Below are 288,358 nucleotides of genomic sequence, written 5' to 3' on the forward strand. Positions count from 1 at the left end.
TCTAAATCATGTACCCTTTTCAATCTTATCTTGCTACATGGAACTAGTTTTGTTTCTGACTTTTTATGTCAGAATATTTAATATTAAAGTCATATATCCATTTAGGATCTATTGTGGCATATGGTATACATGCATTCTATTATAGGATGTGATCTAAGTTTCTGCCAAATTGCTTTCTTGTTCTCTCAGAAATTTTTAATTAAATAAGTTCTTTTTTAAGTAAATTTTTTTTCTGGTTTATTGAACATTAGGCTATTCAAGTTCCACTGAGTCTGATTCTCCTTTGTCCAATCTGTTCAATGATCAACCTCTCTAGCTTTTAACCATTACCAAATGTTTTTGAAGCTTGCTGCTTTATAATATAATTTGAAGTCTGGAAATGCTATTCCTCCTTCATCCCTAATTTTAAAAATAATATTTCTCATGATATTCTAGCTCTTTAGTTTCTTCAGATGAATTTTATTATTATTTCATTGAGTTCTTTAAAATATCCCCCTTTGAGGATTTGAATGGTATGCTATTTATACCAATATAAATTGGCATAATTGATTTTGGAATCATTGTGACTTTAATACACTGGCATGGCAAAGCCATGAGCACTGAATTTTCTTCCATATATTTAAGTTTCTTATTGTTTTAAATGTATAAATATGCCAAGCCATTTCCTGCTTCAAGAAGGTTTCCCTAACTTTCCTTGATGAGTTCTACCTTCTAAATTTACCTATATTGAGTGTTCTTTAAATGTTGTATCACTCTCGGAAGAACATGTGTTCCTTAAGGGCAGAGTCTACTTTAGGTTCTCTCTTTATATTTCCACTGCCTTATATAATGCTTTGGATGAATTAGATATTTAAAAGATTTAGATGGGAAGGAAAGAAGGAAAAAAGGAAGAAAGGAAGGAAGGAGAGAGGGATTGAGCAAGGTGAATTTCAATAATAGCTGTTATATAGAAAGTTAATAATTAAATAGTGTTCTTGTAATGTAGAACTAGCACTTTGTTCTTAATTTGCTGCTTATTTAAATATCTTAAAGGTCTTTAAAAAAAATCCCAGTACCTAAAATCAGAACAATTTTTTCCTACAAACCAAAGGAAGCACTAATAATATAGAAGAAGATTTCTAAGTTCCTAGTGCTTTATCTACCTAATTATGTGTACCAAGGTTGGCTCAAGCCCCACTCTCTCTAGGCCAAGTCTATTACATTTCTCTCCCTGCACCAGTTCATGTAGCTGATCGTTAAATTGTCTTTGTAAGCACTTATATTTTGGATATTGGCAAATGCTAAAAAATCAGGGCTTGATTTATCATTTTGTTGATTCCTTAGACTTAGGAAAGTGATGGAGAATGTTAATTATCATTTAAACTGTGTCATTTGTACTTTTTTTTTTCCTGAAGTAGGCAATTATTAAATATTTACCAGCATCCACCTGCTCCATAGGATTCTGAAGTACTCAAGGGATGGAGACTTTCTTTGCTACATCTACTGTGTTACCCCTGGTTTAAGAGACTAGCAATTAGTACCTAGTTCTATTTAACCACTTGACATCAGATTATATTTTACAAAGTGATATTTACTTTAAAAATATTACAAGAAGGGGACAGCTTGATGGTGCAACAGATAGCGCATAACCCTGAGGTCAGGAGGTCCTGAGTTCAAATTTAATCTCAAACATTTAATACTTGCTAGCTGTATGACCCTAGGCAAACCACTTAACCCCAATTGCCTCACTGTGTGTGTTAAGAAAAAACAAAAACATTCCCAATTTCTTAGAAATATAATAACTGTTTTGCATAATTTCACATGTGATTTCTTAATTATGGGTGAGGATAAGGGGTAGAACCTAGAATTCAAAAATCTTAAAAACAAATGTAAAAAATTGGTTTTGAATGTAACTAAGTACAAAATATTAAATAAGTAAAATTTAAAAAGAGATATATAATACCAGATCTTTTCTCCACTTCCCCCTTCCCCCCAAATTTGTTTTGAAAAAAGAGAATAGGTCCATTGTACAGCTCATTTTCTACACAGAATCCCACTGAGTTCTGGAATCATGCCCAATCCTTGCTCCTCCGGGATGTGCTACTAGTAGTGGCAGCAACATATGGCCTGAATTCTTAAATTAATGAATCCTTGTGGCTCTAGGGTCTAGAAGAATGATTCCCCCTCACACACAACCTAAACTGAAAAAGAATGAGTGAAGAAAAAGCCAAAGATCCAGTGTTTCTCAAGTTTACATGGGGCCTAATAGGTAGGGGAGGGATGAAGAAGGCCCTAGGGCCCTTCTACCTAACAACATGGCATAAAGACATCATTCACCTTCAAATAAGAATGTTGAAAAAAAAAAAAAAAAAGGCTACAATGATGCTCTGTTGGCTTAAATCACCCTCGCAGAAGTAGGTTCTTTTTGCATGTTCCAAATGGTTAAGCCATATTTAAAGATCTAAGCAAGTGCCAAATTCCCATTACCTATGTATGACCCAATTCTGAAATATATGTATATATGTATTATATATATGAATGTATTTGTGTGTGTGTGTGTGACACACATACATTTAAAGCAGGCCTTTGTTGACAATTTTCCCCCTATTATAAATAGGTCTCATTTACATCATCTCCCCCTTCTCTGACATTAGACATTTGGAAACTTTTACTAACAAATTAGCTGTTAGTTCTTCTATCAAGAAAGCCCAAAGTAATGAAATTATTTGTCTAACTGGGATTCTTGACCCGGGACCTAAGACTTTTTTCTTTTTCTTTCTTTTTTCTTTCTTTTTGCTGAGGCAATTGGAGTTAAGTGACTTGCCCTGGGTCACACAGCTAGGACACGTTAAGTATCTGAGGTCAGATTTGAGCTCAGGTCCTCCTGACTTCAGGACTGGTGCTCTATCCACTGTGCCAACTAGCTGTTCCATATCTAATTTTTAAAATGAATTTTGATAATTGTATGTTAATAACTAATTTCCTTTGTAATCCTATGTATTTTATGCATTTAAAACCATGATGTTAAAAAAAGGATCTATGGACTTCACCAGTCTACCAAAGTAGTACATGATTAAAAAAAAAAAAAAAAAAAAAGAACAGTTAAGATGCCTGGGTTCTGATAGCTTGCTAGAGCAATCAATACCAGTTGTACTAATAGTTTCAGAAAGTTGATTGTTAAATTTATGTGTAAGCAATTGTAAATTGACAAATACCACAAATTAAGATTTGATTTATCATTTCCTTGATTGTCTAGATTTAAGAAAGTAATAGAGGAAATGGAAATAATGTAGGTTAAACTCATATATTATTTGTATATTTTCCCCCTAGAGAGCCAGTTGTTAAATAATTTCTGGCATACCATAGAACCCAGGTCTCCTGATTCCAGTATCCTTTTAGCAACAGTTAGTTTTATGTCTATAATCCAAAAGTACCTAAGATTAATGTGAATATCCACTAGACCACCTGTCCCTGTGTATCACTGAGATCACTATTGGTAGATCACATGAGCATAAATCTACACCAAACCTTTAATTTTACAGATGAGCCAACTGAAGCTCATAGTAGTCATGCAATTTTAAAGTTATTCAGGGTTTAAGTGTGCAAAGCACCATCTTTTAACTATTTAAACACTGTACAAAATCTCAGGCATTCTGGTTTTTTGTTTTCCTATTAAGGGAGAGTGTCTTCTCATCTTTCCCTTTCTTCACTTTTTTTTTTTCTTTTTTCTTTTTCTTAGTCTCCAGACTATTCCTTAAGTTAGTAAAGAATATTCACAGACATTTTTAATTATGATTTTTTGATATTCATCAAGGTTAACAATAAGAACAAAGAGTGTGATAGGCAAGGCAACAAGCATTCATGAAATGCTTACTCTGTGCCAGGTAGTGTGCGAAGAACTCAAAATTTGAATACAAGTAAAATGAGACAGGTCCTGCCCTAAAATTAGCTTACATTCTAATAGGGGAAGACAAAACACAAGAGGGAGCTAAAAAGAGAAGGAAAGGGAAGGTATTTCCGTGGGATCATGATATCAATATCTAGAGAATTAGAAGCACAACCAGGAGGATAATAAAGAATTGGCTTCATTGAATCAACACCAAAATGGAGACAGCTACATGAACTCATCAGTGGAAAAAGGCAGCCAGTTTAGCAGAGGCTGAGATGCCCCAAGTACCAAGATAAAATTCAGGATGAGGGAAGTTAATTAATGAGGGGAAAGGTAGAAAGTCAAAAGCAGATCTGGAAGAGGAATGAATGAAGCATGGCCAGCCTAGGTCCCTCTCTACCATCTTCACATATTTAAAAGGTTATCATATGGAAGAAGTATTAGATTTATTTTGTTTGGACCTACACCACACAAATAAGAGCAAGGATAGAAATTGTGCAGAAACAGATTTAAGCTCAACTTAAAGAAAATATTTCCTTACAATGGGAATTGTCCAAAAATGTGATGGTGTGCCCTGTGAAGTAATAACCAACCCATTACCTAAGACAACTAAATGAAGTTAATTTACCACCTAACCATATGTTGTGGGCAGAATTCTTCATTAGGGTAAGATCTCGGCTACATGATCTTTGAGGTGTCTTCCAATTTTCTCTTCTTCTTCTTCTTCTCTTCTTCTTCTTCTCTCTCTCTCTCTCTCTCTCTCTCTCTCTCTCTTCTCTCTCTCTCTCTCTCTCTCTTTCTCTCCCTCCACCTTCTAATTTAAAATTCTATTTTATAATATAAATATAATATAAATTCAATTTTATGATTCTGTTTTCAACATTTAGAGAATAAAGATATTAGTCCATCTTGAAGGGATTCTTTTTACTCTTATAAATGAAAGCAAGAGTTAAATATTAATTTACAACCCCCCCCCCAAAGCTTTAAAAATGGTTATTGTCCCTTGTTCCAAAATATATATTTTTATGGGATGGGGAAGGCTAAATTCTTTTCAAGTCTCTTCTTAAAGTTTAGATTCTAGTGAAGTTCATTAGATTTTTTTCAAAGCCATTAAGGTAACATTTGGCTACTTCTATTAATACAATATGGTTCCTATTACAATATTTGAGAGCAACTCCTAAGCCATGTTTTATATAACTAGGGGTCTTTCATAGGCCTCTGCATACAATAGGGTAATAAATGTTTATTGAACTGCATTTTTATTGCCTTGACCTGATAAAATTAATGTGCCTTCCTAGGCTCCTAACTTACTATCAGAGAGTGACCTGTCTCTTTTTTTAAAGTCTAGAGATAACTCACAGATCTCTCTTTAAGGAACAATTCAACTAGATCATAGATTACAAAGTGAACGATGCCAAATTGCCCTGAACTATGTTCCTTCATAGACGAGTCTACACAGAGTCCTTTCTGTCCTTGTGTGGCATTCAAGTCTGCATCATTCTTAGTCATTTCTGGCAGGACTTGCTTATACATGCCATGCCCCAAGAAGAGGCAGAGTTGCTAACAATTTTTATTGGGAACTGTCACCACAACAAGTCATATCATTTAACCTTTCTCCTGTATGATTAAAAAAAATGTAAATTTAATTCAAGGAATTTGTTTCTTGCTACCAAAAAAAAAAAAAAAATGGAGGCAACAAGTAGCTGACAATAAAAAGAATAGCTAATAGAGAAAATGAATTAGAAGAATAAGGGATATGATTCTGGTGGAGTTCAGAAAAAGATTGGGACAACAATACAATAACACTCCTGCCCAGTTCCTGAAAATTTATGAGATAATTAGTAAAATGGTCAAATTACAATTGAAGCTAATATCACATCTCCAGATACAGCCCCTTTATTTATCACTAATCAGGAATAACAAAGATCAGCCATTTACCAATGGCTTGTCAAAATTTGAAAAAACTTAGTCAGCAGGCACCATCTTCCTATCACAATATATGACATATATTTTCCGGATTCCCACACCAGCAACCACCCATCACATTTTTATTACTATTGAAGCAGGTGGTCCCTTTAAGAAACTGTATTTCCTATTGATCTGTGATTCCTTTCAGATTCTCAGCCCCTCCAGGCTGAGGCATATCCTCCCCAAAAAAGTTGTCTTTTCTGAATGCCAGAGCCTTTGATTCAATTACAAATCCTGGTCAAAAGCATCCCTTTGGCCTGGAGAGACTTACACGAACTGATGCTAAGTGAAATGAGCAGGGCCAGGAGATCATGATATACTGCAACAATAATACTATATGATGATCAATTCTGATGGACTTGGCCATCAGCAATGAGATGAACCAAATCAGTTCCAATAGAGCAGTAACGAATTGAACCAGCTATACTCAGTGAAAGAACTCTGGAAGATGACTAAGAACCATTATATTGAATTCTCAATCCCTATATTTTTGCCTGCCCACATTTTGGATTTCCTTCACAGGCTGATTGTACGATATTTCAGAGTCCGATTCTTTTTGTACAGCAAAATAACAGTTCGGTCATATATACTTATTTTGTATTTAATTTATACTTTAATATATTTAACATCTACTAGTCATCCTGCCATCTGGGGCGGAGGGGAGAGGCGGGAGGGGAAGAAAGGAAAAATTGGAATAAAGGGTTGGCAATTGTCAATGCTGTAAAATTACCCATGCATAAAACTTGTAAATAAAAAGCTATTATTAAAAAAAAAAAAAAGCATCCCTTTGAATTCCAATAGGCGATCCGGGCTTGCCTGAGCCCCCATTCTGACTTGCGTGGGTTGCCCAGCCTCCACTAGTTCTGATCTGCTTGGGCTTCCCAATCCCTACCAAATCAACCAATATAATGAGCTTCCATCAACTGAAGTCTTTGCAGATGGACCTTGGTGATTCACTCAGCTGCCAGGACTTTCTGTCCATTGAGAGCTGCATTCTCAGTGCAAAACTCCATTTTCCAGAGATCTGCCACTGTAGAAGTCAGTCTCTAGTTAAACTGATTTCTATCTAACAATAAACTTTCATTTTACAAATAATATTCGGGAATGAGTGAATTCTTTCACTCCTAGAACCTGTGGCTGATTTAATGGGGATTCTTAATAACTCTATTATAGCCACTAACCTCTAGACCACCAGGAATCTAGACCACTCTACATCTCGTCACTATAGTATGGGAAAGGATACCAGAAAGAAATCTCCTTTCCCCAGACACAGAGATTTATCATCTCCCTTCTCTGGTACAGAATGTGGCTCTGATACCGGATGTGTGACCTAAAATAAGTCATTTTGATATGGTGTAGTTTCTAGGGAAATATAGCAGTGGTTTTTGGATTGCCTGACCTTGGGGCTTCTGTTTGGCGATCAATCTGATTTCAAAGTCCTCTGGCTTTTGTCCCCCCACCCCTCACCCAACTTAGAATTGCTATTTTTCTGACAATCTGTCTGATTCTGGAGACTACTGAATTCAGAAACTGACAGCTGACTGCCAGATAGCTTCTAGCCTCAGGATAGTCCCACAGACCAAACTCCTGAGATAATATGATAATCTGTTGGTCAGTGAGAACCAAATTTCAGTGACTACTCCTTAGCCCTACCCTTGAGCCACAGAATCAGTATATCTATGATTGAAGCTGGATAAATGTATCTCCTTGCTTCTGTTTCTCTACTGAATTCCCTTACAATTCAGTCTGCTTTGTAATGGTGTCATAATTACTTTCAATAAACTTTGCCCCTGAGTAGGAGATGAGTTCAAGCCTGCAAATCCTTTTGCGACACCTCACAACACTAGTCTGGGGTCCCATCCTTCCCAACCTCAACAATTTTACTTCTCAGAGTCTCATCTTCTCATCATAAAAAAGAAGGGGATTAGGCTAGTAAATCTCTAAGGTCACTTATAGTACTAGATTCTATGACTTCTTATGATCCTTTTTATACAGTTCAGCATTCAAAATCAACTGAGCAAATGTGACTTTAAGTGCTTGCCAATTCATGTTCAAAAAATAAATTTTACCCCATGAATTTTCAGATGTTATTTTGTGACTTTTTTTATGTAGTATAAGAAACAAAATATCTTACCAAGAACTCCACTCACTGATGAATGCAGGAAAAATTTATTTTACATTGTTGCAAGAATGAGTGCTTAGGTGAGTAGAAACACTTTTGAAACTCCAAAGGCAGTATTTTATTTCCTATCCTGAAGCACAAGTCCCTCCCCTGATTCTCCATTAATTGGATGTTACAGAAGTTACGCAGGAATCTCCACCCCTTATTACATAACCAGTCCCTGCTCCCAAGGAATTTATATTCTAAAAGGAGAAAGCTCACGGTAGAGGGCTAAGGGCAAAGAACAAAAGATGCTTTTTAAATCTCGGATCACCACCCCTGATTACAAAAGTCAGTCTCTGCCCCCTACTAGTTTACATTCATTTGAGGGGAAATAACCTACACTCTTGATTATTCCTTTATGCCCTTGTTTCAGTTTTCTAACTTATGTTTAATTTGCCCAATTTAATTTTCACAATTATAGTCCTGAGATAGTGTATCAACAGGGATCTAATTTCATACAGATATACATATCTAGTAACAGGCAGATGACTAGGCCAAATATTCATTTACCAATATTTAGGATATAATGACTATGCATTTTCAGATTGAAAACAGCAAGATCTTACAGACTTGTATTGTGCTTATGGCTTCTATTTACCACTTGCTCTAATCATAGAAATTTGCTATAAAAGGAAAAAGCAGGGACTTGATTATAATGGCATAAAGACAGGTCTTTCAGGCTTCAGCCTGAGTGTACATACATGACTTTCAGACAATCATATCCAGATTCAAAACTCAAAAGAATATCAGTTACAGTTTCAAGAGATTTTATCACTAATAGCAAATTTTATTAATCATAGCTTAGGGCTAGAAACAACATTTTTACTCTCATGAAGTTGCAATAAGTAATGCAAGTTTATCAAGACTCATGCATCTAGGAGATTTTGTTTAATATATTTTCTTTTCTTTTCTTCTTTAGTTTAAACGCATCCTGGGCAAGAATCAATCATTAGAAAACATTTCTATATAATAAACAAACTTATAGATTCTTAGCAAATACATTCTTTGTTTGGGAACTGTATATCCCAAACAACCTCTTTTTTCAGGGCTGATAATGTGCCTATACTGATAATTTAAGGAAAATTGGCAAGCTTAGAAATTAAAGGAAGTTGATAGAGAGCCCAGAGAAGGGGGCTGAGCTTGCTGTGGCCCACCCCAACTATCCACTTCCATGGGTTATCTGATATGTCCCCCTCTCTGTGAAGGGGGAAAAAAGGGTGCTGTACACCCTCATACTTGAAAGCTAACTGATAAGGCTTTCAACTTCATTCTTCACAGGACAGGGAGTTATGGGAACCCCCTTCTGATGGCATAGATCCTTCATAAATGAATTTATAAACCCTTAGTGGCAGGTCTTGACAGAAAAGTAAAGATTTAGCAGAGGAGTCCTGGCAGAGAGAGAGAGAGTTTCTAGCAGAGAAATCCTTTAGCAGAGAAAGTAAATAAGGTCTTGTTAGGGAAATAGAGAGAGAGAGAGAGAGAGATAAAGGGGAGTAATGCTGAAAGAGAATGTCTTTCAGCAGGCAGAGAGTCCCTTGCAGCTAGCTATGCCAAGGAAGATCCCTTAGCCTGGCATGATTCCTGCTTTGAGAGCCTCTGCTACCAAGGATTGAGCCCAGTTGCACCCTTTTATAATTGAAACCGTAGCTAGAAGCTGAAGCTGCTCTAGGTCGGGGCTGGGAGCAGTTTGAGTTGGAATCAGACCAAAATCTTTCAATCAGAAATTTCAATTGAAAGAGATTACTGCCCCAGGCCTAGATTTAGGATAGACTGGGACAGTTTACTGCAAGTGGTCCTAAGCTAATTTTCAACTCAATAGAGGTCTATAGAAATAGCGATCTTCAGCTTGGGCTAAGTAGGAGTGATCCTGAACTCAATTAGTCTCATCCAGATAACAGAATGAAACCACTTTATCTTGATTCCCTGAGGCTAGTCTCTCAGGGGAGAGCTTAATATTCCCCCCAAAGTCAGAGAGAGAGAGAAAGAGAAAGTTTTGGGGCTCCCCTCATTCCACACATGGTAATTACCAATTTTAGGTATAGCATGATGACATTAACTCCAAATAACTTTGTTAACAATCTTAGAATTTTCATAAGTAATAGTCAAAAAGTCTTAGCTGTAATTTCCTCTTAATTTTCTAGCAAAGGTGGAAATATCTAATTCCTAACTTACATTTACAAAATATTTATAAAATAGGATTAGGAAGATTGATGAAATAAATAAACTTCTCACTTTCATTTAGTTGTTCAGTTTATTCTGTCCTCACATGTTGCAGCTTTGGAACCTCAGAGAGAATCAATGTGGCTTTCCTTCCTTTTCCCTTAAATAAGTTTCCCTTTTGCTTTAGGGAATAAACAAGACAATTCTTAAGATTCAGAATATAGATAATATCTAAATAACTTCAGACCAAATTTCACAAAATTTATACCATATATCCAGCAGAGCTGACAAAATTTCAAAGCATAGCTAATATAATATTTACAAATTGCTGAATATACAGCCTAGAAAGCAACTTAGTACATTAAATATATTTTATCTAATTAGGAGATACAAATATATGACCTCTTTAAGAAAGTTACCAGAGAACTTTGTTTTAATAACCATTTTTAACTTAAAATAAAATCAAATACAAATAAATTTCTAGTAGCAATACTTAAATATTAATGCACACATATTTCTAAAATCGTATTCCCAAATGTATCAGTTGAAACCAATTCTATCATATACCATTTAAATTTAAATACACAATAATTTAGGTCACATTGTTGGGAGAAAACTCCTTTTCCCCCTCAAAATCTTCATTCTTTTAGACTCCCTGAAATCTTTGAAATAGTAGTAAACTATGAGAGCCTTGGAAGCAAAATGGTATTGGTTTCTATCTCCTCCTTACCAAATGTAAAGTGGATTTCCCTAGATTTCCTCAAGCCACATGGAGAAAGACTATAGCTTTTTGCAGAATCCAGAGTCCCCTGAGAAGAGTTTTGGGACTTTGGGGGGAGGGGTTAGGGGACATAATCATTTAGAGAGAAACTAAGATTGACTTCAGAGCATGGAGTAGAGTTTTTGGTGTGCCTACTATTCTTTGGAAAAGCTAGACTAGATATAAGTACACATGCAGTGGCCCAGGTCATTTCCAGGCCCCTCTAGGGAAAAAAGCTTGAAAGCAAAAGAAAAATTCAGGTTAGTTTGCATCAATATGCTTGATATGCAAACAGACTTAAAATGGAGATACAAAAGAAGTACTTTTAAATCCTAAAATGGCCAGATCTTTTCCTTTGTAATTCAGCACACTAAGAAACATAACAGACAAAGCATAGACTCACACTCACAAACAAACACAAACTGCTTTTAAATTCCTTTTCTTTCTGTCTAGTACAAAGTTGTTCCTTTCTATTTCCTGGAGAAGAACCTCTTCTCTTCTGGAACCTCTTTTCATTACTGCTTCTTTACTAGAATTTCTTATAAATATCTCTTGTGTAGACTCTTCCTGTACTCCAACATGGAAATCTTCACATTCCAGTGATCCCAAATCACTAATATTTACTCAACTCCAGATTTCCTGATATCCCCTCTCTTCCAGGTCTATATGAGAAGTAAGTTTCAGGTTCCCACTTCTTGGCATCATTAAACTCCCTATCTTACCAGATACCTAAGCCCCCATAAAATGGCCCCAAGCCACCAAAAGCAATATTATATAGTCAGCATTCTTACCCTTGGTCTGTCCACAGAATTGCCTAGTCACTGCAGAACCTATTCTAGCTTCCTTCCTGATTTCTGGATTCATCACTGGTCTTACTGACCAACATGGTCCTGGGATCTTGAACCATCTATTAGAGGGGGATACTGGAGTCAAGCTCGGAGGCCATTGAAATCAACTGGAATGGTTTCCTCATGCTTTGATATGGACCACCCTGAACTTATAATGTCTGGTTCCTAGATGAGCCCCCATTTGTAAGAAACAAAATATTTTACCAAATACTTCACTGACTCACTGATGAATGCAGGAAAGATTTATTTTACATTCTTGAAAGAATGGGTGCCTAGATGAATAGACATACATACTTTTGAAACTCCAAAGGCAGTATTTTATTTCCCATCCTGAAACACAAGTCCTTTTCCCCTGGTTTCCCATTTAATGGATGTTACAGAAGTTATATAACATGATATCCACCCCTGATTACAAAAGTCAGTTCCTGCTCCCAAGAAGCTTACATTCTAAAGCGGAGAAGGTAACAGAGGAAGGCTAAGGTCAAAGAACAAAAGATTCTTTTCAAATCTCAGGCCACCAGCTCTGATTATAAAAGTCAGTCCCTGTCTCCAAGGAGCTTACATTCTTTTGGGAGAAGATAACCTCCATTCTTAATTATTCTTTGATGTCCTTGTGGATTTCAGTTTTCTAATTTCAGTTTCATTTCTCCAATTTAATTTTCAAAACTGTAGAAATTAAATGTCCATCCATATCTCACATGTATCATATTACCAAGCATTAAATTATGATACAATCTTGGAGATATTGAAATTTTCAGGTTTTTCCATGTGGTACTAGTTAAAAAATACAAGTCAACTAGTGAAGTAGATTAGACACATGATATAGGGAAGCAAAAAAATATAGTAATTTACTCTTGGATAAATTCAAAGATTTCAGTAAATAGGGGGAAAGACTTATTAAACTAAGGATATGCCCATCATTGGAGGAAGACTGAATAAATTATGACATATAAATAGACTTGACAGAGAGGTGATGAATTCAAAATGCAGAATGATACATTTTAGACTTTTTATTATTCATATTTGTTACAGGGGTTTTGTTTCTTTTTTCTTTTCTTTTTTTTTTTTTCTTTTCATTTGGATGGATGGAAGACAAAATAAACACTTGCTTAAAAAAGGAAAAGAAAGGAAAAAAGAAACATCCCCAGAGTTTTGGTTTGTTTGTGTTTTGAGGTTTTGTTTTGTTTTGTTTTGTTTTTGCTGAGACAATTGGGGTTAAGTGACTTGCTCAGGGTCACACAGCTAGAAAATTGTTGGGTTGTTTTTAAATAAGGAAAATAAACTTAATCAAGTGATACTTTTTCTGAATGTAAATAACAATTATTTTTGTTGACTTCACACAATATTGCCTCACTTAAATCCAATTCACTTGCAAGTAATGTCACCACCTTCCCAATGTCATGATCTTCTTCCAGAACAAAAATGAAGTTCAAACAATAATCCATGAAGATTAGTAGTTGTCCCAGTGGGGACAGTTCCAGTTGGGCAATAAAATGGAAACAAACTCTTTCCTCCCTTCCTTTTTTCTATCTCTCCTTCCCTCCCTTTTTCCCTTCCCTCCTTCCTTTTTTCCCTTCCCTCCCTCCTTCCCTCTCTGCCTGCCTTCCTTCATCTCTCCCTGCCTCCCTCCCTCCCTTCCTTCCTTCCTGCCTCTCCTTCCTTCCTTCCTTCCTTCCTTCCTTTCTTCCTTCTTTCCTTTCTTTCTTAGCTTAAAAAGGCCGAGGACTCCCATTTCATCCAGGGCTATCTCCAGCCATTTTGGAGCTGGCTCTGGAGGAGAAAGTGAAGCAAGTGACCTTTCATAACCTTCTTTCACTTAAATCCAATTCATTTACATATCAGGGCATCACCTTCCTGATGTCATGGTCCTCTTTGAGAACAAAGGAAAAACAACAAGGTGATATGAAGAATATAAAGTTTTTATAAAACATGTACACTGATGTCACTGAGTTTCCTCGTTTAAAGTCTAGTATAAAGAATGAATTTATTACACACATCAAGATTACTAGAATTAAAAATAGAGGCAGCCTAGTATACCAGAGAGACCTTATTTTGGGATCAGAAGACTTGGGTTCAAGTCCTATCTTTTCATCTATTTACTTGCTGACACTGGGCAAATCATTTCACCTATTAATACTCTAGGTAACTCTCTACAGCCATAGAATACAATGTCAGGCCCAATCAGCACTGGAATCACATTTTTCCTCATGTGGGAGTTCTTTATACCAACAAAATCACAGGTCCAATCATTTTCATAAAAATAATATGTGATAAGTTTATTAGAGAGGTTCAAAGTGCTTTGTGAGTTCTGATGAGGGAAATATCAGCATAATATCATGAAAAGGACATAGGATTTGGAGACAATGGGCCTATAGTCTAATGCCAGCAACTTAGTACCTGTATGATATTGGTCCAATTGCTTTTCTCACTGGGCCTCAGTTTCCTCATCTCTAAAACAATTGGGTGGGAGAGGAGGAGAAGATAATGTTTTGGGTTCTTTCCAATTCTAAATCTATGATCTTCTGGAAGTGGAGAGAAGGGGAAAAGAGCAATTTAGGGATTAGGGATCAGATAAGCCATTCCACGTATAAGGAATGCCATGAATAAAATCATGGAAACCATAAAGCAGGGCACACATATGGGAAACCATTTGTAGCACAGTTTGGCTAAAATTTAGATTACACAGGAAGGTAGTTTGCAGCCAGGTATTTGGAAGACCCATAGGCAAGAGGGAACCATTGAAAAGTTTTGAAAAGGGGAATGAGGTTGCCAGATCTATGTCTGAGGAAAATTAATTTGGCAATGGTAAGAAGGAGTCTTAGAGGAACTAGAGTGGAGGCAGGACAACCTACTAGGTTACTATTGTAATAATTTAGATGAATTATGATAACAAGAATAGTGAGAAAGAAACAAATGGGAGAGATTTTATAGCACCGGAATTTAAAGTACCTTGTGATTGATTAAATATAAGAATTTTTATTTGTATAATAATTGTTATATAATAAATATAAATAAATATTTTTATAATAATCATAGTAATTGGGGGTAATAAAATCATAAATTGAAGCTGGAAAAGACTCTTGAAGTTTTCTATTCAATCCTCTCATTTTAAAGATGAGGAATCGAGGCCCAAGACCATTAAATGACTTGATCAAGATCCACTAGAAAATAAATGGCAAAGCTGGAATTTGAAGGAAGAATCAAAGATAATAAAATCACACATTTGGATTACTCTTTAAGGTTTTCAAAGCAATTGACATATATTATACAGTATTGTCTCCTTTCATCTTGATCATTAGATTGTAAACTCTTTGAGGGCAAGCATAGATTTTTGTTTCTTTTTGTAAACCTGGTGCCTGGTATATAGTAGGTTCTTTACAAATGTCTGTTGATTGATTGATAATTAATTTTGAGGTATTTTATAGATGAGGAAAATGAGATTCCACAAAATTAATGGGTTTGCCTAGGGTTACACAATTTCTAACTTGCAGGTTAAGATTTGCTCCAAATCTTCCTGATTCCAAGTACAGTAGTCTACATGCTACGTAATACTGCTTCTATATTGTGGTAGTATTTTAAAAGAAGACCAATGACATCTCAGGATGATATCTTAACTTACTTGTGAATTGGATTGAAGTGAGGCAAAGTTGCACCAAAGCTCATTCTCTTTTCCAGAGCCATTGAACAGCAGAACAAAAGTCAGGCTAACTGGTTAGCCTGTAGTCAGTTAGCCTGACTGGTGATGATTTATGATGCACTGGATGACTTCAACATCTTCCATGTCTGACCAAAATCTAATCACTCTTCAGCATCTTGCTTCAGCCTCCTTTTTGATCCTTGCAACACATCTACCCATTACAACAGAAGTCTTCTTATGCTTGGAATAGACATAGCCCCTAACTTACTGACCCATACTGAGTTGTTGGGTTTTCCTCAGCCTGGTTTAACCTATCTAAGGAGATAGTTTTACTGGGCAGCTGCACATGCTATGGCTTGTTGGAGCCACAGGTGAGAATTGGATCAATCAGGTGGACATTAAAGATGGAAGAGCAGCTCTGAAAAGAGCTTGGCAAATTCTCTCATCAGAGATTATCCTCACAAATGAGCTTAATAGCTAAAACACCCCACTTCTGTATTAATATAATTTCAAACATAGGAGTCTGATTGATGGTAATGCATTTATAAAAAATGCAAAATCAGAAGAAGAAACCGTTTTTGACAAAAATATGAGGTGGCCTTCAGATAAATGTGGGTTTGGAATTGAGAACAGAAGTCAGGGCAAAAGTAAAGCTTTGGAAAGTACTTTGTATAAAGGTACATGCCAATGTTTGAGTTGTTTTGTCCTTCATTCTTGAAGGGGAGCATGACATCAGGGAAGTAATGCCATGACATTTGAGTGGATTAAATTTAAGTAAAGAAGGGTTATAAAGTCACCTGCTTCATTTTCCCCTCCAGAGCCATTTAAGTCCAATGGCCACATAAAGATCAGGACAACTGGAGATGCCCCTGAATGCAGTGGGATACTTGGCCTTTTAAAACTAAGGTCTTCAACAGGTCTGTTTGATTGAGGCAGCATTCATTCATTGATTAAGGTTGGGTAGCAATTGAGGCAAAGAAGCTACTCTTTTATGTAGTTAAAACAAATACTAACTAACCAAATAAATCTGAGAGGGAGAAGAACCTCAAGGTTTCTGAGAAAAAGAGGGTGGAAAGAGAAGAGAGAAAATGAACCAACCTTGAAGTATAGGGACTAAAAGCCTGAAAAAAATACTCCCCCCCCCAAAAAAAAGAGAGAGAGTTGTTAACATCTAGCATTTATATAGTTCTTATGTTCCAGGCACTATGTTAAGTACTTTACAAATTTTATTTTATTTGATCCTCACAAGAACCTTGAAAGCTAGATGTTATTATTATCCCCATTTTACAGTTGAGGAACCTGAAAACCTGAGGCAAAGTTGAAGTGACTTGCCTAGGATCACACAGATAGTGTCTGAGGCTAGACTTGAACGCAGGTTTTCCTTATTCTAGATCCAATGCTACTGCAACTACCTAGCTGCCAAAGTATATACGTGGGAGTACAATTTCAGGAAGCCAAAAAAGAGGGTGTTAAAGAGGGGATTGGTAGAGACCAGATCACATGCAAACAAATGCTCAATAAACACTCCTGTTCATTCATTCATTCATCCTAGTCTAGCCTTCAGTTTTCAGGAAGGGATACAATTAAGGAACGAAAAAAAATTGGGGAAGACTTCAAGGCAATGGACTATAGTTTCACCTTTAAAGTACATTGGGAGATGTTACAAACCCAGTAAAGTTACGCAACAAATATTGAATATCTAGTTAAAAAACAATTCTCAAAGTAAATTTATATCTACATGTGTGATAAGTGACGTATATGTATTTATATATGTGTGTAAATGTGTATATGTAGGTATGTATGTATATGAAATACAGGGAGATCATAATCTAAAGTAATACTTCAGGACTCAATCAGGAGATTCACCCAAAAGTGAAGCTCTGATTTCATCTAGGAATGATCAGATCAGCCCGTCCTCAAAAGCTGCGTCTCAGGAACCAGTGGAGATCAGTTTACCCTACTTTCCTTCAGAAAAGAAAGTTTAGGACTGAGGGAGGTGGGTGGTTGGGGAGGTAGGAGCAGGGGAAAAGAGAGCACAGTGCTACTCCTATCTGTACCTCTACTTTCTTTCCCACCCCCAAAGCCAAGAATTTCTGGGATGGGATAGGCCCACCTCCTCGATCTCCTCCTTTTCCAAGCTGGAGAGAGTTGGGCGGGGAAAAAAAGTTTGTACTCTTCTAGTACCCTAGTCCTGAGTTGGTGGGGCGGAGTGAGAGGCGTGGATCTCCTCCTCCATCAATCGGCCCGAGGGTGTGGGTAAGAGGGTGTCTAGGTTGAAGGAACAGGGAAGGGAAGGGAAGGGAAGGGAATATAAGTGCGAGAGAGAGAGTGGCGAAGAGAGAACAGAAAAAGTCGGAGTAAGTTAGTTGTCTGCCCAGCTATCACTGCTCCGTGGGGGGCTCGCCTCCCCGCTCTTTTGGAGGTGTATTCCATTCGTGGCTCAGCCAGGGTATAGGAAGTGGAGGGAGGAGCCGGTACGATGTGGGGGGAGCGGAATCACCCCTGGTTAGCGTTGCCACCGCTATTGTCCGCGCTGTTGCTGCTGTTGCAGGGGCAAGGTTATAGCTGCCTCGACGATTCCTTAACGCTGACTGAGGAGCGGATCAGCCAGTTGTTAGGTAAGTGCAGCCAAGAATCCCAGGATGGAAATCTGACACCTCGCAATGTCTTGGGGGGAAAGGAGGGTGAGGGAGCGGAGAGGATAAAGGTAAGGGGAGAGAGTGTGGTACGGAAGAGATTTAAGAAAGGCCTTGGCTACTCTGTTTTGGGAGAAAGAAAAAAATTTTTCCTCTTGCTACAGGGTCTCAGATGATTGGATGGAGGGATTGGGTAGCTGTGCGGACTGATGCGCCCCAATCTTGATCTGTCCCGCCCCTTCTTTCCGAGCAGAGGGGATACTCGGCTTGTTCATGGGAACTTTTGCTGCGCAGCTTTTGAAGACTGGGGCTGATCTGATCATTCCTAGATGAAATCAGAGCTTCACTTTTGGGTGTGAGTTTTGTAGGAAGTAATAAACTGAGTCTGGAGAAAGAGGAACCTTATCTTGTTTGGGGAAAAAAGAAAAAATAATGAAGTCGTGACTTTATAGTTGAATCCTCTCAGTTCCACGTGTGCCACTAACTCGCTGTGCATGACCCTAGGCAAGTCACATAGTATCTGTGCTCTATTTTTTTGTTTGTTTTTTTTCGGTCATCTGTAAAATGCGGAGCCTAGATTACATTCTTTCTCAATTCCTTTTCCTGCTTTACAATCTGTGAAACCTATGAAATCAAAGTGATTATAAAGATGTAGCAGTTCTTGACCGCTGGCATATAGATAGGAGATAGGCAATCTTGTGTTGATATTTTTTAGAAATCAGAATTTCTCTTTATCTTTTTTGTTTCTCTCTGGAAGAACTAGTCTTTGAACAAAATCCCTTGGGCTGGGCAGCTGTTTCAGATGTTCATTCTCGTCCTATATTAACTCTGCCCAGTTCTTTCCCCTGCGCCTCATATATTCCAATCATTGCTCTTATTCAAAAAACCTGGCTCTTCTTCCTAAGTGTAGCCATTCCATGCCAGCATAGGTCCATATGTTTCTTGTTCTGCATTTAGGTTATTAAGAGAAGTCCCATAATTGCCTGAATCTGTTCCTTTTAAAAGTCTTTGAAGAAATGGGGCTGGAATGTGGTACACTACATCTGAATAGAGGGCCCCAAAAATGGTGGCTTTGCCTCTTGCTAATTATGTAACTAGACAAATCAATCCGAAATCAACACGCATTTCCTAGTGCTTCTTAAGAACCAAGCACAGTGTTAAGCTCTGGAGAAAAAATTAAAAAAAAAATACATTTGTAATAATAATAACTAGCATTTATATAGTGCTTTAAAATTTACAAAGTACTTTACAATTCATCTCATTTGATACTCTAAAGAATCTGTGAGATTGGTGTTATTGTTATATGCATTTTGTAGATGAGGAAATTGAGAGAGGCTGAAAGAGATGAAGTGATTTATTTGCCCAGGATCATATATCTGAGGTTGTTTTTGAACTCAGCTCTTCCTGATTGCAAATCTGCTAATCTATGCACTGCACCCATACTCCTTCTGAAGGAGACATGTACATAAACAGTCATGTATACATTACATACAGAGTAGTTTGAAATAACCTTTAAAGGTTTGGCAAACCGCATCATTTGTCCTAGATTCAGTGTCTTGTGAAATGAAGGGTTTTTTCTAGCTCTAAATCAATGGTCCTATGAATAAGCATAACCTGTCTAAATTCTATGCTGAGTTCCTGAAAACAAGATGCTAAGCAAAATGATGTTTGGGGAGGCAGGAAATTTCTTAGCAGCAATGTTAAAGAGATCTGTCAAACCAAATTTTTTTTTTTCAAACCAAACTTATGACTTCATCAGCTTATGTCAACTCTGGGTAAAAAGGTAAGGAGATTCTCTTCTACTAATGCGATTGACATTTCTTCAACGTACAGTACCCGATTGTTGACTGGGACACTGATAGACTTGCTAAAGGTCACACAGACACATAAATATGTGTATATATCTGTGTGTATGTTTAAAAAGAGAATTGTAACCAGCCCTTCTGATTCTAAAGTCAGCCCTCTATTTGCTATACTATGCTAAATGAATGAAAGGGCATTTATTTAATGATTACTATGTGCTAAACCCTGATGATACCAATAGAAAAAGTGAGATAGCCCCATGTACCCTGGGAGCTCACACTCTAATTGAGGGAGATAACATATATATATATAAATGAAAGGTTATCTATAGAGAGGATAGAAAACTTTGCAAATCCTAAGGCTTCAGCACCTAAATGGATGGTACAGCCCAAGATTCTTTTCCTTAGGTTATTTTAGTGAGAATGATGATGATCCTGCTAAGGGACTGCAAAGCAAAGAAATAGGACAGATAATAAAACCTGGAGGTAAGCTTAGAGGTAATAGCTGTGTAGATGGTAATCTTGAAGGTCTTATATCTCACCTGAAAGAATGGAGTTAGTGACTTCCATTTCACCTAAGATTTATGAACTTTCAAGCACCTTAGCTGGGCAGTTGGGGGTACTGGGTAAAAGGTAATAGCAATGGGATAGGCCACAAAGGAGTCTTTTTATCCTGAATATTTGCATACATAGGGTATCCCTAGTATCTTAGTAAAGTCTTTCCATTGGACTTCTGGAATGGATTCGCTAATGATCCCAAGAACAGAGCAGTCATGTAGAAGTAGTATTATATAACAAATTGTAATATACTATCCTATATTAAATTGGTTCATTCCATTAATATATGTTAAAGGGCTTTAAATCCATGACACTATGTTGTAATAGTTAACCCAGAATAGATGGTATAGTCCTTTCTCACTGAGTTTAAAATATGCTTGTACTTTCTTGAGTTATTTAGATTTTGTTTTTAAATGTGAAATTTGTTCCAAGTTTTCAGTAACCTAAGCAAGATACACAGAAAGACAGCAGGACATAGGGTGAAAAATTGTCAGTTAGGTTATCAAATAAACTGAAAATCTGTGGTTCTGACTCTTTAAACCTTTATTATTATTATTATTATCAACTAATTAATACTCCCTACTTTTTATTGTACTATCTGCTTTCAGTAAGAAAACTCCTTATACCAATGCAAATTTGCCCCTACTTGACTACTTTCAGGAGAGATTAAGTGGTTTATTCACATAGGGTCATATAGGCAATATGTATCAGAGATAAGACTTAAATCCTAGTCTTTTCTGACTCTTAGGCCTGTTCTGTATCCACCACCACAGAATCGCCAAATTTCAGAACTAAGGGGATCATAACCAAAAGGAATGCTTACTCTGCCATACCCTGATTGTGGTTGTCCAGCTTTTGCTCTAAGGCCTTCCATTTCTGGAGGAAACCCATTCTGCTTTAGGACAATTCTGATATTTTTCCTGATGTAAATCCTAAATTTTTCCCCTTGTAATTTCTGCCTATCATTCCTTTTCCACTTTGGGGCCAAATAAAATGATTCCGATTATTGCTCTACATGACAGTCCTTCAGATATTTGAACATATCTATTTCATTCTTTCTAAGTTTGATCACCTTCAGTGTAAATATGATTACTTTCTTTAATTGATTCTCCTATGATTTGCACTCAAGGTCCTTTGCCAATCTCTGTATACTCTCCAATATATCAATTCCTTCTAAAATTGGTGTCCAGAACTGAACACAGTACTTCAGATGAAGTCTGAGGAGGAAAGAGTACAGTGGGATAATCATCTCCTTGTTCCTGGAAATATCCTATTTCTCTAAATGTAGCTTAAGATTGCACTGGCACTTTTTGGCTACCACATCACATTGCTGACTCATTTTGAGCTTGCAGTCCACTAAAACCCAAAAATCTTTTTTTAGACTAAATGCAAATTATGCCTACCCCATTGCATATTTTTTAATCCAGTTATAAGACTTTACTATTCAACATTTTATTTTTCCATTACTATTGAATTTCATCTTATTAGATTTAATCTACTACCCAAGCCTATTGATATCATTTTAGATCCTGATTGCCATCCACTGGATTAACAATAGTTAATCTTCTGGTTTTGTGTCATTTATAAATTTGAAGAACATACCATTTCTTTCCTTACCCTCATCACAATTAATGTAAAATAGTTCAAGGTTAAATTACAGACCCTTCGTGTATTTCACTGGAGATTGAACACCATGTTGAGATTAAATCATAAACAACTACTCTTTGAATCATCCACAGTTATATTAGAGCCAACTCTAAGAGAGTGAGTAGGGTACGAGTAGAGAAAAAGGGCAGGATAGAGTTAGTTGTTAAATTTCCAGTGTGAATATGTATACATTGGAAAGCAGCAATATCCACAAGTCAGGGCTTAATTTATTGTTTTGCTGATTCTCTAACTTTCCGAAAGTATTGATAATGTATTGTGTGTGTGTGTGTGTGTGTGTGTGTGAGAGAGAGAGAGAGAGAGAGAGAGAGAGAGAGAGAGAGAATTTTTTGATTAGCTCAGGAAGTTTATTATCATCTGGTCTATTTCCTCCTATCTTCTCCACAAGAATAGTATGATATTCTTTAAAAGAAGCTTTGCTAAAATTTATGTTAAGTGTACCTTTATCTTTCACCTAGTTAGTAACCGTGTCTTAAAGAGGAAATAAGATAATTCCATGTTCTTGATGGAGTTATGATCGATGAAGTTATGCTGATTTTGTTATCAGCACGTCACTTTTTGTATTTCTTCACTACCCAACTCTTTAATGAGCTGTTTGAGAATTTTCTGAGGAATTAGAGTCAAGATAAATGTTTACTAGTAGTTTCCATACAATTTGCATCAATTAAAAAAAAAAGTCAGGACATATTTGATCTTCAGGAATCTAGGGATTTACAAGCTATGGTCAAAGATAACATAACAATTGATTTCATAATCATAGTGTTTTCTCTGGTTATAACACAAAGGAGAATTTGAACCTACTTCCTCCTACACACACACAGACACACACACCCAATTTATTCCAATGAACATGCGTATTCTATATTTATAGTCTCTATAGTGAATTATGATCTTGAGATGTCAAGTTTGTTACAACAAGATATGGCTTCCCTTTGGTCTGGGGTCTAATCACTGAGTTTAAAATCCAAAACTTGATTGTCCATTAGTGATCAATCCCTGAAAAACTGATCAACCTTACCAAAACTTGTAAACCATGAATTTAGTTTGTTAATTTACAATTCTACAACTATCTGTTTGACCTTGGACATCTAAGAATCACTCTGGGTACCTCAAACACTATGTATAAAAAGAAAGGGTTGGACTAAATGGCCTCTAAGATTGCTTGCAGATCATATCTATGATACTATGATCCAAATGCTAGAATATCATGGGCATATGTGGGAAAAAGAAGAAAATATAAAGTAGAATTGATCTTTGTCCTACTGGTGTTAAATAAGATACAAACATAAATAACTGCAGTAGGTGATATTATACATTGATTATATTAGGTGCCAAACAAAGTACTCTGTGTGTAGAACCTGAAAAGAAAGATTATTCTCAACAGAGGATCAGTCAGGGCCCCATTGAAAAGAGCTTTTGAGATGAAGTTTGGAGATAAATAGGAATTTATCAGAAAGTAGGATATTTCAATGATAGGGAGTAGTATACAAACGTTATGGAGGCTGGAAAAAATGTCTTTTGGATAGAAAATAGTTCACTTTGGCTGGAGTAGATGGCTTATTAAGGAGAGCAATGAGTGATACAATTGATAAAACGATGCCAGATTGTGACAGATGTTGAATGACCCAACAAAGAAATTTGAAGTTTACTTATTGGGCAATAGGAATGGAAAGATTAGATCTCTGGTCAAGAAAATTTATTTTGACACTGCATGTTTTTATTATGCCAAGTTTTCTTTATATTAGGTTCAACACATAATTTTCAAAGCTATCCTCTTTGCCTTTCTGTTCTTCTTCAGAGAATCAACTTCCTTTCTCCTTAACTTTTTGTAGTCTGTCTTCTGCCTTCATCATTCAACAGGAACTGCTCTCTTCAAAGTTACTAATGAGCTCTTCATTGCTAAATCTAATGACTTTCTCTCAATCTTCATCCTTCTTGACACTATTGCCTATTGCCTTTGACACTATTGGTCACCCCCTTCTCCTTGATACTCTCTTCTCTGTAGATTTCCACTATATTACTTTCTCCTGGTTCTTCTCCTACCTATCTGCTTGTTCTTTTTTAGTCTCTTTGTCTTATCTTGTTCACTAACTATAGACATCCTCAGTCATGTGTCCTGCGCTCTCTTTCTCTGTAGTGTTCCACTAGGTAGTCTCATCATATCTCATAACTTTAATTATCTTCTCTAGATTTTCAGATTTACTCTATCTAGCCGCCTTCTCTTTCCTGATCTCCCTTCTTATATCTCCACTTGCTTTTGGACCTCTCAAACTAGATGATCCACAGATACTTCAAACTTAACATGTCCAAAATTTGCTCCCAACTCAATCTTTCCTCCTAATCCCTTTCTCTCCCCTGCCATCTTTCAAACTTCCCTTTTAAAGGCATCACTATCCTTCCAATTCCTCAGGTTGGCCATCTAGGTAGTACACTCAATTCCTCACTCTCTCACTCTCCATATCTAATCATTGGTTCGGTCTTTCCTTTTATAATTCTGCAGCTTCTCTCACACTCACACCCTTCTCTCATCTGACATTGCGATTACCCTTGTGCAGACTCTCATAACCTCATGCCTAGAATATCACTAAAGCCTTTTAGTTGCTCTTCCTGCCTTAACTATTTCCCTGCTTTGGTCTATCTTCCATTCAGCTGTCAAACTGAAGGTCCTAAAGCACAGGTCTCATCATGACATTCTCCTATTCCTGAATTAGTTATGTCTGAATATCCATATATATCCAAAAATGTATCTCATTTCACATTTTGCGTCTATCACTCTCTGTCAAGACATAGCTTTTGTCACCAGTCATGGAATTGTAGTTACTTATTGTATTGATAAGTCAAATTCTTCAGTGAAGAATGGTTATTTAGGTTTTGTAGGAAGGGTAAATTGAAGGAAGTAGAGACTGGAGATAGAAAGCCATATTAAGAACTTAAAGCAACAGTTCAGGATGGGAATGAAAATATATATCAACACGTGCCAATAGAAATAGAAAGAGTAATATGGATGTGAATGTTTTTTGGTTGTTTCTAAAAACATTTAATTGAATATGAGACTTTAACTTCACTGGTCTTCATTTTCACATCTATAAATGCAGAGATTGTAAAAGATTAGACACTATTTCCTAGCCTATTCTATACTCTTGAACTTATTTGGAATTCCCCATTGTACAACTCAGAAATTCATCATTGGGAAACTTCATCATCCTTCAAGATCCAATTAGATTTGTTCATTTGAACCTTATCCTGTACCCTTTGTTTCTATGTGAGGTAGAGCCATGGCCTCCAAATCCTCTATTTAAGGAAAGGATCCAGGCCAACCATTTCTTCATTTCTCTAATTCTGTACTCTTTTGGATTTCTTTGTATTATTCCTTCATTCCCGGACAACATCCATGGTTTGATACCTCCTTCCTCTTTTCCTTCCACTTTTCAGTTTCCCTTGTGTATTGTTTTCATTCATTAGATTGTAAGTTCCTTTAAGGGCAGATAATGTCTTCCTTTTTCCTATATGTATTTCAAGTGCTTAGCACAATGTTCAACACATAGAAGTTTGTTAATAAATGTCTATTGTCTGACTAACTAGATGACTTCTAAAGGATCTTCCAGCTCTTTGTCTGTCACAATATGAAAACAGATGAGAAAGAAGAAAAGAATCAAAGAACATATGAAGGTTGCAGAAATGGCAGAATGGGTGAACTGCAGTATCTCAGGCAAATATAGTGAAGTCAGGAAGAGCTGTTATTGTCAGTAATCTTAATATTAACTCTATTGAGTTATATGAAACCACAACTTGTGCAAGACAATTGACCAATATTTAGAGATTTTTTGCAACATAAAAATAAACAATGGGCAAGAACATAGCAAAAATGATAAATTAAAGTACCTGCCTTCTCCCCTCCATTAAAGCTGCATCCCAGTTAAGGGCACCTATGTGAGCCATCACCCTTAAAGTCCTATTTTGGATTTTCTTCTCTAACCATTACAGATACAAAAAAATGCAATTTATAATTTTGAAGTTTAAGGTGCCAGATTAAATGTCCTTTAAATAGCTAAACATGCTGGTTTAGAAATTGGAAGGCAGATCAGTCCTAGAAATATAATTTCCAGAGTCATCATATGTAGTACCTGAAGCCATGAGAGTGAATAGAAATTCAGGAAGAAAATGAGAAAAGAGAAAAAAGAGGTCCTGAAGAAGTTAGGGAGATGATGAAAATCCACTGAAGACACACAAAACATAGGAAGACAAACATGAGAGTCTATTGTTTTGGCTCTAAAACCAAGGTCTAAAAAAGCATAGTACTGAGAAACCCAAGAGAATTAGGACCTACCAAAAATCATGGTATTTAGCCCTAGTATAGAGGAAAAAGCATTCACAGAAATAGGATTTGAATAATTAATAACTATTGAGAGAGTAGTTTCATTTGAGAAATAATAATAATATTTATTTAGTATTTATCATGTGCCAGACATTGTTAAAACACTTTGCAAATATCTCATTTGATTCTCAGCAACTTTGGGCAGGAGGCACTATTATTATCCTCATTTTACAGTTGAGGAAACTGAGGCAAACAGAGATTCAGTTAATTGCTCAGGAACACAGCTAAGGAGGATCTGAGGCTGATTTGAAATTAGGTATCCTGACTCCATGCCCTGCCACCTATTCATCGTACCACTTAGCTGTCTTAATCAAGAAGCGTTATTTTTTAAATTAGTTTTTTAATTAATGGAATAAAGCAAGTATTTTTATAACATCAAACAATAAAAAGGTGATTGTACATGAAACTACAAATCTATGCACAATTTGCTATTTGTTTCAAATATACAACAAAATCATCATGTAAAATTTTTTAAAAGCACTATGCTAGTGTTTCTACTGGATCTATATCCTAGAGATCATAAAAAAGGGGAAAAGACCCACATATGCAAAATTGTTTGAAGCAGCCCTTTTTGCAGTGTCTAGGAACTGGAAACTGAGTGGATACCCATCAGTTGGGGAATGATCGAATAATTTATAGTCTGTGTATGTTATGGAATATTACTGTTCTATAAGAAATGACCAGCAGGCTGATTTCAGAAAGGGCTGGAGAGACATGAACTTATACTAAGTGAAATAAATAGATCAAGAGAACACTATACACAGAGGCAATAAGATTATATGATGATCAACTCTGATGGACTTGGCTTTTTTTAGCAATGAGATGATTCAAGACAATAGACTTGTGATGGAGAGAGCCATCTACATCCAAAAAGAAGATTGTGGGGACTGAATATGGATCACTGTTGGAATCCTTAAAAACTGCTAACTAATTAGAGTTGATCTAATCTTACAAGAAGATGTTTTGGGCAGAACCTGAAATGAGGTACTAAGTAGGACTAATTAATACAAGGCTTGTGTTTACACCTTTACTCATTGGAGTTCACAAGTATGCCAGCTTCACAAAGTAAACTTTGTACCTTTATGAGTTCACACCTCCCTTGAAGCTCTTTGGGCCAGAGAGCACTATGGGAGAAAACCCATAATCCCTCTCTCTCGTATCCCACAATTCCTCCCTCTTGGATAAAAGAAACAGACAGAAGCTCTCGGTCAGATTTGACCGGAATGACATGAAGAATGGAGCTGGCTGGAGGCTGAAGAAAGCAGAGGCAAAGGCTGAAGGACCAGACCTTTGGATTTGGCGACATTCGGAGAGAGCTCTTGGAACCAAGCAGAGAGATAGGCCTCTAAGCTAACCGGGCTATATTGGAGATAATAAAAGATCTGAACTTTGATCACCTGGCTGCGCTTTGAGAAGAAAAAGCTCACCACAGATCACAATATCGCATTTTCATCTTTTTTGTTGTTGTTTGCTTGCTTTTTTTCCTTTCTCTTTATTTCCTTTTTGATCTGATTTTTCTTGTGCAGTGTGATAAATATGGAAACATATATAAAAGAATTGCATTAGTTGAATATACATTAGATCACTTGCTGTCTAGGGGAGGGGATTGGAGGAGAGAAGGAGAAAAATTTGGAACTCAAGGTTTTGCAAGGGTGAATGTTGAAAAAACATCTTTGCATGTGTTTTGAAAATTAAGGCTATAATTTTTTTTTTTAAGTACTATGCTAAAATCTGAGAACTCAAAAGATACTATGGAAAAAGCAGTAACTTCTTTTGGTCTCTAATGACCTATGTCCCTATTTCCTCTTAAGCTAGTTGAAATAAATATGTTGGTAATTCAGAAAGAAATCACAGTAATAATAATTGACAATCTTTTTAATGGAAATGATTTATGTGTACTATTGAATACCATATATGCATCTGTGATGTTGTTCTTTATTATTCAGTCATGTCCAACTTTTCATGACCCAGTTTTGGGATTTTCTTGGCAAAGATTCTGCAGTAGTTTGCCATTTCCTTCTCTAGTTCATTTTACAGATGAGTAAGTGAGGCATATAGGATTAAATAATTTCCCCAGGGCCAAACAGCTAGTAAATGAGGCCAGATTTGAACTAACAAAGATGAATCTTCCTGATTCCAAACCCATTGCCATTTAGCTGCCATACTTTTGTGTTACTTAGTCCCAATAAGTATGATTCATGAATCCCATTAAATGATTGTATTATTTAAAGTTATAATTATATGTAATTATATGTAAAGATGTTAGTTGGTTCTGGCCAGGGGAAATATTCAAGGATAATTTTAAATGATCAATTCATGAAATTTATTATTTTCATTAATTGGGTCCTAGCTGAGATTTAGAACATGATGAAAAGTCGTGATCAGATCTATCTTGTTGAATGAACTCCATTTTATTGTGACACAAAAATCCATTTGGATATGCCTTTAAATTCTTTCAACTTCAGTGACCTCCCAACTTCCCTTCTATTTTTTATTTCCCTTTTCCTAGTTTTCACCGCTGGTACTTTGCATCTCTTTTCAATGGGTTTCAACAGCTATTCTAGTCTGTTATTGCTATTTCTCTGTAAACTTCACCTTCTTTATCCTTGGGTGGTTTAGTAACTGTTGTTCAAATAATGGAAGCTCCAAGGTAATGAGTTGGAACACAAAATTGTGTTTTTTTAATATTTTATTTTATTTTATAATAACTTTATATTGACAGAATCCATGCCAGGATAATTTTTTTTTACAACATTATCCCTTGCACTCGCTTCTGTTCTGATTTTTCCCCTCCTTCCCTCCACCCCCTCCCCTAGATGGCAAGCAGTCCTATATATTAGATACGTTGCAGTATATCCTAGATACAATATATGTTTGCAGAACTGAACAGTTCTCTTGTTGCACAGGGAGAATTGGATTCAAAAGGTAAAAATAACCCGGGAAGAAAAACAAAAATGCAAATAGTTCACATTCATTTCCCAGTGTTCTTTCTTTGGATGTAGCTGCTTCTGTCCACCATTTATCAGTTGAAACTGAATTAGCTCTCTTTGTCAAAGAAATCCACTTCCATCAGAATACATCCTCATACAATATCGTTGTCAAAGTGTATAATGTTCTCCTGGTTCTGCTCATTTCACTTAGCATCAGTTCATGTAAGTCTTTCCAAGCCTCTATTCATCCTGCTGGTCATTTCTTACAGAACAATAATATTCCATAACATTCATATACCACAAAATTGTGTTTTTAAAATACATAACCAGGAGTGTTTGCTCTGGACTTCAGCATCCTGACTATTATCAGATTTTCTGAGATTTGTTTTTGTTTGCATGTCAATGTTGATTACATCTTCCTGTAACTCTGCAGAAATAAAATAGTTACTAAGATGTATAAATGAATTATTTTTCAATGAATTCCTTTTGTTTTACATCAATTTTTCCTAGATACAGGCCTTCTACCACCTGAAATGATCTCTATCTTGTAACAAAGACAAATGGTTAAGCAAAAACCCACCTATATGGTGATTGCATTTCACAGTGTATGCAAATTCTGCCCCTGATATCTGCCATTTCTCTACTAAGAATTAGGAAGTAGGATTCATCACCAGTTCTCCTAAATGAAGGTTGTTATTGTTTTTCAAAGTTGAGTTTCTTTTTTTTGGTATTTTTTTAACTTAGAAAATTGTAGGTATCTTACATATTCTTTTTTGTTGTTGTTGTTTATTTTACACTGCATCAATTCTTTCATATCTTCCCAAGTTTCCATGAATGCCTCATATTGATAATTCCTGAAACCATAATAACATCTCTGCATTTTTGTACCACAATTTGTCAGCCATTAATAGGTACCCATTTCATTCCAAGTTCTTTTTTTTTAACTTGATATTTTATTTTCCCCCAATTACATGTAAATATAAATTTTCACATTTTTTTTTTAATTTTTAGTTCCAAATTATTTTCTTCCACACACTGCAAGCAATATGATACTGGTCTTACATGTACAGTCATCCAAGACACAATTCTGTGTTAGTCATTTTGTAAAAAGAAAACACATTTAAAAAAATCCCCTAAGAAAAAGGAAAGATATGCTTCAATCTGTAGTCAGACTCCATTGTTCTTTCTCTTTTTAATCATGTCCTTCAAAATTGTCTTCTATAATTCTATATTTATAATATAATTATTCCTGAGAATCAGCTAAATCATTTACACTGATCATCATACAATATTGCTGTATACAATACCCTCCAAGTTCTGCTCATTTGACTTTGCATCCAGTCATGTATGTCTTTCTAGGTTTTTCTGAGAGCATCCTACTAGTTATTTCTTATAGCACAATAGTATTCTATCATAATCATATAAAACAACTTGTTCAGCCATCCCTCAGTTAATAGCCATTTCCTCAATTTCCAAATCTTTGCTACTACATAAAGAGGTGCTATAAATATTTTTGGATATATAGATTTTTTTCTTTTTTGTTTTTTTATCTCTTTTGGATACAGTTCTAGAAATAGTATTGCTTGGGCAAGGGGTTTTATAGCCCTTTGGGCATAGTTTCAAATTATTTAACAGAATGGTTGAATTAATATACAGTTTCAACAGTGCATTAGTGTCTCAATTTTTCTATAAACTCTTCAATATTTGTCATCTTCCTTTTCTCTCATATTAGCTAATCTGATAGGTTGGGGTGATATCTCAGGGTTGTTTTAATTTCTATTTCTCTAATCAATAGTGATTTAGAGCATTTTTTTCATATGATAATAGATAGCTTTGCTTATTTCATCTGAAAAATGTCTGTTCACAGCCTTTGATCATTTATCAATTGAGGTATAGGTTTTTCTACAAATGTGACTTAGTTCTCTTTATATTTCAGAAGTAAAATCTTTATCAGAGAAACTTGTTATCCATTTTTTTCTTATAGTTATGTTTACTATTTTCTCCATTTATCCTACTTTATCTCTTTTCACCCTCTCCATTCTCAAAAGTATTTTACTTGACTTTCCTTCCCCTAATCTACCCTTCCTTCTATCAGTTTCATCACTTTCTCTTATCCCTTTCCCCTCTTACTTTCCTGGAAAGTAAGATAGATTTCTATACCCAATGGAGTGTGTTTCTTATTCCCTCTCTGAATAAATTCCAATGAAGCTAAGGTACACACATTCCCCTCCTCTCTATCTTCCTCTCCACTCTAAAAGTCTTCTGCATTTCTTTTAGGTCAACTAATTTACCCCATTCTACTTTTCCTTTTCCCTTTCTTCCAGGGTATTCCTCTTTCTTATCTCTTAATTTTATTTTATTTTTTTGATAATCATCTCATCATATTTATCTTATATCCATTCCCTCTGTCAATGTGTATTCCTTCTAACTTCCCTAATAATGGAAAAGTTTTTAGGAGTTACAAATATCATCTTCCTATGTAGGAATGTAAACAGTTTAACCTTATTAAATTCCTTATAATTTCCCTTTGCTCTTTACCTTTTTATATTCCTTTTGAGTCTTGTATTTGAAAGTCAGATTTTCTATTCAGCTATGGTGTTTTCATCAGAAATGCTTCATTGGCTGTCCATATCTCACTCTGTCTCCAAAGAATTATACTGTTTTACTAGACAGATGGTTCTTCTTTGTAATCTTAGTACCTTTGTCTAGAATATCATATTACTCCAATCCGCTTATATAGGAACTGCTAAATCTTGTGTTACCCATTATATGTGATTTTTTTTCTGGCTGCTTGAAGTGCTTTCTCCTTGACATGGAAGCTCTGGAATTTGAGATTCTTGTGAGTTTTGAGGATCTCTTTCAAAAGGTGATAAGGGATTCTTTCAATTTCTATTTTACTCTCTGGTTCTAGAATATGAGAGTACTTTTCCTTAATAAGCTCTTAAAAATGCTGACTAGAATATTTTTGATCATGGCTTCCAGGTAATCCAATAATTTAAAAAATATTTTTCTAATGAGCTATTTCTAATATTTCATATTGTCTTTTTAAAAAATTCTTTTGTTTTGTTTTATTGTTTCTTGATTTCTCAAAAAGTCATTAGCCTCCATTTGCCTGACTGTAATTTTTAAGGAATTATTTTCTTCATTGAGTTTTTGTACCTCCTTTACCATTTGGCCAATTCTGCTTTTCAAGGCACTCTTTTCTTCACTGGATTTTTGTGCCACTTTTAGCATTAGCCTATTTTGTTTTTTAAGGCATTATTTTCGTCAGTATATTTTTGTGCCTCTTTTACCAAGCTGTTGATTCATTTTTCATGATTTTTTTTGCATCGTTGTCATTTCTCTTCCCAATTTTTCCTCTACCTCTCTTATTTGATATTTAAAATACTTTTTAAGCTTTTTCGTGACCTGAGACCAATTCATATTTTTCTTTAAGACTTCAGATATAGCAACTTTGACTTTGTTGTCTTCATCTGACTTTGTTTTATCTTCCCAGTCACCACAATAACTTTATGTAGTCAGGATCTTTTTTTCTGCTGTTTGTTCATTTTTTAGCCCATTTCTTAACTTGTAACTCTATGTTAAAATGAAGCTCTGCTTTCTGAATGGAGAGATCATTCAGATTTTCTATGTAGGTATTTTCAGAGATAATTCTGGGAACCTATAAATTTCTAGTTCTTGATGCTGAGTGAAATTAACTGGACCAGGAAACAAATTTAATCTTTTAATTAGAGTTGCTCAGGATGATTTCAGAAAGGTCTGGAGAGACTTACATGAACTGATGCTGAGTGAAACGAGCAGGGCCAGGAGATCATTATATACGTCAACAATAATACTATATGGTGATCAATTCTAATGGACATGGCTCTCTTTAACAATGAGATGAACCAAATCAGTTCCAATAGTGCAGTAATGAATAGAACCAGCTACACCCAGCGAAAGAACTCTGGGAAATGAGTGTGAATCACTACGAAGAATTCCCAATCCCTCTATTTTTGTCCGCCTGCATTTTTTAATTTCCTTCACAGGTTAATTGTACATTATTTCAAAGTCCAATTCTTCTTGTGCAGCAAAATAACTGTATGGTCATGTGTACATATATTGTATTTAACATATACTTTAACATATTTAACATATATTGGTCAACCTGCCATCTGGGGGAGGGGGTGGGAGGAAGGAGGGGAAAAATTGGAACAAAAGCAATTGTCAGTGCTGAAAAATTACCCATGCATATATCTTATAAATAAAAAGCTATAATCAATAAATAATTTTCTAGTTCTTCCAGGGTTCTAGGGAAAGGTATATTAACTATTCTCCTGCCTGTGCTCTGGCCTGTTAGTAACCATAAGCACTATTTTCACACTGGAATGATGACTTTATGGCTACAGAATCTGGAGTACTAATATTCCTCCTTGCTCTGAAACTGAGACTTAGGACTGTGACCTGGACCTGAGTATAGGCACTGCAACAGAGTCCTACCCCCAGTGCCAGCAGAAGGACCACTGTAATCTCCTGATGGGTGGTTCAACCACTTTACTGTCCATGGCCTGAGAGGTCCCAGAACCTCCACTGATTCCACTGATTAAGTCACCCTCAAGATTTACTGGACCAAGAGCTGGACTATCCTCTACTCTCATTCTGGTTCAACAGATTTTTTCTGCCCCATATTCTAAGTATAAAAAAATTGTTTCACCTTCTCTTTTTGTGGGCTCTGCCACTCTAGAATTTGTTTTTGTTGAAAACAAAATTCTGAACCTGATATAAGGGCACACTAAATGAACAAACTCAGGATGAATGAAGCAGTTTAAACTTTTAATATGTTCCTTCAAGAAGAGGATGTGAAACTCAAAATGAGCAAACATTTTACTGAGGCAAGATCATAGTCTTAGTCTTTCTCCTGGCCATAAAGTCCATCTCCCATCTCCCCAATGGCTGGGATGATGAGGTTAATATTCTTTCTTGATCCTCCTACAACATACTCCCATTTAATAAGTTCTCCCTCCCACTACAAAAATTGTATGACCATTAAAATGGGTTTTAGATCCCTTTGGGGAGGAGAAGTTAATATTTATCAAGCAATTAAGCACGGATACTCTACCGAAACTATGACTTTTGTCCTACTTTCAGCTTTTTAAACTATATAACTAGTTTTGTCCAGTTTTGCCTAGTTCCCAACTTGTTTCAGGAACTCCCCTACTCTCCTCTTCTGGACTACTTCCAGTTTTCCTCCACTAGGGAAACATGACTTGTTTTTCAGTTTTGAGGCATTATTTAAAGTTGTTTGAAGGGATCGAATTCAAGGAAATCCCTGCCTTTTCCTCACCATCTTGCTTCCCCAACTTCTTTACAACCACAAAAAATGCCACTATAAATACTTTGGTATTTGTTAGTTCTTTCTCTAGAAGAAAGACTTTCTTGATTATCTCTCTGTTTCTATTTCCTATACACACCAAAGTATGCCACAATGATTAAAAACATTATCATTTCTAAAATAGGCCACAATGGAAGTCACATTTAAAATAATTTATTAAACTTCCATAAAAACAAAGTTGTATGATTTCTGCTATTATATATTGGGACACAAAAGACAAAAAGAGGAAAAATCAAAATGCTTAAATCACTTAAAAAAAACAGGAACTAGAAATGAACTGTTCATGATCATATAAATTAGAATAGGTAAAGACTTTAAAGATCCTTCATTTTACCTCAAGACAAAAAAGGAACTGCCTAGATCCCCTCCTCTTAATTTTTAAAAAATTCACTTTATTATTCTTTATTTTAACAGCTGCATTAAGAATCTAAGTTAAGTTACTTGCTCAGAATCATACAGCTAATAAATATCTGAAACTAGATTTGAACCCAAGTCCTCCTGACTACAAAATCAGTGCTTCATCCACTGTGCCATGTAGTTTTATTAGATAAGCACACATGAGCACAGATATTCCGTGCTCCGTATAAATACACACATATAACAGTAGCTTCACCACTGTGTTACCAGAAAGGAAAGGAAGTTATACTCTAATTTAGAAATCCATTGAAATCTTTCCCTCCACTTTCAGTTAGGTGGCTAGTCTCTTATACTTACATAGTATCAGAAAAGCTTTCTATTTTTATACTATTTATAATTTATACTATTCTTTTATACTATGTTTCTATTGTTTCTGATACCCTAAAAGGACAGGAATGAGTAGAGAAAATATTTTAAATGATAAAGGTTTACTTGTATTGTCCAAGAAATTATTATTTTCCCCTATTTATATATAATATTTTTGGATTACAAATTCAAATTTTTAATATATTTTTCAGTATAATTTTGTATTAAGATGGAAATAATTCAAAATATTAGCAATTAAAGAGCAATAACAGAATAAGAGGGGGAAATTACTTTTATAAGAAAGTAATAGGAAGAAATTTTGTGATAGTATAACTTAGGACAAGGGAAAGTGAAAGGATTTAATTAGTAAAATAAATCATGATCTTCCATGAAAGCAAAATAAGGAAAAAATTGTGAATATATATCTATATATCTATATCTATCTATCTATCTATATATAAAATGTAGGTATTATCATTTTATTTTCTATTCAAATAGGAATCAAAATTCCTAAGACAAAAACTTAAAAATAGAATCAGCTAAGTGGCATAGTGAATAGAGTGTTAGACTTGAAGTTAGGAAAATCTGAATTCAAATTCCACCTCAGACACTTATCAGTTTTGTGACCCTGACCAATTCACTTAAACTTCAATCTGCCTCAGTTTCCCCAATATTAAAATGGGAACAACTTTTCAGAGTTGTTAAGTGTCAAAAGGCAGGATATTTATATAGCATTTTGTACACCTTAAAGCATTATATTTAAATGTAAACTATTATTATTATTAAATACAGTCTCTTGTTTGATACTTTAGCTCTTTACAATCTACTTCCAGTCTATTTTTCTAGCTTTGCTATGCATTACTCTTCATCATACAGCTTACAGTCCAATCAAACCACTCCTCACAACACAGCATTTTGTCTTCTACCTTCTTGTCTTTGTATGAGCTGTACCATATAGCCCTCCCTCCTCACCTCTTCCTCTTAGGATTCTTAATTTTCTGCAAAGCTTAGCTCAGTGTGAGGTCTTTCCTGGTCTTCCTTTCAACTATTAGAGCCTTCCCATACTCCAAAACTACCTTATGTTTATGTATATGTGTATATGTATATATGTACATACATATGTATGCATGCATATTTTTTTTTCCACCACAGAATATGACCTACTTTGAGAACAGAAACTTCATACTGCCATTATCAGGTACCTTGAATGAATATATTAAATGGTTAATAAATGTTTGTTTGTTTAATTGATTGTAAAAAAGTTAACTCTGCATTAAGCCTTTGTTAGAAGTGACTGAGGGGCAGCTAGGTAGTGTAGTGGATAGAGCATCAGCCCTGTAGTCAGGAGGACCTGAGTTCAAATGTGAGTTTAGATACTTAACACTTTCTAACTGTCTGACCCAGGGCAAGTCACCTAATCCCAATTGCCTCAGCAAGAATAAAAAAAAAAAAAAAAAGGCTGAAAGGGCCTGCCTAATTTTGTTTTGTTTTATTTTCTTTAATTAAGGTCAGATAAACCCAGCAAATTTGCTCCAGATAGCATAATATGCAACATCTTATAGGCATTAGATTTCATTACTTTCAGATTATTAGAGCTCAGGGGGATCTTGGAAATGATGGAGTCAAGCAATTCATTTCCTGATTGAAGGAACTGAAGACCAGAAAGGCAAAGTGATTTCCCAAGATTATACAGCTAAGTTAGTAGCATACCTGGAACTCAAGAATAGATATTTTGATTTCTAATTCATTGTTCTTTTCTGCTCTTCTGCTTGTAAACATTCTTACTCAAAGAAACAATCTTACAGTCATAAACTGTTTCTATCTCTCCCTCCTAACCCCCTATCTCTTTATCTGTCTATCTATCTCTCTCCCTCTCTCCTCCTCTCCCCCTATCTCTTTGTCTCTCTCCTTCTCTCCTCCTCTATCCCCCCCCATGTCTTTCTCTCTTTCTGTCTCTCTGTCTCTGTCATTCTCTGCCTCTTTCTCCCCCTCCCCTTCCCTTCCCCCTCTCTGGCAGATTTTCCTCCCATATTTTTATTTTTTGGAAGAGGAAGAATGGGCAACTACAGTATAGCTGTCATCTAAAATACTTTCTGTTTTGATTTTTAAAAACACCATATGTTTAACTAAATGTAATTAAAAATAAGATTAGTGTATATTCAGAGAAATGAAGATGGACAGTTTTTTCCACTTAGCTTTTAAATTTTTCTTTGAAGAATGATGGAGAAATCATTTCCTGCATTTTTGGATGATCCAACTTTGAAATCATTTCCCCTTGGGCACTAAAGTGTAAGGGCTTTGTGAGGAAATTTTAATAGGGTTCTGTATCTGTCAGCTGTGTCTTATTTTGCATTGTTGTAACTTGCTGCTGCTAATAAGATGCTCCAGAGAATGAGATGTTACATCTCAGTGTAGTCGTGAAGAAGAAAAACAAAGCAAAGTACTATAAACAGCCTCTTCACATAAACAGTGACAGCTAGTATTATAGAGTTCAGTCACTGCCAAGTGATGGAGAAGTGATTAAAGGCTAAGGAAAGAAAAATGTTTTCAATTCAATTATAAGTTAATCAGCGAGGCACAAAAGTACAGAAAGAATCTTCCTTAGAAAAGAGAGATGATCTCATTTTAATTACAATACATATGTGAACCAAAAGTAGGGTAAGAAAATCTTTAAGAATATGGATAATTAGTTAAAATAAGAACTTGCAATACTTCCACAGTAGTCTTATCCAAGATGAGCCCCTTCTCTGCCCTGCCTATTTCTGCTTCATAAAATGGTAATGGACTCTTATAAGCCCAATAATAGAATCTTCTATTTCTCTTCTCCTAGAGGGTCTTGTAAACTGAAAATCCAGATCCTCTTTCCATATTGAATTTAGCTTTTAAAAAATGATTCAGATGTTACCTTCTGCATCCTCCTCTGTCTTAAAATTACTTTGTATAAGGGGGAAAGGGTTTATTTTTCTTTCCCTCACCAACACTCCTTCTCTCCTCCCTCTCCCCCCATGAAAGATGATAACTGAGGTTCTAGAAAGATGTTAACATTCAGTGAATCCTCTACAAGTATAGAATCCTTTATCTAATTTAATAGGAATGAGCTTGGGGAAATTCCATTGGTAGATCTCTTGAACTCAACATATCCAAAACAAAACTTATTATCTTTCTCTCTAACCATGCCTTTATTACAACACCATATACTGTGTCTCTCAGGCTCACAGCCTTGTTAAATATCCTTATTTCCTCACTATGTCTACTCACAATCATTCCCATATTCAATCTGTTGCCAAGGTCTGAGATGTCAACTTCCTTGAATATATCTTCTTTTGCCTTCTGATATTACCACCACACTGGTCCCTTACTGTCTCACATTTTCTTTTTTTCTTCACATTTTCAATAGGCTCCTGGTGGGTTTGTCTGCCTCAAGTCTTTCTCACTTCAATATACTCTCCATTTACTCACAAAAATGATTTTCATAAAGGACATCTGATTACATCACCATTCTATGCAATAAACTCCAGTACCTCCCTTTTATCTCGAGAATTAAATTCAAAATCCTGTTTGATGCTCAAAGCCTTTTATAACCTAGTTTTCCTTTCCCTTTCCATTTTTCTTACACCTTAACCTCCATCTTGTAATCTTTAGTCCATTGACACATTGACCTTCTGAACCTTTTGCCAACTGTGTACTCCATCTCTGAGACTTAAGCAATTTCTCTGGCTATCTACTTACTTTGAATATTTTCCTTCCTCTTCTCCTCCAATGGGCCTTCTTCAGAGTCCAGTAAAAATCCCAGCTTCCACAGGAAGACTTTTTCAACCTCTTCTTATTCCAGTGCAAAATTTTTTAATGATTTCTATTTCTTATCTCCTCTTTTAGATTTTGAGCTCTTTGAGAGCAGGTTCAGTTTTTTTTTTTTTTTTTTGCCTCCTTTTGTATCCCTTTGCTGTGTTTATTAACTTGAATGTTTATTAATAAATGTTTATTGACTTATAATTGGACACACTGGTATTCATTTTATATGGAAAACCAAGCTTTGATTAAGCCCCTTAGGGTTCAAAGGGCAATACTTAACTTTACCTTTAAACCCAAATCATACTGGCTCTTACTGATTGGCCAATAATAGCTCCCAGTCCTAAGCCACACCTAGCTTCTTATTTGGATTTTACTGGCTCTGAAATAAAAGTGTAAATTGAAATTGTTTTTGTTCTGACCAGACACTATAAGTGGCTTCCCCTTCCAGACTGATTCTTTTGTGAAGGCAAACTAGGATATCTCTTGGTTTGACTTACCTAGCCTTTAACTACCAAATGGGTGTTATCTCAGACAACCTGGGACCTGGGAAAGACCTTAGATTAAAAAAGCCAAGGTCTTCCACTGCATCCAGGGTCATCACCTGTCATCCAGCAGTCTTGCTGCTAAACTCTGATGACTCTAAAGGAGAGGGTGAAGCGGATGACTTTGCACAGCTCTACCTCACTTAAAATACTTGCATATCAAGACCTCTTCTTCCTGACGTTGTTGATCCTTTTCAACAAGGATGGACGAACAACAAGGGAGGTTGTACAGAGAGTGTCCAGATGTGCTCTGCATGCTTCCAACTGACCAGATGTGACTTAGTATTTGGGCACATGGGAGATGGTATGAAATATCTGCTCATACTTTGCACAACCCACAAGTATGTATTCTGTATGTACTTATATTGTTGTATATCTCCCACTTTAGAATGTGAGCTCCATAAGTGCAATGATGGTTTATTTTTGTATCTCAAGTGCTTAATGAAGTGCTGGCACATAGTAGATGCTTTATAAATGACATTCAGTTGGTTGATCAGTTGTCATTTCTGTTGCTTGTTTTGGAGCATATTGCCTTAGTTTCTAGAATTAGCAGTTTTGGGAAGCATCACCAAGAGGCAAGGTGACACTGTGCATCTTGCTTTAGAATCAGGAAGGAAGACATGTTTTCAAATTTAAATACAAATTGTAGGATTAAAAAAAGTCATCAAATGTTTTAGTGCCTTTAGGCAAGGTGTTAAGATCATGTGTTGATGATCCATATGGAGAGGAATTTTCTATAGCAGAGTCATAGTGGAGCTAAGATTTTTGTTTGTTTGTTTGTTTGTTTTTTACAACATGGTAAGACCTAACCAAACTCATTTTGCTTTGGAAAACTCTGGAGTTTGACATATATTGACAGAATCCAAAAATATTGTATCAGGAGATATGGAAGCATAGAATATTTGTGGTTCAGTCATTTCAGTTATATCTGACTCTTTATGACTGCATTTGGGGTTTTCTTGGCAAAAATCCTGAAGTGGTTTGTCATTTCTTTCTTCAGTTCAATTTATAGATGAAGAAACTGAGGCAAACAGTATTAAATAACTTGTCCAGAATGAGTAGGAAGTGTTTGAGACACAGGAAGTTGAATCTTTTTGACTCTAAGTCCCATACTCTATTCACTGGACCACTTAGCTGTCCTGGGAGCAAAGACAATTAGCTGCATAATAAGAATTTGGGAGCAACATAAGTTTTGTGTGTTGTTGGTTTTTTTATACTGAAAAACTGATGAAAGCAGCTAGATGGTACAGTGGATAGAGCAATGGGCCTGTAACCAATAGGACTTGAGTTCAAATATGGCCTCAGACACTTAACACTAGCTGTGTGACTCTGGGCAAGTCACTTAACCCCAATTGCCTGTCCAAAAAAAAAAAACTGATTAATATATTAAGTGTGTGTGTATACACACACACACACACATATGTATATATAATTTCATATTTAATACTTAAGGGTGAGAAATATCTCTGGCACTGTAAAATTCTTAGACATAGTTTGGTAAAAGAATGTCATTCCTAAGTGAGTGAAAAAGGAGAAAAACAGCAAGATGAAAGTAAGCTGAAAGTCGAGAGGACAGAGACTGAAAGGATTTATTGGCTTCATGTAGGGTTGGTTAACAAGGCCAGCCTAACAAAACAAAACAAAATGAAACAAAACTAGAGCACCATTGGATTGCTTCAGGTTCCCTTCCTTTGTCACAGGGGGAAGGGGATTTTGTAACTCTTGGACTATGGAGTTTTGATCGAGGGAGATTATAGGGAAAAGGAAATAACTGTCAGAAAAAAACACAAAAGGTTTCAGAAGAGGAATTTTAGAAAGCCTGTAGTGTTGGAGATAATATCATTTCCTGAAGTGTGGGAGGGAAAATAAAACTCAAAGTCAAGGGTGATACAAGGATGAGGAAGGAAAAGTTTTCCAGCAGAAGAAATACAGAAAGGGGGAGGGATGGTATATTATTTAGAGGGGAAAAGCATTTAAGTTACAGTTTAACAAAAGTAAATTGATAGAAAACCATGAACTTTATTTTTTTTTTTTTGTATTAAAGGAATTAGAAGTCATAGTTCAAAAGGTATATACCAAAACAAAGATGTCAAATTTGCAATTCCCATGTTATTAGAAAATAGTTAATAAAATTTTTTAAAAATACATTACAATATAGATGGGGTACTGAAAAAACACCTCAGGGGCACATTGGATACCCACCAGACCTGGTATCAGAGAAGACCCACATTCATATCTGGCCTCAGATACTTACTATGTGACCCTGGGCAAGTTACTTAACTCTATTTGCCTTAGTTTCCTCATCTGTTAAAGGAGCTGAAGAAGGAAATGGCAAAACACTCCAATATTTTTGCCAACAAAACTCTAAATGAGATCATGAAGAGTCAGACATGACTGAAGCTACTGATTTACAACAAAATAACCTAGATAATGTTAATTTTTAGTCTTCAAGTTCCTGTGTCCCACAGGAATCCATTCCTGTTTAAATTTGACACCAGAGTTCTAAACTGTAGATAATCAAATCAAAATGCTAAAACTGAAGTAATAAATTCAGACAGTCTAGGTTAATTTTTCTATCATGCTTGTTTTTTTGTTTTTTTTTTTTTTTTGCTTTTTTTTTTTTTTAAGAGATACAATGGCTAATTCATCTTAGTATTATGTTTAGGGACTGAAGTAGAGAAGTGGAGCTGGAAAACCTGGGTTCAAATCTTCCATCTATCTCCTGCTAGCCATGTGACCTTAAACAAGTTACATAATATCTATTAGTTTGAGTTTCCTCCCCTTTAAAATGAGAACCTTAAGATCATGAAGTTGAATTGTATCAGAATTTATAACTTCCATAGCCTTATTCTTGATCATCCACTCTGACTTCCTCTTTCTAATTCCATTCAACAAAAGACTGTCTTCTCCCTGCTGCCTACAGTATCAGTTCCCTGTAATGTTTAGTGCTTGAAAGTGTTGGGGTTTCAAAAGCTTTCTGTTAAATACTTCTAAGACCATTAAAACTTCAAGCCTTTTCAGTTAACATCTTATCAGAATTGACTTCATTTAGGTAATTCTCTATGGAGAAAGCTTCTTAGAGAAAAGTATCTGGACGTCTACTATCCAGAAGAGAAGAAAAATGACTTTTTAAAAAATGGAGACTCAGATACACATATGGATCTTTAATCTCATTTGGATATTCCCTCCCATTGTATAGAGCACAAACCATCAATCTATTTCATTTCTTTTTCATTTTATCCCATAAGAATGCTACAAGGGACAACTCAATTTGCTGGGAAATTTCTCTTGTTGTTAGAAAGGTACCAACATATAGATGAGCCAACGTTACCTCTTGCATATCTTCATTTTTTGCTCATGCACCTCTTTGATAATAATCTTTACTCCATTTCTTCATAGCACATATTTGTATGTACATATTTATATGCATATGTGCATATACTTAGATATATGTAGATATATACATTGTCAGTCATATGTATATATCTGTATATATACAGAAACATTATATATACATATATTATAATAGATATAGATATGCACATATATTAAAATGTATCTATATCTACATATATGTACTTATTTCTGTTTGAATGTGTATGCATATATTATATATATTTATATATTTATACATACACATATATGAGATAGTTACTGCATAAGGTCTTAGACAATGATTTCAGCCTAGAACAGTAATAGGAAAGAAAAAGCAGGCTGGATTCATTTTGGCAAACTGCAAAATTATTTAAATAACTTCAGATTTTTCCATGAAACAAAGACCCATCTTTTTAATGACTATATTCTACCAATGTTATTGCACGACTGTGGGTCAAGGAACATTACAATCTCTGAAGAATTAAAAATTAGTATCATGCAGAGAACACTGATAAAGCTCATGGTGAATGTGAATAGATAGCAAGTTATTTTAATTTACTTAGTTTTAAATAGTAACTTTTTATTTTCAAAATACATGCCAAGATAGTTTTCAACATTCACCTTTGCAAAAATCCGTGTTCCAAATTTTTCTCCCTCCCTTCCTCTCACTCCCATCCCTAGACAGCAAGCAATCCAATTTATGTTAAATTTGTGCAATTCTTCTATACTTATTTCCACATTTATCACGGAAAGCAGATTATTATAAACAGTAAAACAAATGACAGATTTTGACATTTTTTTCTAAGCTGAATTCTGATCAGGAGGTTGGAGTAGAGAAAAAACTTCAGAAGGTGGATCACATCATAAAGAAGCTAGCCAGTGGGTTGCTCTAGAGGCTGCCTCCTAAAATGCATTAAGGATATTTCACAGGATTCAAACCAATAAAATAAATGCTTGTTTACGGACTGCTTTAGATAGACATTGTGAGAGTGCATGTTTTGCCAATGGAATAATATTTAGAACAATCATTCAGTATGCATTTATTAAGTCTTTTTGTATATCAGTTATTGTGCTAGAATGGATGAAGGGAGACTATAGAGAAAAGGGTGAACAATCCCTTTTTTTGAGGATATAAAAATCTCTTGGGAGGAAGCAAAATGAATACAAGATAATTTAGGGAAGAAGGTATTGGCTGGAAATATGAGGATAGACTAATTGTAGAAAGTGCTGTTGGGATGAAGAGGGTGTGTTTTCCAGGCATAGGATACGGGTTATGTATGCCATGGTAGTAAATAATGGGATGACATGAGGTTACTTAAATAATCTTTTTTTCTTATATTAATTATAAGATAAGCCTAAGAATGGGGCAATTAGATGGGTTAGTGGATAGAATGTCAGGCTTACAATCAGGAAGACATATTTTCTTGAGAGTTGAAATCTAGCCTCACAGGCTAGCTCTGTTACCCTGGAAAGGTCATTTAACTTTGTCTACCTCAATTTATCATTTGTAAAATAAACTACAGAAGGAAATGGTAAACCACTCCAGTATCTTTGCCATGAAACCCCAAAGGGAGTCAAATATGACTGAAAATAGTTTCATAACAACAAATCTTATGAATAAAGTGAAAGGGATAAATCTACCTATTTCTATTTGAGGAGGTTGGAATGGAAAGATTTGTTGACTGAATAGATGTATGACATGAGGCAGAGATTAGTATCAGGGGTGCCATCAAGGTTGTTAACCTGGATAGTGGGAAGGGTGGTGCTGCTCAGGAGAGAAATAAGGATGTCTTGGAAATGGGTGGTTTCATCTTGTTTATAAAATTATAAAATTGTAAACTCGTAAAGATAGAGCTGGAAGGGACCTTAGAGGCTATTAAGTCTAACCTCTTCACTATATGGTAGAAAAGTTGAAGTACAGAAAAGTTACTTACTTGCCTAGTATTCCACAGCAAATGTCTGAGATGCAACTTTAACCCAAGTCTTCCTGATTACAAGTTCATGCTGTATAAATCACACTGTGATTCCTCTAACTCATTTTGACTTTGAGATACCTATGGGCATCCAGTTCTAAATGTCCAAGAGGCAATTCATGATCTGGAACTGAAACTTGCAAGAGACACTCATGCTGCTTCTGTAGATTTGAGTTATCAGCAGAGAAAATATTAGATTGGTAGGAGAACTAAGATCCGGGACTAAGAAAAACTCAGACTTATGTGCACTGATAAGTGAAGTGAATAGAACCAAGAGAACATTGTACACAGCAACAACAAGATTATGTGATGATCAACTCTGACGTACTTGGCTCTTTTCAATAATGAGGTGATTCAGGCTAGCTCCAATAGACTTGTGATGGAAGAGAGCCATCTGCATCCAGAGAGAGGGCTGTGGAGACTGAATATGGATCACAACATAGTATTTTTATCTTTTTGTTGTTATTGTTTGCTTGCTTGCTTTTCTCTCATTTTTTTTCTTTTTGATCTGATTTTTCTTGAGCAGCATGATAAATATGAAAATATGTATAAAAGGATTGCACATATATTGAATAACTTTCTGTCTGGGGGGAGATGGGGAGAAGAGAGGGAGAAAAAATTGGAACAAAAGGTTTTCAAGGGTGAATTTGAAAACTGTCTTTGTATTTATTTTGAAAATAAAAAGCTATTATAAAAGAAAGAAAGAAAGAAAGAAAACTCGGAGAGAAGGCAGAAGGTGGTAAGAAGGAGAAGATAGTTAATACTGTCAAATAACTTAGAGAGGTCAAAAAGGAAAAGTATTGTGAAAAGACTATCAGATTTGGCAATTAAGATAGCATTGAAACCTGTGAAGAAAACAGTATCAGTTGAATAACAAGGTCAGAAGCCAGATGGTAAACATTTGAGAAGAAAGTGAAAGGACAGAAAAGTAAACCATTACAGTTTTTTTTTTTCTTTCTTTCTAGGCATTCAGCTGAGAAAGAGAGGTGAGATGTAGGATAATAACCTGAGGGAATAGCAGAGTTTAGAGAGAACTTTTTAAAAGATGAGAAAGACTTGTATATATTTGTAGGTAAATGGAAAAGAATAGATAAAATGTAATAATTATATAATAAATAAATTAGAAACTGAAGACTGATACCATATAAAGGGTGTTAATAATGAATTCTGGCTCTACATGGAATTACATTGATACCAAATCTTGAGTCACTTTGAATGTATCACCCTTTAGTTATTTTCAACCTCCTAGATAATAGAATTTAAATTAGAAATTTCTGGCAGTACAGTTGATAGAGAACTGGGCCTGGAGTCAGAGAAGATCAGAGTTCAACCTGTCTTCAAACACTTACTGATTATATGAGCCTGGGCAAGTCACCTTGAGGTCTGTTTGTTTCCTCAACTATAAAATGTAGATGATAACACCTACTTCTCTGGCTTGTGAGGATCAAATGAGGTAATATTTATAAAAGCACTTAGCACAATGCCTGGCACATGTAAGTTCTATATAAATAAATACTTATTCCTTTCCCCTTTCCTTTTTCTTCAAGCCAATTTAAATTATTTATGAAATAAAAAGTTCATAGATTATTTCATTGCAAATTTTATCAAGAATATGGACAAAGAACTCAACTTTAATTTTATTTTTATCCTCTTTCTAATGTAAACATTGCATATTTAGAGGAAAGGAGGAGACAATATGGTATAGTAGAAAAAGCAATAGATTCCAATATGAAGACATAACTTTCAGCTCATAGGCATATGGCCACTTGGACAGATGACTTATTCTCTGTGAGTCTCAGCTTTCTTATCTGTTTTATGTTCTTATCTGCAAAATACTCTAGAGAAATTTGTAGCTACATAAAGGCAGAAATCTTAAATGTACCCTTTTCATATCATATTACAATTAAAAATTGCATGTAAATAAAGTCCAGGAAAGACAGGCTAAAAATTAATTGGAAACAAAATAACCCAAATCCAAAGAATGAGTGGGTCAAACAGCAAATCACAAAAACAAAGAGAATGACAATGATGAGACAATTACCAAAACTTATGAGATGCAGCTAAATCAATTCTTAGGAGAAATTTATCTCTCTAAAGGTTTACATAAATAAAATAGAGAAAGAAGAAATTAGTGAATTGGGCATGTAACTTTAAAAAGCTAGAAAAAGAACAAATTTTTAAAAACCAATTAAATACCAAATTGGAAATTATGAAAATCAAAGGAGAGATTAATAAAATTGAAAGGAAGAAAACTATTTAACTAATAAATAAAATAAAGATCTGACTTTGTGGAGAAAAATTCAATAAAATAGATAAATCTTTGGTTAATTTGATTTTAAAAAAGAAAGAAAAAAAATCAAATATCAATATCAAAAATGAAAAAGGTAAATTTACAACTAATAAAGAGGAAATTAAAACAATAATTAGGAGTTATTTGTCCAACTGCCCAGCTATTATGCCAATAAATCTGACAATCTAATTGAAATGGATGAATATTTACAAAAATATAAATTGCCCAGGTTAACAGAAAAAATAAAATATTTAACCCTTTTTGGGAAAAGAAATTGAATAGGCCATCAATGAACACTCCAAGAAACATCTCCAGATGGATTTACAAGTGAATTCTGCCAAAGATTTAAAAAAAAAAGCAATGAATTCCAATACTTTATAATAGTGGCCAAGAATGAGTGGTACCAAATTCCTTTTATGACATAAATATTGGGCTGATACCTAAAACATGAAAAGCTGAAACAGAAAAATTCCAATTTCCCTAATGAATATTGATACAAAAACTTTGAACAAAGTACTAGCAAAGAGATTAAAGCAATTTATCACAAGGATAATAGCCTATGACCAGATGTAATTTATATTAGCAATGCAGAACTGGTTCAATATTGGGAAAACTATCAGCATAATTGACCACATCAATAACAAAATTAATAGAAATCGTATGATTATCTCAATAGATGCAGGAAAAAAAAAACTTTTGAAAAAATACAGCACCTATTCCCATTAAAAACACTAGAGAGCATAGAAATAAATGGATTTTTCTTTTAAATAATAAATAACTACTTGAAACAATAACTTTATTACATTTGCAGGATATAAAATAAAAACACATAAATCTTCAGTTTATATATATATATATATAAAGCCCAGAAGCAAAAGATAAAAAGAGAAATTCCATTTAAAATAACTAGATAACATGAAATATTTAGGCGTCTATCTGCCAAGGCAAACAAATCCAGGAACTATATGAATACAATTAAAATTCTGCCAAAATTAATTTACTTATTTAGTGCCAATCAGCTCCCAAAACTCTGAAAAATTATTTGGTAGAGCTAAAAAATATAATAACAGAATTCATCTAGAAGAACAAAAGATCGACTATCAAGAGAATTAGTGAAAATAAATGCAAAGAAAATGACCTAGCCATACCAAATCTAAAACTATATTATAAAATGACAGTCATCAAAATGATTTGGTACTGGCTAAGACCTAGAGTGGTGGATCAGGGGAATAGATTGGTTACTAATATAGTAACCTACTACCTGATAAATCCAAAGACTCCAATTTCTAGGATAAAAATTCACTATTTGACAAAAACTGCATGGAAAAACTAGAAAATAGAATGGCAAAAATTAGGCGTAGATCAATCACTTCATATCTCACACCAAGATAAAGTTCAAATGGGTACCTGATTTAGATATAAATTATGATACCATAATCAAATTAGGAGAGCAAGGAATAGTTTACCTGTCAAATCTACGGAGAAGGAAAGAATTTATGACCAAACAAGAAATAGAGAACATTATGAAATGCAAAATTGATAACTTTATTTATATGAAATCAAAAAGGTTTTGTACAAACAAAACCAGTGCAACCAAAATTAGAAAGCAGAAAGATAGAAAACAGGTTTTTTCCCCTGAAAAAGGCCTCATTTCTCAAATATATAGAGAACTGAATCAAATTCATAAAACTATAAGTCATTCCTCAGTTGATAAATTGACAAAGGATAAAAATAAACACTGTTTATTTTTGAAGAAATTAAAGCTATCTGTAGTCATATGAAAAATATTCTGAATCACTATTGATTAGAAAAATATAAATTAAAATAACTCTGAGGTACTGCCTCATTTTCAGATTGACTAATATATCAGAAAAGAAACATGATAAATGTTGGAGAAGATGTGGGAAAATTGGAACTCTTATGCATTGTTGGTTAAGTTGTTTCCTGATCTAGTCATTCTGGAAAGCAATTTAGAATATGCCCAAAGGGCAATCAAAAAGTGTAAATCCTTTGATCCAGCAATATTACTACTAAATCTGAATTCTAAAGACCTATTATAAAAAGGTAAAAGAACCCACATGCACAAAAACATTTAAAGCAACTCTTTTTTGTAGTGGAAAAGAATCAGAAATTGTAGGGCATATTGTTGTTATATAAATAATGATGAGCTGGTGGATTTCAGAAAAATCAGGAAAGATTTACATGAACAGATGTTGATTGAAATGAACATAACCAGGAGAACATTATACATAATATCAGCAATAATATGTGATGAAAAACTATGACAGACTTAGCTCTTCTCAGCAATACAATGATCCAAGAAAATTCAAAAAAACTTGTGATGGAAAATACCATTTACATCCAGAAAAAGAACTATGTAATCTAATGCAGATTGAAGCATACTATTTTCACTCTGGGTTTTTGTTATTTATTTTTTCTTTCTTGTGTTTTTTTTTCTCTTCTGTTCTGATTCTTTTTTCACAATGTGACTAATGTGATAATATGTTTAACATGATTGTATTTGTGCAACTTATATCAGATTGTTTGCTACTTTGGCGAAGGAGGGAAAAAAGTGAGAGGAAGAAAAATTTGGAATTCAAAATCTTACAAACATGAATGTTGAAAATTATCTTTACATATAATTAGAAAAAAATACGATTTTAAGTGCAAAAAAAATTTTTATAAGACATTTGCTTTAGACAGGACATCCATTACTACACAGTTCTTAGCTTTTGTTGAGTACATGGAATAAATAACAGCAGCCTACCTATTTCCTTAGTAACCACTTTTTAAAGACAGTGAAGTAGTACAGTTAGGTGGCACAAGAAGTAGAGAGCCAGGTCTGGAATCAGGAGGCTCTGAATTCAAATCACATCTCAGACATTTATTATGTGGGAGTCTGAGGAAATCATTTAACCCTGTTTGCCTCAGTTTCTTTATCTTTAAAATGAGCTAAAGAAGGAAATAACTAACTACTACAGTATCTTTTCTAGTAAAACCCCAGAAGGAGTCACAGCTGAAAAAGGACTGAACAGCAATCTAAGTATATTTGGATTGGGGGACTGCCTAAAGGAGACCTCCGCTGGTCAACTCATGGGAAGTGATAGACAGATTTCACAGCATCTGCAGGCATGAATGAATAATGTAAAGAGCACCTACATTAATGAGATCACAGGTCCACTGTAGTATATGTTAGATTGGATTAATTATCATTTTCCAGGCTAAGTTTCTAGGGCCAGATTTGCAGGAATTGTTCATATGCCACTTGATAGTAGTGTAAAAGAAACTGAATTTAAGTTCTCCTGGCAAAGGAGGATGACTTTATGACTTCTTTCCTCCTCCTTAGGAAAAAAATGGAGATTATTCCTACAGGTCAAGGTCAAATTTCTTCTTGGACAGTCTGATATTTCATTTAGCAATTCTGCATCTATGTATTTGGACAACACTAAGGAAAAATCTAAACTTTGGAGCATTTTTTATGAGTAACAATTTAATGATATAGACTTAGAGTTAGATGTCATTTTAGAGATCATCAAGTTCAATCTCCTCATTTTAAAGACAAGGTAGGTCAGTAAATATGAAATAAGGTGCCCAAGATCACATAGATAGTGGCAGGCCAGGGATTTGAATGTAGCTCCCCTGTCTTTAAATCTGATGCTCTTTCTACTCAATTACTTTGAGTAAATCAATTCTTTTTCTACTCTAGAACTTGTAATTATGAAGGGAAGTATAATAACATTTTCCTGGAAAGAGCCTTAGTAATTCTGGCAGCACTGCATTAATCAGTTAATCAGTGTTCAAGCAGAACTGATGTCCTTGACGTATATAATCAATCTTGATTCCTTCCACATTTGATTTTTATCGCTTTTGAAATTTGACAGCTACAGATATCAAGGAATAGTAGTTTATTTTCACATCTTCTCTTGTTACAGCTAACACAGATGGGCACGTATAATACAATAGGATTGTTGATACATGTATTGGATCTCCTTGCAGTCTTTTTGAAGATAATTATAGTGTCTCCTCAGTGAATTTATGGAGATTAATGGTGTTCAAACCAGAGCCTATTATAACTAGAGGGGGAGGAGGGGAGGGCTGTTATTTTTTTACCTATTATAATGGAATAGAATTCTTTTCTTGAGGTGGCATGTTTATTGGTACCAATAAATGCTGAAACTTCTTGACTAGGATTAATTTTGAGGACTTTTTGAAAGGCAAATGTGAGGCTACACATATGGCAACTTCCTATTGAGCAAAATGGGACTTAACCAAGACATCCCATTCTCTGCCTAGGCTTGATAAATGCTTATAGTATTACACATACAGTTACAATTTTGAAATGCTATGATGATAGCGATGATTTAATGAATCATCCTACTTAAAGACATTTGGAAATTTTTCATACTATGGTAGAAAGAGCACTGGATTTGTCAGCTCTACTTTAGCTAAGTCTCATTGTCTCCGGGCTTCTATTTCATCAACTGTAAAATGAGGTTAGACTAGATTATCTCTTAATATCTTTAATCTTTGAAGCACCTAAGTCTTTAGGTGTTGTAGTTACCACCCACTGAATCATGACCACATCAGCATTTCAAATCTCAAGCAATGGGGAATTGTGTTGAATTACTTCTACTTAAGAATATATCTGAATGACCATAGATCTGACTTTAGAAGTTGTCATTCTGTTACTTTTATTTTCAAAGACAGACTGGAAGCTTTAAAAATGTATTCATCCATTCCTGATTTCAGTAGCCTAGCATTTGTTCATAACCTATCTATTCACTGGGCAGCTAATGTCACAGGAGATAGAGCATTGGGCCTGGAGTAAGGAAGCCATGAATTCAAATATGGACCCTGACAATAACTATGGGACCTGGGCAAGTAACTTAATCCTGTTTATCTCAGTTTTTCATCTATAAAATGAGCTGGAGAAGGAAATTGCAAACCACTCCAGTACTTTTGCCAAGAAAATCCCAAATGAGATCACAGAGACATGATCAAAATGCTTGAACGACAACAATCTCCTCCTCCCTATCCATTTTTCTTTAAAAAAAAAAAAAAAAAAACCTTTCTTTTGAACTGATGCTAGGTGAAGTGAGTAGATCTAAGAGAACATTGTACACAGCAACAAGAAGATTATATGGTGATATACTCTAATGGACTTGGCTCTTTTCAACAATGAGGTGATTCAAGGCAATTCTAATGGACTTGTGCTGGACAGAGTCATTCTCATCCCAAGAGAGAATTATAGAGACTGAATTTAGATCAGAGCATTGTATTTTCACTTTTGTTGTTGTTGTTTCTTTGCTTGTTTTTTTTTTTTTCTTTCTCATGTTCCCCCCCTTTCAATCTGATATTTCTTGTGCAGCATAATAATATGGACATATGTTTAGAAAAATTGCCTATGTTTAACTTATATTGGATTACTTGCTGTGTAGGGAAGGGAAAGGTGGAGAGGAAGGGAGAAAAATTTCAAATACAAGGTTTTGCAAAGATGAATAAGAAAACTATCTTTGCATATATTTAGAAAAATAAAAAGCTATTTTAAAAACCCTTCTAAAAACCATTAGTATGTTTGCATATGTACAAGACTTCTGTTCATACAGCGAATCTCTAATTATATCCCTACAAATCAGTAAATTTATTTTTTCTTTAAAAATTTTCCTTTTAATCATTATGAACATGACAAACTTCAACAAACACAAACATCTCCTAAACAAGCAAGAGCAGAACAAGAAGACTGCCTGTGAATATACCATGTACAGAGCATGGGTTCCTTATATACTTCATATGTATCATGAGAGTATCAATACGGCTCTGCCTATCTGTATTCCCTTCTAAACTTCCTTCTGCTCTCTTCTGTTATTTTTAATGATTTTCTGATATTTTTCTTTTTATATTTAATATCACTATCACTACTTCCATCATCCCTAATTTTTCTCTACATCCCCAAAAAACAAAAACCCTCTTTAATAATAAATGAGTATGGATATGTAAAAGAAGTTAATCACAAATTGATCATTAGAAAAATGTGTCTCATTCTGTATCTCTAGCCTAGTGGTTCTCAAACTTTTTGAATTGACCCCTTTAAATTCTTAAAAATTATTGAGGACTCCAAAGAAACTTTATTTATGTGGGTTGTATCTGTTTATATTCACTCTTTTAGGAAACAAATAAAAATTTTAAAAACAGTATTTATTGATTCATTATAAACAGTGACATGTTAGCATAAAAATGTGATTATGAAAAATAACTATATTTTTCAAAACAAAAATTTTTGTGAGAAGATTGACATTCTTTTACATCTTTTTTTTTGCAAATCTCTTAATGCCCAACTCAGCAGAAGACAGCAGGACTCTCATATCTGCTTAATCATTCAATTCAATGTCAAATGTAATCTTGAAGTATATGAAGACAATCTGACCTCTCATTGTTATGTTTTTGTAAAAGGATGAAGTCTTTTTATAGGCCAATAAAATAGTATTATTAGAAAAATAGTTTGACTTCAAAGACCTTTTGAAAATATTTCAGGATCTCCATGGCTCTGAAGTCTGCACTTTGCCCATTACCCTTCTACCAAGAAATGTCAGAAATCTTTTTCATCATCAGTCTTCTGGAGTCCTGATTGGTCATTTTATTCACTAGGATTCTTAAGTTTTTCAAAGATGTTTTCCTTTATAGTATTATAGACATTATATAAAGTCTTCCTCTGGTTTTCCTCTTGCTGCATCACTTCACTCAACTCCTATCCTTCTCTTAATCTCTCATTCTCGTTATTTCTTGTGACACCATGATATTCCATTACATTCATATGCTATAATTTATTGGGAGATTTATAAAATCAAATTTTTTAACAAAAAAAAGATAAACATTTGAGTTGTTTTGTTTATCTTGCCTTGTTTTTTCCCACTGAAATTGGTGGATTATTACCCTGGTCATTTTTGAAGCCTAAAATCATACTATAAATGGAAATTTAGTAGGATTTATTAAAGGAAGGAACTTTCAAGATAATTTCATTCATGTTTTTCTCTTTAGAGGAGGAAATTACTGATGAGTTAGAAATGTGCAAAACTACAAATGCCAGAGAGTATCCCCATGGAGGGGAAGTGGTGTTTTAAGGATAGTTACATAGCTTCCCTAGACAAATAAGGTCCTTTCTTGAAGGAATTCTCCCAGCTGTACCAACCCTGAATAATGTTGTTTCCTAGGAAAGGGGAATCTTAAAAAAAATGCAAAATTTTTTAAACCATGGAATAGACAGAATAACATTCTCCATGACATGAGAAGAGTCCTTATTCTACACCTACTAGCTATGTGATTTTGGGCAATTTATCTAACATCCGAAGTCTCATTTTCTTCATATCTAAAATAGAGATTAAAAAATTGTAAGTTTGTCATAAGGAAATATTTTGTAAATCTTCAAATATTAAATACATGTGTTTTTATCTTTTAGTGATATCACATCACCCTCCTCGCACTCCCCCCAAAAAAACCCATCCTTATCCTGCTGCATTGAACATAAGAAAAAAAAAGAATTACTTCAAGAGAAGTAACAAATAAATGATATAGAGCAAAGTTCAGAATTATCTGTTGTGAAAAATAAGTATAACTCTAATAGGTCAGTCTGGAGAAGACTAGACAATGATAAATATTAGAAATGAACTTTAACACATCTTAGAAAATAAGAGAGAAGGGAAATTACTTTTGACCATGTAGCACCTGGTAAAGACATTTTTGATTCTGAATGACTATTATCATTTAGCAAATATTTTGGAAATACATGATTTCTTCAGGCACTCTCCCATGTTCAGAATAAAATCTTTATTAAAACTATTCATATTCCTCTCTACTTTTGATTTTATTTCTAATTCCAGCCTGATAACAATAGCTTTCACACAACTAATTTAGGATCTTAAAGTATATTGCCAAAAGAGTAAGTCTGGATGCTTGAAAAGTATGATTATTTAGTAATCAATTATATTTATGTAGTCTTCTATAGTTTTGAAAATTTTTTTTTTTTGTTTTTTTGTCAAGATTCCCTCCCTCCCCCCCCCCCCCTCCTCATTTCCCTTTTCCTTCCAAATCCCCAAACTTTCCCCGGGAGAGAAAAAAAAAAGAAAAACAAGATAAAAATCTTCATCACAAATAAGTATCTAACAAATTCCCATATTGCCCATATCCAAATATGTATCTCAGAATGCATATTAGTTCGTCATCTCTTTATCATTCAAGGAGTTAGTAGGATACTTTATCTGCTCTTTGGAATTATAGCTAATTCATGTTTAACATACATTGAATTTGGGGAAGGGAATGGGAAGGAAGGGAGAGAAAAAAAATTGTGGAATATAAGGTTGAATGTTGAAAATTATCAGTACATGTGTTTTAAAAAATAAAAAACTTTAAGGAATAAAAGAAATTATGTTTGATTATTTTGTTGGCCAAAATTCCGAACTCTTTCACAATTGTTCATTTTTATATTGTTAATATTATAAGTTTTTCTCATGGTTCTGCTCATTTCACTTCTCAATCCATACAAGCCTTCCCAAGGTTATCCAAAATCAACACTTTAATAATATAGCACAATATTATTTCATTTCTTTCATTTCCCATAATTTGTTCAGATATTCTCCAATTATTGGTACTACTTTAGTTCTTTTTTTAAATGGATTTCATTTTTCCAAATACATGCAAAGATAGTTTTCAACACTCATCTTTGAAAAACCTTTTGTTACAAATTTGTCTCTCTTTCATCCTCCCCACTCTGCTAGATCACTTCTAAACATTCTTTTTCTTACAACAATCCTATGAGGCAAATTTTACTATAAATATTATATTTTATAGTGAAGAAGCTCAGAAAGGTTAAGTGACTTGTTCTATACAACATGGAAGAGCAGGCTTTTGAACACAGATCTTATTGGTTGAAATTTCAGCATGTTTTCTATTTCACTATGCATTCTACTCCATCTCTATCCGTTAATGAATGTTCTGTTTTATAAGCTATCTCTTCTAACTTTGATCAGCATGGAACATTTTACTATTGCTTAAACAATATTGGACTACTTGATAAAATAATTTCTCTACCAATAGAGAACACAAATGGAAATTAAGAGGTGTAAGAAAGGCCTAGCCATTAGAGGATAAACTGGCTGAAGGCATTATATTTATTATCACTTATTTGGAAAGTTATGAGCTCTCCATGGGAAGAGCTTATTTCTCCATTTCCAGTCCTCCAATCAGAAGAGGAAAAATAGCTGAGGATACTGAGAAGATGTTGAGTGTCAGGGCTGGTTTAGTCTCCATAGTGATGTGGTTTCAGGTGATGATCATATCCTGGAAATAGCATGATGTCCTTGGAGTTGATACCAAGCAAAGCATCTAATGAAAAAATGAAGAGCTTAGCTAGAAAGTTCTTAACTTTCTATAAAAAGGGAAGCATTGGGACGAATTTATTACTCCACTCTCCAGATGCATACAATCATGCAAAAGGAGAGAGTGGGATGGTGAGTAAGTGACAAGTAATAGATAATGTTAGAGATCTAAGCTTTTAGGGATTCACCATTAGGCAGGTCTGGCAGAAGAGAATTGCCAGCAATCAAAAGAGGTAGGGAACTGCCATCAAAGAGCTTCTGGTTTCAAATGGCAGAGACGTCACTATTAGGAGCTAGAATTCAGAGGCAGAACTCTGGTACTAGAGCATGAGATCCCTAGTTCTGGAGCAAAAGATACCAAGATGGGTATATGGGCATAGGAATCAAGACAAGAATCCAGTTATTAACACAGTGTCTTAGTATGGGTTTATTCAATAGTAATTCATTGGAATAAGGAAATGAGACATATTAGTTACAAGATGCAACATAATAATCCTATTTCTAGTACCAAAGTAAGGCAACTAGGTAGCATAGCAAATAGAGGGCTGGGCTTGGAATCGGGAAGATTTCTCTTTCTGAATTAAAATCTGGTATCAGACACTAGCTCTGTGATCCTGGGCAAGTCACTTCACCTTGTTTGCCTCGGTTTCCTAATCTATAAAAATGAGCTGGTGAAGAAAATGGCAACTACTCCAGTATTTTTGCCAAGAAAATTCCAAATGGGGTCTCAAAGAGTCAGACAAGCGAAATAACACAGCAAGTACCAAAGTACAAAATCAGAAGGGAATTGGTATCAGGGCTAACTTAATGTTTGAGCTAATGGGTTATATATCCAAAGGTCCTTGTATGTTCCTGTTTAGGGGCCACATTGGTCCTGGAGCCATAGATGAGGATTCCCTCCCCCTAGTCTCTTAGATCAAAATTAAGTTATCACTGTGAGAACTGGAAAGCTATAGATCAGGAAATCAAGTGGTCATTACAAAGAAATACACACACACACATCTATGTATTTATACACACATATCTGTGTATATATGTATGTGTGTGTGTGTATATACATATACACACACACACACATTTCTAATTTGTCATATATTTCTAATTTGTCATATATATGGACTGTCTGACTCTTAATATTTCTTTTTCTTTCAGGCAAAGGAATATTCATTATCCAAAATGAAGACCTTATGACATGCATCCAAGCAAATAAATTTGGATTGGTCCTAGAGAATTGTAAACAACCAACTCCATCTATGTTATGGAAATGGGTTTCCAAACGCCATTTGTATAACATAAACACCAACACATGCCTAGGATTAAACCTCAGTGCCCCAGAGCAACCACTGGGTCTCTTTGAATGTGATTCTACTCATTTTTCCATGTGGTGGCGTTGTTACAGAAAGGCAGTAATTGGCCCTTATCAACATATGCTAGAGGTAAAGAACAGGAAACTGGTGGTGACTACAAGACAGTCTTCCCAGAAATGGATACAGTACATGTCAGGGGGTGATAATGTCTGTGAACATCCTTTTCAAGGTAAAAACAGGAATTTATATGTCTTTCTTATATACTATTATAAAATTGCCTTGCATGTTACAATTTTCTAGTTATTATGTGAAATAATGCCCATTTTGATAAATTCCTATAAATATTGGAGAACTCTTTAGGTTCTCTTTAAAAATTCAATTTTATTTTATTTTCAATTAGAATTCTCTTCCTCTCTCCTTCTCTCTACCCCCATTTATTAGGAAGGCAAGGCAATAGAACCTATTATCAAATATATATAGTAATACAAAACATATTTACATATTAGCCATGCTAATTACTTTTTAGTTCCACATTTACTTATTGAAAAAAAAAAGTCTTTAGAAGTAGCATAGTGCTGTAGAAAGAGTTCTGGGATGAAAGAGATAAAAGAAAATGTGCAGAAAATATTTGTAGCAACTGTTTTCATAGTAGCAGGAACTGGAAATTGAGTGGATGCCCATCAGCTGGGGAATGGCTGAGTAAGTTAAGTTATATGAATGTAATGGAATATTATTGTTCTATAAGAAATGATGAGCAGGCTTATTTTTTAAAAAAAGCCTGAAAAGATATACATGAACTGATGCTGAGTGAAGTAAGCATAACCAGAAGAACAGTTTTGTATATAATAACAAGAAGATTATATGATGATCAATTATGAACTTAGCTCTTCTCAACAATGTAGTGATTCAAGGCAATTTCAATAGATTTGGGATTTTAAATGCTAATTACATCCAGAAAGTGAACCATGGAGACTGAATGTGGATTGAAGCATAGCATTTTCACTTTTTTGTTTGTTTTCTTTCTCATGGTTTGTTTTTTTTCCTTTTGGTATGATTTTCCTTTCATATGACAAATATAGAGATATGTTTATTTTTTGACAATAGCTTTTTATTTTTAAAATGCATGCAAAGATAGTTTTCAACATTTCATCCTTGCAAAACCTTGTGTTCCAAATTTTTTTCTCCCTCCCTTCCCTCATCTGTTCCCCTAGAGAGAAAGTTACCCAAGATAGGTTAAACATGCAATTCTTCTAAAAATAGTTCCACATTTATCATGCTGCACAAGAAAAATCATGTCAAAAGAAAAAAAAAAAAACAATGAGAAAGAAAATAAAAGGAAAAAACAACAATAAAGGTGAAAATACTATGTCACCATAGTCCTCTTTCTGGATACATATGGTTCTTTCCATCACAAGTCTATTGGAATTGGCCAAGAATCACTTCATGTTGAAAAGAGTCAAGTCCATCACAGTTGATCATCATATAATCTTGTTGTTGCTATGTACGATATTCTCTTGGTTCTACTCACTTCACTTAGGATGAGTCATGTAAGTCTCTCTAGGCCTTTCTGAAATCATCCTGCTGATCATTTCTTATGGAACAATAATATGGAAATACATTTTAAAGTATAGCACATATTTAACTTATATCAGATTGCTTGTTATCTTGGGTAGAGGTGAAGTGAAGGAGGGAAGGAGAAAAATTTGGAACACAAAGTTTTACAAAACTGAATGTTCAAAACTATCTTTACATGTATTAGGAAAAATAAAAAGCTATTGAGGGAAAAAAGAAATAATCCAATCCAACTTCTCTACCAAAAGAAAAAAAAACTTCTGGGATGATTGTCAGAGGATCTTGGTTCCCTTTCCTTGCTATTTCCTTTCTATGCAAGTAACAATTTCACTGGATCTTAGTTTCTTCATTTTAAAAATGAAAGCATTGAATTAGATGTCCTTTAAGTCTATGAGTATGATTCTATGACTATGGGAATAATTTTGTCAAATTCTAGTGGCTGACTTCAGAATTGAAGAGTAATGAATACATCCTTGAATATGTCAATCAATCTGTGATCTCACTGATATAAAACCCATCAATACTCATTGCAGTCTATCCTTTCCTTTCCAGACTCATATCTATGTCTTTTCATAGTTTATTCACAGAGAACCTACCAATGAATCAGAGGCCTTCCTCTAGATCTATTTTTACATATACTATAATGTCCAAGTATTTAGGGGGAAGAATTCTTATACATCAAAAGAAGTAAATAATGAAGAAGAGAGAAAAAAAAGGGAAAAAAATCTACTTTGACAAAAGCAATTTGTTTCTGCTTTGAGGTAGAGCTCTCTCTTTTTTTCCCAAGCCTACTACTGAAGCTGCCTCTTAGGATAGGTGACATATCTACAATCCAGCTTACTCAAAGTCTGGCTAATACATATGATATGCTGTTACAAAAGCACTGATAAATTCTGCATCTTCATAGTTGCCACCGAGAGTCCATTGTGTTTCTGTATTGTGTGACTTCCCCAATAATAAGTGTTCCTCTGCTTTGACAACTTAGCTTTTAGGCTTGGGAACAGAAGAAAGGGAGTTCTGAAAGACTGGGACTGTGGGATAATATTCAAAACCACATTTTCCCCTAAGCCAACAGTGAGGAAAGAGCTGTGACCAGTGACCTCAGAAGTTGCACAATAATACTATATGTGTGAAGTTGGTGCTTTGTAGGTGGCAGAATCACCTATCCTCTTAATAGTACACTGATGCTTTTATTTGAAGCCTTCCCACCTTTATGCCTTTCAGTCATCCTCCCACACCCAGAATTTATCTACAGAAAGGATCTCTGTAGGATTTAACTCTCTAAATATGAATGAAAATTAGATTGAAACAAACAGCTGTGTCCCTAAAGAACTACAGCATAGCTAGACTATTTGGACATAGTTCCTATCCCTTGAGGCATATACTTGTCTAGAGGTATGGGGGGAAAAATTAAAAAGTGGTATAGGGAATATTTGGTAAATAATTACATTTTCTCAAAAGTAGCCATGCTAGAAAAAAAAGGGGGGGATTGGTTTTTTTTATTTTTTATTTTTAAATAACTTTTTATTGATAGAATCCATGCTAGGATAATTTTTTACAGCATTATTCCTTGCACTCACTTCTGTTCCGATTTTTCCCCTCCCTCCCTCCACCTCTCCCCCAGATGGCAAGCAGTCCTTTACATGTTGAATAGGTTACAGTATATCCTAGATACAATATATGTGTGCAGAACCGAACAGTTTTCTTGTTGCACAGGGAGAATTGGATTCAGAAGGTATAAATAACCCGGGAAGAAAAACAAAAATGCAAGCAGTATATATTCATTTCCCAGTGTTCTTTCTTTGGGTGTAACTGCTTCTGTCCATCCTTGATCAATTGGAACTGAATTAGCTCTCTTTATCGAAGAGATCCACTTCCATCAGAATACATCCTCAAACAATATCGTTGTTGAGGTATATAATGATCTCTTGGTTCTGCTCATTTCACTTAGCATTAGTTCATGTAAGTCTCACCAGTCCTCTGTGTATTCATCCTGCTGGTCATTCCTTACAGAACAATAATATTCCATAACGTTCATATACCACAATTTACTCAACCATTCTCCAATTGATGGGCATCCATTCATTTTCCAGCTTCTAGCCACACAAACAGGGCTGCCACAAACATTTTGGCACATACAGGTCCCTTTCAAAGTGGGGGGATTGTAATGAGAATGATAAGAGGATGGGCTGCAGGGTGAAAAGAGAGGGAGCTTTATAGTTCATCTGGAAATTTTGAAAGAAATGGCTGATAGAATAACTTCTCTTAACTAAAACCAAATGAATGAAGTTTGGTTACAAATCTTTTTTTTTTTTTTTCAAACTAAGTTAGAAAATATCACTGACAATGATTTAGTGAAAGACATGCTAAAATTAATTAATTTCTTCATTCTATTTCTTACATTTATATACATAGTAAACTCTAGAATTCATTTAATTCCATATTGAATGGAATTACAGGAGGATTTACTTAAGTCCAAAGGACATAGAGACAAAACAAAAAAAGAGAACTTATGCATTAGAAGAAAGGGAAGTTTCAGACATAATTTATATATTATACCATATATATGATAGATGTATATATATATATATGTATGCATGTATTTTATATAACCTATATCTTACATGTACTAATTATTTGCAAGTTATCTCATCCATTAGAATGTGAGTTCCTTGGGAATAGGAATTTGTTTTACCTTTTGATTAGTTACTGACTGACTGACTTTGTACCCTCAGCATTTAGCATAGTTTCTGGCAGATAGTAAGTACTTAATAAATTATTGATGACTGACTGACTGAACTCCTGGAGCAATGCCCTACATTTAAAAAGCTTTGGCTGATAGAATGAAGCCTCTAGAGGCAGAGAAAGACTTTTCTCCAGGCCATACTTAGAACAAGAAGAAAGAATTAAGTATTTCAAGAAAACAAGAAGTTTCCACTTTAGAGCCCCATGTTTCAGTGAGGTACTAGTTGTCCTTTTGGTTTAGTATGCTAATTGTTCCTCGCTTTAGCAAATCTTTAGCTGTTTCCTAGAACTGGATATGTATTTTTAATTCAATTATATTTTCTCCCATTTGTTAAACATTTATTTTCTCCCTTTCCCTGAGGGAAAAAAAAGAGCATAAGCAAAAAACCTAAACAGAAAACCGTTGTAAACACATATAGATAGTCAAACAAAACTAATTCTTACATTGTCCATATCTATTCTCCATTCCACAAGGAGACAGAAGCATGTTTCATCAGTGGTCCTCTGGTGACATTGTTGGTCATCACACTGATCAAAGTTCTTAGGTCTTTCAATCTGTATACTTTTACAACATTACTATAGTATGAATTGTTCCTTTGGTTTTGCTCATTCCATTTAACTTAGTTCGTACAAGTCTTCTCTGAAATCATTCTCTTTGTTTTTCTTAGGGCACTATAGTATTTCATTACATTTATATACTATCATTTGTTAAGACTTTTCCCACTTTATGAACTGGATACTCATTTTAATAGCATGGTATAGTGAGAAAAGTATAGGATTTGGGAGTCTGGACACATGGATTTCAATATTGCTTCCACCATTTGTTGGCTGATTTTGGAAAAGTCACTTGTCCTTTCTCAGACCCATTTCCTCAGCTTTAAATGAAGGAAATAGATTTGATGGATTCTAAAGTCCCTTTCAGATCTAAATCTATGATCCTATGATACTGTGATCTTTCTGAGTTTGTTTCTTCTTCTATAAAATGAAGACAATAGTGAAGAAGGGACCCCAAAACTCTGAAAATTCTTGAAGGAGAAAATCTCCTTCAATTCTGCCTCAATAAGGGATTCTCTCCTGAGGGACAAACAGCTTCCTTGTTATCTGGGTGGGGTTGGCTCAGTCCTGAAACTCATTAAATTCAATTCAAATTCCAGCTCAAGCTAAGACCCAACTAGGAGCTAATTGGGGACTCCACCCACGAGCCCTCGTCAGCTTGTAGCCAAAGCTCCTATTATAAAAGAGTCAAACTAAAATCTTCTCTTTGCAGAGGTTCCAAACATGCCAGCCCTATGCTTGGCATGCCAAGGGTCTCTGCCCACTGGAATATTCTTTCCAGTGCCATACTGTCTTTACCCTCACCTATTTCCCTAACCAGACTTTATGCCTCTCTGTTAGGATTTCTAACCTTACTTCCAGTCCCCATAATAAACCTCTTTTGTGAAGACTGAGTTAGCACCCTGGATACCTTAGAATCAGTCAGAGTCAGGATAAGCAAAAGTCCTTGATCTTTATTTTTGGTCTTTAGGGGTAGAAATGAATTGGATGGACGCAGGATCTCCACGACCTCCTTTTTCCTCATCTACCGCCAAAGTGACTCTGGCTTATCTTACTCCACCCCCTAATCCTTCCCACAATTCTCTGTATACACCAAAAGATTGAACCAGCACAGAATATTGGGGAGGGCCATTTTCCAAGCATATGTTAATAGATTATTGTCCAATTGGTAATTAGCCTTGAGTGCTCTGTTGTCTGACCTCAGTGCATCAACTCAGATTTTCAGCCCTTTACACTCTTTTATCAATCTAGGTTTTTGGGTCTGTAAATTCCTTTACAGAGAATCTCTGCACTGCCAGAAGGGAGTCCCCAAAACTTCCTATTCTTGTGCCAAATCCCAAAGGGTTACGGGGGAGCCAAACCTTTTCCTTTGGTTCCCTGAACCCCAAATCTGCCACTAGACCTTATCATTCATTTAAGTCCCTGACCACCAGAAATCCTAATTTCATTTTGGTTCTCTAAATCTAAACCTCATCATTAGTACTTGTGCTAATGACCTCACAGGTCATATGATCATAAAATGAGACAGTGTGTCTGACAACAATTAGCAAAATGCAAGATGCAAGATAAAAATTAGCTAGTGTTATAGAACAGGAAGTATATGTGGCTAGAGAAGTGTGTAATTTTTTTTTTTCCAAAAAAGGAAATTCAGAGGACTCTTACTTGATTATTTCTTACTTTTGTAATTTTTTTTTCCGGCATAGAATTATACACAGTTAAAGGAAATTCCCATGGAATGCCATGTGTGTTTCCCTTCCAATATAATGGCCAATGGCATTATGAATGTACCCGAGAAGGCAGAGAAGATGGACAGCTGTGGTGTGCCACAACAAGCCGATATGAAAAAGATGAAAAGTGGGGATTCTGCCCGGATCCAAGTAAGCATGATGATTTACTATTCTCTCTATATTAGGAATGGAAAAAAAGGATAAATATAAGGTTATTTATATCTTGGATAAAGCTAAGGGAATTACATTTAGCAGTCTGCACAATTTCTTTTATTAATATAAAATTGGATATTGCCATTATCTTGCCTATTTCTCCATAAACATTCTATATTGGGGTTGCTATGATGCAAGACTTTGGAATTTAGAGATCCACAAAACTTAATAGAATCTGTTCCCCTTCTTCTCCCTTATCCAGTCACAAAGGAGAAAAGCATCCCCTTTGAGGATAGTCCTGTTTTTCTTTGCTTCAGAAGATGTTAATTAAACATTCTAACTAAGAGCCTTATGCAAGTAAGTCTTATTCTACATTAAATTACAGTACTCAGTGCTTTCATTAATAACAGCTTCCTTTAATGAGACATCAAAACAGACCTGAAACATACATTTATTCCTTCAATACACTCCTTTCATGGACTTCTTTAATCTTGCCAAATCGAGATTTTTTTTCTCTTCCCACTTTGATCACATTGGCTACCCACTTCTGAGAAGCTTTTGGTGTTTGACTGGTTCATGTACACCATCAAAACCAGGTATACAATGCACCTTTGAGTCAGCTTCTCCAAGTGGCATGTCCCCTTCCAATTAGTCTGGAGACTGTAGTAAGCCAATTATCCCAGACTAATTTTCTTTGCTAAACTTTTCTTAGTATCTAGCTAGCATGACAGTAACTGATTCATATTGACCAAGATCACCCTCAAAACCTGTTTACCTTCCCAAGAATGAGCTCTAGCTTCAAGCTTATGCTACTCCTTCTTAGGGGCAAGATTTCCTCTTTCAGCATTTCAACAATTTCCCCCCTCCCAGATAATTCTATTACTAACCCATTAAAGATTATTTGATTATTTTTATCCATGGTAAAGTAAAAATATAAGCACAATTTTTAAAGGACTCCTCCACCTAAGACCTCAGTCTGAATCCTCTTTCACTTGATTGTGTTGACCCCACAATAAGTCCATGAGTCAATAAACATTTATTAAATGCCTACCATGTGCCGGGTTCTTCCTAAGTGCTAGATATTATAAGAAGTGGTGCATATAACTGGGGAGGTATGAATTTCAAGATTAATAAAATCTTGTAGGATGATGAGATTCCAGAGAGCATGATGAAATCCATGTGAGAATTGATGAGATGGCTGCCCTGGGTACCCTTCTTAAAATAGAGAATCTAAAATGAGTCTACCCTCTCTTCTCCAATCAGAGGAAGAGTAGTGACCCAGGATCAGTGGGTACTGAGAAAGTGTAAATTTTTGGATTATCCTCTTTCAGCCTTAGTTTCTTCATTTGTAAAATAGGGAAAATAATAAATATCATCTTCAAATCAGATGAGATAATACACATGAAGCATCTTATAAATCTTAAAATATTACATGCAATATAAATAAAATGTAATGTATAATATACAATAAAGGCAAATATGGTGGATCAATTTTCAGTTATCTGCCTTTATTCATACTCATTGAAATATATTTTTCTAGGGCAGCTAGGTGTGATGATCATGTTTAGCACCCAGAGTATTTTAAAATCAGCCAGAATCAGGATAAGGGAAAATCCTCAATCTTTATTCTTTGTGGAGGTGAAGGGGAATGGCGACACAAAGTGAGATCAATTGCGGCACAAATCCAGCCAGCAGTGCCTCTGGCTCTCACACTCCACCCACCAAATCTTCTGTGCAATTCTCCTATACAACACATCAAACTTGCACAGAGAGTGGGCGGGGCCATTCTTTCTCCAAGCATCTATTAATAGATTGCCCAATTGATAATTAGCCTCAAGTGCTGGGACCTCAGTGCATGTGCTCAGCTTCAGCCTATTACAGCTAGGTGGCGCAGTGGATAGAGCACCAGCCCTGAAGTCAAGATGGACCTGAGTTCAAATCTGGTCTCAGACACTTAATGCTTCCTACCTGTGTGACCCTGGACAAGACACTTAACCCCAATTGCCTCAGCAAAAAAGAAAGAAATATATTTTCCCCATGAATACAATTATCTATAGAAAACTTTGCTCCTAACACAGGTTTATTCATTCAACTTATTTCTGAGTCCCTTTCCTATATCATTGATCAGAACATCAGAAAGTCAATGTAACAGCATTTAAGTGCTTGATATGTACAATGCACTGTGCTAAATATTCAAGGGGATCCCCAATGGTACAAAACACAATCCCACTGCTAAAGGAATTTATAATCTAGTTCAAAAAACAGAATTGCAATATAGTTAGTGTATACCCTGGGAATGCAAATCCAATTTAATATTGTCCTAAGAAATATGTGATTTGGGAGAATAAATCAACTATATAAAATATGTCATTCATTCCTAAACTAAGAATAAATTATATTTGCAATAACAACTTTTTTGTATTATTTATCTCACTATTCCCCTCTATCAGGGTGAACGAATGCCTGGATAAAAAAATTTTAAATGAAGCATGTACACACTTTATATAGTTGAAAAGTAGACATTGTACTAGTGCATTAAAACTATTGTATTCTCCTGATGTCAAGAAGGCCCTGTCTCTGAACTCTGCCACTTGAAGCCAATTAATATCTCCTACATGGAGAATGTGGCTTTGTGGTGCCTAGGGCTTTTGCCTCCCCAGATTTGCTGTTTGCTTAACATCCTTCAACTAAGGAACTTCCTGTATTTGACAGCCTGCTGGAGCCCAGCTTCCCTGACCTTTCCCTCAGACATCAGTAAGCCAGGTTTATTTTTATAGTGTTAAATTACAATTTCAGTTTTCTTCCTTTCTTGTTGCCTTCTGTTCCTAGTGACCAATAAATCTAAGAATTCAGTACCTGAAACCTGACTCTGCAAATTACTGTCTTCATGAAGGCAGACAATGACAGGGTGGTAGAAAAATTAGCTTGCATTCTTTAAATTTCAAACCTACACAATGATGTGGATAACTCTCTTTTCTCATGCAGATTGCAGACGATTTGTGCTCTCACATCTTGTGCAATTCTTGTCCAAGCCCTTTTATATGTTCCCCTGTAGACTATTTCCCCACCATACTAAAGGCCTTCCCCTGTTTTCTTGAATACTTGAGGGTAGCAGTGTAGCCTTAAATTGTCTCTCTTTTCACCCTTTTGTTCTTCATATTGAATCCACCTCCCTTTCCAAACAAATCCTTGATTTTTTTGTTTTATGTGTTGTCTTAATGATATGTTTTCATCTAATCACACCCACTGTACATCATTCTGTTGACCTTTAGATCAAATGTTATTTTGATTCTCCAGAAATGGTAATGTTCCAAGATTTTCAGCCATGTAGCATTTCTAATATGGGAAAAAATAGGCTTCCATGACAGAGGATGGCTTGTAAAAGGTGTGGTTTTTTTTTTTTTTTAATAGTCCATGCTTATCCTTTGTCTCTTATGTAGGGATTTTTAAGAACCCAAGAATGTAGAATGGCATTTCTTTGTTTTTCAAAATTGGTCTAATTAGGCAAAATTTAGATACTAACTTTTTTGGTAGTCTTATTGGTAAGTACAAATCTACAATTTATTTTCTTACTTGCTGTGAGAAAGATTAAATATCTCTTTAGAGGTTGAAAAGTATTTATAAATCTCTCTGAGATTTTTTGGTAGAATAAATAGATATGTTAGATGGGTGTAAAGGATGCACAATTGACTGGAGCATCATTCAACAAGTAATAATTATTTTTGGCACATCAACTTAAGGAATATAACACCTGCCATCTTCTAGTACCTAATAAAGCATGGCCAAACTTTCATCAGTAACTTAAATAAGAACTAGAGTGAAAGTCAGATACCAAAGTTGAGGTACCAAAGCAATTAGGATAGGATGGCGGGGCAGCTAGATAGTGCAGTGGATAGAGCACCAGCTCTGAAGTCAGGAGGACCTGAGTTCAAATGTGGCCTCAGACACTTAACACTTCCTAACTGTGTGACCCCGGGCAAGTCACTTAACCCCAATTGCCTCAGCCAAAAAAAAAAAAAAAAGATAGAATGGGACTTCAGAATAGTTTCTACCAGCTAAAAGGAATGGTCAGAAACAAAGCCCTACTAGAACAAGTGTTAAATGGGATACTTACAGTGAAAATATAAATTACAGATTTTCTATTGGAGGAATGGCTAGCTATTCCCTTAGCTAAGGGAAATACAGGAGAAGTGGCGCTCTAGCGTATAGTAGATAAAGTAACACTGCTATCTAAAATGATATGTATAATATGGAAAACACAGTTAGAAATAAAGTGCAGAGACACAAGCTGCCATAATTGTCTGTTTTCATCATGGCTATTTTATCTGCTTTTTTATTTGAAGCATAAAAACTCAGAATTCAAAGTAGAACTAAAACAAAAATTTAAATTTTTGAAGGTGGAATCTATGAACAGTTGTGATAGGATCTAAAATTATTCTAAAAAACAGAAAGTTTGGAGCCCTACCTTTTAGAAATTTCACTTCATTTCACTAGATTGCACCTTATTTCTTTGGAACAGGATTAGATAATAGGTTAATTTGGATTCCCAATAGAGGCTAAACTAAAGAGTTTACACTTTTACTACCCTGTATTTACTTATCAGGGCACATATTCTACCTATCCTATTCACCCCTAGAATGTAATACCCTTAAGGACAGCTAGTATTTGGCTTTTTTTTTTTCTTTGTGGAGCCTCCATCAATAACCTGCACATTGGCCTAATGCTTTCTTAGTATATACAAAGTTACAACATTATGGGAGTGATGAGTATTAAAATTGAATAAAAATAGCATTTATATAGTGCTTTAAGGTGTGTGTGTGTGTGTGTGTGTGTGTGTGTACTTTGTTTGTCACTACCTTGAAATTGAGTCTTAGAACGATTAAGGGGTTCACTCAGGGTCATGTAGCTAATAAGTATCTGAGATAATATTCAGACTTAGATGTTTCTCAATCTAAGCCCAATACTCTATCCATTCTGCCACCTAACTTCCCTTTGGATAGAGATTGGAAGATAGGTTAGACATCAAAAATAGCAAGCTCCCTCCTACATTGTATTTCTCTAATTCCATAATTACTCAGGATTCCTTTAACCTAATGATTTTTATAAATATAGGAAAAGGTGATTTCTCCCAGATCTTTTTTCCCCTTCAAATTATGAGAGATTTCACTTAGTTTATAGTTTGGATTCAGCACAGCTGACAACATAATCCTGATATCCTGATATGATATTAAAAGCAGAAATGTTGTGAACTTTGGTTAGAACAGGAAACATGTTGAAAAATCTCAGAATCTTTGAGAAAGCAAAACAACCCAAAATATTGATGAATATTCAAGGACTGTTTCTGCACCTGTAAGTTTTCACACATTTAGGGGACTTGTAGAGTTCTTACTGACAACTTCCTCCTTCTTCCATGAAAGGCCAGTGCTCTTTTACATTTTAGACCTGTTGCTTTCAGAGTGATAGGGGAAAGCACATTAATCCAACAAACATGTATTAAGCACCTATTATGTGTGAAGTTCTATTTTGATGCTTCCCTATGGTGTGCAGGTGACTTTGGAGCCTCTAAATCAAGGATTCTTGATCATTACAATGTCATGGATCCCTTGGGAAATCTGATGAACTCTATGGACCTATTCTAAGAAGGTTTTTTAAATGCATAAAATAAAATACAATACATAGAATTATGAAGGAAGCCAATTATATTGAATACATTGATGTAGATAGGAAGACTTAATCTAGCTACAAATGTGATCTAGCCACAAATCTGATAGCTACAATAATTTCAAAGCTACAATGAGCACAGACACTATTTTGAGATATCTGCAACAATTGTAACAGGATTAGAAAAGTTGTGTGAATTTTTTGGGTAACAAAGTCACAGGTGCTTCTAATATTATTTGTGGCTTATTGCCTTCCTTCACAATAGAAAGAAATGATCAATTTCAGTTAGAACATAGAGAAAATAAAGATGCAATTTTTTCCCCCTATCCAAGTTCACATAACCCCACCACCACCTTGAAATCTAAGGCTCTTTTGGGGGGCTTATGGAACTCAGGTTAAGGAGTCCTTTTTCAAGATTATGCCAAAAAGATACACTCTTTGGCATGTCCTTCATGATAGGAAATATTCAATGACACAAATGAATTGGAAGTTTGCCTGGACAGGCCTGATGACAGATTGCCTCTCTAGAAGTCTGTTGACTTCCAGCTTTCTCAGGTAAAAAAAGGAGCCAATCATTCTTTTGACTGAAGGCCTCCAACCTCTTGTTTCCTGCTGGATGCAGTCTGTCACCTGAAGGAAGATGGCAAGGGGTTGGGCCTAGTGTCTTCTATCTACCCTAAAGCAATGACTTTCATCTGTGCTAGGACAAGGCAACTGCCCTACCTCCTAACCTGGATGTATAGAACTTCAAGTGCAAAGAGGAGAAACATTTCTTCTTACCTAAGGCATTTTATTTCCTGATGTTGTTGGGCCTTGAAGAAAAAAAGAGAAGAGAAAAGGTGTTGGAGAACCAAACTTCTTTTTCCTTCTATTCAGATTCTGTTTCTATTTCATGCTGCACCCTTCCCTGCCTAATCACTACCTTTTGGAGTTAATATTGAAGAAGAATCTCTTATCTGATCATCTGACCATGTGCCTCCAATATTATGCTGCACTTGTTTCTAATTCAATTTCCAGATTTCCTGGGGAAATGAAGCAGCACCTTTCACTTAATGATGAACTTTCTCACACCTGGCCATACCTATCATATCCCAATAATTTTAAATACCTGTAAGTCATCATCCGAACCTCATTCCTATTCCCATCCTTCTCTCACTCCAAAGTTTCAATCAAATGCTACCTAACCCTTCCACTGTACCCTGTGAAATGCCTGTTCCATAAACAATAAATTTCTCTTCATCCTAAATATTTTTCTCTCCTCCTTTTTCCATCTATGAGCTATTATTGAGTCAGGGTTGTTGTCTGATGACACAGTCTATTGACTTTTCATCTCTTCTTCTGCCTTCCCTTACCAAACCTGTATCATGACATCCAATCACTTCTAAATTCTCTTGTATGCCATCTCCTCTGCATTAGCTATTAACTATTAGCTATTTTCTCCTCTTTCCCCTATATAGAACCCTTCTTGAATTCCTAGCCCTCTTACCGTAACATCATTTATGTCCACTTTGAATTACTTCCCCCATTGGTCACCTTGATTCCTGCATACATGTTACTGAATGAAGATAGAAAAAATCATGCAATCATTTATGCTACACAACCTCAACTGGACCAATTCTTCTGTACTTGTCTTAGCAACTCATTAAGCCATTCTTTACAGTATCTCTCCAGATCTTTTCATCCCTCCTCAAATTTCTCATGACTCCTCTGCTCACACTCTCTCAACTAAATCCCTTGCTTCATATTGCATAGAAAAAAAAACTGAAATTATTTAACATGAGATCCTTCTTCTTCACTTTGTATGATGAGTTTATATTCTTTCTGCCATTATTTCTTCTTTCTCCTTGTCTCACATGATGAAGTGGCTTTATTCCTTACCAAGACTAACCCTTCTACCTGCTCAAGTAATTCCATTGCTTCCTATCTCCTCCAACAGATTGCTCCCTCCCTCTCTCCCACTTATTTTTAATCTCTCCCTATCTACTGGCTCATCCCCTTTTTGCTTATAAAACATAGCCATGTTCCCGCCCATTCTAGGTCTCTCTATTTCTGCCGCCATCCTGTGTCTTCTGTCCTTTGTGACTATATGCCTATAAAAAGCTATGCCTCTACTTCTCTGATTCTCCTTTCTACAGTTTGGTTTCTGACTTCATCATTCAAGCAAAATGGATCTTTCCAAAAATATCAACGATCTCTCAATGGGCAAATCCAAAGACCTTTGCTTAATCCTTATTCTCCTGATCTCTTAACATCCTTTAACACTATTAGACATCCTCTTCTTAACAGCTTCTTCTCCCTAGGTTTCCTCTCTGATTCTCCTTTACTTATCCAATCACTATTTTTCAGTCTCCTTTGCTGGATCCTCATCCAGCTAATGGTAAGGGTTGCTTGAGAGTCTTTTCTAAGCCTCTCTTTCTTCTCTCTCTATAAACACTTCATTTATCAATTCACATGGATTTAATTATCATCTCTTTGTTTATGGTTTTCCAATCTACTTAATCTGCTCCAGTTTTTCTGTTGACCTCCAATCTCACACTTCCTTTCAGACATCTCAAACTGGATGTCCAATAAACATCTTAGTCTCAACATATTGATTCATTATTTTTTTCTCTAAACCCTGTGCCCTTCCCATCTTCCCTTCAATTATAGAGGGCATCACCATTCTCAAGTCCCTCAAGCTTGTAATTCTCTACTCCTTGATTTTTCCCTTCCCATATCCAATCTGTTGCTAAGACCTATTAATTTCACCTTTACCTTTCTTGAATATGCCCCTTTATCTCCTCTGATCCTCCTCTACTCTGTTGCAGGTCTTTTCTTTTCTTTTTTTTTTTTTTTTTACTAGATTACTGCAAAAGCTTGCTGATAGGTCTTCCTACCTCAAGTTTCTTTCCCATTCCAATCCATCCTCTATTCATCCACTAAAGTGATTTTCCTAAAGTACAATTCCAACCATGTCACCATCCCACCATCCCTCTTTCAATAAACTTCAGTGACTCTATCTCTTTCAGGATCAAGTACAAAATCCTCTGCTTGGTATTCGAAGCATCTCATAACCTAGTTCTCTTTTCAGCCTTCTTATACTTTACTCTCTTCCATGTACTATTTAATGAAACTAGCCTTCTCACTATTTCATCAATAGCCATTCCGTCTCTCAATTCAGAGTATGTTCTCAAGCCATCTGCCATGCCTAGAATGCTCTCTTCCTTATCTCTCCCTCCTGCTTTCCTGGACTTCTTTAAGACCTAAGTCCCATCTTTTTTTAAATTTAATATTTTATTTTTCCCAATTAGATGTAAAATAATTTTTAACATTCGTTTTTAAAGCTTTTAAGTTCCAGTTTCTCTCCCTTCCTTCCTCCCCAGCCCTTTCCTATTGAGAAGGCACATGTGAATTTATGCAAAACAATTCCAAAAAAGTCATGTTGAGAAAGAAAACATAGATCTCCTCCCCCATCTATATTTAGACACAATCGGTTCTGTCTTTTGGTATGGATAGCATTTTTATGACAGTAGTCTTAGATCATTGTATTGCTGAGAATAGCAAAGCCATGCACAGCTGATCACCCCACAACATTGCTATTACTTTGTACACAGTACATTTCACTTTGTATTATCTCAGGGAGTTAAGTCCCATCTTCTACAGGAAGCCTTCCCCAACCCCTCTTAATTTTAATGTGTGTGTGCTCTCTGGTCACTATTTCTTATTTATCCTATGTATGGTTTGTACAGGACAGCTAGATGGTATAGTGTATAGGGTTAGAGCCATAGTCAGGAAGATATCTTCCTGAACTCATAGTTGGCCTCAGTTTCCTCTCTGTAAAATGATGAGCTGGCAAAGAGAAAGGCAAACCAATTCAGTATCTCTTCCAAGAAAACCTTAAATAGAGTCATGACAAGTCAGAGATAACTGAAAAATGACTGAATAACACAATATTGTGTTCTTGAGGGTAATATCTATCTTTTGCTTCCTTTGTATTCTGGCTACCAGGTGAGTTTTTACTTTTTTTTTTCTTCACTTACCGCTAATTCACAGAGGAGTTGAATTGAACTGAATTGAATAAAACTTCCTTCTAAGTCATAAAGGAGCTATAATCTATCTATACCAGTGGAGGAAATTCTCACACCAATGAAATCATCATTATTTTAGAATTTAAACAGAGTAAAAGATTCTAAATATTGCCAAAATAAGCATTAAAAAGACATAGTTCTTGTCCTTTAGAAGTTTACAGTCTGTTTGGGAGATGGGGAGGGGAGGTGGACTTGAACACAAGAACTATAAGGATATGATTATACATACATATACACACACAGTCAAGTAGAATGATTTAAGAACTTCAAAGCAGTGTGGATTAACTTCTAGTTACAGAAAAAGAGAGAAAGCTTCATGAAAGAGGTAGAACCTGAGCTAGACCATGAAAGAGAGAAGGCTGCCAATAATTGCAACTGGTTCATTGTTGGTGATGGCTTTTTCCCATGCTGGCCCCTAAATCACTTTTTTTTAACAAAATCTAGACATCTGAGACTGTGATGGGCTTGCTGCTCCCATCTCTCTTACTCTGCTGTCTAAATTAGTGAAATGAGGAGGAAAGTTATTGAGTGGAGAGAGAGTTCAATCACTTTGGTCAATTTGGTGAGGCTGTCCTTCAACCTCACTCACAGGTTTACCTCTTAGTGACTGTGCAAAGAGTCGATGGGCCACCTTGTGGCCGCCCCAAGGAAATGCCCCTTTCCCAGCAAGCCAGCATCCGGGGAGGAAGTAGGACCTTGTGAGGGGATTCAATCCAATTCAAGGTTCATCAAGCATTTATAAACATCTACTATTTCTAAGCCAGTGTGCTGAAGAATATAAAGATAAGGTGAAAAATAGTCCCTGCTCTCAAGGAACTTAAATTCCTTGGGGAGATAAATATATACAATATCATTTGAAGAGAGAAACTAGGGAAACTTTCCCATAAGATTGACATTTCATCTGATTCTAATATATGGAGGGAGCACATTCCAAGCATGCAGGGCAACCTACAAGAAGACACAGAAGAGAAATGTTTGAAAGTTGAGTTTGACACACAGCAAGTTTGCCAGTTTTGCTGGCAAATGAGGTGTGAAAAATTCCAGTATAACTAGAACATAGATTATATGAAAGGGACTAAGGTGAACTAAGTCTGGTGAGGTAGACTGTAGCCACAGTGTAAAGGGTTTTAAATATCAAGTTGATTATGTATTTTTATCTTAGAGGCCACAGGGAAGCAAGAAAGATTTTTGATTATAGGAATGATGTGGTCAAACCCATAACTTGACCAGACTATTTTAGTAGCTATAAGGACTTTAATTTGAAAAGTAGAGTCTCTCTAACTAGGGGTCTGGAGCCATCCCATAGGCCAAACCAACTCTGACTCTAACTCTTATCAAAGTCTGTGTGATCAAGGGTTTCAAAGTGGAGAGAAAGAGATAGACATGGAAAATGAAAGGAAGTGAGAGGAAAGGGTGGATGAAGAGTAAGAATATCAGTACTGTCACGGCCCTGTACCCACTCCCAACATAGCCTGCATAAAGTCTCATTGAATGTCAATATACTAAATTGGCAGGCCCATTTGTCCCCTTGGAAATAACTGATTTTGATTACTTAAGATGATGAGATTCACTCTGCATATTATATTACCTAACTTGCATTAGCAAGTGGTTAAATTTGGTTTTGACTGCCATGCCTTCTAACAATTCTGGGCCTTAATCTCCTCATCATAAAGTGAAGGGACTGAATTAGATGGCCTGTAAGGACCCTGCCAAGTTTGGCTCAACATTTCTTGAGATACTATATTCAAAAACCAATGCCAGGCACACTGTGCTGGGAATACTGAGATGTGTAAGATGTGAATACTGAGATGTGTAAAATGTGATCCAGCCGGGGAAAGAGAGTATGCACATAGAAGATGATGGATTACAGTACAAATCAGTATATAAGCATGTTTTTAAAATCAGTATATTTCAAAAGCCAGTCAAACTCAGCAGAGAGGCTTTTGAGTTATTTTGACAGAGTGATATGGAAATCTGGAATAAATATCAAGAAGCATGAGAAGCAAGAGAAAATTTCTTCTCCAACTAGAGCTGCTAGTAAGGGTATGGGCCAAAGATGACACTTTTATAGTTTTTTAAAATGTATTCCAAACTTGATAATCATCAACAAAAATATTCAAGTATGCAAACAAGAATAGAAAGCAATCACTTGTAAAACTATAAATCTCATTACATTCCTCAAATAACATAATTTTTGTTAATTTTTTATTTTGTTAAAATAATTGTTATTGTCAATAATACAGCAACAAAAATCTATATCCCTGCCTGAACTTTTTCTTTTTCTGGATTTTGCTATTTTGAATATTATTATTTTACATTGTGATAATTAATGTATATGTTATTTTTCATTTTCTATTATATTTATTTGCCATTACTACATTTAAGTCCTTATATTTCTTAGCCTAGACTTTTGTTTTATTTATTTATTTTTTGTTCTGTACTTATGTTTTCAATGCTGTAGGGATTAAGAAAATTTTTTTTACCAGTGAAAATAGGTAACTATTCCATAAATTATGGTCTTGGAAGTTGCCTGGCTTCACTAAAGAATTAAATGACTTGCATAGGGTGACACAATCATGAAATAACAAAAATTGGTAGGATTTGAACCCAAGTTTTTCTGAATACAAACCTGAGTGTCTATCTACTAGGCCATGTTGACTTTTTTTTCTTGGTTATCTGTCATTTCTTTTGGTATAAAAATATTATATGGTGTATAAAAGCAGAGTATATTTTGCCATGCTAAAGAGTTTTATAATTCTTGTTAACATCATAGATAACATCTTCTAACAAAGCTTTGTAGAACAAAATATATCTAATTATTAAAGAACAAGGGGAAAAATGCAGTCTGTACTAAAAAACAGCATGGCATTGTGAATGGATCCCTGGACCTAAAGTCAAGAAAGTGTGAATTTCAATCCGACTTCAAACACTATATATTCCTGAGCAAATCATCAAGCTGTCAGTGTTCTAGGCAACATATAAGTTAGAGACAAATTACAGATCTGCCTTTGTGGATAGAGGTCCTCACACTGATTATTTTGGGCCCAGCTTAAAACCTCAAATCACAGCATTCAGCAGTTAAAAGCCAAATGGATTTGTTATCTTATTTTTCAATGATATAGGAATGAAGGAAGGAAATGAATATTTATTACATGCCAGATCTAGGTTAAATGACTTGGCCAAGTCACATAGCTTTTAAGCTAGAAAATGTCTGAGGCTAAATTTGAATTTTAGGTATTTCTGATTCCAAGATGAGTGCTCTATCCTCCATATCCCCTAGCTGCTTCTACATATAGCAAAGAATACGTAGCTGCCCATCTACAATGAGACTCTTGCCTTTGTCCTCCCATAAAGGTAGCATAGGATGTCATCTCATTATTCTCAGGAATTTTCCTTGATTTCTGTAAACAACTTGAGAATTTTATTGTGACATATGGACATATGCACCTGTTATCTCTTGCTTTTGCAAAATGGGAATAATAATAATAGCATGGGTCTCTATTGGTTGTTGTGACGATAAAATGAGATTACATTTATAAAGTGCTTTACAGACCTCACACTCCTATACAAATAACTAGCTTGCTATTAGCATTGTTACTAGCCAGAATAAATATTTATTGAATTGAATCTATCCCAGTATATTCATTCGTTCATTCAAATGAAGAAACTGAGGTTTGGAGAGATTAAATGATTTGGAAAAAGTCACATGGATGTCAGAATCAGGATTCCAAACCAAGTCTGCTATTCCTAATGTAGCATTTACAGATGAATGTTTTATAGAAACAGATTTATTATGGCAACACAGTTCAAACAGAAGCTTTCAATGGCTTGTCATCTTATGATTATTTCCCATCCCCCAACATGATTCAGCCCTTCAGCTCCACTTCCATAGCCACTCCCTTGATGCAAACTCTTCTTACCTTGCCTGGATTATATCAAGAGATTTATCTTCCAATATCCATTTTCCCTTCATAACAATCAATATTGTTAGATTAATTTTCTCTAAATATCCTGTACATACTATTAAATCTACTCAAAAACTTTTAATAGCTCCCTATCTTTTTTATATATTTTATTTTTTTTCCTAGTAGCATGTCAAGGTAATTTTTAACATTCACTTTAAAAAAAAAAATTCTAAATTCCAAATTTTCTCTCTCCCTCCCTTTCTCCTTCCCTAAGCAATTTTATATAGGTTATACATGTTCAGTCACACAAAACATATTGCTATATTAGTCATGTTGTGAAATAAGACACAAATAAAAAGGAAAAAAATCATGAAAAGAATGCAGAAAGCAAAAAATAATATGCTTTGATATACATTCAGACTCTAGTTTTTTGGGGGGAGGCAGATAGCATTTTTCATCATGAGTCCTTTGGAATTGTTTTGGATCAAAGTATTGCAAAGAATAAATAAATCATCCTACAATATTGCTGTTACTGTGTACAATGTTCTCCTGGTTCTGCTTATTTCACTTTGCATCGATTCATTGGACTCTTTCTTAGATCTTTGTTTTTTACAGCATCAATTCCGGTTTTTTCTATATTGTTTGTAAGACCCCAAAAAATAACCCCAACTTATTTTCCCATACTTACTCTCTTCTAAGGATGAGCTATCCTCACTGTTTTACAATTTCTGTATCATTGTTATTCCTACTTCTCTAATTTTGCTCACATTATTCCCTCTGCTTATAATACTCTTTTATTTCTTTTCTGCCTTTCCAAATCTTCTCATTCTTCAGATTATAGCCTGTACTGCCCTTCTTCCAAGAAGCTTTCCATTACTGCTCTAGTTCTTATTTGGTTCTTTTTCCTCTGAATTTATACTATATTTATTTTGTATAATTTCTAATCAAGGACCTGAATTATATACTGCGTCTCAGTAGTTGTATGCTTATTCTGGCTTAATCAGCATTTTTAGCACTCTAAAATACTTATGGTGTTATTTCAGAAGGCTATAGCTGTGAGAGTTTTATCGCTGTTTTCCTTGTTCATCTCTGATCATGATTTTTTTAAAAAAATAATATAAATATCATCCCAATTTGATAGGGATTCCTTCAAGTTCCATGGGAATGGGAAGTTCCAGGCCCCATTTTGTGTGTGGTTTATTAAGTTTATTTTTAATCATGTTGTGAAATTTTTGGCTAGATCCTTAAAAGTACACATCTCCCCTTTGGCTAAAGGAGTTGCCTTTCCTAAACTGTTTATCAGGGTTCCAGTTTTAATGGTTGCTTGAAAGCCTTAATTCATTTGGTATAATTTATGCAATATAAAAATAGATTTTAGCCATTGTAAAATAAGATAAATATGAAGTGATTTATTTGTACTGTAAGGACTTTCTAGATACCATACAACCAAAGATGTTATTGCTAAATACTTTTTAAAAAGTTCCAAGCTAGTTACATCAACCCTTTACATTACTATGTATTAGGAATAAAGATTCAGAGTGGAAGCACTTTACATGAACCCTGCTGTTGATATGAACACATATGTCACTTTTTTCTATGAATAAATTGCTTTATAATTAAGGCTTAAAAGAAAGGATCATAACCTCATCATCGAAATTTTCATTTATATTCTCAGATGAGTCCATTTAATCCAAAGGAGTAATACAGGGACTTGGACATGAAGAGCTAATTAGGGATAAAGACCATGATGATTTGCATAGTTTGCCTTTCAAGATTGTAATACTATAATCTGTTTTACCTAAATATACTTTAAGAATCTATCAAGCCATCTTTGCATGTTTTTTGGAAAAATAAAAGGCTATTATAAAAATAAAAATTTAAAAAAGGAAAGTCCACAAAAAAGAATAGGTACATAACTATTCAGTCAAAAAAAAGAGAATTATTAGGCATCTAGCTAATTGATTAGATATCAATTTGGTCAAGCTGTATGTATGGTATTACTGAATAGAGGCCTTAATACAAGAGAATAATACTGAAAGTTTTTCTAATGCACTTTGTTTTTAGCTTCCACAGCAATAAGTTGTGAAGTTTTCTGGGAGAAGGATCCTAGCATGCATATTTGCTACCAATTCAATCTCTTTTCTATCCTGTCTTGGAGTGAGGCCCATTCTTCATGCAAGATGCAAGGAGGTGATTTACTAAGTATCATGGATGGTTCAGAAGAAAATTTTATAAGACGTAAGTAGATAAATGGTCCATATTTATGTCCAACAACTAGGATCAGTAATTCTGTTCTATTTCATGTAAAGCCATGCCTATAAGACTACTGTGGAGATAAAACAAGGGTTTTTTTTGGTGTGTGTGTTTTTTTTTTTTTAATTGGAAGTGATTTTCCCATAATCACAGAGTTTCATATTACTTATTATTCCAGTTGGTTCTCTGGGAAACCATCCTCAGTTTCTTCTCTGAAAATCAAATTGTAAATAGGGTGACCTTGTGTCAAGAAGAGAACTCCCATATGCCCTTGGGTAGCCACAGATGTCCATTTACTAGAGTAAATTTCCATTTACTTATTCAATAGAAACTTACTGAACACCTGCTATGTTCAAAACCTTGTGATAGGCTCTGCAGAGCCCACTAGACAAATGACATGTAGCCCCTGCCATCAAAAATGGCCAGATCTAAGATCTAGCTAAGGAAACATATATACAAAATAAATACCCATAATAAAATGAGGTAATATGCAATGTCACAAAATAATTTGCAATTATGCTAAGTACTACAAGTTATAGTTATATTTATCCAGAATTCTGCTATTACCTTGAAATGAACAGTAAATGAAGATATTCTTCTTTTTCTTCTTTTAACCTTGGAATTGAAGCAATATGACAAAAAAAAAAGGTGTAATTTTTTGCTTATCATATTTTGCATTGAAGGCTTCATTTTGAAATTTGTTGGCCTGATAAATCTGTTTTCATAAAAATTTTTAAATCTGTAAAAGTCTTGTATATATGCATTAGCACATCTCTGCTATCTGCCTTCATTGAATTGCCAGGATTTGTAAGGGTGAGGTTAGAATATATTTGTTTATGTACATACATGTATGTGAGTATATATATGATTATAATATCTCATTTTATCTTTACAGTGACCCTAAGAAGTTAAGTGCTATTTTTATTCACATTTTATCAGTAAGGAAACTGAGGCAAACAGAATTACAATAGCTTTCCCACGATCACATATTTAGGAAGTTTCTGAAACTGAATTTGAACTCAAGTCTCCCCAATTCCTGGTTGTATGCTCTGTCCACTGTGCTACGTGTGTGTGTGTGTGTGTGTGTGTGTGTGTGTGTGTGTGTGTGTATGTGTGTGTGTGTGTACACATGCAAGTGTTTATAGGCACACACACAACTATATATATATGGATAAATCACATGTATTAAGTGTATATATATAAATCTATACACACATCTATTCACATCTATTCATATATATTCTATACACACATTTATACACACATATATCTCTTTATAAAACAAATATAGTCATGAATAAGCATATATTATGCACACATATGTATAGTACTTACGAATTTTTGAATCCTATATGCATATACGCATAAATATAAGACCTTAGAGATGCATAGTTGTTTGACTAAAAAAGGTATATATCTATAAAATATACATACATGCATATATTACTGTATACATGTATTTATTTGATGTGCATATGTATACTTATGTGCTATAAAACACTTATTCATATATGTGTATGTATGCAAATTGTGTGTGTTTAGAACATGAAGCCTATTCTCCCATTTCTTGTTGTTTTAAATATTGCCAATCTGTAATTGTATTTTGAAAGTTATTCAGCTTTTTTTTCACAAAGGCAGGAGAAAGGAAGTCTGCTCTCTCAAATCTGTTCAGTAATGACTGCAATAGAACTATGTAGAAAAGTTTGAATTATACAATTTCCACAATCAATATTTCCTCCTGTGTCAGCTACAGATCTTACATTTTACCTTGTTTAACATTTTTAATTTTATGGTGACAAAAAGGTGGTAGAACACCAGACAACAACGATCATCTCAATTTACTGGGCTAGACTGTGCACAAAGATCTTGGCTTCCCTTAATGCCTAATTGTTGTAGTTTATCAATAGAAGGACAATTAACTCTTCATTCTGTTTATTCTAAATATAGACATTGAAATTTTGTATTATTTTCATTGTAGAAATGTGATATGTAAACATGTAATATATGGCTATTATTTACATTTGCACCTAGCATTTTGTAATTGTTGTAAGCTTAGAAAACCGATATTTAAATATTTTAAATTTGAATTGTTTCAAAATATAATTTGACATGTACTCTAACCTTTAACATCCCAAGACCAATTTTTATAAATTTGTCACATATAGAATACTGTGCTAGGTGCTAGAAACAAAAGAGAGGGTTTGAAGTAAGTAAGTCAGCCAATAAGTATTTGTTAAGTCAATCAATGAACATTTATTAATATTTCTACTTTGCTGACTGCTGGGAATACAAAGAAGGGAATAATCACAGTCTCTGTCCTAAAGAGAGCTTTTCATTAGACCCTGGGATCCTTGAGAGAAAGGACTATCCTTTGCTTTCTTTGTATTTCTAGAATTTAACACAGTATTTAACAGGTAGTAGGAATCTTAAGAAATGTTCATTGATTGGCAAATATTCTAATGAGGAAGAACATGTATAAATATATAGATATACATACATACACTGTACATATATACAGAGAGTCAGAAAAAGATGGAGACAGGGAGAGGGAGAGAAAGACAGAACAGAGACACAGAGAGAAAATGAAGGAAGAATGAAAAAAAGGAAGGAAGGAAGAAAGAAAGGAAAAAAGAGAGAAAGAGAAAGAAAAAGAAAGAAAGAGGAAGAAATAAGAAATAGACAGAAACTAATCAAAAAGAGAAGAAATTAGCAATTGGAGGAAGATAAGACTACCAATGCCTGTAGAAAATTGGATTTGAGCTGAGTCTTGAAAGAAGCCAAGAAAATCAGGAGGTAGAGACAAGAAGAAAAAGCATTCCAGAAATGGAAGATGGCCAGTGCAAAAGCATTTAGAGATGAAGTGTTGTGTATGAATAATGGCAAGTAAACTAGAATGGTTGGATCATAAAACAAATACAAGGAAATAAATAATAAGTTTATGATGTCAAACTGAAAAAGAAAGGGACCCCTGCAGGCTTCAAGAAAACCACAAATTAACATCATCTATACTTTATTGTATTTTTTGTATTTTTACTTATTTTGTTAAACATTTCCCAATTACATTTTAGTCTAGTTCAGGCCTTACTGCAGTGTTTTGTAGGCCCAGTTTAACATCTCTGATGTAAGCAGACTAGAAAAGATAGAGTTAAGTTGTGAAGGACTTTACATGCCAAGCAGAAAGGTTTAATGTCTAATTTTGGAACCATTGGAGATTTTTGAATAAATGAGGGGAGAGGTGATATGTTCAGACTTGGGTTTAGTGAAGATCACTTTGAATTGGTTTTTAGTAAAAATCATCTTTTTTTTTAGTATAAAATTAGTTCAATTTCTTCCCTTATATAATTTAAAGCTTTTAGATAAAGACTCTAGGACTTTCCCCTTCATTATTAACATATCCCTTTTTTTACTTTCCATTCTCTCACTATGACCCCAGTACCTTTCAGATGCAAAGTGTGCTGTTGAAAGTAATGCTGATTAACCAATTTAAGAAGGACACAGTGCATTAGTTACATTAGCATGTAATTAAGTTACTTGGCAGGGTACTTCCCATGTGTACCCTATTCTGTTTTTATTTAGTGTGTTCAATGTTAACCCATATTAAGTTTAGGAAACTTCCCTCTTTTATAAAATGAGGCTCAGTTGTCTCCTGTAGTAGTCTTTTGGCATAGTTCTATAAATATCACTCACCATCGTGTCTCATAGCTAAGATCTCATCCTGCCATCTCACACAGTGGTAATATTTATCATTGGTGTGTTGTCTTTGGGGTTAACCTGCCTGTCAGAGCCATAATTATGGCAGAAGAAAGAAGAATCCTCAGGAGATCTGACCCCAAGGATGAAAATGAACCTTGGATTCTGAGAATAAAAGCCTTCAGACTGAATTAGAACATTGTCAGAACTTCTCCAAGGGGAGCTGTCTAAAATCCTAGATAGTTTCTCCCTGTAGTTGCCTCTCATTCTGTGGATCAGTCCCCTCTGTCTCAGTATCTGTCTTTGTCTTACCTAAGGCATTCTTGCCCTCGATCCATATCCAGCCTACACTTGGTTAATCTCTATGCTACCAGCTTGTGCTGATTTATGCATTGCCTAATTTTAGTCTGTTTTTCTAGAAACAAGTGCTCTTTGCTATCTTTATTTCAAGTGTCATTTGCATCCATCAAAAACTATAAAAGGGAGAGTAACATTTGAAAATTTTTGTTAACCATTATTATTTTCTCTGAGATGGTGAAAAGCATCACAGATCAACGAAGAATAATATTCCCCAACACTGTTTTAATAGTATGTTGGATTTTTGTCTAAATCAGTTTGCTTCTTCAAATGTCACTTTGAAGTGAATATACAAAGCAACACCGAATGTTCAATTATCAAGTTGAAACAGAGACTTCACAGTTTGATAAATTAGATATTTGTGGCACCTGTTTTTATCTAAAATGACATTTTTGTATCTTAGAAGTCTTTGGGTGGTTTGTACATTGAATTTTTAGATGTATGATTCTCTCCAAAGAGTCTGTGGTAACACAGGATCATAGATGTAGATTTGAAAGGAACCTTAAAATCTAGCTTGACCCCTTCATTCTCCAGATTAAAAAATTGAGGCACAGAGGTTTAATGATTTGCTTGCAGTCAAAACAGTTCCAGGCTTCAATCCTAGATCATTTGGGTTCATTCCCTCTGACACTTGAGCAATAGAATCAGTCTGGTCAATAAAAACAAGGATCAGGACCTCTAAGAGTTCATCTAGCGAGAAGGGGTGCCTTTGTAGATTCTCTAAATCAGAGAGGCTGGAGGTTACCTCCAGGGAGGAGGGCAGTCAAAGCAAAAAAGAGAAGGCAGACACTGTGGATCCAGGGATATGATAGGTCCTGTGTCTGAGAGGCATGGAAGTAAGATCCCAGACTTAGGATACTAGGGAGAGGAGGGAAGGCTCAGGTGGTAAGTCACATAAGGAATACAAATCAGAGTTCAAGCAAGAGTTCAGAATTTAGCCCTTTTCAGGGTGGCAAGAAATTGGAAACTGAACGGATGCTTATCAATTAGAGAATGATTGAATAAGTTATGTTATGTGAAAGTTATGGAATATTATTGTTCTGTAAGAAATGATCAGCTGGATGATTTCAGAAAGACTTGGAGAGACTTATATGAACTGATGCTAAGTGAAATGAGCAGAATCAGGAGATCATTATACATGGCAACATCAATATTATAGGACGATCAACTCTGATGTGATTTTTTTCCAACAATGAGATGATTCAGGCCAGTTCCAATGATCTTGTGACAAAGAGAGCCATCTACACCCAGAGAAAGGTCTTTGGGAACTGAATGTGGATCAAAACATAACATTCTCACTCTTTTTGTGGTTCACTTGCATTTTGTTTTCTTACTCATTTTTTTTTTTTTTGGATCATGATTTTTCTCGTGCAGCAAGAGAATTATATACATATATTTACACATATTGGATTTAACATATATAGGGCATGGGGAGAAAGAGGGGAAAATCTGAAACACACAGCTATGCAAGGGTAAATGTTGAAAAATTATCTGTGCATATGTTTTGAAAATAAAACACTTTTTAAAAAAGTTCAAATTTAGAGAGAGGGTTGAATATAAATCATGGGATACCAACTACCCAAATGAACCTTGAGATTGAGCCAGAAATCTTTTGAAATAGTATGTATTTGGGTAAGGGGATACTCTGTGCCATCATATATGCATATCAGCATCCAAAATCAATCTGAAGTCTTTTATCCTCAGAACCAAAACATTAGTAGAGAATATCGTCCTCCTTGTGCTCAGAACTTCTAAGGACTTTTCTAACTCTGTCTCTTTCTGTCCTTCTTCCCCCTCCCCTCCTGCCTTTTCTTTTTCAGCTTAAGCACCACTTTCTACATAAAGCTTTTCTTGATGCTGCCCTTCCTTCCATTGCTAGCGTCCTCTTTCCCTAGACCACATTGTATCTATTTTTGTATTTATTCAATTGTGTATACATATATATATATGTATATGTTTACTTAAAATCCATACATCATCTCTCCTTATAAGAGCAAGTGCTATCTCATTTATATCCTTACATCCTCAGTGTCAAGAACAGGGCCTGCCACATAATAAGCACTTAGGAAATGTGTTTGAAGGTTCAGACCCTACCTCTGACACATACTAGTTGTGTGACCCTGTATAAACAACTTAACCTCAGGGTCTAATGTGACTGCTTATGTCCATAAGTTGCAGAGAAATTATTGATTTGTATTGTAAAAGGGAGCTTTTTCATTAAGAATCCCTTATATCATTCATAAGTGAAATAAAAAAAGAAAAAAGTACATATATATATATATATACACACACACACACGCACACACACACACATATACACACACACACATATATATATATATATATATATATATACACACATATATATTTTTTAAAAGGTTATACATTGATGACCTCCTTTGACTCTCTTTTCCTTCTTTCTTCCTTCAACTTTTAAACCATCAAATGCAAAATCCTCCCAGGTGACTGGATAACATGAGAGTGAAAGTGAGCTTAGATTAGGTTATTTAACTTTGGATATTATTGGGTCATGGTTTATGTGTGTATTAGAGTTAGGGAACAGGATTATGTTTGGAAATTATTGCAACATGTGTTATATAAAGCAAAAATTGTAATAAAACATTAATTTTTAAAAGGAAGAAAATGAGAGTGAACTCATTTATAATCATAGAGCATCTCATGTACTTTTTGTTTTCTATTGTTCCATATACTAGACTGTTACGAAAATTTTAAAGTTCTAGATGATGGGGAAAAATACATTTTAACTCAAGTATTGCTCTCACTGAAATAGTAAAAGCCTCCAAGAAGATTATGTAGTTGTGGCTGTGATGTGTTACCAGAAAGCTGGTATTTTATATTAGGTATAGTTCAAAACACCAGGGCCCATAAGTCCTGAAAAATAAGAAAGGTAATTTTTTTCAAACCTGTGATTCCATTCCAGAACATTTAAGTACTAAAGCAGTTGATGTGTGGATAGGTCTGAATCAACTGGATGCAACTTCTGGCTGGCAGTGGTCAGATGGAACTCCGCTCACCTACCTAAACTGGAGTCCAGGTACTTATTGTAACTTATAGCTATACTATAATGTGATAGTGACTCCAAAGGTTTAACAGTCAGTGTTATTTATTATTAAAGTAAGAGATCTGGCTGGCTGGCTGGACAAGTACTTTTCTCTCATCGTTCAAAGCTTTGGGGGCAAAAATTACTTGAATCCTGAGATCTATTTTGGGGTCAGGGAGACATATATGTGCTGTTTACCTTGGGAATTCATTTTAAGAAGTCATATATTCTTTGTTCCAAAGCTTTTTAGACTTTCAGGGGAGAATACTTATCTACTAAGTCTCTTAAGTCTATAAATGCACTACCCAGAAAGGGACTAGCTAGTACAATTAAAGCTGAATTTTTGTTTGTCTGACTTTGTATCCCAATTGAGATTTTTCTTGGCAGAGATACTGGAGTGGTCTGCCATTTCCTAATCCAGTTCATTTTACAGATGTGGAACTAAGGCAAACAGTGAAATGATTTGCTCAGGGTCACACAACTAGTAAGTATTTGATGCAGGATTTGAACTCAGCTCTTCCTAACTTAAGGCCCAGCATTCTATTGATTGCACTTCTAGATGCACCAAAGCTAAATTAAACTACAAAGCAAAAAAACATGTTGCCTTGTACCAGGCAACAATAAAAAGCCAAGAAGCTAGACAAATTGCCCAAAGCTGAAGAAAGAATTTGGGTCAGAGCCAGAATTGAGGTCAGCTAGTTTTTTTATAGTAACAAATTATAAAATATTTATCTATTCGAGAAACAGAGTCATCCCTGTATTTAGTGTGATATTTGGCAGATCACAATTGTTTTTCTCTTCCAAGTCACTTCTTTTCTAGATACTATTAATGATTCTAACAGGTCATGTAGGATTTTTTAAAGAGTCACACTAGTCACCATAAACAACATGATATAGGGAAAACAGCATTGGATGTGGTATCAGTTGATATACCATGTCTACCACTCACTAATGTGTGTGTGATCTTGGAGAAGTCACTCAACACATCTGAGTCTTAATTTCTAAACCTATAAAATCAGGGTTTAGACTAGATGACTTCTCAAGTCCCTATTAAGTTGAAATCTTATAAACGAATGCCAAGAACATGCTTTAGATTAAATAAATTTATTTTCTTGGGGGATTTAAAGAGGTGTTGTTTTTTCAGATGTAAAATTTGACCCATTTCTTGAACATCACTGTGGAACATTTAATTCTTTGATGACACAGTCCTGGCGAAGTCATGAATGTGAATCAGGGTTGCCTTATGTATGTAAAAAATATTTGAACCATACTCAACATAAAATATTTGGTAAGTATCTTTATTATGTTAATTAGTCTTATAAATTGTTTAATACCTCTCTCAACATAATTAAATACCTCCATCCATCTGTTGATAATACCTAATTCACACTTTGCTAATGTTAATTTACATTTATCCAATAAAACATATAAATCCAAACAATTTCCACTATTTCAAAGGAATCTTGAATTCCACATATATTTTCAAGATATTACTTTTTAAAAATCAACAACAAAAACCCAAGACAAGATAACTTTAGCATGTCAAACATTTCCCCTTCTCAGTTTTTCTCATTGGAATTCTCATTCTTTAAGCACTAGAACACACTTATTTCTCATCTAAATCTACTACTAAATTTCATTCAGGATCCCTTTGGAAATTGATTAAATCACAAGCAAGTTTTACACAACTCGGTACTTCAGTGATTTTCTGTTGTATTCTACACATCACTGATAAGCCCAATGGAGAAAAAAATCTACAACTTTTGGTAGTAAGTCTTTAGCCCAATTAATTTTCTTTTTAAGAATTAGTTCCTCATTTATGATGGGCATTAGAAATCTGCATTTACTCAAAAGGGTGAAGAAATCATAGAATTTAAACTTAAATCCTAGAATTTAACTCATAAAATCAAATACAAAATTCTGTTTGGTATTCAAAACCTTTCATAACCTAGTCCTCTCTTACCTTCCCAGTTTTTTTCACATCAACATATTCTTTTCTCAATTCATATTCTATAAACAAGACACTCTCTAGTCTCAGGGTATTATCTCTAGCTGTCTCCTGTGCCTGGAATGCTCTCTCTTCATTTCTGCCTACTGGCTTCCCTAACTTCCTACAAGTCCCAACTAAAATCTTATTTTCTAAAGGAAGCCTTTCCCAATTCCTGTTAATTCTAGTGTCTTTTCCCTGTTTGTCACTTCCTGTTTATCCTGAAGATAGTTTGTTTGTGCATATGTGTTTGCTTATTGTCTTCTCCATTAGATTGTGAACTCCTTAAGGGCAGGGGCCATCTTTTGCCTTTCTTTGTGTCTCCAGCGCTTAGCACAGTACTTCTCTCATATTAGGTTCTTAATAAATGCTGATAGACGATTCATTATAGCTAGGAGAAACTCAATGTTTCACATTATAATCTAGATTATCAGTTGTAAGGGTTTTCTCTTATTGAAGAAGTAAATATAATATTTTCATTTTTATTTTCTTCTAAATATCCATTTCTAAAGTTTTTACACAATTTAGATAAGAGTAATGAGTCAATTTGTCATCTCTATAGAGAGATTCTTTCACTGTTTCAATAATTTGCTAAAATTCACGTAGAATTCTCTCTCTTGTTTTCTTCTTTGTTTTCCTCCTTCCTTTTATAAAATGGGCATTAAATCACTAAATTATTGTTAGTCAACATTCAACAAGCATTTATCAAATATGACTATGTGCACAGCTGGCATTTTTAAATGCCTAATGTTTGCTGTAGGTACTGGCAGATCTAAAAATCTTTGATAAAATATGGTTGCCAACTTCATGAAGCTTAGGAGGGGCATAAAACACAAACTTGGACGACTATAACACAAAGAGCTCTGTGAGATCAGAGATAGGTCCCTTGTACTATGTACCAAACCAGGTAGCTGTGACAAAAGAGAACCTGGGATTTCACTTGTATAGAGAACTCCCTGGTGAGGGAAATCCTACTCAATTCAGATTAACCGTCTCTCTGAAATTTATAGTCTTAGATAATTCCCAGAATCCTGAGAAATCAAGTGATTTCGTCAGCACACAACCAGTATGTACCAGAAATGAAACTCTGAACCTTGCTAGGGCTTCTTGATTCTAAGACCGGTTGTTTATCTGAATTCTTTTTTGCTTTTGGCATTTTATTGTTCTGTCATCATCTCATATCAAAGGTTTTTAGTTTTCAGAAAATTATCACATGAAAAAATAAAAAAGACAATATCACTGTTCATTTTAAAAGATAATAGTATCACTATTTTTGATTATGAATATGTTTTTTGTTTCATATCTTTAAAATGAAAAAAGATACTTGGAAATATTACCCTACCCACTGTGAGCCAGGTTGGAATCCTTATAATCACAATTGTTACCAGCTTCAGAAAGAAAGAAAACCCTGGAAGACTGCCCTGCATTCTTGTCAGTCCAGTAACAGTGAACTAATCAACATAGCTTCATTAGCAGAGATGGAGTTTTTCATAACACTTCTTAGAGATGGTGAGTCTTTAAAGTTGTTTGGTTGCTTTTTTTTTTTCTCATTGCTGCTAAACTATAAACCCAGAATGTAACAGAAAATAAATCTGTGGGTTTATTAGTGGAATAGAAAATAAATCCATTTATTTTTAAATTGATCTTGATATACTTGAGATACTATTTTCAGAATATATTTAGTAATAGAGAGTCACAGCATTTTCACAAAATTTATGCTCAGAAGAAAAATGTAAGACACATATTTTAGGCAGATAAAGTGATAGACACAATGATAATTTTAAAAATATGACACTGAGTGTGGCATTCCATGCTATTTTATGACTTAAATTTTAAAGAATCAAACACTGAAACAAAAAATTTACAAACAGTAAAACAACACCAAACTTTTAATTTACTAATACTATGCATACACTCCAAGCAGTAAATCTTAATATTTATTAAGTTGAAGTTAAATGATACTGATGATAATGAGATAATGATGATTGAATGTGATGATGATGATGATGATGGACTTCTTCCTGACTCCAGAGGTGTTGCTCATCTTAATCAATCTAGTTTCTCTTGCTCTTCTTTCATAAGTTTTCTTTAGATGACACTTTCTTCCTTTGTTTAAGTTTGAGGAAGTTAACACACATCTCTAAGGAGGGGACTTCCTTTCAGCTTTGTAGTGACTCCAGCTCATATGTTGTTTTAAATGTGCAGATTTGCAAATCTTTTTTTAAGCTTGTTATATCTTACCACAGATTAGAACACAGAAGTTGTTGTTTTCTAAGCTTTTTGAAAAGAGTTAAGCCAGTTCACATGGATAATTTATAATCAAAAAGAAACTTTTTATTAAATAGTCAAAATAGTAATCTCCTTTTCCAGATAATACACATCGAAACAACAATCTCTTATGGTCTCTTACAGAAAATGTATCTGAAACGTGGATTGGAATGAGTAGCCCAAGCAATCCAGTTTTCTTTGAATGGTCCAATGGCTCATCAGTCACTTTTACTAACTGGCACACCCAAGAGCCCAATATTTTCCTCAACAGCAGCCAATTCTGCGTTTCAGCTCAGCAATCTGTAAGTTTCCCCCCTCATCACTAAGATGGTTACAGTTAAGTTGGTTCCCTGGGATACTGTTACTTTTAGGGTGATAGGGACTCTTATGAACTCTGTATTATTTTGACAACAGCATATTAGAAAGAGTAATATCTGAGAATATGATTTTTAGAGATTATTTAGTCTAACCAGAAGCTGAGGCTCACAGAGTTTAAGTGACTGACCTTGGTCATACTGTAAGAGACATTAAAGTAAGGTATCTAATGATGATCCATGACATAACTCTATGAACTCTATGTCAGGACTCCTGAGATCCATGACTGCCATTGATAGCCAACTGTAAAATTGGGATAAAACTTTTATAGACAGTTTCTCAGATAAAAGTCATATCTTAAATAGATAAAGAATTTTATAAAATCTACTAGAATATGAGTCATTCCTTACTTGACAAATCATTAAAAGCTATGAACAGGCAGTTTTTAGATAATGAAATCAAAACAATATATATTCATATAAAAACGCTTTAAATCGTTATTGACTAGAGAAATGCAACTTAAAACAACATTGAGTTATCATTTTGCAACTATTAGATTGACTAAAATGATTGAAAGAGAAAGTGACAAAAATTGGAGGGCATGTTTAGACACTAATTCAGTGCAATTGTGAACTTATCCAGTCATTTTGAAGAGCAATTTGGAATTATACCCAAAAGGTTATTGATCTGCCCATACTCTTTGGTCTAATGATAGCTTTTTCTAGAGCAGGAAGGTGGTAGAAGAAGGGAAGGGAAAAAATGAAAAAAATAGACTATTACATGATAACTTTATTAAATATTTTTTATACTAAGTTGTACCTAATAGACATGCAGTTTCATGTGCAATTTTAAAAATTATTCTGTGTTATGGAAATGCTTGTTTTATTCCATAGATTAAAAATGAAGCAACATTTTTAAAAAGCAGGCTACATGTACTACTCCCATGGAATTTCATAAGAAATCCTGCCTCTGACCCCAAATGACTATTTCTCTATTCAGAAGTTTTTTTTTCATATTGCAAGTAGTCTCAAAAATATCTAGGCTGACAGCTTTATTCAATTTGTGTTCTCACCCTGTTTATAGGACAAGCCTACACCTTTCTAAATCAGAGTTGTAGTGATATTTTCAGGCATTTTGTGTGAGTTTATATGTTTATGATAGTCCTGATCTTTTACTTGATTGTCAAGGAAACTCAAATGAGATCTTGATAGCTTTTTATGATCAGAATGAAGGAGAGAAAATATTACTTTGACAACAGCATATTAGAAAGAGTGAGAGCTGAGAATATGATTTTTAGAGATTATTTAGTCTAACCAGAACCTGAGGTTCACAGAGTTTAAGTGACTGACTTTGGTCGTACTGTAAGAGACATTAAAGTAGGTTATCTGATAATGAAAAGATATTAGTAAGAATGTGTATTTATAGGAGAGATGTACAGATCATGAAACCCATATCACTAGTAACAAAGATGATTCTATTAGAAGAATTTTTAACTTATTTGGGTCATAGATGCTTTTGGTGAAAAGATCTGGTGAGACCTTTAGATAGCTTCTCATAATCATATTCTTAAATGCACAAAACACATAAAATTACAAAGAAAGTCAATCATATTGAAATATAGTTGTAAAGTATTCTTTTCAGAAATGAGCTTTTAGTGCCCAGCTAAATAACCTCTTTATTGTAGGATCATCAGTGTGAGAGACCGTAGAAGCACTCTAGTACAACTCCTTCATTTTACAAAAGTCCCAGGAACATTAAGAGATTTGTATAATTCACATAATGTCAGAGATGAAATTTGAACTTAGGTCCTCTGACTCCAATCAAATGGTCTTATGGAGAAAAATAAAAGTGTTAGGACTTAATATAGGTGGGAAAGAAAGAACAAGGTGTATAAAATGAGTATGAATTATCTTTAAGGTAGTTGTGGTATGGGAATAAATGAAACTTCCCAAAATATAAGTAGAAGAACAATACTGAGAAAAGATTTCTATTGGATATGTTGACACTATGTGCTATCATCTCATCTCCTTGTGTATCCCAAGACCTCTTGCTGGGCACATAGTAGGTGCTCAAGAAATATTTATTTTATACATTGGAAGAATGAAGAGAGACTTTAAAAAAGAAAAGATGGTGAAATCAGTAAGAAAGAAGAAATAAAATATAGTTTTTGAAATTCAGTCTAGAAAAAATATTAAGGTGATAACTTTCTGTTATGTGCTAAGAGGAGATTGTTTTATACTGAGTAGAGTATTAAGAATGAACAAGCCATTTATGGCTTAACCATAATTCCTTGGTGTTCTCTATCGGTGAGAGATGCTATCTCTAGTTGTTTGATTTCTGACCTTCTTCCCAGATATTGTGGTAGCTCAGTGGAATGTCACAAGATCCCAGATGTAGACCTTAAAGTTCATCTAATCCAATCTATAACCTCTTGAAGAAGATAAAATGGAAGCCATGAATGTATACAAATATTCCAAAGAATCCTGGCTTCCAGAGGACTAATGACATCACAGGCGACTTATGCAGAATTGTATTTAAGTGAGTCAGAGTTGCAGAGTAATCAGTCTCATTTTCTTTTCCTGAGTCATCAGTGGATGATCATGATATTTTCCATGTCTGAATAAATTCAAAGTACCCCTGGCTTCAGCCCACCTACCAAGATGTTTTTACTGGGATGTGGCCATTGCACATGCTATGTTTTTTTTTGGAGTCACTGGTAAGAGTTAGGTGACAAGTGGATATCAAAAGTGGTTGAGCAATCCTGAAAAGGGCTCAGCAAGCCATCTCTCCAGAGGTGCTAGTTTTCCCTGTACCCCATATAGATATGGATATATATTTATGTATATGTGTATGTATGTATATGTAATTATATTGATATACTGGGGGAGGAGAGCAATCATGTGGCAACTACTATAGATCATAGATTTAGAGCTTCAAGGAATTTTAGACGTCATTTAAGGTCACAACCTTTTAATTTATAGATGAGAGAACTGAGGCCCCCAGAAACTGTGACTTATTTCAAGTTGTGCATAAAACATTTACTCCCTTTAAAGGATACCATTTAATTGAACATTAGAGGAGCTAGACCAGCAGCTTAGGGTGCTGTTTGTGGACGAGCCTCAAGATGACGGTTTGAGCTGAAGCTTTGCCAGCTCCCTCAAGTATGTATGAATGAGAACAAAATCTCCAAGTTTGAGTTGCTAGCTCACTTACTCCATGCATGTATGAGCAGTTCTGGCTGTCTAAGTCTTCCCAACCTTATGTACCTCCTAGTGTTTCAGGTTCCTATATAGGGGTACAAATGTTCCAGTAATAATTTGTAACTTTCTTAACTTGTGGCTCTCATTCTCTAGATGCCAGTCCCTTTTTCCTCATCTGTCTGGCTCCACAGTGAATTCATTTAATCAACATTTAAACTAAACTTCATTGTCTATAAATGGAAATAAACTTAATAAAGTATAATAAAGTTATGTCCAATCATTGGGATTAGCCCCAACTGAATTCTTGCCCATCCTCTTCTATGTTCATCATCATTCTCCTTGCAGAACAAAAGAAGGATGACACATTTAAAGATCTTTATAGGGGTGCGCTCTCAAAAGTTCTTTCTTCCTTCATCCCCCATCCTAATATCAAAGTCAAAGAGGAGAAAAAGTAAATTATCTAACCAAGCTAGAGTTTCCTTTGTCTTCATACAAAACTGATGGTAAACAAAATCTACCTTCTGGACAAAAAAAAAAGCAAAATCTATTATCTATAACAATTCAGCTATGGATTCTGGAGAAAATCCCCCTAGGTAATCCTAGTGAAAAGTTTTCTTCTCCATATCTCTCTTGTGTGTACTTAACATCCATGAAGCCAAATCAGGTGCAGGGTTTCCATAGACTGGTCTTGCCCTCCTCATTCCAATAGCCACCCACATGTCAAATAACAACTTAAAGAGGGATTTCCTAGCCATTTTTCCGGTACTATTTACTCCTCACAACAATACTGTGAGATAAATACTATTATCCCCATTTTATAGATGAGGAAACACAGTCTGAGAAAGTAAGTGACTTGCCCAGAGTCACATAGTTGTAGAGTGGTGGAAGGACAATTTAAACTCAAATCTACTTGACTCCAAAGCTAGAATCATATCCACTATGCCACTGGGATTAATATTCTGAAGATTTATCATAGTATGGAGGTGCCCAAGGTTCCCAAAGGTTATGTCCGCATAATGTTGGCAATTATTAACAATCTGGAAAAGGCATCAAGTTATAGCTGAGTGACATGTCATATATCTATTGTTCATTGAGAGAGGAGAGGAGCTTTGCTTAGTTCAGAAAGACTCATCTCTGAGTATTGTCTCAGAGTAATGAATTTTGCACCTCCAAATTCCCTCAGGGACTATTTATAATTAAAGGAGTAAAAAGGTTGCCATCTGTGTTGATGAAAGAAATACCTACACTGATGAAATATCAAACTCTTGAAATTATGTAATATGGAACAAGCTTATTAGAAAAGATCATCAAAGGGTATTACGTGAGAACAAAGAGAAACAAAGAAGAAATCCAGATTTAGATTTCTGAATGGGCAGTAGTCCAAAATGATCGGACATGGCCATGCAGGGGATACATCTGTTGCTACAATGGTCACTTACAGTCATTAAGATTAGATACTTCATGCTGGCTTTAAATGAAACTTCTAACTTTTCTGTGTCATGAATTTGTCCAGCAGTCTGGTGAAGCCTTTGAATCTTCCTCAGAATAATGTTTTCAAATGCATAAAATAACTACAAAGGATTATAAAGTGTGACTTCATTGGAAAAGGTTAAGTCTCATATGAGGAAATTCCCTCTACCAATTCAGAACGATACCTTCTCTACAAGTTAAAGCCTCTGAGTCTTGTGAGAAATGATTTCTCTAGAGTCACCCATCATCTATGTGTCAGGGGTGGGAATTGAATCCAATTCTACCTGACTCTGAGGTCAGCTCTCTACCACACTATCTCTCTTCTCTCTGTACCTCTTACTCACTAGACCTTTTCTGTCTAAATATTATTGCCTATATTTTTGTCTTCACATATAGGGTTCTTTTCCATTACACTGTCTTTCTTTTCACATTTGAACTTTTGTAAAATAAAATTACGAAATCCTACTTTCTACAGAAGCCTTTACTAACATTTCATAATTATAGTGCTTTCCCTTTGTTATCCTATATATAATTTATTTGTATATATTTATTTGTCATCTCCCAATTAAATTGTGAATTCCTCAAAGTCCCCTATCTTCTCTTTCTTTGGATCACCAGTGTTAGGTACAGTGCCCAGCACATAGTAGATGCTTAATGTTTATTGACTGTTTATACATGATTGTTCTTCAAATGCTTGAAGACAATAATTATTATCATATTTCTTATTTGTACAGCACTTAATCATTTACAAAACACTTCAATGTACATTCTCTCAATTAAGGCAGCACAGTGGAGAAAGTACTGGACTTTCAGACAAGAAAATGAGTTCAAATATCACCTCAGGCATTTAGATTCTGTGGGATCTTGAAGAAGTCACTAAAACTCTGTATGCTTCAGTTTTCTGATCTGTAAAATGATGCTATTGATATCATGAAACAATGAAGATACACAGACAAAACTGAAACAGTTCCTTCCCTTAAGAAGCTTTTGTTCTTTTTTTTTTTTAAGATTTTAATATATTTTTATTTTTCCCACTTACCTGTGAAACAAACTTTTTACATTTGTTTTTAAAATTTTGCATTCCAGATTTTACCCTTTTTGTCCCTCCTCCTCATTGAGAAGGCTTACGTAAAATTGTGCAAAACATTCCATAAAAGTCATATTACAAAAGAAAACGTACATCTCTACTCCCCACTTAAAAAAAAAAAACTCTCAAAAAAAAAATAAAGTTAAAAAAGTATGCTTCAATCAGACACAATCAGTTCTTTCCCTGGGTATGGACAGCATTTGTTATCCTAAGTCTTTGCAGAGTAGTTTTAGATCATCATATTGCTGAGAATAACAAAGTCATTCACAACTGAACATCCCACAACTTTACTATTATTATGTACATAGTACATTTCACTTTGCCTGAGCTCATGGAAGACTTTGCAGGTTTTTTTTGATAGAACCAGTTGGAACTTAAAGGAGACCAAAGAGCAGAGATGAAAAAAGAGAACATTCCAAGCTTGTGGGCCAAGAGATGGAGCGTCTTGTTTGTGGAACAGCAAGAATGAAGTCACAAGATTACATGTCAGGGACATAAGAACACTGGAAAAGTAGAAGGACTTGAGGAAAATCACCTTAGTGGCTGAATGGAAGATGGATTGGAGTGGTGAAAGAGGCAAGCAGATCCACTGGCAGGCTATTGCATGCAATAGTTCTGGTGATGAGAGCCTGCATCAAAATGGTAGATGTGTCAGAGGAAAGAATGGAGAGAATATGAGAGATGTTGCAAAGGTAAAATAGACAGACCTTGGCAATTTATTGGATATGGGGATTAGAAATAGTGAGGAATTAATAGTGAGGGATTAGAGGAAGGTGTTGCCTTCTACACTACAAGGAAAGGTTTTAAGGGGAAGGAAGGCAAGCAGATAGGCAGCTCAATGGCTTGAGCCCTGGACTTGGAAACAGGAAGACTCATTTTCATGAGTTCAAATACAGCATCAGACACTCTCTGTGTGACTGTGAATAAGTCACTCTAGTTTATCTGTAAAATGAGCTGGAGAAGGAAATGGCAAACCATTCCAGTATCTTTGCCAAGAAGACCCCCCAATGGGATAATGAAGAATCAGACACAAGCAAAATGAATGAACAACAACAATAAAGGGAAGGAGTTTTGGGAAAAAAGATAATGAGCTCTGTTTTGGACGTATCTACTGGACATCTTACATGTGTAAGAATTAGCTGTGTCCTTAGTCAATAGTGGGTACAAGTTGCAAAGAGGTAAATTTGGTTCTAGATGAGGAAAAATTTCCTAACAATTATAGCTATACAGAAGTAGCCTAGGGTACCTCAGATGGGAATTAGTTCTCCCAATACTGGAGAATTTTATCTAGATTTGCTTTAAAAGAGATTCCTGTTCAGGCAATAAATGCTGAATTTACTTCCAATTCTGAGAAACTATGGTTCTGTCTGTGGTAGGTCATGCCACATACCCAGAATTTACATGTTTGTTTGTCGGTGATTTTTTTCATTGAAGTTTGATAAATTAAAATAACTTTACTTCTCAATGACATTTATAGTCTCTATGATAGTCCTGGGATTTGCTCTATTTGTAGACAAGCAAACAGCAATCAGTCAATGTACAAGCATTTATTAAATCAAATACTATATACCAGATTTGATGCTATGAGTACTTCAAAGAAAAGCAAAAGCAATCCTTGTTCTAAAGGGATTCACGTTTTAATGAGATAAACAACAGGCAAAAACCATGTTGTCTATGGTAAATATGGATACTAACATTTAGGAGGATTTGAAGAGAATAACATTTTGGCTGAGACTTCAAAGAAGCTAGAAAATGAAGATGAGGGGGGAGAGAATTCTAGATATATATGAAAATATATAGAGTTAGGAAATAGTACTGGGCTTCTTACTATGGTTCAAGCAAGATATTCTAAGTAATTTTATTTTTAAATAAGAAGTAAGGAGAGCTAGGATAGAATACTGGCCTGGGAGTCAGGAGGACCCAAGTTCAAATCCAGAATCAGACACTAGCTGTGTGACCCTGGCAAGTCACTTAACCCCATTTGCCTCAATAACAACAACAAAACTGGGAAAGGTACTCATAAATTCACTAGTATTATCCAATATTAGATTTTTAAGCTCCATGAGAATAGGCCCTATTGTTTTTTATCTTTTTAGTTTCTGTCCCCACACCTCGCACTGTCCTATACTTAGTATGAATTGAATTTAGTAGAGCCAATGATACTCTATCTAGGAGGAGCCAGCTTCAATGGGGTGTTGGGAGACAATTGTTAAATTTTCAGTGTGAACATTTTTATACCTGAGGAAGCAACTAATACAAATCAGGGTTTGATTTATTGTTTTGTTGGTTGTCTAGATTTAAGAAAGTAATGGAAAAATAATAATGCAGATTAAACTTTAAATTATGTCGTTTTTTAAAACAGAGATCCAGTTATTAAACATTTCCCAGTATGTCTATTTCATTTACTAGAGTAAAAGCTCTCTGAAAGCAAGACTTTATTATTCATTTTAATATGTCCTTCTCCTTCAGGCACTTAGCTCTGAGCCATAAACATATTGTTAAATATTTGTTGAATTTGTTTTCTTCCTATATTGCTGTAATCGTGCTTACTCATGGTTCATTTTCTGGCAGAATGCTAATTATGAAATGAATAAATATAATAATTTGCCTATTTCTAAGAAGTAAAATTCAGGTAGCTTTATAATTAACAGAGTACTTAGTCATCCGAGATGCCTAAATTTATGCCTGAGAAGTGGATTGGATGTCAAAAGAGGAAAGGCTTCAGTGGTAGACAGAGCAGCCAGTCCCCCACCTGCTGGCTGCTGCTGAAATTACAGCTCTGAGTTTCTAAGATTTTGACCAATGGACAGACATTCCAATGCCTAGGACACAACTTCATCATCCTCTGGGGAAAATATCCCAAACTCAACTTGTTTAGGACTAGCATTGACTTAAAGCAAGGAACATTTCTTCACTTTCTAAAGTAAAGCAGCAAGGAAGGGGTCCAAAAAATGTGTGAAGAAAGTGAATTTTACAATGTGTTTATCAAAATTATTGCCAAAGGTGAAATATTCTTTCTCAGTCCCTTTTATTGTATACATACACATTTGAAATTCTATAAAACTAAGTCATAACATCTAATCCTTACAAGCTTAATCAAAAGTTGAGAATCTTAAACTATTTTGGTTTTGCATCCAATGTAGTGGAAATTATACCAACAAATAACTGTAAAGATTTTTTAAAACAATACTCATCATAAAGAATATGAAATCCCATTATAAGATATTTTTCTCAGGAATTGTACTTTAGTTCTAATGAAATCATGTAAAAAGAAAGCACTCAGCAAGCCCATAATTTTTTAATCATGTGGGAAAGAAAATAAGAAGAGACAAAGAGAGTATGATTCCCTTAAGTCAATTTAAGGCATCAGCAATACACTGGGCTAAGCCCTTGGGATATAGATATCTAGAAGTGTTGCATATCCCACACCCATCCACCAAATTACTAGTAAAACCACCCAAATACAAGATATCTCCCTACTTTCTAAATTGGAATTAATTTTTTTTCAAAAAGGAAATGTGCATATTATCAGATTAATGTTTTATAATAAAGAATTATATGCAGAAAAGTGTATTTGTATCAATCTCTAACAAAAGATTATAGTGTTTGGTGACCATTGAAACTCAATCCTCTATTTCCCATAGGTTCAGTGAACTAATGTTAACATTTTTGACTTTTGTGTCATTTCTAGGAACGTTGTTACCTCTATGAAAATCAAAAGTTGACCATATATGTACTGCTTGTCAAGTAAAAATTATAAGGAAAGTTCTTTACAAATCTTAAAGCCTATGTAAATAAGATCATAGATTAGAGTTGGAAAGGAGTTTTATAACTATAAAAGTGTTAAGCAATACATTTTGCATTTTTATTTTCTTTAGGAGGGTTGGTGGAAAGTTAAAAACTGTGAAGAAAAAATTTCATTTATTTGTAAAAAAACAGGATATGCCCTTTCTGAAATTAAATCATACTGTCATGAGGTAAGTCTGCTTAATATTATAAATTATGCATAAGATTCTTTTGACATAGTCATTTGAAATTATTATCCTTTTTTTATAAGAGGAACTAATTATATGAGAGTATGATTTTTAAAAAACAATACAAATGAATCAGAAAATCATGAAAGATTTACAACTTTTTAAAGGCTGACTTTATGGATCATTGCCTTGTTGACACTTGTGACCTAAATTTCCGTTTCTTTCTAGATCAGAAGTTTAAATGATTTTCTTCTCCCATCTGTGCAAATAATGAGTGTTACATGATGCCTCCTCTCACACATGGTTTTCATAGTTCAAGTGCGATGGCAGAGGGAAAAGGAGGCATTCCTTTGATCAGGGGAGGGGGTCCATATACCTAAACTCTTACATTCCTTTGACTTACAGAAAACACAAATAGGGTAAGGGGACTATCAATCAATATATTTGGAAGGAATAAAGCAATCAAAGACTAGAATTTTTTTTAACATTTATTAAAAAAATTTTACCACTTTAAGATAAATGGAAGACAAAATTTACATGATTTTTAAAATAAAAATAAGATAGAAAAATTATAGCTATTATAATAATTGAAGGATATTTTTTATGCTGAATTAAAACTATCAGGGACATTAGACATAGTATGATAGTACTGAGAGTGGGGCCTTGGAATCAGGAAAATGTGACTTTAAGTCTGACCTCAAATGACTACTAGGCTATGACCAAGAGCAAGTAAGTCATATAATCTCTTAGTGTCCAGAAAACTTTCTAAGTCTCTAAAGTATAGATAAGCCATCAATTGGCATTGGGGAAGGGGAGAATGAAGAAGAGGAGTTTCCTCACCAAGTATATGGATGAAATTAATTTTTCCCCTATAGCACTTTGGGGGCTTCAAATGACATATAATTGTTGCCACATTTTCATCATCAGTGAAAAGCATTTACTGATCACCTACTTATGAGGTACTATGCAAAGGATACTATAAGATCAGAATAACTTGTCTCTTCACTGATCCTGGATAAAAATGACTGATGCATAACAAATAAGCTTTCAACATCTTTATTTTTTTTCTTTTTCCTTTTCTCAAATTGTCTCAGCTCTTAGGTTTTGTTTTTATTTATGTGTATGCATACACATATATAAATATATGTGGATAAAAACAGATATGTGATTTCATTAGCATGTAAATGATGAAATAAATTTAATTAGTTATAAAATTAAATTCCCAGTGAGAAGAAATTCCCCTATTAGTAAAATCAGTACCTTCACTTCAATATATGATCTTAGAGAATATTGTAGTTAGTGTTATTAGTATTAATAATAACTGGAATTTACAGAATAAGTTTTAAAAAATACTTTAGAAATATCACTTCATTTAATCTTCACAATAACTCTAGTAGGTAGGTACTATTATCCCCAATTTACATTTAAGGAAATGGAGGCAGACAGAGGCCTTAACCAGGGTCAAGTTGACTAGCCAGGAAGTATATGAGGTTGAATTTGAACTCAAGCCTTCCTTACTGAAGGACTAACACTATCTCTCTGTCTATATATATATATATATATACTCACATACATACATAGTTATATATGTAGTTATATGTATATATGTGTTTGTATAGTTACACATACAGTTTTACGTATACATACAAATACACATATTTTATATATGAAAAAATAGATGAAGAAACAAGTATGAATATGTTATATGTATATATGTGTGTGTGTGTGTGTATGTGTATACATATATATATATATATATATATATATATATATGTATGTACCTAGAGCTAACAAATCAGATTTCAAAAATCAGATTTTGGAATCTTATGGATATACATTAATATGGTCATGTACAGATTTTCTTCCATTTGGCCCATTTTTCTCCTTCTACTAAATCTACCTGTAACTGTTTAGCTCATGATGCTACTGCAGTGAGGTTCAAGGGCTGGACACATCTATAAATCATTTTGTTTCTCTTTGTTCCATGGCTACAGTTTAAATGCCCAAACCTGCTCAACCATTTTCCAAATGCATATCATTTTTTCTCTCAAATCACTCAGAGGGGGAAGGGAGGATCATAGAAACTTAAAATAAATTCTCCTAAAGTTTCTATAGATTTATAGTGTCTCCCAAAGATAAAAAGAAAGCTTATAATTTCTGTTTTGGAACTGTTTGTGCCATTGTAAAAAACAATAATAGCTTTTTATTTTCAAACTACATACAAAGATAGTTTTAAATATTCACTCTTGTAAAACCTTATGTTCCAAATTTTTCTCCCTTTTCCCTCCCTCTTCCCTTCCCTAAATAGCAAGTAATCCAATATAGGTTCTGCAGTTCTCCTAAAAATTTCCATATTTATCATGCTATACAAGAAAAATCAGATCAGAAAGTGAAAAATGAGAAAGAAAAAAACAAGCAAACAAACAACAACAACAAAAAGAAAAAAGGTGGAAATACTATGTTGTTCTTCACATTCAGTCCCTGTAGTCTTTCTCTGGATGCAGATGGATCTCTACATCACAAATCTATTGGAATTGCCCTGAATCACCCCATTGTTGAAAAAATACAAGTCCATCACAGTTGATCATCATATAATCTTGTTGCTATATACAAGGTTTTTATTGGTTCTATTCATTTCATTTAGCATCAGTTTATGTAAGTCTTTCCAAACCTTTCTGAAATCAGCCTGCTGATCATTATTTACAGAACAATCATATTCTATTACATTCATATATTATAACTTATTCAGCCATTCCCTGTTTCCAGCTCCTTAACACACTACAAAAAGGGCTGCTGTAAACATTTTTGCACATGTGGATCTTTTTTTACTTTTTAATGATCTTTTGGGGATCCAGGTTCAGTAGAGATACTATTAGATCAAAGGATATGCACAGTTTGATAGCCCTTTGGGCATAGTTCCAAATTGTTCTCCAGAATGGTTGGATCAGTTCACAACTCCATCAATATATGCCATTATTTTAAGAGAGATCATAGATTTAGAACTAGAAAGGGCCAGCTTTACTAGCCAGCTTTCCAGCATCCTTGCTTTATAGGGGATGAACAAAGGTCTAAAGAGACTCTTAAGTAACTTCCTCAAAGTCATACAAGTGGTAAGTAATGAACAGAATTGGAACTTCTGGTCATTTTGATACACCATTGTAACCTCCTTTAAAAATTCACACATGGAGAGCTTTATTTAGATTCCAGTAAAATCTGCCTTTTCTCCTCTCGTACATAAATATACATAAACATATGCATGCATATATGTGTATATTTGAAATCAGAATTCTTGAAATATATGACATTTTAAAAGGTTTAAGAGACATAGTTTCTGGGTAATTTAATCATTTTATTAACAAGACCATCAAGTTATTAATAAAAGGATAGTCTTTTGGCCAAAGACAATCATTGTTAAAGACTCACAATTTATAGTACCCTTTAAAACAGTAGGTGGTTCCTCAAACAGCAATCAAATATAAATGAATAACCTAACTAACTGGAGATGAGCCGAGTATCTCTTGGGTAGGGAAAGTATCTCTATCTAGACTACCCATAGTTTAGGTTATCAAATCAAAGAATATATAACCTCCCCAGCTCAAGCAGAATGTAGTAGCTTTCAATAGGGGAGGCCTTGAACAAGAATGTGAATCCAGACTTCTCAGCAAATGTCTTTAAGAACCAAACTTAAATTTAGGACTTTGTAAGAAGTAGGGAGCTCCAAATCTCCCCAAGATATCAATTATTAATAATCATTTCTCATCTCTATGGATTATTTTTTAGTTGTTTTGAAATGTCACACCCAATTCTTTGTGACTGCATTTGGGGTTTTCTTGGCAAAGATACCAGAATGGTTTGCCATTTCCTTCTCCAGGTCACTTTAGTCATGAAAAAAAACTGAGGCAAAAAGGTTAAGTGACATGCCCAGCGTCATACAGCTAATAAGTGTTTGAGGTCAAATTTGAACTCATCTAACTGATTCCAGACCCAGTCCTCTACCTACTGCACCACCTAATTTCCCCAGAGCTTAGTGAGTTTAGCTCACTCTGTGAATAAGGTAACTGAATCCCAAAGAGCTGAAGTAACACCATATATTTCTCGGTCAAAATCACAAATTAAAAAGCAAATGTTATATGTTTACATATATTTATTTCTGTTTCTTTCCACTCTATACTCGTTGGACTAAGAGAAAATGACAATAAGGAATGACAAATATCTCACTAAAGAAAACACTCCAGGTGTTTAAAAACATCTGAGATGTACAGGCACATCCTAAAAATTAATATAGTTTGAACCTCCATAGGAAAAAGGTTTTACATATAGTATGTATACACATGTAATTGCACTACTAGCTGGTATATATGCATCTTAAGGGATTTAAATATTGCAGAATTTGTATCTTTTAGTTGATAGAATTTTTTTTTTTTTTACTTCAGATTGCTCAGAAACCAAGCATTATGTCTTTTTTTTTTTCTAACCCAGTTGTTTACATTCTAGTGATAACAGACAATACAGATTTCTGCCTTTTTACACTAATTATTGTTTGAGAGAATGATCTGGGTTGTTGTCTTCCCCCCCCACCCCCAAACTGTATAATACCTATGTTTTGTCTGTAATTCACTTAATTGTATACAACTGTTGATTTGATTAGCACTAAGCATGTCAGCCACCTATCATTCCCTGCTGAAGAATAATGGACTTTTCCAAATTGTTTTAGTTTCATTTTCCCCCATTCTGAAAGGAGAGTGCATATCTGCCATAATTTAATTAGAATTTGCATATTTGATATTTGATAATTTTTCTCCCCATCTTCTCTCTCCTCAGACCAGCTTTGTCAATGTTTATAGATACAGTGCTTTAATGTCTTAATATATTTGTAGCACACCAACATACTTATTTATTATGAATATAATTTGAATATTTCCCATCTTTGTAACCGTTCATTTGCATGTAACTTCTTTTCCATAAACTTTGCTAAATCAAATCAGAAATTCAATCTGGTGATTCAGGTTAAAAAATTAATTTTTCCTCTATACCAGTTTCGGTGACATGAATGGCATGGATAATTGTTTCTATATGTTTGTTATTATTTAACAGCATTTAGTAGTCACTAAAATACCAGTAAATATGATCAGACTGCCTTTTATTTTCCTTTAGTAAACACTGGCCCCCAGAAAATAGGTTTTCATTATTTTTATTTATTTTCCCCTTTTATCAAATTGCCTCAGCTCTTGAATTTTTTTTCATTTAGCTAAGCACTCTTATCAGTTCTCCTCATCTAAAAAAGGCTAATGAAGAGAGAATAGTTCATCAAAAAGGTTAAATTGTCAAAATTCCTTAGCCTGCGCATTTAAACTCAAATGGGATTTTTAGCTTTTCTTTCCCACTTCATCCTGAATACTTTAAGCCTCTGCCTGTGAGGTACCTGGGACTGTGAGAGAATGGAAGTGGGGATGGGGTTAGGGTGAGGGAGAAAGTCTGGAGGAGCCAGGAGCAGGAAATATAGAACTATGAAAAAAAGTAAGGGTGGGTGGATGAGTGAGCTCTTATAATTCATGACTCACTTCATGATAATGTTCCAAACTAAAATAGCTTATTTCTAAAGTTGGATTTTCTCTAATTTACTATAAGACAAAAAACACTTGCCAAGGATTAATACAATAAATTGTGTTATTATGATCTGATAAAAAGCAATAAGTAATGGCAGAGGATAAAGGGAAGAGGGCTTAAAGACTGGAAAGCACAGAATATTCCTTCATCCATAAGAGAATTTATTCAATTGAAGGAAATTCTCTAAATCTCAGTTGAAAAAGAGAAGACTAATGACTATATTTCACCTACATTGGACTGTTAAAAAGGAGGGTCACATTCCTCAGTTTGTGTCACATCAATTTGGGGCCATTAATTTTGATTGAGGGGCAAAGTTCACCTTTTTTCTATCAAAAAGATAGTTATTTTAGCTCTTTCATCAGCCTTTTTGCTTTCAGTAAACAGCCCAGAAATAAGATCACTATTGGTTTTAGTCCCTATGCTGCCATTAACTAGTTTGGCAAATTTCCTCAACTGTCTGGGCTTTAGTTTCTTCACCTGTAATAGGGGAACAATCCTTTCCAATCTCACATATTTATTGCGCAGAAAAAAATAACAAGAGATCAAAAGAGCATATTGAAAAATAAAGATCCCTATTATGGACATATTTGCCCTTTCTTCTATAACTTTACATATAGCTTAAGTTCTCAGTGGAAATCACTTGTAGAGTATTATTTAAGTCTGAAGAAAATATGTAAAAAGATATTCCAGTGTTTGGGCAGAGATGGGGGGACCATAGAGGAGATATGGGTGAAAGAAATAAATAGATATTATTATTCATTCCTAGAATTATATGGAAATGCAGAGATTCTGCTAGGGCTGCCATGCTCTCTACCTTTCCAAGATAGGAAACAAGAAAACAAAAGCAATCCAAGGATCTGGTTTTATCTGATTTCCAATTTTTTTTTTTAATTTTTATTATTTATTTATTTATTTATATTTTTTATATTTTATTTATATTATATATTTTATATTTTATTTATTACTGGGGGTTTGGGGATATGAAGGGAGGGAGGGAGTTTCTCCATTTCCATTTGCTTTAGGCAAGTTTCAAGATAGTGCCTCAGATAACTACAATGTTAATGTAAGACTAAATGTTATTAGATTGTTTTGGATATGTACATAAAAACTGGGAGACAAATTCCAAACGGGTCTGTGGATATAGAAAAGGAAGTCATAAGAGGTCATGAATGAGCTGAATTCAGGAGGGATCATGCTTAATAAACAAGTCTGTGTTGTTTCCCTGATTTTATATTTCCTTTTTTAAGGGATGGGAAAGACATGGTGGATTTTGTTACAAAATTGACACAATCCGTCGAAGTTTTGAACATGCATCCAGTGGCTATTACTGTCCTCCTTCACTTGTAACAGTTACCAACAGGTAGAATAATACTTTTTTTTTTTTTTTAACCAGAAACATAACTGAGACACCAAGCAAAAGAGAAAGACTGAGGGGGGAGGGGGAAAGAGAGAGAGGAAACTTTGCTACCAAAAGAGATCAGCTCCAGCTGTTCCAGCTGCTCCAGCTGCTTTATGATCCACTCTTCATGAAAAACAAATGCTTATTTTGTATCATAGTATCAGTTTCTTTGGCTGAGATTAGCTGAAATCATAAAAAAACTATTCCCAAATTGACTTTATAGTAACAAATGCTAATGCAAATATTTTAATATTTCAGTCTCTTAACATTCCATAAAGATTTATTAGCTATTTTACAGAGTCTTAATATTATTGTTTCCAACCTTGATAATAAATTCAGCTGAATTTTGGATTTCATCACTTAATTACTTATTTATGTAAAACAAATATGTAATTTAAAAATTATTTTCCATTAAGTATAATACTTTCTTTGATTCTAATCACATTTTTTTAAAAATTGGAATAGCAAAAAGAAATAATGACTAATGTGGCAAATGTTCAAATGCCTCACAATCACCTCTTAAGTGTCTACTATAACTTATAGTCTTCCTTGGAAATATAGAAAAGAGGAAAGGGTACCTTTCATGCTTCCTGTGCAACTCCTAACAAATTAGAAAATCTTAATATGTGACAAATAGTATTTAGAGCATAGCTGTAGACATGGTTATCCCTTTCTTAAATGCTAATGGGAGCCCTTTTTAAAGTTAAGGGATAGACTTGAAAGATTGACACTAAAAGCTTTGATAGGGAGGAAGACTAGAATGGAGCCAATGCAAAATCATGGCACTATACCAACTTTTGACATAAAACATTAGTTCAAATTTGACCTCAGTATTTATTAGCTGTGTAAACCTGGGCAAGTTACCTGATCTCTATGTGCCTCAGTTTCCTCATCTTGTAAATGTGGATAATAATAACATCTGCTTAGGGCTGTTGTGAGAATAAGATGAGATCACATTTTTAAGGCATTTTGTAAACCCTGAAAAGCTATAAAAAATAAATGCTAGTTGTTATTACAATTACTGTTCGAAGCCCAGGGCAACTTGTCTAAAATCATACAAGCACTTTATTATATACTAAATGCATAGTGCCTAGATGATATATTATCAAAAGCAATCTGGTAGAGATAAAAGACTTCACTCTCTAAAAACCAATTAGGACCAACATGAAGATGTCATAAAATGTCAGGACAGGGATAGGGATAGACTTGATATTTATTTAATTTAAAGAACTCCTGGAAGAGAAAACTCCCTCTGTCAATTAATATTAGCATCTTCCTTATAACTTGTATAATTTAGAGAATTACTTAGGTAAGTTAGAGTGAAAAGAATGTCAGGTCTAAAGTTAGTTACACTCATCTTCCTGGTTCAAATCTGGCTTCAGATACTTCTGGGGTGTATGACCCTGACCATGCTGTTTCCTTCAATTTCCTCATGTGTAAAATGAGTTGGAGAAGAAAATGGCAAACTATCCCAGTGTCTTTGCCAAGAAAACCCCAAATGAGGTCATAAAAAGTCAGACATAATTGAAAAAGAACTGAAAAATTAAAGTATTGAGAGGTTAAGTGATGGAGCCACACAGCCTGTATATGTTGGTCAGTATGAATCCTGGTCTTCCTGGCCTCTGGGGCTCTCTTTCAAACCATTACACCAAGCTGCCTCTCAAAGTCTCAGAATGATTTTAGTATGTTGATTTCTTCAAAAATTTTAAAGCAAGTTGTAATTTAATTTGTGATGTAAGTGGACCAAAATTTCTTAATTTTGTGCTCAATTTTCTTGAGAGTTTATTTTTTAAGGAACATTCAGCTCTAGACAAAATTTTGATTATTTAGTCTAGGCCTTTCAAATTACAGGTGCGGAAATTGGGATTCAGTGAAGTCAACTTGCTGAAGATCATGCAGTTCATCTATGGCAGTGGCAGATTTAGAACCCACATTCTCCTGACTCCTAGTGTATTTTCCTTCTATTACACCCAGCTAATTCTACATCTTAAATAAGATCACATAAGCAGCAAAATTGAAATGCCACTAGGTTTTCAAGTCTTACATTTTTAATAGCAACTTTTTATTTTTTTTATTTTTTATTTTTAATTTAATTTTATTTAATAATAACTTTGTATTGACAGAATCCATGCCAGGATAATTTTTACACAACATTATCCCTTGCAATCACTTATGTTTCGTTTTTTTCCCCTCCCTCCCTCCTCCCCCCCCCAAGATGGCAAGCAGTCCTATATATGTTAAATATATTGCAGTATATCCTAGATACAATACATATTTGCAGAACCGAACAGTTCTCCCGCTGCACAGGGAGAATTGGATTCAGAAGGTAAAAATAACTCGGGAAGAAAATCAAAAATCAAATAGTTCACATTCATTTCCCAGTATTCCTTCTTTGGGTGTAGCTGTTTCTGTCCATCATTTATCCAATGAAACTCAGTTAAGTCTCTTTGTCAGAGAAATCCACTTCCATCAGAATACATCCTCATACAATATCGTTGTCGAAGTGTATAATGATCTCCTGGTTCTGCTCATCTCACTTAGCATCAGTCCATGTAGGTCTCTCCAAGCCTCTCTGTATTCATCCTGCTGGTCATTCCTTACAGAGCAATAATATTCCATAACATTCATATACCACAATTTACCCAGCCATTCTCCAATTGATGGGCATCCATTCATTTTCCAGTTTCTAGCCACTACAAACAGGGCTGCTACAAACATTTTGGCACATACAGGTCCCTTTCCCTTTTTTAGTATCTCTTTGGGGTATAAGCCCAATAGAAACACTGCTGGATCAAAGGGTATGCACATTTTGATAATTTTTTGGGCATAATTCCAGATTGCTCTCCAGAATGGCTGGATTCGTTCACAACTCCACCAACAATGCATCAGTGTCCCCGTTTTCCCGCATCCCCTCCAACATTCATCATTATTTTTTCCTGTCATCTTAGCCAATCTGACAGGTGTGTAGTGATATCTCAGAGTTGTCTTAATTTGCATTTCTCTGATCAATAATGATTTGGAACACTCTTTCATGTGAGTGGTAATAGTTTCAATTTCTTCATCTGAAAATTGTCTTTTCATATCCTTTGACCATTTATCAATTGGAGAATGGCTTGATTTTTTATAAATTTGAGTCAGTTCTCTATATAATTTGGAAATGAGGCCTTTATCAGAAACTTTAATTGTAAAGATGTTTTCCCAGTTTGTTGCTTCCCTACTAATCTTGTTTGCATTCGTTCTGTTTGTACAAAGGCTTTTTAATTTGATATAATCAAAATTTTCTATTTTGTGATCGGTAATGATCTCTAGTTCATCTTTGGTCACAAATTTCTTTCTCCTCCACAAGTCTGAGAGATAAACTATCCTATGTTCCTCTAATTTATTTATAATCTCGTTCTTTATGCCTAGGTCATGGACCCATTTTGATCTTATCTTGGTATGTGGTGTTAAGTGTGGGTCCTTGCCTAATTTCTGCCATACTAATTTCCAGTTATCCCAGCAGTTTTTATCAAATAATGAAATCTTATCCCAAAATTTAGAATCTTTGAGTTTGTCAAACACTAGATTGCTATAGTTGACTATTCTGTCTTGTGAACCTAACCTTTTCCACTGATCAACTAATCTATTTCTAAGCCAATACCAAATTGTTTTGGTGACTGCTGCTTTATAATATAATTTTAGATCAGGTACAGCTAGACCACCTTCATTTGATTTTTTTTCATTAATTCCCTTGAGATTCTCGACTTTTTATTGTTCCATATGAATTTTGTTGTTATTTTTTCTAAATCATTAAAATATTTTCTTGGAAGTCTGATTGGTATAGCACTAAATAAATAGATTAGTTTAGGGAGTATTGTCATCTTTATTATATTCGCTCGGCCTATCCAAGAGCACTTAATATTTTTCCAATTATTTAAGTCTGACTTTATTTGTGTGAAAACTTTTTTGTAATTTTGCTCATATAATTCCTGACTTTCCTTTGGTAGGTAGATTCCCAAATATTTTATGCTATCAACAGTTATTTTGAATGGAATTTCTCTTTGTATCTCTTGCTCTTGGATTTTGTTGGTGGTGTATAAGAATGCTGAGGATTTATGGGGATTTATTTTGTATCCTGCTACTTTGTATAGCAACTTTTTATTGAGGAAAGCAACGAAGAAAATGAAGGTTCCATTCAATGGTTCTGCAGACCTAGACAATCCCCTCTGTGACTTTGAGCAAATTAATCTGGGCCTCAGTTTCTTCCTCTGTAAAATGATGAGTTTTATGTAAATTCCCTATAAGGTTTCTTTTGACACTGAAATTCTGTGATCTGAGGAGTTATCCACCAGTGCTTTTGACAATCACTTTTCCCTATTACAGATTTCCTGTTTGAGGTAGAGTCATTCCCGTCACTCACTAGCATACCCTGGCTCAGTTACTAATGGATTTTCCACCCTTCTGCACAAGTGAGTGGCAGGTTGGATGGGCACAATTAGAACCACCTGCTCCAAATTACTTAGTTCTTTTGTTATCTGGACAATTCTTAGTCCTGGCTTTTTTCCCATTAACCCTTTGTTCAAGACAAGAAGAAAAGGAAGATGGAGCCCTAATCCCGAGTAACAGAATTACTACCTTTTACAAAGTGGTGACAGACTTCTTCTAAGCTTTGATGCTCTGTTTATACAGAGGTCACAAAGGCAGGAGTACTCATGTGAGCTCTAAAGTTGCCATTGCTGATTATCACATTGCATGTACAATTACATATTGAATCAGTGTGCCATGAAATACTGGGTAATCAAAAGTCCACATAGCTTGATTCTTTTTTTTACATTTTAGCAACACATAGAAATGATCTTGTAATACTTCAGTTAATCTTAACTTTGTATTTGATTTCTTTGTCCAGTCATTTTTTTTCTTCATACACACATTTTAGGATATTTCCTCTAATATCATACTTCTAAAACCATATCAAATATAACAGCCTTAACTTCATAGTTCCACTGGATTCAGAGGTCAATAGCCAGGAAGCATGAATTGAATTCTAGGCATTTGTGCTAAGTTTGGGAACACAGATATTTAATTCAATTCCATTGAATAAACACTTATTAAATGTCTATTATCTACAAAGCAATGTGTTCAGTTCTGGGGATATAAAGGTAAAAAGTACACTAGTCCTTCCCTTGAACAGCTAACATTTTACAAGGGAGAATAAAACATGTATAAGGATGGATAAATAAACAGATTATAGATAATAAATAGATAGCTAAATAAATGTTATATTTATATAGTGCTTTAAAGGTTGCAAACATTTTACAAATATTTCTTATTTTATCCCACTAAACAACCTTAGGTTAAGTGCTGTTCCTCACATTTTACACATGAAAAAACTGAAAAACAGAAATGTTATGTGACTTTCCTAGGGTTATAAAGCTAATCAGTGTCTGAGGATAGATTTGAATTCAGTTCTTTCTGATTCCAAGTCCAGGATTCTCTGTACTTCACCATCAAGCACTAATAACTGGGATTATCAGAAAGAGCTTTATGAAATGTAACACAGACTTTGATTTCAAGAATCTTATAGTTTATTGGTGGGGCTTTCAAGAATCTTATAGTTTATTGGTGGGACGGAGAAGATATACACAAATAATGGGCTAAGTATCAAGAATTAGACCAAATAAAAGGAAAATTAGAAAAAGGAGAGATCTCTTTTTTTAAAAATCTAGAATTGTCAAGTAAAATATCATGGAGGAAGTGGCACTTCAATTGAAACTTGAAACAAGAGAACTTCATCAGGGACAAAATAGGATGCTCTTCCCCATCTAGGCATAAAGAATAACCCAGATTGGTACAGAGATGGTAGAGAACAGAGTAAGATTGGAGGAAGAGATTATGCAGTTTGATTGGAATATAGAGAATGGAAAAAGGGAGCAATGTCAGATAAAGCTTGAAAGGTAAATTTAAGTCAGATCATTAAAAGGCTTTTAATGACAGGATCAGGAGTTTAAATTCAATACACAAGGGGGAATTATTAAAGGTTTTTGAGTAAGAGCAGAAATAGGAGGGCATGATTGTTTTGGAAAGATTATAGATCAGTGTTAGGAAGGATGGATTGGTAAGTGGGTAGACCAGTTAGAAAGGAAAACCAGTTAGGAGACTGATAATAGTCCAGGTAAGAAGAAAGGAAGCTAGAACTATAGGGAATACATAAAAGTAGAGTGGTAGGAGAAAAAAAGGTGGTAGAGTCAAATGTGAAAGATTATTGTAGCTAATTGCTAAGTTTCCTATAAAACTGTATTGATGCCTTTAAATACTACCTGCACTTTTTCTTTCTCATTAGCTTGGTGACTGTTTTGTGTGTGTGTGTGTGTGTGTGTGTGTGTGTGTGTGTGTGTGTGTGTGTTTTCAGACTTTTATTCTTGTGCCAACATCTATAGAATCTTAAGCTCTGGAATTTTTCTTGTCTTTTTTTAGAGTGACATTCTTGTCTTCATTTAGAGTGACATTCAGATCATATCTGGCTTTCCTCTTCTCTCTTGAATTTCAAGGAAGGAAGAAAGGATGAAAGAAGGAAGGAAAGAAGGGAGGGAGTAAGGAAGGAAAAGAAGAAGGGAGGGAGGGAGGGGGAGAGAGAGAGACAGAAAGAAAGAGAAGAAAGGGAGGGAAGGAACAGAAGGAAGAAGAGAGGGAAGGAAGGAAAAATTTGGAATGATTTGTCATTCATCATTTACTAAGAGTGGTAATCTTCATAGAGGGATTTTTTCTTCATTGATAGTCATCTTTTTAATCTGAAATAAGAAATTTGATTTCTTATAAGAAGTTTGATTTGAATGCTTTAAGGTTTAATTTATAGTTTAATTATTCCATTCTTTTTGATATAAAATGGATCATTGCTTATTCAAAAAGCCGAAGGCTTATATAGGGGAAAAAATGTTGGACTGGGGTCAGGAAATCTGAGTTCAAGCTAACGCTTTTAATAGTTGGGTAAACTTGATCAACATAATTTGGGCAAAAGTTTCAAATCCAAGCTCTGCCATTTACTAGCTATGTGACCATGTGCAAGTCACTTAATTTCTCATTTTCTTCATCTATAAGAAAAGGGACTAGATGATCCCAAAAGTCTATGATCTTATCACAAGTCATTTCTTTTTTTTCTGAGCCTGTTGCCTTATCTGCAGAATAAGAGTTAGGTTAGCTGATTTCTAATCTCTCCCACTAATACAATTCTCTGTCTTTTCTGGATAATAATAAGTAGAGTTGAAACAGACACAGAAGACCATTTTTTTAAAAATCATGAACAAAATTGCCATAGCTAATGAATGCTGTTATTACAAAAGCTTAAATAGTTCTCTAATAATTTGATTAGTACCCAGGAAATGGAATTGATACAGAGTTAGAAACTAGTCCTGTGATTTTATTGTATAGGGAACTCCTGGAAAAGGAAAAATTCTCTCTACTTAATGCAAGTTAGTACCTCTCTGTATCTGAGAATCCTTGAGAGTTGTCTTGGGCAGTGAAGAGTTAAGAGACTTTCCCAGATCATACAGGGCCACTCTGCTTTATCAAAAGCGAGGCTTGAACTCGGCTTTTCAGGAATCTGAAACTAGTTCTCTATATACACACATTGTCTCTAATCCATAAATAATCCTAAAAAATGGAAACTCTTTAATTGGGCATTGGGGAGGTAGCATAGTACCTTGAAAAGAATGTTGACTTTTCCATCTGAGCTTAAAGTCAAGAGACCTGAGTTCAAATCCCAGCTTTCCCCTTTACTACCTGTATGGTGTGACCTTGTGCCTGCAACTACTTAACTCCCTAGACCTTGATTTCTTCATCTGTTTAAAAAAAGGTGGGAGGGGAGACATTGTACAGATGGAGTCTAAAAGTCCCTTCCAGATCTAGAACCATGGACCTATCAATTCTTAGCCATGCCATTGTTGAATTGTATTGTATTTGTGGTTTATTATATAAAACTTTAGCTTTTCATTGACTGTACAGCCCTGGCCAGGGGCAATTTTCAAGTCAACCTAAGCTAGGCTTCATAATTAAATGTTCAAGTTTGATCATTCCTACTTAGTCACTTCTACATTTGGGAGGCAGCATGGTGTAGTGAATGGAGGGAAAACCTTAGTGTGAAGAAGACCTAGCATCAAGTCCTATTTCTGACACATACCAGTGTGCGACTGTGAGCAAGCCCCTTAACGTCTTAATGTTCTAAATTATTCCCCAAGATTTAAGTCACAAATGATTTTTAAGTCTCGAGTTCTATAAAAAGAATTCCCTAAAATGATAAAATTACAGGTATGGATCCAGAGTAAATAGAAAATCCAAAGAATAGAACTGAGTGTGTTTTTGCCACTACAAATCAAAGAAAAAAATTTTCATTTTCTAGTAGGTGGAGTTTACAAAATATAGATGAATTTATCAAAATGTTAGGCAAAAGCACATATACATGCATGTGAGACGAAGTCAATTCTCAATCTGTGTTAGGGAAGGGAACATATGAAGCAATTTCAAAACCAAAAATCATGCATTCAGCTAACTGGTAAATCCATTAGTAAGGAAACCTTTAACAGGGTTTGAAGGTTATCTCATTTCTGTATAAATAGCCTTTATAGACTTTTTTTTTTTTTTTTAAAGCAGAGACAGTATTTAACTTATACTTCAACATATTTAACATGTATTGATCTACCTGCCATCTGGAGGAAGGGGTGGAGGGAAGAAGGAGAAAAGTTGGAACAGAAGGTTTTGCAAGGGTCAATGCTGAAAAATTACCCATGCATATATCTTGTAAATAAAAAGCTATAATTAAAAGAAGAAAAAACCCAAAATAAATAAATAAATAAAGCAGAGACAGTTATGCATACTACACTATGTCCTGCATGAGAAAAATGGCTTAATGTTGTGTCAGTACACTGGAATTGCCAATATTTGTTTATTCAAAGGGGAATAATACCTCTCTTTTCTTCTCCCCCAGAGCCTCCTTCCCTACTCTCAATTCAGGCACTGTGGCCCTGTGTGTGGCCCAAGCTTGTGGAGGGACCACAGTGCCTTAGGGATTTTGCCACTGTCATGGTAACTTCCCCCAAGTTTTTTCCAAAAGGGCCTGACTACTACCCCAACTTCTCCCCCCAAAATGATCCTGACTAGAATCATTATAATGCTAATAGGAAGGACTGGAATCTAGTTAGTAAAGCCAGATTCTTTTCTCTGAAATATTTCTGGGAATCAGACTGACATCTTAGCATTTCTTAGTCATGTTCAAGGTTTTCAGGGTTTTTTTGCTGTCCTATATTTTAAGTATTTCATCAGAATTGCTTACTCTGGTACCATTCTGTGCACCTCATTATGTTTTAATGCCATTTTTTATTGCTGAGAAACTTAATATAATTATTTCCCATTTCCCCTATTAAGGTTTGAACAGGCTTTTATTACCAGTTTGATCAGTAGTGTGGTGAAAACGGAGGACAGTTATTTTTGGATAGCTCTTCAAGACCAAAATGTTACTGGAGAATACACTTGGAAAACAGCAGAGCAAAAGGATGAGCCAGTACAATTCACAAACTGGAACAAATATCAACCAAGTAAGTAAAATATATTGCAGCATAACTTAAATTTTCAACACTAACTCCTGATCCTTTGTTCTTTTAGCCCAATTTCTTCCATCCATCAATTCATTCCCTTTCTTTCTTCCTTAAAATCTCTTTACATCTCAATCCACTCACTAACTACCAGTATTTGTCAAGGGACTGGTAGTTAGGCTGCCTACCTTTTTTTTTTTTTTTTGGATGTTTTAGGGTCAGTTCTTTCATTTAGTAACGATTTATTGAGAACTTTTCATGTGCTAGATGCTCTGCTAGACACTGGAAAATGCAGAGATGAATCAAATTATTCTCTGTCTTCATGAAGCTTGCAGTCACACCATATGTACATGAATAGAATGAAGGGAGAGTATGATATATACACATACTATTATCATATAAAGCAGTATGTACCTAAGGCTATGAGTTATATAAAGAAAGTATCACAAGAATTCAGAAGAGGGAAAAACAGCTTTCTTCTAGGGTCATAATGATATAGCTAAATAGCATCTATGTAGCATTTGTATACTATTTTACATATATTATCTCATTTGATTCTCAAAACAATCCTGTGCAGTATTCACTAGCATTATCCCTAGAAATGAGGAAATTAAGTTTAAGAAAGTTTGTGACTTGGCCAGGTCCACACAGGTATTAAATATCTAAACAAGGATTTAAACTCACATCTTCCTGACTCTAAGTCCATGCTTTATTCTATGTGCCCCCTAGCTGGTATCAGGAATCACTGCATGGAGGAGATGATTTTGAAGTAGGCATCAAAAAAAATGGATTGAGGGAGATCATTTCAGATGCAGGGAATAATTTTAGCAAAGATGGAACTGGGGAAATCATGAGCTGTATATAGGAAATAATATGGAGCTTTATTTAGCTGGAGAATAAAATATATGTAAGGAATCCTGGAAATAGGATAGGAAAAGTAAATTGAGGCTATATTGAGAAAGTACCATGCATTTGGACTTGGTATGAAATTGGAAGATCAGCGATTGAAGAGTTTTGACTGAACAGCAAGTTCAAAAAAGTGATTTTTAGAAAGAGTAACAGTAAGTGGTGTAACAAGGTAGATCGAAGGGAGAGAGGGACAGAAGGTGGGATGAGCAGTTAGGGAAAAATATCACTATGACCCAGATAAGCAATGAGGGGCTGAACTAGGGTAATGGCAGTGAGAATCAGCAGGATTTGGTGACTGACCCAAAGTAGCTGGGATAATTACTACTAAACCAAAGATGTGTTAGAACTGTACACCCCAATGCCTGCCCATGTTCTAAGGCCACAAAATCCATTTCATCACAGATTCCACCATGTATTGAATTGGCTCTTGATGTTCAGAAACCCTGGTGGGTTTGAAAACATTCTCTAGTTCTAATCTACACTCCTTGGCTGACTTCCTCAGTCTTTTAAGACCTTATTAAAATGTGGAAAGACCCCCTCAACATCTCTAGAAAAAAGAAGAGCAAAGGAGGAAAAGATCAAAGACAATTCAATCAGCTGAGGGCACAATTAAGAATTTCAGCTCAGTTATTTTGTGAGGGAGAATTCAAGTTAGGCTACATGACCTGTGACATTCTTTTCAGATCCAGAATTTGGTAGTTTGGAGAAAGATGATTTAGACTGCTATTTATTGTCATTAGTCAAAAAAGACTAGAAATTGCTGACTTTTTACCACATTAATTAAGAAGTATGGCAATTCACATACAATGAGCTTTTTTTCATTAATGTTTTTTCCTTAATATCTCTTTATGTTTCAATTCACTTACTAACCCCTGGTTCTTACCAAGAAATTGTAGATAGGCTGCCATTTTAACAGATGTTTGGGAGTTGGTTCATTCATTTAATAACAATTTTGATAAATCTACACGTTATTTTTGCTTATTTTATACTGAAGAGAGGAACTGTACTGAGGAAATAAAGGGAAAAGAACAAAACATCAATATGATTTAACTACAAAGAATGATATATTAGAAATGGGGCTTTCATTTTTTATTCAGAATAAAAGTATTTTTACTCTGAATAAAGACTAAAGCACCAATTCTAACATACTTTGGAGCATTGTTATAAAGAACTATACTTGTCAAAATAAATTAACTCTATTCTGGGAAGTAAAATTCCTTGGCTTCTATGTCAGGGAAGCAGTGGGGGAGGGGAACAAGGGAGGGAAGAGAAGGAGGCATATTTGCATGTTTGTAAAACTTGGAATATATAACAGAACTCCCTGTCATTAGTAAGTTTCTGCTGTAATTTATTTGACTGGCACGACTTGTCTTGCCTTTTCCCTAAGCAAAAATGCTGTTGTGATGCTCAGTTTGGCTGCTGATGCTGATTGACAGTGAGCAAATTGTCTTTGAATAAGATGAAAATGTAAATCTTTTTGAAGAAAATGGCAATATAAAAGCCCTTGTGTTTTCCTTTTCCCCTTAAATTGCAGCTTGCAGAAACAGTACCCTAAATCACATTTTCTTTTCTACCTGTCACAAAAGAATCCATTAGCCCAGCCTCTTGTGTCAGAATCTTAATCTAGCCAAGACTGACTAATAAATTGACCACTGAACAGGAAGCTGACTGCTTTTCATAAACTCAGCCAAAGCAGTGACCTTGTGTGTTACCAACAAAATAATCACTCAGTGATGGATTCACAGTTCTGCCATTTTCAATCAAAAAGCAAATTTGTGGTATGTGCTCTTTTATAAGGAATAAAAATGCAGGTCATTGACCAAGAGAAATATTTCAGATCCATATTAATTAATAGTATTGATTAAAACATGTGATTACAACTAAGGTCTTCCTTAGTTACAATGCAGCCAATGATTAGAAGTTTAAATGCATTTCATGATTTGGACCTTTAAAATTAAATTGTGCTTTGTCTCTGATAGGAAGGAATAGGTCAGGTAAGACAATGCCAAAGAGCATTTTGTGACCAAAATTGGAAGTTACCTATTATCTGACTAGAGAAAAAAGGAAGATTTTTGAAATATATAGCCTGTTTTACATTCACCGTATAATAACTGTGTCCTTTTCAAACATGTTTTGGAACTGCAGATTCTAGGGTTCTCTGAAGAACAGTTCTCTTTATCCCAATGAGTATATATCAAGTGTGTATAAAGATATGCACCCAATGGTGCCAAGAAATGGGCAATTGTATGCCAGAGAGACATAAGTGCATTCACTAGAACAAGTGAAACATTTAATTATACTAATAGCTAATGTTTACATAGTACTTAATGAGTATTATCACTGAGATCACTGAACTGTTTTTTTAACCTTTCAGTAATCATTTCAATATTTTTGCTTTTTCTTGTAATCCTATATTTTTGATTTTGTGCCTTTAAAAACATAATTCTGTGAATGCATCATTAGGCTTTTCCTCAAACTGTCAAAGAGGTCCATGACACCAAAAAAGGATTACGAACCCCTCATATAATGCTGTAAGGTTTGTAAAGCATTTTATATTTAAATGTAGATATCATATATATGTATATACAAAATCACAGTTTCTCTTCATAACAATCTTATGTAATACTTGCTATTAGGGCCCTCATTTTACAGAGAAGAACCGAGGCTAAGAGAGATTAATTAACTTACTCAGGATTACACAACCAGTAAGTAACTGCAGCAGTATTTGGCAGCTAAATGGTATTGCGCATGGAGTCAGGAAGATCTATGGTCAAATAAAGTCTCACATGTAGTATTTAGTATCATCTATCTTTCTATAGTTGCTAGCAGAATACCTTAAATATAGTATTTATTTAATAAATGAAAGGAAGGGGAATAAGGAAGGAATGAAGGAAGGAAGGAAGGGAAGGAAGGAGGAAATGAATGGAAGAAAGAAGGAAGGATTTAAAGGTAATAGGCATGTTAAAAGTACTAGAGAAAAGGGGGACCTAGAGAAACATGGTAACTATCTTCAGAGACCTGAAGGATTTTCCTGTGGAGGGGCAACTATACTTTTCTGGCCCTATAAAGCTGAAAAAGAAACAATTCCTTAAAAATTACAAACAGATTTCTGTTCAATTTGAGATAAAACTTAGATTAGATTTCTAAAGTCCAAAAAACTGCTTCAGAAAGTAGAAGGTTCTATATCAGACATGATTCCTATCTAAGTACAGATGGTTAACCATAGCCCCTTCAGCTCTAAGATGCTAGGATTCTGCAAGATACTATACTAGGAGCTATAGAAACAAAGAGGAAAAATTATATTTTCTCAATTCTAATTGACAAATATTCAAATAGTGGAATGTGACAAAAATCCATAATAGAAATCAGAATGAGATATGTTTTAAAACATTAAAATGTTTTTTAAAGAATAAGAAAATTAAAGAGTCAAGGCTAAATACAAGAGGCATAAGAGACTAGGAAAAGAGAAATCTTCAGCTGGAAGGATCAGGACAATCTGTAGTTCACTACAGATCACTGGTGAATGGATGTCAGTCAAGAAGTGGATCTGCAGGAACTCTGCTTCTTTGGTCTGTTTCTCTTCAATATTTTTATTTAAATTTTGGATAAAGACAAGTATAGTATGCTTGTCAAACTGTGGGTGACATGAAGCTTAGAAGAAATCTGTGACAGAATAAGGATTTAAAAAAAAAAAATTCGGGAAACTGGAATGTCAACCCACATCTAACAAGATGAAATTTCAAAGGTATAAATTTAAAGTTCTATATTTGGGATTCACAAAAAATTAGTCATACAGGTACAGGATGAGGGAAACTTCATTTTCACATTTTTCCTGTGAAAAAAATTTATTAGTTGATTCCATATTAAATGAGTCATTAGTGTAATGTACTGTCACAAAAAGAAAAAAGAACCTCCAATTCATCTTTGACTACATTAATAGGATTATAGGATCATAGATTTAGAAGTGGAAGGGGCTTTTGATCCACACAGATCTTTTTATAAATGAGGAATTAGGAGTTAGGAATTAGGGTAAGTGACTTGCATAAGGTCACATAGTAACAGCTGGGATACAAACCCACGTCAGCTGACTCCAAATCCAGCATACCCTCAACTGCTAAGTGTAAGGTCTAGAATTAGGAAGATAACTACCATGCAATATTATGCAAAAGTAAAATGACTTTTAGTTGATAGTAAGCCCCTGCGATATGCCTATTAAGCACCTACTATGTGCCAGGCAGTGAGGTAGCACAGTGGATAGAGAACTGGGCCTGAAGTTAAGAAGATTCATCTTCCTAAGTTCAAATATGGTCGCACACACATAATAGTTGCATGACTCTGGACAATCCACTTAATCCTGTTTGCTTCTATTTCCATATCTGTAAAATGAACTAGATAAGGAAATGGCAAACCACTCTTTGCCAAGAAAACGCCACTGGACTCACAAAGAGATAGACATGACTGAAATGACTGAAGAACAAGAACTAATTGTGCCCAGCACTGTGAAGCACTGAAGATGCAAAAAAGACAAAAATGGCACTTCCTCTCACAGAGCTCACAGTTTAACTCAGTTCAATTCAACAAGCCTTAATTAAATACCTCCAGAATATAAGGCACTGTGCAAGTGACTCAGAATACAAAAATAAAATAAAAAACAATTCCTGCCCTCAAAGAGATTAAAATTAACTGGGGAATATATGCAGATTAGTAAATGCAAGATAATTTGTGAAAGAGGAAGCACAAATAATTAGAAAGATCTGAAAGCCATAATTTAAGATGAATATTGACAAATGAGCACACACAGAGGATAATGATCAGATCAATGAAGAGTCCCAAAACTTTATCATATTGGCAAATAACATTGTTGTTGTTCTTTAGTCGTGTCTGATTCTATGATATTATTTAAGATTTTCTTGGCAGAGATACCAGAGTGGTTTGCCATTTTCTTGTCCAGCTCATTTTATAGATGAGGAAATTGAGGCAAAAAGAATTGAATGACTTGCCCAGAATAAACACAGATCTGAGATCAAATATGAATTCATGAAGATGTCTTCCTCTGCCCACTAGTCACCTAGTATTGTTTAGACAATTAGGGAAACTGGGTCAGGACATTAAAAGGGAACTGTGGCATAACACCACAATCTCTAGAGAAAGAAACTTGACTCTGGGGCACAGACGACTTTCACTCAGTCTTTAGAACACTGTCTCCATCTTGCGAGATAGCTTTCACAATTCAATTGAGCACTTCAGGGATTAACACTCCTTATTATGAAGCAGATTAAAAGTTTCAAAGAAGTTACTAAAATCTTCCTAAAAATAACTTCATAGTGATAAATACAAATTTTCCCCATTTCATTCACTCATTCAACAAATATTTACATGTAATATTGTAACACGAGTTTGCAAAAGTACAAAGCTTTGCAAAACAACACAAAAGAACCATAAATTCAGATTGTTACTGGCTCTCTGATTGTCCAAATGATATAATGTGCATTGCCACATTATGGTCACATTTTATTATAATATTTTAATAGAGACCTAAGTTCATCTCTGTTACTTACCACCTGTATGACTGTGTCATATCTACATTTAGCTGCAATCACAATTTTCTCATTTGAAAAATAAAGGGATTGAACTTCTACCTCTAAAGTCTACGAGTATATGAATATCACTGTGAAATCATCTTAATTAGAGTAATATAATGCAATTATTAAGTGTTTCCTAGATGCAAAGCCCAGAGTGATATAAAGATAAATAAAACATGATTCTTACCATTGAGAAAAGCTTACAGTGTTGTAGGTTCACTTGGATTTGCCATCTTTATTCACCAGCAAAGGATGGAATTTCTTTCTGGAATCAAGAAGGAACAAACTGTAATGCCGGAGAAAACTGTGGCACAACAAAACAACTGTAATGGATAAATAGATTTTCAAAAATTTCAGTTGGTTCTTGGAGGATATATGGTAGGCAGTCATGGATTCAGTAGTAAGGATGCCTTTTTCTCAAGACCTAATGGTGGCAAAGGATGGGATCTGGGGGCTCAGGGAAAGTTTCTTACTTCAGTTGTTCCCTATCTAGAAATAGAGATTAATCTCAAAAGGAAAGTTCTTGCCAATCTTTGGAAAAGTAGATGAAGAGAGGTGAAGAGAGAAGCCAAGACAAAGAATGTAAAGGCCTTTCTGCAGAGTTGTCACTGTGTGATTAAAAAATGTGAACAAAATGGGAAGCAATGAAGGGGCCTTCAAGGAGATGCATAATTATGAGAAACGATGAAAGCTTCCAGAATTGATAAAAGCAGGTCTGTTTGTCAGTGAGTAGCCAAGAGCTGTTACAGATGCTAGAATTCAAAGAAGATGCAGCTTGAATTTTCCTCGGACAGTTTTTAAACTTGCAATCTGATGGCATTTACCAAGATGGTTATCTGGATCACCAATGAAAAATGAAGTGATTGTTGGCTTTGGAGAAAGATGATTCATCATTAGATCCTTATAGGTAACATGATGATGTTCATTGATTGTGCTCATTGATAGAAAATGATGAGCACACAGATCATGTTCATGCCTGGATTTCCTCTTCGTGATCTTGTCCTTGTTCAAGCATCATGGTTAGCCAAGGGATTGTGTCCACTTTAAAAGGAAAGTCTGTTAGCATGCAACCTTGATTAGGGCAGGTGACTTTGGCAGGGATTCTCTGTGGTGTTCCTGGAAGGTATTTGTTAAACTATGTTTTGGGCAAGATTCTTTGGGTTTCTCATGTAATTTGTCTCCCAAACTCAGGTGTTAGGTAGTCTCTAATCTGATAAAAGTCCATGTAGACTCAAACCCAAATATAATCCTAGGCAGAACCCACAAAATGGTCAAGGAGCATTGTGCAACTAACCAATAGTCTTGGAATGAGTTTTGGAGGTTTTTCCTTTCCTCCTTCCAGTTCAACAAGATGCAACATCAAGGTTACCTTGCTAGTTAGTGGCAAAGTCAGGAATAGAATCCAGTCTCTTTGATGCTTGACCTTCTTTCTATCCACTGAACTACACCCAAGTTCCTATACGTCATACCTAAGCAATCATTTTCCTCATGTTTGACTCAGCTTCCCAAATCTGTAGTATAGTAGTGCCTGGCCCATACTAGCTTTCCCTAACTACTCCCATGGTCCAGGATCTTCTCAACTATTTAGCATCATCAAAACAATCTTTCTTATGTTCCAAATCCCCTGGCACTTAATAGGAGAGCCAGATAACTAAATGTGTTATTTTCTTGATGAGTTAATATTTTGTCTTTCCCAGAAATACATTCTCTTTTAAACAAAGACTTTCCACAAACTATGCTCTAACCAAATAAATCATTTTAACTGTTAACTCTCACATTACAGCATGTGAGCAATGGCCTATGGGAAGAGCAGACTTTCTGCCTTAGTTATGACATATAAATAGAAAATACAGTTAGGTCATAGAATAAGTGGCTTACCCAGCTTTACATTTTAACTTTTCAAATTGACTAAAATGTACTTCATTCCTACATATGTGATATTTTCTGTCCCTCTCCTCTTGTCTTTGTTGAGTATCTTTGTGGGGGGCAGGAGAGGAAGGGGAAGAAGATAAAGAGAATTGAATGAAAACTATGGATGCAACTTCTAATCTAGCATTACAAACTAAAGTCCAAACTTCCCTAGATTTTCTTTTCTTTTTTTTTCTTTTGAGGGAGTTACCAAGCTTAAGAAATAGCCCTTAAACTAAGAAAAGAAACTTTCGTGATTTTTTTACTTATTATCTGCTATGCTTCTTATTTAGCTTTGCAAGCATCACCATGATATAGGATTGTAAATTCTGTTTGTATCTCCCTTAGCCCAGCCTCCCTTTATTATACCCCTTTATAGCTTCTTTGGGGGCTGAGTCTCTAAAATTTAGGTCAAATGTTCCATTAAGGTAACCACTTTAAAATACCAATAACACTCATACAGCATTTTTCATCTTCATAGTGGTTTACAAATATCTCCTTTCTTCACTAATGAAGATGAGTTGGATTTCTACAGTGTCTAAAACCAAAGCTATTTAATCACTGTCTTACAGAAAAAAGTAAAACAAAATGCAAGACTAACAAAAAAAGTATGTTACATTTTAAATTTGCTGATTCCAAGCTCTGCAAAAACTCTGGGTTTTTTTTTTCCTTCCAATGTGTAAGCAAGACTTTTCTACTATAAAGTCCCAGCATCATAATGAAATTGAAGATATATCTACAACAGCCCAGCTTTTCCCATAAGACCTACAATCTAGCTAGGGAGTGTATTTTAGGCAACTCGAAGTGAAGAAAACTCATGTTATAAATTCCCTATACATAGAAATTTTTTGGCTGACAATATATTTATCAACTCTCCTTTCTAATTGCTCACACTGAGGGCATGGCATTTAGAGAGATAGCAAGGTTCGGTGGGTAAAGAACTGGAGTAGGTAATTAAATACTTAAGTTCTGATCTCAGTTCTTCTGTTAGCTATGTGACATTGTGTGAGTTACCCTTTCTCTCTAATGCCCATTTTTTTGTATGTAAAAACAGGTGTAATTAAATAATCTCTGGGATCATTTCCTGCTCTAAAATTCTCTAAAAGTTGAGATGAGATCCTCCAGTTCCCTTTGCCTACTGATCAAAATGTTTTGAGTAGATAATAACACTGAATTATGGGACACAGCAAATTGTCTAATGCAACTTCTCTCTAATATCTCTTTACACTCTAGGAGTATCATGTATGTTACAAGGTCAGCTATTTCCTCTGTTTTCTACATTTTAGTTGATTCCACCTTAAGATAATCTCTTTTCCACATCTTTGACTAACTTCCTTTCCTCTTTTCTTCTAATTCTTACCCAGAAAACTTTTCTCCTCCCTTCTCCATTTCTGTTTTCCTTTTTCACTTTATCCCCTCTCTAATCCCTTACTTTACTGATTTCCCCTCTCCTTATTCTATTTATGAACTTAATCATGACTGATAAGTATGAATAGTATAGATAATGAATCCTAATCAAGAAAAAGAAAGGTCATAAATTTTGAAGTGAGAATATATGTAAGAAAATAGTGGCATCCTCATCTGGCTTAGAACTTCCCCTTCTCACAAATCTCTGTCTACCTCAGTCAATCTTAGGTGGTTGATGTAGTAAATTATGTGACTTTTTGGTATTCAAATGTTGGGGTTCAGTCATGTGAAGAATTTTTTTGGCAAAAGGTAGATTTATTTAGGAGAAGAGGTAACAGACAAAATGAGATACGATACTAGAAGTGGTAAATATGAAATAGAGTTGGGAGAGCACATAGCAAGAAAAGAGTTTTAATAATTAATGATAGAAAAGACAAGTTCCCTAGTGGAACTCACAATCAACCTCTGTAAGGCTGGGGTAGCCCTTAGGTGGCAGCACATTTAATGATTTAGCTGTAAGAAGAAGAAAGACACCATAAGACATAATGGGGATTGAGAGAAGAGGTATCATGAAGAATGGCAGGGATTGAGAGGAGAGACTGGGGGGGGGGGGGGGAAGGAGGGAGAGAAAGACACCAGGAGGCAGAGTGCCATGGTAGACTGACCCAACGGGATTCAGCAAAGATGGCATAAGCCATGGACAAATTTATAAGGAAATTTAACTTCAGGGACATGACTGGGATTTTTGCCAACACATCCAGGACCTTATCAAATCCATAAATAATCAGAAAAGCACTTATTTTGTGTTGGCCACTATGCTAAATACTGGAAATACCAAGACAAAATGAATATATTAACATTTTAAAAATTAAAATAATTAAAATTTCAAATGTTTTTCTTGGTAAGTTCTTAGCACTTATGCTAAATTAAAGCTTAAAAGTATATTCATAATTTAATTGATTATCTAATTTGATTAACATTACTTAAGTGCCTACTATATTCAGTGTCTTGTGCTAGGCATTATGGCATACATAAAGATGTGTTAGACATAATCTCTACCTTCACCAAGGATCCTACAATCCAATAAGATTAAACAAATATGCAAATATTAAATGGTGATATAAATAATAAAAGAATGTAATCAGTGCCTTTCAAGAGGTTTATTTTGTTTTTATTTTAAGTGTTATAGGGATTTAGGGAGGAGAAAAAGCCTTTCTAGTTAGGATTGCCATGGAAGATATGGCAGTTTAGTTGCTCTTTAAAAGATGAGTTGAAGTTCAAAAAAGGAGACTCAAATGTAGGCCATTCCAGGAAGAGAGGGGAGGAATGGAGAAAGGAAACTTGAGTCTTGTGGTGTTCTCTTCTTTTGTATAATATATGATGGTTCTCTCTGGGAGCAGGTTTCTTGGGGACGTTTTCTGGAGGCAGCCTTAGTTTCAGTTCAGATCAATAATCACTTCAAATACAGCCAGCTGATAAAATCCAAACGTTTATTTTCTCCTTCCAAGTCTTATCTCTTTTCTTGGGCCCGGTTAGCTTTCTGAGAGGCCTCTTTCCCTCCTTGGTTCCAAGAACTCTTGCAGCTCTCTCTGAAACTCCAGTTCTCAATCTCAGTCTTGGTTCTTCTCCTCCAAATCCTTCGTTCTGCCTGACTGCAGTCTCTAGCTTGTCAATCTTCTGAACTGAACTCTCACTCTGTCAATCTTCCGAAGTGACTTCTGGCTCTAGCTCAACTCCGACTCATGGCTTCTTCTGAACTAACTGAATTCAATGACTCAGCTCTTTTTTATGCTCTCTCAAAGGTTGACTCCTCCTCTGAGAGTAGGATTATGGGAGGTATGAATTCACAGAGTTACAAAACTAACTTTGTGTACCTCCCATACTTGTGAACACGTGTTCCAAACTTGTGAACTAATGTGTATGAGCTCTAATGTGTGACCTCTAATGTCTAAACTCTTAAAGGTGCAAACCCAAGCACACAAGCATTGCTTCCATCAATTCCACTTAGTACCTTGTTTCAAGTTCTGGCCCATAACATCTCCTTGTAGGATCACATTAATCATACTGAACTATGCTAAATTAGATAATTATTGTCTCTATCAATTCTAATGACTTAACACTTTGTAAGGATTCCAACAGAGACTAGCTGCCATTTATAATATTGTTTCTTTGGGAGAATGTATTCCTTTCTATGAACAGCCAACTTGCTAATACACTCATGGAATAGAACCCATTTGAAACTTAAGAAATAAGAAATAGATTTGTCACTTCTCTATATTGCACCCTAATTCTGCAGATATGCCTTGTTGTGTTAAATATTGGGGGAAGTTGTTTAGAATAAGCATAGTCTCTGACTTTGAAGAACTTTAATTAATATATAAGTTGCATAAATAACTGTAACACAAAAGAAATTCAACTGCTGTTCTTCAGTCATGTGCAGCTCTCCATGACTTCATCTGAGGTTTTATTTGCAAAGATACTAGAGTGGTTTGTCATTTCCTTCCTCCTCATTTTATAGATGAGGAAATTGAGGCAAACAGAATTAAGTGACTTTCCCAGGGTCACACAGCTAATAAGTAGGTGAGGCTAGATTTGAATCTTCCTGTTTCCAAGTCAGCTTTATCTACTACATCATCAATTACCCAATATAAAAATACTTGTGTTTTAGAGAGGTGCAAAATACTTTTTTGATGTTACAATTTGGAGTTCAGTTGTTTCAGTCATGAATAACTCTTCCTCACTCCATTTGTGCTTTTCTTGGCAATATTAGCAACTGAGAACTCATAAATTCTTGAGACGGTGAAGTTTAGAGGAAAGAATGCTAGCTTTGGAATCAAAAGATCTGTATTCAAATACTATCTTAGTCAAGTCTCAGCTTCAGTTTCTACATTGATAAAACAGGAAATTTGGACTAGACCTATTAGGGTTTCTACTAGTTAAAATTCTGTGATTGATTGTAAGAGTTAGGAAGACCGTTTGAGGTCATCCAAATATCTCTTTTTACAAATAAAACTGAGCTCTGCAGAAGTGAAATGATATAGGTAGCAACAGGGCTAGGATTAAAACTTGCTTTCTGGTATTTTTTCCAAATTCCTAATTCTGGTATTTTTTTCCCCTAACATGCCATACTTTCTTGGTGAAGTCTTCTCAGAGGAGGGCCCTACAGCCCTTCTTTCTCTTCTGAAATCAAGCAGGGGCAACCCTGATAATATTTAGAATAGTTAAGAGATTCCAAAAGGTTGGTCATGGCCATGCAATAGAAATCAGTCATTTCTTACCATTTGTTATATGTGCCAGACACTATGCTAGGCGTTGGGAAAACAAAGACTAGAACAAGACAGATGATATCCTCAGGGAACTTACACTCTATCAGAAGAAACAACATACACACACACACACACACCATATATATGGTGTGTGTGTGTGTGTGTGTGTGTGTGTGTGTGTGTGTGCATGTATATGTACATATACATATATAATATATATGTATATGTACATATAATATATACACACAAAGCAGTTTCAGGTGTTCACTGACAGATTAAGGATAAATCAAGAAACACCTCATGTAAATGATACTTGACTTGAACTTTGAAAGTAGTTCAGTTTTATAAGCGAGTGCAAGGGATAATGTTGTAAAAAATTACCCTGGCATGGATTCTGTCAATACAAAGTTATTATTAAATAAAATAAAATTTAAATTAAAAAAAAAAAAGAAAGTAGTTCAGTTTCAAAAAGGCAGATATTTGTGAGAATTAGAAGTTTTCACAATTAATAATATTTTTTCAAATCACATTTAAACATAGTTTTCTTTTCATTTTTGTTGATAGTTAAAATATTATTTTATTTTTTCCCAAATACATGCAAAGATAGTTTTCAACATTCATTTTTATAAAACCTTGTGTTCTAAATTTTTCTCCCTCCCTCTTGCCTCCCCTTCCCCAAGACAGCAAGCATTCTGATATAGCTTAAGTATTTGCAATCCTAGAAGGCAGATATTTGGAGGACAACTAAAAACAATCCTTCATTTTCTGTGACTGCCATGTGTATTTAGCCCAATGTCTGAGTTTCCTGCTTGAAAGAGACTAAGTGCCAAATTCTTTCTTCTCTCTTACAATTTTCTATCTTCATTCTGTTCACCAGAGAAGAATAGAAATGAGGCAATCAAGCCAATGAGTGCCTTTACTTTTGCATTTTTATTGTTATTGTCTCAGTATTTTATTACAGGATGTTAGTTATTCACTACTGAGATGTTTCACCTGAGCACAAAATGATGTTGTCTCATGTTAAATCTGCTTGTTTTCTGGTTTTTAGGCTACAGTGGAGGCTGTGTAGTTATTCGGGGAAGGAATCCCCCTGGTTTCTGGGAAGTCAAAGACTGCAAGAAATTTAAAGCAATGTCCCTGTGCAAGCAACCAGTGACAGTACAGAAAGAGACTGAGCATGAAGAGAGATGGCCTTTTCATCCTTGCTTATTGGGATGGGAATCAAAACCCAGTCTCACCAGTTGCTACAAGGTGAAAGAAAGACCTTGTTAGGATTATTAATTCAGTTCACATTTGCGTACCTTTCATCTATGTTTCCTGAAGACCTAAGTGATAAATACAAATTCAGAAGGAATTCATTCCTGGAGTCACTTACAATCAGATGACATCATGCATATAAAATGCGTTGTAAATGTGAAATGCTCCATACATGTGAATTGGTATTATTGTCTGGGCTACAAAGTCGAATTCTGAATTTCCCTAAAGACTATAAGTGTGTAATTAATCCTGGGGCCCCAAACAGTATAGCTTATATTGATAAGATTCAAGGAAATATAAGAAAAACAGAGTGGAAAATACCTGGAAATGAGAATAGATTGATTTTTTATTATATGTGAGTAAGTTAATTGAAGCCTTATTATAGGTCAGTACAATTTTATACTGTTTAATCACTCAATAAACATTTATTAAACATATACTATAAAGCAAGCACTATGATAGGTGATGGGGTTATAAAGATAAAAAATTAAATAATTCAACTTCAAAAGAGCTTATTCTTAAGGGTAACCTTTAAACTGTCTCAGGAGCCTGAAGGTTCTACCCACTTTATTTACATTTTTTAGATTTTTGTTTATGTGTGCATATGTGTACTGGTAATATTAAAAGGCTTAGAAGAAGACCTCTACTCAAATCAACAAGTCAACAAGTATTCATTAAGCACCTACTCTATGAAAGGCACTGTGTATTGCATTGCTCCCAAAGAAGGATTTATGGAAGAAAATGGACAAGACTGTACCAGAGTATTGCTGCAGTGATTGGTCCTAATTTAGTATATTAGTGGTATGTGTGCATGATATGGAGGGAAAAGCATTAGGTTGGAGATCACAAGGCTTGAGTTCAAATCCTGACTTTGAAACTAACAGGTAGTGTAGCTTTGTACAAATCGCTTAATCACTTTGGGCCTTAATTGAGTCAACAAGCATTTGTTCAGAACTTGGTGTAATATCCAGACTAGTTTCTGGTGGGGCTCAGGATCAGTCTGAGACCTTGGGGTTAGTGGGGGAGTAAAGTGAAGGAGGCAGAAGAGCAGCCACCACATGGCTGGTCAAAGATGGAGTCTGGAGCCTTCTTTGGGGCTGAGATCCTCGTGGCTGAGAGAGCCCTCTGTCTCTGGGACTCCCTCAAATACCCCAGCACAACTATATAGGACCCCCCCCCCCCCCCCCAACTGGGCATACACAGCTATAGAATGTCACATCACCACATTACCCTAAGTATACACCAACTAGATTGACCCCATCATTGCATTACATCAAGTTTGTGCTTAGAGAACCACCATCTCCCACCCAGTAGGTACTTAACTACAAGCACCTGCTGTCTTAGATTCAAATACACTCTTTCAGGGTTCCAGCCCCCTACAGAGAGGAGTAAAGGAAATCTACATGTTGCTTTTCAGAGCAAAAGTTTAAAAAAACAAGGGAAAATTAACACTTATGGGACACATGCCAGTAACTCAGCCAGTGACAGAGTCACTTAGCAGCATTTATTAAGTACTTAACACTGTCCTAGAAGCTATGCTGCCTTTTGGGGAAGCAGAGGAATGCCAGGAAAATACTCTTGAATTCAAGCAAAAAATTAAAAGCCCGGTAGAGAACTTATGTTTATTTTATTTTATTTTTCCATTCTGGGTAGGATTCTACATGTGAAATGCTAACTCAGATTTCATAGGGAATGAAGGGATAAACTCTCCTTATATAGGGTCTAACAAGGAAGAAAGAATTTATTAATGTAACTTTGTATAAACATGTATATGCATGTATATATTCCATAGCAAGCAATATTGATCTGTTTACATTCCTCAGAGTAAGGACTAATACTTGCAATTACAAAATTCTTAGAAACAAAACTATGTCCTTATATATGTAATAAGAACTACTTAGACTAGCTATTATGCAAAGCATTACAGCAATTAACATTTTGTTGATCCTACAAGTATACATAGCAATTGTTGGTATGTGAGGGTAGATATTTTGTGAATTAGAGTGAATCAGGAAGGAGCTACATTTTGAGTTATAATTAAAAGATGAAAACAGGAAATGTGATGTATAAAGGTTGGAACGCAGGTTACCTCAAGGTTAGCATAGGCAAAGTCCAGAGGGGTGGAGGGTAGGTTTATTAGATTGGTATCAAAGACAGGCTGGTGTATTGAGTTCAGATAAAGAGACTTCCAACTTTAAACGGCCTTCAGAAGTCAAAGTCTGTAGTGCTAGAATATAAGGCCCTCTGAGCATAAACTCCCTAACTTATATCATAGAAGGCAATTCAGTTCTATTCCCTATGGTGAGAACAATTAAGTAGAAATCTAGAGCAGAACTTTTTAAACTTTTTCCACCCATGATCCCTTTTCACCCATGGAATTTTTACATAATTGCAGGTATATTTGTTACATGATCCTATTGTTATAAACCTGCAATCTGCAATTTAAGAACCCAGGAATGTATGTATCACCAGGTACTATACTTGGTTGTTCAGCTAAGATTTAGCATCCCTGTAATGCCTCAGTTTGAAAAGTCAATGTTCTCCCATCTCAACCCTGAATTGAAGATTTTAAGATTCTTAATCTTTAGGCCCTCCCTCCTTCAGGTCTAACTCTAGCCTTCATGGAAGATTTCTACAAATTGGGCTCACAATTAGTTCTCCCTTTTCAGGGTTAAATATTTAATATATCCTTGACAAATAGGTTACCTGCTATTTCTGTGCCTGGAATGATCAGTGTTGCTGAATTTTTTTTTTTAAATAACACAGGTATTCCATAGTGAGAAAGTGTTGATGAAAAGAACATGGAGAGAAGCTGAAGCATTTTGTGAGGATTTTGGAGCACATCTTGCAAGCTTTTCTCATATCGAGGAAGAGAATTTTGTAAATGAGCTTTTACTCACAAAATTTAATTGGTAAATATGTATTATTTGATTGTGAAAATTTTTCCAATGACTTTTCAGTCTTTCAGTCATGCTACCTTCTACCAAATATTCAAGGAATTTTCATCTATGTGGAAATTGGAAGCCCAGCTCTGGGTTTGTTATTTTACCTTGTACATTGGGAAGAAAATGATAACACTTATAAATTTGGAATTATTCAGCAGTTAATAAGAGGTTTACTTAGCCATAGCAAGAGAAGGATATTCAACATGGAAAGGCATTGAGAACATTTTGAATTGAGTCAACTAAGTGAAGCCCCCTTGCTTTCATTGCAAATCATGTACTGCTAAGGATCAGAAAACTCCTTGTAAAGTTCCTTTGTATGAAGACAACTAGGAAGTGATGTCAACAACCTCAGCTCTTAGTCCTCTGGCCAACTAACTCCCTTTTTTTTTTTCTTGAGGAAATTAGATTTAAGTGACTTGCACAGAATCACACAGCTAGTAAGTGTCTGAGGCCAGATTTGAATTCAAGTCCATCTGACGCAAGGACCAAAACTCTATGCAGTGTGCCTGCTGTCCCTAGCTAACCAAATCTTGAAGATGACCTTATACCTTTTGAGTAAAAACTAAATTTACTTGCATGGAAGGGTTAAAATCTGGCTCCTACTTTAAGGCAAATAGCAGATGCTGACTCAAAAAAAAATGGTGGCATCCTCTAGTTCACTAATTAACAGTCATCCTTCCTAAAACAAAGAACAGAAGCTCCTAATTTTGTTTTTGGATTCTTTCCTTTCTCTTCAGTCTAGGGAGCTTTCATTTTCATTGTCTTAATAGTACAAAATTAGACACTGCATCAGTAATAACACAGTTTTATGTGCTCTTGAAATGCCTCAAACTCTTCAAAACATGATTGTAGGTCAACAAGCATTTGTTGCCAGAACAAGCTCTGGGTGATGGGCATTATATAATCCATGTGAAGAGGATGACAAAAAAACAGAAAAGACAAAAAGTTTTGTCCTGCCCATAAAAATCCTGACAATTCATTGGAAAGAAGGCTAACAGATTAAAAAGGCAAAATATACTTATATATGAATGAATTAAAAAACAACCACTACAACAAATACAAAGTAAGACAGTTATGTGAATATTTGTATGTACCATATTTCTCCTGGAGAACTGCTTTTTTGGGACCAGAATTGTGATTTTATTAATATAGGGAACTGTTGGTGAGGAAAGGTCTACCAAATCAAATCAGCACCTGCCCTACAACTTATAGTCTAGGACAATGAGACATTAAGTAAATTACTGGGAGTCACACAGTAGAGGAGCTGTTTTTACTAGTAAACATGATAAAATTCAATCCATTAAGAAAACAGTCTGGAAAACTGCTAACTTAGTTGCAGAAATGATTTGGACTTAACATATGATATTTGGAGACGTGTCCAATTTTCTTTTCTTCCTGTAACCCTTATTCTAAAGTTTAACTATGGAAATGATCATACCAAGACCAGAGGAAACTCGGGTTAAAGAACTTTAATCTAATTTTTTACCATCCAGCCTGAGTAACTCAAATATCTGATAACAATAGCTTCAAGACAGTTTTATCCTTGGCACTAAAGAAAATAAAGCATCTGTCAAGATTTCAGGATCTTTTAAATATTTAATGCTGCAAAATTATTCTCTGAAAATTATCTTAGTGAGCTGCTTCATTGTATAATTAGTCTTTATTATTTGATTTATTGAGCCCTCTCTGGCTTGCCATATCTGTACCCTTCCTTATGTGCAGGAACATAATTGGGTGTGGCATTTCTCACTGAGTTAAAACCAGTGGTGAGTGCTGGAGATAACCCACTAAGGCTTAGACTTTTGCAGTGTCTGTGGAAATACTTATGTGTGCATTACCTTCAAAAAACTCTTCTTGGAAAATCATATTAAATACTGTGATCTCTATTAATTGCCACAGAATATGGGAGCTTTTGGCAAAACTAACAAAGGAGATGTGCAAAATAGTAAGTAAGTAATATTGCCCCTTTGGAAAAGGGAGCTCTTCCAAGCCTACATGGAAGTTCTCTTCCACATTTAACTCTTTTGAATTAAATTAACAACTAGGTCCTTAGTAGATTCCATTGCATATTGGAAAAAAAATTACATATTCATAAGTCATTATTCAACAGTTAATAAGAGATTTTCTTAGCCATATCAAAAGAAGGATATTTCAACATGGTGAGGGACTGAGAACTCTGTGAATTTAGTCAACTGAATGAAGCCTCCATGCTTGTTAGTTAACAACTTTTACTAGAATGCATAAATATTCTAACTTATGATCCTGTATTCTTAGAATGGGCTGACATTTCCTACAGCTAACTCTGCCTTACCAAAGGTAACTCCCAAAATAAAAAGCCGAAACAATGCCCAGCTTCATTAGGTAAAATTTAAAATATCAACTATGCTTGAATTGTCTGTCTGTGACACAGAATCTTACACTGGTTGACTCCTTACACTGGCAGACTAGGTCTCAATTTTAATTGTGCCAATAGCACTAAAAGAATATTAAATTTAGCCAATAAAATTTCAAAGTATCTTTTTTTCTGATTTTCTAACATTACTGTTAAATTACAGCAATAAAAACCAGAGTATTTTTGTTTTCTTTTCCCATTCCAGGACAGAAGAAAGGCAGTTCTGGATTGGATTTAATAAAAGAAACCCATTATCTGAAGGGTCATGGGAATGGTCTGATGGAACTCCAGTAAGTTTTTACAAATAGAATGGTTGAATTTGGAATGGAGCATTATTTTGAAGAACAACTGGGTGGCACAGTGAATTGAGAACTATGCTTGGAATCAGGAAGACTCATTTTCATGAATTCAGATCTATCCCCAGACACTTCATAGTTGTGTGACCCTAGGCAAATCACTTAATCCCATTTGCCTCAGTTTCTCATCTGTAAAATGAGGTCACAGAGAGTTGGACAGGACTGAAAATAGTGAACAATTACTCTAAGACAGATGATGCTAGAACTTCTTCATTTGCCTACTGAACATTGGTATAAATGTGGCAGGCTGATAATGTGGTGGTGCTAGCCAAATCTCCCCTGACCTATTCTTTTATTCTATGGATAAATTCAGAGATCCCAAACCTAAATGTGTTAGGAAAAGATAAGAATACTAAAATTTAGTTTAGCCTACAACGTTTCCTCTTGGGTTTTTCTCTGAGACCAAGGCCAAACATATAAACAGGCAAGACAATTATGCAACCATGCTTAGAAAATTTCAATGAATATTAGAAGCCTTGGAGTGCACAAAAAACCAACTCACCTGTTAGTTGGGATCCCCCAGGCTTGAACATTGGAGTTCCATACTAAATGATAGATGTAGCTCACAGATCATTGAAGGGCTCTTTTATGGAAGAAGAATACTATTCATGTTCTGTTTTATTGCAGAGGGAAGAAGGAGGAGGAGCAAAGGAGAGGAATTATTAAGAGTAGTATTAAGGCTCCTTAAGGAAATGCATGCAATCCTCATTATTCACTAATTCCATATTTGCAAATTCACCCTTTCACTTAAAATTTATTTCTAAATCCAAAATCAACACTTGCAGCACTTTTGTGATCATTTGCGGACACAAACAGACATGCAAAAATTTTGAATTGTCCAATGGGCAAGTTCTCAGCTGAGATTAAATGAGACATTCTGCATTCTTGTCTCAGATTTCATTTTGTAAACAAATGGCCTTTTCAGTCTTTTAGTGTCACATTTTTGTGGGTTTTTTTGTTGGTGGTAATTTCACTGTTTAAAGTGACCCCTAAACATAGGGTGGAAGTGCTATCTAGTGTTCTTAAGAATAAGAAGGGGATGCTATGCCTTACAGAAAAAATATGTTTGTTAGATAAGTTTTGTTCAGGCATAAATTATAGTCCTGTTGCCCATGAATTTAATGTTAATCAATCAATAATTCAGTACATCAATGAAGAAGGAGGAGAAGGAGAAGACTAATAAGAGGAAGAGTAAAATTCATCAATCTGTATGTGAGGTTACTCCAGAAAATGCTCAAAGTAATTGTTGGCACCAGAGCCCTGTAGAAAACTAACTCTATACTTCAGGTAGGAGCAATGGTTCAGTATTCATTAAATCATTGTTCTTAGTGACTTAGAACATAAATACCACAAATGATAAGAATCAAATATAGTTCTGAACTCTTAGAGCTGTCCAAAAATGAAATGAGTTAACTTATCAAGTAGTGGGTTGTTCTTCACTAGAGATCTTTAGGTAAAGATGAACCTTGTTGAGAATATCATTTGGGGGCTTTTTGATCAGATACACTTTGGATAATATATTCCGGGAGATTCCTTCCCAATGAAATTTTATGGTATTTCCTGACATCCTTTAAACCTAATTCATCTTCTTTTTTAGAAAGCTTACACCAAGCTTTCCCTGGGTGTTCCTATTCTTTATCTTAGATGTTGCTGATGAGCCTGAAACGTAACCTCTTTTAGATTGGGAGATTATATTAACTCTCAGTTATCTGAAATCAAAATCACTCATAACTTTTTAAACATGGAAATTTTAGCTATGTGTTTATTTTATAGGGTTGCAAAAGTCATCACCACCAGTATCCTTCAAGATTTTTCATCTGTGCTAGAGTCATTTAGAAGACCCAGCTAAAGCTTGGAATGGTTGCAACAAGGCAATATAATGTATACATGAGAACTATATGAAAGGACACACAACACAATTAAATACTGAGTGCTGATGAAATATTTGGAAAATGTAGAGCGAAAGGTAGTATAGTATAGTGAATACAATACTGAACAGTATTGGAAGACTTGGATTTAAATCCCAATGCTTTTACTTGTTGTGGACATTTATTCTCTCTGAGCCTCAGTTTATAAAACTGAAGAATGGAGAGCATAAAATCTGAGCAAATCAGAAAAACCTCCATGAGCTCAAGCAAAGTGAAATATACTGTGTACATAATAATAGTAAAGTTGTGAGATAAAGCTATGAATAACTTGGCTATTTTCAGCAATACCATGATCCAAGACTACTCTGAAGGACTTATAATGAAAAATGCTACCTAAATCCAGAGAAAAAACTGATTGTTTCTGAACATAGACTGAAGTGTATATTTTTAAAAACTTTTTTTTCTTGAGGTTATTTTTTGGGGGGGAGGGAGATCTGTATTTTCTTTTGCAACATGACTTTTATGGAAATGTTTTGCACAACTTCACATGGGTCAATCAATGTAAGGGGGAAAGGAAGGGAGAAGAATCTGGAACTCAAAATTTTAAAAACAAATGTAAAATAATGTTTTACATGTAACTGGGGAAAATAAAAATATTATAGTAAAATAAAATCTGAGCAAAAAGGTAAATGAAGAGTCACTTAATACAATCCCTTATTTTTCAGATAAGAGACTGAGGTTTATTCACAGTTAAACAGATAATCAACACTTGAGGCAAAATTTGAACTCAAATCTTCAGACATCAAAGCAAAGGCTTCTTCTGTTCACTGCTCATACCTCTAACATTAATTTCATTACCCATGGTGTGGTATTGTTATGAAGACAGTAAAACTTAATGTTGTTATTACATAGTACTGTTTTGTTTAAATAAAATAAACAAATTAAGTAATTCAGAGAAAATTTTGTTCATTTTGTTTATATTTGTTATGAGGACAGTAAAACTTAATGTTGTTATTATATAGCACTTTTGTTTAAACAAAATAAGCACATTAAGTAATTCAGGCAAAGTTAAGTAAAATATTTTACACAAAGTAAATGAGATTAAAAAAGATATAGCTATAGACTTACATCCCTACCACTTCTCTCCGGGCACAATGAACTACAAAATGCACATTCTCTAAACATCTATCATTTTTTAAATTGGTGAATTGTTTTATATATGGGAATGGAAAATGTGTGATCTTAGGGTTCCATCTTAATCATTTCTTACCTCAGTCAGCAAATGGCCTTTTGGCTAAAAACCATTTGTACTACCAACTATCAATAATTTTGTATGTCTTTTACCTAGAGACCATCTCCTGTTTTGACAAGATAATGGAATCTTGTCATTTCATAGTTGTATGGGGAAATTATTGAGGATTTTTTCTTCATTTCTAGGTTATATGATCTCTCTTGGGAAAGTGTTATATATTTTCAAGATTAAAACTACCTAGATGTTAGAAAGGAGATATTAGTAGCATAAAATCTTGGGCTTTGCCCCAAAGAGCTTTACATCAACAGTATTACTCAAATCTGACAACACCTTGAGGTTCTTGCAAAAACTACTAGGAATCCCAAGGCTATAACCAATTGTGTCCATGCAACATAATCCTAAAAGTTTTTAAAACACACACACAGACTCACGAAACTTATTTTTATTTGCAACTTCTAGAAAAGGCAAAAAATCTGGCCACTAGGCTCCTTTAGAAGACGTGTCTAGTTTGCTAAGTAGCTTCTCCACAATGGGAACAGCAGATTTTAATTGAAACTTTAAACCAGCATTTCTGAATGTCTCTCCAAAAAAAAAAATAATAATAATAATGACTATTGCTAGGGATGGTTCTTATAAGGGAAAAAAAGCTTTAAAAACTCTTGTTTAGGATTACTATTGAGGAGTAATGACCTTCTTTGCTACAGGTTATCGCTTCATTTTTAGAAAATACTTATTTGGGAGAAGATGCGAGAAATTGTGCTGTGTACTTGGCAAACAAAACTTTGTTGCCCCTGATGTGTGGTTCCAAACGGGAATGGATATGTAAAATACCAAGAGGTAAAAATATAAAGAGCTTAAGTCGGTTTGTATGTGGTGGATTTTTGTATTCTTCCCCAAGGATATGGAACTAACATATATAAGCTTTATGTATCCATCAGCCAAGAGGTAATGTGGGTTAGTGGATGGAGAGTCTTCCTCAATGCTAGAAGTCCAGGCTTTAACAAAACCTGCCTCTTACACATATGTGGCAAATAATTTAATTTCTCAGTTTTCCAGGCAATTAAGTCCACAAGTGATAAACTAATGTTCAGTCTGCACCAGTGCAGGAACTTCCCTACACTGACAAAATTACAAGTTCAGACCAAAAACAAAGAAACCTCAACAATACATTGTCCACTGAATAGGTTTAATTAATTGCACTGTATATCTTTAAAAAAGCAGGCATGATAACTTCTTGAGTGTTAAAAGAAAATGAGAAAAGATGCTACCAGGTATTTTAAGAATTCAATTATTAATGAAAGTTATCAAAATATTCTGCTGTAATTGCAGAATTATGGCCTCTGCAGGTATGGTTAGATTTCAATAGTACAAATGATAAATTCGTTTCACTGGCTGCCTATTTAAAATGAATACTACTGATAGTAAATGAGTACTATTGACAATTATAATTATGTAAAATATAGAGATTGATTCTGACTCAATGGATATATATATAGAATGCAAATTCAAATAATGCACCTACTTCACCAGATAAATTCACACTAATTCAGATATAATTTTAAAAATATGTCATGTTGGCATTTTTGCATTTAATATGTCTACATGGTTAGTGGGTATAATAAGTAGCATTTTTACGAATATGCAATGTTTTACCCATATATTTACATATATGTGTATATTGTCAGATATATATACACATACACATGCACACACACATATATATTATATCAAGTATCACAAATTGTTTCCATTAATTAATTAATTAAGCATTTTCAAATTGAAATGAAAAGTATTATTTTTAAGTTTAAACTGTTTTAGATAAAAAGCCTCTTCTGAGAAAATATTCAATTAATTAGCTTGTTTTTATTTATATATCATTTTTTTTCTTTGTAGATGTTAAGCCAAAGATCCCAAATTGGTACAAGCATGGTAAGCCATTATTTGACAGATCTTCATTTTGTTATGGATTATTCCATTTCTGTCATTATCAGAACTTCTTTTTTTACCATTCTAAAAAAAAGCACATTTAAAGTCAGTGATGTAGTTAAGTGTTCCTAGGAAATTATATAATTTATTTCCATTTTTTATGATTTGTGATTTAAAAACAAGAAATGGTTTGTAAAATGAGCACTGGGCTTAGAGGTAGAAGATTTGGATTTAAGTCCTGGCTTGATGATCTTGGCAAGTGTTTTTACTACTAGGAAGTTGCAGTTTCTCCATCTATAAAAATGGGACTAAATTCCTTTCAAAGCTGCTGTCAGAAAATGCTATTGAAATGCTATTACACCAATTCTAAATAATTCTAAATAAATAATGTCTAATTTTAATCCCAGAGAACAGTGAAATACACCTCACTGCTTTAGGTAAGGGATGGGCAACTACCAGAAAAGAATTGCTACCTAAATTTTGAAGTATAGTCTGTTGGTTGTTTTGGCCTGCTTTTAATTATTAAAATGGAGGATTAATTTCAAGGCAAGCAGGGAGCTAATCCAGAAATGGCTTGATGTAAAACTTTTAAATATCAACAAAACATTTTTTCAGGAAAATGATCAGTTTAAGTATTTAAAAGAGAGAAAATTTTGACAAATTTTAAAGTCAATCTGATTATGCCTTCTTTTAAGTATACAATACATCTTTTGACGTGATTTTTAAAATTTATATTTTAGATGAACCATGGCTTTTTCATCAAGGGACTGAATACCTTTTTCATAGTGATCCTTCTGAGTGGATGAGTTTTGAGTTTGTCTGTGGTTGGCTCCGCAGTGATATACTCACCATTCATTCTGCACTTGAACAAGAATTTATCCACAGCAGAATAAAAATGGTAATCAAATATAATTTCTATACAAAAAAATCTTGAATATTTCAAACATTAGCTCCCTCCATATTCTTCTGAGACATTTTCATGTTGATTTCAGACCTTTAAAGCTTTCTAGAAAACATGACCATATTTTTAATCTTCTATTAGAGATATTGAGGTGAAACAATTGACATTGGCATATGGATGTCATTCATTTCATTTTGCTTCCTTCTTGATTAGCAGGAATGTTGCAAAAGAAGCAGGGATTTTACTTTTGCAAAGTTTATTCTTTAATTAAAATCACCTGTTTTCCTTCTTTCAAGTTATACAGATTTCATGTACAGCAGATGGTAATTAGCAATTCCCCTTCTCCACTAAGGACAGAAAAATAATGGGCTTAAGCCATAGGATTAAGAACTTGAACTGGCTGGGGAAAAGAACATGAGACTTGTTGAACAGGAATAAGGATTTTGTCTCTGGAGATCTTTGAAAATGAAATGAAGCCTCATCTTTTATCTATGGTTTACATATATTTCTGCCTAAAGACAGAGGGAAAAACTAGGTGGTCCTACAGGATCCTTTCCAGATCCAGCACTTTCATAGTACTTTATAATAGTTGATCAAGGAATAAAACCTTGTCCATATAAGGTGGGTCATTCCAGTAATCCCTGCCAGTGAAGGAGATTGAGGCTTTATGTTTTGGAATTCTGTCAAACGTCAGGAGGGCTAAACGGAAAGTAGGGTGTCCTCACTAAGTCTAGGACAAATATGTGGAGCCTACAGAAGAGGAGATTTACTAGGTAATATAATGAGGGGCAAACCAATCCAGGTCAAAAAAACTAAGCAAATTAAACCGTCCATACTGATCAGCAATGAAAAAGAGTTTTGAATAGCCATCACACTTCCATCCCAAGCTTTCTTGTAAGACTTTTCACAGCCTCCTGGCAATCATTCTTTATGCTTTCCCCTTATTCTCTCCTCCCACTCAATTTGGTACACTGGAAAGAACACTGAATTTGCCAGTACTGAATGTAGAGTCACAGCACCTGAATTTGAATCCTGGCTCTATCACTTACTGCTTTGTGATTTTGGCGAAGTCATTTCATCAATGACATCTTGTTTTGATTTTTCTCCTCTTTAATATAAGGGGATTACCTTAAAAGAGCGCTAAGACCCTTTTTGCCCTTCTAACTCATAACCCAGGATTATATGATTGCATGAGCCTATAAATTTCTTCCTCTACCTCTATTCTCACAATTAGTGGGGTTGGCAAAAATAAATGGAAAATCCAGTTGGATTGGGAAGTCCCAGGAATTTAACAGTGCTAGTACCATTTTCTCAGGTTCTGACCCTCCCATCTGGAGACCAGACTGACCTTGCAGCATCTAGCATATTCAGCTAACTACCAACTGGCTGCAAACCCTTGCCAGTATTAGAGGCATTGTATAGTATTGGGATAGGTCCCAAGAGGAGCCAGATGGCCTGGTTTTAGCTAGGAAGTATATGGGCACATTCAATTTCCTAAAGCATCTTTTTCCTGTTAGTAATAGGGTTGTTGTTTTTTTTTTTTTTTTAAATTTAAGTGTTTGACCACTTAAATTGGTTGGTTGCAAGGTCAAAAATAAAGAGATCCTTCATTTTGCTTATCCCTATTGGAGTAGTAAAATAAAATGGAGCCACATTCTCCCTAGAGAAAGAACTAAAACACAGAAAACCCATTTGGGATTCTCCCTTTTACCTTTAGCATCTCAGAAAGCAGAAGCAGGGTAATTGTTTCTTGGCATTGTTTTTTAACTTTATTTGTATACTCCTCCCACTTAAATAGTTCTTGGAATTATAACAATACTGAGAAACAAGAACATATAGTTGTGTGACCAGATCTAACCATTATATAAACAGGACAAAACCCCCTCCAAAAAGGCTAATAAAAAGGGAACAGTTTTAACTAAATGTTTTCTAATGTTTTCATAAGCCTTTTAGCCAGAGAAAAAAGTGAATCATTATTTTTATCTTTCACTCTTTCAGCAACTGAAAAGCTATATTAAAAAAGCACAACAGGGAGTAGATTGGTAAATACTTATTTTTCAAACTAACTTAAAAATCCTCATTAATACTCTAAATGTAAAAAGGAGCTGTTGAAAGAAAGATGTGTGACATGAACCATCTGTTAATAAGTGTACTAAGTTCCTATTGGATTGTATTTTGTGATGCCTGTATGTTGACTTTCTATATGTCCCTCCCTAAAAGTCAAGTTATTGGGTGTTCGGGTTTTAGAATATAGGGAAAGAGAGAGCTTCAATTTCCTGGGTCAAAATTCTAACACTAAAATTTTTTTGGAAATGAAGTACATTTATTTTTATTTTAAGCTCTAGTATGCTTAGATTTGTGCATCTAAACCGTTAAGAAATAATGATATAAAATCCATCAAATACATAAGTGTCAGTTGGTAAAAAACAAAAGAATCAGCTTTGTAAGGGGGACTTTTTCGTTTTTCTTACCTGTTTGAATGGAGAAGATAATACTGTTTAATAATGATCTTTATGTCATGAGTTGTTTTTTTTAGTTTTTACCAGTCAGTATCCCTGAGAAAATAGAAACAATTTTTCAATAAAAAGAGAAAGTCAATTATTATCTCTTCATGTGATTTGTACTTTCATTTTTTAATATTTTTAATGAGTTGGACACTTTATCATTGAATATGGGATGCTAATTTATTTGTTAAAGATTCTTTTGCAGTGGGGAGAGATCTGTGATTATTTATAGTTATTGCTTACTATTTTATTTCATTATGAATAGGAAATATTTTAAGGTAACAAAAGTTCAAGTTTTCTTGAAGTGGTAGATACTGTCTTTTTCTAGATAATTGGATAAAATAAAAAGGAAAAAATAAATACTGACTTTGTTTTTCCTTTTTTTGTTTGTTTGTTTGTTTGTTTGTTTTGCCAGCTATCAAAGAATAATAAAAATTGGTGGATTGGCCTCCGTGAAGAAAGACCTAATGATGGATTTCAGTATGATTTGCATTTAATTGTATTTAATTCTCATTGACAGACTTGATTTTCAGAATGATTATACCAATCTGTATGATCAGTGCATAACATCTCTCAATTATAATTTATTACTTATAGTCTTATTTTCCCCAGGAAAAAAGACATTGTGTACCTTTACGAGTAAAAGGAACAAACTGATCTTGATTCACCACTTTACCCCTGATCCCATGGATAATGTTAAAATGTGTATGCAGAATAAGAGAGGGAATATGGACTTTGTTTTGTTATTTCGTTGCAGCTGGAGAGATGGCTCACCATTAATATACCAGAACTGGGATAATAAAGGAGAAAGATCTGTGAATAATCAAAGTCAGAGGTGTGGCTTCATCTCATCCCAAACAGGTCTTTTTTGCTTATCTTTTGAGGGATATTCTTCATAAACTAATACTTTGAAGGTTAAGAAATATTTTTGTTATATTAGCAGCATTGTAGGGGAATGGTAGTGATAGATTTTTCCTCAAAAAATTATTTTGCTTTTCTTTATCAGTCTACACACTGATATTATTATCCATATGATCATAATTACAACTTGGTAACTTCCTATGAATCTGGGTTTTAAAAAAATTATCCATTTTGGAGTCTTCTCATTGAAGGAACAGACCTTTGGCATCCTTTTTCATTCATTATTCTTGGTAGATGGAAATTAGTTGGCTAGAGTTTTCTTTAGCCTTTGTGAGTTTACTTGAATGTTCACATTTAAGATAAATTGGATTTGAGAAAATGTGTCCACATCCTCTTGTTAAGTGTCTGTCATTAACTATTATTTGTTAACTACTATTTGGCCTAGTAGGGTGGCCATTTGCATCTTGTGTTTAGCAATCCTTTATTTTAACATGTGTTGCATTTTATTTCCTTAAGAGCCTTTGTTTTGGCTGTGTAAACTTCTTGTCAATTTGTTTTTTATTATTGCTTGTATCATTATTTTGCATTCACACTTAATTAAAAATAACTCATCCCCCAACTTAGCAGTGTTAACATCCACTGTTTAGAAAATGAAAGACAAAGCCAGCTTCTATAATTGCCATCAGGCGTATTTAGATTCCATGGCAAATTACATGGCTCTTTCCTGAGATTGTTTGGAAGCTGCATTGCTCTTAGAGTATTTCCTACTTTCTAATCAATAAATGGGAGCATTCCATGACCCTGAAAAGGGATACAGCTTTATGCTAACCTCGTGACCAAATGTCAGGAGCAGAAGAAGAAAAGAAATCCACATGATGAAAGATGCTTGAGGTTCCTCCCCAATTTTAGAAAAGGAAAGACCTTGTGATTAGTCAGCTTGCTTTTACCAGCAGGTGTCACAATAGTCTATGGAAAGCTAGTATGGAAATACAGAGGCTCATTTAAACAAGAAAAGAATGAGGTCTCCCATTTCAAACTATGAATTCTTTCTGCCTCACATTGCTGATACTAGGGTGGTGAACTTGCCCTGTGCAATTGGCAGGCACTACCAGTCCATGGGGAATTCAGTTTCAAAGCAGTCTGTATTGTGTTAGATCTAATCCTCTGCTTAGAAATCCTTCTTAAAATTCATGAAAATGCCCACCTAGAAAATCTTGTTTCTTACAAATGGCAAAGTGGCCAAGCAGAAATGGGAAGGTTTGTGTGTTTGTATGCACACGCATGTGTTTGTGTGTATGTGTGTGTGTGTTGCCCAGTAGTTTTTGCTAAGAAGTTTGATATTTTGCTATATCAGTTTCTCTGTAACTTCTTGGAGACATCCAAATAATAGTTTTAAAATGTCACCATTGTAAAGCTAAATGTTATATTCCATACTATTTTTTAAGAAACTTTCTCACCATAAAATTCTCAAGTTATTAAGCAATCTTCTATTTATTTTATTTCATTTTTAGTCAAAGCTAAATATCTTAAGCAAAATTGTTAGTATAACAAAGTACTGTTACATTATCCCTTCCATATCACAGGAGTTAAGGGCTTGATGCCCTCTGTGATCTGCACAAACCTCATAAAAATTTTTGGACCTTACCCCCTCACATACATTATTATAGTGTTATAATAATATACATTATTACAGTATTGTAAGATAAAATATGTTCATATCATTTAATACTGTATTTATATTTTATGCATTCCTGAGTTTCCAAACTTTTTCTGGTTTGTCTGCTGGCCTTTGCATGTTTTCTATGGCTTCTGCAAAATTCCCCAAAAATTCCAAATTAATTTCTTATTCTAACCCACAATCTATTGAAACCACAGTGGGGAAAGTCATAATGTGGAAGGGATAACTGTATTCTCTATTCTTCATGAGCAAAATATTCATATGATGTCAACTGGGTCCTCATTTTTGGCAGCCATTTTTTTTTTATCTTTGCAAAATCCCCAGATACAAAACTACTCTCAGAGTTCATTCATTGTGTCACCTAGTTACCTAATATTGCTTGAAAAATATATGATGAGTCATTATTTATACTGCAGTTGCCAGAATGAAAAATAAATATTAAGAATGAGTAAGCTATAGTCAGTCATAGCATTTGTCGAAAGGGTGATTGAATCAATGTTATTTTCAAGACCTTTCTATTTTTTTTTAATTTTCCCCTCTCCAAGGACTCTGGAGTAATGAAGATTGCTCTGTTCCTATGTCCAGTATTTGTAAGCGTAAAAAAATTTGGGTTATAGAGAAAGAGAGAGATGTACCAAAACAATATGGATTATGTCCCAAAGGATGGCTGTATTTTGACTATAAGGTAAACCTGATTTCAAGTGCTAAGTTATGTTACTATAAAATGAATTTCCATTTTGGAAATGTGAAAAAGAAATTAAAATGACTTTCAAGATCAAAAACTGTGAGTTGAAAATGGGAGCTTAATTTTTGGCTTTCAGTCTAATTGATAATTTTTTTTGGTTTTTGTTCCTCCTTGCATGCTAATATTTAGGATGAGAATTCAGCAGTCTATTTATTCCTCTCTTCTTGGGCACCTTCTCAGCTTTATATAATCTGTTAATATGGCTAATATATTCATTTGGGCTCCTGTAAACTTGTTTTTCAGTTATTTTTTACATGTGAGTTTTACCTTGAGGCAAAACTAAATTCCTCCAGGATACAGCCACAGTTTTCCATTTCTACTTTGTCTCCTGTGTCTGGGCCCGCTATCGTGTTGTGAACACATTATGAACTGAGACATAATTGTCTTTGATTGTTCAGATCAGTCTCAAGCCTCACAAAGCATTGAATCTCCATGCAAACTGAAATAAAAGAAAGATTTACCAGTAGAGCTTATGTTACCTTAGAGCTGTGATTTCATAGACTATGCTTAATTAACTCCTGGATATTTCCTCTATCTCCTCTGTCATGCCTAGTTTTTATAAATCATTCTATGGGCCTTAGGTGGAAGCTGTTAACCATGAATGCCAAGAGTAACACTCATTTAACTATTTGTTATTTTGATCATTTAGAAGAAATTCCAAGTTAGTTATGATGCCAGGGTTTCCATACTATTAAATGAACAGATTATATACTATTAATTGAAATATTTCACTCTATTGAAATAGTATCCTGTTCTTTTCTCTGATTTTTATTCTGTTGTTAACTTTACAAATCTAGCCATTATTGTCATACTCATGGTCCAACCAGCTCAGTGGAACAGAGAAGTTTGTTAGACAATATGGACGATCTCAATGACCCACAACATCATGCTAAACAATTCTTATCATTTTAAGCTACAAATTCAGCTTAAGTTACAGTATAAAAAAATTTAGCAGCTGACACCATAAAATTACAAACTAAAAGATGTTAGCATTTTAGTGGGTTACAAGCTCAACATGAGTCAACATGCAATTTAGCAGCTAAAAAAAAAAAAAAAAAAAAAAGTAATATTAAAGAACAAAGCTTCCCAGAGTAGAGAAGTGATGGTTCCATCCTCTGCCCTAATCAAACTTCATTGCAGTATTAGACTCAGTTCTAGACACCACAATTTAAGAAAGATACTGAAAAGTTTCAGTGTTCAAATGGAGGCATCTATGATAGCATCATGAAAGACCTTAAGGATCAATTGAAAGAATGGATCGTGTTAATCTTAGAGAACAAAAGAATCAGGAAGGCATTTAGTAGTTATTTTCAAGTATTTAAAGGACAGACATATGGAAGCAGAATTATGTTCATTCAGAGCAAAAACAGAAGTGAAACATGGAAATTTCAAAAAAGCGGATTAAGATTTGATGTTGGACAAAGCTTCCTAACCATTAAAGCTATGGAATCCATAGATTGGTTTTCCTTCATTTGGAGATCTTCAAGAGCAACTCAGTAGCCTTTAAATGAGTTTATTGCAGAGAAGATTACTTTTGTGTATAGGTTGGATTACATGACCACTAAGAATCTCACAACTCTCAAATTCTTTGGTTCAAAGATTCATTTTTTCTTAGTGTATTGTTAACCTGTTTTTATTCCTATGTAAGAAAACTGTACCTTCTCAAAGATGCACATTTGGAGTAATTAAAGAACAAATTTGTAGAGAATGTAAGTGCAATATCAGTACATCAGATAGAGCATTGGGCTTGGAAATCATGAAGGCTCATCGGCCTGAGTTCAGATCCAGTCTCAGATACTTACTTGCTGTGTGACCCTGGGCAAGTCACTTAACCCTGTTTATCTCAGTTTCCTCATCTGTAAAATAAGCTATAACAGAAATGAAAAAACACTCTAGTATCTTTTCCAAGAAATCCCCAAGTGGGGTCACAAAGAGTTTGGGAGGTTGGTGTTATTATTATTCCCATTTTACAGCTGAGGAAATGGAGGCGGCCAGAAATTCAATAACTTGCCCAGATTCACACAATTGAGATGCTAAATAGATGAAGAAAATCCAAGTATGACTTTAAAAGTAGAAAAAAATAAGAAACAAAACTAAATTTCCTGACATCACATATTTGTCAAAGAAGTCTATCCCAATACTACTGGTTCAAGCCATTTTTTAGTATTTAACTCACACCTTATCTTTTAAAAAATATTTAAGATGCTCTCAAATGGATTAGTGATCTCATCTATGTGAGTATATCACATAGAGATATAGTTTGCAGCCCGTCCATTTTCTCTCATAAGTTTTCCATAGAGGGTCTTTCACTGTGGATTCTTTCTTTTGTACTCTCTTCAAACCATTGATAATATTTTGGGAGGCATTATTCTTTTTGTTTGTTTAAATCATTTTAACTTTGTTTCCCATTTTCCATATAACATTTTCCCTAATTACATGTAACAAAGGCATTAGTCTTGAATTTAAGCCATAGCAGTTACCATAGTTAACCAGACATTTTTCATTCAGTCCAAGTCCATAACTAAAATTTCAAAAAGATATTTATCCTATGCCATTTTCTTCCAGGCTGAAATTTGCAGAAGAGAGTGGTAAAGGAGAAAAATTTTAGCCTCCCATCATTAATTTGTTTGGAGCAAATCCAAACAAAATTCTACCACTATAAGAACATACTGCATTTCTGAAGCAACAGAGATAAATGTGTCCAAAATATTCCACAAAGACCACTAATTTAAAAAGACCACTTTTCTTCTTTAGAAGAACTAAACTAAACAAAAGAAATAAATTACTTTCATAATTTTATCTCCTAATAATTTTAGGTAAAAGTTTTACACTAATAATTCAAAACTGACTTTATGAGTGACTAATTTTGTGGTATGATTATAGGACTTTCTTCTCCAAGAAGAGTAGTTCCTCTATGTTGTATACCTCTCCAATACTTTGAAATTATGGTTATCAGTTTCTCTTCCAATGACTCTTAGGAGACTGATTGATTATTTGTTCTTTATATATATGATAACTGAGGCATGAAATGGTTGGACAGTGTCTTTTCCCAGCATTTCAGAGAGCCCACAAAACTCCTCTTTAATGGTACAAAACATTCCAATGGAAATCCTTTACAAAAGCAACTTGACTAGCATTCATCCAGAAAGAAAAGTGTTAAGGTACTTGCTGCTTCAAGCTGGGCTTTATTTCAGAAACAAAGGCCTACATTTAGACACTAGGAGCCTTTGTGTGGGGAAGGAGGTCACCAAACTATTCTAATCATTCCTTTCTCTAGATAGACTATACTCTTCCTTTGTTACTTTTTTATTTATGGTTCTTAAGATCTCTAGATTCACTCATTGTTAATATGTATCACACAGTTTGTAATCCAGCCATTAACTGGTTTCAAAATTTTTTTTAACATTCTCTTCTGTTTAATAAAATACTTTATTTGAAGGAGATACTCAAAATACAGGAAGACATCTTCAATTCATAGTAACAACACAGATGTTCACACTATTCATTGTGACTTAAAAATTATATTTTGTCCTGTGGCTTAGTTTTCATTATAAATAAAAATGCCTCACCACCTATTAGAAAATATGGTATGGCATAATTTGGAGAAACAGTATGAGATACCACTGCCACACCCCGTTGACAAATCTTGGTCAAGGTAACTGTGAAATATTTTTTTCAGAGAAATTTATATGATTGTATTAGTGAGGTTCACTGGTGTCAGAAAACATGAGGCAAAGTCAGCAATAAATAATAAGTCTCCACTAATTAACATGCTACCAATTTGAAATATATAACAAGAAATCAGGAAAAGGAAACAAATAAAATTCTCTTTCCTGAAAAAAAAATGAAAACAAAAGCAATGACTTTATACTGATTTAGTTGTTAACAACATTAATATTGTTAATGTAATGACAGAAATTGTTAATACCAAATATACTTTGGACTACCATACCGTAGGTCCCCCATCTTGCCTTGATGTTCAAGCTGGATCTCAGTTTCTTTTGACCTTGTCCTATTTCCATTGGGATTCATGACATGAAGGGCAAAACAACTAGAATGAAGTGGTTTTCCTTGCCATTCATAAGCAAAATGCATGCCATCTCCTTTCCTCTCATCTTAAAATTATAAAAACTTTGTCATGAGTTTCTTTGATTAGGAACTCGCTAGATCTCTCCAGTGTGGCAGGTTTGCTATCTTCTTATCTCAATGAAAGGTGCTTAACTTATAGTTTTGATTTATTTCAGGGTATAATTCAGCTCAATCTAATCAGCTCAATTTCCTTAAAAAGGAAATATTTTAAGATTAGGAATCTAAGGATATTATTGAAATTCTGACATTGTAAGGATTATTAACAATTTCATTATGTGAGAAGTTATAGCAATAATTTTCTATCAAAATATATGCCCAGAAGTTCATAGGTTTGGAGCAGAAAGGAATGTCAAGGTCATCTAGTCCAATCCATTTCACTGTTGAAGAAATAGAGTTTTAGGGAGATTGTTACTTGCTTGGGTGACTTTGGTCACACAGGTAAAAGTGTGTTAGAGGAGAGAGAAATAATACTTTAAAAATAAATTTTGTCTAAAGTGCTTCCTAATGGAAACACCAAAGGATCCGAAGTACCAGAGGACTTGGAAGAGTGCTCAGAATTTCTGTGCTGAAGAGAATGCAACACTTGCCTCCATTCAAAATGAAGTAGAACAAGGTATGATATTGAAAGTTTAATTTTACCAAATTAACTATATTAGGCAAGTTTTTTATACATTTACTTTAGGTGTGTGTTTTAGTTACTTCTTTGTGTACATGTTCCTCTTCCTCAAAAAAAAAGAGGGGGGGGGGGATTTAAATACCTAGAGGACAAGAATTATTTTAGTTTTTGTGTCTATGTCCCCAGTGCCTAGCAAACACTAGGTGTTTAATAAATACTTGTTGAATAAATGAATGTTTGAATATCATCAGTGTTGTTCTAAAAATAAAAATCACATTCAAGGTGAAAGTTGTAAGTACATTGCCAAGACAGTATAAATATTCATCATTCTAAGCAATGATCTTCAGATGGAATGTAAAAAGGCTAGGGTGGTATAGGCATAACAATAAGCTGCTGGTGTTGCATTCTCTTTCTCCCCCAAGAGAATAGTATGCAGAATGAAAGGATATGTGTGATCAGTTTCCTAAATGGCAAAGAATGTAATATGTTGTTGGTGTGATGAATTTTCCCTAGGCCATTTAAAATTTTCTTTTCCCAGGATGATTTGGGTTTTCACCAGCTGTGCATTATAATTTAAGTATAGTAGAGGGATTGGTTTTTTTAGTAAAACAATCATTACAGGAACATACTAAAATTGTCTTGTTAAATGTGTGATAAGACCCCAGGCCTGACCATTTAATGTCAGTGAACAATGACATGAAATAGAAGAAAGAATGCATTACCTTAAATAAGGATAATGTAACAAACTCTTAGCGCTGATTTGTAATTAAGTTTCCTCTTTATTTAAATGTAGTAATCATGGCTACGAACAGGGATGTGTGATTACCCAAATGGTTTCTATGATATTAATGTTAGTAATGTATTCTTGTTTTTGCAGCTTTCATTACAATGAATCTTTTTGGACAGAAGGTTAACGTTTGGATAGGTTTGCAGAGTGATGATTATGAAAAATGGTTAAATGGAGAGCCTGTAATATATTCTAACTGGTCTCCAGTTGAGATAATAAATGTAAGTTGTAAGATATAGTTTTCAAAAGTCACTTAACAAATGATTTTGTTGAAGAAGGAAATTTTAGTCTAAATTATCAAGGTTTTTGTGATACTCAGTAGAATTTGCAGTCATTTTTATTAGTTTATTTTTAACAAATTAATTTAATATGTTATTCCGTGAATACATTGATTCTAATTATCACTTGTTATTTTTGCTTTGTGATGAATTCAGTGAATGAAAATTATATGAAAATATATGAAATTATATGAAGTAATTGATTAACTAATTGCACATAAATTTTATAGTAATTAGGTCCATCAAGAACTTTTTTTTAATCATGAATGAACTTTTTTTTAAGAGTAAGAGCCATAACTCTACAAATATTCAAGAACAAGTTCCTCTCTGTGCTTTGTTATCAAGTAACCCTAATTTTCATTTTACTGGAAAATGGTATTTAGAAGATTGTGGGAAAAAAAGTTTTGGATTTGTCTGTGAAAAAACACAAGGTAAGGAACATTTTTATCCATTGGTCAACATTACAGTCAATCTTCTTTTTCATATTTAATACAGTTATGTCCTATATACCTCATTATATGCCCTCTTTTCAGTGACCTCCCATGCATAGCAGAGTTGGTCATAAAGCCTGCATACTTATTTAATTTGTATGAGAAGACTTCCCTGCATGGTCTTGGACTGAGTTCTCTATTTAGCTGACAAGGAACACATCCTGAAGTGTATAGCCAAGTTGAAGGGGTGAGGGAAACCAACAGGTTGCATTAACTCTAATCCCCATCCCTTAAATTGTCCCTAGGACCAAACCTGGCAAAGGATACATTATTTTTCATCTTAGGAGTCAACACCACCAAAGGACTATATAGGAATTCAAAGACAGAGAAAATGAATCTATAAGACTCCAAAGATCTATCCGTTAATAGTGCCAGTGAGCTCTAGTCTGTTGATGTAGGGTATGGGAAGAACTTCTTGTGTCTGTCCTATGTCTAAGAACATGACATTGATGAAGACAATGACAATGAGCTGTCAAACTTGAATAGACTATCTTATGTACTAATTAGGAATTGAAAATCTCCATTCTATATCAGTTAATAATCTGTATACTACTTTGCAAACTTGAAACCACTAACTACATTGCCACTTATTACTATTGCATTTAAGTGATATGTAAAGATAAAATAATCTGGGATGAAATCTTTTAGTCTTCATACTCATTGTATAATCATAATAGAAATAGGTGAAATGCTGAAACAGAATATTAGTTCAGTTAGACTGTAAGCAATTGAATAATAGTCTATAAATCTGGAAGAAACCTTAACAATTATCTAGTCAAACTCTCTCCTTTTACAAATAAGGAGACTGAGGCCCATTGGTTTTTTCAAGGTCATCCAGATGTTAAGAAACAGAATTGAGATTTGAACCCAGATCTGTCTGACTCCAAATTCAGGATTCTTTCTAATATACAATAATGTCCCTGAGGGAATATTGGGGAAGGGACCCAGAAAGTTGTCCAGGAGAATCCCCTAAGAATTTTAGAGCTATCTATACCATGTCAAAATTTAGAACATATTACATATTTCTCTCTCTAAATAACCACTCCTTTTCTGCCAACTTAATTTAAGAATTTTATATTCATTCATTTATTCATTGCACAAACATTTGTATATAATTTCAACTTATTAGATATAGCCCAACATCTTAAGCTAGTGATAACTTTTAGGATTCTTAAACAGTTTTCTATCATGTTAGCAGATAACCCTAAGTTTTATGTCATCTGCAAATCTGATAAAGCATATCATTTGTGCCTTTCATCCAAATCATTAATAAGAATGTCCAACAGCACAGAGCCAAGGACAAGTCCCTGGATCCCTCCACTAGAAACTTTCATTCAAATTGATATCAAACATCAATGATTATTCTCAGGTTCTAATTGTACAACTACTTAAATATATTATTATTTAGCCTATTCCTCTGCATCTTTATACTAGGAAAGCACAGGGTTTTTTTTGAAAGCACACTTTTAAAAGTAGGATTATGTCCTAGACTATGATTTCATTGTTAATGGGAACTTCTGGACAAGGAGCCTTCCTCAACCAACAAGTCCACACATCCTCTGCCACATATAGTCTAAAAGATTTGTATAGACCACTGAGACAATAGGTGACTTACCCAGAGACAATAGGTGACCAGAGTCACACAATTGGTATGTGTCAGAGGCAGGATTCAACTCTATCTACTGTTCCACATTAGCTTTGCTAAAAATAAGGCCAGCAGTTCTCAAATATTTTTATATCAGGATTCCTTTATATTTTTAAAAGTATTGAGAAAATGCTGTCCATATACAAAGGAAGAATTGATTGTCTCTGAAGACAAATTGGAGCATACATTTTTATAAACTTTTTCTTCAGGTTTTTTTGGGGGGAGATGAGATCTATGTTTTCTCTCACAACATGACTTTTATGGAAATGTTTTGCACAACTTCACATATGCCTTCTTAATGGGAGTTGAGGTGAAAAGGAAAAATCTGGAACTCAAACTTTTAAAAACAAATGTAAAAAATGGTTTACATATAATTAGGGAAAATAAAAATATTAAATAAAAATAAATATAAAAGTATTGAGGGTTCCTCCCCAAAGAACATTGGTTTATCTTAATCTCTTAGTAAAACATCTTAGTATCACTGTAAAAATAGTTTTGACTTCACAATTTCCTTGTAGGTGTCTCAGGGACCTTTAGAGACTCCCAAATCATATGTTGAGAACCACTGATGTAGGTAAGTTATTTCTGTGATATTTACCTGACCAGCCTAGTAACCAATTAAAAAAGAAAATGAAGATAATCAGACGTGCTCATAATGAAGCCATGATGACTTTATTATTTAATAGATTTTTATTCATTCTGTACCAGATTCTCTCAATTTGATATTTGATATTGATTATATATGTGAAGTCATGCAAAACATATTACCATATTAACCAAGACATAAAACAACATAGATCCCTAAGAAAGGGGAGGGGAGAAAGTTTTTAAAAGTATGCTTACTTTTAAAGTACTCAGATTCAATTTTCTTTCTAAAGGTTAAAAGGATTTTTCCTCATGAGTCTTTTGGAATTGTCTTGGATCATTATCTTGATGAAAGTGGCTAAGTCCTTTTCAACTGATCATCCTTACAATATTACTGTTATTGTGTATAATGTTCTCCTGATTCTGCTCACTTTGCTTTGATCAGTTTAGATAAGTTTTTCCAGGTTTTTCTGAAACCATCTTGCTCATCATTCTTTATAACACAATTATATGCCACAACTTGTTCATTCACTCCCCAATTGATGGACATTCCCTCAATTTCCAATTCTTTGCCATCACAAAAAGAGTTGCAATAAATGGTTTTGTATATTCACTTTCTTTTCCCTTTGATCTCTTTGAAATATAGAATCAGTAGTGGTACTGCTGAATCAAACAAAACACCCAGTTTTAAACTGCTTTGAACAAAGTTCCAAATGTTCTTCAGAATGGTCAGACTGGTTCACAACTTCACCAGTAGGACATTAGCATTTCAATTTTTCCACATCCCTTTATGCTTGTTCTTTATGATCAATCACTTCTCTCTAGATTTCAGAATCATAGAATTTCCAAGCTGGAAGGGACTCTCTGCAGACAAAATCTACTATATACCTGAAATTTTTTTCTGTATCAATTTAGACAAGTTTTCCAAAGTTTCTCTGAATTCATGTTTTCAACTTTTACAGAAAAATAATATTCCATTGTATTCATATACCATATAGCAATTTATACAACCATTCTTTGTTTCCTAATTTTTTGCTACCACAAAGTTTTATTAAAAGTCTCATTTTCAATGAACCCAAGAATTCATCATTTGATCATAATTATTGAGGAAATTATAAAACTACCTGGAAGAAATTAGATTTAGACCAACTCTGCATTCCATATACCAAAATAAACTTCAAATGGATACATGATTTAGATTATAAATAAATTAGGAAAGCATAGAACAAATCCATGGATAAAGGAAGAGTTCATGATCATACCAGAAATAGAGATTACAGAAGATAAATAGAAAATTGTTATTGCATAAAATTAAAAAGTTTTTTCACAAACAAAACCAAAATGACTAAACTTACAAGGGAAAAAGTTAAATAAAGAAAAAAAAATTATCTTTGTGGAAATTTCTTGAATAAAGGTATCCAAGCTATATAAAGAATTTATTTAAATTTATAGGGATAGGAACCAGTTCCCAATTGAGTAATAATTTAAGGATATGAACAGTTTTCTGAGGGAGAAATTCGAGCTATCAAAAAACCATATTAAAAAATGTCCCATTCACTTGTAATTAGAGAAATGCAAATTAAAAGCCACTGTGAGGCTCCATCTCATACTTATGGATTGACAAATGTTGGAGGAGAAAATAGGCACATTAATGCAATGTTGTTAAAGCTATGACTTGGTAGGGCTTTTCTGGAATCCCACAGACATCAAACTATTACAAGGGATACTAAGCTACCAAAAAAAAAAAAAAAAAACCAACAACAACAAAAAAAACCAAACATGTTTTCAGCTAAAGTTCAAAAGGCTTGAAAAAGATATTGAACATGAGCCAGTGGGGATTAATGGATAAAGAATGAATTTGTATTCCAGAAAACCTACTTTCAAATTCTGTCTCAGACACCAGCTTTTTCTGACTGAACATGTCAGTCTCTCAGTGCCTCACTTTCCTCATCTGTAAAACAAATTGGGAGGGGGGGTCTTTTTCATCTCTAAATTCACAATCTTATGATTCTGCTTTGTTGAGTCTTTGAATTGTACCACAAGCACTTCCAATAATTTCAAAATTCTTCCATCCAAAATCATAGATTTAAATTTGGAAGGATCTTTAGAAACCATTTTTCAGATGAGGAGCAGAAGTTGAAAGGTTAAGGACTTGTATTATTGTTTGCTGCCTTGGGAAGGGTATAGGTAAGGGAACAAGAGAGAAAAAAATTTTGGAACCCAAAATTTTACAAGAAGGAAGACAAGAAGGGAGGGAGGGAGGAAGGAAGGAAGAAAAGGAGGGAGGGAAGAATGAGAGAGAAAGAGATGGGAAGGAGGAAGGAGTGGGGGAAGGGAGGGAAGTTGATACATTAAAGACCTTCCTTATCTAAGGTTAAATAAATTTAATAAGTGTCTGAGATAGGAGTTGAATCTAGGTCTTCCTAACTTCAAGTCCAGCACTCTAAGAAAGGCAAATTCACATATTTTTAAGCACTATTCAGTGGAAATTGTTTAAATAAACTAGCCAAAATTCCAGTAAGTCGTCATTTTGCTAGAGTATTTCAGTGTTTATGCCAAAGTTTCAATGGACAACTATTAAAGTTATATCACATACCCACAATTTAGAATCACCAGTTCCTAAGGCATGCTATAAATGAAAAAGTCAATTATAGTTGAATAAAAAGAATTCTAGGATATACGAATCAGACCTAGATTTTAACCCTGACTTTGCTACTAACTCAGTGGTATAAATCATTTCTTCTAGGATATACAAATCAGACCTAGATTTTAACCCTGACTTTGCTACTAACTAGTGGTATAAACCATTTCTTCTCTTTGAGGACCTAACATGATTTTTTTTTTTATTGTTACAGATGCTTCTGGACATTATATAAATGAATCCAATATGTATCCTATTCCAGAAACATTAGAATATGGAAATAAAACTTATAAAATAATTGGTGCCAATATGACCTGGTATACTGCATTAAAAGCCTGTATGGAGAATGGAGCAGAATTAGTCAGTATTACAGACCAATTTGACCAATCCTTTCTCACTGTCATCATCAACAGACTAGGACATGCCCACTGGATTGGACTTTTTACCTCAGACGTAGGTGCCAACTTTTTTTTTTTTTAGTATATTTGTGAATAATTAAATGTTGAGATAGGTGGCAAAATTGTTATGGAAAAAGAATTGGTGACTTGGATTTAAATCCCAATTCTGACACTGACTCTCAGTATGACCCTAAGCAAGTCATTTAGTCTCACTTAAACTCAGAGAAATTTTTTTTGTACTTTCTGACTCATAGAGTTGTGAGGAAAGTGCCAATAAAATTAAAATGCTGTATAAAAATACATTATTTTTCATACACTTTCTTACTGCATGTGGCCAGTAAGAACTTACCATGTAATATTTTATCTCATGTTAGTGAATTGGCCTACCTATTTACTCAGTTTTAAAATATCCCATCATGGCCCTTTTTGGTGTCTGGAAGCCTAATTTGATTATTGTCTTTAGCACTTATCAGGTACTTAAGATAGTACCTAGTACATAGTAGAAACCTAAATGTTTTTTGACTAACTTACTAGCACCATAATTTCAATCATTTTTGAGATTTAACTTACAGATGCTGTTCCTCTCACCTTGGTACTATGATTTAGAAAAATGTTTGATTATTTATTTGAAAACTGCAGATATCCCAGGATTTGGGGCGAAGAAGAGATATGTCTTCTTATTCTCAGGTTTTAATCCCGTCACCTCTAACTAGAGAGGTGGAAGTAGCAATAAAAATATCACTCCAATCTAGGTTCAGCTGTATGATATCCAGTTTGGAAGTGATCTTTATTTAGAGAATTATTGTCATACAAAGCAGAGATCTGCAATATCTCTGCTAGGAACTTCTAATTCAATAGTACTTAACCTGGGGTCTGGGAATTTTTGTTTTTAATATTTTGATCACCATAATTCAATATAATTAGTTTCCTTTATCTTATCTTATATGTTTTATGTTTTACATTTCAGGCCAGGAGGGTTCAGGACACACACATATCCACATACATAAATTAAAATCACTTACTCTAATCAAAATTTCCTTCTATAGAATGGTCTTAATTTTGAGTGGTCAGATGGTACCAAGCCCTACTTCACTTATTGGGAAGAAGAATCATCATCATCTGTGGGTGATTGTACATTCGTGGCTATTAATGGACGTTGGAGGCGTACAGACTGTGAAACACTTCTGCAAGGAGCAATCTGTCATGTAAAGGGTAAGATCATGACTGATCAATTTCATATGGCAGAAAGTTTACCATTTATTTTGTTCAACTTAAATTTATTTGCTAATACTTAAAAGATAGGCTTGTACAGAGCAGAAGTCATAAAGGGGTTTCTATGACATTTCCCCAGTGTCCATATATTTTGGCTTTACTCTTCTTTGACAGTACACTAAACTAAGAATTAGGAGATCTGTGTTATAAACTGTACAGCAGGGGTCCTCAAACTACGGCCCACGGGCCAATTGTGGTAGCTGGGGACGTTTATCCCCCTCACCCAGGGCTATGAAGTTTCTTTATTTAAAGGCCCACAAAACAAAGTTTTTATTTTTACCATAGTCCAGCCCTCCCACAGTCTGAAGGACAATGAACTGGCCCCCTGTTTAAAAAGTTTGAGGACCCCTGCACAGTCTTGAGCAAGTCATCTCTGTGAAACTAACTTTATATCTGGAAAATGAGGAGGTTGGTTTAGATAGTTTACAAGATGTCTTCTACGTCTGCTGTAATATGACTGAGATTGATGCCTATGGAGTATATGAAATGTGGACTGGGGGTTGCGGCTAACAAATTCAAACTAATTCTCCCTAAATCCTATTACTCCAATATTCCAATAATCCTTACTTAGAACTAGTAGCTGGCAATACTCAATCTTAAATAAAGGACTACTGAAGTGAATGCAAAGATCTGAACTTGTTAGGTTGCGTTACCTTTAATATTCTTAACTGTTTATTTTATTTAAATGTTTTATAAATAGTTCTTAGTTCGTGAAAATACATTTGGAAAAAATCCATGGAAACGAGAATAAACACACTCACAATTTATACCTTTGTTAAGAGATAATGAAGACAACAGCTATTTAATAAGCAAATCATTAGACTGAGGGCAGAAGGGTAAAAGGGCAAATACAACTTACTAATTTGCAGATCATTAATGGACCTGGGCCAACTGATGGGCGAATGATACACAAGGACTTTATGAAGTCCTTATAGACTCTTATAAATGTGATAGCTTGGGTTATAGATATGATAGAAATAATCTGTCATTTAAAAATCAGATTTATAAACAATGAGAACAATTACATTATAAATGTTGGCATAATATTGTGCTTTTTCAGATCATATGACAAATGTAAAATGGTTACTCTAGACAAAGAATCTGAGCTCTCTCCTGGGATCAATAGAATTTAGCCCACTTCAGCTCATTACACTGTCTGGTTCTTTAAGATAGGAATCATGCTTATTTTCTCACTATTCTCCATAACCTCTAGCACATAGCACAGTGAATATATTAACTGCTCAAAATCATCACTAATTACCATACCATTTACAGATTGTTTCTATAAGACCTGCTGCATAAATTAGTAAAGGTACTAGACTAGGAGTACAAAAACCTGTATTGTCATCTATAAACTCTGACAGTAGCCTGATGTAGAATCTGACACATGTCCTTTCATCTCTTTGGGGCTATTTCCACATCTATAAATGAAAGAATTTAAGCTAAATGATCTCTATAATGCCTTTTAGTTTCATTGGTGTATATTCTAACCTAAGTTTTTAACATTTAAAAATGAAAAGCTTAAAATCAAAATATGAGGGTCAGCTAGATGGTGCAGTGGATAGAGCACCAGCCCTGAACTCAGAAGAATCTGAGTTCAAATCTGGCCTCAGACACTTAACACTTCCTAGCTGTGTGATCCTGGGCAAGTCACTTAACCCTAATTGCCTCAGCAAAAAAAAATAAATAAATAAAAATATAAACTTTCTAAAGTAATGTTTATGTGCAGTTATATATGCATGTACATATTATGCATATAAATATACATATACATATACATATACAGAGAGAGAGAGAGAGAGAGAGCACATGCACGCATAGTACAGTGGAGTACTATGGAGTACAGCTTGCCTCTGAATAAAGAAGGTTTCTTCCTCTCACAGTGGGCAAATTAAATTTATTCTTTAAATAGTTCTAGACAACATTCTAAGACTGGACATTGCAGAAAAGGTGCCAGCCTGCATTGGTGGAAGGAGTTTCCTCATCCAGGGAGTTCCCAAAAAAATCAGTTTACAGTCTCTGTCCTGATATTTGTTTTTTCTCCTTCATAACAGGAGTCCTGTCTACTATTTCTATTTCTTTCATGACTGCATATAATTCTATAGAGAGATTTTTTGAATTGACTCATTTTTAAATAGATGCACTTCTCTGGACGTAAGTTTGTCATTTTAAAAAATGGGACTTCTAAGAGCCTTTTCAGCTGTATATAGTTCCACGATAATGTTCATGCTCTCTGGTCTCCTTTCTCTTCCCATCCACGTGAACTCCAGCAAGCTTGTAAACTAATTCCACTAAGTTGTTAGTAACTGATAACAGTTTTAAGTGTCTCTTTTCCCAAAGATATTTGCATTTTAAGTGGGGATAAGATGGTAGTAGATGAAAATATTGCTTTATTTAAAAGAAATGAAGTCAGAAAATAGACATAGATTGAAAGATAGAGAGAAGAGATTAGTTCTCATTCTCTTCACTATTTTCCAAATCACATCCCTTAGCAAAATAGTATTCTAGGTTTATGATTATCCCTGTGCCTTCTAATTTTTGATGAAATACGTCTGATATAAAAGAAAATCAGATATTAGCAAGCCTCTAGAAAACTAGATTTGCAGAGGCTTCACTGACATTAAAAAAAAAAAAAAAAAAAAAAAACCTTCCATAGTTAATAAATGGTCTTCAAGAGATGAAACGGCTGAAAAATTTGTCACTCTGTAACCAACCTGAGAGTGTTACTTTTCAAATTTAACTCAGCCGGCCCTTGGACAACAAACATATAGGCCATCATCAGACTCATGTTTGAAGTCTTTCTTCATTGGCAGAACTTGACAGCATTTGCACACCACAGCCAGAGTAATCCAGCATCAAGAAATTGAATGTTATTTCCATGCTATAATGAGACATCAAACAATCAAATAAGTGAAATAATATATATCTAGGGAACACTTTAAGATCAAGTCCAAATTGGGGGGGGGGGAGGTTTGTTTGGCGTGTGTGTGTGTGTGTGTGTGTGTGTGTGTGTGTGTATTTTATCTTGAGCTCAGTTATAGAAACTAGCTTTAGATATTTGGATTATAATAAAACTAAAAAAAAACAACATGTGGAAAGGAGGTCATTGTTCCTGGGCTTTTATGAGTCCTTGTATGTGATTTCACATTTTCTTGATATAGAATAAAAACTATCTTGAATTTTATAAGTGCATTGTTATTTTATATGCTTATTGGGAATCTTGTATCCTTTTATCAATATCTGTAGAGATCTTGACATTACCTTGATAGTAAGTAGAGAAAAAGGGGAAAATAAGCATTTATATAAATAGCATCTTGTAAGTCAAGCACTTAAAAATATTATCTCATCTGATTTTCACAATAATCCTAGGAGATGGGTACCATTATTATGGGAAAACTGAAGGAGGCAGAGGTTGCGTGACTTGCCTTGAATTACAAAATCTGATACTGGATCTGAACTCAGTTCTTTCTTTCTAGGATCAATGCTTTAACCACCTAGCTGCCTCACTTATATTTGGAGATTGAACCAGAAGCAATTCTGAAACAGATAAGCGAGAGAGAGAGAGAGAGAGAGAGAGAGAGAGAGAGAGAGAGAGAGAGAGAGAGAGAGAGAGAGAGAGAGAGAGAGGACTAGGAGGACTGCTTTCAAGATTGAATATGTTTCACATGAGTCAGAAGGTTAAAATGTTCAGCCATCAGTTACACATGCATATTGATTCAGTTGCTATGGCATACTAAAGATTTCCTAAATAAAATGCAATATTTTTAAATTCATGAAAGGTCTCTTTCTTCTCATAAAAGGCACTTATATCCAATTACATGTTATTTATAGTGTCCTATATTAGACATCATTGCAATTTTAGACAAATAATTCAAGTTAAGAAGTAACTGTACCTGATTTTTTTTTTAATGAAAAAAATCTTTAGGGGCAGGGGAAGAAGAAAAAAATTTACATGATCATTTTGTTGTATACTTGGAAAGAACAGCAAGTTACACATAGTAGATTTGCAGTTTCATGTAAAATCATCTTTTTAATAATATTTTGTTATGGAAATGCTTGTTTTATCCCATAAATTAAAAATAAAATTAATTTTTAAGAAGTTACTTATTTAAAATTTAAATTCAAAATAGAAAAAAGAAAAAAGAAAAAAAAAGATTGCCATGAGCACAGCAGAACATAAGAGAACAAAATATGAGACAATAAATTTCCATTTCAAGAAAACCTATGTAACATATACTTCATATTATATTGAAAGCTGTCTTTCTTTTCTTTTGTATGTTTTCTTTTGTTCTTTTCCTTTTTTTCACCTTTCTCCCATCTCTCTCAAGAAGGCTATACAGATATAAATAGATAGACATAGATACATACACATATACTTACACATACATATACAAAGGCATATATAATCACACACACACACACACACACACACACACACACACACACACACACACACATATATATATACACACACACACACACACACACACATATACATTCATGTAAGGTCATATTACGCTTGTTTGTCCTCTGTTTCTCTAAAGGTAGATAATGTCATCTGTCCTAAGTCCAAGTCTTTCCATATTTTTCTTAATCCACCCATTCATCATTTCTCACACCATAGCAATATTCCAACATTAGACTATTTTAAATAGTCTCAAACAATATTAATATAACTGACAAACAGTTTTCCAATTTTTCTCTTTTGATTAAATCTATTTTAGCTTTAATTTTGTTACATATACTTCATAGTATATTGAAAGCTGTCTTTCTTTTCTTTTGTATGTTTTCTTTTGTTCTTTTCCTTTTTTTCACCTTTCTCCCATCTCTCTCAAGAAGGCTATACAGATATAAATAGATAGACATAGATACATACACATATACTTACACATACATATACAAAGGCATATATAATCACACACACACACACACACACACACATATATATATATATATATATATATATATACACACACACACACACACATATACATTCATGTAAGGTCATATTACGCTTGTTTGTCCTCTGTTTCTCTAAAGGTAGATAATGTCATCTGTCCTAAGTCCAAGTCTTTCCATATTTTTCTTAATCCACCCATTCATCATTTCTCAGACCATAGCAATATTCCAACATTAGACTATTTTAAATAGTCTCAAACAATATTAATATAGCTGACAAATAGTTTTCCAATTTTTCTCTTTTGATTAAATCTATTTTAGCTTTAATTTTGTTTGAGACCAATGATTACTATTCCTATTTTTCCTAATAAATTCTAATCCTGATTATTATATTTGTGTATGCCTCTTATTCCTATCCTCTGCTTTACTTTTACCTGCTACCTTGCCTTATTATTACATAAACTTCTACTGCTCCAAAGATCCCTACCTTCTCTTCTCCCCTTAACTCTTCCTTCCCTCTCTATCCCTTTCCCATTAATTTACATAGCCTTTGTTACCACCCTCATCCTATTCCCTCTTTTCTTATTTCTTTTTTAAATTTAGAAGGCTTTCTACAAATATGTATTTATTTACGTATACACACACGTGTATGTATGTATATATGTATGTTTATATATGTATATGTAAATCTCATTCCCAATGTGAGTAGGATTCCAGAAATACCCCCTCCCCCACGTAATTCCTCTGTATCAGTTTTTGCACTTGTACCTCATTTGTATAACGTAATTACTCTTTTTACTTTTCATGCACAGTTTTGCTTTTTTAAATCACATTATATTCAGCTCTATCTTTCTTTTGAACTACTTGGTTACTCATGACAATCCTAGACATATAGTTTACATTTCCACATATAAAACATAAACAGTTTGCCCTGATTATGAGTCCCTTGAAATTAGTCTTTGATGTATATCTTATATTTCTCTTGGATCTTATATATCAAATTTTCTGTTAAGTTCAAGTATTTTTGCAACAAAATACTGAAAATCTAGCCATTCATTGAATGTCCTTTTTTTTTCCATTCAGGATTATGCTTAACTCTCCTGGGTATGATATTTTCAGCTGTAACCTTAGCTTTTTTGCTATTTGTTATATATTGTTCCAAGACCTGTAAGTCTTTTAATGTAGCTGCTGCTAGATCTTCTATGATTCTAATTGTGGTCCTGTCATATTTGAATTTTTTTCTTGCTGTTCATAATATTTTGTGCTTGATTTCAGGTTTTGAAATTTAGCTATGATGTTCCTGTAGTTTTTCCTCATTGGTCTCTTTCAGGTTATGGTCAGTGGATTTTTTTCTAATTCTATTTTCCCCTCTTGTTCTAATACTTCAGTACAATTTTCATTAATTATTTCTTGTGTTATTGTACCAAGATTCTTTTTATTTTTTGGTCATAGCTTTAGGTAGTGCAATTATTCTTATATTTTCTCTTCTTCATCTGTTCTCCAGATCTGTAATTTTTATTGTGAGACATCTCATATTCTCTTCAATTTTTTTCATTCTTTGATTTTGTTTTATTTTTATTGATCTTATAACTTTGTTGGCTTCACCTTGCCCAATTCTAATTTTTAAAAATTTATTTTCTTCCTTAAGACTCTGGATTTCCTTTTCTAGTTGTTGGAGTTTCTTTTCATAATCTTCTTGTTTTCCTTGGCTTACTTTTTCCTTAATCTCTGTCATTTGATTTTTAAAGTCTTTTTTGAGGTCTATAACTCTTTTTGCACAAGTGGCCATTTAACAGTACTTTTTAGGATAGGAAAGTTGTTTTGTTTTGTTTTGTTTTGTTTTAACTTCAGTATCCTCTGAAAGAGAACAACAGTCTTCCTTATTCCCACAGTAACTTTCTATGGTTGGATTCTTTCTCCTTTGCCAGCTCTTTTTTTTTTTTTTTTTTTTTTTATTTGCAGCAGATTATTGGTGCAATCACCTCTAGTTCTGTCTTATGGCAGATGGTGCTTCTAGCCTCAGATCCTCGTTCAATTCTTCCTCTAGTCTGGAGATGGAAATTAACTGTGCCCTCCTGTAATTGCCCATAGCCAGCAGTGTCTATGCTCCACTGCTTCTGCACTTACCCATTATGTGCTAGTTTCTTCTCACCCAAGGCTGCATTTTGGCAGCATAGCTGGATCTGCCTTTCATTCTCAGCACAGGTTCCCTCTATCTTCTCCCACTCCCTACACAGTCTGGGAGATGAAAACTCCTGTGATTGAGGCTACTTCCCAACCCAATTAGTCCCAGGGCAAGCAGCTTGATATTTACACTTTATGAAGGCCAAATTTCTATCCTGTTATTTATAGTGTCCTGTAGAGGTCCACAAATAGTGGGTGGGGGAACTCTGCATAAAGTTATAAGGCCCTTCATCCCAGAGGGAACCTGCTGACAAAGTCTGGTTTGGCTCCGCATCTCCCTTTGGTGCTCTCAACCTTTCTGAGAAGTAAAGGAGGGTGTGACTACTTGAAGCAAGGGATACTTATAGTAAGAGGCATTTACATATCAATAGCAGGATGCTTATAGTTAGCTCTTGCTCAGTGTGCTGTGGTGATATAATGGTTCTCCAATTGGCACATGCTTAATATGCTGTAATGATGTAATCATACCAAGGTATTTAAGGGCTGAGAGGACTTGAAATAGGAACTCCATCTTTGACCATCCTTGTGGTTCTCCGACTTCATCACTTCTCCACTAAGACCAAGGCTGGTCCCGAGATATTCCAGAGAGCTAGTTCAGACAGTATATTTTGGTACCCCAGCATGGGGGCTCTAGAAAGCACACTACAGCATCCTATATCACACATCATTGTAACTTTAGACAAATAATTCAAGTTAAGAAGTAACTGTACCTGTTCAGATCTTCTCAGATTGTCCTAGGAAGACCACTATTCTTCCCCAACTCTTATTATTTTAGTACTCTTTAATGTTCACCCTGAGGCACAATTTTGTCTTGTTTGTGAGGGAAATCTGGAGAGTTTGAAGTTTTCTATGTAAAAATTTTTTAAGTCCCTTTCCAAATGTCTTAAAAATCTTTCTGAATAATTGGTAGTACATATAAAAAATTCCTTAAAATACACACATCATAGTTTAGTCTTATCCAGAAGTTGCCAAACTACAATCCATGGGCCAAATATAACTTGCTACCTTTTTTATATGATCCTGTGGGCTAAGAATGATTTTTACATCTTGTGTGGGATGGGTGCAAAACCCCCCTTCCCAAATTAACTATTCAGAGACATCTTCAGGTACAATGAGAAAGCATCTATTTAATTCCTGCAGGGAGAGGAACAGACACACACCTGGGAACCATTCCAACTCCTGCCATGTGTCCCTAGAACTTCCCCAGCTGGAAGTAACATCTGGTTAAATAGGAAAAGACCCAAGCCTTTTCATTGGATAGACTAAAAGGACATAATCATTTTTGACCAATGGTCAGCAATGTTGTCTGCTTCCCGCAGATCACATCACTTTCTGCAACTTCACTAACTTCCTGCATCCTAGGGTTCAAGGTTCATTCCTCCAGAGATTATATGATCCCCCCAAGGTCCCACCCAGACTCAGAGTTTAAAGCCCAATTTCTCAGCTCTGGGAACAGGGATCATATGACTTCCTGAAACCCAAGGCTCAACTTGGTATAGAGATTATGTGATTTAGGCCTAGTCTCATAAACTTGAGAAAACTTCATCCAATCAGTTCCATTTAATCTTATAATAAATTTTTTAATGAAATGAAAAATCACTCGGCTCACCAGTATACAAAAATAGGTAGAGAGCCTGCTTTGACTCTTGGACAGTAGTTTGGCATTCCCTGGTCTAATACATTCTATCCTTGATGGTTTTCTCCTTTATATCAAAGCTATTTTGTTACAATGTTCCTAATATAAGTTTATGGGCATCAAGGTAAAATTTTGAGACCACACATCGACTGCACCTTTGAAATATTGAAACAATATTAGTACAGTGCCAAAGACCCTAATGCCTGTACCCAACACAATATGCTAGAATCCTGGAACTTCTTCCTTCAACAGAACCTTTGAAAAAGAGTTATTTTCTCCCAAAAATCAGCTGGATTTTGTCCATATGGCTACATATTAATGGGACCACATTCTATTAATGTGTAGATTATTACTTCTCTCAAAAATATTAACCAGCTGATGGTTTTATTAATATCTGCACTGAAAGATATTTTACAAATAATTACTATGAAAATGGTATTAGATCTCTTTTCGTAATTCCTTTAATAATCTAGGTCACATATATTTTTAAAACAAAATAAATATTCAATCACTACTCCCCAAATCTTGTTGTTGTTGTTGTTGTTTTCACAGAAATAAAACAATTAGAATACCCAAAGTTATGCAGAGAAACATCGATCCCCTGGATAAAATTTAAAAATAATTGCTACAGTTTTTCTACAGTCTTAAACAGCACAAATTTTGATACTGCACAGGAGTTTTGCAGAAAGAAAGGTAATGATTTAATGACAATAATAAGCTTTTTATGTTTTTCTTGATATCCCAATGAACAATATAATGTCCTTGGTTTATTTTGTTATTGTGTCTACAGGCAGGAAAAACCAATTGAAAAACTATACTCCATTCAAGATACAATTTTCAAATGTAATTCATTTATCACTTGGGGAATAATTCATGAAACTCATCTTTCAGCATGAAATTTTAAAATCCAAAATGGCTTACAATTTTAAAAGTCAAACTTTCCCTTTTTGTATATTCAATCATAATCTTTGAAATTATTTAAAATCAATATTCAAAGCTTTTGAAAAGAACAGTATTACATTTTATGCCTTTAAATAGATGGTGTTGTTTGAATTTAGAAAAAAAATTCAACTCAAAATTCAGTATGATTTTTCAGGATCATTAAATTAAGGAATGAGAGAAAAATAATACTATTCAGTGCCTGAGACAGTTATTCAGCTAGCTTACATTAAGCACCAATTTGTGTGCCTGGCATTGTGCTATAAATACTGGAAATACAGATGATGATGATATGGATAGGCCTTTTGTGCTTTACATATAAACATGACTGATTGCGTTTTGGATGTTTGTGTTTTTTCTACAGGAGCTAATCTTTTAACAATTAAGGATGAGGCTGAAAATGCATATCTTCTAAAAGAGCTCTTTGCATTTAGTTCTTCTATCCTGATGATCTGGTTGAATGCTCAATTTGATAATAAGAGTAAGTGATTAGAAGAGAAAAGAAAAGAAGTTAAATGATAACACATCATCATTAGTCCAAGGATAATGGCTATTGGCAATTAGAAACTCTTATCTGGGCCACTCTCTTTCCCTTATAGATATGCTTTTCTAACTTTTCTCCATGACTTCTGACTCTTTGCAATTATCCAATGAGAATAAGAATGTTTAAATAAGTTCATGGTATTATTTTTAGTAATACGAGGACATTTTGATTGAACATATTGAGATTATATTTGTATCTTTGACTTATGAGATTCCTCCCAGACTCTGTAACTGTACTTAAAACAGTTTTCTGTTATACTACAAGATGTATTTTTAGTACTTCATACTTCATGACCATATAAGAGTACTTCATATTTACAGTTTAATGTTGTGACAATACTTTGTAAAATCAAGGGAGTGATCCATCAAGCCAAATGTAGCTTAATATTTTCCATTCCAAATTCAGTTTGCTAAAGAGAGAGACATAATTTATTTTGCTTAATATTTATTGACTAATTATTATTTAATATTTTTCTACAGGTGGCACTCCCACATGGTTTGATGGTAGTCCCATTGAACATTCAAACTGGGGCATAAGAGAGCCAGAATCCAATCTTTTCAAGGCTGATCTTTGTTTTGCTTTGAGGACCACAGATGGTGTGTGGCAATTATTGCCTTGTAGAGAAAAAAACGGATTTATATGTAAAATGGAGACAGGTATTTGCAGCTATAATTGTGAAGTCCAAGGTTGTTTCTTATACCTTTCTTCTATTGTTTGCCCCCATTTCATCCAGTGTATATCATGTTCCTTTATAGTTGTTTGCATTTTATCTCCCTCATTAGACAGGGAGCTCCTTGAAATGAGTGACTTTTTTCATTATTAGTCTTCCCAGCACTTAACACAGTATCTGGCACATAGGTGATTGATTAATCAATGCTTATTTACATAGCTACAGACTACCTTAGGTTCACTCTACCTTCTAAGTCAGTATTCTCTTGACTGTACAGAGTTTTTAAATCCAAGCATTTCAGGAGTACGAATCTACTAGCTGTGTTTTATAGATAACAACAACGTTTCATTATTTTAGATGACCTGATTTTTAAAAATTAATTTAGAAAACAAAATCTTATTTTCTTTCTCTTCCACTTCTCTATTTTTCCAAGGGGGGAAATATACATAATATAGCAAAACCTGAATTTCTTTTTTTATGTTTTAATATTTTATTTTCCCTAGTTACAGCTAAAATAATTTTTTGCATTTGTTTTTAAAACTTTTGAGTTCCAGATTCTCCCTACCTTATTCCCATTGAGATGGCACATGTTAAGATAGGCAAAAGATTTCTATAAAAGTCTTGTTGTGGGGAAGAAAACCCATAAATCTCCACATACACTGCCCCCCAAAAAAAACCTCAAGAAAAAAAAAGTGGACAGAAGTATGTTTCAATCTTCATTAAAAGTCCTTCAGACTAGTCTTGGGTCATTATATTACTGAGAATAGCAAAGTCATTCACAACTGATTATCCCACAACATTTCTATTACTTTTTTACAGAGTACATTTCACTTTGTTTGAACTCCTGGAGGACTTTTCAGGTTTTTCTGAGAGCATCTTGCCCATCATCTCTTATAAAACAATAACATTCCATAATAATCACATACTATAATTTATTTGCCCATTCTCCAATTGATGAGCATCCCCTCAATTTCCAACTCTTTGCCCTGAGAAAAGAGCTGCTATAAACATTTTTGTACTTCTAGATCCTTTCCTTTTCCTTTTTTTTTTTTAAATCTCTTTTAGGATCATGCCTAATAGTGATATTATTAGGTCAAAGAATATGCATGGAAACCTGAATTTCTTAAGATTAACTTTTGTCTCTCTGTATTTGATTTCAGATATTAATAATATGAAAACTGGAGAAGGTAAGTATGTAAAAACATTAAGTATTTTTAGTTTCATAGAAAATAATCAGATAATATATATAGTACATAATAATCATCAGATAGTAAAAACAAGAAATTCAAGTTTCTTAAAAACCTCATACCAGTTTTATAGTATATATTTGTCTTTCAGTGTCCCTAAAAGTTCTTTTCCCCATCTTCTTTTAGCTCCCAACCACAGCCTTATCCCTCTTACAGTAGCTGTGATCTTAGTTACCATCTTTGGCATTTCCACATTCTTCTACTGCCTCTACAAGCAGAATGGTGGTTTCTTCAGAAGGCTCATCACTTGGAGTAGTGCTCCTTACACATCAACAAACTTAAGGTTACCTGTAGAAGAAAGCATCCTCATTTCAGATCTGGAGAGAAATGATTAATAAAAAATATCGAAACCAAAGGATCACAGTGACTATATTAAACTTTTTAAAGGAATGGATCTTAAGAAGCTCTAGATTGTATTTTATTTTATAACCTTGATGTTACAGTAATATAAATTTTATTTTAAAAAACAACTTAATCATTCCCTGCATAATGACTATTTGAATTACAACCTGTTAGCCTGGTTTTATTTTAGTGTTTCTGCCAAAATTTTTTATAAAGAAAAGGGTATGTAGGAGAAGGTGAATAAGATTAAATAATAATTATCATTCAGAAAGGTAAGAAATAACTAAAAGAATGTCCACTAGGTAAAGAAACCTCTTATTTGAGAAGGGCTTAAAATCCCCTATTTTCAAAATTCATAAAAGTTCACAAGATTGCCAGGCTAACAGAGTAATGTTATTTGCAATGCAATACATTTATTTCCATTGAAATACAATTATTGAATCTGAAATTTTTAAATCAGCTTGTGACCACATGTTCTTTTGTTCACTCCCACCCCACCTCAAACTAAATAAATTCATTAGGAGGAAGAAGAAAACATGTTTTAGATAGTTTATAAAGGTTAATAAAGTTACCCAGCCAAATCACTGGTGATATTTATTTATTTATGACTAGCTCTAATATTTTTCAGAAAATAGAAGAAGGAACTTCAAATAGCACATGAGAGAACAGTGTGGTACACTAGAAACACAGATTAGCTTGGAACTAAGAAGATGCAAGTTTCAATTCTGGCATAGCCATTTTGGTGTAGCACACAAGCCTATGGTTGTGGTCAATTTACTTCAGGTCTCTGGGCCTTATTTTAGGGTGTTGGAGTGGATAAATGCTAAGATCCTTTCCAAGGCTCTTGTGGCCTAGATCCTAATACTGCTTATCATCTGATATTTCTGTTTTACAAGCCAACCTTTTTGAAGACATACAATGTGACCTGAAACTATAAGATTGTGCTTCTCAGTAAGCTGAATTAAAAATTCCCATTATTCCAAATCTTTCTACTATACCACAATGAGCTTTACTCTTCTAAATGTAAGCATAGGTGGCCATTACCTATTTGTGACTTATAAAGATAAGTGGCTTAAATTAACCAGATGGTAAATAAAGACCATTTAACAAAATGTCATGTGAAGTTAAAGTTCTGTATTTCTAAGTGGTCTTGGTAAAAAAAAAACTGCTAATGAATTAGTCTTCTAGTCAAGAGATATTGAAATAGAACTGTCACATATAATGACACTACTGATTAAATATGTCATTAGCCAAACATTTTTTGGAGTAAGATGAATTCACCAATTTCCCAAAGCTCTGTAATTAGACATAGAGGGCTACATTTTTAAGTGTCTAGGCATATGGACAGTTAATGCAATCCTTCCTACTGCCAAAATTTCTGAAATGAGCAAATCTATGAAATAAAGTACTATAATTCTATGCTTTATATAGATGCACACATTTTCACTTGTAGACATATCTACATTTAATTTTTATCTGAAATAAGCTTTATAGTTTTCATAAGTTATCAAATACAGCAGGAAAAACCTATTGAACAATCTTACTAAGGAACCATGGATGCATTAGCTACTGAAGTACCTTGTTAGAACCTTGATCTTTTTCAGTCTTAACTCTAGAACTCTATTAAATAATGGATAGAATGTGAGGTTTGCTTCTGGAAGATCTGTTTGAGTTCAGCTTTTGATGAACCTCGAGCAAAAACTCACTTATCTTCATTGGGTCTCAGGCAACACTCTTGGACTTGATGAGGATGTCATTTGCATTGGTGGACAGAATCCTGTACTTAGAACTGATTAACTAAAAATTAAGACTTTAGAGAATTATGAAAGATGATTTAAAGAGTCAATCTACACATTCTGAAACATTAAGCTATTGAACATTACCTAGATGGTAGCATTTAGTTTCTGTCCTATATCATATAATTTAAAATGCTAGATAAAGCAGGTTGAAAAATCCCTTTTCATGTGAGAAGGTAAATTTGACCTTTTTTGGTCTCAGGGCAGCAGTATAGATACTGTTTTCTCATTTTGAACCTTACAGCATAAAGTGTCACTTTAAATAACTAGAAAAATATTGTTACCACTCTGCTTTAATTAAAATCATTTCATATCAGTATTATTTATAATGAGTTCATGGTCATCTCCTGCATGAATTGGAAATTACAAATAAAAGATCTGACTGTTGAACCACAGTAAGACATAATAACATTTTCTTAACCTTTTGCCAAGAATTTGAGGTTAAAAGATGATTTGTGACATGGATTGGGAGGGCAGCATGTTGTACAAAGGACCATATGTCTCTCTTCTTATTCCTAGTTGCCAAAACAGAAGGAATATGACTATTAGAATTCATTTCGGAAATTAAAAATTTTTTCTTTGATCAAGTGAGATTTGTTTCTCTAGAGCTTAAAGAAACTGAAACACTTAGATGATCCAGAACAGCCATAATTACTTGTGTAATAATAAATCATTAATTGATGATTTGGTAGACCACATAAAATCAACTTAAAATTTCATATTCCTTCAGGCAATAATATTAACATGAAATAGTTTCATGTGATGTCTCAAGGTTTTTTGAATTCAACTAAAGAGCACAAATTTAGGGAGAAGGTGAATATTTTAACACTAGTTTATTCCATATGTGTGCACTCTAGGTGTCCCTTTGTGAGTCATTGCTATTATTTCTTGTTGCATGAAGATTTTAAGAGACAAGCCAGTAAATGTTATACACCACTAAATCAGTAATATGAATGATATATGGATAATGTGTATTCTCTGAATGTGACTATACATATAATTTGCTCATATACAGAAAAGGTCTAATGAATTCTAATTGGGAGAAAGAATTGAAATTAAAAAAAGCCCTCTTTAAGCCAGTGACCTTCTTTACTAAAAGCTAATTAACACAAGTACTTGCTGCTTGCAGAGCACTTCTGCTACAATTTAGATCAAATTAAGGGGGGTGGTGGAAATCATTTGAGTGGTGTTTTCTTCGAACTCTGAAGAGGCTATGATGGACTGCAGTTAACTCATTTAAAGCAGCATCATCCATTTTTTGTAATTGCAAGTAGCAGCAACTTTGAATTTATTCTTTGGGGTTTTCTTAAACTTACCTATGAAATGTTATCTCTTATTTATTTTTTTTTCTATATTTCTATTTGGAAAAGAAAGTGGAATATTTTATTTAAAAGATAGAAAATACCCTGAGTTGCTGGAGTTTTTTTTTTTTTTTTTTTTCCCTCCGCTAAGGGAAAAAAGTATCTTTTTTTTCCCTTAACTACATATAGGGATCCTCAAACTTTTTAAATAGGGGGCCAGTTCACTGTCCCTCAGACTGTTGCAGGGCCGACTATAGTAAAAACAAAAACTTTGTTTTGTGGGCCTTTAAATAAAGAAACTTCATAGCCCTGGGTGAAGGGGATAATCGTCCTCAGCTGCCGCATCTGGCCTGCAGGCCGTAGTTTGAAGACCCCTGCTAGAGGCAACATGAGGTAATGGATAAAATGCCAAGTTTGCTTCAGGAAGATCTTGATTCAGCTTCTGCTTCTTGTATATATACTAATCCTGGAAAAGGAAGATAATCTCCTAGGATTTATTTACATAGACAAGCTGCCATCTATATTGGTGGAAGTGTTGTGAGTTGGGATCTTGGTTTAACAGTTAATTCAGTTTACTTAATTAACCCTCCACACACACATTCCTACAATACTAGCTTACCAGCAAACAAGGAAGTTTTAGTGCTGATGGAAGGCAATTTGTTCCTAGGTAGATTGATTTGGGACTCAGCTGTAGGCACTTTGGCCAAAAAAAAGTACCTAAAGAGTTTTGGGGACACTGGTGTGGAGTATATCTGAAACTCCCCAGGGAGCTTTCATCAATGCTGTTTTCTATTTCCTTTTCCCTAGCTTATATCTGTTCTTATCTTTCCAAACTACTTTTAACCATCCTGGGAACTGTTTTTATCAGAATGACACATCAGATGCTGGAAACATAATAAAGTGTGACAGAAAGGAATTCCCAAACTTGAGTTCCCTGTGCTAATAAAAGCAGTTCTTTCCCATCATCATACTTTTTTCAGGAAATAAAAAAATAATCTTTTATTTAATTTAACTTCTTCCTTGTGTCCCCTCTTCATCTCTGCCTTGTTCCCTGAAATAGGCATAATATGAAATAAAAGAGAAGTGCCTAAACCTGAAATAGGCATAATATGAAATAAAAGAGAAGTGCCTAAAGTGAAAATAAAACAAAATATTTTGAGGAGGTGATTTTGGGGGTGGGTATATAAATGATATGTTTTTTCCCCTTTGTGATAGAATTCCCTATTGACTAAAAGCAACAAATAGGTGACAATGGCTCTGTGAAATAGTTTAAGTTCCATAAAATCTGTCAGTTCATATTATTCTTTTTGGCTCTGTAAGGGGCAGGGAATTTGGGAGCACATAGATTTTATCTTTAAGTGTTTTTCAGCAAACATGTATTGAATCAACTATGGAAATCTATTAAAGGATCGACTTTTTATTGTTGTTATTCCTTGACTCATTCACACACATTCATTTCATATCATTCTTTAGTCTGAGTTTATTAATCTCTTGCTGTTTTCTTTACTAACATCACTAGACATCCTGGATTTTCTGATCATTTTTATTCATGCTACTTAGCTCTGTTATGCACTTGATTTTTTAAAATTGTATTTTACTTTTTGAAATCTATGTAAAGATAGTTTTCAACATACATTTTTATAAAATTTTGTGTTCTAAATTTTTTTTCCTTTCCTCCCTTACTTCCTACTTCTCTGAGACAGCAAGCAACCTGACATAGATTAAATGTGTGCAATTCTTTTAAACATATTTCCATATTTATCATGTTGTGCAAGAAAAATCAGAACTAAAGAAAAAAAAAAGAGAAATAAATAAATAAAAAGGTAAAAATACTATACTTTAATCCACATTCAGTCTCCATAATTCTCTCTATATATGTGGGTGGCATTTCCATCCCAAGTTTATTGGAATCATCTTGAATCTCATATTGTTGAGAAGACAATTTCCTTTTTTTTTTTTCCAAATCATGTTTTGACTTCTCATTACCTTTCATTCCATCATTTGTTCATTCATTCAAGCATTTTGGAATTTGCAAAGGGCATTAAATGACCCAAAATTTTTCTCTGAATCAAAAAATAATACAATTCTGTTCATTTTCTAGTCACTAAATACAATTGCAAAGGAATTGAAAATTAATATATCACAAAAGGCAATGGAAAGACATATGGAATGTGAGAGCAAGTGGCGACACATTGCAAACAAGGAGTTATGGTGGAGAACCAGAATAAAGGATGTTCTTAAAGAAATGTATTATCAAAAGATGATAATAAATTTGTCCTGTGGCAAGAATGTATAAATTTTTGCTCCTTATAATGTTAGAAAAATGTGAGAAAAAGTCTCAGCCTGTTGGTAAGCTTTCTATGATTAACTCATAGTAGGACGTAGGTAAGAACTGTATAGAACAGATGATGGCTTGCTTGCATCTGCACTACATGCACACATGTAATATATGTGTGGTTGTGTATGCATGCACTTTAGTGTTTTAAATATTGAGTCTTCTGGTAATGCTAACTATATGGTAAAGAGCCACAATCACCAAAGAGTCAAAATTATGGGTGACTTGAAGGACAGTGGAGAGCAGTATGATTAGTATAAATAGATTGTTGCACAAATTCACAAAGAATTAAATATAAGAATTATCAAAAAGACATCATCAAAGGATGGTATGACCAATAAAAATTGATCCAATCAATAGAGCAAAAAATAATAGACATTCTAAGTGTGACATTGACACCCATGTAATGTCAAAAAACCTAGAGGAAGGCCCCCATAATTTTGAGGGAGTTCCCCTTTTAAAAATTCATGACAGAAGAAAGGAAGCTAGATTAGGTGGTATTAGGTACAAGAGGTGGTACCCAGGATCTTTCTTGAGGAGAGTCTGTGGGTCTTCTATAAGGGTATGACACTACTCTGGAGTTACCATCTTCTGTAAACTATTATAAAGTCCATCTGCCTTAAATGAGTAGCTCATATTGTATGAGGATATGGGTTATACCATAACGAAGTTGTAATTCTGCAGGAAGACTGAACAACAGGCCTTCATCTTTGTGCCAGGCAATATGGCAGACATCTACTATACTATCATGCACCATCCAGCTATTTCAGTGATGGCTGTGCAGAAAAGGGGCTGCAATCCTCATTTTCTTGAGGATCTGGAAGGATTTAATAGCTCACAACTTCATAACTGGCACTCTTACTGGGCTACAGATATTTATGGTACAGTCAAAATGTACTTCTGTTTGCTCCTGATCACCATTAGTATGATACCCATAGCCTTGCAGATCAAGCTTGAAGCAAGATTTCTTTGCTCATGGGAAAATTCTCTTCATCATAGTGGTGTTGTTGCTTTTCCCCCAAGAAGTAGTCTGATTGGACTGAAGTAGCAAATAAAAAATGAAGAGACTAGGAGTTTTTAGAAGAGGTTTTGTGTATGTTTCTTTGGAAAAGGGAGGGTCAGAGCTGTGTCTTCTTTCACAATATGACAAATATGTGAATGTTTTTTCATGTTTGAACATGTTTAACCTATATCAAAATGTTTACCACCAGGAGGGGGAGAATGAAAGGAGGAGGAAAGAGAGTTTGAAACTCAATTTTTAAATGAATGTCAAAAATTGTCTTTATACAACATTCTCTTGGATCTACTCTTTTTGCTCTTCATTATTTCACGCAAGTCTGTTGATTTATTTTTTTAAGATCATGGAGTTCATTTATAAGAGGAATGAAGGGCTGGTTCAATATTAAGAAAACTATTACCATATTCAGCCATATCAATAACAAAACCAACAGACATCATATGAAATTTCAATAGATGCATAAAAAAGCTTTGGCAAAATCAACACCCATTCTGATTAAAAACACTAGAGAGCATAGAGATAAAGGAAGCTTTACTTAAAATAATTAGTATTATCTATCTAAAACCTACAGCAAGCATTATTTGAAATGGAGAGAAGCTGGGTACATAATAAGTTCATGAGTGAAACAAGGATGCCCATTATGCCCATTATCACCACTCTTATTAAACACTATACTAGAAATGTTGGCTTTAGCAATAAGAATAGAAAAATAAATTAAAGGAATTAGAATAGGCAATGAGGAAATAAAACTATCATTCTTTGCAGATGATATGATGATGTACTTAGAGAATCCTAGAAAATAATCCAAAAACATATTGGAAATAAGTCACAGCTTTAGCAAAGTTGCAGGATATAAAATAAACCCATACAAATCATTAGCACTTGTATGTATTACTGACAGAGCCCATCAGCAAGAGATAGAAAGAGAAATTCCACTTAAAATTACTGTAGTCAAAATAAAATAGTTGAGGAGGAGTCTACCTGCCATGACAAACCCAAGAACTATTTAAATACAATTACAAAACACTTCTCACACAAATAAAATCAGATCCAATTGGGAAAATATCAATTGTTCAAGGCTAGGCTGAGCTAATATAATAAAAATAACAATTCTGTCTAAATTGATCTACTTATTCAGTGCCATACCAAACTACAAAAACATGATTTTGTAGAACTAGAAAGAAAAGATCATCAAGCTCATTTCTTATAGCACAGTAGTATTCTATCATGATCATATATCACAATTTGTTCAGCCATTTCCTAATTGATGGGCAACCCCACAATTTCCAATTCTTTGCCACCCCATGAAATCTTCTATAAACATTTCAAATTATATAGGTTCTTTTTCTTTTCCCCTAATCACCTTTGGAAATAGATTTAGTCGTGGTATATTTGGGTCAAAGTGTATATAGTAACAGCAATATTGTTTTAAGAATAATTAAGAACAATTTTGAATGTCTAGGTCATTTTGACTATTATAAGTACCCAGAAGACTCTATTTGCGTCCAGAGAAAGAACTGATATAGAAATATGTATAAAATGATTTTATGTATACATACATATATTTATTTCTAATGCCCTAGGGCAGGGAGTGGGAGAACAGAAGGAAAAAAGGAAGATAATGTTATTATATATTTAAAAGGAATAGCAAATAGTACATAATAGATTTGCAGTTTCATGTGCAATCACTTTTTCTATGTTATAGAAATATTTGTTTTATTTTATAAATTAAAGAAGTGTAAACAATATAAAATAAAAGGTTAGTTAAAATGTATTTAAAATTTGAAAAACTCTCAAAAATTGCCTTTACTTTTAATTGGAAAACAAAAAGTGTCTTATAGTTGAAAAAAAAACCCACCAAAAAAAATGTGAGGGAAAAAGCTCTGTTCTCCAAATGTTTTCTTTGTCTCAGCTTTCAACAAGTTCATAAAACTTCGGTCCTGTTTATTAACTCCCTAGAGAAAAATATATTTGCCAATAAATAATTTTAATAATGTTTGCAAATTTTTACATTTATTAAACTCAATTGATAATTTAGTGCAATTCTAATTCAATCTGACATCTCTTAACTTTTTAAGATACCTCAAAAACTACTGGATTTTGTAAACTAAGAAAGCTTGTAAACAGAAAAGAAACAATCTAATGCTATTTGGCTTGCAAAATATCTTGATATTTCAAAAGTGCATTTTTATAATAGTTTTTTTTATTTTTTAAAAATACATGCAAAGTATATTTTAACATGTTTAACATATATTGAATTGCTTACCATGGGGATGGGGGTGGGGAAGGAGGAAAAAAATCTGAAACATAAGGCTATGCAAAGGCCAAGGTTGTCAAATTATCCATGCATATGTTTTTTTAAATGAAAAGCTCTAAAAAAAAAATAAAAAAACAGAAGAAAAAGAAAAGAAAGTATATAGCATGTAAAATACTGGAGTTTTAAAAAAAACATAGTGTTTTATTAAAGAGCATCCAATATGACTGGAGGTTTCCCTATAAGGTAGATTTGTTTTTATTTTCTTTTGTTTGTTTGTTGTTAATAAAAACAGCTCATTATTTTCCCCAACCATTGTAATTATAAAATAAGGTAAATTAAATAAGGATTAAAATAAGGACTATATTTAACTATGAAAAATACATGCAAATATAGTTTTCAACAGTCAGCCTTGCAAATCTTTGTGTTCCAAATTTTTTTCCCTCCCTTCACTCTCCTCTCCTAGACAGCAAGCAATTCAACATAGGTTTAACATGTGTATTTTTCTAAACATTTCCACATTTATCATGCTGCACAAGAAAAATCAGATCAAAAAGGAAAAAAATGAGAAACAATAACAAAGGTGAAAATACTATGTTGTGATCTGTATTCAATCCCCATATTACTCTCTCTGAATGCAGATGGTTCTCTCCATCACAAGCCTATTAGAATTGGCCTGAATCATCACATTGCTGAAAAAAGCCAAGTCCATGTAGGAGAAAGCACATAAATTTACCTTTGAAGGAACCCATCAGTGGTTCTAATCCAAAGGTCAAAAGGAAAATGCATTCTAGGCATGGAGAACAGCATGTAAAAATGTATGGAAATTAGTCGTGGAAATCTTTAAAAATTTTCATTCAGATCAGACTAGGGTCTAGAAAGGATCTCATCAACTTGTACTCCTGACTCTCCAGACTTCCTCTATCATACTTAAGAAATCTATGCACAATTAAGACAACTCTGAGATACCACTATACACCTGTCAGATTGGCTAGAATGACAGGGAAAGATAATGCGGAATGTTGGAGGAGATGTAGAGAAACTGGGACACTGATACATTGTTGGTAGAATTGTGAATACATCCAGCCATTCTAGAGAGCGATTTGGAACTATGCTCAAAAAGTTATCAAACTGTGTATACCCCTTGATTCAGCAGTGTTTCTACTAGGCTTATACCCCAAAGAGATTTTAAAGAAGGGAAAGAGACTTGTATGTATAAGAATGTTTGTGGCAGCCTTGTTTGTAGTGGCCAGAAACTGGAAACTAAGTGGATGCCCATCAATTGAAGAATGGTTGAGTAAATTGTGGTATATGAATATTATGGAATATAATTGTTCGGTAAGAAATGACCAGCAGGATGATTTCAGAAAGTCCTGGAGAGACTTACATGAACTGATGCTGAGTGAAACGAGCAGTGCCAGGAGATCATTATATACTTCAACAACAATACTATATGATGATCAATTCTGATGAACATGGCCCTCTTCAACAATGAGATGTACCAATAGAGCAGTAATGAATTGAACCAGCTACACACAGCGAAAGAACTCTGGGAGATGACTATGAACCACTTCATAGAATTCCCAATTCCTCTATTTTTGTCCACCTGCATTTTTGATTTCCTTCACAGGTTAATTGTACACTATTTCAAAGTCTGATTCTTTTTGTACAGCAAAATAACTGTATGGACATGTATACATATATTGTATTTAACTAATACTTTAACATATTTAACATGTATTGGTCAACCTGCCATCTGGGGGAGAGGGTTGGGGGAAGGAGGGGAAAAATTGGAACAAAAGGTATTGCAGTTGTCAATGCTGGGGAATTATCCATGCATATATCTTATAAATAAAAAAGCTATAATAAAAAAACAAAAAAGAAATCCATACACTCTGAAAGCTCACTTCACTACCGAACTTCTCATCCTGGAATTATCCATTGCCCTTGCCCTTTTCCTCTGGTTAGCTAGTTCCACCCAGGATTCCATTTTAGAGAGCATTCCCAAAAGTCATACCTTAACACAATGTCTGCAACATAGCAGCTGCTCAATACAATTCCTATTTAGTAATCAATTGATTAATACTTACATGCTTCTGCCTTTGGGACTAGGTGTTTCTATTTATAAATTTTCTATTTAGTTTTACTCATTTTAACAAATCTTTTTTTCTAATATTGTGAATGACATGTTTAAGGTAGAATATTGAGTTCTTAATACAGTCAAAATGTATATATTGTTTTATGAACAATTTTGAGTGGCTTAGTCATCTTGACTATTATAACTACTCAAATTAACTACAAAGGACCTATGAAGGAAGACTATTTGCATCCAAAGAAAGAATTGATAAATAGAAGTATAATAGAATGATTTTATATATACTCACATTTATGGCTAAAGATACATTATGACATAAAGTATGTGTACATTTTCTAACATTTTCTTTACATAAAGACTAGGAACTAAAAGAATGAGAACATTTCTCAAAGTACACTTTGAAATATAAAAAAGACAAAAGAGTTGTATGGGTATGATCCGTGACCTGAGATTAAACGAGTTCTAAATGGATGAGCAAGACTGAAAAATTCAGTTATTATAACAGAATATTATAGTTATTATGACATTTCTTCCTTAGTGAGGAAGAAAAGGGGAAGGCATTGAGAGAAACTGAAGAGACCACATAGAGAGCTTTCCAATGAGCTCAAGTCTAAAAGTAAAATAAACAAAAGCTGCACAGAAGAGCATAATAACATGAAGTATAGAAGAGAAACCCAGACTTGTAAGAAGAGGGTTAGGAAAATAAAAATATAATGTGATAAGAGAAAAAATGCAAAGGACAATCAAAAGGGCTTTTTAATAGTATATGCAAAACAATAAACAAAAGATGAGAACACATTTAGAACATATAGCACAATGTGAATAAATATGAAAATCAAATGGAACTAATCCATTTTTTCTTTGCTTCTCTCTCCTCAATCAAGGGAAATGATTATCACACCAGGAAAGGTAAAAATAATAATGGTTAATTAGAAATTGAAGACTAAGATAGGTGAGGCGATTGTAAGAGAAGAGAAGTGGAATTAGGAAAGGGACTTCAAGGTTGATCTAAAAAGGAGATGCCTGCAATACTTCTATAGAATATTTGAAAAATAATTGAAGGTTGTCACCAAAAATTTGTACTTATTAAATTAACAAATAAACTTGTCATACTGTTTGAACTATGCTTTCCTTCTTTTCCTGCTCCAGGTATAAGAGGAATACTTGGGGAGGTTGGGATTTGTTGAATAACCGTAATGAAAATTACTAAGACTAGTACAGTTATTACCAAGGACTGGATTTTAGAAACTAGTGGGATAGCGTATCTCAGACAAAATCATTTATTTCTATATGATCAAATTTTGAAAATATACAAGCTCTATAAAATTACATATCTTCTAAGGAGTCTTATTATTAATCAACCAGCAGTGAAAAGCAAGAAATAGGATACAAAAGTATCTCCACTTTAGAATCTAATTGGTTAAAATATGCAGGCAGAGGGATAGACACTTTCTACATGCAAAGTGCTTTTTATCACTATCTTTATTCATTATTCCTTCCAACAAACCATGGGATGCTAAAATAGTGTCTACCATGTTGCAGCTATTAGATTATCTCACTCTTTGGCAGTTCTAATTCTCCAGCTTTCAGTTTCATTTTGGAATAAGGCTTTTCCAAGGTGATGGCATAAGATTCTCATTAAGTCCGTGTTTAGCACTGCTCTAGCCTTTAAAAGCATTCCTGAGCAAGATGTTTCCAGGAAAAATCAAAGGTGAATACTGAAAAAAATAAAAAACCCAAGATGATAGCCAACATATTAAACTGTGCTTTCATTACTGAATTCAACTATAACCCTCATTATTATTCTGAATTACACTATAAAATGCAACTTTTTATAGATTTCCCCAAACATGACATTACTAAGTTAACAAGCATCCTTAATAAAACTTTAGAATTTGATTATAAGACACTATACAGTTTATCTTTGAGAAAGATTCACTAAAAGGTGCTCATGGTCTTAAAGACAGGCAAATAAAAATTGGAGTCTCCTTCTTCCTCTCCCTTTGTGTCCTTATCTCCACCTCTTTGTCTCTCTCTCTGTGTCTCTCTCTTCCCCTTTGTCCAGCAGTCCAAAAGCAAAGGCAACACAAAGATCGCTATTTCAGCACTTTGTTGACACTGGTGTCAGTAGAACATTAAAAAACTCGATGCTTTTTATGTTCTATCAAATATCAAACATTAATTCAAAGTAGAAAGATGAATTCACAGGGTCATTCTTCCCTTACCCATGTAGAGCTTTTGGAAATCAGATAATTTCAGAGATAAATGAAATGCCGACACCACTCAGTGTCTGTCAGTCACACTGCCACTCTAAGGTAGCAAAGTCAAGTGAGCACCTAAGCAACTTTTCCCTGATCTGCTGAGCAGCCATCTTCAATAACAAAAGGCAGAGTTGGTAAATATCAAAATTCTATTAAGCCATCAGTCAAATTGTTATGTTCATCTAAAAGATGAACAACTAACTTTTAAATATCACATTCAACTCACCCTCTATATATATTCCTTCAAACTTTTCTAATAATGAGAAAGTTCTTATGAGTTACAAGTATCATCTTCCAATGCAGGGATGTAAACAGGTGAACTTTCTTAAATCCCTTATGATTTCCCTTTCCTGTTTACCATTTTAAGTTTCTCCAATCTTGTGTTTGAAAGAAACAACTAACCTCTAGAGAAAATTATCAGTCCCAAATTTCAATACATCATTAGTCAGTCAGTCAATAATCACATATTAAGCACCTTCTACACACCAGGCATTGTGCTGAGCATCGGGGTTACAAAGAAAGGTAAGATAGAGATGTACCTCTCTAGAGGAGGACCCAACATGTAGACAACTATACATAGACAAGTTATATATAGAATAAATTGCAAAAAAATAGAGAAAATTTATTAAAATGAAAGGGGCAGGAAAGGCATTTTGAGAAAGATGGGATTTTTAGGTGGAACTTGAAGGAAGGCAGGGAAGCCAGAACCAGAATTGAGGAGGGAGAGCAGTCCATGTTCCAGGGACAGCCAATGAAAACGTGCAAAGATATGAGATGGTCTTGTCTAAAAAAGCAAGAAGAACAATGGCAATGCATCACAGAGGATGTGGGGGAGGTTTGATGTAAATGTAAAGGAGTGCTGAAAAGTAGAAGGAAACTAGTTATGAAAAGCTTGAAACCCCAGAGTATTTCAAGTCTTATCCTAAAGGTGATAGGAAACCATTGGAGTTTATTGAGGAGGAATGACATGATCAGACCTGTAGTTTAGGAATCACAAAAGCTGAAAACATATTCTGAGGACCCAAATTCAAATGAGTACACCATGGTACCTGCCTGGATATTCTGATTTTTTTAATGAACTCTTTAATGGTGACATTAATTCCCAAAATGCAGATTAAATCATAGGGCAGTTATTTGATATAGTATATACAATGCTAAGCATAGGCTTTGAAATTTATAAACCCTGTGACTCTATGTATGTTATTTTACTTCTCTCATTTTCAGTTTCTTCATCAAACCCTTTATGGGTTTCCCCTTTAAAATAGGTATAAAATAATAGACAGGTTGTTGTAAATATATATAAAGGGCACCCCTTAAGGCACTAGGTAAATAAATGTCCATTATTATTAATAAAATCAATATCTGTCTTTCCCCTATTTAACATGGAGATCAAATGTTTGTTAGCTAAGGCATCACTCTTTTGCTTTCTTCATTAAGGCAATTGATTTAGATCAGTTAAACTTATTTTTGAAATTATGATAGACACAACTAAGAAAATGCAACCTTTTATAGATTTCCCCAAACATGACAGACATTACTAAGTTAACAAACATGCTTAATAAAGCTCTAGAATTTGACTTATAATATACTATACAGTTTATCCTTGAGATACCAATCTCTGTAATTACTCTCCCATATTCTTCCCATTTAAAAAAGTATTTTTTTTGTGAGAGTTATCTATATGTGCAAAACTAGGGAATCCTCAAGGAGAATATTAATATGACTAATCAGTCTTTCACAAGTAATAAAGATCTTTCTTTACCATTTCACAAGTAACTTAAAGACACAGAAAGTAAATTAGGCAAGGACCCACACTTAACACCACATACCAAGATAAGATCAAAATGGGTCCATGACCTAGGCATAAAGAACGAGATTATAAATAAATTAGAGGAACATAGGATAGTTTATCTCTCAGACTTGTGGAGGAGAAAGAAATTTGTGACCAAAGATGAACTAGAGACCATTATCAATCACAAAATAGAAAATTTTGATTATATCAAATTAAAAAGCCTTTGTACAAACAGAACGAATGCAAACAAGATTAGTAGGGAAGTAACAAACTGGGAAAACATCTTTACAATTAAAGGTTCTGATAAAGGCCTCATTTCCAAAATATATAGAGAACTGACTCAAATTTATAAAAAATCAAGCCATTCTCCAATTGATAAATGGTCAAAGGATATGAACAGACAATTTTCAGATGAAGAAATTGAAACTATTACCACTCACATGAAAGAGTGTTCCAAATCACTATTGATCAGAGAAATGCAAATTAAGACAACTCTGAGATATCACTACACTCCTGTCAGATTGGCTAAGATGACAGGAAAAAACAATGATGAATGTTGGAGGGGATGCGGGAAAACGGGGACATTGATGCATTGTTGGTGGAGTTGTGAACGAATCCAGCCATTCTGGAGAGCGATCTGGAATTATGCCCAAAAAGTTATCAAACTGTGCATACCCTTTGATCCAGCAGTGTTTCTATTGGGCTTATACCCCAAAGAGATACTAAAAAAGGGAAGGGGACCTGTATGTGCCAAAATGTTTGTAGCAGCCCTGTTTGTAGTGGCTAGAAACTGGAAAATGAATGGATGCCCATCAATTGGAGAATGGCTGGGTAAACTGTGGTATATGAATGTTATGGAATATTATTGCTCTGTAAGGAATGACCAGCAGGATGAATACAGAGAGGCTTGGAGAGACCTACATGGACTGATGCTAAGTGAGATGAGCAGAACCAGGAGATCATTATACACTTCGACAACGATATTGTATGAGGATGTATTCTGATGGAAGTGGATTTCTCTGACAAAGAGACTTAACTGAGTTTCATTGGAGAAATGATGGACAGAAACAGCTACACCCAAAGAAGGAATACTGGGAAATGAATGTGAACTATATGCATTTTTGATTTTCTTCCCGAGTTATTTTTACCTTCTGAATCCAATTCTCCCTGTGCAACAAGAGAACTGTTTGGTTCTGCAAATATGTATTGTATCTAGGATATACTGCAACATGTTTAGCATATATAGGACTGCTTGCCATCCTGGGGGGGGGGAGGAGGGAGGGAGGAGAAAAAACGAAACATAAGTGATTGCAAGGGATAATGTCGTGTAGAAATTATCCTGGCATGGATTCTGTCAATGCGAAGTTATTATTAAATAAAATAAAATTTATTATAAAAAAAAAAAAAGACACAGAAAGTATATAAGATGCCACTGTGTTTATTACTATTGATTATGAAAAAGCATTTGATTCAAAAGAATAAAACAATACTCAATTTCTGTTTTCCAATAAAATGAATCTCTCCTTAATAAATTAATAATCTGTCACCAGTGGCAGAATTCTAAGACACTTTACCTACTCCCTTCTTTACTAAGGGGCCTCTCTCAGCTCTTGTGCATTATCTGGACTAGGTTCATTTCAGGGGGATCCTAATGTGAGAGAATACACTGTGTTTTCTCGAATTCTTATGCTTATTTCATTCCCTACGTTGGTGCCAAGAAAACGCCAAATGGGGTCACAAAAAGTTGGACACAACTGAATCTTCTGAACAACAACAAAAACCTAATACTATGGGGAGTGATTCACTTAAAATTTTGCCTCGTGCCTAATTTCTTTTCAAAGCAAAGAGAAGAAAGGCACTCAGTGTACAGTATTAATCATGTAGGGCATAGGTATTTATTTTGTCTTATAAAAATAGTAACCATTATATATTAACAGAAAGACTTACATGAAAGACTAACAGAAAGAATACTCTCATGGAAAGTTGGTGCTAAAACTTCCTCTAAACATGTTGCTTGCATAAAGTGCTTCCCTCTGTGATAGAGGGATAATACTTGTGGATGACAAGATCCCTCTAAATATTCCTGTTGGACTCTGAGATACCACTACACACCTGTCAGATTGGCTAAGATGACAGGAAAAAATAATGATGAATGTTGGAGGGGATGCGGGAAAACTGGGACACTGATGCATTGTTGGTGGAGTTGTGAACTAATCCAACCATTCTGGAGAGCAATCTGGAATTATGCCCAAAAAGTTATCAAATTGTGCATACCCTTTGATCCAGCAGTGTTTCTATTGGGCTTATATCCCAAAGAAATACTAAAGAAGGGAAAGGGACCTGTATGTGCCAAAATATTTGTAGCAGCCCTGTTTGTAGTAGCTAGAAACTGGAAATTGAATGGATGCCCATCAATTGGAGAATGGCTGGGTAAATTGTGGTATATGAATGTTATGGAATATTATTGTTCTGTAAGAAATGACCAGCAGGATAAATACAGAGAGGACTGGCGAGACTTACATGAACTGATGCTAAGTGAAATGAGCAGAACCAGGAGATCATCATACGCTTTGGATGTATTCTGATAGAAGTGGATTTCTTTGACAAAGAGACCTAACTCAGTTTCAATTGATAAATGATGAACAGAAGCAGCTACACCCAAAAAAAGAACACTGGGAAACAAATGTGAACTATCTGCATTTTTGTTTTTCTTCCCGGGTTATTTTTACCTTCTGAATCCAATTCTCCCTGTGCAACAAGAGAACTGTTCAGTTCTGCAAACATATATTGTATCTAAGATATATTGTAACATATCTAACATATATAGGACTGCTTGCCATCTAGGGGAGGGGGTGGAGGGAGGGAGGGGAAAAATCAGAACAGAAATGAGTGCAAGGGATAATGCAAAAAAAAAATTACCCTGGCATGGATTCTGTCAATATAAAGTTATTATTAAATAAAATCAATAAATAAATACATACATACATATTCCTGTTGGAAGATGACAGTCTTATTGTTTATCAAGTCTCAGAACATTCAAAAGACTTATAGAAGAGATCTGTAATCAGCCAAAGTAGTTTAACTTGACCATTTACACAGAAAATACAAAACAGATGAAAGTTCATCATACTTTTGGATGAACACACTTTAGAGTTTATCCATTAAGTATATTTATCTTGGACATCCAAGTACAAAGTATATCCAGTACAAAGTTGTACTCAGAAAAAAAGGAAAACAGACAGGTTTCCTTTAGGAATTTGCTAAAGATCCATACGCTTCCCATGAAAAAAAAGCTGTTATCATTTTAACATTGATATTATGCCAGTGTTGCTATATGATAACAAGTCATGGAAGATAACAATCTCCAAAGAAGTAAAAATGAGCATTGCACAAAAAGTAATGGAGATATGAATAATGTGTGTGAACAGATTGCAACCTGGACCAACCAGGAATAAAATGTCAGTAAGGAACTGTGTAATAGGAAGAAAAGATGAGTTATTTATGTGCTAAGTGAAAAGAATGACAAAAGACAATCAGTCTGCTTCACTGGTACTCTTATCATGTCAACAGAAATCAAGGAAGGCCTCCGGCATATTTGGTAGCCCTCCAATTGTGAACTTATGAGAAAGAGTGATGGTAGGGCTTTTGAACTATCTTTTTGGAAGGAATTTCCACAATGATGAGATCACAGATCTACATGAGAGTATTTGAGCATTTAGTGGAAGTCCTGGATATATAATACTGCCACAAAGGATAGACAAGAAATCCTCAAGATTTGAGAAGTTTTTGACTGTCCTTTCTCAACTATTTGTATCATGTTTAGCCCTTATGCCTATTTATAGAGTCCCCATTATGTTCTCAGAGCCATAGGAGTAGAGAGCATGATACCATCAAGGGAAGTCCAAATAATGGCAACTGCATGAGTCAAAATGCATGCATGTCTCTGCCCAGAATGTTCTCCCTCCTGACATCTGCTGTAAGAAATTTTCCTGATTCCCCTTGATTTCTCTCTTTTCAAATCATCTTGTATTTGTTTATATCATCACTATATACTCCTAAAAGAATGCCAACTTCTTGACATTGGAACTATTTTTATCTTTGTCATCATATCCTCAGAGCCTGCTTAAGTGCCCCTCCTCTGGGAAGCTCTTCAGATGCTCATTGAATGGAATGAATTATTAAAAAAAAAAATAGCTGGTACCCACTAGCAGCTTGGCAGATTATTGTTGTGCATTGACTGACAAATAAAGTTACTAGGAAATAATACATTCTGGTCATATGCTATATCCTGAATCAAATGCACGAAATAATGCTTAACATCTTAGTTCTTTAAATGCAGACTGTGTGTTGCTTGTAGAAGGATGACTGCATTTGGACACTTAAAAACAGCTGGGGGAATGGAGTTTGTTTGTTAACTCTCAATGGAACAGATTGAATATGAAGTGTGTATTAGAAACATGCTGGCAAGTGTCAGTGTTGATACAAATGTTCTCTCAAGAATATTTATGCAGAAAAGCTCCAATTGCATTTTACTGGGAGCAATATATTTAACAAGGGTGCTATTCTCTATGATCTTCTATGTTGGCATCTTCCATTTCCCTCTCTTCATATAAACCCCCACAAAGGGAAGATTACAAAATAGAATCATTTCATAACTATAGAGTCATCACTATCTTTTTTGGGACTTATATATATATAGTCATTTAAATATATTTTCACATTAGTCATATTGTAAAAGAAAAAAAAAACAAAAAAAGTGAAAATACTATGCTTCTATCTTCATTCAGACTCCATCAGTCTTTCTCTGGATGTGGATAGAATTTTCCATTCCAATTCCCTTAGATTGTCTCAGATCAGTACACTGCTAGGAAAAGCTAAATCTATCCTAATTGGCATCATCTCCATCTAAAAAGTGAACTCTAGCAACCAAGTAAAAATGTTTTGTCACCTTCTGAGTACAATTAAGACAATATTCACTAGAACAGCAACAACCGTAGTATAGAAGATAAATGGGGATTATAATATTTAAGCTCCTAGCTCTCAGGATTATTTTGAAGAAAAGAAGATAATTGATGTGGACATGTTTTCTAGGATATGGGATCAATGGACAGAGATAATGATAGAATAGCCACCAATACCCAAACAACCAACAGAATCAAGATTGAAAATCAGAATAGTTGACCTAGAAGCTCCGTGCAACAAAGTGACCATTCTAGAAATTTTAATGAACAGTCAAATGTCTTCAAGAGATTTGAAATAAGTACAACTATAATTTATAGAAGCACTGACCTAAGTACCAATTCTCCAAAGGAAGTCTCCAAATTTTAGTGACTTTCATCACTCTAGCATATGATTGATACTCTGCCTTTCCATTCAAATTATATACCACAGAAAAGTCTTTACTGCATCTTTCAAAAGAATAGTGATGGTCTAGCAGGATGATTTCAGAAAGGCCTGGAGAGATTTACATGAACTGATGCTGAGTGAAACAAGCAGGCCCAGAAGATCATTATATACTTCAACAACAATACTATATGATGATCAATTCTGATGGACGTGGCCCTCTTCAGCAATGAAATGAACCAAATCAGTTCCAATAGAGCAGTAATGAACTGAACCAGCTACACCCAGGGAAAGAACTCTGGGAGATGACTAAGAACATTACATAGAATTCCCAATCCCTATATTTTTATGCACCTGAATTTTTTATTTCCTTCACAGGCTAATTGTACACTATTTCAAAGTCTGACTCTTTTTGTACTGCAAAATAACTGTTTGGACATATATACATATGTTATATTTAACTTATACTTTAACATATTTAACATGTATTGGTCAATCTGCCATCTGGGGGAAGGGGTAGGGGGAAGGAGGGGAAAAGTTGGAATAAAAGGATTTGCGACTGTCAATGCTGAAAAATTACCTATGCATATATCTTGTAAATAAAAAGCTATTAAAAAAAAGAATAGTGATGATCTGTTACTGTTATATTGCAATTAAAATGGGCAGCCCTGAAAAGGAGAGAGCTTTGGAATTGTTAAGATAGGCAATGAGGCTCACCTTCTAATTGCCACAGTCCATCTTTCCAAAAGGGTGTCAACAGATGAACATGTCTGAGATAAGTAGCAAGAACTTAGAAAATAAAAAGGGAAAGAGAAGCAGAGGTGAGGGGTAAAGATTAATTTAATTTGTGAGTTGCTATATTAGGGTATTAACTCAAGCCCATATGGAAAGCTTTCAATGCTTTTAAAATATCAAAACAAAAATATGCAAACCACTTACATTCATTTCATGGCCAATCAATTCAGTTTGAAATAGTTTGCCAAACAGTAATGAGATTTTCTCTAACAACCAGATACTTAAATCAGTAGGCACTAAATTAAGGGTACAAAAAAAAATCAATTCAGCATCCCAGGTGATTATTTGCTTAAAACAATCATGTATTCAGTTAATTCAGTCCTTAACACATGCCTGCCAACGGCAGATGTCTCTGTTTTGTGATTGTCTCAATGGTCTCAATGTCTTAGACTGAAAGATGAACATTAGAAATTATTTCTTCCTTTTAATTTTGCTCTCAGGGTTGGAGCTCCTTTCCTTCATTCTGACACATCATATGCTGTTTCAGCTAGACCTTGGGTCAAAAATGAGGGGAGAGGAGGAGTAAGAAACATGGAAGTAGAATTAAAGAGATTAGTAAGAGGACCTTTCAAGTCATCTAATACAACTATTACCTCTATAGAGGCCCAAAGTCATACAATAAATTTGTGACAAGATGGCAGAGTAGATCAGTAAATTTCAAATTCTCCAGATTTCTCCCACAAACAGAACAAATTTGTACCTCAAGGTGAACACAGACTGGTGAAAAAACCAAGAAGTCTTGGGGTAGAACAAGGGTCCTGTGTCAACCTGAAAAGACTTGAAGAAAGACTCAATGGGGGATTAGCTAGTGTGAAGTACACCTCCAGGATAGCTCCATAGAAACATCAAGTGGGGAGTTCTGGGGCTAGTGTTTGGCTGGAGCTTCTGCAGGAACCACATAAACTTTGATCTCTCAGATCGCCTACTAAATCAGAGAAGACTAAGTGAACCTGAGCTGATTAAGAATGCCAGGCCCAGCTAAGTTGTTGAGAGGAGGCCCTGGGCTAGAAAGGGGTTCCAGCAAGATAAGGTCAAAATGGGTTCATGACCTAGGCATAAAGAATGAGATTATAAATAAATTGGAAGAGCATAACATAGTTTACCTCTCAGACCTGTGGAAGAGGGAGGAATTTATGACCAAAGAAGAACTAGAGATCACTATTGACCACAAAATAGAAAATTTTGATTATATCAAATTGAAAAGTTTTTGTACAAACAAAACAAATGCAGACAAGATTAGAAGGGAAACAATAAACTGGGAAAACATTTTTACAGTCAAAGGTTCTGATAAAGGCCTCATTTCCAAAATATATAGAGAACAGACTCTAATTTTCTAATTTCTTATAGAAATCAAGCCATTCTCCAATTGATAAATGGTCAAAGGATATGAACAGACAATTCTCAGATGAAGAAATTAAAACTATTTATAGAATATGAAAATATGCTCCAAATCATTATTAATCAGAGAAATGCAAATTAAGCCAACTCTGAGATACCACTACACACCTGTCAGATTGGCTAGAATGACAGGGAAAGACAATGTGGAATGTTGGAGGGGATGTGGGAAAACAGGGACACTGATACATTGTTGGTGGAATTGTGAACACATCCAGCCATTCTGGAGAGCAATTTGGAACTATGCCCAAAAAGTTATCAAACTGTGCATACCCTTTGATCCAGCAGTGTTTCTACTAGGCTTATACCCCAAAGAGATTTTAAAGAAGGGAAAGAGACCTGTATGTATAAGAATGTTTGTGGCAGCCCTGTTTGTAGTGGCCAGAAACTGGAAACTAAGTGGATGCCCATCAGTTGGAGAATGACTGAATAAATTGTGGTATATGAATATTATGGAATATTATTGTTCGGTAAGAAATGACCAGCAGGATGACTTCAGAAAGGCCTGAAGAGACTTACATGAACTGATGCTGAGTGAAATTAGCAGAACCAGGAGATCATTATACACTTCAACAACGATACTGTATGAGGATGTATTCTAATGGAAGTGGATCTCTTCGATAAAGAGAGTTAATTCAGTTTCAATTGATCAAAGATGGACAGAAGCAGCTATACCCAAAGAAAGAACACTGGGAAATGAATATAAACTGCTTGCATTTCTGTTTTTCTTCTCGGGTTATTTATACCTTTTGAATCCAATTCTGCCTGTGCAACAAGAAAACTGTTCGGTTCTGCACACATATATTGTATCTAGGATATACTGTAACCTATTTAACATGTAAAGGACTGCTTGCCATCTGGAGGAGAGGGTGGAGGAAGGGAGGGGAAAAATTGGAACAGAAGTGAGTGCAAGGGATAATGCTGTAAAAAATTACCCTGGTATGGGTTCTGTCAATAAAAAGTTATTAAATAAATAAATAAATAGAAAGGGGTTCCAGGTCAGAGGGGAGAGCTGAAGTGATGCTAGAGGAACCATGCTTTCCCCCATGATTAGAAATACTAACATCAATATTTCTCATCAGGAAAAAAAAAAAGAACCAGCAAAGAAGAAAGAACCCAATCATGGAAACTTACTTTGAGAATAGGGAAGACCAGTATTCATCGTCAGAAGAAGACAGTGAAGGGGGGAAAAAAAACCTTCTTCCACCCCTAAGAATAATGTTAAATGACTCCCTCCCCAGAGAGAATTTATACCAGAACTCCAAAAAGTCTTTAAAAATCAAATAGGAGATATTGAAGAAAAACTAAAAAAAATAAAAAGCATCCAATAGTAATTATGTATATGGAGGAAAAATAGGCACTGAGGTATTAAAGGAGTGATGAAGGCTCATAGTTCTGAAAACTTCACATTGGGAATGGGTTACATTATACATATACATATATACCACATTATACACATATACCACAAAGGTTATAGCCCCTCCAAAATCTATTAAAAATTAAAGGGGAGAAGGCAGCTAGGTGATGCAGCGGATAGAGCACCAACCCAGAAGTCAGGAGGACAAGAGTTCAAATCTGGCCTCAGACACTTAACACTTCCTAGCAGTGTGACCCTGGGCAAGTCACTTAATCCTAATTGCCTCAGCAAAAAAAAAAAAAAAAAAAAGGAAAGGAAAGGAAATAAAGGGGGAAGAATGAGAGGAGGAGGAAGGAAAAACTAGGAGAAGAAGACAAGGGAGAGATCCATGGATGGGAGAAAGTTAAGTAATAAATAACAAGGCAAGTTAAGCAGCAGGATTAAAATAGAAGAATTAGCGGGATAGGAAAGGAGATATACAAACACTACAAGAATCAGGAGTAGAATTTATTAGAAAAAAGTAGGACTAGTAATCATTTAGCTTACACAAAGTCAAACTTAAAGATTCAATCAAGAGAGAAATCTACAATATACATTAGCCATATTAATAGTGTTTTAGATGCATGTTTACATATGGGCAAACGTTTGTATGTATGTGTGTGTGTGTGTGTGTGTGTGTGTGTGTAGATATGTGTAGAGGGCAGAACTTTGGAGAAGTATACTTGAAACAAATATACATAAATCCATCAGCATGGGATGTATTACACAGATATCTAGTAATATAACACAGCCTAGTAGTGATGTAACAAACAACATGAATCAACATGAGGAATTATACATGTCCATAAGTCCTACAGATAGTCCAAAACTAATCTATTGTCCATACTTCATGTGTCAAGGAATCCAATGATTCCTGCAGATTTTGAAGGCCTGTCTCAGTCTCATTGACAATTTTTGATGTTCATGAGTTGGGTTAACAGCCAAGCTTTTTCAGTGGCACATGCTGTCAGAGATGGAACCACCTGATGTTTCTTAGGTCTTCTCCTTTGTTTCAAAGGTTTTCTCTTTTTCTGTCTCTCTCTGATGGACAAGGTGATTCTGGCCCAGTCTTGATCTTAGTGCAGGAAGCATTAGAGCCACTATGAGGCTGGTCAAAGATAGAATGTCTACCTTCCAGTTCTTCTTTGCCCTTATATACCTTATTGTAATTATATCATTACAGCATATTATGTGTGAACTAGAGAACCATTATATCACCATACTAAGTACTAAATATATATGTGAACTAGAGAACTGTTATGAGTCAAAACTTGAAACAAGGTACTAAGTGGAATTGAGGAGACAATGGTTAAATCTAGTTTAATATTGACTTCATCCTACAACAAATAATGGTTTACTAGTGATATAATGATGGGTGTATACTCAGTGTAGAGCATATAAGCTAGGAGCCTTAGCCAGGATTTAGTTGGAGAGATTCAGAGGGCAGAAAAGGAGACAGGAGCTCAAGCTCTCAGAACCAAGGAGAGAGAGATAGGCCTCTAAGAAAGCTAATCAGGCCCCAGGAAAGGAGACAATAAAGGATTTGGACTTTAACTCCTGGCTGCACTTGTGGTGATTACTGAACTGAAAGGAAGGCTGCTCCCAGAGACCCCAAGGAAACCAGACTGAAAGAGAACATTACAGAGAACAACCATCTCATCAATTCCACTGAGTTAACACCTTGTTTCAAGTATACTTCTCCAGAGTTCCCACCCTCTACAGGTATGAATGCATGTGGCTCTATATATGTGTGTATATAGATATATGTATATGTGTGTGTGTGTCTGTGGGTGAGTGTGAATGTATATGTGTGTATATATAAAGATATATAGTTTTATCAGGCTTTAACTGCAATCTGCTTGGAGGAGGTGGAGAGGAAGGGTGATGAAAGGGGAAAAAAAAGAACAAAGTAAAAAAAGTATGCAGCAGCAAACAAAAGAACAACTTACAAGGAAGCAATGAAAAGGTGGCAACTCTTGAATATAATTTCTTCTATTATTATATATGCTTTCTTGAAATGGAAACTTGTTATATATTTTGAATCTTCTTTGATATTCTGCTGGGCACATGACAATATTCCATTTTGTTTTGTTTTCCTTTTCTTTCTTTTTTTCTGTTCTGTTTTTTTTCTTTATTTTCTATTTAGTGCAATGAATAAATTTAAAATTAAAAAAAAAAAAGAATCCAGTTCTCCTGATTCCTAGGACACTGTTGCTTCCACAACACATCACATCCTTTGAAAGTCTAACTTTAATACTAATGCTTTCTCATAGTCAATGACAATACTCACCTAGCCATTTCTGAAAGCCCAGTACAACTTAACATGCTTCTTCATGAGTGGCACATTTTATGCAATGATTTTTGGTGAGGATGGCTAGGACCCATGGGGATAGGATTCTATATACTGAAAGGATTCCAAGAAAACAAATTTTAAAATGGCAGAGAGCTTCTTTAGTATCCCACTGAACTTTTCCTAAAAAATCTGTGATTTTGGTAATATGTATATTTACAAATTATAGGCATAAAAGTAGCAATATTATAAAGCAATAACTATAAAAGCTCTAATCTTAAAAAAACAGAAAGTATTTCAATGGAATGCTTTAGAAAAGTAAGACTTGGAAGCAAATGCATATAATAATTTAATGTTCAATATACTAAAGCATATACACAACTGAAGAAGGATGATTTTATATGAAAAGAACCACTAGATAAATAAACTATGATCAGAAGCACAACAAAGTTCTATTATGTGAAAGTGGAAAACTTGTGAATTATGACAAGATCAGGAGTTTGATCATTCCTATATGCATGAGAGAATTGGTCATGAGATTAAACTAAGGAACTGGGAATTTAAGGTATTTGAGGGTACTTAAAACTACATCAAATTTTCCTAGACAGAAGGAAAGGATTAGATTGAAAAAGAAAGACACTGAGCCAGGCACTAAACTAATTAAGAAAGGAAGGAGAATGTTGTGGGAATCAGTAGTTGATAGTTAACAAGAATATAGTTGTTCAGTTGTGTCTGTTTCTTCATGATTCCATTTGTAGTTTTCTTGGCAAAGATAATGGAATGATTTGCCATTTCCTTTTCCAGCTTATTTTGAGAGATGAGGAAATAGAGACAAAAAGGATTGAGTGACTTTCACAGATTCACATAGCTAGTATTTAAGATCAGATTTGAACTCAGGAAGACCATTCTGCCTGAGACCCCAAGGAAACCAGACTGAAAGAGAACATTACAGAGAACAACCATCTCATCAATTCCACTGAGTTAACACCTTGTTTCAAGTATACTTCTCCAGAGTTCCCACCCTCTACAGGTATGAATGCATGTGGCTCTATATATGTGTGTATATAGATATATGTATATGTGTGTGTGTGTCTGTGGGTGAGTGTGAATGTATATGTGTGTATATATAAAGATATATAGTTTTATCAGGCTTTAACTGCAATCTGCTTGGAGGAGGTGGAGAGGAAGGGTGATGAAAGGGGAAAAAAAAGAACAAAGTAAAAAAAGTATGCAGCAGCAAACAAAAGAACAACTTACAAGGAAGCAATGAAAAGGTGGCAACTCTTGAATATAATTTCTTCTATTATTATATATGCTTTCTTGAAATGGAAACTTGTTATATATTTTGAATCTTCTTTGATATTCTGCTGGGCACATGACAATATTCCATTTTGTTTTGTTTTCCTTTTCTTTTTTTCTGTTCTGTTTTTTTCTTTATTTTCTATTTAGTGCAATGAATAAATTTAAAATTAAAAAAAAAAAAGAATCCAGTTCTCCTGATTCCTAGGACACTGTTGCTTCCACAACACATCACATCCTTTGAAAGTCTAACTTTAATACTAATGCTTTCTCATAGTCAATGACAATACTCACCTAGCCATTTCTGAAAGCCCAGTACAACTTAACATGCTTCTTCATGAGTGGCACATTTTATGCAATGATTTTTGGTGAGGATGGCTAGGACCCATGGGGATAGGATTCTATATACTGAAAGGATTCCAAGAAAACAAATTTTAAAATGGCAGAGAGCTTCTTTAGTATCCCACTGAACTTTTCCTAAAAAATCTGTGATTTTGGTAATATGTATATTTACAAATTATAGGCATAAAAGTAGCAATATTATAAAGCAATAACTATAAAAGCTCTAATCTTAAAAAAACAGAAAGTATTTCAATGGAATGCTTTAGAAAAGTAAGACTTGGAAGCAAATGCATATAATAATTTAATGTTCAATATACTAAAGCATATACACAACTGAAGAAGGATGATTTTATATGAAAAGAACCACTAGATAAATAAACTATGATCAGAAGCACAACAAAGTTCTATTATGTGAAAGTGGAAAACTTGTGAATTATGACAAGATCAGGAGTTTGATCATTCCTATATGCATGAGAGAATTGGTCATGAGATTAAACTAAGGAACTGGGAATTTAAGGTATTTGAGGGTACTTAAAACTACATCAAATTTTCCTAGACAGAAGGAAAGGATTAGATTGAAAAAGAAAGACACTGAGCCAGGCACTAAACTAATTAAGAAAGGAAGGAGAATGTTGTGGGAATCAGTAGTTGATAGTTAACAAGAATATAGTTGTTCAGTTGTGTCTGTTTCTTCATGATTCCATTTGTAGTTTTCTTGGCAAAGATAATGGAATGATTTGCCATTTCCTTTTCCAGCTTATTTTGAGAGATGAGGAAATAGAGACAAAAAGGATTGAGTGACTTTCACAGATTCACATAGCTAGTATTTAAGATCAGATTTGAACTCAGGAAGACCATTCTGCCTGACACCAGACAAATATACCACTATGTATGTCACCTAGCTGCTCACAAGACAATATAGATTGGAAAATAAATTTGCATTGAATGAACATCAAGGGAGAAGAGGCTGCTGAGTGATTACAATAATGGAGATCAAGGAATATTTTGATCACCATTACCAATGAATAAGGAGGTATGGTGAGGGAAACAGTATCGTCTGGAGGGAACCAAAAGACAGAAGGAACAAAAAAGAGTTTTAAAATGAAGGCAAGTTTATTTACTGTAGAGAGATAATTCAGAAAGCACAATGAAAGGAGAAGGTTGATTTGAATGAAAAATTGGCTGAAGGGCAGAGAATAGGGAGGGAAAGAAGTATTGAGGGAAAGATGTATATGAATTAATTCCAGAGTATATTCTAGGGTTGGAAGGGATTCTTTGTGACAGTGAATTCTTTCTAATATTCCCTTTTATTGATAACATGCTAATTTTACCAAGCTCCAGTGCATTTTAGAATCTCTTGAAAGTAATCTGTAATCACTCAAAGGAATCTGGTCTAACCATCCATCCAGGAGAGACCAAATGGATGAAAATTTCTATTCCTCAGATTTCTCTATGAACACTCTGTAAAGCTTGTCCAGTAGGTATATTTGAAACAGAAAATACAAACAGAGAACTAGTTAACTCCTGAGTTAACTTACTTTTGAGAAATTAAAAGGGTCTTTTACTAACCCCAAGCTGCCCGTGAAAGTAAAGATACATTTTTTTTTTTTCAAAATCAACATTTTACTTGAATTGCTATATGGCAACAAGGTATGGAAAATCACTAACTACAAAGAACTATAAATGAGTTTTATACAGAAGGTAATGACAAGGTGTTATGATTCTTACAAGGTGCTAAGTCACTGGAATGGATAGGCACTCCAGGAGATTCACAAGTCAGGGTTCACTTTGGGAGATTCACAAGTCAGGATTCAGTCCAGGAGCTTCCACAAGCCCAGAGAGAATCCACAATCCCACTCTCAGAGGAGGAGTCAATTCATTCCATATATATATCTTTTGTGCAGGCTGGAGGCTGGGGAGTCAGAGAACGTTAGAGGCTAAAGCTGGAAGAGATAAAGGACTAGCAATAGGAGCTCTTGGAACTAAAGAGAGAGCTAGGCCTCTAAGAAAGCTAACGAGGCTATTTTGGAAGAGACAATAAAGGATCTGGACTTTGACTCCAGGCTGCATTGAGGTGAGGTGAAACGAAGGCTGCCTCCAGAAGCTCCCCAAGAAACCTTCCTCCAGAGAACAATTATATTTTAGAAAAGAGAACACCATATTTTGGCGCCTGAACGTGGGGCAGACAATGCTGATTTCAGTGGAAAAGTCTCCTCGACCCAGAAATTAGAGTGAGTACAACAAGGAAACTTTGTTAAAGAGCTAAAGTAGAATTTCAGTGAAATGGGACAGATGTTTAGAAAACAGCCTTCTGTTTCTCTTCAAGGAAAATGTGTAGAGAGCATTGTTAAGGTTATGAAAAGCCCAGGTTTGATTATAATTTGGGAGCAGATCACTGATCTTTTAGAAACTGTACAGTACACATCTCCTTGGTTTTCTATGGGAAAAGAATTGGATCTAGAGGAGTGGAAATTAGTAGGAGAGCAACTTTGCCAATCCTATAATGATAATGGATTTGACTCAATTTCCAAAGACACACTTAATACATATAATTTAATACAACTAGCTTTAGGAAATTATATGTTATAGAATAAGGAAAAAGAAGAAAGAGCAGGAGGGGGTGGTGCCAACTAAACTAGGTGAAAAGGATGAAGAATCAGATAAGAATTCACAGCAGGAGAAATTAGATCATTCCCCTGACCCCTCCTCCCCCCAATTAACCCTTCATGGGTGGAGGAAGAAGGAGGAGGAGGAGGAGAGGCAGTAACACAATCAGCTCCACCTATGAAGCAGGCTATGACAAGATTAGAAAAGGCATTGATTAAGGCAAAAAATGAAGGACAGGATTTTATAAATGCATATCCTGTGATTGAAGAGCTTGACTTTCCAGGTCAAAAAAGGAGAGGATACACTCCTTTTAATTTGGAAAAAATTAAGGACTTGAAAACAGGTTGCACTCTTTATGGGGCTACATCATCTTATGTTAAGATGTTACTAGATAATTTGTCTTATGAAATCCTAAACCCCAGTAATTGGAAATCCATAGCAAGGACATGTTTAGAACCTGGACAAAACTTGTTGTGGCTTTTGGAGTATCATGAATTATGTAGGATTCAAGCCAGATGCCATAGGCAAACAAGAGCTAATGTACAAGTCACTTTTGACCAACTAGCTGGTGAAGGTCAGTATGGAGAGAATTCAGAACAGATTAATTACCCCTTAACAGTTATGAGCAGATCGCAACTGTGGCTATAAAAGCTTGGGGCTCCCTTCCAGAAAAAGATCAAGGGGAAGCCTTCACAAAAATAGAGCAAGGTCCCAATGAACCTTTTGCTGATTTTGTGGGATGTTTGCAAACAGCTGTAACAAGAACTATTGGAGAGAATACAGCTACAGAAAAAATGAACAGACATCTGGCTAAGGAAAATGATAATGAGATTTGCAAAAGAATTATATGGGGACTAAACAAAGATGCTCCTTTAGAGGAGATCATAAGACCCACAGTGGGCCACAGAGGGCACAAATGCTTATTATACCCAAACTATGATGAACATGGGAAGAAATGGTCCCTCTTGGCAAGGGACTTCTACAGAAAATCATCGATGTTTTCAGTGTGAAAAACTAGGACATCTTAGAGCTCAGTGTAGCTATGGAGATAGAGTGAGAAGACAGGCTGAGAGAAGACCTAAAACCCCATGTCCAAAATGCAACCAAGGCTTCCACTGGGTCTTGGAATGTAGATTGACCCAGGGAAATGAGAGGCGGGGCCCAGCTTCAGGGCCCCAGATGGGGCAAGATGGCAGCTGAGGTTATACTCAGAGAGTCTTTAGAAGGTCAGGACTCTGCTGTGATCAATCACATGCAGAATCACATGGCAGAAAGGGATTACATGATCAACCAACAGAAAAGCAACCAGATAGCAGAAAATGGATTACAATTTGGAGAGAATACAGGCTTTTTAAACCAAAGGGACAATATTTAGTGCAAACAGCTCCAATGTAATTGCCAGATGATGAGGAGAGATTTAGAAAGTGGTAAATAGAAGGGACGAAATAGGTTAACCACCTGGGAGAGAAAGTTTGCTTGTATTCCTACAGAGAAGGAAACAGATGGAGAAGGAAACAGATGGGTGGCAATGAGCACCTGGAGAGAGACAGAAAAAGAGAAAAACCTCAAAACAAAGGAGAAGGCCTAAAAAGCATCTGACACTGAAAAAGCATGCCTGATAATGAGACTAATGTTGCAGGACTTGAAAACTAACAGGAATCATTGGATTCCTTGAGATGAAAAATTGTTGATGAGACCATTGAAGGACTTCAAAACTTGCAGGAATTATTGGATTCCTGGCACATGAACAAATGGACAACAGATTTCTTTTCGACTATTTCTAGGACTTATGGACATGTAAATTCTCATATTGATTCACGTTATTTGTTACATCATTTCTAGCCTGTGTTATGTTACTATGTGCTTATGTAATTTATGTAATTATGTAATTAATACCTCCCTTTTTTGTATACTTATTTTAAGAGTGAGCCCCTTTAGAAACATGCTAATCTGATTTGATTTCCCATTTCCTTTGGTGTTTTCATCTCCCTTCCTGAGATGTCAGGGAGGGCATGATCACCTCTTTTTATGATGTTTTCACTTCTCTTTTGAGCAGTCAGGGAAAGCGTGATCACCTTCTTTTTTGGGGTTCTCACCTCCTTGAGAAGTCAGGGGGGTTATGACCACCTATGTTATAAATCAAAAGAAAGCAGGAGATGTTATGATTCTTACAAGGTACTAAGTCACTGGAATTGATAGGCACTCCAGGAGATTCACAAGTCCAGGAGCTCCCACAAGCCCAGAGAGAACCCACAATACCACTCTCAGATGAGGAGTCAATTCATTCCATATATATCACCTTTGTGCAGGCTGGAGGCTGGGAGTCAGAGAAAGCTAGAGGCTGAAGCTGGAAGAGACAAAGGACTAGCAACAGGAGCTCTTGGAACCAAGGAGAGAGCTAGAAAGAAAACATTGATTAGTTATATGGTAAGTATAAGGAATGATAGGTGGAAAGCTAAACTGCTTCACTGGTCCTTTGTCTTATTGGGATAAATCAGGAAAAACTTTGGCACACAGGAGAGATCCTCTGTGATTCATTTGGGGAAGGATATGAACCAAGAATCCCATAGAATGGAAAGGTGTGGATAAACTGCCATCTGTGTCACTGAAGAGAATTGCTAAATCAATATGACACAAATCCATTTGACCATTTACAATAAAAACCTGATATTGACTACCTATAGGAAATTAACAAACATCTACAAGCTTATGAGCCTTTTCCCACTTGATGTTTTCAAAAGAAATGTAAACTCTCATAAACATGAAAGAAAATGATTCAGAATTACAAATAATTAAAAAAGTAAAATAAATGTAATATATCATTTCACATCCATCACATTAGCCAAGATGATTTTTTTTTTAAAAAAAGGAAATTCAATAATAGATTTTGAGAAGACAGTCAGATGAATTTACTATTGGCAAAACCATGGATTATTCTAGTCATCCAGGAAAAGATTTTAGAATTATGAAATTGTGCAATTTAGAATAATAGATCATATTATTTGACCCAAAGATACCATTACTGTCATTCGTATCATTTATATAGTATATTACAAATATCTCATTTGAATCTGACAACAACCATGGGACAGAAGTACTACTATTATCTCTATTTTACAAATGAGGAAACACAAGTTTAATACCTTGCCTAGGATCACACTATTATTAAGTGTCTGAAATTGGCTTTGAACACAATTCTTCCTGACTTCCAACTCTATTTCCTGTACCAGCTTGCTATCTACAAAAATATTCATAGCAGCATCATTTGTTATTGTTGTTTGTTTGTTCTTGTAAAGCAATCAGGATTAAGTGACTTGCCCTGTTGTGCCACAGTTCCCTTTTATTGTCCTGCCTCAGTTTTCCTGAATTGTTCAATCTCAGGTCCTAATTGTTCTGCTCCATCCTGCAACCCCACTCCTCCCTCTTAATCATCATGATCCAGATAAGGAAAAAGACTTTCTATCTTAGACATCACGACCCCAATCCTTCCCTACTTATCAGAATGTCCAGTGCCTCTCCCCACCCTGTCAGAACCAGATTGACAGTCTATTCCTGCTCTCAATGCTCTGACTTCACCCCTACTTTGGTCTGCCCCCTGGTAGCTTGGAAACACGCACGCACACACACACACACACACACACACACACACACACGTCATTGAGAATTTACATTGGCTGCTGGATACTGGATTCTTGGAGACAATAGTCTCAATCAGCCCTGGGACCAAACCATGGATCCATTTGGTCCCAGTAAATCTCTCCCTTTCAAATAAAATATTAAAAACTCTCCTAATCTCTATCTTGCCTCAGTTTCTCTGGCATTACAACCCAAGATCAGTTAGTGTCAACTGCCTAAGGCTGGATTGAAGTCAAATCCTCTAGACTTCAGGATTAGTGCTCCATTCACCACTTAGATACTCTGGCTATATCATTTGTGATAATAAATATAACTTCCAAGTGTCACTGTGTCTAGAATAATTGGTTAACAATTCATTCTTCACTCCTCTCACCCTCAAGGGAAAGAGGTAGAACCACAGGTATGTAGCTGCCCAACGGGGTTATCTCAGAGCAATTCTCTTTCCTATTAACAGTCTACACTACAGATCTGTTTCTCTGCATTTAGGTATGGGGGAAATGTTTTAGCTTCGGGGGCCAACTGTCCTTTTAGAGGACAAAACGATAATGAAAATTCCGGCTCCTTTAATCTGGAGGAAGTAAATGACCAGATCCAAGTGGAATACTTTCTCTGGTACTGGGGAGCTTAAGGTGTTATAAAAGGAATAAAATCAGCTTTTTATGCTCTGTGCAATCTCTTTGCACTAATTCAGAATAGGAAGCCCTTGATATATTTCAAGAAACATAAAATCTCTTCAGAGATGCACTTAACCCATCACAGCATGCTACATCCTTTGGAAGTCTGACTTTAACACCAATGCTTTCCTACAATCAATGGAAAGCTATACGTATTTAGGTTAGAAGTGCATTTGTACAATGCGGGAGAACTCTGGATTGAAAGGAATCAACATACAAAATACCAATGGCTTAAATGAGGAAGTAACTTTCCTGGGAAATAAAATACTTTGGACTTAAATCCTGTCATCCCATTTCTTCAGATGAAGGAGAGGAATAAGTAGATAGTGTTGTCATTCTCAAAGATATTGTAATGGTTTGCCCTTTCCTTCTCCAGCTAATTTTACAGATGAAGAAACTAAGGTAAATATGGCACCTCCTAGTTGTCCTACATTTTCTAGAATCCTCATGGGAAAAAAAGAATCTGTTTCTTCTCCCTATTCTCCCACCCCTACCTCCAGGACTATTACACAAAAAAAACTAGGAACAAAATATATGCACACAGTTGGGATGGTTGAACAAAAGCATATGAATACAATAAAATATCATTCTATCATGAAGAAAGACAAATTTTAAAAAATCCAGAAAAAAGTTGCACAAAATGTGTAGAACAAAGAAGCAATACCAAGAAAAAATGTGTATAATGAATACAATAAAGTAAATAAATACAAAACTGCAAAAAAACAAAATTCAACTCAAATATAATAGATGATATTATACTATCAAAGTTAAAGTGATATAATATAGCATTTGAGATCTCCTGATTTTAGGGGAGGGGGCTTCTGTTCTAATAATGTCAGTACTCCTCAAGGACTTCCCACACTCCCAATCTAAGAACAACAATCTGTCTGATTCTGAATAGACCACTCCTCAATTCATTACTGACTGATAATCTGATCAGTGAGAAACAAATTCTGGAGACCATTCCCTGGCCCGTACCCTGGGCCACAGAATTAGCATATCAATGATAGAAAGCTGGATAAATGTCTCTTTGCTTCTGTTTCTTTGATAATTTCTTTTGGAACTGAGACTGCTTGTAATGGTATTACAATTACAATAAAACTTTGCCTCTTGACTAGGAAATGAGTTCAAGCCTGCAAATTCTTTTGAGACATCTCAAGACACCAAATTTTGGGGGTTCCCTTCCCAACCTCAACAAAAGGATAGAGCCTTTCTGCAAATAATAAATAAATTATATCAATGGAAAGTGATAGATACTATCAGTTAGAATCACATGGTTTTGATTAACTGTTTCCTGGGAATTTCCCAGAAGGGATAAGGTTATGGGTATTTGTTGGGAAGTATTTGTTGTTTCAAAACAAAATGAATCAAAGGAATAAAGTGAAGTGATGTAACCCTCAATCTTTAAATTTACCAAAAAAAAAAAAAAAAAAAAAAAAAAACTTACTTGCTTATGTTTGTTTCTTAAGAATTAATCACTAATTTAGCTTTGGTTTTCATGGGCAAAGCACAATTTGAAATAAGAGGAAACTTGAGATAGTCCCCTAACTGACTTAGGAAAAAAAAAATCTTTCCAGAGGTTTAAATGCTACCCCCTGCCTTGCAGAAATTCCTGGCTATCTATTTACTTTGCAATTAACAAAACTAACTGGGCCCTGTCTGAACATTTGTCATATAGATGATCTAGAACATGAGGCATATGTGACAGCATAGTATTAGTTTCACTATATAGAACTTCTATAACACAGATGTATGTGTATCAGTGGCAAAATATTTTCAAATACATTATAAAAATACAAAAGACTATCTTTTCTCATTTGATTTAACTACTTTGGTTGCAAAAATTTATGCAAGAAGAATTAGTTTTTCAGCAATGGAACAAGTATATTGTTGGACAATTTTGTCCCATTTTCCATTAATTTTAAGGATTCTCTCATTCCATGGCCTATTCATTTGGAAGGAAAGGGAAAAGATCTTTAGGTACAAAAGAATTCCCAGAGGAATTTTGTTTAGAGAGAGGGAGGGTGGGAGAGTATGTCCTGAGGAGAAGCTGAGGGGGCTACACCCTTCTATACATTTGGGGTCCCAAGAGGGCACACAAAAGTTCTCCCACTACAGAGAAACTGAAGCTGACTCTAGCATGTGGGGAGAAGGTTTGGGGAACCTACCTGTATATGGGAGAGACTGAACATAACCACAAGGTGCACAGATCTTTAATCAAGGTGGTTTGTGGGATGGATGCTAGATCCTCTTCCCCAAACTAACTAATCAGAGACATCTTCAGGTACAAAGAGGAAGCATTTATTTAGTCCCTGCAGGGAAAGGCCCAGACACACACTTGGCAGCCATCCCAACTCCCGCCATGTGTTCCTGGAATCTAAGCAGATCCCGGCTTCTCAGGTTTAAATAATCAAAGACTCAAGCTATTTCATTGGATAGACTAAAAGGAAGCAGCCCTCATTGACCAATGGTCATCAATCTTGTCTGTTTCCTGTCGGTCAAGTCACTTCCTGTCACTGACTTGGGTCTGACCTTTAGAGACCTTGGCCCAGAGATCATGTGACTTCCTGAAATTTGAGCCCAAGATCTCATCTTCCTGCTCTGAATATAAAGATCATGCGACTTAGGCCTAGTCTTATAAACTGAAAAAAAAGTCATCCAATCAGTCCCAGTCAGTGGCCATCTAATCAGTTCAGTCCTGGACGATGAATCTCTCCTCAAAGGAGAAAAACTTAACTTAGGAAAAGTTCAAGTTAGTTTAAATTGCAAAGACAAGGAAAACTGTCACAAACCAGCAGAAAAGCAAGTACAGAAAGAGGAACAATACAGAGAAAAATGTGCTTTTTAAATCTTAGATAGGTATTATATTAATTCCCTTTGCAATTTTGGGGACTCAAACATCTCTAAAAACAGAGTCCTGCAAAGAGAAGTGGGGACATTTTACCCCTCCCCCCACACCATTTTCAGGTCTGTTACTCAATACCCAGTGAGCAAAGTGGTTCCCAGTTGTGATACCCCTACTTTAGATGAGGAGTAGGAAAAAATATTTGGGTTTGTGTATCTTACCTTTTGTCAAGAAGGCGGCGAAGGGTTTCAAGACTCAAATAGCGTGATCTGCAATGTGGGGTTTGTTACCAAATGATGGCAGACACCAAAAGCTGGGGTTTGGTCATGTAAAGAATTCCCAATGGCCATTCTCTTTGGCAAAAGGTAGATTTCTTTAAGGGAATAGATTACAGACAAAATGAAAGGATACAACAGACATGAGAGAACATATGAAAGACAAGTTCCTCAGTGGAACCCATCGTTACCCAATAGAAAGGGAACACCCCATGAGGTCGGGACGTGTCTTTAGCTGGTAAGCTAAATCCAGAAAGGGCCTTAGCACCCTAAAAGAATTAATTAGATGTAAGGAGAAGTGGGATTGGGAAGCATAGTAGAATTAGCAGAAATACCACATAGCATAAAGGAGGAAAGGAAAGACACCATGAGGCAGATTGCCTTGATAGACTGACCCAAAGGAGGGTAGCAGTCGTGGGATGGCCCACAAGTAGATTTTGTAGGGAAAATTTAACCTCAGAGACAGGACTGGGATTTCTATAGAAGATGCGTCTCAGGAGTTTGACAAAACTTGGATTTCAAACTGGACTACCTCCCTTAAGGATGGGACCATATTATTAAACTGATCTCTATCAGAGCCTTCTGCCTGCTGGCCTCAGGAGTCAATTCTTTAGCTTCTCTTGGTCCAAAGCAGCATTCAGTATCTCATTGTCAATATCAATATTATTGATTATCCTCCCTCCCCTTGAAAGAGGTGCTCATTCTACTTATGAATATTCATAATTCTTAAAGAGTTTTATATTAAAACTAAATCTTCCTCTCTTAATTTCCCCCAATTTACCTTCTGTGTTCAAACAACAAGCTTAAAACGTATTTCATAGGGCAGCTCTTCAAATACTGAAAGAAATACATCATGGCTCCTCCTCCCACAAGCCTTTTTTTGTTTCCTCAGATAGCAAGATTTCGAGTTTTCTTACTATCCTAAATACTTTTCTCCAGATGCTCTCCAGTTTAACAAAAACTTCTTAAAAAGTGCTGTTGAGCACAACACTAAGCCTGATTAAGTCTGATTAAGGGGAGAATGGGATAGCACTATCAGCTTTATTTTTCTTAGTACCATGCTTTTTTAAATGAAAACCAGGACTGAGGCAGCTAAGTGGCACAGTGGGCAGAGTGTTGGCTCTGGAGTCAGGAAGACTTGACTCTAGCCTCATATATTTAATAAGGTGTGACACAGGGCAAGTCCTTTAATATTGTTTGCCTCAATTTAGTCATCTGTAAAATGGGCTGAAGAAGGAAATGATCAACCGCTCCAGTATCTTTGTCCAGAAATTCCCAAATGAGATCACAAAGAGTTGGACATGATTAACTGACTAAACAACAAAATTGAGTTATCCACATGAATTGTTTCTAGTCCTATTTCTCCTGTTCTGTATTTAAACATATGAATATGAAGTGTCAAATTTTACATTTATTTCTTAGTCCATTCTGCTGGCCTGTGAAATAGGATCCTGGTTTAGTGCCCATCATTTTAACTATCCCAGTTTCATGACATCTACATATTTGATGAGCATGCACGCTGTGAGTTCATGCAAATCATTAATAATAGGTTGAAGAGAACAAGACCAGGAAGAAAGCCCAGTACTATCCCATTAGAATCCAACACCCACAGAGGGAGTAAATGACAAATTCCTGATTCAAACTTCTGAATCTAGTATTCTACCCACTTCACCATGTTGTTTTAACATAACTGTATTAAGGCATTCATTATGCTATTCTTTAGCAGAGAGAACTAAATCTGTCTCCCTACTATTCATATATTTCTCCCATGCAAATTAACAGCTGATTCCAAGAAAGGATATTCTAAGTTTCCCTTCAGAGGCATGTAGGAAGAACAGATTGATGTTAACCTTGCTAATACAGTTGTATTGTGTTAATGAAGGTATACTTTCATTTACATAATAAATCCATTTCTAAAAAAAGCTATTTGTTCATCTATTTTTAACCAATTCAATTAAAATTAAAAGCTCCAGAGTGGAGGTTCTTAACTCCTTGGGGTTCCACAGGTAGATTTTAGAGGACTCCATGAACTAGGATAGAAAAAAAAAGTTATATCTTTAATTTCATTAACCTTTAAAAGAAATTTAGCATGTGCTTCAACTACGAATGTAGGCAACAAACCACAGTAGTATTAGCAGTACCTGTGGCTTTGTTACAATAGAAATCACAGATACATTCACAGCACATTATATATATTTGCATATATTCAAAATAGTCTTTATGTTTATCAATACTTTAAAATTATTATAGTTATACTTACTGCTAGACATGTTGGTAAATAACAAATTTGTTTTTAATTTTTTACTAATTATCTTTTAATATAATTCATTTTCTTTTTTGTACTAAGTATTTTATCTTTTGCACTTAAAAACAATATTCTGAATAAGTTCATAGCTTTTATTGGCCTGCCAAAGGGTTCCAGGACACAAAAAGATTAAGAATCCTTAGTATAGAAGTGTTTTCTATGTAAATTCATCATGGCAGAAAGCTTAGCATAAAGTAGAAAATAATTGCATAATGCTACATCCTGCTGCTCTCAACCTTGAATTGAATCTGTTTTAAATGTTTTTCTCAATGATTTGGAATTTTTCAAGAGATAATGTATGTACCCTTTAACCTTCAACAAATTGTTGGTGGATCTCAGGCCCTCTGAGAAATAGTTTTCTATTTCTTCAAAGCTTATTATGAATGGGACTGAACGTTTGTCAAAAGATGTCACCACTAGTGGGCAGAATTGCCTGAGACGAATAACCATAATATTTTCTATGTTAATAATAGTTGTCTCCAGTTATCAGAAAAAGATTAAAACCATATGATAAGAATATTTTAAAATATGTGAGACATACATATATGTAAAAATAATGAGACATCTTAAAGGTGTGATACTACATATAAATAAAATTATAATCATTTTCAATTATTAGTTAGAATTTGCTTTTACCAATCTTTTGTCTAAAATGTTGCTGTTGTTGAGTTCTTTCAGTCACAACCAATTCAAAACACCATGTGGGGTTTTCTTGGCAGAGATACTACAGTGATTTGCCATTTCCTTCTCCAATTTATTTGCCAGATAAACTGAAGCAAACAGGCTTAAGTAATTTACCTAAGGTCACATAGCTAATAAGTATTTGAGGCCAGATTCTAATTTAGATCCTCCTAATTCCAGAGTTGGCACTCTATCCACCTGGCTCCTTTGTCTATAATAACCCTCTTCTTTTTTCTTCCTCTAAGGCAAGAGTTCTTAATCTTTTGTTGTGTCATTGATCATCTTTGGCAATCTGATGAAGTCTAACACAACTCACTAAGTTCATAAAGTAAAATATATAAAATTACAAAGGAAACTAATTATGTTTTTAAAATAGATGTCATTTTTCCCATCCAAGTTTACAAACCACTATCATTTTACCTAACAACCACCCAAGGACCTCTTGAGAGTTCATGGACTCCAGGTTAAGAATGCCTACTCCAAGGTCTTTCTCAAGATCTATGTCCTCTGTGAGTACTTCCCAGTATGCTACAGCCAACACTGGGAGCCCCTTTTCCCAATCCTCTATGGCATTTTTGTTTATAATATACCTTGTTTAGTTTGATGTTTTTTCACTATGCTACCTCCAGTTATTCCCTCATCGTTAAATATGTTAATCTTGGACTCACCCCAAGGATCCTTGAGCTGAAGGATCATGAAATATAATTTTTATACCTTTCTGGCACCTAAAGCTGTTATGAATATAGAACAGATACTCAGCAAGCACTGCTGAAATGTATACCTCTAGCAAAAAGATTAAAATGAAGACTATTATTATATTCAATTTAAGGCCTCATGTAGAAGGGAGAACTTGAGTTAAGCCTGGAAGTCAACTATATATAAGAAATGTCAAGAAGGCCAATCTAGTTTGACTACCATGTGAGTGGAAGGGAAGAATATGCAATAAATCTGCAAAGGTAAGTCGGTTCTAATTGTGATGGACTTTAAATGCCAGAAGAATTTATAACTTGGACTTATTAGTACTAAAGAACCATGAGAGTTTATTGAGTAGGTGAATAATATTTTTAGACCTATACTTTTAAAAAGTCAGTTTTGTGGAAGATGGATTGGGGATGGGAAGGGACTTTAGGTGGGAAAACCAAGTTATTCAAGAAGCATTTATCAAATACCTATTATGTGCCAAGAAGTGTGTTAAGCACTGGGGAAAATAAAGAAAAGCAAAAGCAATCTTTGCCTTCAAGACTTTATTATGAGGAAAACAGCATATAAATGATTATATATTTATAAGACAAATATAGGGTAAAGTCATATCTAAGAAAAAGTACTAGCATTAAGAAGAAATGGGATGGGGGTGTTTCTTGCAGAAGGAGGGATTTGGCTGAGATAAAGAAAACCAAGGAAGCCAGGAGATTAACATGAGAAAAGAGAGAATTCCTGGCATAGAGTGAAAGCATGGAGTTGGAATATGAAATGTCATGTCTGAGGTAAAGTAAGGAGGCCAGTGTCACTGAATGGAGAGAAGGTAAATTATAAGAAGCCTAGAGAGGTAGGAAGGAGCCAGGTAATAAAAATTAAAAGCCAAACAGTATTTTATAGTTAACCAAATGGGAAGTTCTTGTAAGAATCTAGGCAAGAGGTAATAAAGGCCTGAAGCATGATGGTAGGTATATAAATAGACGTAAAAGAATGGATGCAAGACATCCAAGGGTCTACTCCTTCATCTGAAACTATGCCTCTGAGATGAGAGGGTAAGAAAGTAGCTCCTCATTGGCTCTTGCCAGTTGTGGGATGTTTAAGATAATTCCTAGAATATCACATAGGGCATGCAATTAAAATAGCTCTAATTTGTATTATTCAAATAAGCTCAATGTCCAAAATGGAAAATACATAAAGAAATAGAAATCTCCAAAAATTATCAGCATTTCCCAACGAATTTTAACTAGTATTGTTTTTTAATGGCATAATTAGGAAGCCAAAAAAACCCTAGAAACTACTTTTTATAGCAAATGGTCAATTTATATTCCAAGCTAAGAAACAATATAGCTAAGAACATAAATCTATTCAAGAATCTAATTTCTCAAATCTTATCTCATAATTGGAAGACTATGAGTCATACTGTCTTATTAAGACAATGAGAATCAATCAATAAACATTTATCAAGTATTATATGCCAGGCACTGTGCTAGATGCTAAGGCTACAAAACTGAAATGACCTTTATCTTTGAGGAATTTTTATTCTACTGGGAGGAAATAGGGAAACAGAAAGGATGACAAAAAGTTTAGTGAGAGACCATTAAAATCATTCAGAGAATATTTAAAGGATGAAACTGAAAAGAGGAAAAGAAACTTGAAAAAATATCAGAAATAAGCAGCTACACCCAAAGAAAGAACACTGGAAAATGAATATAAAATGCTTGCATTTTTGTTTTTCTTCCCCGGGTTATTTATACCTTCTGAATCAAATTCTCCCTGTGCAATAAGAGAACTGTTCAGTTCTGCACACATATATTGTATCTAGGATTTACTGTAACCTATTTAACATGTAAAGGACTGTTTGCCATCTGGGGGAGGGGGTGGAGGGAAGGAGGGGAAAAATCGGAACAGAAGTGAGTGCAAGGGATAAGACTGTAAAAAAATTACCCTGGCATGGTTTTTGTCAATAAAAAGTTATTAAAAAAAAAAAAAGAAAAGAAAAAAAATCAGAAATGAGTTGGCCTGGTTTAGCAAGAGTGAGAGAATTGCCCACATATTCCATTAATATCAAGAGATATAAAAGAAGATTGTTGAGGAGCTCTGCTGTGAAAGATTTACAGAAGGACATGGACAAAAACTATAATAAGGTTTATTTTATGGTTAAAATCTGTATAGTTGGAAGGGTAGATGGGTCGAAATTTGTATAATTTCCATTAATGAGATCACAGAACCATTATATCACAGAATTATGTTTTTAATACAGTTTACAGTTTTCAGTTCTGAATGTCAGGAAAAGAGAATATATGGAAAAAAGAAAGTGGCAGAACAGAAAATTGTTAAAGGTAAGTATAATTTTAATTTGTATCCTTAGCACCTTGCACAGTTGCCTTGTGAATAGAGGTGCATAATAAATATTTTTTGAATTGGAAAGAAATTAATTAACTCAAGTATGGGCAAGTAGTAGGATTTGATGAAAGCTTGTTGCAGTGGCTAGAGCACCATGCCCATAGCCATCAAGACTCCCTTTCATGAGTTCAAATCTGGCATCAGACACTTACTAGTAGGGTGATCCTGGGCAAGTCACTTATTTTTGCTTGCCTCAATTTCTTCATCTGTAAAATGAACTGGAGAAGGAAATGCCAAATCACTCCAGTTTCTTTGCCACAAGAAAACCCCAAATGGAGTTATAAAGAATTGCATATGACAAAAAATAATGGAACAAAAGCAGCAGCATTGTCAGTGTCTGTTGGGATCTGGGAATGTTATGGGGGTAGCAATCCCTGTGTATTTGAGAATTTTCAGAAGGGATCTTTGGAACACAATTCAACTCAAATCTCACCTTCTTCAGGAGATTTTCCTAGTATCCTTAATTGCTAGTACTCTCTCCTTAATGTTATTTTCTATCTGCTCTATATTTATCTTATATAAATATCAATGTTTAATATAACAGGATATGATATATGATATAATATAACAATTTAATATAATTCAATATAATATATGATATAATGTAATGCAATGCAGTATCTTATAATATACAATAACATAAATCATATAAGGTTCTTGGAGGCAGAGACTATTTTTGCTTTTTCTTTAGTGTCTCTACTGCTTGACCCAATGCCTGAAATATAGTAAGTATTTAATGTCTGTTGACTAACTTAAAAGTGTCTATCACAGGTCTTTATGTAATAGAGAATTTTTTTAATGTAAAACTGTAGAATTAACCTTTCTAACTCTCTGTTCACTCATGAGTGAAATATAAATAATAATATTGTACTACATGAAAACTGAGGATAGAATTCTGGAGTTGAAGTCAAGAAGAACTGAATTCAAATCCAGTCTCAGAAATTTCCTAGCTGAGTGATCCTGAACAAATTACTTAACGTTTATATGCCTTAGTTTCCTCATCTGTAAAATGCTGACTAGTACTATCCTCAAGGAAAAGACATTCCACCAAGAGTAAGCAATCTGTAAACAGATGAGCATAGTCATGAACATCTGAAGAACGACAGCGCATTGATAATTAGAGAGATCAGAAAAGTACCATGTGGGACATAAATTGAGCCTTAAAAAAAATAAGGATACTAAAAAGTAGAGGGCTTGAGTGCCAACCTGAATAAAGGTTCCAATCCAGGGAGTGAGGGGAGAAGGGGAGGATTGGGATAGAATAAGTAGGCAACTGTGGCTAGAGCACAGAGTTCCACAAAGGGACTTCATAAGCAATAAACCTGGAAAAGTAGACTGCAGCTAGATTAGGAAGGGCATTAAATGTCATAAGGAATTCATATTTTATTCAAAAGACAATAGAAAGCCATGGACTTATTAAAGTTGCAGAAGCATCATCAGATATGAAGGCTAGGCAAAAATATAGCAATCTACTGAACAATGCATTATTATTCTGTTCTTTTAAAGGTAAAAATAAGGTAAGAAAACAAAACTCCAGAAACCAGGCCTTCTTGGTGAGCACACTGTCAAGGTAAATCAAATATAAGGGCCTCAACAATGTCTCCTTAACTTTTCATTAATTTGCTCCAGGGTGGTGTCTGCCCACCCACAGTGCAAAAAACTATTACGGCTATTTATGGGATAGACAGGCTATACCTTTATTTATGGTGTTGTTCTGATTTTCATTTCTGAATTGTTAAACCTCTATTTTTCACTCTGTAAATTGCAGCAAACAGTCTGGTAGGTGATATATCGATTAAATTATTGTGCTCTAACAAAATTAAAATGCTCAGAAAAATTCATTTACACTCAATAATTACTTCTCTTAACTCACACAAAGAAGTCAAGATTAAAATAGTTTTTCTGTCAAGCAGCCAAACGGTGTATGAAATCAAAAAGTACCAAAAACTCAGAAGCAATTAAAAGGGGAAAAGTGACTTTTATATCAATGAATAAATATCTTCTCCCCCCCAAATTAGCTGTGGTGCTCTAACAAAGGGAACACAGTAGTCTACAGAATCTGAAATAATGAAATAAGAAAAAACTATAATGTCCTTTTTCAAAGCAAGAAAACACTGAATCATCCCAATTTTCTGATTTTCACACTCATGCTAGAGCTCTTTGTCATTTTGAATTAACAGGAATGCTGTCCTCTATTTCCAGTTGTGCAAATGTGGCTGTTTCATTAATTGGTTGCTCATCAAATCAGAATTTAATATTCCTCATTGACAAATCCTGTAGTTCACAATAGGCTTTCATTAGTTTACTAAGTGGCATGTGCCTCTTAATTGTAAATTGTACCACCACACCACCTTGCCCGGCTACTTTCAAATTTTTTGTGGTTGTTTTTGATGTTGATTCTTTCCTTTGGGTTTTTATTTTTTCATAGGTCATGATGAATTTGGGGGGACGGTCTCTTCAGCTGCCTCTGAGTGCCAGAGACATCAGGAAGGTCATCTTCAGAGGGATGGAATGGGGGTAGGGATAGCAGAAGCAAGAGCAAGAGCAAGTGGTAGAAGGAGTGGAAGATCATGGTGATGATGTTAAGGGACAGAAGGAGGTGGAGCAGAAGGAAGAGGAAGAAATGGCAGCAATAGAGGTACTGAACATGAACACACATTCTGCATTTCCTCTTCCCGCTACATTTACTCTTAAAAACCATTAAAAGCCTCAGGGGAGAACAGCCAGAACTTCTGTGTTCTGGAAGGACAGCCAATTCCAGAGCCTTTGATTGGAGAATCTGCAGGGCAACAAAGAACACCATAATTATTGGAACCAAAGGTTATAAGGTTTTGTTATGGGAGAAAGATAAGAATTCTCATTCCAGTTATACTGGAGGAGGGGGAGGGATCTGACCGGTGAGATGTATGACACAGAGCAGCAGCAAAGGAGGAGCAGTAAAAGCATAACCCAAGCCAACATCCATGAATGAAGCTATAACCAGGTCAAATCCATTAGCCTAAAAAAGGCAACCAATCCAACCAATAGGCAAGGGCCTGCTCTAAGTGAATCCAGAAGCTAAAAGTACAAAGCTCATAATCACAAAAGTTTATTTTATGTTTTTTAAATGCTTTTTAAATACACATTTCTTTGTTGTTAGGAGAGAAAAATCAAAACAAAAGGAAAAAACCATAGTAGGAAAAAAAAACAGGAAAAAGTAGATATAGCACATGTTTATTTACATTCAATCTCTATAGTTTCTTTCTGAAGAACTTCAGATGATGTTATCTATCCAGTTTATTGGTAATACCTTGGATCACTGAACAGCTGAGAAGGACCAAATCTTTCATAGTTGATCATCGCACATTCTTGCTGTTACGAGCAATGTATTGCTGGTTCTCCTTGTTTTGCTCACCATTAGTTCATGTAAATCTTTCCAGGTCTTTCTAAAATCAGCTTGTTGATCATTTTTTATAGAACAATAATGTTCCATTACTTTTATATACCATATCTTAGTCAGCTATTCCCCAATTGATGAGTATCTACACATTTTCCATTGCTTTGCCACCCCAGAAAGGGCTCTACAAACATTTTTGCACTTATGAGTCATTTTTCCTCTTTTATGATTTCCTTGAAATACAGATCCAGTAATGGCACTAATGGGTCAAAGGATATGCACAGTTTTATAGCCCTTTAACCATAGTTACAAATTGCTTTCCAGAATGGTTGGATCATTTCACAACTCTACCAACAATGCATTTGTCCCAATTTTCCCAAATCCCCTCCAACATTTATCATTACCTTTTCCTGTCATCTTAGCCAACTTGAGAAGTGTGAGGTGGTACCTCAAAGTAATTATAATTTGCATTTCTCTAATCAATAGTGATTTAAAACATTTATCATAAGATTATAGATGTCTTTGTTTTCATCATCTGAGAATTGTCTCTTCCCATTTTTTAACCATTTATCAATTGGGGAAAGACTTATATTCTTATATTTGACACAATTCTTTATATGTTGATCAGAAACACTGGCTGTAAAAATTTTTTCCCAACTTTGTGCTTCCCTTTCGATCTTGTTTGTGTTGGTTTTGTTTGTGCAAAACCTTTTTATTTTAATGTAATCAAAGTTGTTCATTTTGCATTTATATGTTCTCTTGTTCTTCTTTGGTCATAAATACCTCCCTTCTCCTATTTCTTAGCCAGTACCAAATGATTTTGATGACTGCTGCTTTATAATAGAATTTTAAGTCTGGGATTGCTAGACCACCAAACTTTGTATTTTTTTCATTAATTAATTCCCTTTATATTCTTGTTCTTTTATTCTTCCAGGTGAATTTTGTTATTATTTTTCCTAGCTTTATGAAATAATTTTGGCAGTTTGATTCGCAATTTAGGTAGAATTTTCATTTTTTTAATTATATTAGCTCAGCCTACTCACAAGCAATAGATATTTTTTCAATTGTTTAAATCTGACTTTATTTGTGTGAGAAATGTTTTGTAATTGTGTTTATTTAATTCCTGGGTTGGCAGGTTGACACCCAAATATTTTATTTTGTTTACAGTTATTTTAAAAGGAATTTTACTTTCTATCTCTTGCTGCTGATCTTTGTTAGAAATGCTGATGCTTTGTGTAGGTTTATTTTATATCCCTCATTTTACAAAAGCTGTTAATTGTTTCAAGTAGTTTTGGATGATTCTCTAGGATTCTCTAAATATATCACCATATCATCTGCAAAGAATGATAGTTTTGTCTCCTGTTTGCCTATTCTAATTCCTTTAATTTCCTTTTCTTTTTGCTAAAGTCAACATTTCTAGTACAATATTGAATAATAGCAGTGATAATGGCCATCCTTATTTCATCCCAATCACAGTATTTTAGAGTAATGTTAAAAATAACACTCTTAATACTGAAAATCAAATATCAAGGAAATTTATTAAAGAAGAATCTTAAGGAATTGTCTTAACGTTTCTGGCCAAAAGAAGGGCCCCATCTCACATTCTGAAAACCTCTTGGTCAGTGGTACCCACTATCTCAATTCCACAATACCTCAAAGCTTACAATACTGTGGAAATCCAACTTTTCAGCATTTTTCACTGTAAGAAAGGCCTTGAATTCAACGTATACTTAGGAAAAGAATTCCTATTACAATGTCCCTGAAAAGTAGTCATCCAACTTCTGTCTGAAGAGATCAAATGCAAGAGGGTGGAGGAGAGGGTGCCTCTCTCTAAATTATTCTTTAATAAATGCCCTATCACAACATTGGTTCACACTGCACTTGCTGTTCACTAAAACTCCTGGATTGTTTTAAAATAAATTGCTGTGTAACCATATCTCCCCTATATTTTAATGAAAAAGTTGATTTTTTAGAAAAGGTCTGTGTATTGAAAGTCATAAAAACACCATAGAAATCTTGAAGCTTACAGACAGGTACTCTCATTCAAGAAACCAGGCTAAGAGAAGTTGTAATTAGGTTGAGGCAGCCAGAGCTTTTTCTCCAGGCACAGAAATTAAAGGGTACAAAAATGTTATGTGACAGTTTTAAATAACTGCAATTTTTGAGTTTGTTACATTTTGACAATTTCTTCAATAGTCTAAAAACAGTGGAGTTTAGTCCCTAGTTAATAAGAATAATTAGATAAATTAGGGAATTACCAGAGGGAGAGCTTCACTCTGATGTTACCTGCTTTAGATAAACTCTTCTTGCTGTCTCTACTCTTTGCAGCATCAGGCTCTGGTGTCCCAGTGGAATAGCCCCCAGTATGGTCTTTGTTAGTATCTGCCTGGGCAATTAATTGCAGGGGGCAGAAAAACAAGATGCTGTTGCCTCCCCTCCAGGTGTAGGGAGTTTGGGTCCTGGTAAACGGGAAGTGGGGAGCTTGACTCATGCCACATGTTTCCAAAATTTTGTTTTGACAAGTTCTGACCAATAATTAAAGAGTAAACATCCCCCACTTTGAATGGGGGCTTTAACTCCCTCTTATCCTTGGTTAAAGAATAAATTTCCCCCACCCCGGGAGAAGATAGCCCTTATCTTTTCCTCTATCACAAATTGCCTTCTCTGATTTGAAGGGTTACAAATCACTTTCCTCAAAAAAACATGGTAAGTTATATAAGTATTATTATTATCCCCAGTTCACAAATGAAGAGATTGATACTCAAAGTAACACATGATGAGTCATGATTTTCTCTGACTACTGACAAGTGTTTTTCTACAACCCATACCTTGGGTTGAAATAATCAAAGAGAACTTTGTTGTTACATTATTTGGTGGTAACAAGACTCTTTAATGCAGAGTCAGAGGACAATGTTTCAAATTCCTACTTTTTTACTTCCCAACTCTGATCTTGAGCAAACTACTTAGTTTTTCTCTTGAGTTTCAATTAAATTTTCTGAAAATTGGAATATCAGTAACTTAAACCATGTCCTTCATACAGCTATTGTGAGAAAGGTACTCTGCAAACCTTAAAGTGCTATTAAAAAGTCAGTTGCTGTTATCAATCTTTAACTAGTAGACTAAAAAAACAGGTTTCTTATTATCCCAGAGTCTCCTGTGAACAAATCTCCAAGACTGCAACAAGGTGCTGACCTACATTGGTGATGTCTCTACTGATTTTTATCCAAAAATTTTTAGAATTTATTTTAAACTTACATAGAAAATAGGAAAAGAAAAAATGCCATGTGCACAACAGCCTACTGACTGTAGAGAAAAGAGTGCTCCTTTTTTTATTTCAGGACAAACTATTGAGATTTAATAACAATATCAGGGATAGAGACTGAGTCTGTGATTTCACTGGTATAAGGAACTCATAGGAGAAGGAATTTCCTCTATCAATGCAGGTTGTTAAATTACTTCTCATAAAAGAGGATTGAAGAGCTAGAAAGAAAATTTAACTACCATAATGGTATATTATTGTTCTATAGGAAGTGATGACCAGAACACTCTAAGGAAAAAAAAAAAACCTAGAAAGTCCTCCATGAACTTAAGCAAAGTAATGTACTGTATACAAAGTAATAGCAATGTTCTGGGATGACCATCTGTAAATGACTTTGCTATTCTCAGTAATACAATCCTTCATGACTATTATGATGAAAATCCTTTCCATACTCAGAGAAGGAGCTGATTGTATATAAATAAAAACTGAAGCATTCTCTCTCTCTCTTTTTTAAAACTTAATTTTTTGAGTGTTTTTATTTTCATTAGAGTAGGAGATATGTTTTCTTTTACAAAACCTAGAACTCAATAATTTAAAAAAACAAATGTTAAAAAATGTTTTGAATGTAACTGGGGAAAATATTAAATAAATGAATAATTTTTAATTGAAAATTTAACTACCATCTAAGTCAAACCTTCCTGAAGCCAGGAAGATTTTCTGAATTCCTGAATTAAGCTAGTTGTGTTACCCTAGGCAAGTCTTTTAACTCTGCCTTAGTTTCCTCATCTATAAAATGAACATAAAGAAATAGCAAACCACTCTAGTATCTTTGCCAATAAAATCTCAATGGGGTCATAAAGAGTGACATGACTGAAAAATGACCCAATAAAAGTCAAACACAGGGTACAAATTGTGTGATATGCATAAAGTCAAAAGTTTAGTAAGCAGAGAATTGGGATTTGGATCCAAATCTAGTATACTTTTAATTTGTAAAAGTCGGGGTCCATCTTTACTCCCACTAAACATAAAAGACCCAGGCAGCTTGATTAAATCAATCACTCTAAAAGAAATTAGTTATGAGCAGTCCTTAGTCAATCTGAAAATATTAGGCCTATGAGTCATTGGATAGTGACAGGATAACACAGAGAAAATATTTGGTGATTGAAGACTACCAAGTTATGATTCTTGGGGTACATATAAAAATGATAATCTAGTTTGGAGCCAAGTCAATCCAGTTAGAAAAAATTCCAAATTCAGGAGCTGAGACTTCCAGGGCTCTGAAAGAGATTTATTCTCTTTTTTCCTCCAACTTCCCTATTGATCATATGCTATTTAAGAGACTAGGCAAGTAGGGTACAACACATCCAGCAGACACATGCCAACAATAGCAAACAAAAGGCAACTGAGAAAAAACAATTTAGTTCTATCAATGACAGAACTAGCTGAGTTATGACCTTGTAAATTTTTGAAAGACTGGAAGACCTGAAGATCTCAGCATTCACAGGAGCTGGTAATAGCATCACCAGCATTTATATCAAGATCTGAAAGACACACAAAGACAAACTAGACATACTGAAAAAAGACAGTTACAGGACTCTGTGAAGGCACCCACCCATGAAGTCCAGCAGAGAGCCACACTTCAGATGAATTTTATAAATATTTCATGAAAAGATAAAAAGATTTTCCATAACTAGGAAATGAACATCTAGGTGGTACGTGGATAGAACAATAGACCTGGAGTCAGGAAGACCTGAGTTTAAATCTTTCTTCAGACACTTGCTATGTGATCCTGGGCAAGTCACTTAATCCTGTTTACCTCCTTTTTCTCATCTATTGTTATGATTCTAACAAGGTACTAAGACAGTACAATTGATCTGATCCTACAAGAAGTTATGAGCCAGAACTTGAAACAAGGTACTACCGTGTTTCCCTGATAATAAGACTATCCCGAAAATAAGCCCTCCCCTTACTGTGTAAGATTCCTCTAAAATAAGCCCTCCCCTGAAAATAAGCCCTATTGAGATTGCTACTGTAGTGAAGGTGATCCCCTGCGCATTACGTACATTACGGTACCCTCTGTATGCACCGTCCTCCTCCCCCCCGCCCCAGGTGAAACGCACGCCGCTCTCCAAGCTGCATCCAATCAGAGCTGCAGCAGTGAGTGCGTTATCCTGTTCTTCCCCATTGATTTGCTTGCTGGCGCCATTGAGAGCAGTGCTGCGGAGGAGAGCTGAGGCAGGACAACATAAAAACCTGGTATGTAAGTGGGAGTGAGGGGACATGATGGAGGATAAGAAGGGCATTATGGAGGATAAAAGAAGAACTCAGCCAGCACTCACCGCGCTAAAGAAATGAAGAACTTCCTTGCAGAGAGAAGAATAGATCAAGTAATGATTCCTGCAGGAATGACTGCCTATCTCCAGACCCTTGATATTGCAATAAACAAGCCATTCAAGGACCATTTGCGCATGGAAGTCAATGGCTACATTGAAAATAGAATGGAAAGAAATCAGCGTGGAAACTTTGTGAAGCCCTGTCCGCAAGAAGTCGTGACTTGGGTAAAGAAGTCATGGGATAAAATTACTGACAGCTGTGTCGCCAAGGCACTATGAGCAGGTTACCTGGACAAGACATGTTCATTTAAAGAGAGCTATATTGCTGGACATGATAGATTGGGTCCACTTCTTCTGAAGGAAATAGAGGCGCAAGACATCCAGGATGGAATTCAGGGTATGGACACTTATGACGATGTTGTTGAAGAAGATGACATGATCATTATTGAATAAAGGTACTTTTTTTTGTTCACATTTACCTGTTTATTAAAATTGTTGTCAATGTTCATTAAAATAAGCCCTCCTCTGAAAATAAGTCCTCTGGTGCTTTTATATCCAAAAAAATAATAAGACACAGTGTCTTATTATCGGGGAAACACGGTAAATGGAATTGAGGAGACAATGGTTAAATCTAATTTAGCATTGATTTAATCCTACAAATAATGGTTTCCTAATGATATAATGATTGATGTATACTCAGTATACAGCATATAAGCAAGAAGCTCTCAGAGGAGGAGACAGATTCATTCCAATTTCTATCTTTCTGCTGTCTGGAGGCTTTGTTTCAGAGAGAGATAGAGGCTGAATTTAGAAGAGACAAAGGACTAGCAACAAGAGGATTTGAAAAGCAAGGAGAGAGATAGGCCTCTAATAAAGCTAATTAGGCTATTTTGGAAGAGACAATAAAAGACTGGACTTTAACTCCTGGCTGCATTTGAGGTGATTTTATTGAACTGGAATTAAGGCTGCCTCCAGAAGTGCTCCAAGAAATCTGCTCCCAGAGAATAATCGTAATTTAGAGAAGAGAACACTATAATCTATAAAATGATCTGGAAAAAGAAATGGCAAACCAGTCTCTAATTTAAGAGCAGTTGGAGCCAAACAAAGCAGACTAGAGACAGGAGAGTCAGAGATCAAACAAAAGTTTAATTTCAAAGTGAAAAGAACGGTTTTGCATCTGTAAGTCCTCCTGAGAGGGAGGGCTTGTGGTTTGTGTCAAGGGTAGAGTGTTTAAGCATAAAAACCACAAAAACGTTGTACCCAACTCAGTCATTCTTCAATCTTGAATAAAGTTCCCACATAAAGCCCACATATTCAGGCATCTTTGAAAGAATACTGGCATTCTTGGGTCCTGTGGGAACAGTCTCCAACTTATTAGAATCCTTGAGCCTTGTTATTGTCTCGGGTCTTTAAGGTTATTGAGCCTTGTGATCCTTCAGTGGAGTACAGAACCAGAGTAAACATGGCAGGAACAGAAGTACATCATCTGGTTCAATTCACTTAGCAGTTAGAAGCATAGGAATTGGGGGGAGGGGGTTACTATATTTTTATTAAAGCTTTTTATTTACAAAATATATGCATGGGTAATTTTTCAACATTGACCTTTGCAAACCTTCTGTTCCAAATTTTCCTTTCCTTTCCTCCACCCCATCCTCTAGATGGCAGATAGTCCAATACATGTTAAATATGTTAAAATATATGTTAAATCCAATATATGTCTACATATTTATACAGTAATCTTGCTGCAAAAGAAAAATTGGATCAAGAAGGAAGAAAAAAAAATCTGAGAAAGAAAACAAAATGCAAGCAATCAACAACAGAAAGAGTGTTGTGGTCCACACTCAGTGGCCACAGTCCTTTCTCTGGATGTAGATGGCTCTCTTTATTACTGAACAATTAGAACTGGTTTGAATCATTTTACTGTTGAAGAGAGCTATATCCATCAGAATTGATCATTGTATAGTCTTGTTGTTGCTGTGTACAATGATCTCCTGGTTCTGCTCATTTCACTTAGCATCAGTTCATTTAAGTCTCCCCAGGCCTCTCTGAAACATCTTATTGGTCGTTTCTTACAGAACAATAATATTCCATAGCATTCATATGCCATAACTTATTCAGCCATTCTCCAATTGATGGGCATCCACTCAGTTTCCAGTTTCTGGCCACTACAAACAGGGCTGCCACAAACATTCTTGCACATACAGGTCCCTTTCCCTCCTTTAAGATCTCTTTGGGATATAGGCCCAGCAGAAACATTGCTGGGTCAAAGGGTATACACGGTTTGATAACTTTTTGAGCATAGTTCCAAATAAACACAGGAATTGTTCAGCTTATCAGGAGAGAGGTGATCGATTGCTTTCTGCTGAAGCATATCAGTTACAGTTCTAGTTCTTAGGCCAGAATCTCCTCATAAAAAGGGGAAATCCAATAAATCTAAATAGTTATTGATTAATATGAAAATCATAAATCTCTCAGTAATCACCTGGTACTGGTCAAAGAAAAACATTTTACTAGAGCAAGATCATCCAGAGGGTAAGTGCAAACTATTATTATGCCGAATCAGATACCATTGAAATGACTGAATAACCACAACTAGAAGATGTAGGCTACCCTCTTGCCATATGGACATCCCTACACTGACTCACTAGGATATTATATCTCCATTGTGGGACAGTGAGATAGTATAACTGTCCTTTGAGAGAAATGATTATTAGTAACCAATGATTTGGGGAGATATAGAGTTTCCTCCCTTTTCTAAAATCCTGATTTTTAAAAGTTCAAACTCTTGAAGAACATTGCTGATAATGAAATTGGACTGATTTTCTAGTTCAACTCTACTCAAGTGAAATATCTATTCTGTTCTGCTCAGGCTTGGATTGGGCATAAATTCTTGGAATAGATTACCCAAGATTAGTGGTCTGAGTACAGAGATAGTCTCTCTGTCCAAGAATGACATGATATTACTATTAGCCCCTCATTGTAATATCTGTTCCCTTATTAATTGTCAACCAGTCAGAGTTGATTTCCAGCCTGGGAAGCACTTAATGTTCAAAGAGTATATAAACTATGAACCTTGGTCATGCTTGTCTTTTGATTTAAGAGACACATTCAAATAACCATCCTTTTTCTTAATAAACAGAGGCCTTATTAATAAAATGATTAAGTTACCCAGGAACTATGTCTCTTGAACCTTTTAATACTAAAGAAAGTGGTACATATGTGTACATTTTAGGAACTGGGCTCAGGCCCCAGTTTCTATGAAGGTTGGTATTCAAACAATTTTGGAAAATGTGTATTTTTTGGACTCCACCACAGAATTAATTTCCACAACTTTTCCTCTTGGAAATTGTTCTCATCAAAGTTTTCAGTGAGCTCATCAGTGAAACAGTAAATGAACACATTTTTATCTTAAAAACTTTTGATCTTTACTTCTAATTATGTCAAGGGAGAATGCTACTAGTGTGAAATACAGGAGATATTTATGTATTAGAAGTGTGCTTCCTGTATCCTTTCTTCTGCCTTCAAGCCCAGGGCCTTTTCACAAGTATCTTTAACTATAAACTGCTGTCTCAGTTTTCTGAATCTTTTCTGGACTTCTCTCACCTAGCCATCCTTGAATAAAGGAACTCAGGCTTCACATTTCTCCCCTGAGCTGTTTTTTTTTTAAAAATAGGAAGTTAATGTTTATTTAGTTTTTCTAAACATTCCTTTTATTCTGTTTTCTGTAAACAAAAGAAGATCATTATGAAATTATAAGAACATATTAAAGCTTATAGTAGTAAACAGGTATTCTCTCCCCCTTAGTGGGAAAAACTATAAATCTTCCCAAGTCATTGGTTCCCCTACCTAAGATTTGTCTCGCAGATAGAAATAGGAGAACACGGGGGACTCTAAAAGGATCATCATTTTAAGAAAGAAATTAAGGAGTTCATAGATCAAAGATTCAAAGCTGGAAGCCACCTTCCATGAAGTCCATCTCCCTTGTTTTACAGATGAAACATATTATAATATAAACATAAGTGATTTACTCAACATCAGAAAGGTAGTAGGTATTGGAAAAGTGTCCAGATCTTCTGTTGGAATCCTTACTAACTGCTAACTAATTAGAGTTGATCTAATCTTACAAGAAGATGTTTTGGGCAGAACCTGAAACAAGGTACTAAGTAGAACTAATTAATACAAGGCTTGTGTTCACACCTTTACTCATTGGAGTTCAATGAGTTCACACCTCCCTTGAAGCTCTTTGGGCCAGAGAGCACTAGCATAAATAGAGCTTCAATGGGCCAGTCAAGGAAGTTCTTCAGAGTGAAGAAGCTACAAGTCGGGATTTCAGCAGAATTACGCCAGAAGCCCTCTCTTCAAGGCAAGACAGATTCAACTTGGTACTGGCTCTGGAGGCTGAAGAAAGCAGAGGCAGAAGCAAAGGACAAAGTGGCAAGAGCTCTTGGAACCAAGCAGAGAGATAGGCCTCTAAGCTAACCGGGCTATATTGGAGATAATAAAAGATCTGAACTTTCATCACCTGGCTGCGTTTTGGGAAGAAGATCACCACATTCTGGCGCCCGAACAGGGACCGACAAAATCCTGATTCCAGGGAAGGCACCCAGAGAGAACCGATTCAGATCCATCTGAACTAGATCACAACAATCTTCTATGACTACAAGTTCAGTATGTTTTCCAGTGTACCAGACTGCCTCCTCCACTTGTATATGTCAAAGAGAGATTTCAAATATCAGTCTCCATGGCAGCATGCTTCTTTAGCTTCATAAGAGAAATTGCTTGCTTTAATGACACACCCTTAAGAAGTTAATCACAACCTGCTTCTCAACAGTCTCCCTGAAATAAGTTTGAAAGGGTTTTTCCTTATTTACCTATCCCTTCACTTCTCTAACAACTCTTCTGCATCTTTGTGGAAAGACTCCTGGCCTTGGAATGAAGAAAGATGTGAGTGTAAATCCTGGTTATAAAATTAAGTAGGTACATGATTCCAGGTGTCTGTCATATATAACCTTTTTGTTCTTCAGTTTCCTTACCTATAAAAATGAAAGTAATAAAATTTGCATGACTGTGCCATGGGATTGTTGCAAAATAAGCAATTTGTGAGCCTTAAAATGATATATAAATGTGAACTATATTGTCTTCTTTAGAGGTAATTTACCACTCCCTGAAATTCTGATTTCAGACAACCACTCACTGAATTTCTGATCTTTGCCCATTGCTTTTATTTCTCAGTGACCTTATCTACTTTTTCTAAACATACTTGCCCAACCTACTTGCCAAGGCTGATCTGAGAATAAGATTATGTGGAGGTGGCATACAGAATGAAAGGAGACTTAGTGGGTCAGAGTCCAAGTCTCTTGATACTTGGATTCTTGGTCTGACTCTCACTTAGATTTACTATCTTGCATGAATCACTTAAGCTTCCTGGGTCTCAGTGTTGCCAAGTGTAGAGTAATAGATAAACCAAGTATCTCTAAGGGTCTTTTCAGCTCTAAAATTTAATGATTTTACATATAAATTGACACAGAATAGAAAACTATACAAACCAGATCAACAATTATTTTTAAGTACCTAGAATGCAAGGCACTGTGCTAATTTCTGTGGAAGAGAGATGGCATAATAAAATATATGCACTTAATATATGTCTTAGAACTTAAAACAGGTATTTATTCTAATACATTTTATTTATGTAAGTTTATTCTACTTTTGCAAATAGCCTGTGACATTGAAATCCTTATAATCTAAAAACAACTTCCAAGGAATCATAAATTAATAAGAATTTATAAAATATACCCTCTGCTAGATACTATATGATGCACAGGGGATACAAGTACAAAGAAAAGAAAATTCCTCCTCTCAAGGAGTACACAATCTAATTGGAGGAAAACTACTGCATGCATAAATGTATAAAAAATATAAAGGGAATAAATACAAGGTAGATAAATAAAAGGTAGTTTTAAAGAGATTATTTTTCAAATGGAAATCAAGCAATCTTTTCTACTGTGCCACTCATTTATTGCCATGGAGAAAGCAAGAAAAAAAGCAAGCTCCTGTTATAACATATAGTCAAGTAAAACACATTGTCTGCATTTTAAAAAAAAAGTCTCAATCTGCTCTGTAATACCTATCAGAATGTTTTATCATGAGCCCTCTAAAAACATAGTTGGTCATTTCATTCATTAGTTTTTATCATTTGTCAGAATTCATAAGTCTTTCAAAGTTGGTAGTCTTTACATTATTATTGTTGTTGTTGAAATTACAATTCTGGTTCTTTTTACTTTATTGTAAATCAGTTCATATGAGTCTTCATAGGCTTTTCTGAACCATTCTTTTCATCATTTCTTATAACCTATTCCACCACATTCACATATCACAATTTGTTCAGCCATTCCCCAACTGAAGAAGATTCCTTCAGTTTTCAGTTCTTTGCAACCACAAAAAGAGCTTCTACAAATACTTTTATGCATGCAATTCATTTTTTCTCTTTTATCTTTTTGGAACACAGTCTATAGAAATAGTACTCTTATTACTGGGTCAAGGGCTATGTGCAATATAATTGCTTTGGAGGCAGAGTTCTCAAGTGCTTTCTAGAATATATGGATCAGTTCACAGCTCTTCTGACATAGTATTAGCATAATTTCCTTCCTTTAGTCCTTTTAGTATTTGTGACTTTCCTTTTTTTTTTTTTTTTTTTTTTTGTCAATTTTGCCAATGTGATGGTTGGAAAGTGAATACTTAAAGTTCTTTAAATCTCCATTCCTCCAAGCATGATTTAGACCATTTCCCCCATATGGCAATAATAGGTTGGACTTTGTCCCCTGAAAACAGTCTATTAATATACTTGTTGTCTTAATTGTTGTCTAGTCAGTCAGTCAGGTGCAACTCTGTTTATGGAGTTTTCTTGGCATACTGTCTATGGGGTTTTCTTGACGAAAATATTGAAGTGGTTTGTCATTTGTTTCTCCAGTAGATTAATGCAAACATTGATAAAGTGATTTGCTCAGGGATGTACATCTAATAAAACGTGTAAAGCTTGAATTTGAATCAGTTGCCTATATTTCTTGGAGTGGGGCAGAGGCAAGATGATAGAGAGTAGATAGCACTTTGCCTGAGCTCTTCCTGACTTACCTCTGAATCAAGCCTCTGAATGAATTTTGGAGTGACAGAATCCACAAATCTTTGAAGTATAACAAATTTCCAGCAGAAAATATGTTGGTAATGATACATGTTGGAAAGGATATAAGAAAACTTCAATACTAATACATTATGGGTGGAGTTGTGAACTGATCCAACCATTCTGGAGAGCAATTTGGAACTATGGCTAAAGGGCTACTAAACTGTGCATATCCTTTCATCCAGCAGTGTTTCTATAGGGCTTATATCCCAAAGAGATCATAAAGAAGTGAAAGGGACCCACATGTGCAAAAATGTTTGTTTCAGCCCTTTTTGTAGTGAGCAAGGAACTGGAAAGTGAGTAGATGCCCACCAGTTGAAATGGCTGAAAAAAATTATGGTATATGAATGTAATAGAATATAATTGTTCTATAAGAAAAGATCAGCAAAATGATTTTGAAATACTTGGAGAGACTTACATGAACTGACACTAAGTGAAATGGGTAGAACCAAGAGAACACTGTCCACAGCAACAACGTGATTATGTGATTATCAACTCTGATGAACTTGGTTTTTTTCAGCAATAAGGTGCTTCAGGCCAATTCCAACAGACTTGTGATGGAGCGAGCCCCCTGCACCTAGAGAGAGGATTGTGGGGACAGAATGTGGATCACAATATAGCATGTTCACCTTTTTTGTTGTTGTTTGTTTGCTTTTTTTTTTCTTTCCCAATTTTTTTCTTTTTGATTTGATTTTCTTGTGTAGCATGATAAATGTGAAAATATAGATAGAAGAATTGCACATATTTAATATATATTGGATTACTTGCTATCTAGGAGAGGGGATGAGAGAAAGGAGGAGAGAAAATTTGGAATACAAGGTTTTGCAAGGATGAATATTGAAAACTGTCTTTGCATGTATTTTGAAAATATAAGGCTATTATTTTTTAAAAAGAAGATAACTTGGAAGAACTTCAAGAAAGGTCTGTCTCAATAGGTCAGGGTGGGGACATGGTCCAGCACAGGCACAACAGAGGAAGACCCATGGCTGAGAGGCCTCACCTAGAGAATATAATTGAGGCTCTTAGTGAAAATATAGCAGCATTGGTTACTCTGTCCTGGTTCAGAAGGCAGATGAATCAGAAGTAGTTGTGAGACCTCCAACATAACTACAGAAGGCAAATGGTAAGCTGAACCCCAGCATAGGTGGGACTTGGCCAGACCACCTAGCATAGTGGAAAAGCCTGAAGCACCAGCCCCAATAGAGTGTGAAACTCCTGTTGCTTGTATGTAATGTTTTCTTCTCTAAAATACAATGTTCTCTTGAAGCAGGTTTCTTGGGGGGCTTCTGGAGGCAGCCTTAGTTTCAGATCAATATAATAATCACCTCAAATGCAGCCATCTGTTAAAGTCCAGATCTTTTATTGTCTCTTCCAAAATAGCCTGGTTGGTTTTCTTTGTGGCCCATCTCTCCCTTGGTTCCAAAAGCTCTTGCCGCTAGTCCTTTGCGTCTGCCAGCTTCAGTCTCTAGCTCTCTCTGAATCCAAAGCCTTCAGCCATTACAAAGGTGGAATATGGAATGAATCTGTCTTGCCTCTCAGTGAGGCTTCTGACTTGTGAATCTCCTGGACTTGTGAATCTCCCAACTGAATCCTGACTTGTGAATCTCCCGGAGTCCCTAGTTGGCTTGTGGGAGCTCCTTTTTATATATCATCTCTTAAAGGTGTGAACTCTAATGTGTGAACTCTCTTAAAGATGTGAACTAAGTACATAAGCATTGTTTCTATCAATTCCAGTGACTTAGCACCTTGTTTCAAGTTCTGGCCCATAACACTTGTAGAGAAAGCTCAGGACAATTTCTCCTGTCTCCTAGGAGCATACCTCAATCTTTTAAAATTATCAAGCAAAAAGACCTCTGACCATAGATAGCTATTATGGAAACAGAATAAAAATAGAACCCAAACCCTAAGGACACTAAAGGAAAAATATCTCCAGATGAAACTGCAAAGGGAATGTGAATTGTTCTCTAGCTCAAAAGGCTCTCTTAGAAGAATTCAGATCTAAAAGAGAGAAGAGAAATAGGGAAAGGAAATGAGAGCTTTGCAGGAGAGTTTAGAAAAGGAAACACAGAAATTGACAGAAGAAAAAAACCTTAAAGTACATTTGGTGAAATGAAAAAAGAAAACAAATCCTTGAAAAATAAAATTGGTGAAATGGAAAAAAGAAAACTCCTTAAGAAATATAACTGGTGAAATGAAAAAAAAAATTCAATGAACAAAACAACTCATTTAATAGTACAGTTGGCCATAGGCAAAAGGAAATAAAAAAGCTAGCTGGAGAAAATAATTCACTAAAAATTAGAATTGGACAAAAGGAAGTGAATGATTTAATGAGATATCAAGATTCAGACAAAGAAAACAAAAAAATGAAAAATAGAAGAAAATGTAAAATACCTCATTGGAAAAACAACTGACCTGGAAAATAGATCCAGGAGAGACAATCTACTATTTGAAAACCATGTTGAACAAAAGAGCCTGAACAACATGTTTCAAGAAATCTTCAAAGAAAACTGCCCTGATATACCCTAGAACCAGAGAATAAAATAGCCATTGAAAGAATCCATCCAGGAGTTTTAAACAGATCTAACCACTCTGAAGAGCAATTTGAACCTATGCCCAAAGAGCTATCAAACTGTTTGTATACTTTGATTCATCAGTGTCTCTACTGGATCTATATCCCAAAGAGATCATAAAAAAAGAAAAAGGACCCACATGTGCAAAAATGTTTGTAGTACCCCTTTTTGTAGGAATCGGAAACTGAGTAGATGTCCATCTCTTGGAGAATGGCTGAATAAATTATGGCATATGAATGTAATGGGATATTATTGTTATATAAAAAATGATCAGCAGGATGATTTCAGAAAGGCCTGGAGAGACATATATGAATTGATGCTAAGTGAAGTGAGTTGGACCGAGAGAACATTATACAGAGCAACCACAAGATTATGCAGTGATCAGTTCTGATGGAAATGGCTCTTTTCAATGATGAGGTGATTCAAGCCAGTTTCAATAGACTTGTGATGGAGAGAGCCATCTGCATCCAGGAAGAAGACTGCAGGAACTGAATATGAATCACAATATAATTTTTTTTACCTTTTTTCTGTTGTTAGGTTGCTTTTTGTTTTTTTCTCATTTTTTCCACCTTTTTGATCTTATTTTTTTTTTCTGTGCAGCATGATAAATGTGGAAATATGTGTAGAATAATTGTATATGTTCAACATATATTGGATTACTTCCTGGCTAGGGAAGGAGGCAGGGGAAAGGAGAGAGAAAAATTTGGAACACAAAGTTTTGCAAGGGTAAATGTTAAAAAACTATCTTTGCAAATATTTTGAAAATAAAAGGCAGATCATTTAAAAAAGAAAGAAAGAAAGAAAATCCATCAATTACCTCCTGAAAGAGATTCCCAAATGAAAACTCCAAGGAATATTGTAGCTAAATTCCAGAATTATTAGATCAAGGAGAAAATACTGAAAGGAATAAAAAAGAAACAATTCAAATATTGAGGAGCTATGATCAGTATTACCCAGGACCTAGCTTCTTCCACTTTAAAGGATTGAAGAGCCTGGAATGTGATGTTCTGGAGGGCAAAGAAGCTTAGACTACATCCAAAATCAGCTACACAGCAAAATTAAGCATTGTATTTAAGGGAGAAGAGATGTTCAATGAAATAGGGGATTTTCAATTATTATTGATGGAAAGACTAGAGTTGAACAAAAAATTTGATCTTCAAATACAGAACTCAAGAGAAGCATAAGAAAGCAAAAAGGAAAGAAAAAAAACTATGTTTTTAAAGGTGAAAATGTTTACACCCTACTTGGAAAATGATATGTGTAACTCTTAAGAACTATATCTTTGTTAGGGGTATACTTAGAGGGTAAAGATATAAGTTAGACTTTAATGTGATGATATTTAAAAAAAAAAAAAGAAATTAGGGATGGAAATGGGATTGTACTGGAAGAAGAGGGAAAGGGAAGTAAAATGGAGTAAACAACATCACATGAAGAGGCAAAAAAGATCTTTTACAACTGAGGGAAAGAAGGGAGTGGGATGAATATTGTATGAGCTTTAGTCTCATTGGATTTGGTTCAGAGAGGGAATCTCATACATATTTAATTAGGTATAGAAATTTGTCTCACCCTATAGGGAAATAGGAGGGGAAGGGGGAAAGGAAAGAGGAAAGGTAATAGAAGGGAGAGCAGAAGTAGTAGAAGGGAAAAGGGATAAGGAAGGGGGATGGGCTGAAAAAAGGAAGGGTGGATTGAGAAAGATGGAGTTCAGAAGCAAAACACTGGAAAGGAGAGAAAAGAACAAGTTGGTGAAAAACATGGCAGGAAATATAGTCATTTTAAATGTGAATGTGAATGGTATGAACTCTCCCATAAAACAGAAGGAATAGCAGCATGGATTAAAAGTCAGAAACCTAAAATATGGTGTTTACAAAAAACATTTGAAGCAGAAAGATACCTACAGAGTAAAGGTAAAAGGCTGGAGCAGAATCTATTATACTTCAGCTGAAGTAAAAAAAAAAAAAAAAAAAAAAAAAAAGATAGGGTAGTGAATCCTGACCTCAGATCAAACAAAAGCAAAAACTGATCTCCTTAAAATAGATAAGGAAGAAAAACTACATTTTGTTAAACAATACCATAGATAATGAAAAGTACCAATACTAAATATTTATGCACTAAATGGTATAGCAGACTCTTAGAGGAGAGTTGCAAGAAGAAACAGACAGCAAAATTATGTTAATGGGGGAATTTCAACTTCCCTCTTTCAAAATTAGATAAATTGAATTACAAATAAGCAAGAAAGAAGTTAAGGAGATAAATAGAATTTTTAAAAAAACTTAGGTATGATAGACCTTTACAGAAAATTGAATGGGGACAGAATTTTCAGCGGTTCATGACATCTACACAAAAATTGACCATATATTAGGACATAAAAACCTCACAATTAAATGCAGAAAAGCAGAAATAGTAAATGTATCTTTTTCTGATCATAATGCAATAAAAATTACATGTAATAAAGGGCCATGGAAAAATAGAACAAAAATTAATCAGAAACTAAATAATCTAATCCTAAAGAATGAGTGGATAAAAACAACAAATCACAGAAACAATCAATAATTTCATCCAAGAGAATGACAATAATAAGACGACATATCAAAATTTATGGGATGCAGCCAAAGTACTTCTTAGGGGAAATTTTGTATCTTTAGATGCTTACGTAAACAAAATGGAGAAAGAGAATATCAATTAATTAGGCATGCAACTAAAAAAAGCCATAAATACCTCCAATTAAATGCCAGATTTGAAATTATGAAAATCAAAGGAGTGATTAATAAAATTGAAAATAAGAAAACTATTGAACTAATAACCAAAACTAAGAGTTGCTTTTGTGAAAAAGTCATCAAAAATAGATAATACTTTAGTTAATTTGATTAGAAAAGGGAAAGGAGAAAATCAAATTATTAATGTCAAAAAATAAAAAGGATTAACTTACTACCAATAAAGAGGAAATTAAAGTAATAATTAGGAGATATATAGCCCAATTGTATGTCAATAAATAAGATAATCTAAGTGAAATGGATGAATACCTACATATATATTGCCCAAATTAACAGAGGAGGAAATAAATTGCTTAAATAATCCTATATTTGTTGGAATGAGATAATCACAATAAAATGTCACAAAGGTTTTATTCCCCCACTTACTTGCACCTTTTCTAATTTTAGCTGCAGTGGTTTTGTTTGTGCAAAAATCTTTCATTTTAGTCATCTTAATTTCCATTTTATCTGCTGTGAATCTTTCTATTTTTTCTTTTGCTTGATCATAAATTCTTCCTCTACATCCATATATCTGATAGGTAATTTCTTCCTTGCTGCTCTAATTTGTTTATGATGTCATCTTTTATGTCTCTATCATCATTTGAAGTTTATCATAATGTATTATGGGAGATGTTGATCTATACATAGTTTCTTATAGAATGTTTTTCAATTTTCTCAACAACTTTAATGAATAATGAGTTTTTGCTTAATAACTGAGATATTTAAGTTTATTAAACACTAGGCTACTTGCTCACTTGTTTCTGTATATTATGTATCTAATATTTTCCAATGATCAAATTTTCCATTTCTTAAATAGACCCAAATTGTTTGATAATTACTGGTTTTGTAACATAGTTTGAGACCTTGTATTTCTAGACCCTCTTTCTTCTCATTGTTCTTTTTCCCCATTATGTAACTTGAAATTCTTGATTTTCTTTCAGATAAATTTTATTACTTTTCACACTATAAAGCCATTTTTTGGTACAGAACTAAATAAATAAATCAGAACCACTGATTCTTAACATTTTTCTTCCATTAACCCCTTCCTCAACAACAACAAAATGTCTTGTCAACCTCCAAAGTAATGTAATATATTGCTCAGATTAAAAGGTAAATCCACATAAATCATCATTATTTCTATATTTTATCAACAAAGTCCAACAGCAAGAGCTGGAAAGAGAAATTCCATTTAAATAACTAAAGACAATATAAAATACTTGGTAGTTTACCTGCCAATGTAAACCCAGGAACTATATGAACACAACTCTAAAACACTTTTCATGCAAATAAAGTCAAATCTAAACAATTGGGGAAAACATTAGTTGCTCACGAATAAAGCTAAGCCAATTTAATAAAAAAGAAATTTTTACCTAAATTAATCTATTTATTCAGTGGCATTCAAAACTATCAAAAAATTTTATAAAGCTAGGAAAAAAATAATAACCTTCATCTGGAAGAACAAAAGCTCAAGGATATCAAAGGAGTAAATGAAAAAAATGCAAAAGAAGTTGGTCTAGCAGTACAAGATCTCAAACTATAATATAAAAGCAGTAAATATCAAATAATCTCTGTTCCCAGATTGCATTTAGCCCTCTCTCTCTCCCCTGGTATTAGATCTATTTATGCCTTTCTTTCTCCCGCTCTTTCTTTCCTACAACTACAGACAAATATACATTACTTTCAAATTGCTTTACCTAGATGTCTGTAGAATTGCTTTACTTATGTAAAGCAGAACTATCTGAATACAAGTACAACTCAGAAAAATTGCAAATTTGATTTCTGACCACTGAAATAAAGTGAATAGTTCAATAAAGCAAGTCACATGAATTTTTTTTTGTTTCCCAATGTATATAAAAGTTATGTTTACCCTATACTATAGTCTATTAAGTGTGCAATCGTATCATGTCTTTAAAATGTACATTCCTTAAAGAATACTTTACTGCTAAAAAATGTTAACCAATACCAGAATTTTTGGCAAGCCATAATCTCTTTGTTGGTTGAGGTTCTTGTCCTGATGTTGACTGCTGACTTATCAAGAGTGTTAGTTGCTGAATATTGAGATGGCTGTGACAATTTCTTAAAGTAAGATAATAAAATTTGCCTCATTGATAATTTTCAAAACAGACTTCTCTGTAACATGTAACATGCTTGGCAGCATTTTTACCTACAGTAGAACTTCTTTTTAAACTGGAGTCAGTCCTCTCAGACTCTGCCTCTGCTTTATCAACTAAGTTTATGTAAAATTCTTCAGTATTGTTGTATCAATTATACTCCCAAAGAAATTTTTCTGAACTACTGAGCAATGTTGCCAACCAGGTCACTTGAAAATCTGCCAGATAAAAAGAATAGCAACATAAGATGAAGATAAGTTCAAATAGGAAAACAGCCTTTCTGTTGCAATGTGAGACAATAATAGATTTGCTACTACAAAATATTTGTGATGATACATGTTAGTTTCCATGACTTGTAATGAGTATAGACAGTGATTACAGTATTCAAACAGCCTGATATTTGCAATGCAAGCATGAAAACATGTATAGCATTTTGATCACATGAATACAGAGTTAATGAAGTATAATTACAGGGTAATAGGAATGCCGGAGATACTCTAGTGCAATGTACAGAATGCAAATGAAGGTATATACATGCAACTGATCATTTGATGATCAACAGTTGAATCTTTGTGGCAGTTTGAAAACAATTTGAAAACAAGTTGAGAAAATGCAAGAATATGTGCTTAATTAGAAACAATTTTAGTCTGATATATTCACTGCATGAAATCATTAAGCACATGATCTTGACAATTTCAAATCACTACAGAAACAACTTATAATGCTTCAAATATTCCTATGATTGTTGTCATAGGGGGAAAATGTATTTGAAAAATAATTTGTCAATTATTTGCCCATTTTATTGGAACTTCTTATTTTAATAATTTTTTTTAGCAGACTCAGATTCTCTAAATAAATTGTCATATCCTCTGCAAAAAACCAACAATTTTATTTTCTCTTTGCCCATGTTTATCCCCTCAGTTACTATTACTTGTCAACTAGCATTTTTAGCATGATATTGAATAACAATGGTGAAAATTCTGGAGTTTTTTTCCTGATCTTATTGGAAAGGCCTCTAGTTAATTTACAATTATATATAATTCTGGCACTAGGATTTTCACTTGATACTACTTTGAAAAAAATACACCTATTTCAATACTTTCTACTGTTTTAAACATGATTGAGTATTAGATGTTATGAAAAGTTTTTTTAATCTATCTATAGATTTTGTCTTTTTATTAATACCATCATTGACGTTTATAGTTTTTCTAATATTGAACTAGTTCTAGATTTTCAGTACAAATTCAATCTGAGAATCATTTTACTTTTTGTACTATGCTGCTGAAATCTCTTTATTAATATTTTATTTGAAAATTTAGATCAGTAATTCTTAGTGATATTGATGTATGATTTCACTATTTTGACAATATGATTTAGATTTCAAGACAATATCTATATCAAAAAAGAATTTAGCAAGACCCCTTATTTTCCTATTTTTTCAAATAGCTTCTATAATATTAAAATTAATTGTTCTTTAAATATTTGTTGAAATTTACTTGTAAATCCTATTCCTGAATTTTTTTTTTTTTTTGGATTTAGAAGTTAATTTATAAGTTATTCAATTTCTTCCTTTTGAGATTAGGTTGATTTCACTATTTCTTGTTTTGTTGCTATGGGCATTTTTTATTTGATAAAAAATTCATCTATTTCATTTAGATTATCAGTTTTATTGAATATTTTTGATGCTGGTAATGAAATAAATTTTATTGATTTTGCTTTTTTAAAATAATAATTTCAAGTTTTATTAATTCATTATGGGTTTGTTTGGATTTTTTTGGCTTTTGTTTTTGTTTATTTTTGTTAGTGTATTTTGCTTTTCAGGTTTGTTCATCTCTCCTTTGAGTTCCAAGATTTCTTTGTTGGTCTTAAATTAGGGGTTTCAAGTTTTTTTGTTTTCTAGGGATTTTTAAAAATTCCACACCCAATTTATTGATCTGTTTTTTTTTCTTTTACTGATAAAAGTGTTTAAAGATATGAAAAAAATTACTCTAAGAACTACTTTCTCAGTATTCCATTAATTTGACGTGTTGTTTTATTGTTGCTATTTAATATCCAGAGAAAGAATTAATGTAGTCTGATTATAGATCAAAGCACATTATTTTCACTTTCTTTATTTGACTATGTTTTTTCTTTTTCATTCTTTCACATAAATAATATGGAAATATATTTTTGATAACATGTATAAAGTATGTTAAATTTCTCACTGTTTCAGGGAGAAGGCAGTAAAAGAAGGGAAAGAAAATTTGGAACTCAAAACTAAAAAAAAATGCTAAAAATTGTCTTTACATGTAATTGGAGGAAAAGAAAATATCATTTTTTTTTTTAAAGATTTCACTATACTACTAAAGTAGGCTGATCCAGGCAAAGTATTTTCAGTGCCTTTTTAGTGTTTTGAGTTTTTCAAGTTCCAAATCAGGATTTAGATCTAAGCAACATATCTAGGGCTTTGATATGGATTGGAATTAAGAACTGATTCTGACATCAGTCACTGTTAGCCAGGTGGGAAATCTCTGCAACTTTAGAATGACAGAATTTGCTATGAGATCGCTATTCTGGTTATCATGCTGCAGGCTTCAGGTTGAGATAATACAGATAAAACAACTGGATACTGAAACAGAGATCCCATTATGCTCTTAGGATTAGATCCACATAGGTAATATTTGCTTCTCAATTTCTTCAGTTTACAAAGCTCAGTTTACAATCTAGAGTCTGCAACTTTCTTGGAATAGTGCTTTTAGGTACATGTCCCTACTTCCATCTATCCTGAATCTATGACTCAGAAATGGATGGTAAACAACAGTTTCAAAGGTTTACACCTATTTCTGCATTCTGCATGAGATCAAGATCCTCTTAGGTGGTTTTGGGATCTCTTCTTGTTTTGGTAAATAAACTCAGATCTTTTTCAGATCTGCACACTGGAATGTTCTGCAGTGTATTCTGAACAGATCCAGTGTCCACAGATTTCTCTGTCTGTATGTCCATGATGAATTAGATTAGAAACATTTTATGGCTCGCTGTGACTTTTTTCTTGCGTTGCCCAATCTTGAATTCCCCTTTTCTAGATCTTTTATGGAATAGTTTTACTGAAGAGCTCACCCATATTTCATTGTTACTTCTTCACTGTCTAAGATCTGCCTCAAATATAAGATAGTGTAGAGAAAAGCCAATTTAATTTAATGAAATCAAGAAAGCTTCAATTAGACTTTTTTGAAGAAAGAAAGATATTCTATGATGCAGAGATGAGGAGAGAGTGTATATTGATTGAGGCACATAAATGATAGTATTGGGGAAAATCAACTTTCCTCCTGCTTTTCCTTAGAACCTGAAAGAGCAGGAATGCCATAGTCTAAGGACTTTGTTGTCCCAATTGAGTAAGAGTTGTTGTACATTACACCTTAAAAGGTGTCTAGTCCTCCTCATTCTCATGATTTTAAAAGTCCCTGAAATACAACTCTTGGGCCTATATCTCAAGAAAGCCAAATTAAGGGAAAATGTATATATAGAAAACCACATTTAGCTGCATATTCTTTAAAGCAAAAAAATGGAAGCAAAGTCACAGTCTATTGTTTTTAATAAGAATAGAAATTTAATAGGAATGTTAATAGGAATTGTTTGTCAAATGCTTTTTCTGCATTTATTGAGATAATCATATGATTTCTATTAGTTTGGTTATTGATATGGTCAATTTTACTGATAATTTTCCAGATATTGATCAACCTTGCATTCCTGCAATAAATCCCATTTGATCATAGTGTATTATCCTGGTGATAAATTGCTGTAATTTCTTTGTTAATATTTTATTTAAGATTTTTGCTTTAATATTCATTAGGTAAATTGGTTTACAATTTTCTTTCTCTGTTTTGACACTTCCTGGTTTAGATATCAGGCACTCTATGTCATAAAAAGAATTTAGTAGGACTCTTTCTTCCCTTATTTTTCCAAATAGTTTATGTAGTATTGGAATAAATTGTTCCTTCAATGTTTGGCAGAATTACTCACAACTCCATCTGTCCCTGGAGATTTTTTTGTTAAGGAGTACATTGATGATTTCTTTTTTTAAAATGGGACTGTTTAAGTAATTTATTTCTTCTTCTGTTAATCTGGGTGATTTATATTTTTTGTAAATATCCATTTCACTTAAACGATCAAATTTATTGGCATATAATTGGGCAAAATAACTCCTAATTATTGATTTAATTTCTTCTTCATTGGTGGTAAATTCATTCTTTTCATTTTTAATGCTAGTAATTTGGTTTTCTTCTTGGGTTTTCTAATCAAATCAAGCAAAGATTTGTCTATTTTACTGTTTTTTTCTAAAACCAATTCTTAGTTTTGTTTATTAGTTCAATGGTTTTATTGCTTTTGATTTTATTAATCTCTCCTTTGAAATTCAGAATTTCCAGTTTGGTATTTAATTGAAGGTTTTTAATTTCTTCTTTTTTTAGCTTTTTGGTCTTCTCTTTAGCATTGATCTTCTCTTTCTCTATTTTCTTCATGTAACTATTTAGAGATATAAAATTTCCCATAAGAACTACTTTGGCTGCATTTCATAAGTTTTGTATGTTGTTATCTCATTATCATCATTCTCTTGGATGAAATTATTGATTGTTTCTATGATTTGTTGTTTGACCCAATAATTTTTAGAAATATATTCTTTAGTTTCCAATTAATTTTTGGTCCATTTTTCCATGGCTCTTTATTACATGTTATTTTTGTTGCATCATGATCCAAAAAGGATGCATGTGCTATTTTTGTCTTCTTGCATTTGATTGTGAGGTTTTTATGTCTTAATATTTGAATTGTTTCTTTCTGGCTGCTTAAAGTATTTTCTCTTTGATTTTATAATTCTGAAATTTAGCTATAATATTCTTTGGAGTTTTCATTTTGGGGTGTGTTTCAGGATGTGATCAGTGGATTCTTTCAATGACTATTTTACCCTCTGATTTTAAGATGTCAGGGCAGTTTTCCTTGATTTCTTGAAAGAGGTTGTCCAGGCTCTTTTTTTCATCATGGCTTTTAGGTAATCTAGAAATTCTTAGATTGACTCTTCTGGATCTATTTTCCTGGTCAGTTGATTTTTCCAATAAGGTAGTTTACATTTTCTCCTATCTTTTCATTTTAAAAATGTGTTACACTGATTCCTGACTGATTCTCATTGAGTCAGTCACTTCTATTTGTCTAATCCTAATTTTTAGTGAATTATTTTCTTCAGCTAGCTTTTTTTTTTTACCTCCTTTTACATTTGACCAATTATATTTTTAAAGGAGTTATTTTGTTTGGTGGATTTTCCCCCCATTTTCCCACATTTCTTTTTTTTAAGGAGTTGTTTTCTTTTTCCATTTCACCAAATTTATTATTTTTTTCCTGAGGCAATTGGGGTTAAGTGACTTGCCTAGGGTCACACAGCTAGGAAGTGTTAAGTGTCTGAGACCAAATTTGAACCTGGGTCTTCCAGATTTCAGGGCTGGAGCTTTATCCACCATGCCACCTAGCTGCCCTGCCAAATTTATTTTTTTAGGGATTTTTTTCTTCAGTCAGTTTCTAGGCTTCCTTTTCTAATATGTTGACTTTTCCCCCTAAATTTTCATAACTCTATAGAAAAGCTCTCATTTCTTTTCTCAATTTCTTTTGTATCTCTTTCAAGATCCCTTTTAAATTTTCAAGAGAGCCTTTTGAGCTGGAGACCAGTTCATATCCTCCTTTGAGGTTTCACCTGAAAGTATTTTGCCTTTACTGTCCTCTTCTGGGTTTGTATTCTGATCTTCTCTGTCTCCATAATACCTCTCTATGGTAAGAGATCTTTTTGCTTTTTTGCTCATTTTTAAAAGGTGAAGTCTACTCTTAGGGGACAGCAGCAATTGTACTGAGCTTCCTCTGCAGGGTAACAAGGGCTTCTCATTGATTGAGCTGGTGCTGGTGCTACAGGCCTCCCAGCTGTGCTGAGAGGCCTGCCCAAGTGCCACCTGTTATGCTGAGATTCAGGGACTCACAATTTGCCTTCTCTAGTTGCATTGGAGGTCCGACAGTTAGTTTGTTGATTATTGTTCTTCTGAACCAGAACAAAGTATCCAATACTGCTGTGTACTGGCTAAGAACCTCCCGCTAGATTGCCTGAGCCAGGCATGACCATATAGGATCATGTTCCCCTCTGTCTAATCGAGACAGACTTTTCCTGAGGTCATTTCAGGATATCTTAAGCTGGAAAATTATTACACTCCAAATATTTATGGGTGTCACTCCAAAATCCATTCAGAGGCTTGATCCAGTGTTGATTCTGAGGGAAGCCAGGAAAAGCTCAGGCCATGTCCTGTCTACTCTCCTCCACCGTACTTTGCTTATAAAGTTAATTAAATGCCTTAGCAACTTCCCAGCATTCCATCAATTGGTCCACCTGTTAGGGTGCACATAGAAGAGAAATGCTGAAATGATGACTAGAATGCTAGATTTGAAGTCCCCTTACTAATTGTGGGACCCAAAACAAGTTACCTAACTTTTATGATATTCAACTTCATTATTTATGAAAGAGGGATAATATTTTATTAATCAATATCTTCTATAATGTTTTTTGAGGTTCAAATGGAATAATTTATGACAGTGCTTTGCAAATAGGAAAGCTTTCTGAAAATCTCAGTCATTGTTAATAGTAATATTTATTTTTTTTCCAATAAAGAACTGAATAAAGCAGCATAACTTCCTGAAAATCAGCAGAAAGATCAATAGGTCTCCTCCCCATCAATATAATGGTGCATACCATGGCTTGTTGGCTGGGATTGCCTCTTGCTCCATATCCACTAGACATTGTTATTGTTCATAAATCCATCCTTTCCTTGTGGACAATGAAATAAAAGAATAACACAGAAGATACATGGTATATTGGTTTCATTTAAATCCTTTGATAGTGTGCAGCTGCTATCAGGTATCCTAACTTTGGGTAGTAAGGTCCAGCAGAATCAAAGGAGTTGTAAAGTCTAAGTTTACTTAGCTAGTAGAGATATCATTGATAAACACAGGCCAAGGATATGATTGGCAATTCTGTTTCAGTTCTAGCTTAATTGAGTGTCAAGACCTTTTATTGCTTGACCTCTTCCCTACAGAGAGAATTTTTTTATGTGGTAGCAAATATGACCAGCCAGGAGAAGCCATTGGGTCTGAGAAGTTTAAATTTTTTTTTCCCAATAGAAAATATATCCAGTGAAACATGTGAAAGAAGTGTCTGAATACCAATTAGTCTTAACTTGGACTTTGCTGCTGAAAATTGTATAAACCCTTACTTATATACCCTTTATTTTCTTTCTAGACATAAATTCTAACAATTTTTGCATCAGTTAGTGTCAATCAATAGGACCAGTCACAGAACATTTAGGCATTGAAATTATTCCTGGGGGATGTCAATTTTCAACATATTTGCTCTAGAGTACTTTGTAGAGCGTCCCCAATATTAGTACTGAAAGCAGCAGTGCCATACTATTATTGGTATTGTTGCAGAAGCTGACCTTTCCAGTTCTGATGCATATCTTAACCTCTTTTGGCAACCACATTTGAGTCATCCCTTTGTAGAAAAGAGAAATGTTCCCATTATAGCTCTGAGGATGTTCTTTATATAGCCTCCAGTTATAAAAGTCATTATACTAACTTGTAAGGAGAATTTTGTTCCAGGTGACTCACCATGGGGGGAAAGAATTCCATGATAAGAGAATTAAAGTTGCTAGCAGATAAAAATCATCCAGAGATAAAATAAGACTTAATTCCAAGGGGAGAGCACAGACCATCATTATAAATTTTGTAGACCATAAAAACTTGGTATATTTGAAGGAAAAGTGACTGGGACTGAATTTGTTGATAATTTAGTAAGTTATAGCTTAATCTTTATATTATTATTATATCCCATTCCCATGAGTCTCTTAATTTTGGCTTCTTTTTTGCCTTTCCCTAAACATCATTCAACCATCTGTCCTAGAGGTTCTGCTGTACTGTTGTATATTCTCATGATAATATCATGGTTTATTAACAAACTTCTCCTAGTGATTGTGCCAAGCCACAGCTATAGCTGAATGACTGAAAGACAACTGTTTTACAGTGCTTAGTTGTTGTTGACTCACTGTCCTCAGTGTATTTTGTTCAGAGATCCTCATTCCTACACTCTTCTTGTGGTTATGTCCTATTCCTGTTATGTCTAGAAACTCCATTATGTCAACTCAAAAAATAAAGGAACCCTGTTCCTCTTCTCATGTATATCTGCTTGAGAAGATATGTTTAGAATAATATACTTTTAAAATCCAATTAGCAGGATTACGGCAAATATCATTGAAAGATTCACTCCTTTAAGTCCTGGTATCTTAAATAACTCTTTTATCATGACTTCACATAATCCCTTTATCAGTTTTAACCTTTGGCTATCACAACAGTTTGGAAAGAATCAACTAAATCCCTGAACTGCACTCCCTAAAACCTAACTCAACCCAGGAAAATATAAGTGGGCTAGAGGAATTCTTTGTCTAGGGGTTCCATCTGGAACAATATTCTCCTTACAAACTAGTATAATGACTTTTATAACTAGAAGCTATATAAAGAACATCCTCAGAGTTATAATAGGAGCATTTAATGGACCATCCCATGAAGAGGAAAGAGAGCAAATTTTCAATGTGATATTTTGGAATTGGTGGCAACCTTCCATAAACAATATTACATCAAGTCACAGCCCTAAGGTCCAAGGCAATATTCTGAGGAAAGGGATGATGTCCATCTTCATGGTCTTACTGACCTGTATGACTAAGAAATAGCTCATCCTGACCATGAATATGCCAATGGGTCTATATAAGTTGAAAACAGAGAACAAATATTAGATTTAGTGTTTGCCAGTGTTCCTTGTATCTTATCCCTCATTCAGGACTGACTTCTAGTGTTGAATCTCTGATTCTTCCTCTGACCTATTGCTGATTTTAATTCATTTTATTTTGGTGCTGCAGAGAAACCCTGGTTTCTGAGGCAGCCTATATTTTGGTTTATATTTCCATGAATCCTTATTTCAAACCCTTCACTTTTTTCTTTATGAGGGCATTGCTCCCTCATCTTATAATAGTTTAGTGAATGTTATCATTGTATTGTTTATCAGTAGAGGATATGACATGTGAAAGTAAATGATAGTTTATCAGGTTTGTTCTACTAATTTCTTCTTTTGAGATTCTAAGTTGTGGCCACAAAATGTCTTTGGCATCTAAAGTTTCAAGATCCCTGAGAAGATATTTCTACATTCCAGTCACCTCTGTTGTTAATTGCAATTTGTCTATGTATCTCCATTTCTTTCTCTTTCTTGATGTTTTTCAGTTCATGATATTGCTTGTTCCATGAAAATTACAGCCTCTGATTCATTCCTCACTTATCACTTTGATCATATGTGTATGTTTTACTCTTCTCTATCCATTTATTGTCTATTTGTGTTCATTCTCTTCTTGAGTGGAAAAGTTATCGTTAGAATTTATTTATAGTAATGTCTTCTTTTAAAGTAATTGTATGATTTATTTAAACAAAGATTTATGTCTTTTTTCCACTGAGCTAAAATTTCTCCTAGTTAATCAGTCTAAATTTTAATTATATGTAACCTCAATAAATATATGCCTTACAAAAAAACCAAAAAGGAACAAACTATGTTCAACAAATATATCCTCTTTAAAAAAAGGAACAAACTGTGCTCTTGTAGATTTATGGTTCAGCCTGTCAAGATGTGAAAGACAAACACATGACCACAAAAACCAATTCAGTATGAATACTAGAAATGAAGACTTAGTAGTTGTTAACTAAGTCTGGCTTCCTTGCTCCACTTCAAGACAAATATATCAAATAAAATTAAAGAACAACACAAAAGGGGAGAAAGGAAAGATGCTACTTGGGAGAGAAGTAAAAAATTACTGGAGAAATGAGTAAACAAAAATAGAGTCCTCAATACAATGAATAAATACTATTATATTTAAACAAAGCTGAGAAAAAATATTAGAAATGAAAAAAAGGATATAAATACCTCTGAACATAATTTAGACAGGCTGCAGAACTTCTATTTTGGTTTAGAATCACAATAAAAGATATAAAAGACTTGCCTCTATAAAACTGGAAGTAAGGCATTTGAAAGATTTCAATAAAATGAACTTGATAATTAAAATGCAGATTCTAAAAAACATGTTTCTGGAAAAGAAACAAGATACCAAGAAGGATTAGGAACAGAGGATCCAGTCTAAATCTATAGAATCCAAAATATCCTGACAGAGAGCTACTTTAAATTTAACTTTACAAGAAATTTCATTCCTAACTTCTTCAGTCAAAATCTTAAAAGTAATTAGAAGAAAGCAATTTATCAGTAAGTGTCAATTCTTATTTTTCAAGACTACTCAACAAGAATAATAAATACATGACTGGAGTGCAAATTACCAAAACAGCAAGAAAATTCAGATTATAATCTGTCATTTGTCATTTGTCAGAGGACAAATTACTTGTCCTCAAAAACTGATTTCATTTCATCATTAAAACATAGCATTCCTCAGGATTATCAGAAAAATAAATCCTTTACTAATAAGAAACACAGAAGAGAGATTATCTTTGACATGGAAGTTGAACAATTTTCATCTAATATGAGAGTTATTGAAAAAATTGTCTATGAATTTGGGGAAAAAAATCATTGTAAAAGTGGAATAAAAGGAAATGACTCATAAAGTATTCATTGGAAGGTAGGAGGATAAAATCTAAATAATATTTTGTGATATTTAATGTAACATTTTAAATGACATTAAGTTAAGCAAACAGGGAAGTGGGAAATAAGATAAAAGAGAAAAACTGTTACTTAAACTACACATTTATCTAGGCTAGATAGAGAAGTATAAACAATTTTTAAAAAAAATTATATCAGTAAAAGTAGAGTTACAGCATATGTTTCAGGATATATATTGGGAAGGTGGGAGAGTAATTAAGAAAAGTTTAATCCACTTTTGATGTGGGCAAAGAGTAGCTTTGATCAGTTCAGGAACTAATATTGAATTGTGTTTTTTTTTTTAAAGTAAGTAGTACAGAACTTAGTAATAATTTTAAAAAATTGAAGAGGAAAATAAGCCAAGATCTAATTGATGAATAAGCAAATGACAATTATAACTCTGAATGCTAATGGATTGAATTGACTAATAAAAAGCAGATAACTACAAAAGAGTTAAGAAAAAAATCCAACATTTTAGATTTGTTTTTTGTTTTGTTTTGTTTTTTATAAAAAACATATCTAAAGTATAAAAGATTCACAAAAATTCAAAGTGAAGGAATAAAACAAATTACTCAAATAGAATAAGAGGAATGGATTTAATATTATTTCAGTTTCTTATTTCAAAGTTTTAACACTCACTGTCTTGAAGACTGGCACTACAACCTTTAAGAGAAATGGGGAAAATACAAAAGAGAAAAGATTTGTGGAGATATTGCTGAATTAGCTTTTGGACAACTTTTTTTAAGTTAATACAGTTTCCAATTAGAATTGTTCATTAGATAGAAATAACCTAACTATTGGTTATTGAGTGAGAAATTTAGGAGATAGATGTAGTTGTGAAAGTCATTTGTACAGAAGTAATAAGTAAAATCATGAAAATGAATGCGAGCTCTTAGTTGGAAAATGCAGAAAAAGAAAAATCAGAGAACCAATAATTTGTGTTTGAAGAATATCTACAATTTAGCACACAATAGGAAAAGTGATGAGAAAGATCAGATCAGTCAAAAATAGGAAAATAATAGTGTTTGGGACATACTACATGATTAAGAAATGATTTATAACTAATCTACTAATTGGGAACATGGAAGCCAAGGGGGAAATATTTCTAGAAGGAGGAGATGATTGACAAAATCAAATAAAGCCAAGTCCATTACACTGTACAAGATGTGAGAAATTTTTAAGTATTTTGTTTAGTTTTGTCATTTTTTTTTCTTTTTAAATTCTTTATTATAAGAGGTGATATATATTACAGAGACATGGTGGGAAACATGGAAAATGTTAAAACAAAATATTAAAATTAGAGTTTATTTTTCAAAAAACATACAAGTTATATTGGGGGTGGAATACAGAAATTTTCAAAATAAAAAAATGTACAAATACCAAAGAGAATAATGACTAAGAGAGTCATGTAAATTTTGACAGTCGATGGGGGGTGGGCAGTCTTTGAGACTATAGTTTCAGTAGGGTAAGGACAGTTAAGAAATAAATGGATACTGAAAAGTGTAAAAACAGATATACACCAATCATATCATATTCAAAATAGAAATCATTCGAAAGGATTCCTGTGTAGTACATATTGACTTAATCTTAAAATATATTATCATCTGTTTTATTGTATTTTTATTTATTTTATTAAATATTTCTCAATTATATTTTAATCTGGTTTCTGTTAACTTAGGAGCCTTGTGAATTATAGGTAGCCCTTGGTCCACATTTGATATAGATAGAAATGTATAGATTTTAGATATAAATAGATATATAGATATAAGATATAGATCATTTATTCAAAAGGCTTACCACAGAAACAAAGGAGAGAGAATGGCACTTAGAGAGGACAACAGGGTCAAGGAAACATTTCAAAATGGCTGGGGAAGAGGAAAGGAAGAGAAATAAGTACTTATTAACTATTTGCTATTTTCCAAGTACTGTGCTCAGTGCTTTTACAAATAATATCTCATTTGATTTTCCAATTAACCCTGGGAAGTGCATGCTATTATTATCCCTTTTTTGCAGCTGAGGAAACAGAGGCAGAAAGAGGTTAAGTGATTTGCCCAGAATCGCAAAAGTATGAAGTATTTTAAGCTGGATTTGAACTCAGGTGTTTTAGCACCTTACCACTGTACCACCTACCTACCTCAAAGGTCAAAATAAAGAGACAAGCATATTTGTTTTTCTCTCTCCTGATACACATAAAAATACTTAATAATTTTTTTAAATAACAGTGTTTGAAGAAGAAAATGAATTTAATTCACGAAGAAGAAAGAGACTGGAAATACAAGGGAATTTTGGAAAATAAATTGTAAAAGATGAAGAAATATGCACAGATGGAATGTTAAGGTTTAGAGAAAAGAGTGCTTTGCCTGGAGGAGAGAAGAGGAAAGTCATAGAGGCAGATATATGTTGGGGTAAAAATGAGAGATGATTAATGAGATCACAACAAATGGACTTCTTAGTACAATAAAGTTATTATATACATTATAGTAAGGTTGTTCAAGCTGGGAATGGGGACTTTAGAAGAGAGAAGGTTAGGAATTTCCACTGTGGAGAGAATATTGTAGGGAGTCAACAAGAGATGAATAAATACTAACTACAGCAATAATCTAGTCTTTTGCTTTCCCTAAATGCAAAAAAAAAACAAAAAACAAAAAACAAAAACAGTATATATACATTCATTCGTATGTGAGTTTGTATTTCAGAAGGAGTATGGTGTGGTGAGCAGGAGAGGTGGCCTCTGAGTCAGGAAGAACTGAGATCAAGATCTGCTTTTGATAAGCACTGTCTACGTAACTCTAGATAAATCATTTAATTTATCAAGGCCACCAGGAATTTCTCAAGAATTCAAGTTGCAAAATGATTGATTGTTTGCATTGGCCAGAAGTTCTCTATACCAATGAAGAACAAACATTATTAATATCACCCAGGGCACAAACATAAAAATTTGAAGTTGATTGTCAAAGTAACCATAGCCAAGCATTAATGATCCGGAGTTTCAGGTGAAAGTCACCTGAAACTTGTTCCCATTTTCAGTGTCCATTTAAAGTCAACCATCATAAGATCACATCTCCATTCCTCAAAATAGAATATTTGATCTCTTCAGTATCTCTCTCTAAAGACAAAGGTTTGGAAAATAATTGTATGGAAGAACAAACCTGATTAGTTTCCCTGAAGAGTTTGTTCTCTTGGGTTATCTCTTGGGACATCATTATTTATCGTCCAAACTGTTGTTTTCTTTATCTTCATTTACAATACTTATGGATTCAAGGGTTTCTGCCTTTCTTCTTAGAAATTGTTTCTATTGTAAATAAAAACATTTTAATTATTACAATTCAAGGCTCTTCTCTAAACTATAGGTGTCTGTTAGTCTGATTCAGAAAAATCCCCCTCAAAACTCAAATAACATACATTTTCAATCAACAAAGAATGTCCTTCAAATGAAAAGATTTACCTAAAGAATTCCCTCACCTTGAGTTCCAACTTTATCTTCCCAACCATAAGCATTTCTTTATGAAACAAACAGTAGGAAAGTAGCACAGTTTGGTAGAAAGGGCACTAGACATGTGGCCAAAAGATGTGGAATGGAATTCTGCTTCACCTACTTACCAATGGATCTTTGTGGCTAGCTTAATTGTTTTGGGCCTCAGTTTCCTCATCTGTAAAAGCAATATATAATTTCTGAATAAATGCATGATCCTCTGTCACAATTATCCATGCAACATTCTAACATTCTCTGATCTGTCATCTTTCCTTACTGCTCTCATACCTAAACTTCCAAATTGGGCTCTTTTTCTAATTTCCAGAAACACATAGGTCCTGAGGTCATATTATTGATCTTCTGGTGGGGGAATTGGAAGGGAAGAGTTCATAGCAATGATTTAAACATATTTCAGAAAGTCAGATATTTTTAACCTTTTCACTTCCAAACATCTCAGGGCCTCAGTTCCCAATTATAAGTAAGGAAGTTTAAGTAACTAACTTTCAATGTTCCTTTCAGCTTTAAAATTCAAGGGTTTTGTTTGTTTTTTAACAAGAGTCAAACTGCTTCAGTGGCCACTTTAGTGATATTTATTGGAACTCCTTTTGAATCACTACCTGGTTGCTATTTCATTTTCATCAAATTATTTTTAAAAGAATGTTTCCTTTTCTGCCAATTTACTTTATTATAATAAGATAAGGGTTTTACTAGCTAATTTGCAATTTTGCTTTTAAAGTAGACATACTTGTACCTCTTCTGCAGTGATTATAATTCTCAAGTGGTCACTTTTCCCTATAAATAAATGCACGTTCTCATTACCCTGGTATAATGAGTATTATTTAGAAATTATTCTTGGACTAAAGCCATGCCTCATGGGTCAACACTTACCACAACAGGGATTATCCAGTGGTACCTTCATTACAGTTCAAATGTATGTTGGTCTGCCATTATGCTATAATGTTCTTATAGATTTGTATCCTCCAATTGCTGTTTTTCCTTTAGCACATGCTTGCCAAATTTAGAAATTGATAAATTAATTAAAGTTTTTATACTGAATGCTTCCTCAAACTATATTTTTTAAAGTAGATTGATCTACCTTAAGTAAGCTCTCTTTGAAGCACTCACCATTAATATGAATAGCTATGATAATCTTTTTTATAAAAATTTTAATATCTAATATATATAGGCATTGATACATATGCCTCTACTTGTGGCTGTTATGTAGGTCTACATTTTAATATTAATTTTAATTCTTTCAAAAATACAATACTACATTTTAATGGCAACATTAGCACAATTTGTAATAATAGCTTTTATTTTTACATTTGTTTTAAGGACTATATACAAAAAACTGGAGAGCAGAATATAGCCTTAGAATCATACAATGATTATAGTTTATAACTTTCTACTTCAGGGATCAACAAACTTTCAAAAGTGTCTTCTTCGTTGCACAATTTCTTATCCTAGAAGCTGTTTGGTTTTTTTTTTTTTTCAAATACTACATTACTATAGCCTTTGATTATTGTGTCATATGTAATTTACCTATTCTACTGATCTATCACTCTATTTCTTAGCCAGTACCAAATGGTTTTGATGACTGTTGCTTTATAATAGTTCTTGTAGTGCTAGAACATCAAGCTTCGTATTTTTTCATTAATTCCCTTAATATTCTTGACCTTTTATTCTTTCAGATGAATTTTGTTATAATTTTTTCTAGCTCTATAAAATAATTTTTGTCAATTTGATTGGTATGGCACTGAACAAATAGATCAATTTAGGTAGAATTGTCATTTTTATTACATTACTTCAGCCTACCCATGAGCACTTGATATTTTCCAGTTGTTTGATATGACTTTATTTGTGTGAGAAGTATTTTGTAATTGTGTTCATATAATTCCTGGGTTTGTCTTAGCAGGTAGACACACAAATATTTTATTTTACTTACAGTTACTTTAAGTGGAATTTCTCCATATCTTCCTGCTAGACTTTATTAATAATTTATAGAAGTGCTGGTGATTGTGTGGATTTCTTTTATATCCTGCAATTTTGCTAAAGCTGTTTGTTTCAAGTAGGTTTTTGGATGATTTTCTAGGATTCCCTAAGTATATCATCATATCATCTGCAAAGAGTGATAGCTTTATCTATTCATTATTTATTTTAATTCCTTTAATTTCCCTTTCTTTTCTTATTGCTAAAGCAAACATTTTTAGTACAATTTTGAATAGTAGTGGTGATAATGGGCATTCTTGCTTCACCCATGATTTTATTGGGAACATATCCAGTTTCTCTCCATTGGAGATAATGCTTGCCGTTGGTTTACATAGATACTGATTATTATTTTATGGAAAACTCCATTTATCCTTATGCTCTTTTGTGTTTTTAAAAGGAATGGATGATGTATTTTGTCAAAAACTTTTCTGCATCTATTGAGATTATCATATGATTTCTGTTAGTTTTGTTATTGATATGGTTAATTATGGCAATAGTTTTCCTAATATTGAACTAGCCCTGCATTCTTGATATAAATTTCACTTGATTAAGGTATATTATCCTGCCCATAAGTTGTCATAATCTTTTTGCTAATATTTTATTTAAAAATTTTGCATCAATATTCATTGGGGAGATTGGTCTGTAATTTTCTTTAGTTTTGGCTCTTCCTGGTTTAGGTATTAGTACCATATTTGTGTCATAGAAGGAATTTTTTCAGGACTCCTTTACCTGTTTTTCCAACCAATTTACATAGTATTGAAATTAGTTGTTCTTTAAATGTTTGGTAAAATTCACTTGCAAATCCATCTGGCTGTGAAGATTTTTTCTTAGAGAGTTCATTGATGGATTCTTCAATTTCTTTTTCTAAAATGGTATTAATTTTTTTGTCTCTTCCTCATTTATTGATGGATTGTGCAACTTTTTTTTGCTAAAATGAGATTAACTTCTGTTAATCTGGGCAATTTGTTTTTTGTAATTATTCATCCATTTCAGTTAGGTTGTCAGATTTGCTGGCATACAACTGGGCAAAATAGCTCCTAATTATAGCTTTAATTTCTTCTTCATTGGTGGTAAGTTCACCCTTTTCATTTTTGATGCTGGTAATTTGTTTTTATTCTTTTTTTCTAATCAAATTAACCAAAGATTTATCTATTTTGTTGGATTTTTCATAAAACCAACTCTAGTTTTATTAATTAGTTCAATAGTTTTCTTAGTTTCGATTTTATTAATCTCTCCTTTGAGTTTCAGAATTTCCAATGTGGTACTTAATTGTTTTATTTTTAAAAATTTTTTTCTTTTTCTAGTTTTTTTAGTTGCAGGACCAATTCATTGATCTCCTCTTTCTCTATTTTATTCATGTACCTATTTAGAAATATAAAATTTCCTCTAAGAACTGCTTTGGCTGCATCCCACAGGTTTTGGTATGTTGTTTCATTGTTGTCATTCTCTTGGATGAAATTTTTAAGTTTTTCTGTTATTTGTTTTTTGACCCACTCATTCTTTAGAATTAGATTATTTAGATGCTGAGTGAAATGAGCAGGGCCAGGAGATCATTATATATTTCAACAATAATACTATATGATGATCAATTCTGATGGACTTGGCCATCTTCAGCAATGAGATGAACCAAATCAGTTTCAATGGAGCAGTAATGAACTGAACCAGCTACACCCAGTGAAAGAACTCTGGGAGATGACTAAGAACCATTACATGGAATTCCCAATTCCTATATTTTTGCCCGCCTGTATTTTTGATTTCCTTCACAGGCTAATTGTACAATATTTCAGAGTCCGATTCTTTTCATACAGCAAAATAACGGTTTGGACATGTATACTTATTTTGTATTTAATTTATACTTTAATATATTTAACACGTATTGGTCATCCTGCCATCTAGGGGAGGGCATGGGGGGAAGGAAGGGAAAAATTGGAACAAAAGGTTTGACAATTGTCAATGCTGTAAAACTACCCATGCATATAACTTGTAAATAAAAAGTTATTTAAAAAAAAAAAAAGAATTAGATTATTTCAATTCCAATTGGGTTTTAGTCTATCTTTCCCTGGTCCTTTATTAAATATAATTTTTATTTCATTTTGATCTAAAAAGAAAACATTTACTATTTCTGTCTTTTTGTATTTTATTGTGAGGCTTTTATGCCCTGATACATGATCAATGCCCTAATATCATGGTGTAAGTGCTATGTACTGCAAAGACAAAGGTATATTCCTTTCTGTCCCTTTTCAATTTTCTCCAGAGATCTATCATATGTATATTTTCCAGGATTCTACTAACTTTCCTAGGTTCTTTCTTGTTTATTTTGTGCTTAGATTTGCCTGATCCTGAGAGGGAAAGGTTGAGGTCCCTCACTAATATAGTTTTGCTGTCTATTTCTTCCTTTAACTGGCCTAATATCTTCTCGAAGAATTTGGATGCTTTACCATTTGGTGCATATATATTTAGTATCATTACTACTTCATTGTTTATGGTATACTTTAACAAAATGTACTTTCCTTTCTTATCTCTTTTAATAAGTTCTGTTTTTACTTTTGCTTTATCTGAGATCAAAATTGCTAGCCCTACTTTTTTTTAGTTCAGCTGAAGCATAATAAATTCTCCACTCTTTTACCTTTACTCTGTTTGTATCTCTCTGTTTCAAGTGTGTTTCTTATAAGCAACATATTATAGGATTCTGTTTTTTAATCCACTCTGCTATTCCATTTTATAGGTGATTTTATCCCATTCACATTCACAGTTATGATTACCAGCTCTATATTTCCCTCCATCCTATTTTTTTCTGCTGTAAATACTTTTGTTTTCTCTTTCTGCCCTGTCCCTCCTTAGTAGTATTTTGTTTTTAACCCACCCCACACTCTAAGTGCCCTGTCTTCTATTACCCCTTTCCCTTCTCTTACCTCTTTATTATAGTGTTTCTGTCCTCCATTCTGTCTAGCCCCTCCTTTTATTTTCCCCTTTTTCCTCCTACTTTTTTAATAGGGTAAGATAAATTTCTATACCCACTAAGTGATTAAGTTACTCCATCTTTTAGATGAAACTGATGAAATTAAGTTTCAAACAATGCTCATTCCCCTCCCTTCTTTCCCTCTATTGTATTCTTTTGTGTATTTTTTTGGTCATGGCCTTCAGGTAAACCTATAATTTTTAAATTGTCTCTCCTGGATCTATTTTCCAGGTCAGATGTTTTTCCAATGAGGTCTTTTATATTTTCTCCCATTTTTTCATTCTTTTTAGTTTGTTTGACTTATTCTTGATGTCTCATTAGTTTCCATTTGCTCTATTTTAGTTTTTAATGTGTGATTTTCTTCAATTAATTTTTATATCTCTTTTTCCATTTGATTAATTCTGCTTTTTAAGATATTGTTTTCTTCAGTGGATTTTTTTTTTCATTTGGCCTATTATATTTTTTAAGGAATTACCTTCTTTTTCCAAGCTGTTGATTCTCTCTTATATACCTCCTTTTTCTTTCCTCATTTTTTTAATCTGTCTTATTTGCCTTTTAAAATCTTTTATAAGCACACCCAACAAGGCTCTTTAGGCTTGAGAGCAATTCATATCATTCTTTAAGATTTTCTCTGTGGACATTTTGTCCTCATCTGAGTTGGTATTTTGGTCTTCCCTGTCACCATAGTAACTTTCTATGGTTAAGGTTCTTTGCTATTTCTTGCTTGTTTTCTTTCCTTTTCTCTTTGTGTTTTCTCTTTTATGACTTTTATAGTTGAGCTCTGTTCCTGGGGTAAAAGGGGCGCTATCCCAAGCTTCCTGTACAGCTCTGAACTTTAGCTTTGAGCACTGCAACCTTTGTGTTTGATGTTTTGCTCACAGCTTTACCTGCTTTTTCCAGAAAACAGTCTAGTTTTCCAGAATTTCCCTTCAGAGCTGGTACCAGAGTCTGCATTACTGCTCTGCTTCATTACCAGGATCTCAGTTGCTGATCTGCTATGTTTAAGACCCTCTCATTGGCTTTCCCAAATTCCATCTGAGCTGGGCTGAATGCCATTTTCACCTCATTGAGACTGATGTTTCTGGAAGTCCCTCCAATCTATTTTGAGCTGGAGAATGGGATCATTCCATCAGACTCTGTTTAGAAGCTTGGTTTCATGTGGTTTTTGAGGGAAACCAGGAGAGCTCAAGCAGCTTCCTGGCTTAATTCTGCTATCTTGGCTCCACCCCTAGAAATGTCATTTAAGTGTTATATAAATGTGAGCTTTGTACTTAATAATCTATGAAAGGTTTTGTTTTGGTCATTAACAAGAATATGACTTAGGTCCAATTTACTAATGTCCACTCTACCTCCTGGACAGCATGAGTTAGTGGAAAAAGACCTGAGTTCAGATTTAAATTCTGCCATATACTAACTATATGACCTTGGGGAAATTGCTATTTGCAAATGTCTTTATTTTCTTGTCTGTAAAATGCTAGTAACAATGATATCCTCTCAGAAAACTGGTTTTGTTAGCAAAAACTAGAAACAAAATAGATGCCCATAGTTTGGTGAATGGCTAAACAAGTTGTGATATATAAATGTAATGAAATATTATTGTGCTGAAGAAGTGACAAATGTGATGAATAAAGAGAAGTATAGAAATATTTACATAATCTGATGTAGACTAAAATCAGTAGAGCCAACAAAACAATAAGCACAATTATTTTGTTCATTTGTGAACAACTATCTCTGATCCCATTTGTGATTTTCTCGGTGAAGATATCTGGAATGATTTGTCATTTCCTTCTCCAGTTCATTTTACAGACAAGGAACTGAGGCAAATAGTGTTAAATGATCTGCCCAGGATCACACAGTTAGTAAGTGTCTGAGGCGAGATTTGAACTCAAAAAAGTAAATCTAGGCTCCAGGCTTGATACTATTCATTGTTCCATCTAGCTGCTAGTATACACAATGTGACTGATAAGAGCAATCAAAAGTTTTCATACAAATAAAACAAATGTATCCAAAATCAGGAGAAAAGTGAAAAACTGAGGGAAAAATTTTATAGACAACTTATCAGATAAAAATCTCATATCTAAAATATATAAAGAATTTTGTCAAATCTATAAAAATACTAGCCATTACCCAATTGACAAATGGTCAAAGAATATGAATAGGCAATTTTCTTTTTTAATGATCTTTTTATTTTCAAATATATTTATATATAATATTTTTTTCCAAAATATATGCAAAGACAGTTTTCAACATTCACCTTTACAAAACCTTGTGTTCCAAATTTTTCTCCCCTGCTTTCCCCCATCCCCTCTCCTAGACAGCTAGTAACCCAATATAGGTTAAACATGTGCATTTCTTCTATACATATTTCCACATTTATCATGCTGCACAAGAAAAATAAGATCAAAAAGGAAAAAAATAGAAAGAAAAAAAAGCAAGCAAACAATAACAAAAAAAAGGTGAAAATACTATGTTGTGATCCACATTTAGTCCCCATAGTCTTCTTTCTGGATATATGTGGCTCTTTTCGTTCACAACTCTATTGGAATTGGCCTGAATCACCTTGTTGAAAAGAGCCATGTATAGGCAATTTTCTGAAAAAGAAATCAAAACAATTTATAGTCATATGAAAAAAAATGCTCTAAGTCATTATTTGTTAGAGAAATGCAAATTAAAACAACCTTGAAATACCATTTTACACCTGCCAAATTGGCTAAAATGATAGAAGGAGAAAATATTGGAGGGTATATGGAAAAATTGTTGGTGGAATTCTGAGCTGATCCAACCTTTTGTATAGCAATCTGGAATAATGACCAAAAAGATATTAAATTATTTATACTCTTTAAATGATATCCCATTTAGTCTATTTCCAAAGATAATTAGGGGAAAGGGAAAAGAACTTATATGTTCTAAAATGTCTATAGCAGCTCTCTTTGTGGTGGAAATGAACTGGAAATTGCAGGAATACCCATATTGCAGGTATGTAACTGCATTGGACTATTATTGTGTTATAAAAATGATGAGTTTGATGATTTTAGAAAAACATGGAAAGATTTGTAAGAAATAATAAAAGGTGAATTGAGCAGAACCAAGAGAATATTGAATACAGTAACAATAATATTGTTTTAAGAATGACTTTGGGCAAAAAATAGGTTGACTTATAAATACCTTAATAAACCATAAAGGAATATGAAAAATATAATTATTTGCATCCAGAAAAAGAACTGTTAAATAGATATATGAATATACAACAATTTTATCTAAATACATTTGTTTGTGTCTAATGAAAGTGATCTCTAGGGTTGAGAGGGGGAGAAATGTACATGATAATTTTGTTGAATATTTGAAAGAAATAACAAATTGTACATAGCAGATTTAAAGATTCATATGTAATCAATCATCTTTTCTATTTGTACTATGTTATGGAAATGTTTGTTTTCTTCCATAAATTTTTTATCTAAAGTGAATGTTGCAAAATTACAAAGAATAAGCATGATGTTACAGAAGAGAACTGAGAAGATATTCTTATCCCTTTCCTTTGCAGTGGTAGAAGCTTGATAGATATGGAACATTGAACTACTTTCAGACATTTTTCAATTTGTTGACTGATTTTGCTGATCTGTTCCCTTCTCCTATTTTTTTTTTACCCTTTAAAAATACTATTTGTTGCAAATTGAAAAATGGATAAAAAATTGAATTGTTTTAAAAAGGAAAAAACATGAAATCCAATAGGAATAATCACAATGGGTTTAAAAAAAAAAAAAACTCAGTTGCACATGTATGGGATCAAAGAAACATGTTCATACGTATTTAAAATGACAAAGGCCAATGATATTCATTCAAGAGATGGCAAATTTGATATAAGCCCACAAGTGAATTTTTTTAACTGCTCATGATTAATAATTTGTAGAACTAGAGTGATCAGAGCAAGAAAAATAAACACTCCCCTGTCCTGGTCAGAACAAAGAAAAAGAATTTTTAAACAAAAATATTATTTGTTATATAGGATATCTCTATGGGAAGGAGGAGATGAATACTGGAAAAAATTTAGTGATATTTAAAAAGATATCAATGAAAATTTACTTCAGAATAATAATTTATATCAAAGGTAACCTCATCAATTGTGAAATAGCTAAACAAGATGTGGTATATGATAATAATGAAATATTATTGTGCTAAATGAAATGACAAGCAGGAAGATTTCATAAAAACCAGTAAAGACTTAATATGAACTGATACATAATTAAATGAACAGAACCAGAAGAACATTGTACATAGCATCAGTAGTATTTTTCCATGAAGAACTGTGAATGATTTAGCTATTCTCAGCAATACAATGATCCAAGACAATCTCAAAGATCTAATGATGAAACATATTATCGACTGCCAGAGAGAGAACTGATATTGATTGAATTTCTATTCTGAAGGAAATAATTCTTAATTTTCATTATTTTTCTTTTATTCAAGAATTTTTGTACAAAATGACTAACATGGAAATGTTTCACATGATTGCACATATATAACCTATATCTGATTGTTTACTATCTCAGGGAAAGGAAAGGGGAGAGAGGGAAGAAGGGATAGAATTCAGAAGTCAAGACTTTAAAAAAATGTTTTAAAAGGTTTAACATGTAATTGGTTTGTGGAGGGGTTTAAAAGATATATTAAAATAATAATTACTCCTTTACCTGTATCAAAAATTGTGAGTATCAATTGATATAACTACAAAGTATTATTCAAATGTAAATAATCATTATGTGGAATTTATCAAAGCATCTTTACATTGATTTTTATAAATATCTTCAATCATGTAACAAATACTTTATTAAAAAATCTATGTATAAATGCATTTAATCAAGCAGTCGTTCTTTCAGTAAAAAAATTATTGTGCAAATAACTGTGCCAAAGGAACCAAAGGTTAAGGCATGGGATTAATATAAAGAAATAAATGACACAGAACTTATCCTTGGTCTAGTTGGGGGGGGATAAGACACAAATACTTAAAAGCTGACTAAAAACATTTTATAGGAAAATAGTTAAATGCTGATGAAGTTTAAAAAGAAAGATCACTATGGGTTCAGTCAGAGAAGGCTCCCCTTCCTTTCTTCCTTCCTTCCTTCCTTCCTTCATTCTTCCTTCCTTCCTTCCTTCCTTCCTTCCTTCCTTCCTTCCTTCCTTCCTTCCTTCCTTCTTTCCTTCCTTCCTTCCTTCCTTCTCCTTCCTTCCTTCCTTCTTTTTTTTCTTCCTTCCTTCCTTCCTTCCTTCCTTCTTTCCTTCCTGCTTCCTTTCTTCCTTCCTTCCACCCTTCTTACCTACCTTCTTTCCTTTCTTCCTTTTCATCTTTCTTTTTTCTTTCTCTCTCTTTCTCTCCTTCCTTGTTGACTATATTGTTATAAGGTTTATACCTAGTAGAAGAAAATATCAAAATTAATTGGAGAGATAATATATAGAATGGAAAAAATTTTTACCACTACTTATCATTAAATGAAGTCTAAACATGTTGTGATGTTCTTTATTCCTTATGATTCTCCATTATCTGCCCAGGCTTTTTTAGACTTGATTTACATATGATATCTTAGCCTTAGTTATTGAAATTTAACAATTTCAATATTGTTTAATTCAGAAGGGAAAACATTTCAAGCAAATAAAACACAAAATAACACAAAAATGAAAATCTCTACAAATTGTAACAAAATCAGAATTTATATTCTACTAGGGTTCTCTCCCCATGTTATTTCAGGAGAGGAAGATTTAAGTACATTGACAACAGAGGAGAAAGAGTTTATCTGTTTCTAACTTGGGCTTTGACAGATGGCTTAGTGTTATATTGAATAGTTTGAATACATAATAGAGATGCTATTTCCAGTACAATCAATTGATAAACATTTATTAAACACCTTCTATGTGTGTTGAGTGCTGGAGATACAAATGGAGACAAAAGACAGACCTCACTCTCAAGATCACTTGCAATCTAATAGGTGAGACAACATACAAACAGATTTATACAAAGCCAACTGTATACAGGATAAATAGAAAATAATTAATAGAAGGATTTCAATAGAACTAAGAAGGATTTATTAAGAGGAATAAACTAGTTCCCCAAGTTATTTAGGCTGGGTTACCTTTTTATACGTATGAGAATTCTTCCCTGTCCTTAAGAGAATGGGGTAAGGTGAAGTTATGGTGAAGTCCCTTGCAATTAGGAAGAAAAAAGGAACTTGTGCTCCCACTAAAGTCTGCATATGTCAATAGCTGTATCACCTATCAGGATTCCATTTTTTCCCTTATCTTATTTACGTTTCATTTTACTCTAGGGGTTTGAGAACAAGAAGGGAATAACCTGCAATGCTCCCTAGGAAGACACAAGCATGTTAATGATAAGTGATACAACTAAATATTTTCAGTTCCTATAATTACTTTTTTTAATGTATTCATTTATTTAAAACTTAAATAGAAAATAGAAAAAAACAGAAAGAAAAAAACATGTGCTCAGAACATAAGAAGATCTAAAATACATAATAATATTTCCATTTCAAGAAAGCATATATGAAATTGAACACATTGTATTTAGAACTGTACATCTTTACTTTCTTATAGATTTTCTTCTGTTCTCTAATATGCACTTTTTAGTTTATTCTTTTTTCCCTTTTCTTCCCCTCCATCTCCCCCAAACAGGCTACAGTTAAGCTCAGCTATATTTATGTGTAATGTTCAGGCTAGCTTTCTGGAATTAAGAAGTACAGGAGGCAGGAGAGCCACCAGGAAGATGAACAAAAATAGAATGTCTCATTTCCAGTCCTCTCAGTCCTTAAACACGTTATTATAATTACATCATTACAGCATTCTGAATATGTGTGAACTAGAGAACCATTACATCACCATACTAAGTACTAAGATAGAACCATCATCTTATCAATTCCACTAAGTTAACACTTTGTTGTAAGTATCCTTGTTCCAAGCATACTTCTCCAAATATTATGCACATATATAATATAAAGAGTTTATCTTTATTGAGTTCCTTGAAATTTTGTCTTTGATGTTTACTTGATATTGCTTATGGGTCTTATATGTAAAATTTTCTATTAAGTTCAGGATTTTTTTGCCACAAAATCCTAAAAACTTGGCAATTCATTGAACATTCTTTTGTTGTTGTTGTTCAGGATTATATTTAATTTTTATGGGTATACTTTCAGCTGCAATCCTAGTTCTTTCGCTCTTCAATATATAGTATTTCAAGACTTGTGATCTTATATTGTAGTAACTGACAAGTCTTGTGTGATTCTAATTGTGGCTTCCGCATATTTTATTTTTTTAAATTGTTCATAAGATTTTCTCTTTAATCTGAGGCTTTCAAAATTTAGCAATGATGTTCTATTAGCTTTTCTTTATAGGATCTCTTTAAGATAGTGATTGGTGGATTTTTTGATTTCCTCTTTTTTCTCTTGTTCTAATATTTCAAAACAATTTGCTTTAGTTATTTTTTGTATTATTGTATCAAGATTCTTTTTCTTTGGGGTCATAGCTTTCAGATAGTCCAATTATTCTTATATTTTCTCATTTTGATCTGTTTTCCAGATATTTCATATTCTCTTTTATTCTTTCATTCTTTATATATTTTTTCTTGATCTCTTATAATTTTACTGCTTCCCCTTTTCCAATTTTAATTTTCAAAGATTCATTTTCTTCCTTAAGATTCTAGATCTCCTTTTCTAGTTTGCTAACTTTCTTTTCATTGTTTTTTCTTGGATTGTTCTTATCTTTTAAAAAGTTTTTCCTCAATCTCTCTCATTTTATTTTTAAAGTCTTTTTTGGGGTTCTTTTATGAACTCTTTTTGAGCAAGTGATCATTTTATATTGCTCTTTGGGATAGGAGAGGCTTTTTAACTTCAGTATCCTCCTCTGAAGATGAACCCATCTTCCCTATTCCCATGGTAACTTTCTGTGGTTGGCTTCGTTCTCCTTTACTTGCTACTTTTTTTAAAAATAGAGCTTGCTAGTGTAATCAACTCTAGTCCTGTGGGGGGGGGGATGTCTCTGACCTCTATCCACTTTTAATTCTCCCCTCCAGCCTAGAACTCCAAACTAACAAGTCTACCCTTCTGTAAGGGCCTGCAGTCATCAACAATCCTGCTCCACTGCTTCTGCACCCATCCAGGGTGTGCTGATTCCTTTTGGCCAAGATGATGCCAGAGGCACAACTGGCATTCTTTATTAGCAAAGGTTCCCTCAATCTTTCTGATTCAAACTTCTGATTCCTCACACTAGTTAGGAAATGAGAGTTAGTGTGCCTGGGGCTGAGTCTACCTCCCAACCAACTTGACTCCAGGATTTGAAAATTGGTATTTCAGAAGAATTAGCCTAGAGGTGTTTACACTTCACAGAGCTCAAATCTCAATCCTGGTATCTTTCTTCAGATCTTTTCAGTTGTCCCAGGAGAACCACTATTTTGTCCCTAATGTTATTTGGTTTTAATTGCTCTATGTTCACCCTGAGCATTGTCTTGTTTGTGAGAGAAATCTGAAGAGTTTGGAAGTATTTGACCTACTCCATCTGTAAAGTCTCCTGTAATTACTTTTAAACATTGTACAAGTACCTGATTTCACATTTTGGTTTTATTGCAATTGTTAGTTTTTATGAACTACTTTGTTTTCTTTTCTTTTTTTTTTAATTTTGAACATAACAAAGATATACACACTTCCACTAGCATTGTCCCACACCAAACATGAGTAGTAGACTTCTGTAAGTGGTTACTACCTATTAACCATATGGTTGAGAGAGACTTTATCAACTGAATCTGTAGCTAGAACTTGTGATATATATATGTAGATATATATATATACATATATATGTAGATATATGTACATATATATACACACACACACACACACACACACACACACACACACACACACATATATATATATGTGTGTGTGGCCAAAAAGAGTAAACCAAAGATATTACCAATTTTGTTTGGAACAGAAATAGAAGATTAGATATAGCAGGACTCTCCCTTCATGTCACTTAGTCCACATGTCCAAAAAATATGGCTCTTTCTACTTTGCATCCATAACTCTTGGCTTGCTTTATGTTTCCTTAAAGATCCTCTGGAGTCATAGTTAAACATTGCATTGATCAGAGTCCTGAAGTCTTTCAAAATTGTTTTTCTTTACAGTGTTGTTATCGTGGTTGTAGTCACTTCATTCTATATCAGTTTATGCTATTTAGGATTCCCTGAAATTCTTTGTTGTTTCTTACTGTGCAATAATATATCATCATATCATATCTCACAAATTTTCAGTTATTCCCCATGGAGCAATCCTTTAAATTCTAGTTCTTTGGTTTGGTTTTTTTTGTCCCTTTAAGGAACTTTTTTAGCTGCCTTGTAGGTTTTCTTTTATTCTCTGCTGTGTACTTTTTATTTTATTCTGTTCCCCCTTTTCTGTACCCCACCCCTTTCCTAAGCAGCCTATAGTTAAACACAGATATTTATGGTCACATATACATGTAACCATAAATACATCTGTATCTGTATAAATATACACATACAGATATGTGCATTGTCTCTTGTCTAACCCTCCTAATGTTTCTACCTTCTAGCTTGCTTTGCTATTAGTTAATCTCTCCACCCCATCCCAAAGATCCCTCTTTTATCCTCTCCCTCTACTCTTTCCTTCCCTTTTTATCCCATTCCCATTATCTACACACCTTATCTACTCCCATTAATCTACACATCCTTCTATAACCAGCCTTATACTTCTGTCATATCCCCATATGGAAATCCTAAGGAACCAGCTTCCAGAAAGTTTTAATAATTTGGAAAAAAAACTTTCTTGGAAAGAACATGAAACATGAATTAGATACTCTGAAACCAGCTAGATGGTATAATGGAAAAAGTGCCAAGCCTGAAGTCAGGAAGAATTATTTTCCCGAGTTCATATCCAGTCTCAGACATTTACCAGCTCTATGACCAGGGCAAGTCACTTAACCCTGTTTGCCTGGATTACCTCATCTGTAAAAAAGAGGTAGAGAAGGAAATGGCAAACCACTACCATACCTTTGCAAAGAAAACCCCAAATGGAGTCATGAAGAGTAAGAAAAAACTGAAACAAATGAACAATAATAATCACCTCTATTCTATTAAAGGCTTTCTCTCCCCTTCCCCCCACCCCCAACTTTGTAGGGTAAGTTGTTCTTAATTATTAGTCTGTATCTTTTGCCTGTGGGGATCTTGAATTATAATATTACCTCTAATTTTTAGTAGAAATTGCCAGAAATTCTATTTGCCTATGGTTCCTCAGTACTTGATCTGCTTATTTCTGGATTCTTGCAGTATTTTTTCTTTAACATAGGAGCTATATAGAATGTTGGCTATCATTCCTAGGTCTTTTCTCTTTCAGGATTTCTTTTAGGAGGGTACCAATGGATTTTTTCTAAATCAAACCTTACTATTTTTATACTACTATTTTTTGGTTCTAATACAATTGGGCAGTTTTCATTTATGTATTCTAGAAACATAGTGTCCATCTTTTTTTATCATAATTTTTTAGGCAATCGGTCTACTGATTTTTAAAATTTTATTTTCAATTTTTGTTCTACTATTTCTTGCCAAATTATTGAGTCACTGCTTTCTACTTGTTTATTCTGACTTTCAGTCAGGCTATTACTTAGATAAGGTTTACTATTCTTTCTGCTAAGTTTTTTTTTTTTCAGTTCTTTCTTCCAGAGTTTTTATTTCACTTTTTTTATGTATTGCTTCATTTCTTATAGGTATTCATGTAGTCCTTGTGGAAAAATATATTTTTCCCTTAAGTTTCTGCTTTTAGTTGTTATAAAGTTATTCTCCTTTTGATATTTTGGGAAAAAATTAAATGTCTGGTATCTTCTTTAGTTTACACATCTCTATAGATTTAATTCCTGGATTGGAATGTTGTACCAGTGCTTTTGAGCGTAGTGATTTGCCCTGCTTAGTCTCACTGAGGGTCTACTAGGTTCCTGCACTAAACTTTTCTTCCTAGAGTTAGCATAGCATATCTTCCTCTCTCCCCAAAAGATCTTGGAGATTCAGAGCTCTAGATCTTTAGGCCTTCTATGATATTTCATAACAGGGTGCTAAAAACTTTGAAGCCCTAAGTTGTTTTACTGGTTGATGTCATGAATATCTAGATTTCTGCTTCTCCTTGAGTTTCCAACAGCACCCATTATAGAGTTGAGAACATCTTGAAGCTTTCTCAGTGAAGCCTTCTGATCTTGCTGGTTTCTGACCAAGAATACTGTAGGCTGTACATATCTCTGACTCTTTTTGTGTTTAGGTGGGAAAGTAAAGGTCTGTTTGCCTATGCTGCTTTTGCTGGAGGATCCAATTCCTATTGTTTGTGGGCTTCTGGCTTTGTGTGTGTGTGTGTCAAATTTAGGAGTAGAGGTAATTTACTGTAATTTCTCATTGGGTTTTCTGATCATTGTTCAAACTAACGTAAATTTCAGGGTTTTGCTGCAGTAAGGGAATGGGGTATACTATTTCTACAAGGGGAGTCAGCTTGGTCAATGCAACAGTTTTGTTTTTGAAATGTGCTCATATCAAAATGTTCACAAAACATTATTATTAACCGATTATTAACTTGTTCAATTGAGTTTTTAGAATGACTGAATTAAGATAGGACCAAATTAGTCTACTAGAAGTTTTCCTTCATCCTATTCAAGTCTGGGTAGGGAGCTAAGAGAATTATATTTGGTTTGGAAGGAAATTGCTCCAGTGGACAATCTCATATCCTATTTTACAAATTTATAAAGTTATTGTAAATTTTGTCAAAATTAATCTGAAACTTAAGAATCCAAAATGCAATTTTATAATTATTTTGTTCATAGGATACATGGATTTCCACTAAAATATGAAGTCATATCTCTTTTTATTACAATACTGACAATTCATGAAACTTTTCTAGTTCATATAAAAAAGCTGTTAGAAAACTTTAAGTTAACATGAGTCAGAATAGTCTGTTTTCTAACTTTCCAAGTTTTCTTGTACAGTTTGTGAAAATGAAATTACTTATACAACCAAGTACACACATTTATATTTCAATGAAATGATTCAAGATTATAGCACCTTTGAAAGTAGGAATGAAAATAATTAGATATTGGCTCATGTTGGCCAAGAAATAAGGTTGGGGGTGGGTCTTTTACTTCATTAGGAAGTCAACTCAAATTTTAAAAAATAAGTAATTGTTAGTAAGATTATTATTAACTTAATAAGACTAGCATAAAGCTGATAAGTTAAAAATAATAATGATATTACCAGATCACATATTACCAGAGTTTTTTTCTGAAAGAAGACAAAGCAATAAAAATAGCTTGGTTCCTCTGATATCACAACTTAAGTTAAAGCTACTTTTGACTTCACATAAGTTGTCAGTATAGGGATTGAGTGAACTTCTGAATCCCTCTGTCTTCATACCTAAAATAACAGAAACATCTGAGGTTAGCAAAAAAAAAAAAAATAGAGATAGGAAAAAGCTCTAGAAATTCAGACTGGTTGCAAATATTCAAATTCTTCAATTCCCAATATAACACTCCATAAAGAAATTAATTGAGAGAAACTTTGCTATAGAATTCAGAATATAGAATAATAATATAACTCAATTGCATCCCTATTGTAATTTGAAATTTTGTTTTGTTAAATGTGTGACTTAAATATATTTTGTCAATGTCAACGTTCCCAAGTACAAGATAAAAAAAAGTATTTTTTTTTTTTGTAATTTTCATCGCAAGTCCAATTTCTTGATTTACATATCAAGAGAGAAAAGTAGTGGAGGTAAAGGAGAGAGAATTAAAGTAATTTTACTAAAATTGTGCTTTGATTCCAATAAAATGATTTGTGCTTTTTAGTTAAAAACTCTCATTTATTTTTAAAATGACTGATTTTATTAGGGGATAAATGGATTTGCCATATTTACATATGTTGTTGCTGTTCAGTTATTTCAGTTGTATCTGATCCCCATGATCACATTTGGAGTTTTCTTGGCAAAGATTTTGGAGTGATTTGCCATTTCTTTTTCCGGGTTATTTTAACCACAAAGAAATTAAGGTAACAGGATTAACTGATTTGCCCAGGGTCACACAGTTGATGTCTAATATCATATTTTAATTCAGGAAGGTGAGTCTTTCTGACTCCAGGCTCAGCACTCTATTCAATGTGCCACCTAACTGCCCTGTTTAAACATACACATAAAAAGACAAGAAAAATAAACATTTTTCCCCAGAATTCATTCTTTTGTGCAATGAAAATAGGAACATAATGCAATAGTTGGTTAAATTTTTAAAGATACATTCTTGATCCTTCTATTTTCTCTTCTAAGGAAAAGAGGGAACCTTTATCTCTAAGATTCTTTGAGCACTCCAGTTTAATGGTTTCAGGAAACCATTTGCTATTTCTTCCTTCCTCCCAGGCTTTGAAATAACCAAAAAAGGGAAGAGGAGAATTTCATTGCTGAAGTTAGTTGTGGAGAAATAGAAGTCATTAATATCCTCATTTCATTTCCTGGGTGCCTATCAATGTACATACCAGTGTGATTTCTTATTAATAAATACTTAGCTATCCTATCTATGCTAGGCCTATAAGATCAACAGTACAAATACTTAACTTCTTCAGACACTTACTTTGATGTGTGATACTAAGAAAGTCGCTTAATCCCTTTTGCCTCAATTTCTTCATCTATAAATGACAAACCACTCCAGTATGTGTTTTTGTCAGGAAAATTTCAAGTGGGATCACAGTGTTGAACATGATTGAAAAACAACTAAACAAAGTTCCTATTTCTACTAGTTCAGATACTATTAATTGAATGACTAATTTTGCATATTAAGGGCAATTCAAAACTAGACTCAAATCCAGAAAGGTTTTGTATTATTAAAAGCACCCAGGTCCCTCCTTTATTCTTTTGACTAGTGAGGCAAAAGCAACTGATGGGTGAGATGAAAAAGATTAGTCTTTTCATCAAGAATGCTTAGAGGTACTCTATTTCATTAAAAATCTATTTCTGGATGCAGCCAAAGTGGTAATAAGGGGAAATTTCATATCTCTAGAGGCCTATTTGTATAAAATAGAGAAAGAGAAGGTCAATGAATTGGGTTTGCAATTAAAAATGCTAGAAAAGGAACAAATTAAAAACCCCCAGTCAAACACTAAACTTGAAATTCTAAAAATAAAAGGTGAGATCAATAAAATTGAAAGTAAAAAAACTATTGAATTGATTAATAAAACTAAGAGTTGGTTCTATGAAAAAACCAACAAAATAGACAAACCCTTAGTAAATCTGATTAAAAAAAAGGAAAGAGGAAAATCAAATTGTTAGTCTTAAAAATGAAAAGGGAGAACTCACCACTAATGAAGAGGAAATTAGAGCAATAATTAGGAGTTACTTTGCCCAACTTTATGCCAATAAATTCGACAACTTAAATGAAATAGAAAAATACCTCCAAAAATATAGCTTGCCCAAACTAACAGAGGAAGAAGTAAATATCCTAAACAGTCCCATCTCAGAAAAAGAAATAGAACAAACTATCAATCAGCTCCCTAAGAAAAAATCCCCAGGATCAGATGGATTTACATGTGAATTCTACCAAACATTTAAAGAACAATTAACTCCAATGTTATATAAACTATTTGAAAAAATAGGGATTGAAGGAGTCCTACCAAACTCCTTTTATGACACAGACATGGTACTGATACCTAAACCAGGTAGGCTGAAAACAGAGAAAGAAAATTATAGACCAATCTCCCTAATGAATATTGATGCTAAAATCTTAAATAAAATATTAGCAAAAAGATTACAGAAAATCGTCACCAGGATAATACACTATGACCAAGTAGGATTTATAACAGGAATGCAGGGCTGGTTCAATATTAGGAAAACTATTAGCATAATTGACTATATCAATAACCAAACAAACAAAAACCATATGATCATCTCAATAGATGCAGAAAAAGCATTTGATAAAATTCAACATCCATTCCTAATAAAAACACTTGAGAGCATAGGAATAAATGGACTTTTCCTTAAAATAGTCAGGAGCATATATTTAAAACCATCAGTAAGCATCATATGCAATGGGGAAAAACTGGAACCTTTCCCAGTAAGATCTGGAGTGAAGCAAGGTTGCCCACTATCACCATTATTATTTAATATCGTATTAGAAACACTAGCCTCGGCAATAAGAGTCGAGAAAGATATTAAAGGAATTAGAGTAGGCAATGAGGAAACCAAACTATCACTCTTTGCAGATGATATGATGGTATACCTAGAGAACCCCAGAGATTCTACTAAAAAGCTATTGGAAATAATTCATAATTTTAGCAAAGTAGCTGGCTACAAAATAAATCCCCATAAATCCTCAGAATTTTTATACATCACCAACAAAACCCAACAGCAAGAGATACAAAGAGAAATTCCTTCAGAATAACTGTTGATACCATAAAATATTTGGGAATCTATCTACCAAAGGAAAGTCAGGAATTATATGAGCAAAATTATAAAAAAGTCTCCACACAAATAAAGTCAGACTTAAATAATTGGAAAAATATTAAGTGCTCTTGGATCGGCCGAGCGAACGACAATACTCCCTAAACTAATCTATTTATTTAGTGCTATACCAATCAGACTTCCAAGAAAATATTTTATTGATCTAGAAAAAATAACAACAAAATTCATATGGAACAATAAAAAGTCGAGAATGAAGGTGGCCTAGCTGTACCTGATCTAAAATTATATTATAAAGCAGCAGTCACCAAAACCATTTGGTATTGGCTAAGAAATAGATTAGTGGATCAGTGGAAAAGGCTAGGTTCACAAGACAGAATAGTCAACTATAGCAATCTAGTGTTTGACAAACCCAAAGCCCCTAACTTCTGGGAAAAGAATTCATTATTTGATAAAAACTGCTGGGATAATTGGAAATTAATATGGCAGAAATTAGGCATGGACCCATACTTAACACCATATACCAAGATAAGATCAAAATGGGTCTATGACCTAGGCATAAAGAACGAGATAATAAATAAATTAGAGGAACATAGAATAGTTTATCTCTCAGACTTGTGGAGGAGAAAGAAATTTGTGACCAAAGATGAACTAGAGACCATTACTGATCACAAAATAGAAAATTTTGATTACATCAAATTAAAAAGCCTTTGTACAAATAAAACTAATGCAAACAAGATTAGAAGGGAAGCAACAAACTGGGAAAACATTTTCACAGTTAAAGGTTCTGATAAAGGCCTCATTTCCAAAATATATAGAGAACTGACTCAAATTTATAAGAAATCAAGCCATTCTCCAATTGATAAATGACCAAAGGATATGAACAGACAATTTTCAGAGGATGAAATTGAAACTATTACCACTCATATGAAAGAGTGTTCCAAATCATTATTGATCAGAGAAATGCAAATTAAGACAACTCTGAGATACCACTACACACCTGTCAGATTGGCTAAGATGACAGGAAAAAATAATGATGAATGTTGGAGGGGATGCGGGAAAACTGGGACACTAATGCATTGTTGGTGGAGTTGTGAACGAATCCAACCATTCTGGAGAGCAATCTGGAATTATGCCCAAAAAATTATCAAATTGTGCATACCCTTTGATCCAGCAGTGTTTCTATTGGGCCTATATCCCAAAGAAATACTAAAGAAGGGAAAGGGACCTGTATGTGCCAAAATGTTTGTAGCAGCCCTGTTTGTAGTGGCTAGAAACTGGAAAATGAATGGATGCCCATCAATTGGAGAATGGCTGGGTAAATTGTGGTATATGAATGTTATGGAATATTATTGTTCTGTAAGAAATGACCAGCAGGATGAATACAGAGAGGACTGGCGAGACTTACATGAACTGATGCTAAGTGAAATGAGCAGAACCAGGAGATCATTATACACTTCGACAACGATATTGTATGAGGACATATTTTGATGGAAGTGGATTTCTTTGACAAAGAAACCTGAGTTTCAATTGATAAATGACGGACAAAAGCAGCTACACCCAAAGAAAGAACACTGGGAAACGAATGTGAACTATCTGCATTTTTGTTTTTCTTCCCAGGTTATTTATACCTTCTGAATCCAATTCTCCCTATGCAACAAGAGAACTGTTCGGTTCTGCAAACATATATTGTATCTAGGATATACTGCAACATATCCAACATATAAAGGACTGCTTGCCATCTAGGGGAGGGAGTGGAGGGAGGGAGGGAGGGAAAAAAATCGGAACAGAAACGAGTGTCAATATAAAGTAATTATTAAATAAAAAATTAATAAATAAATAAATAAATGAAAATCTATTTCCTCCTATAAGATTGGGTAAATTGTTCTTGGCTGATGGCCTATATTCTTTGCCTCTTGGAATATTGTATTTCAAGCTTTCTACTCTATTCAGTGGTGGCTGTTAAATCCTGTGTGATCCCAATTTCTTCCTTGGTACTTGAATTCCTTCTGGTTACTTATAGTATTTATTTCCTTTGATCTGGAGGCTCTGGATTTTTTACCATAATGTTTCTGGGAGTTTTTCTTTGGGAGTCTCAATCAGGAAGTAATGGGTAGTCTGTTTCTGTTTTGCCCTTTGTTTTTAAGATATCTGTGCATTTTTCTTTTAAGACTTGTTGAAATATGATGTCTAGGTTCTTTTACCGTCTCTGTCTCTGTCTTTCTATATGTCTCTGTCTCTGTCTCTCTGTCTGTCTCTGTGTCTGTCTCCATCTGTCTGTTTCTGTCTCTGTGTCTGTCTCTGTGTCTGTCTCTGTCTCTATCTCTCTCTGTCTTTCTCTCTCTCTCTCTCTCTCTCTCTCTCTCTCTCTCTCTCTCTCTGTCTTTCTCTCTCTCTCTCTGTCTCTGTCTTTTTGTAATGATGTTCAGGTAATCCAGTAATACTTAAATATTTTCTTTTCAATTTATTTTCCAACTCAGTTGCTTTTCCTATGTGATAACTTTCATTTTCTACTTTTTAATCATTTGACTTCATTTAATATTTCTTGTCTCTGCCCAAATTGATAAATGATCAAAAGATATGATCTATGTCCAAAGGGCTATAAATTCATGCATATCTTTGGCTTAACAATACCACTACTAGGTATGAATACCAAAGGAGATTTTTTAAAAAGGGTCTATATGAACAAAAATATTTATAGGAACTCTCTCAGGGCAAAAACAAAATGGGAAATGAAGGCATGCCCATTAATTGGAGAATGACTGAATAAAGTCTACTATATGATTATGATGGAATATTATTGTTCTATGGGAAATGATGAGCAGGATGCTCTCAGAAAAAAAAAATTCTGGAAAGTGCTCCATAATCTCAAGCAAAGTAAAATGTACTGCATACAAAGTAATAGCAATGCTGTAGGATGATCAGCTTTAAATGACTTGCTATTCTCAGCAATTCAATGATCCATGATTACTCTGAAGGACTTTTGATAAAAAAAAAATCCTATCCATAACCAGAGAAGGAACTGATTGTGTCTGAATACATATTGAAGAGCACACACACTCTCTCTCACTTAATTTTTTTTTTACTTTATTTTTTCATCAGGGTTTTTTTTTTTTGTTTGTTTGTTTAAAGTGGGAGATCTATGTTTTCTTTTACAACATAATTTTTATGGAAATGTTTCATATAACTTCACATGTGCTTGCTTACGGGGGGGTTGGAGATGGGGATAAGGGAGAGAATTTGGAAGTCAAAAGTTTTAAAAAACAAATACAAAAATTATTTTGAATGTAATGAGGTAAATATTAAATAAATTAAAATACACTAAAAATTAAAGAAAAAAGAAAAAAAAGGTCTTAACTTGGGTAAGTCTTTGAGAAGAATTTCCATAATGGTTGATTTCCAAATGAAGAAGTAGAAAAGGGAAAAAACTTTGGTCCTGATTCAATAATTAGTTATTAAGTAAGAGAGAAATAATCATTTCTCTCAAACTGAATTAAAAGGGAACAAGAACACTTCTTTCATTGGTCTTAATATTAAGACGTGAACTTGGTAGGGCAAATGCGATGTAGACACTGCTTTAAGTTTGAGCCTATTCCTCATAGGAACAAAAATGGTAGAAGAGAGGGTGTACCTCAAAATATTAAAGGAAAATGTTTGTGCTTTGTTTTTGTCTTGGCTGTATCTTCTCAATAAAGACCTCTTTGCAAAAACTTGTGTGTGTGTGTGTGTGTGTGTGTGTGTGTGTGTTTTGTCTCATAGAATCATTGACTTCTATTTGATTCATTCTAATTTTGAGAGCAATTTGTTTTTTGAGCCAGGATTAGACCTCTTGCCCCCAACTATTTATTCTCTTTCCAATTCTTTTTTTATAATTCCATTTCTTTTCCATTTTTCCTCTATCCCATATCATTAAGAAAACACACCCTTTTAAAATTTTTGCTTCATCTCCTCCAAAAATTCTAGTTGAATTTGTGCCCAATCTATATGTTTTTGTGACTTTGCTTGTAGACATCTTGGAATCAATCTCTTTTTCATCGTTAATATTTTAAGTGTCTATATCACAACAATAGTTCTGTGTGGTGATATTTTTTTAATTTGTTTATTCTTCTATCTTACTTCTGACTTCAGATTTTATTTTAGGACAAGGCACTGTACACTTATGGAAGAAAAATCTGGGCTAATGCTGTTGTTGATTTCTTAGGGGTATTAGCTAATGTTATTTCAGGAACTCAGGGACAATTAGGCTTGAGGCTTTCAAGCTTTCTGTATCCAAGTGTCTGATCGAAGGCAAAATCTGACTGGAGCTGTTTTCATCTGAACTCTGTGAGGTCCTGATCTGGTTTTGGGTCTGAGCAACAGCAAAGCTTCTAGACTCAGTCCCTTTCAGCCAACCAATTGGCTTTCCTTTGGGATAGGATTCCTGCCCTTGTCATTCATCTTCAGATTTCACAGTGGGCTGGATATTGCAAGCAAAGACACTTTCTGCTCCTGGTGTGTCTGAGTCATATTTCATCCATTTGCTTTTGAACTTGCTCTTCTCTCAGTGTACAATTCAGGATGTTAATCCATTCCTTATTCCAGAACATAAGCATTTTCCTTCATCTGCCCTCAATCTATGATTCAGACTGAATAGGCAGTGATAAAGTTACCAGATGGCATCAAGGCTCATTTCAGTGCCTATTTCGATTTGAGAACTCCTTGCCCTTGGGCATAATTTATCCTTGGGTATCAGTATGCTTTGCACAGCAGATCCTGTCTAGACCCCTTTCCAGTGTCCACAGACATATATGTGTGAATCTGTTTATTGTCTGCCTATCTAATGTCTCAACTATTGCAATAATCTAGATGAGAAATGATGAGTGTCTGAACCAATGTTATAAATAGAGAGATTAGGTAAAATTTGAGAGATGTTATGAAGGTTAAAATGGCAAGATTTGGCATCTGATTAAGTATATACAGTATGCTTTATATTTAGTAAACAGATTCATATTTACACAGAGCTTTTTGTTCAATATTTCATTTATGTCTAGTAGATGGATCAATAGTTAATAACTAATATGTATGTACATATATACATTTTCTAGTAAGTAATATCAATGCATTTGCATTCACAAAGGAAAGGTAGTTCTTGCAGCTATAAAAATCCTGACTAGCAAACATCCTTAAGGAAAGAGTCATATCAACCATTAATGAGAAATTATGAAATGAAGTGAGACAGTCATATGTAAGCCAGCTCTACAAGAATATCTGAGTTTAGCTGTGAAAGGACTTAGGGATCAAAAGAAGTAGAAGTGAAAAGAAAGAACATCATAGGCATAAAGAATAGCCTTGTAAAACACAGGATTGAGACATGGAAAGTCATGCACAGAACACTTTTTATTGGAATTCAGTCAATTTGACTGAAATACAGAATGCATAAATAGGAGAAATGGAAAATAAATCTTTAATTTTTAAATTTATATTTAAATAAATATTTTAAAATTGTTTTAAGCAAAGATTTAAACAAATCTTTAAATCTTCAAACTTTAAAGTAAAGCTTAAAGATATATTAGATCTAGATTATAAAGGAGTTTAAACTGAGAAACTTATATTTTGTTGTAGAGGCAATAAAGAAGCATTAGAATGTCTTGAATAGGAGAGTGAAATGGTCGTTTTTATGCTTTAGGAAAATCAGTTTAGGAGTTATGTGGAGGGTGGATTGGAGAGGAGAGAGAAGGAGGAAGAACAATCAGGAGGATATTGCAGTGGTTCACGGGAGAAGTGGATCAGGGAGCCTGATCTAAGTTGATCGTCATGTGAATGAAGATGAGACAGACTTAAAAAATGTTCTAGAGGTAAATTAATAAGACTTGTCAAACAATTAGATATAGTGGAGAAAAGAATGAAGAGTCAATGAAGACTCAAAGGCTTTCAGCCTGGTATCCTAGAAGGATGGTAAGAAGAGAGAGTACAGTGAGAGACAATGCTATAAAAGGAGACTACTTGAGTCCTCTCTTCTCTGAAGACTGTAGTATATATTTAGGTTCTTTGTTTGCCTCTTTGTCCATTCTTTTCTATTTTAGATGAAGGGAATGCAACATCATATAGCCCAGCTAAATAATGATTCCCTGAAGAATAAGGAATCATTTTCAGGAGTGACTGTTGGAAAGCAGCCCAGCAGAGTTCATCTAGCAGTAATGTCAACTTTGGATGTCAGGTTGGTAGCACTAATGCTATGTAGAAGTTGAACTAAGTTTGAGCTCACTTTTCCCAGAGACTGAGATGAGACAGGGAAGAGTTGGTAGTGGGTATAAATATTTGTACTTTTGTTCTTGATTAAATTTAAATTAAGAATTAATTTGTGAGATTTTAAAATTATGAAATGGAAGCAACACCTACTTCTTAGGGTATTTACCAGGAAAGACTATTACTGGCAGTAGAAAACAAGGCAGCAATTACACTTTACCTCAAAGGGCATGGAAACAAACAGTATAGAAAATATAAAGATAAGTGTCAAATGGGATACAGAGGCAGATAGTTTGGGGACAGAGGAAGGGATGGTGAAGAAAGGCCACATGAAGAATATAAGAAGGTAGGGAAAACAGAGAATATCACTCACATAACCATGAGTTAGGGAACTAGATGGTACAATGACCTGAATAGGTCCTATTAGCTGTATGACCCTAGACAAGTCACAAATAAGTCACTTATTTGCCTCAGTTTCCTTATCTGTAAAATGATCTGGAGAAGGAAATGTCCAGCCAATTTTTTTAGGAAAAAAATAAAAGCTCCCAATGGGAGTCACAAAGAGTCAGACACTGCTGGACAACTATATTCTTGTAGCTATTAATTACTGATCCCATATTTCTCAAATAGTTCAATGCCTGGCTCACTATCTTCCTTTTTCAACCCAAATCTTTCCCTCTTTCCAGTATCCATTTCAGTATCTTTTCCAGCAAAATACCAAATGGGGTCACAAAGAATTGCACATGACTGGACAGCTACAACTTTTGATTTCAGACACAGTATTATCTACTGTACTACTTAGTAGCCAGAATGCCTGGATTAGTTCACAGCTTCACCAACTATGCATTAATGTACCTGTTTTTTCATTGTCCATTCAAGATTTATCATTTTATTTTCTTGTCAACTCTGTCTACCTAATAGTTATGAAGTGGAACTTCAGATTGTTTTAATTTGTATTTATTTGATTATTAGTTATTTGGCACATTTTTTTGTTGTTGTTAATATATTAGCTTGCTCTTTCTATCCTCTGCTTATCTGTTGGGGAATGGCTCTTTTTCTTATGAATCTGAATTAGTTTCTTATATATCTTGGAAATAATACATTTATTAAAATCAATTGCTAAAAAAGTTTTCCCCTCTTCTTGTTTCACTATATCAGTTCAACAAAAATTCACAAATAAGATTAATTTCTTTACAGGGTTATAGTATGCATATTCTGGGTTACTATATCACACTTTACCTGGCTACATCTGCCACTCAGGGTTCCAAAGGTACCCTTCTCGGTATCCTTTCCTAATGCTACCAGATCTATTCCCTCCCTGTTAAGAGTCAATGGGCCATAGCCATGTAACTACTCAACATTAATCAGCTTTTGTAAAATGATGTGAATACATACTTCTAATCATAAAATAAGCTTATAAAATAGCAATGGCAAGAAGTAAGATTGCAAAGGGGAATCTACAAGTCATATATAAACTGTCCCAAAGATAAAAGGAACACAATTTACAAATTATATCATATATTAACAGAAAAATCACATCCAATGGGAAAATTGGGACATTAATACATTGTTGGTGGTGGTGTTGTGAACTGATTCAACCATTCTGAAAGGCAGTTTGCCTGCTCATCGTTTCTTATAGCACAATAGTATTTCATTCCATTTATATTTTATGTAGTACAAATTGCCTGCAATTTCTTTTATTATATTGTTTGTCCCTTGTTTTGTTAAGAATTCTCCCTTTAGGGGCAGCTAGATGGTACAGTGCCTTGAGTACTGGCCCTGGCATCAGGAGAACCTGAGTTCAAATCCAGTCTCAGATACTTCACTTACTAGTTGTGTGATCTTGGGCAAATCACTTACCCCCTACTTCCCCCAGCCTCCCCAAAAGAATTCTCCCTTTAGGAAAAGAACCCACATGTACAAAAATATTTATAGCAGCTCCTTTTGTCATGTTAAAGAATGGGAAATTAAGGGAATACCCATAATTAGGGAATTATTCATTTTATGAAAGTATTAAAAAAGAATAATCCAGGAAGTGAGAATGAACAATTGACTACATCTTTACTATTCACAATTAACTGAAAGATATAAAGAATATAATGTTCCAATATACTTACTGTTTGTTCATCAAACACACACACACACACACACACACACACACACACACACACATATACATACACATTCATTTGATCCGGTAGGGGGAAAAAAAAACAAGCACTGCCTTACAGGCTCTCTTGCAATGTGTCTCCAATCCATACATTAAGATCATCTTTACCTACCTACCAGAAGCTTGATCCATATAAGCTCAAAACAATCACATATATTGAGGTTTTCATGCATTAACAAGACATTTTTTAAAATAACTTTTTATTGATAGAACTCATACCAGGGTAATTTTTTACAGCATTATCCCTTGCACTCACTTCTGTTCCGATTTTTCCCCTCCCTCCCTCCACCCCCTCCCCCAGATGGCAAGCAGTCCTTTACATGCATTAACAAGACATTAACATCCTGTGATCCCTTGTGCTGGTATGAATCTCTCCAGTTGAATCAAGAAGGGAGAAACTTGACTATTTTAGCGACCAAATTAGCCATAATTCTGTGGACTTTAAATAACTAGGCCTTGGACTTGAAGTTGAAGAGATCACAGGCGCCAGAGAACTTTGTGGGAGAATTCTCTTTTGGGTGTGAAGGTAGTAGGACTGAGAATAATTTTATTTTTCTCCAAAAAATGGTCATAGAGTTTAGAAAGACAGTAGAAGATACATCATCCTTCAGTTTAGAGTTCATTAACTTGAGATAATGAGAGGCACAATTGAGGACACAGGGACACATATTCCAGATAGATGCACACAGAGAAAGTCATGTAAGGAATGAAATCATTTTGAGGAACAGGTTCTTTGGAATCAGAGAAGAGAGCCACAGAGAGGAGCAAACACTAGGAATTTGGCTGAACTTATTCATCAGAGTTGCTGAAAAGAATGGAATAGCTGTGTGAGGAAAAGAAAAAGGTCTTTTAGATGAAGACTTCTTAATAAACTTTTTCTATTTGCAACCCCTTTTTGCCTGAGAAATTTTTATGTGATCCTGGGTATTTGGGTATTTAAAATAGGTATACAAATAAAAATTTACTGATACTAACTCATAATTTCATAGTCTCTACATTCAGTTATGAAACACTATTTGGGGTTGGGACCCACACTTAAGAAACTAGGTTCTAGGTCCTTGAGCACTTAGGAACTGTGCTGCCTTTGTTAAAATGAATTCCTATACATACACTTGTGTTCTAATTTTGAGTCCATTTTTCCATAGCTATATAGTAGCTTACCCACATAAATCTCTCTATCTATATCTGCTACTACATAGTAGATATAAATAGAGATATTTATGTGGGTAAATGTTCTCAGACTTATGGGGAGATTGTTTTTCAGCATCATCTTAGCAAATACCTTAAAAGGCATTTAGAGGTGATTGTATCTACCAGATGATTTTCAATGGGAAGTACAACAGTAGCTGCTCATAAACTATACAGTATTAGGAGTGCAGCTCTAAAATGTTACCCCTAAAACTCAAGGTAACAGCTGACCCCTAAGGAACAAACCCATTAGTACAACTATATATGGAGGGAGCAACCCAGAAGAAAGGTTGTACTATACAATCTTTTACATTTTGCTACCCTATCTTTTTGGAAGTTCTTGTGATGTATTATGTGAGGTTCTAACTTACATCTAACATCTGCCCAAACTTCCTCCTTTGCTTCTCTGATGGTAATGGAAACAAAGGGCCAGACAAAAGAAATGAGTACTGTCAGGACATACAGGTGTAAATGGAGAGCTGAAGCTCATGAAATGTAAGAGTAATTCTTGTAGATATTATAATTTAAAACAGGTGAGCAGATGACGTAGCTAGTCAAGAGGAAGAGCAAAAGGAGCAGAGATCTGTGAATTATACTTTAGGAATGCCAATATTCAGAGACAAAAGGTAGAATGTTTTGTTAAACTACATTTCTTTTTAAACTTAAACAATTTCTCTTAACATTTTAGAATTGCCCTTCCTGTTGTTGGAGTAGGGTCTCCCTAATCTTCCTATTAAGAAATAACTCATTTCCTTCAAATCTCTCATGTCTGTCTGCTATCTCTTGTGTTCTTAAATTCTAGTGTGCACTATAACCATACAGTTCTTATCCTATTATACTGTAAATTCCCTAAGGACAAAGATTGCGTGTGTGTATGTTTTCATTCAATCCTAATATATATATTATTTGTTATATATTATCATATATTATATATGATTATTAAATATACTATTTTAGGAACTGAGGCTATGAAGGTAAAAATTAAACCATTCTTGTTT

At 34.4% G+C, this 288,358-nt stretch overlaps 1 protein-coding gene across 1 annotated transcript; it reads left to right on the forward strand.

Annotated features, from left to right (window-relative positions):
- The first annotated feature begins 17,665 nt into the window (after positions 1-17,665).
- PLA2R1 (phospholipase A2 receptor 1) lies at positions 17,666-180,260 on the forward strand. Its single transcript, XM_051986290.1, is given in 31 exon segments — positions 17,666-18,023; positions 57,958-58,341; positions 64,688-64,861; positions 80,562-80,735; positions 87,739-87,852; positions 89,003-89,146; positions 91,166-91,354; positions 92,258-92,415; positions 102,064-102,162; positions 109,014-109,126; positions 118,559-118,728; positions 132,846-133,048; positions 135,821-135,966; positions 138,597-138,681; positions 142,572-142,704; positions 143,761-143,796; positions 144,534-144,691; positions 147,614-147,678; positions 147,956-148,059; positions 150,283-150,422; positions 153,536-153,643; positions 155,067-155,184; positions 156,065-156,195; positions 156,536-156,683; positions 161,829-162,067; positions 163,059-163,224; positions 172,556-172,696; positions 173,307-173,423; positions 173,966-174,142; positions 175,317-175,343; positions 175,530-180,260. Coding segments are annotated over 31 exon segments (4,509 nt in total). The 5' UTR covers positions 17,666-17,884; the 3' UTR covers positions 175,739-180,260.
- The last annotated feature ends 108,098 nt before the right edge of the window (positions 180,261-288,358 follow it).

Source organism: Antechinus flavipes, chromosome 3 (assembly GCF_016432865.1).
Source record: "Antechinus flavipes isolate AdamAnt ecotype Samford, QLD, Australia chromosome 3, AdamAnt_v2, whole genome shotgun sequence".
Lineage (NCBI taxonomy): Eukaryota > Metazoa > Chordata > Mammalia > Dasyuromorphia > Dasyuridae > Antechinus > Antechinus flavipes.